This window comes from Cebidichthys violaceus, unplaced genomic scaffold, assembly GCF_023349555.1.
Source record: "Cebidichthys violaceus isolate CVI_PGR_0920_01 unplaced genomic scaffold, fCebVio1.0.p SCAF_26, whole genome shotgun sequence".
Taxonomy (NCBI): Eukaryota; Metazoa; Chordata; class Actinopteri; order Perciformes; family Stichaeidae; genus Cebidichthys; species Cebidichthys violaceus.
The window spans coordinates 798108-1086465 of NW_027176439.1; the positions used below are offsets into that span (position 1 = coordinate 798108).

A 288358-nucleotide genomic window follows, 5' to 3' on the forward strand; every position below is an offset into this window, starting at 1 on the left:
TTGGGAAGAGTGACAAGCACTCGAACAGACGGACTGATTAAAAATACAGAGACGTGTTCCGGTACGGCAGCTGGAAACTTACAGGACAATGACAGAGTGGTTTGCACGATACAACTCCTTAACCACAAATCTTTTTCCAATACAGTTTTTATTTCCTGGATCTATATTTGTTACTGATTAGCACACTTTTCAATTAAAATTGATTCTTAGAATAAGTTCTTCAGTTGATCTACAGAAAAGGTTAAATTTCATGAAAGGAAACTTCGCTATATTTCCCACAATCTTTTAAACACTTCACCTGCTACAACCGTCACCTACTTGAGCAGACTGTGTTTTAAATGGTAGGATTTTAGCGAAGACGCACATGTTTGTGAAGTAGGGAGCATAAGACTGGATAAATGAGACGTGGTTTATACTGCAGGAGTTGTGTGAGTTTGTAAACGGATGTGTTGATATAGTTTTCATTTACTTCATTGATCAAGACTTCTGTCTATTGAGTAATTGATGTATAGATGGTCAATTTGTGGGTGAAGTATTCCTTTAAGAATGTTCATGTATGTTCATGAAGCGCAAGTTGCCCATTTTCTGTAGGTTCCAGTTTATTGCTCGAGTTCGTTTTGCAGCGTCAAGAAGAGCTCGAATCATCGGATATTTGAGATCTGACGCCGCCGTCGCCGCTGCTCCTCGCTTCCTTCAATCAAAGAGCGCTGGTTCCAATTTCACCGCGTGGCAATCAATGCACATCCAACATGTCTGTCCCACAACACGGAGGACGATTTAAACAACAGGACGTCTTCATTCCCCCACCGGAGCAGATGCGGGGCGCTGCCTCCCCTAGCAGCAGCCGCCCAAGGACGGCCCAGTTTAATTATTGACGAGCGTTAGCGTTAGCTACTGTACCTGCGTTGTAAAGCAGGTGTCGACTAACCCCCTTCAGTTATTTTTTTGCCCTCCACCAATGTTGTGAAAACACCAGGTGAGGACATGCTGCTGCGAGAGCGCAGCCACTTAACCTCTCCATCGGAGCCCCAGCAGGGGATTCTGGGTTCTCCTAATGGGGGTACACAGAGGGGATGGGGGGAGGGAAGGACGGAAGGGAAGGAAGGGCGTCAGCAGATGCCAGTGTTTCAGGCCTGATGCCGCAGCTGTCAGCGCAGATGATGCCTCCGCCGTGAGTGCTCGTACACGGCTCGATGGCCGACCGAGGATGCCGTGATTCCAGGACATGGAGGCTGAACGTGGAGCCCCGCTGGGACAGGAAGCTGCAGCTGAGCGGCGCATCCGAAATATGTTCCCCGGCAACAAAAAAAAACGGCATGTTGACGAGGTCGAGACTCGAGCAGCACTGAGGAGAAGGCCTCTCGCGTGCAACAAAACATGGGTTATAAAAAAAAATAAAAAAAGAGGGAGGGAAGGAATGTGAGGCGCAAAAAAGCCGCTTCTTCTCCGGCTGAGTGGAGCCGTGTTAACGCCGGCGGCCTGTGTGCTCGCCGGTCGTGGGCGATGGGAGCAGAGGCAGACAGATGGACGGAGACGGGACGTTTCCAGGGCTCCGCTGTTCCATGCAGGTGGTCCTGGGCGCGGGGATTGTCAGAGCGCGGTGAATTATTTAAATGGAGAGCGTGGAAAAATGGAACGGCTGCATCTGTCGCACATCCTTTTAGAGCCCCTCCAGCAGATGTGTTTACTCACCGCCCCGTACCAGCTAACTACTTAATGGGTCACCGTCGGCAGCCAAGAGTTAATTAAGCGGGGCCTTCTTTTCTTTTTTTTTTTTGCAAATGGCGGGCACGTAGCGCCATCAGCGGCTCAGGTCGTAGCGGGCGCTGTAGGCCCGTGGTTTACAGATGCAACTTTATGTTTTTACTGCATCCTTGGCAAAAGATATCAGATCCTGTTTTGCTCTAATGATTTCTGGACAAAAAGCAGGAAGTAGCTGCCACTGTAACACCAACGTTAAAACGTTGCACCGTCTCCACATCGATAAGTGAGGAGAATCAGGTGATTGCAATCCCGCTGCCAGCTGTAGTATCGCTAGCAGCTGGAGGAGGAGAAGCAGCGAACCTGCTGTGAGAAAAGAAAAAGAGAGAAAGAAAGAACTCGGAGAGCACAAACCTCCGCCGAGGAGAAATGTGTTATTTCATGAGCAGGAAAATGATTAGAAGTGACTGACAAGTATAGGAAATGTGTCAGGTTTATTTTTGTGTGTGCAGTATTTTATAAGATAATCGCAAAATTGCAAGTCTGAGCAGACAGTTGTACACAATTAGGGCTGTAGCTAACCATTATTTTCATTCTCCAATAATTTGTCGATTAGTTTGTCGATTGATCGATCAAAGACATTCAATTTACTGCCACAGAGGAGGACAAATATTCACATTTAAAGAGCTGTAATCAGAGAATTTTGACTCATTCAACTTTTAAAATAGTTGCAGTTTTAAAAAATAGTTTATCATAGAGTATTTATCGATTAATCAACGTATTGCTCAGGACTGTGTGTGCGTCGGTGTCAATTCTGACACGATATTCTAATATAGTTTTCATTTTAGTGACTAACTGAAAGTAGTAGCTGGTTTAAAGTCACATTTTTGGTTTCATGATACTCTAATGTCATGTTTCTCAGTGTACATCGACACACAGGTGCATTTCTTCTGTGTGAGGGTGAATGTTGTGTGTATATATGTCTTTGTGCATAAAGCGGATCAATGCAAAACTTAATCAGTCTGACTTCACGTTTTGCAGGAAAACATGTTGTGGTGAGCAGTGTGGACGTTGGAAGCGAGAGGATTATCTGAGGTGAGGTTCAAGTTGATTTGGAGCCGATTCAGCTCCGCCGTCGTCATATGATACTTAATCTGTTTTAGAGCTGAAGGACCTCTAGGAGCCAGCGGCACTCATAATCATACATTTTTGATTGGATTGGAGTCAGCGAGGACATTAAAATCTGTTGTTCCGCCTAGAACGCCTTAGCGATCATCTGTTATGGTTTGGGATTATAAGAGATGACGTTAAAAATCAAACAATAGCTGTGCAGCCAGGAATAAATGCATATTTGCACTTAAATCTTTGTGGGTTTGTATGTATGTTTTTTTTCTTCTTTTTTTCGACAATGTTTACTGCGTCTTTACGCTACAGCAAACTCCTCATCCCCGCGTCTCCTGTTTTAACATACAGCTAATCTATAGATTTAGGAGTTGTTTGTTTGCAGAACAGAAAAACTGTGTGTGTAAGAACAAGAAGGAAGCAAATGGATTGAAGCGTCTTATTTAAGTATCAGAGATATGCATGAATTAAACAGCAAAACGAGTCTGAGACTGAACGCAAAAGGAGAGCCGCACAAAGACGACAACATGCCTGAAGAAAAGGGAAATAAAAAGTACGAGAGCGGAAGTATCTGTGAGTGTGAGTGTGTGTGTGTGTGTGTGTGTGTGTGTGTGTGTGTGTGTGTGTGTGGTTTTACAGAAGAAGAAAGATGTGATGATGACATTCTTGATTTCTAGATGCAGTTGAAAAAACAAACACCAAATCCAGACATTTAACACATTGCTCATTTTCTTTTCTTCACTCATCTTTCGCAACATAACACTTAATAGGAGAACATACTTTTGTGATTTGTGTATTTTATATACTTGACAGGTCACCATTTTTAAAAGAGGCTTTATCTCAAACTGGTTTTGTCTGGTTTAAATAAAATAATCTATTAAATAAATCTATTTTATAGTCCTGTTTGAGTTCACAGTGAGATGCCCGTCCTTAAAATTTCACACGTTTCCTGTTGTGCACGAGCCAAGATTTAAACATAAATATATCTACGGAAACATCATCACATGACCTGCATATCAGTTATTTTGGAGAACTTTACTTCATGAGAATATTGCTATATTTTCCACATATACTTTGCATATTTCCCATCCCAGCGGCTACTTACTGTCCCACTTCGTAGAGCTTCGGAGCCGGACACAGCAGGTAATCTTCACGCACAACAGTCGGCTTACGAGCTGTAAAAACCACAAAAGAAGACACTTTGTCAGAAATTCAGTTTTGTATCAGGAAATAACCAGAAGTATATTACAACAGCATTAAAAGGTTCAATTCTGAGAAATTGGGCATCACAGATTAGTCATCCTCACTCGCAAAAATATTGGTGGCGCTTTCTATGTCTATAATGAATCATAAATACATTCATAATCCGTTGATAGCACTGTATAATTATAGTTATAAGCACTCATAAGCATTCATAATGCTTTATAACAGTAATTATAACATTATAAAGCATTTTATAAGCTCAAATTTCATAATACTTCATAAATGCTGGTCACTCACTGACATTTTTCTTTGCAAGGATCATAAAGTATTACAATTCCTATAGTTTAATGCATTGTGTCATGTGTGTGTGTGTGTGTTTGTACGTGTGTGTGAGTGTGTGTGTACGTGTGTAAGTTTGTACATGTTTGCGTGAGTGTGTGTGTGTGTGTGAGTGTACGTGTGTGTGAGTGTGTGAGTGTACGTGTGTGAGTTTGTACATGTTTGTGTGAGTGTGTGTGAGTACGTGTGTGTGTTTGTACGTGTGTGAGTGTGTGTGTATGTGTGTGTGTGTGTGTTCATCAGCACCGGTTGACTGAGGTCTGGATCCTCTCCAGCCACGCAGGTCGTTCAGATTATTGATATATATGTATTTTTTTCTGCTCGTCTGCTTCTGGAGCTCTGACCGGTTTGGTGATGGAGAAGACTGAAGCATCTGCTCCACATATGCGGCGTGTGTGTGTTCCATAGTCGCCATGATGCCTGTCCATAATTATAAGGTGCCCCACTGTTAGAAAGGTCTGGGCTGAACACATGCAGAAGCCAGTAAGGGAATAAATAGCCCCAAGTGGGCGAATGTGAGACGGACTAAACTGAGAAAAGGACTAACAGGAAGACATCTGCTAATGGCCACTTCCTGATTGAGTTTTTTTTTTTTTAAAAAAGCAAGGAGTATAAAAAAAACTAAAAATATGCTAGAGTGGTTTTTAGTCAAGTTGAAATGTTTTTAAAAATCAAAAAATAACTTGTCAAGGAGGGAAGTGTTGTCATTGGCAGACGTCGATCCCACGGATCCCACGGCCAAATGAGAGCTTGAAGAGATCGGCTCTCGGTGCCAAAATCTAGTTTTGCTTCCTGAAAAAAAGGATTTTCTCGACAGAACAGACTGCAAGCTCAAAATAAGAAGCACGATGACCTACATAGCCCCCCCCCCCCTTTCTTCTGCTCTGATCATATACATAGGGAGCCGCTCAGAGATAACAGACATGTCGGGACGGGGGTCCTTCCTGTGGACACCATCGAACTCACACCACAGCAAGTTCACGAGGAACAGAGACGGACTTGTGATCTTGGGATGAGAGAGCCAGAGCACTCGCAGAAGATGTCGGTTAACACGCAAGAACCACAGTAATCCCGATCCTCCACAAGCAGCAAGAACCTGTTTAGCCGTTAGCCGAGTAGCGTCATCAATGCTGAGGCACTCATCTCATTCACTGAAGCAGCATGAACCCAAGTCTGTGATGTAATTGCTATAAACGGATAAAAAGAATGCCGAAATAACAACATAATGATGCATGTTTGTAAAATGTCTGAATTTGTGCTTTGTCAGGTCCAACTGTGAGTCGACGATCAAACGACTTTTAAAAATGTTTTGTGAATGGAGTTTGGATCGATCAATGCTAGGCTATGCTAACCATGTAGCTAATGTAAATGCGTTGTAGACTTATTTTTTTAATGTGGTGAAATGTCATTAAAGCCACATGATAAAGTTGTTTGAGTTGTACGTCACATGGCTATGAATTGTGGGTAATTCCTTCAAACAAAGTCTGAAGAAAAGCAGACTTATGGAAAATGTTAATGAAGGGCTTCAAAACGTCTTTTGAGAGAGCCCTCAAACACCCGACGGGTCGACAATGGAAGGACCCTAAACCCTCACGGCTCTGGACCCTTTAACTGACATCACATGACCAGCACAGCTGAGTGAGAGAGGAGGATGCAGTGGCTCCAAATACATTTTGTTCTCCATTTCTAACATCAGTGACTCTATGTAATGTGGGTGATCCCCTTCAGTTCTGCAGAAGAAGTCCACCTCACAGATGTATTGCTTATGCGTGACACTGAATCTGCACTAAATGACTAACGGCTCCTTCCTCTTAAGTTACTGTAGACGTGATGGCCAAAGGAGAACTGTCTGGCTCTGTGTGACTAATTTGAGTCCTTATTGGTGAAAAAAGATGACGCTTTATGGACACAAAACATCTTCAGAAGACTTAAACTTTAGGCCTGGATTCAGCTCAAACTGGACGGTTTACTCATCCAGTCAAACTTTAGCTCGCATCTGATAAACTGACATCAGTGTTTCACAGAGATATTGTATTAAATACAAATGTAACATGTTGGGTTTGGCTTCATTTTATCTCCATAAATACCAATAAGTTGTCTTTTATTCTTTCTTTGCTTTACTGGCTTTTGGCTGTCCTCCATGCTCACGCCAACCCAACCTGATGTACGATTTATGATTGATTTATTGACAAAGCAACACCCACAATTTCCAGTCTGACTAGTCTAATTTGTGTTTGACAAAGCGATATATAGAGCGAGTGAGGGCCACACAGGAATCACTGTGCGGCTCCACATTTGCCGTTCACAGTGATGAGAGAATACGAGAGGCCGATCTCAGAGACTCTGAATGCAACGTGTGCTTCAGCCGCGTCTAGTGATTTCGCAACACTTACTGAAGGTTTCCTGGTCCACTATGAAGCTGCAGACGACGGCTTCGTTGCTCCGGCCGGAAGGGAAGCCGTTCCCTCTGAGGACGATGTCGAAGGACTCTGAGGGACAGAGACAAAGAGACAAGACTGTGAGTTTCTTCTTCTTATCTGGCATCCTCTGCTGATGTGATGAAGGCTCCTCTGAACTTAAGCAAAATGATTTGAAACTTTTGATGATCAACGCTAAATACATAAATAAAAGATAAAAACAATATAAATACAAACTACTTTTTAATTACCTTTATAAGTCTCTCTTTTGCAGGAACACCCTGATCACATTCACACACATTCACACCAGGAAGCTGTCCAGTGAAACCAGTGAGCAGCTCCACCACTGGTGTGTAAGGAGGGAGGGGCAAACTGCTTCTTTACCTTTCCCATACAGATTTATCCTGCCAGGCCCGTGGGATTGAACCAACGACCTCCCGGTCAAAAAGCTCGCTATCGCTAAATAATTAAAATTGTGTCCTATGATGCCCCTCAGTGATTGATTCACTCCTCGTCTCCAAGCAGACTCACTCCCTCACCCACTGCTTGAAAGTGGCACATTTTTCCCCCCAAAGATGTCCTGAGCTGAGCAGCCCTGCAGAGAAGGATCTGACTGCAGCAGGAGGAGGCACTCACCGTTCACGCACACACTGGAGGGCTCCACACTCAGGATCGCTGTGCACGATCGCTTTAATATCTGGAGGACGACAAGGAGAAAAAATGAAATGAAATGGGTACATTATAGCTGGAGGGCCAAGAATAAATACATCAAGTCCTGGCCGTTATCGGCTCTGTCAAGTTTAGAAAACAGATTAGAGTGCAACACCTGAGAAATGTCTCACTCCTGATCGCGGCCTGGCGGCTAAAAGGAAAAAGGGCGCCGAATATCAGCGGCGAGGAGGACAGAGAGGGGAGAAAACGGCAGCTGTGTCAGCCTTTATGGGAAAATTATGCAAGACTATTACATTCCTCAGTTCTATTAAAAAACCTCCGGGATCGTGCATTATCATATAAAGAGGCCCGCGTGAGCCCACTGTCATGGAGCGGCACTATCCGCCGCCATTCAATAAATCAACAAAAGGACAAACTATGCAAATCCCAGAACACAGTCGGTAAAAAGGAGCATATTAACGGCGATACAGGACACTTGAACCTTTCATTTGATGTTTGGTGAAACTTTAATCTGAGGAGAGGAGGAGGGGAGTGTTTACAGCGGCCTTATTAAATGTGATGGTTTGATATGGAATCGTTAAAAGGGGGGAAGAGGGTTGCAGATGACAGCTGGGAGGAAAAGGATCTGCTGCTCTTCCTCTGTGCCACTATTTTCCCCGTCTAATTACTTCCTTGGCAGTGCTTTGAAAAAAAAAAAAAAAAAAAAAGATAAATTGACTGTTTGCCTGCCTAAGCTTGAAAAGATGGAGGACAATGACATTGTTTTCCCATTAAGTGTAAAAGTTCTGCTCCAAAATGAGAAATTTTGTCATTTTGAAAAAAAAAAAAAAAAAAAGTAGCACTTACTTTTAAATATAACAAAATTCATCAGGACTGAAGTCTGGAGATGTTGAAATATAAGCTTTGAACACTGAGATTAGAGGCCTCAGTTTGGCTGAACTCAAACAGCAGCTATTCATTTCAATGGGATCGAGGGACAAACATTATTTACAGGCTGCAGGGAGAAAAAAAAAAAAAAAAGGAGGAGGAGGCAGTTGTCCAAATACCTAAAGTCATCGGAATATCTCAGCCGGCGTTGTAACTAGTGGGCTTTCTGGAAGGATGAAGCTGGTTTAGTCATTTTGTGGAAATAATTGGGCGGAAAGGTTCATGAGTTGTTGTTTTTTTTCTTCTGTCATGCATTATTGGTTAAGAAGGAATGCGTCACGACGTCCGGCGATACTGTTCACGTTCAGCTGAACGAGAACAATGTGGCTACTTTGCAATTTGGGGTTTTCCCCCCAAAAGGCCCGCAGCTCAGACAACAAAAGTCCAGTGTGGCACAGATTGGAAAAACAACAACAAAAAAATAAAATGGCGGAACGGGGGTGCAGAAACACAACTTTGCCGAGCTTTTTTTGTCAGAGTGGATCCTGCAGAGAAAAGGCTGCACAGATGATCTCAAATCCTCGAAAATCCATCAGAGGAGCGAGGAGGCCAACTAGTCGGGAATCCAGTATTACTAATCAGAGAGGAATGCGTTGGGATGCTGTGCTCAGAGCCTCACAAGGACTGAGCCTTTTCTTGTTGTTGTTGTGGTCAGCATGTTCCTGTACAGGCTACAAAACATTTAGCAAAAATAAGAAAATGATATAATGACTTTAACGGGAAGGACCGCCTTGTGACGACGACCGTGAGCGCATGCTTTTAAAAATTCAAATAAATAAATAAAAGATCGTCTTGGCTCAGCACAAACAGATTAGAAGCATATTTTCTTCTAATTATAAATAATCAAATCCACCTTTTTAGAGGCTTTCAACATATTTTATGATAATTATTACAAGCTGGATTCACACGCTCCTTAGAGATGACAATAGCGTAGGTTAGAAATAGTGTGTCATTGTTTTCCTTTTGTCTTTTTTAGTGTCATGGTTACTCAATCTTTATAAATTAACTGTTGCACCTGTTTTTAATGAATCGTGGTTGCATTTTTTTTAATCACTTTGTTGAAAAATGTATGAAAGATGTATCACCTAGGCCCACTTAACATGGTGGTCTGCACCCAGCCAGCGTCAGACGACAGACTCTTTCACTCGACGGTCGTGTGAGAAGCAACACGATCAATCATAGTTGTTGTACTTTGGATCTCACAACAGAAAGGAGACCCGCCCTTTGGCTCCGCGTCCCTCCAGCTGCATGTCTGACAGCTTCGTCGAGCTCTGCTCTCTCTTTCCCCAAACACTAACGGCCTTGTCGGCTTCCGACACAGATGCAGGTCCGGCACGGGTCAGCGTTCTCCGCAGGGCTCCGGGCTCAGATTCATGTAGAAAAATGTTGCCATACAAAACCCCCGCCTTGGCTGACAGCGTCGAGGCTAAACGCTGCAGCGAATGGAAAGTATCACTAATTGGCTGGCAGCGGACGAGGAGGCCACATTGGGAAACTTAAACACGGTTTAAGGGACTCTTCTGCTCCGACAGCTTCTCACTGATCACAGAGCGACACGGACAGGATTATGGAGGACGGACCAGAGGTAGGCCGGAGGTACCGGTGACCCAAGAACCACCAGGAAATTACAATTTTTCGAATGTTGAATAATATGAACCGAGATGAGCCTCGCTTTCATGATGCAATTTTGTTTGCAACCCGGCAGGATCCTGGTGCAATGAAGGTTAGCTAGCATAGCTAGCGCGCTAGCTTAGCCACGTGGAATGACAGCGCCCTCATTCACATAATGAAGCAGAAATGCATTCATTAGGAAAAGAATAAGAAAGAGGAATTTAATAATGAATAATTACACAAAAAAATTATCTAGAATAAATAAATGCAGAAATAAACAAATATATTAAAAACATAATAAATAAAAGGGAAAAATAAATGAAGTAGATAAATAGAATAAATATGACGGCAAATATATAAAGAAGCAAATTAAAAACAGAAGTATCAAATAATTAATGCCTACAATCATTTTAAATATGATTTTAGTGCATTTAATGTCATATTAATTCATTCATCAGGTCATTTATTTATATATTTTACTTTGACAGGTTCTGTCCTCCATACGAGATGTGTTTGATGCGTTACTCCGGCTTTTATTCTGAAACATTTTTAAATTAAAAGCATTAATTGTATGGAAGCCGCTGCTGCTGCTTCACTGAGTTTTGACACTTGACACAATAAAAACACTGTGAACAGGACGTCATACGGACAGTGAGTAACCGTCAAGCTGCTCACAGTCCAGCGTCTTCATTTGCTACAGAGTGGTGAGGACACAACGAGCAATTATTTCCACAGACATTTTCCATGCAGCTCAGCAGGAAGTTCACTGAGGTCTTGCTTTAATTTGTGACAAACTTCAATTTCTTTCCCCATCCAACCCGATTCCCAAATTAAGCAGCAATCTACCTTCAGTTATTTCTAAAATAAAGGAAAAAAACGTTAACGAAAATTACCAGTTTTGTGCATGTGTTAAACTGTTTATTAATCTCATACATCAACCACAAACCTGAGCTGACACTCACAGTCCAACACACACACACACACACACACACACACACACACACACCCACCAACAGAAAGTAGGCGAACTTACAGAATTGATGATGCCTTTGAGCGCGTGGAAGCCATCTTTGACAGGAAACACTTGGTCCTTGTTGTCTGCAATTTCAGCGAGCTGTCGGTGCGATCAAAGAGTCGAGTAAACAAAAGAAGCACCGCGGATTAAACGCCGCTTTCTTTATCTTTTTCCTCTTTATGACTGAGCACCGTCTTTGCTTTCATATCATGGGCAGGAGGAGACGTAGCAGATGGCATGACTGTGGCAAACACTTTGCTCAACCATAAAAAAAAAAAAAATATCACTGCAACATTGCCTTTGTTTTGTTTTTGACTTAATACGAGCTCGTCACAGGGTGGTTACCAATGGTTACAAGGGACAGGCCACCATGTTGGAAGAGAGACAGAAAAACTACGGACATCAGTGACACAAAGGGAAAGACTCCGACTCTTTGGTCCAGCTGACGACAAATGATATTCAATTTAATATATAAGACTGAATTCGTTGATTCCTAAACAGTGAGAACAGACTGACTGGACAATACGTGATTTTAACAGCCACAGAAATAATGTCTTTAATCCACAGTTTCCACTTCTACCCAACAAAGAAACTACTCTCCTGACTTAATCAGGATGTTTGTCAAGAAACAGGCATGTTCACACTTAAACAATAATACTTAAAGTCTTGCTGAGAACTTGGTTGGCCCGTCACCATTTTTTTTAAAAACACGTGTTCATTTACAGAGCTTCCGCAGAGCAGAAGGGCAGTTGAAGAGCGAAGCCACGCACCAAGGCCACGTCTATAAGTGGGAAATAATGCGCCCAGTGATTCAGATCCAAAACTCCAAAATGTAATGGGCTCTCTCTCTCTGGGCCCCATGCTTCACCCTTCCGCCAAACTTCATGAAAATGGAGCCAGTAGTGATTCAAAAACCAATTTATTTATTTATTGAGATATTTATGGACGCATTTTAACTCATTGAGCAAAACGTTCAAATCTCTGCAGCTTGTGTTCACCGCAGGCCTTATTTCAGGCATCTAACCAAAAAACTTTTTAAAAAACAAATCGACTTTAAGACGAGGAAACCGAAAGGGCAAAAATGCTGAATCATTTCCAGGTGTTAGGACTCATTCCTGCAGCACTTAACCAATAAAAAAGGGCAAAAAAAAAGTATTACAAGTAATAAATAAAAGCAACTTCTGATCACTTTAGCTAATAAACAAACTAAAACTTAGATTTTATCCTAAAATACCCAGACGCTGCTGTCCTGAGAGCTCCAGAGCTCCACTTCTTTCGGTTTGTATCAAACTGAAACATGCCGATGAACATCTGAGAAGCGGATCATGCTGCTTTAATGACATCACTTTAAGACGTGGATTTCCCACACAGGTAACGGCGCTCACATTACACGTGTTTACCTTTCTTGACACTCTTCCAACACGGCAACGCGTCTCTCTCGCTATGGAATGTAATCGCTCGGCACACATTCGGCGACAGACTTCACTGCTGCAGATTTAAGACCGCAGCTTTCTTACCTGCTGCTCGTCGAAGTCCTTGATACCCACGCAGTAAACACGGCCGCCGAAGTTCCTCGCCTCTTCGGCCTGCAGACCAAACAAGCGTGTGCAACAGGTCAGGTGTAAAGAACATTTTAATCAGAAAAAATTGAGACACACAGGCTGTCTAGGCACCAAAACATAAAAAAAATCAAAAAAATCATTAATATGTCATTAATTAAATAAATAAAAGTAAGAAAAAAAAATAGGATATTTTTAAAATAATTTTAGCAGCTGAGAAATAAATGAAAATTGAATTTGTATTTGTAGTTAAATTGAAGTAAAATAAAGTGTCAAGTCACAAGTGCGACATCAGCTTTGTGGGAACATAATTTGTGTCTCGACACTATTTTCGACACTTGAACGTGATAACTTGGGCAACTGTTTGTACGATCTGGATCTCACCTCTGTCACTGCGAGCTGGTGAATATAAGCGTTGAGCTTCCCGTCTGTCAGAGCCAGGATGATGCTGGAGGACTTGGTGGTCTGCGCCTTTATCTGAGTCGAGGCCTGCAGGTTCAAACGGCGCCACACATCTCAAATCCTTTTGCGTTTTTGTGCCACAGAGCTGTAAATTGTGATTTATTCATGAGGGGGTAAACTCACCGCTTTTATTCCCTCGTGCATGTACGTTTCTCCAGCTGGTTTTACTTCCTGTAAAAGCTTCAGACCCTCTTCTATCTCGTATCTTAAACACACACACACACACACACACAATACATGTTGGCCCACAAGTAAGGTTATTGTTTCACACTGTGGGTGGAAGGTTCTGTATCATTTGTACTGAGGCTACATGATGTGGTGGAAACTTGTGGTTATGGTCGCGCTGGAGAACAGACTTTAACGAGTTGTTCTGGTAATTAAGATGAGGATGGAAGCTGTTTATCCAGTTTGACATTTAGAGGCTCACTGGGAATTGAACCTCTGACACTAGGTAAACATTTCACTGTGGTGGCCTGCAAGAAGATCAGCAAATCAAATCAACAAAACACTTTCTCAGAATGTTAAACAGAAGTTAGACTACAATGACTACAAATACAATCAGAAATAGTACAATAATAATAATATATAGTTCCGACAGCTTTGGAAAGTGTTAGTTTCATAGTAGCACTTTCTATGACGCCAATGTCTGTAATGCATTATAAACATACTAATGAGTTATAATCTGCTTGATGCACTGACAAATTATAGTTATAAGCTCTCTTAAATATTCATAATGAGTTATAACAACTTTCATAACACAAGACGTTTAAGGTCAAGTGTCATAATACTTCATAATTGCTGATCATAGTGTATAAGGACTATATGTCTCATAATTCTAATGCATTATAATCTGTTATGAAGCATTATAATGTGATAATAACTTACTCTGAGTGGTCATTGCTGGTTTTGTTTTTCTCTTTACTTAAAGCCAACAATGACGACTTAGTTACTTATAATACAGTGACAATAAATATATATTATATATTTATATTATATAAAGAATAATAATGTATTACAACTATGAGAATTAGAATACATAATATATTAATACATAGTGTTATAAGTGTAATTTTACACTATAATCCTTGTAAAAATATCAGTGAGTGACCAGCAATTATGAATTAATAATAATTAAGTATCTTCATCACAACGAGGCAAAAATCATGTGAAAATCCAATATTACCATAAAACAGTCCTGATGATTATTGATTTACAACTTTAGTCATTAACAAACATTAAAATGGGAACTACAGTTGTTGCTGGTGTGAGATGTAAAACATATTTAGAGCATGAGACTTGTTTAAGGTACGGTAAGCGTGAACATCGAGAGCTCGGTGAACTCATTTGTTCCAGAGTTCAGTACCTGTCTCCGGTCAGAGGCAGCAGGACTTTGGCCTGGGACGAGAAGACGATGAACGAGACTCTCATTCTGGGGCTGAAGAGAAAAACAAAAATGTCAAATTAGGAATCCCAAAAATGGTCTTTTGTCTTTCTTTTTATTTATTTGTTTACACATTCTAATGTTAAACTGGTGTTTAAATCTATATATTTGTAAGAAATATCTTTATTTATATGCAACATTTAATAATATCTATCTATCTATCTATCTATATATATATATATATATCTATATCTATATATCTATCTCTATATATATATATATATATATATATATATATATATATATATATATATATATATATATATATATATATATATATATATATATATATATAGATATGTCCTGTGTCGAAGTGTCCCTGAGCAAGACACTGAACCCTTAATGGCTCCCCGGGCGCTTCTCAGCAGCCCACTGCTTCCAATAAGTTTGTGATGAGTTAAAAGCAGAGGCTAGATTTCGTATATGTGTAAGAAATGTATATGACAATATAATACATTTCTTCTTTCTTCCGGTTCTGACTTTAACAGCAATATTTAAATATCAGTAAAGCAATAAATAAAGAGGACTTATTTTTGGGCTGCACATCTGTATGTTAAAAAGTAGTTAGCACTTGTTTCTCACTGGCGACCATTTGTTACGGAGAGAAAATGGTTAGATTATTTATTTTGAAACATCACGGTCTCTTCAGTTTCTTTGCATTCAAACACAGGTTTGTTCTTCACAATGAAGCATAATCAAATCAGAACGGTTGTGTTTCTTACATGACATCTCCCTCTTAAAATGCAACAGCACTGAGCTAAGACAATATGCCATAACATTGTGATATTTATTCAGATTTTCTGCTTCCTTACTCCATAAAAATCATCACTTCCGTCCTCTTCATCGACCGCCCACACAACAGCGCGACGTGCAAAAATACTCCGTGTGGCTATTAAGGAGTCAGTGTGACTGACGGTTTTTATAAAAAGCTGGTGCTCTGGTTCAGTTCAGGAGAACGAGGGAGTAAATGTAGAATCAAGCAAACAGAAGGGGCTCTTTGAATGTCAACTAATATTAGCGTTTGACTTTAAGCAGCTTCTGTGGGACTCAAGAAAGTGATTAATCAATTCACAGACAGGAAACATGTTGAGCGGATGAGTCACACGCATAAACACACACACACACACATAAACTTTGTACCTGTGACTGTTTCAGGGAGTGAACGGATGGGTCTCTGACTAAAACCACAACGGTTTACATTCGATGTCCCTCCATCACACATTACAGCAGAATCACCGCCTCGTAAATATTATACGTCCAGCTATAAACATATAAAAGTAAATCAGCGCGGAGATAAAGTTAAATGTTCAACTCCCGCTGTACAAGTGTGCTTGAAAAACTGCTTGTGTTGCAATGTGTTAAAAAAAACAGAAAGTAAAAATCCTCCAATACTCGATTGTACTAAAGTAAAAGTGAAGCATCAGCAATCAAATAAACTCATCATGGTGATACAGTTAACAGGCAGTGTGGTACAAACATTTTAATAAGCAAAAACTGGACATGATGAATTATGAAAACGGGATATACAAGTTTTACCAAAATAAAATCCACAAAAACTCCACATTATTTTTGACCAAATCCCTCGATATTGATAATGAGACGATACTGTCGGGTCGACCATTGGATGCTTTTACAAAATATTTAAACAAGACTCTTGATGAATAACCATCAGTAATGTGGATGTAATGACTAACTGGGTAAATGCAAATAATAGAACAGTCTGGTGAGTTCAGAAAATGACATCACTCAGCCTTTAAAACCAGGAAGAGACAACATATATTATCATATCAAACAACAAACTGTTTCCGATTTCTTGGTTTGAGTAATACAAACATTCTTCTCAACAAAAACATTTTTCTAAATAACAGAACAAACGTCTCAGTTGTTCAAAAACTGAAGACTGGAATAAGTAAAATGATGATTTAAATAAAAGGAGATTTTAATTTCCATCCATACTCATATCGTCACCCCATTCCTCCATATTATAATTCTACACTTGATCAAATTAATTTGACTCATTTTAGCTTCATTTTTGAAGGATTCCAATGCATGTAAGCGATGGATTATATGATCCTCTACTGAACAAGATGAAATAATATCTTATGATACAATATTTCCTCAACTTATCTCACACTGAATATAAAATCAGAAACTGGTGCTGGTATAGAAATATAATGAGTCCAGTATGTGAGCAATAATACACATAAATACTTTTTATTAATCGCTGTAATAAATGAAAAGTAACGCTATTTGAAGCCTATTTAAAGCAACAATGTCATTAACATCTAACACAAGCATAAAAAGACATAGATGCATCGTTAGTTTCATCTTCTACCAATCATTTCTACACGGCGTACAGTCTCTAAATTCAAAAATAATTGGTACATGGTGAGAAAAAGTAGCATCTTTATTCAAAATCATAAATGTCACCAGTAACTGCAGCCAGTACATAAGTGTCGGAGAGAAAAATATTACAAATCTCTAAAAATATAGTGTAGAAAACGTAGCGCAGTCTCCCAAAATGGACCCACCTAAATAAAAGCAGAACAGCGAAGGTACCGAGTTAACTTCAGCTAGTTCAGCGTTTCTTTCTTCCTTCAGCGATCCGAAGCCGTTGTCGGAGCATAAGGAGAGGTGCTGATAATCCTCACCCACGTGACACATGGCCCAGTCGCCATTCCTCCCCCGCGAAACATCGCACAATCTTCAAAAGCCACACGGCACAGACTTGGCCGGTCTGCGTTACGTCCGCATATCCTGTCTGCGAGTTTCAGAGTCATATGTGGACTCAGAAAACTAACCCGAGTCACAGATGAGAAACCGTGGGTGGTGACTTTTTAAACGGCGAACAGAGAGGGCTCCCGGCGGAGCTTGTGATTGTATACGATGCTGCCGAACTAGTATAGGAAGACGGGCGGCGATGCCAAGGACATATCGGAGGGTGGTGGTGGGATTTCTTCCTCTTTGGGAGGGGGGGGGGGTTGATGGAGGAGTCCAGTTCGCTCCACATGGCGCGACAGAAGAGCTCTTGGTGAGCGAGCATTGTTTAGCAGATTGTCCTCGTCGCCTTCCAGTGTTCTTTTGCTTTACTGTACATTGTCTGCCCCCCCACTTCAGCAAGGGATGAAGTGTGGAAGCCGGAACCCCCCCTCCTCCCCCCCCGGTGCAAATGGCCATTCTCACAGCCCAGAAGACTGCTCCTCTCTGCCACCCACTCCCACCTGGTGCCTTTGCTATTTTTCCTTCAAACCGAACCACTTCGTTCTGGCTGGGTCGCCGCCGTCTGTACTGTGCTGGCAGGCGCCGCTTTTTCACTCAAACGTTATGCAAGCTGAACGTTTCAAGGCGGGTTTTTTTTAATGAATTATGTGCAACAAAAATTGATTTTTGCAATTTGATAGTTTGGAGAAAAAAAAAGCAGGTGTGGGCTGCGTGTCGTAGGGTCTTTAATTATAGACATTTGTCGGATAAAGCAACCAAAACTGATGTCAAAATTTAAAAAAGGTATTTTGCGCCTTCCACCAATCAGCTCATTTCACTCGATTTTCACTTAACCCGTCATATTTAAATATCTAAGAGATGCATGCAGATGAATATCCTTTCTTATCATTTCTGTTGTTTGAATCATTGCTCGACTTCGCTCTTCTTTCAAAACATGCGCATTATGAAACCCTGAAACTTTGTTTTTGGCCACTTTGGACTCACCTCACAAATCTGTCGGTGAGGTTCCTCACAAACGAGTAAATCTCGCCCCAGTTATCGGAGACACTCCCGGACCTGAAACGATAAAACAAGAAGAAGAAGAAGAAGAAGTCAGTTAGCAGCTGGTCAGTAGCAGCAGATTGTGTGTGCTGGGGAGTCGGATGCTGTACAGAGCTTGTGCTTTGAACCGCTACCACAGTTGGATATTAACACCAGCCACATGCTGGATAATTGGGCCGATGAGTCCGTGTTCTAAGGCAGCTGGTTGAACACAGGCGCTTTGCCTTTCTAAAGATCTACTTGGCTGGTAGACTAAGACTTTATTCCCCAAAACAAAAAAGGTAGAAAAATCTCCAAAGTCTCGGCCGACATTAGCAATGAGGCCCGACTCTAACGCTTATGTACCATAAGACTGTGAAAAGACTGAAGTCTGACACTCTCCCACAGCTTAAAGGCAATGGGCCGCATTCACGAAGCACTCGGACGAACAGGTTTCTTCTTAAGTGGCATGAACGAGCGTTTTTAGGGTTTCAAGGTGCCGAGTTCCAGCTGCAGGACTTGAAGCTCCGCAGTGAGAATGTAAAATGTATTCTACTTTATTCTTTGGGAACATATTTTGTGAATGGACAACTTCCACGTGATTTTTTAGGGCCGTCGATTATGCAAATAATAAAATCTCAATCTTCAACATGTAGCATGAATTAGGCCTAAACAAGCCATTTATGACAAGTTTGTGCAGCCCAGAGAGTTCAGTCAATCCAGAAGATAATATGAAACAGAAAAAGAAAAGAAAAAGACTGACTGAAGACAGTCATAACTTTCTCAAAACTCTTTTATTCTGACTGTGAACTTGCTTGACAAGTCGTTCGGTGTTCAGGTCGGCATGAGACGACAAGGAACAACTCCCCAAATACAATAAAGAGCAGAAGTTCAGAGAAAGATGGTGAGCAGTTGGAGCCGCTGGCAGGAAAAGAGGATTATAAAGACCAACAGGAAATGTGCAACAAAAAAAAAGTGCAATACATCAGATTCACCACTAATGTGCTAAATCTAAAGTCTGTAAAGCATGATTCTAATGGGCTAAAAGTCCAGTAGAATGGATTCAAGAAAAAGTGCTGCGATTGTGAGATTTATTCCCTGGTTTCATTCCTGCTATTCTTTGCTTTATACTTTTGCAACTTCCCTTTGACCCTTTTTCTGAAATTTTTTCCTCCTTCCTTCCTTCCTTCCTTCCATGTGCTCTTCCATCAATCCTTCTTTCCTTCCTCAGCTTGTATGAAAACTGGACACAGGAGGTTCTTCTTTGAGGTATCTTCAGTTGAGTCTTTTGTCTCATTAAGACCAATTAAGACTAACCAAGTTCAAACCAATGTCAGCTGAACCTCTCAACTCGATAAATCCATCTGACCACAAATCCTGTGCCCTCGATGTGACGACAACGAGGTAGTTAACGCAATAACTACAACGCAATGCATGCTGGGAGGCCGTGAAACAGAAGGGTTTGACCGTTAGGAGGCTCGTCTTTTCACACCACCTCTTTCCTCCTCGATACCCAAAGACGAGGTCACACAGAGACGACAGTGAGGGAAGAGGGAAGTTCCACTTCACTTTGACAACGCTGTGTCAGCAGTTAACTGGTTATATTAAAGGAGTGACAAATTAGTTTTTATTGCTCCAGCACACATCTGTATGGTGTTGTTGATAAATAAAAGTGGTTTTAATGAGCTAGTGTTAGGAAGTTAAACAGGTCATAATTCATCTCTAATATCTATTAGATAAGATTACATTTAATCACAACATGGTAACGTTATAATTTACCTTACAGAGCCTGAACGCATCACAATGTAACTGAATGATACCTGCGTACGTTAGCCGTTAGCGGAGCTGCTAACGTTACGAGCTCCATCCTGAGCGTTGCAACACGGATTTGTCCCCCTCACTATATTGTTGCCCTGTGCATTAATATTGAGGGATTTCTTTTAACATAAAACAACATTTGGGTTTGTCAACATCACCTTGTGCTAAATCCCAATGTGATTATTTCATTCGGAGCAGTTTCTCTGTTTCTTGAATTTCCAGAAAATGTATATTATGATGATACATTTCATATTACAAGACAGAACATTCTATTGTGATTTTATTATCCCTGGACTGGCAGGAAAAATCGGTGTAAAAAAGTGCAAGAGCAGCGCTCGCCGTTCCCTCATTGCCGTCTCTGAGGTGCCTTTGAGCAGCTCAGTCACCAGCAGCACATCAGACTGAGCTGCTCCGCTTCCAGGTCTGACTGTGTGATCGGGGCGTTCCTGAAAAAAGGGAGCTTGGCTCTCAGTAAAACTTCCCTGAATAAATAAAGTTTAGGGACATTAAAAGTGGCGCCTCGCCTCACAGGACGTTTTTCCTTGGAAAGAAAAAAAACAACCAAACAGTGAAGCTTTCATGAACTGGCCTAACACTGAAGTAACGCTGCAGATTTCTGCAGATCCTGCAGCACAACTTGCTGAAATTAGGATCTTAGTCTTATCAGAACCATCAGGAAGTGAGAGTGGAGATACATTATCCTGCAGGGACAAAGTAGCACTACTATTCGACACCCTGACGGAGATTCTTCTGCAGAAAAGGTTTTTTAACATCACGAACATAAACATGCATTGCATTTGTAAATCAAACAGATCACTAATTCACAAACGTATGCATGCTCTCGGGTCAAACATGAGCCAATAATCTCGGTCATCATCCGGTAATTTAGCAATTTAGACGAGGGTGGGGTCGTTTAGAAAAAGAAATGGGTCAGAGCAGCAGCGCTTCAACTCAACGACCCGCAGCAACGGCAGGTCTCCAAAACCGGAGGAGGACAGGATTAAAAACAGTAGCTGTCAAGGCTGTAAACTCCTAATGTATGAGGAGGCCGTTTTCATATTTTTTTTTTGCATGACACTACTGCAAAGTGTTGCTAAACTGGCTGAGTGTGGCTCTGCAGCGTCTGTGTGTTTGATGCCTTCAGCAGCACTTTGAGAGCATTAAGAGACACAGGAAGTTTACAAACGGTGATGCAATTCTTTCTTGCTAGCTTGCATGATTAACAAAACAACATTCAAGGACTTCTCAGTGTGTTTAAGGTCCGACTTTAGTTCATATTTAAGGACTGGCCGTGTGTTAAGGTAGAAATACTGCTATTCTATGGGACAGAGAAGATTAAAAGAATGGGGTGCAACTTTAATTTAATTTATCAACTTTAATTGACAAAGAATAGACACTTTTTATAACACTTCAAATGAAGCAACGTTAAAAAAACATGGGGGAATTTATCTATACAAGTATTTTCAAGTAGTACGCATTTTCTTTGTTATGATGAGGAAGGAAGACGTGACAAACACTTCTCGATATTGCCAAACCTCATGACATCATGTGACCAACTATTGTCCTTAGAGACAGCATGGTTATTAAGTCTTGGTTAACCTGAATACGTGGATGAAACTAGTTGGTTAGTGTGAGGGAGAGGTAGTGGTGACGGTTAGACCTGTGTGGCCCCATGAGGTTAGTCAAGAGTCCTCTCTTCCTCCCATGTGACCGCTGAGCATCACCAGACTCCAGCCAATCAGGGATAAGCGTCACTTATCTATCAGATCTGATCAAAGTCGCGTCCATTGATGGTAAGATAAGTGAAAAACAATAAGTCATGTCCATGTAGATATCAGAGGACATAAGGGATGTACTCTGTAGTAAAATGACTTCCATTTATGTTGATTATGTGGATTTATTTTGGCTGGATGACTGAAAAACTTGAGCTGTGCTTCAGGAAAGGAACCTTTTTTTTTGTAGCAGGTTGTATTTGCCATGCCTGGGAGGGAAGGCAGAATATGTTGTTTAAGACCAAGCGGTGAAGTAACCTGTAATTTAGTTATTAAATTAAACTTAATGAAATGCGTGTCCGCTGCAGCTGTGTTTTTGGTGTCTTACATTACGTGCATGACACAGAAATAAAAGATATTAATCGATCTATCTATCTATGGATGTGGCTGTGAGCACATGGATGTTGTCATTATGATGAAACAGGAAGGGGCCTTTGTCAAACCATCGCCATCACTGTTTTGTCATATTGTACCATTCAGACTTCCCTTTTATTAGATATACAGTTGTGGTCAAAAGTTTACATACACTTGTAAAGAACATAATGTCATGGCTCTCTTGAGTTTCCAGTTATTTCTACAACTCTGATTTTTCTCTGATAGAGTGATTGGAACAGATACTTCTTTGTCACAAAAAACATTCATGAAGTTTGGTTCTTTCATGACTTTATTATGGGTTAACAGAAAAAGTGACAAAATCTGCTGGGTCAAAAATATACATACAGCAACATGAATTAGCAATTTTGGTGACTTAGAAAGCTGTGTCAATGAAATGAGCTTCATAGCATGGCCTCTTAACTTCTTGTGAGTGATTATGAGTGACTACAGCTGGTGACTTCTCTGAGGCCATTTAAATAGGGCTCATTGGATACAAACGCCCACAAACGCTACAATGGGAAAGTCAAAGGAGCTCAGCATGGATCTGAAAAAGCGAATCATTGACTTGAACAAGTCAGGAAAGTCACTTGGAGCCATTTCAAAGCAGCTGCAGGTCCCAAGAGCAACAGTGCAAACAATTGTTTGTAAGTATAAAGTGCATGGCACTGTTTTGTCACTGCCACGATCAGGAAGAAAACGCAAGCTATCACCTGCTGCTGAGAGAAAATTGGTCAGGAGGGTGAAGAGTCAACCGAGAACCACCAAAAAGCAGATCTGCCAAGAATTAGAAGCTGCTGGAACACAGGTGTCAGTGTCCACAGTCAAGCGTGTTTTGCATCTCCATGGACTGAGAGGCTGCCATGCAAGAAGGAAGCCCTTGCTCCAAAAGCGGCACCTTAAGGCTCGACTGAAGTTTGCTGCTGATCACATGGACGAAGATAAGACCTTCTGGAGGAAAGTTCTGTGGTCAGACGGAACAAAAATCGAGCTGTTTGGCCACAATGCCCAGCAATATGTTTGGAGGAGAAAAGGTGAGGCCTTTAACCCCAAGAACACCATGCCTACCGTCAAGCACGGTGGTGGTAGTATTATGCTGTGGGGCTGTTTTGCTGCCAATGGAACTGGTGCTTTACAGAGAGTAAATGGGATAATGAAGAAGGAGGATTACCTTCAAAGTCTTCAAGATAACCTAAAATCATCAGCCCAAAGGTTGGGTCTTGGGCGCAGTTGGGTGTTCCAACAGGACAATGACCCCAAACACATCAAAAGTGGTAATGGAATGGCTAAATCAGGCTAGAATTAGGGTTTTAGAATGGCCTTCCCAAAGTCCTGACTTAAATCCCATTGAGAACATGTGGACAATGCTGAAGAAACAAGTCCATGTCAGAAAGCCATCAAATTTAACTGAACTGCACCAATTCTGTCAAGAGGAGTGGTCAAAGATTCAACGAGAAGCTTGCCAGAAGCTTGTGGATGGCTACCAAAAGCGCCTAATTGAAGTGAAAATGGCCAAGGGACATGTAACCAAATATTAGCACTGCTGTATGTATATTTTTGACCCAGCAGATTTGATCACTTTTTCTGTTAACCCATAATAAAGTCATGAAAGAACCAAACTTCATGAATGTTTTTTGTGTCAAAGAAGTATCTGTTCCAATCACTCTATCAGAGTTGTAGAAATAACTGGAAACTCAAGAGAGCCATGACATGTTCTTTACAAGTGTATGTAAACTTTTGACCACAACTGTATGTTGACACTCTTGTCCACATGGTTTCCATATGACAGGAGTGTCCATATTATTGTGACACCCAACACTATGGTGTTGAACCCACTTTGGGTGTATTAACTAAAAAAAACACAGTATGTGTGCAGTGCCAAGCATTTCCATAATGAGGTCGCAGAATATAACGGGTGACAGAAAACAGCACCACACCTGGTCACAACTGTTCTCCCTCCCACAGGCAAAACTTAACAGTTTACAACAAAAATACCAGATTTTTACAAAAAGCATACAAACTTTCTCTCTCTTACTTACTTGTCTAAAACAAAGTAGAGGTCGTAGGCTCCGTGACAGGACGCGTCTTCCGCCCAGCAAGACGAGGCAAACAACCCCAGGAGGAGCACAGCGACCGCCGCCGAAGTCCACCGACTCTTTCCGGAAAAAAGTTCCCCCTCCGTGGGCGAATAACGTGACAACTTTTCCAACATTTTTTTTTTTGTTGCACAAAATAATTGCAGTAAAAAGTCTCGAGTCTCGAATAATAATAAATAAAAATAATAAATAGCCTTTCTAAGAGAGTTTCACAGCGTGCGCATCCCGCAGTGAGAGGAGCTACATTGTCGAAGTTCCTCCAACAACAACAGTTAAACCGATTGCAAAAGCTGCGAAATAAAGGAAACCACCGCCCTGACGTCACCAACCGTGAGGTTTCTTCATCTCCCTGACTCACCGTTCACTCAACATTCTCAATAAACACAAAAACTGACTCCTGAGCTCACGTGGACCCTCGTTTGAGATAAATCACTGCTGAACGAGAGCAAACTTCACCGAGCTGCTACAAAGTGCAAACTCAGGAGGAAGAAAAGTTAGGCCGCCTTCAAGTACTGCTTTCAAAGCTCGGGTTTCTGAGTGCTGCAGGAGGGACTTTATTTTTAACACAGTTGGAAATGATTAAAAGTAATGCTGTAATATGAGTCATGAAACTTTTTGTTTTAACAGTAGAATAAAGATATATTTTATACAAAGAAGAGAGACAATAGGTGAGTTGAGTAAAACATACAAACTATTAAATACAGCCATGAAACTTCCTCAAATGATTACTTTTTTGAAAACAATACATTTTTGCATTGTAAGTTTTCTGGAATTCAATGTTTAATTAAATGTGTAAATGAGCATTAATCTTGTTAAATATGTGCTCATTTGCATACATTTCCAGAACAGAAATATGAACATTGCATAAAGAAAAAAAACTCATTGAGAGAAAACAGCCTTTAAATATATGTATTAAAATATATATATATATGTATATAAGATATGTATAAAATGACACTACAAGTGTATAGGGTAAAACATTATCTAATGCTAACTTTTGGTGAGTTTGGGAGAAATGTACAGATGCGAATAGACAAAGTAAACCACTTAAATGTGTATTTTGAATGTTTTCTTTCCATCATCCTGAAAGAAAACAAATAATGGAAGCAACATCTAAACTTTTCAGAGTTTCTGATTTTGTTTTTGTTAAGATTAAGTCTCACTACTGGATTTCATAAAGGGTAAAAATAGTGACACAGTGATCACAGATTGTTTGGTTCTTCACGTTCGACCGGGTGTCGATTCAATCTTTCCAACGGCACTTCAAGGCCTCGTCAGTTTCCAGCTTAGTGCGCATGCGCGAGATGTAACCAGCTGTTGGACTTCTGCAGAACCGGAGGTCCCAGTGCACACACCCAATAACATCTGTATCATCTTCTGTACAAAGCTACTTAATAATGTTGCATTGACAATATTCACACAGGCCAGACCTCAGGCCAGATGCTTGAGTTTAGTTTTTATTTTATTTTTTCTTCTTCAGACTATTAATGAGCAAGGCACTGCCATTGCGTTGGGTTTGATTCCCAACAGGCCCATGTATGAATGTTGAAATCTGTTCGTTGTAGCATGCTTTCATTTCGTTGTATATTATTGTTTCTTTTTTTTAAACAATTCGCTTATAGTTCTTTAATTTTTTTGTAACTGAATTATACGCAGCGATTTTTACATTTATTATATATATATATATATATATATATATATATATATATATATATATATATATATACACACATCAATAAATGTATAGATAAATATAAATATGTATACATAAATGTAGAGATATTTATAAACATATGTAGATATATACAATATATATATATATCTACATGTATTGATATGTATATATATATACATATATAGATAAATATAAATATATATATACAATATATATATTTATATTGTATACCAAAAAAGCTATGGGATATATTTTTTGAAATTTGGTCCAAAAACATTGTATCACTCCAGTGGCAACTAAAGACCTACTCCTTCATGAAACAAACATGTCATTTGTGTTTATTAAAACCACATTGTTCTCGCACATTTTTGGCCGGTAAACTACTAAATTTCTGGTTGTACGGTTGGAGTTAACACAGAGAGAGGACCTTTCAAACTAAAAGATGATTTACATTTCTCATTTTCAAGCTATTACGATTGATTACATTTTGGAAGAACCATGCAATCTGCACAGCCATGGGAATGTGTATCTTCTCCTTTACATTCTTTGACATCCAGGTTGAGAGCCTCTCATTGAAGCACAGATATCAGCTTGAAGAGTATGAACACGTGGCGAACAAAGCAGGCATCCAAAACTCATTTCCCAATAAAGAGAAAGCAGTCACTCTAAAGGAAATAGAAAAGTATTTTGGCTCACTGACACCAGGAAGAGGTTACAGATGTGAGGTCTGCCATGAGTGAAAGCAAAGATGTTTCACAAAAGATGTTGCATAAGGACAAATTATGCAATTTAGCATAAACAATATTTGTTATATATTGTTTTTGGAGGGTGAGACGTATTTTTGTGGGGCCCCCCTGTCTTTTCTCATCCAGTTTGTGTTCTTTCTTTTTCAGTTTTTCTAACTCAGATGTGGAAAGTGGGTGATGACCCTCATATGACCCAAGAATCCTTCAATAACACACAACAGAATTAAACCATAAAACGCAATAAAACTGTTGAGATAATGTTGAAATCATTGACTGTATACAAGACATATTTGGAATGCAGAAGAGTGACGTAGAGACGCTGTATACATCTCTGGTAGAGACCTGTCAATTGCGTGTAGCCCCGCCCCTAAATCATACCCTGCTTTATGGTCTATTTGACTCTAAATGGACCATAATGTACTAAATGAACATAATGCTGTATTGAAGAAGACTTGAAACTAAAGATTGAGACCATAAACTCATGTTTACAATGTTTACTGAGGTAATAAATCAAGAGAGAAGTAGAGTCATTTTCTCATAGACTTCTATACAACCAGAGGAGTCGCCCCCTGATGGACAGTAAAGAGAATGCAGCTTTTAAGACGCTTCCACATTGGCTTCACTCGGCAGAACCGGAGGTTGAAATGTTACAGTGATTTGGAGCCGTTGATCATTCGTGTCTTGATGTATATTTTCAATGCTTCTATGAAATCAGAAACACGTATTTTCACATGGTAACACAAAATACCTCATTGACAGCATTGAGCATCACAGATATGACATGCAACAGTAAAGGAGCATGGGGGACTTTTCTGTTTAACATTTAATTAAAGTTGCCTTTATACTCAAGGCACATTATGGAAGCTGCAGGTGCCTCCATCCTCGGCATGGATGGCTCATTGTGCCATTTTTAAATCCTCCCCCCCCCATCCCTTGGCAGACTCGGTGCGTTTCTCTACTCATTGATCTGCACAGAGCTGAACCTCTAAACCTTGGCAGTGCAGCGTGGAGCTGCATGAACCGAAGCCTTCCTCATCCATTTAACCAAACTCAACGTGAACATGTGGCCAAGTGGCATTTAAAAAAATAAATAAAAGTCTTCCAGAAGGATGCTGCAAATGTCTTGACTGTCGTCACACAGTTATTGACTCAAGATGAGTAATTATGTTTCGTAACTCCCGCACATCTGACTACCTTTCTACCCCCTCAGGTTACAATAAACGCTAATGACACCTTTCCTCATGTTGTGTTGTTTTCAGGACATGCAGGCAATTCCAGGTGCCTCTTGTTTGAACAAGGTGTGTGTAGCTGGTGGAGGAAGTGACTTCAGGCTATGGAATTATGTAAAAGCAACGACATGCACTGGAAGTGAAAACACCACAGCTGCTGTTGAGCTCTATCTGGTTCACCTGCTCGTGCTGCGACAAATGTTCTCAATAAATAAAGGGTTTGAGGTTTTTATTCTGATTTCTGTAATACATGTAGGGGTATTTTTGCTGGTTTTACAAGGTATGTTTATTATTATGGATAGCACCGGCAGTGTACCCTCATACGTCTGTTGTCTTATGAAAAATTGATTCCTCCTTATTTATGAGTTTTCGTGCAAAAGTCCAGCAACACGTGTCCATTTCCACTCGTTACATAAATGCAGTCTTTTCAAAATAAACTTCCATTTTCACTGGAAACTACTTTGTTATATTTAGGCAACAAAACTACTTGGTTAGGTTTAGTATGTAAGGGACATACTTGCATATTTTTGTCATGAAAACCTATAAATGTATGAAATATTGAAAGCTGGCAAAAGGCAACGCTAATAGAACTGCAATTTCTTTAAAAAAAATGTGAACTTTCTAGGAAGTTACTTAAACTTAAACACGTAACACACAAAAGGAAATGCATTTTCTTTTGTTTTGCCTCCATGTGAAAACTGCGCTGTCACACAACTCCATATCAGCGAGGTAATTACCACTAACACACCTCATCAAATCCGAATAGTCCAGAGAACAGCGACACACGAGTATAATTATCTGGCAAATCAAAGTATAATTAGATTTTAATTAGAATGTTAATTCTTTTGCACGGTGTTTGGTTTCAGTATATGCTACCTAACTCGGTGTATCCTGAGCAGGGCTCCATAAAACGAAGGGAACGGGGAAAAAACAAGCATGTTTTGGACTATTGTGTTGGGAAATCCATCGGCTTGAGAAAATAGTTGTAGTGCATTGATTTGTCATGGGGCTTTTGAGCTGGAGGTGAAATCAAAAGTGACAGTTAAAACAACAACTCTAATTCATGGAAGCAGTGAAGTGTTGAAGTTAATTACAAGACGAAGCCGTGACTAAAACGCAAAAGTGCATCAACAATCACATATTTGTATTTGTCAAGAAAAAAGCAAAGTTTCCGTCGACAATCTATCCTCACACACAATGGATCAGGGGATTTTTTTTAAGAGATCCATAGAAAGCCTATACACCTTTGGCCTCTTTCTTTAAAATTCATTAAAAACTCATTCAAATTGTATACTTAAGGGATAAAGAAAAAAGGTTGATAGACTTTACCCTCCAAACGATCAAGTCCCTTTAGCCTAGCTTAGCACAAAGACTGAAATCAGTGGGAAACTGCTAACCTGTTTTCCAACAACTTAAAAGATATCTGCCTTGCCACATGGTATTCATGTATTTAATCTGTGAAGAAATACAAGACTTTGTGTTTTAATGACCAGTTAGCTTGCGCACTTGAACAATATCTTAACCAACATCAGCAAGGCCTAGTGACAAGATAGATAATCTCAGAATGTCTGCATCAGGGACGTGCGGTCAGGGGAGGCACCTGCCTCAAACAAATAATGCTAAAATAAAATAAATATTAATATTTCTCTTCTGATCTGTGCCATACATATAATTTCTGTATGATTCCAATCATTTCAAGCATTTTTATAATCAAAATCGCTGAATTAGCGCATGTCCTGTTCAAACAGAGGAGACACGTGAGGTGAAGCAGTGACGAGATGTTCCTCACCTCAGACTGTGAATCCCTCACAAACTGGGTTGAGCGCGTGCCTTTTGCTTTCTCATTGTTTGTCACCACTGTCATATTTACAGACACTTTTATTATATGTCCTTTCTTTACATAGAATATGTATTGTATTTCATGTCTGTGTAGAACATATTTAGTGTTTCTGACCTGACATTAAACCGCAGTGAAAAAGCACAGAGGGGCAAACAGTACCTCTGCCTCACTGAAGAGGGCGTGCGAGAGCCCACGGGTCGGGTTCATGCTTGTTCTGTCGTTGCTCTTCTTCTACACTTTTCTTCTTCTAATATTTTGCTTTGACCACAAAAATGTAAGATTCTATAGCCAAGCTTAAAAATGTCTCAAAAAACAAGGACATATGAACAAATCAACAGCAATTCAACATCGGACAGGTAAAGTAACCTTTTATGTGTTTGTTGTTCTCTTTATACATCCGTGGTTGTTACACAGATTATCGCGGAATCTCACGATTTTCGCGGGTGGTGCCCGCGAGCGCTCCGCTTCTGAAACGCTCCCGGTGGAATAAAATATGTACCTTACCTATGTGTGTGTGTAAATAATGCTGATATGAAAAACAACCAGTAGTCAATGTGCAAGCTGCCAATTGATTGGTGATTTAAGCTACTCTATTGGGTTCATACATTTGTAAATGTGATTTATGTAGTGTCAGTGCCTCACCAGCCACAAACCTCACCACACGTCACTGGTCTGCATTCATTTTTAAATTTAAAGGTGCAACATCTGAGATTGGGAGGATTCGGACTGCCTCTCAATGGCTCTCAACATGTTGATGGCGATCCAGCGGCTCAAAGCTAACAGTGCAAAACTACAGAGAAAGTGCTGACAGAGCTAACAGCGTTTAGAGGGCCATATGAGAGCAATGTAGAGCGGCGGACTATATCTCCACTATATCTATACATAGCAAATTTACCCAGATTATATTTTCGGTATATTGATGGCTAGCTGTATGCTAACGAAACAAAATGTGTAAAAAAGTTGAAATTTGTTGAAATACATGATTTCCCACTGATGACGGTGGATTAACTGTTTCTTCCTGCTTCCAGTGTTATGCTAAGCTAGGTTAGCATAAACACTGTTATCTTACCTTGGCAAAACACCAGATTATTAAGGCTTGCTGAACATTATCCAGATGTTAAGGTTAGATTGTTTGTGAGGCATTTTCTTAACATAAACCCACCCAAACTTTAAAATTCTAAACATTTTTCTCAACATTTGTATGTAGTCATTTACTCGACCATCTCCAGCTTTAGGACAAGGAGCCCCAAACAAGACTAACCCAAGATAACCAGATTCCTTTTATTTAATTTTTTAATAAAGGCTACATCTTTTTGTGCTCCTTTCAATTTCTTGTTATAGTTATGGATGTGTTTGACTGATATTTAACTATTAAAACAACAAGAATTTCTGAAGCACAGCCGTTTTATTGACTAGTGTTTCACGTAGTAGGAGGATAAATGAGCAGGTGTTTGGAGCTCCACTTTTAGAGTTGTATTAGTTTTTTCATCTCCGTTTGTCCTCAAAGTGGGGTGTTGCTCATAGTGATGATGAACTGCTCAGGCTCCACTCTTTCAAGTACATTTCAAGGATCTTATATCCTTATTCAAATTAGGGTAACTTATGAAAAAAACAATTGAGAGCATCACTGAACCAGCTTCCTGCTCTCTCTGTGACTCAGTGTATTTAAGTGAACGGTAAATACGTATTTACTGTTCAACGTCTTGTAGACTGTACTCCTTCGTCCTCTAAAAAGTCCTTGAAGTTAAAAACTGCTGCATGTTGATGATGCTTCATCAAGAAGAAAAAAAAAAACCTCGTTATCGATAATTGGAGAGGCGTCAGAATATCAGAGTACCTCAAGAAAACCAACCAAAGAAATATTAGTCACAATAAGAAAGATCCACCGAGCCCTAATGGCGTCTATAACTCATGATTACCTTAATAACTGTTATTTTAGCTTGTTTTTCCTCCTTTGAGAAAGCATTGTTTGTCACTAATGGCATCTTAAGTTGAAATTGAGTGCCTTGCCCGCAAGTAAACAGCATCTATCAATCATGACTTGAGGCCAAGTGTCAAAGCACACAAAAGCCAAAAGTGTGTGTGTGTGTGTGTGTGTGTGTGTGTGTGTGTGTGTGTGTGCGTGTGCGTGACTTAGACATGTGTAAATGGTGATTTTGCACACAGTGACTATCTTTTCTTGTTTTCAACAAGCCGACATGTAAACAAACAGTTACTAGTGTTACAGAAGATGAGCCGCCATCTTGGAACTAAAATGTTTTTTAAATCTGTATAATATACAGGATTGGATTTATTATTCTTTCAGCATGGTGGTTTGTCCATTTGTGCAATTACTGCTGCTGCTTTGCACACTTGTTAGTTGTATTCTATTGTTATTTTATAATAATTTGAATACTCATTGCTTAGATTTTGTCATTTTTATTACTGATATTTATTATGTTTTATCTCATTCCTGCATTATTTATTCCTTTTAAATATGCGTAGTCTTTTAGGATAATGCACCAATTGAGGCTCACGCAACTGCAATTTTATTGTGCTTGCAAAATTACAATAAAGTTCTTGATTGATTGAGTAATTAGTGAGCAAAATTAATCCCAACACCGTTATCAAGTAACACATGCGGAACAAAGATATGTTATATTTTCAAAAGCGGACGGTACATATATGTCATCATTGTGTACTAACATAATATTGTATGAAACTTAAAGGAGCGGTGTGTAAAATATAGTGAAATCTAGTGGTGAGGTTGCAGATTGCATTCAATTTATTACCCCTCCTGTCAGTTTCCCTTTCTAAGCTTGTCAGGGAACCACGGTGGCCCCTCGGGAAATGCAAAAATAAAAAAGGCTTCTCGCTAGAGAAAGTGTGGTTTGTCCTTTCTGGGCTACTGTAGAAACATGGTGGTGCAACATTGCGTATTCCATGAAGAGGACCTGCTCCCTCTGAAGATATCAAGGAGTAATTCTAAGTAAACAAAAAACACAATTTATAGTTTTAGAGTATTATACAACCATTTCTGCCATTAAATTAAATCCAACACACTGTTCCTTCAACATTTTGACTTTTAGTTTCACACAGGACATGAACAGCGGCCTCTTGGGTGAAAGTAATCCGCCTTGACCTCCCGACACAGACTTTGTTGCACCTTATACAGGCGGCAACCTCCGGTTCTGCCGAGTGAAGCCAATCCAGAAGTGTCTTACAACTTGCATTCTCTCTACTGTCCATCAGGGGGCGACTCCTCTGGTTGTATAGAAGTCTATGAGAAAATGACTCTACTTCTCTCTTGATTCATTACCTCAGTAAACATTGTAAACATGAGTTTATGGTCTCAATCTCTAGTTTCAAGTCTTCTTCAATACAGCATGATGTTCATTTAGTAAATTATGGTCCATTTAGAGTCAAATAGACCATAAAGCAGAGTATGATTTAGGGCGGGGCTACACAGTGATTGACAAGTCGCTACCAGAGTCGTATACGGTGTCTCAACGTCACTCCTCCTCAGTCCTCTGCATTCCAAATATGGTAACTTCTGTTCACCGGTTGCAAAAAGTCAAGATAGCGACAGTGAAATCTGCAAACTCGAGGCTTCATCAGTCCACAGATCAATGGGTGACGTCACGATGACTACGTCCACTTCTTATATACAGTCTATGGCTTAATACTACGTTGCCTGACTCCCTCCTTCATCCTCCCATCATAATTACTACAGCCACTGGAGGCTGCCACCGTACTTAGCGTAAATATAATACGTAATACAGTTGTTTTGTCATTGAGGGTTGGATATACTGTATCTTAAAACAGATAACAGTTAACAACAGTTGGAGAACTATATGTGTCAAACTATAAATTGGAGTTATGAAGATGTTTGTGAGGTCACCCTGCACTACGTCGCTCAGCTAAAGCACATGTCATCGCCGACACCTCGGAGAAAGACGTTAGTATTCAGAGACGGACAGGCAGCCAGGCATCGTCCAGATAATGAAATGAATCCACGTTTGATCCTCCCAGCGTCTCCCGGTAATTGTTCTTGATTCCCCCTTTGTGTTTCACGCTTGACTCCCCACTCATATCAGGGCCCGCGTATGAAGACGTGCTCGTTCCCCCTATCAGTGACAGCAGAGTTCAGTGATTAACAAATTAAGGATCTTCTTTGCCTTAATCTGTCTCGAGGCTTTTATTCAGCTGGCTCCTGCAGAAACATGTTTGGCAGTGACAGCACCTCTGCTCCCACGTTTAATTGGATTAGAGGGAAATCGGGATAAATACACTCTCAGACGGGATGTCGGGGAGGGCTGGATGAGGGGAAAACAGGTGATGAAGTCGTTTAAGAATTACCTTTTCAACTTCATTCGCTGCGCCGTTGAGACGGCGAGGATTTCTTTGGCGTGGAGTATCATGGGAGGAAGCGAACGCCTGTGTGAGGACGTATGGATTAATTTCGGGAAACATTAGGCTGAACAGATTAACATCAAAGTAGAAACACACAGTGGTTTCCTGATGTTGAGCAGTGGGGATGGGGCAGTGCAAGGTTATTTTAAAGTTGAATTAGTCAAAGACGGAACATGATGGGATAATTAATTGTTATTTATATCTTTTAAATTGGACTATTTTCCTTTTTGCTACGTGATGAGCGATCTGTTGAGCAGTCCATCACTTTAGACAAGTCTCAGCTAACTTTTAATCAATTAACCCTTAGGTAAGACCCACACCCAGCTGCCACTCCGTCTAACGTTACGTCTACATTATCATAGAGCCCACACTGTCACTAACTGCACTCTGAAGAAATACTTTTTCATTTTAGGAAAATAAAAACATTTCATAGAGAAGCAGACAGAATGGTCTACAATAGTGTTTGAAGGATAAATCCAGGATGTCAAATTGATTCAAGCCGGGTACGTTTTTATTCACTGTTACAATCATTAAAATACCTTAAGTACCTAGCATAGCATTGAAGTGCTAACATTAGTTAAAGATGTGCTAATGTACTCTGCTAATGTTAGCTCCACAGGTTTTTACGTTGAAACGTTTCATTTTAGAAACGTCTATCTCCTTCCAACCTCTCCGGGTAACGACATTGGTGGTTTCCAAACAATTAATCCTACTTACTTGGTGAGCGCTTGACTTTTCATCTCATGCCATTATAAGGTGTCCATTAGTGGTTTTGAGATTAAAATAAAATGTGGTACATATTCCTAAACCCTACTGGATGAACTGTAAAAAAAAACCCACTTGTGATCTCAGACTTTTCATCATTCTTTCGTCATTAGGTCAGAATTTCAATTTGTCCAATGCCTTAGTGTTGAGTGCTAATAACAAATGTTAGCATGATCCTAAAACCTTCAATGAAAAACAACTTTAAAACTGGTTGGATCTGTTTTTACTGTATTTAAAAGACGTTATAGTTCACAAAACTATGATATAGCTCTTAAATAAAGGACATGTGCACAGAATGTAAAATTATATTACAGGTGATTTTAATGCCTTGATTTCAAAATACATAATTATCTCATCGTAAATGTAAACAGACAATCAAATATAGCAATAATCATGCATTAAAAGGAGAGAAAAACAAGTCTTGTGGCAAAATAAGCCCTCCGACTGCACAACAAATTTCTTATTAATGTCTGTTAAATAAACTAGTAAAATTAATAAATACAAATAAAATATGAATGGATGGTTTTATATTCATGGAACGAACTCTTTGTTGATCTCGTCCAAAGCTTGTATTTCCTTGTCTTTGCTGTGACGGATGAAATCAAGGATTCAAGGATTTCAAGGACAATATTTAGCTACAGTCAAATCTTGTCTTCTCCCTCTCTTCCTGTTTGGGTTAAAAAAGAATGAAAGGAAAGAAGGAAAGGACACACGGTTTAAGTGCCCTTCATTGTTTTCTATAGACCTCATCGTGCCTGGGTTCATGTGAATGTTTCTAACTTGATGTCATCTTACCTATATTTGTATTCATGCATACACAAACAAATTCTGCACTGAAAGTATTATTTATCATACTTTTGGAAGGAAAACGTAAACAATGAATTCAAAACATCTAATATAGATTGATTGTTGTGGCACAAGCAGAAAGCTGTTATATACTTGACATGAGTTGTTTCATCAGTGGAGTCATAAAAACAGTTGGGCATTCAGACATTATAAATGATTCTCTTAGTTTCTGTTACAGTCTGAGATGGTTTACTCATAGCTTTGCACTTGTGCCCCTGTACTGGAATACTCATGTGAATTCTGCTTCTACTTTATAGAAAAGTTATGGTGTGTTCACACCAAATGTGAAGTTAACATTTCGCATGGTGCAATTATATACAAAGTCAATGCAAAGATGCATGTCGTGCCTGATACCTTGATTGAGTCATTTGTTTGACGCTCTTTCTCTCAGTGTGTAGGTTCTCCTGTCATCACTGATGTCCTGAGTTACTAATTTAAGATATTTAAGATATCGTACAAACCGTTAGTCTAAACCATAGAGTCTAAGGTTTATACAACATAGATTCAACGTGTCACGTGGTTTGCAGAAACAATCGATCTCAGCCTTTTTTTTCTGGCAACTGGTTTGCATTCAGATGTAACCAGCCCACCATACAAGTGACAATAGAAAGCTTCACATTCAAAACTATTTTAAAACACAGTAAAATGTGGTCGCTGCTTGAATGCATTATACTGTTAATCCAAGATAAGTACAGCTCCCGTCCTCTGTTAAGATTGTACTTAATCGAGGCACTTTATATTATAACTTTTTTCATTTTAATAATGTTATCTTCAACACCTGCTTTCCTTAATTAAAAATCTGATATACAGTGAATACCTCCTTCCTCTCTCGGTTCAGACACCGCAGCTATAGTCTGCATGTAAACACACAACGATCAGTTTGCATCAATCTCTCTCCTCTGTCTCACACTCCCCACCGGCCTCCCCCCCTCTGTGTTTTATTTACTTGGCTGACATGCAGCCTTCACGCTGGCAGCCTTGTCCATCAAAAGGCACCTGCTCCTGGTGATTGTTTGCTCACCTTCCTGTCCAGAGCATCTGCAGATGAGTGTAAGCGATGTTCCACTCTCACCAGCATTTTTTCTTTCTTTTTTTTCTTCCTCCACTCTGATGAATGTCCCCCAGGCTGACGGGGCCCTCTGTGCAAAACATCAGGTCAGCGCGGGGTCCTGACGCAGGCTCGTCTCTGGAGAAGTCGCTGAATTTCAACATTGTATTACGTTAAACACATTTTTCGTGGGAGTATTTTGTTGAGTCTCCCCGCATGAGTGTGTAAGTTGGGAATTCAGAGTCTTGCTCAAGGAGGTTTCGTAATGCATGACTGTTGATTGACACACTGCTGATGATCACACCGCTGATCCTGTGAACTTCCAGGTACAAGACATCCTCTGATATCAGACCTCTCTGCTCAACATATTGGTCCTGCAAAAGATATCCAGAGGGCAAAGAAATACTTTATTCATTGTGGGTAGCATGCCAACGCTGAAGGTTCGTGCATGGTTAACGTTGTGAAAAGATTGGAACAGTGGATACCTTTGTAAAACTGTAGCAGTTGGAAGATTGATTAACTTGTGAAACGGTTGGAACACGTGGGTTAACATAAAACGGTCGTTAGTGTTGTGAGACAGTTGGAAATCGTGGTTAACTTTGTGAAACTGTTGTTTTTAACGTTTGAACATGCGGTTAATGTTGTGAGACGGCCGCAGTTCACGTTGAAACGCGTGGTTAACGTAGAACGGTCGTGGTTAATGTTGTGAAAAGTTTGGAATGATAGGTCAACTTTAAAAAGTTGTAAGGCTAGGTTAACGTTGTGAAACGGTTGGTGGTTAACATTGGAACAATTGGTTAATGTTGTAAAATGTTGCGGTTAATGTTCGTGTTCGAAAACACGTGGTTAGCATCAAATGGTCGTGGTTAATGTTGTGAAACGGTTGGTACAATTGGTTAACATTGTAAAAAGTTGCGGTCAACGTTGGAACACGTGGTTAACGTAAAGCGGTCGTACTTAACTTTGGAAAACTTGGTTAATGTTGTGAAAAGGTTGGAACACGTGGTTAACTTGGTGAAACTGTTGTAGCTAACGTTCAAACGTGGTTAACGTAAATAACGTTGTGGTTAACATTGGAACGATTGGTTAACGTTGGAAAATGTTGCGGTTAACGTTCGAAAACACGTGGTTAACTTAAAGCGGTCGTGCTTAACTTTGTGGAACTGTTCTGGATAACGTAGGAACGATTGGTTAATGTTGTGGAACGATTGGTACACTTGGTTAACATGATAAAACATTGCGGTTAACGTTGGAACACGTGGTCACGGTAAAACGGTTGTGGTTAATGTTGTGAAACATTTGGTTGACGTTAAAAAGTTTGACCGCTTAGTACATTTTGTGAATCGTTTCAGTAAACGCTGGAACACGTGGTACTGGGCTTTCTACTAACTCCAATGTGAAACCCATCCATGTCATTATTAGAAGCTCAGAGGAATGGCTGTTCTAAAGAGCGAGGATGTCCGAGTAGGGAGGTTGGACAGGTCAAACAAACAGGACTTTAATCCAGAAGAACGTTGTTTGTGTCCCGAGTAAAACCAAGTCAACGTTGAATTTTTCTACCTTAGAATGTTATGTAACTTCCGTACTTAACTAACACTAGTAGCGTAACAATCAAACTTATTTTATCTTCAATATTCTTTTAGCCTAAAACACGTTCTTTTCCTCGGCCTAACCAAGTATGTTTGTTGCATAATTAAACCTTAAAACAAAGTTAACCTTTGTCGGAAGTTTATAATGAAAAGAGATGATTGTAACAAGAAGACAACTGACACGAAATCCCTGACACATTTTAAAACTGACGCTAGAGGACAATCTTAAGCGTCATAGTTTGAAATACTGACCACGCTGTGATATTTGACACGTTGGGAGTGAGAATGTGTTGCAAAAACACAAAGGATCATAAAACACTTCCTCCTTTTGTACCTGACCTTAACATTACGGTGGTTGAGATGTGGTGGGGAAAAAAAACAAACTAAATACACTAAAGTAGAATTTATAGTTCCTCAGTTTTGTGGTTCTTGAATGTTTAAGTTCCTCTTTCTCCAGGATCTTTCCAGTGGAAAATGACTGATAGTGGTCACAAACACAATCTGGTCCTACGTAGACGGGGACTGTGTGTTTCAAATGATGAGAAAAAACAGGACAACGAGTTACAACTACATTGAGTAATGCACAACCTTTATCAACCTCTGTTGGCAAACAGTTGCCATTGCAACAACCAGAGAGACTTGATTTCCTCTGAGACAAGTCTTCTCACGCCTCCATTGGCAGGATCTTCCAAAAGAGAGTAGAGGCTGGAAAATCACAACTAAAAGCTTGTGTGTGTGTGTGTATGTATATATATATATATATATATGTATGTATACATACATATATATATATAATCACCTGGTGAACAAAATAGTCCCTATGCAGATATGCAAATGCTATTTTGTTGCTACAAGGCAGCAAATATGTTGCTAACATGCCTCTTTAGGTTTAGATTCAACGCCAAAGAAATGTTAGAAAATATAACGCGTAGAGTTTTTTAAAAAAGTAGACGATGGAAAATTAAGGTTAACTTCACAAATATCCAAAGTATGTGTGTTTGACTGAATGAATGAGTACATAAGAGGCAGGGAAACAGTTGAGCGGAACAAAGAGAGACAAAGAGAGCGAAACAGCAAGAGCGCTGGTCGCTGATGTGAAACCAAAGTGGACGAGGCTCTGCAGTAGCTGTTGCTTCACATGTCAGGCTGCGGCGCTGCTGAACACTGACGGGGGCTGATTGGTGAGCGCCGTCCCCCTTTTTACAGCTTAATGACTGTCCCACAGCACCCTGTCCCCTCGGGGGGGGAAAACACTTCTTTTTTTTTAAAGAAGAAGGAAGTGCATGGGCCTTGCTTAAGTTGGCAGCAAATAATCCGTCCAAGCCTCGTCACCTCCAGTGTGACCCACAACCCCCCCCCCCCCTTCTCCTCGTTCCACCAGCCCCGGTTCAAAACTGCCCCCGGGCGCTCGGAGCAAGATAGCGAAGAAGAACAATTGCCGTGTTCACAGTTCATCTTGCCGATGTTTTTTCCAGCCTGTCATGATGGGGAAGTCTTTGCACTTTTCCCAGCGCTAGAAGAAAACTTGCTGGCACATTGTTGTTATTCTCGTGGCTCAGGAGAGGGTTCCACCTCGCATGACCTCACGGGGGGAGGGGGGGGGGGGGGGGGGGGGGCAGTTGGATGTATCGCAGCACAACATGCCGTGTGAGTGGTTTGCTTTAAACTTTAAATGCATGTACATTAAAGGCCTTTAAGCACTTTTCCGTGCAAAAAAGAGACTTTTTAGCTTTCCCACCGCAAATAAAAGGCATCAACCAAATTGCGCCGATATTTATTCAACACATAGTCCAAATCAAGACAGCAAACCATACTCCTTTCAACCATGACAAAGACCAGATCTTACCTTTTACAATAAAAGCCATAGACTTTAGCCCTAGATTTTTTTGTGTTGTTTATCCGTTAATCCCTCTGTGTGTAGTGCCTTAAGTATCACATACATGGCTGTGGTTTATGTCGGAGGCCTTTTGATCATGCATCACCTTTCAGTGACTGTACACTTCCTGTGTTAACACCCGTGGGCTGATATTTATGGTCACCACTGTGGTTCTCCTGCTGGTTTTTCGTTTCTTTTTTTTTGTGCCATATTGTATGTAAAAACCACAATTCTCTTTCTTTGAATAGTTTGAATGGTTGCTAAATTAGTATTGTAAAATAGTATTATTTCCCCCTCTTTGCAAAGAGATCTATTTACTTCGTATTTTACTGACTTTTAGTGCTGGTCCAGGAGTTTACTAAAGATTTTTATAATATTTTGAGGGTGTTTTTGAACGCCTACATGTATCCTATTGTTTTATATCACTCAACTCAAACCCTTTAATCTCTGCTTGGAATGTTGCAGAAAAGTAAAAGTGTTACATGTAGTGGGAGAATTTTATTTACCCTATTTCAAATAAGTCTTAAGCAGCCCTAAGAGTGCTCAGAAAGATGTGAATTTGAACTTCATCTGCTGATAAAAAGGTGTGATATGATTAAAAGCAACTAAACCAAATATTTTGCATGGACTTCACAACATTTCAAGATTTTTGAGCATTCCTGCAGAAATAATCCAGCAGATTATTTAATTTTTTTATATTACTGAGTTTGCATTGTTGTCGAGCTAGAACGTCCAACATTGCAACAGTTTCATGAACTTCCTCAGATTCCACCTCAAGTTTTTGAAGTTTATGTCACTGTGTTCTTGACATGGATGCAACATGATGTAAAATGTGATGGGATGTTCACTTCATCTGCTCCCCTGGCTTTGGCTGAATAGATGAAGAAATCCCCCCTCTTGTTCTCAGCGCTTTAATGGATTTACCTAAGCAGTCACACTTGAGTTCACGCACGGACATACCACCTCACTCAACTTGACAAGCTTGCCGCTCCGCATTTACTCTGACGACCAGGAGTATCTAACGCATGTGACAAAGTCCTCAGACAGACCAGGGCGGTGGTTGGTGATGGTGAGGGAGGGGGCGGTCACATCTCTTGACAGCTGCCATTTTCAGTACCGTGCTCCCCCCCCCCCCCATCGTAGCCAGCCGACCGCCAAGTCCCCATCAACTTTTTTTTACTGCTCAGGTTTTCAGCGGAGGCAGTTGCCGCGGTGTCGCCAGAGATTAGCAACGCAGCCGTGAGGGCCAGCAGGCCTCCACGCGAGCCCGAGTGATGGCTGGAGAAAAAAATGTAAATCAAAAACATCCCGAACTTTGTGAAGAGTCAGAGATGAGGGTGAGGTGGAGAGGATGTTTCTGCCTGATGGCTGCCAAAGTTAAAAGTCTAGTGTGACGGCAGAACCGAAAGGTAACAGACACACAATGTGCGTCTTGTCAAATCTGAACCTCATATTACTGCAAGATTAAAGCTTTAATTTTAGTCTTTATCATCCTGTATTACATGTATGTGACTTTTTGCCGCTAGGGTATGATAACATTAAACTTCTTCAAGGTATCCCTCCTCAAGTTCAAACCGATGAGGCTTTTTAATTGAGCTTGAAAAGACAGAATCCCTTCAAAGTTACAAGATCTGTTGCAGATATGTGTTTTGAGCTCACTCCTGCTTTCATTAGTGAACCTTAGGCTCAATCACCATTGTGTTACCTCATAAGGTGATAGATAGTGACTTAAAAGATATTTATTTAAAAGAAAATCTTAGAGATTATTACTTTAACACATTCAGAGTGAAGAATGGAAGCTGTACTCCAATTTATGTATTTCAAGAAAGGGAACGAGAGTAAAACTATCACTTTTTTGTCTTCTAAGGGAGACAAACATCTGTGGGTTTTTGACAAATCTCCCTACGAGGTTCACTTAGTAGCTCTTCTGGAGCTTTAAATTATATCGCACAATCTTCCTCAGTAGATAGAGTTTGCTCAGCTGTCATGGAGTTATAATTTCCAATTGTCTTGGCACTTCAAAGGTGAGTTCAGACAGAAAGTGAAGTGCAAATTTAACAGCTGGACCATTTGTGTTTATTTGCCCCAAACAGCCAATGTATGAATTAGATGTTAGCTGAAATTTGCATCCAACCGCTTCATTCCATTGACTTGAAATTGTACATGTTCTGTTATTGTCAAGTGAAAATCTTTATTTGTCCTGTACTTGGCTATTGACCAAATAGCCCAGCAGAAAAATGACAATCCCATCAAGGGAATAATTAATTAGCTAATGTTAGCATGCTAACACTCTAAACTAAGATGTTGAACATGGTAAACATTATATCAAAGACTTGTTTATAAGAAGTGGACGTAGTCGTCGTGACGTCACTCATTGATTTGTGGACTGCCGATTTGAAGCATTGAGTTTGGCGATTTGGCCGTCATCATCTTGTTTTTTGCAACCAGTGAATGGAAGTGACCATATTTGGAATGAAGAGGAGTGACGTAGAGACGCCGTATACGACTCTAGTAGAGACCTGTCAATTACAAGGTAGCCCAGCCCTAAAGCATACCCTGCTTTATGGTCTGTTTGACTCTAAATGGACCATAATCTACTAAATGAACATCATGCTGTATTGAAGAAGACTTGAAACTAGAGATTGAGACCATAAACTCATGTTTACAATGTTTACTGAGGTAATAAATCAAGAGAGAAGTAGAGTCATTTTCTCATAGACTTCTATACAACCAGAGGAGTCGCCCCCTGATGGACACTAGAGAGAATGCAGGTTTAAGACACTTCCGCATTGGCTTCACTCTGCAGAACAGGATGTTGCCACCTGCTTTATACCTACTAATTGTCAGCATGTTAGCATGCATTTAGCTCAAAGCAAAGTTTTGCCGAAGTAGCCTCACAGAGCCGCGAGCATGACTGGACTCTAGTGTTTAATAAAGTAGGCTAGTGTAGCTAGAAGAGCATTTTGGGGATTGCAGACCTCCTCCGAGGCCGTTTCATAAGTGAAAAATATTGTGTGTATCTGGGCCTTGATTCGGATCTGCTCCAAAATATGAGGTGTTCTTCTTTCGTCCATGCTACACCCTTCCGCAAGGTTTCATGAAAATCTTGCCTGTAGTTTTTGCGTTATCCTGCTGGCAAACAGACAACAACCGAACCAAAAACATTAGTGGAGGTAATATGAGGATCAATAACCGAGACGCTTTTATTGTTGAAATTGTTGAATTGAAACCTTCTGTAGTATTCAAAGAGCTTCATTTTAAGGATGAACTACAGATGGATTGATGTGCTGGAAACGTTCAGTTTTGAAAGGAAATATCTATTTGTCCCTCTGTTTTAATTCTCTAAAGTAAAAAACCAAGCCAATAATTGAGATTAATCTTGGACAAAATTTGACAGAACCCCCCTGCTGTGACAAACTGACTGTGTTGATGAGGGGAGTCACTACTCATATGAGCTAAGACACTCTGGCTGAGACACAAGTGAATCTCTTTCTCCCCACAGATCTCAGAAGTGTAATCAATAACCTCAGCGCGTTCCCTCTCCGCCAAGCCCAAGTGAGAGAAAACACATGTTGTAGAAGTATCAGAGCACTCATGAATAATCATGCCAGACCGAAACCGCAGAAGTGAATTTGGTTTGTTTGGAGGACATGAAACACAAATGTTCATCTAACGTCAACTCTTGTAACCTAGAAAGCAGCAAAACAAACAATATAACAATGACGAACTGTAGTTTAGGAGGGGGCAACATGATGGGAATCATCTTGTTTGTTTCTTCTGTGAACTTTTAACTTTACTTCAGCTACAATTATATTATATTGTTATTCCTCCCTGGTATTTGCCTCAGGTTCTTATTATCTTCATCTCTTTATCGATCTATATCTTGTACAATATGTTCTAGCTGTTGTAGAAGTTATTTTCTGTTAGTCTTGAATCTATGCGTACAGTGTTACAAAGTCTAAAGGTATTTCATTTTGACCTCAGCCAGGAAGCCACAAAACATGTTGTAGTTGCTCTTCTGGGGACCATGAATATCTAAAATATCTGAATTTTACGGTAACAGTTTTGAATGTATCTTCCCATTGACCAAACTGATGGTCAAGTTGAAAGTTTGACCTGGCAGTGGGGCCATATGGAAGGTCAGAAGTCAACAAAATCATTAGAAAACATCCTGTGTGGATGGTTTCCCAGAGGATGCCTCCTGCGACAAGACAAGAAATACTGCGTCCAGTTGTTGTTTGCTAAGAAATAGTTATAGCACTTAACTCCCAAGACTTTGTTGTTTTTACATTTCTGCTTCTGCACCAATTAACCAAACGAGAGAAAATGTGTTTTCTATGGCTAACTGCCTACAGTCCATGTGTCAAGCTAGGCTAATCGCCTCCTGGCTATAAGTCAAAGGAAAGATAGTGAATAACCTTACTTTGAAGAATAGCCTTACATTTTAAAAACTCAACTGCATATGATTAACCCTTACTATAAGTCCCACCATGAAACACGACACCATGGTTCACCATCATCAATCAACAGTTCAATGGTGGCAAGTCATTAAAAAGTCAAGTATAGCACGTTGTAAACAAAGTTGTAAAAAGGACAGTATGTTCTGTAAAAAAAAAAGATCTACAAAAGTCATTGTATAGTATGTTGGACAAAGAGTCATTCAAAAGTCATTGTATAGTTTGGCAAAAGAGATTCTTAAAAAAGTCAAAGCACAGTGTGTCGAAAATAACGTCTTAAAAAATGTCACATCTTAACAGAGACCTGGTAAAAAAGTGCTGCACACAACCGAGACCATTAAATCTTCAAAAAACGGTCAATGCAAACAGTACAATAACTTAGGACGTAAACATAGTTCCTATGGAGTGTTAATCCATACTAAATCAATATTCATAAAAACAAGGTTTATTCATAATAATATGTAAACAAGCATATCAAATAATGACATAAATAATAGTTATAGCAGTTAAACTTCATGCTCAGTACAGTTTGAACAACTTCAGACAGTTGGAAAGAGCAGATTTGATGAATCCAGAGATAAAGGTTTTTTAGGGAATTTATTTTAGAATTTGTATTTCATTTAAAGCTCTTGGTACCAATGTTTGGTTTGTCAGCTTTCTACTTTATGAACTGAGTTAAAAAAAACATTTGTAAGAAATTTCTTAGAAAGTGAAACCTATTTTCAAAGTTTGAGGCTGTCAGAAAGGTTTTCAGTTCAGCGTGTCTTCTGTTAAAGCGGCCTCAGTGTCTTTACGTGAGCATCCATAGGACCATCAGCTATAACAAGCTCCATCTCAGCCCGGAGTCATGTCCCTGTAACGTACACCAGAGAGCCGCATCGTCTCCCTTCACATGGGATCCTTTTGAGGACAGCACACACAGTTTTTTTTTTTCCATCTCGGACTACTGTGTGAACTTTTAATGCGATTACCGGCCACATAGGATGACATGAGTCCAGGCCACGGCGTCCGTTTTCCCCCCAAAAGCGAACATAAGAGGTTTGGATGGATGGTGGGCATATAACCGCATGCACATCCCTCCTGGCAATCACTCCAGCCTCTTTCTCTGGTCATCCTCTAATTTCCAAAGGGTCACTAATCTAATATTAAAGGGCTGTGACAGTAATGAGCGCTGCGGATGTGTGCGGTCCGAGGCTGCGGGATTAAATGAGCGCACTTACAATACCAGTAAAACTCGGGGGCCAATCTCAGCAATATTTAGCCGGACGTTGAGCTGCAGTGCCTGAGCCTCAAGTCACGTTAGCTTAACACCAAACGCCACTCAAGAACAAGGGGGTAGGGGAGGTGTGTGTGTGTGTGTGTGTGTGTGTGTGTGTGTGTGTGTGTGTGTTTGTGTTTGTGTTTGTGTGTAACGCTCCGTTAGAAGCTCGAACCGAGGCCTAACGTTTCAGCGGGTCACGTTCTCGGTCTAAGCGGTGAAACATTTGCTGCTTCCCCTCGAAATCTTTCGCTCCAACTTCCCCGGGGCGGTTTTGAGCGGAAACACCTTCAGTTTCTTTTTGCAAACAGTGAGGTTGAATAACCAGGGACTCATTCATCCCCGCTGCAATTACAGCAGATTGCTTAATTTGCACATGAAATTAGGAAAGCCTCTCACGTCACAGCTACTCAGGTTTTTGCACCGGACATTTTGCTTTTATCTGACAATCTGTTTGATCCTAAACTCTTTATGCAGACCAAGTTTTGCTTTAAAAAAAACAATTTAGAATTGAGTTTTTTTGTCACAACCCTTCCACACTCTGATGCCTTTTTTTTTGTTTTAATCCTTCGCACACTCTCTTTCAATCTCTGCACACTTGAGGCCAAGAATATGAGACCAATTAAAACTCGGTCCCACATACAGCCGTCCTCTCTGCTGGCAGGCGTCCTGCTAACACGTTGCACATTCTTTGCTCCAGAAAGCCTTGCGCTCAGCGCCTCATTCCCCCCCCCCCCCCCCCCCAAAAAAAACCACCCCACATAAGACAAACAGGGACTGGTGGTTCAGGGATGCGTGCCAGCCTCAGACAACAACACAGACAAAGGAGATCACAGTGGGAATTAGGGGATTCCCCAGAGAGCAGAGGGGAGGATGTTGGTGGTTATGAGGTAAATCTGCTGTGAAATCTCAACCCCCCCCCCCCTTGATGTAGAAAGTGTGGAGGACGACGCCCGTCTGCTTGGCCCACTGACGTGACAGAGAATGAGGTCGACGAGCCACGGGTGCGTGACCCCGGAGTGAGTCCAGGGAATAAGGTGCCCGGAGGGGGGGTTGGGGGGTTGATGCGGCGCTTCGTTAAAAACCAGGGGTCACTCATTAAGGGCAGGGTCCTTTCCTCGGCTTAAACGTCTTGAAGGAGAGGGGGGCTTCAAAGCGATTATGGTCAGACATGGTTATCCATGTCAACCAGGGTCAAGAGTTAAAGGATCCCTGGTGACTGCCGGCATGTCCCGGGATGGTGTCCCCCCAACATCACCCCCACCAACCTCAGCCCCTTTAGCTCCCTGCGAAGCATCACAGGAAGTCCAGAGGGATTTATTTTCTTATTAATTAATGCCACCACTCAAATCCTGTGAGCCATATGGTACTGAAACAATTTCTAAGAAAGGAGTGAGTTGGGTTTTTATTCCGACTCTGATCCTGATTTATAGGGCCCCCTCGAAATTATGTATAAGCCATGGAACAATACTATATATTTGTATATAATATAATACTGTGTAATACTAAGAGCCTTCTCATTGTGTCATAAAATGTATTTTGCAGCTTTAAGGATTCAAGGCCAGAGAGAAAAAGACAAATCACCATCATGTCAAAGTTTCTGCAGCTGCAGCAGGGAAACACAAAGCAGCCTCATTTTATTTGAGGATTATTTGCGTGAAAATTCTGCTTTTCAAATAACTATTAGACTGAAACTGAAATATGGTGGAGTGCAACAGCTTGTCAAGCTATGTAAGAACATCAACCACCAAAGATGGAGAATGCAATCTAACCAAAGTGACTCTCCAGATCTGTGAGTGGACAACAGAGTGGCCTAATATATTTAGTGTCCAGATCTGTTGAAAACACCAACAGAACATGTAGGCGTCCTCGTAAAAGACTTTAACCAGTTTTCAATATCTGTGTTTATAATCTACCAACCATTTATGTGACGAGCAACCAGGGACGCATTCGACTGAGAGTCACTAGATAACACGGTCACTGGTTAAACTGAAACACCTGTTGCTGTAAAACAGTTCTGATCCTGTCTGAATCCTGTAGAACTTGAGTCCGTTGTTGGAATATCGACTCTGACTACCGAACATGAAACAAGCAGACATTCTGATGCTGTTTACTGTTTTAATTAAAACAGTTAAACTGTTAAAAATGTTTAAAGCTCGATGACTCGTCTGGATGTTTGGAGGGAAACAACACTTCCACTGGCTGTTAAAGGGTCTATAGGTAAATAAGAAGTAACTCCATTGTATCCTTCATTCATCCTGAATTACAACTGAACAAAATTCATGCTCTTTTGATTTTCAGTCAAATTCAGATGAATTCCTGCATGACTTCCTATTAGGAGCGGAGCCAGAGCGGCAATGTGGCGAAAACGTGTCACTTCCGTCACAGCTGCATCCGTGCTGCACATCTCTGTGTCTGCCACGTGCATATTTTAGCACTTCAAAGAACGTCCACGATGGAGGTCCTCCTCCTCTTCCTCCTCCTCTTCCTCCTCCTCCTCCTCACTGAGGCCTTTGTGTCGCTGTCAAAACAGCTCGTTAGCTCAGAAACAGGCACTTTTTCAATTGGTCTTTTGAATATTTCTCACCGGACAGGTTGGGAGAAAAAAAACTTTCCGACTGTCTTCAGAGTCTGCATGTTTTTTCATTTTTAGTTTTTTATATTCAGGTTTTTTTTCATTCTGTCAGCCAGCCTTTTACCCCCCTGAATCCTCATCCTCTGTTCTCTCTCTGTGTTTTTTTTTTGTGTGTCTCTTTGAGATGAAACTTTGATGCCAAGCTGAGCTCTCCCCGTGCAGGGAGGGTGAGACGGGCCACACATCCCCCCCCCCAAACACAGACTTCCAATGCCCTCCACTCAGCAGCTGTGTCCCACTCTTTGCTTTAAACACAAACACACACACGCTCTGCTCTGTTTGCGCCCGCCGGGACCCCCGGCTGCGTGTTTGCTGCTGAGGGGGGCTTTGATTTGCTGTTTTGTGCGGCGGTCCTGCAGCCGGCCCGGCCCGGCCCACCACAGGTTCTGAGGGGTGGGGGGGGGTCTGTTGCTGCTGACAGACCCTCCTCAAGGCATTCCACATCATTTGTCATCTTCATCTCATAAATATTTTTTGTGTGTGTGTTGCTCTCGGCTACATCAGAACAGTCCCCTCCCGATACGATTTCAAACAGAAGTTTAACATTAAAATTGGCGACATGAGCTTTTACTCACACAGGACTATTAGTGTGATGTTCATGCATTATCCTACTGGGTTCAATGACGCCTGTGCAGAGTAATGACGCTCACTGACTGTGTGGGCCATGTGATAAAGCACTGTGAGGTTACAATTACCGGTCTTTGTTGCTCAATGTTTTCTGGTTTGGGATATTTTGTGTTGTTTCTAATCATCACAACAGAAGAAGAAGCACAAAATAATGTGTGTGTCAAATGGTTTTATTTGTTTTACTTATATCCATAGTTTTTGTGTTTTGAATGTTTTTTTGTGATATTGCTTGATGTTATTTATATGCTTTTAGTTTGAAAATTATGTCAACTTCCTGCTGCTGGGCCTGTGATTTTTGGCCCAATCTCAATGTCCCCCCTAAGGCCTTAAACCCTGAATCCTCAGGGACTTGACTGACTGTCACCTGTTAAATGGTTGAATGAGAGAGGCTGAAAACCCTGTTTGACTTTACATTGCTATGAATTGTGGGTAATTTTCTGAACATCAGAATATTTCAGATTTTTTCATGGGTTGTTTCATGGGTAAATATCATTCTTGAAACATATTATATACAAAAGAAAAGAAAAAGTGACTTTCCACCTCTCCCAAATCAAACAGCGCACACAACCATCTTTGAAATTGCCAGCTTCAAAGTCAAATACCTCTTCTCAACTTAAAGATCTTTTACTAAGAATTATCAAGATGTTATTTCAAATGTCTGATTTCCCTCGAAGAAAAGATTAATCTGTAAAAACAGCAAGCAGACTTCTGTTTGCACCAGAATACAAAGAAAAAAGGTGCCACAATTTTAAATTGTTACAATCACTGGACACCCGAGGAAACTATTTGTGGCCCTAAGAAGAATTTAGGGCTGAGATCCAGTGTGTGGGTATATCTTTTTTTTTGTCTTTTTTGTACAAATCTTTATATTCATATGTGATACTCTGATGCTGCACTTACTTTTCTGTTTGGATCCACTAATTACAATAATGTTTGTATTCACTCAGAGCAACCTTTCCCTTTCATCACATCTGACAACCGTCACGTGACAGACTTACTAACAAACTTTTTTTTTTTTTAAATTGGGGGAATTCAGTCTGTTTGAATCATCCCGCTTTCTGTGAGACACGAGAGCAAAAGACAAGTGGAGCGTTTGAAGAGTTCGGAGGCCGCTTTTTTTTTTTTTTGCCCAGACAGAGGCAGACGTGCAGCTCTCTTCCCAAAGAGTGTTTTTTCGGGGGGGGGTTGTGGTTGTGTACGGGAGGATGCCCCGAGGGCAGAGGAACCTGGAACATTAAGCCATGCCATGGCGACTCAGCGCAGCCCTGAGCCTTGAGCAGCTCTGGCAGCTTGCCTGGGGTGGAGGTGGCAGCGTGGGGTTGGGCACAGGTTTTTGGGAGAAGCCCCCCCCCTTCAGCTCGCTCATCTTCACTCTTCTGGGGGGGAATCACGTACGTATACGCCACAGAAGGGTAAAAAGTGTATCCCCTTTGTTTGTTGTTTGGCTGTGTTCGTCCAGAGCAGAGAGCGAGCAAGAATAAAAAAAAAAAACATTTTTGGAAGATGGATTCAAGTGACTGACAGTAAATGTGTCACCGTCCCCTTTGTAAACGTCCCAAAAAATGATGACCGTTGGAGCAGACGCTAGGTTGTTTCTTCGGCTCCTGGGAATTTAGCTGAAAAGCAACAAACAAACAGAAAATCTCCAAAAGGAGACTACGTCAGCGCTGTGTTTGAGTGCTTATGTCTCCAGTACGAAGTTTTATAAGACACCCGTTTGATTATTGGATCAGTGGAGAACACGAGAAAAAGAAGCTCCATCAGCCAAGATCAGAGGACAATGATGTCCAGCTCCAGATTATTTTTAATCTTAGTATTTTATCTTAGCCTTCCTCAAAGTTTTTATTGAGACAAATAATTATAAAAAAAACAAAAAAACATCCACAGAGCTTTTAGAAAAGGTGCCAAATACAAGTTTTGCTTTTCTTGTCAAAAAAAAGAAATATTACGATTGTGAATTAATTATCTACAAAATTTTGACAGGTCCAAAATCTCTGTGGAAAAAATCAGACATTTGTTTGCTGCGATCAAGAGTCTCAGTATAGTTGCCAGTTTGTGTGGAAAAAACTGATCATTCTTGCTTTAATTTCTGCTAATTAATATTATCGAGATAATTTCTGGTTCATTTCTGTGCCTTTTGTGTGTGCTTCTTGCTTGTTGATATGTTTTTGTTGTATTTTTGAATTATGTCAGCTTAAATTTCTTTTTTCCTTTTTGAATTTTACGCTACATAGGTTAGGTTTAGAAAAAAAACGTCACGGTTGGGCTTAAAATAAATACGTAAACTAAGGAAAATGTGGACAAAATAAGATTAAGTACAGAAAACCTGTCAAAAAACATCAGTGAATTAACTTCAAAATAACTCATCAACACTTTGAGACACGAACGCCGGTCTCCTGGTTGAAAGTCCTGTTTGGATTTTATGAAAATAAGAAATATTAAATGGTGTGATTGTTATCTATCCATATCTTTGGCCCAGGAACCAATTTATTATCTTGGGAAATGTAACTGTGTTTTGACCAGCGGATCCAGGGTTTTACGTTTAGCTCCTTAACCTTTTCCATTTCCTTTAAGCCACTGGAAGCATTGACAAATATTAGTCTGTATTGTTTATAATGCTATTGGAGCGCATGATATTTGTAATTAGTGTCCGCCCAAAGTCGTCAATTCGGGTTGGCATCAGGACACCCCGCCCATTCAGCTCAAGGTGACACTACCCTCAGCATCAGGGACCGGGGGCGGATGTTTTCTCGTGAACCGCCAAAAAAACACTCCGCTGTTCTCCGTCTCCACCTCTGCATGTCCCCCTCCACAAAGGCAACCATTTAAAAAACATAAATACAAAGAGCACTCTGTTATTGTTCCCTCACGTGTGACAATTTGCACCTCAGACATCGCTGTCATTCTTTGTTGAAGGGGGAATTTTGAGCTCCCTGATTTAGCTTTTTACAAGCTAACAATTGTACAATTGTGGCTCGGTTGTCAATCACACACGTACAGTATAGCAGCCGGGGCCCTCAAAAAAGAAGCAAGTGGCATTGTAATAACTTGACCAAACAAACCGAACAGAGGTAGAAAAATGTTACTTGATCTGTGAACACAGACAGTTTCTCTTTGTCTCTCTTTCTTCCCCCCTGTTCTGTCTTTTTCTCTCTTTCTCCCTCTGTCTCTTCTCTTTGTAGTTAGAGCACCAGAAGCTGTGGAGAGAAGAGTCCAAGCCAGCCAACAAAGCTATTGAAGCATTACTCCCCTCTCTCTCTCTCTCTCTCTCTCTCTCTCTCTCTCTCTCTCTCTCTCTCCCTCTGTTCAGGCCTTGCTGTGTTTTTGGCAGTTACTACTGACCATCATGAACGTCATTGCCAATTTTTGTGAAAACTGGCACATATGGCAGCTGAAGTGCCATATGCCATACAGAATATTTTTTGGCCGTTTCCCCCATTTGTATAATCGCTGGATCCGGTATAAAAGTGGCTCATTATTAATTCATTCCTTCCCATTTTTTTTTTTCCTTTTCAGTTCCCCTCTGTGTGTTTTTTTTTTTTCTCAATTTCCCTTCATTTTTTTCCAGATCCATTTGATGTCTATGAGGACAAGGAACGACAAGTTAATTTAACGTGCAATGTGGGGATTAAAGCATTTGGTTGATTCAAAGCTAAATGTGTGGATTACTGCCAATGCGGAAAGTCCACTTTCATGCATTAATGTTGTTTTGTTTTGTGCACTACTGTCGCACAAATTAGGCTTTAATTGCTTTTAATCAGAACGAAATTGGTTTACTGTAACAACAAACCCAACTCTTGTGGCATTTGATGGCTGGAAAGGATGCATTTTTTTGTTTCCTGAAGTAATTTACTTTGCTGGTTGAGTCAACATGCAGCATTTGTGAAAGGACAGTCCAAGGTCTACTGTATTTTTCTATTTTCAAGAAATCTCAACAAAGGCCAAAACCAACAATGTGTCAGTCTGTCTCTAAATACTCTGATTTCTCCACCTGTCTCCACCGGTCTGTGGCTCTCAGCTCAATGCCCGTTGTTTCCTACTGATGACAGAAATCATTAAAACCAGCGCACAAATATTTAGTTTCATTCTTAAAGTGGCAAAAGATAACTTTTTAACTTTTCCCCCACTAGTGTTTCCAAGTTTATTGTTGGTCACAAACACTACACCACTGCTTATTTTAGAAACACCACCTCAACAGATCGTGTTCTTTGATTAGATTATCAAACAGACAATGAATCATAGATGTTTGTTTCTGGCTGCTAGTGGTAGCATTAGCACCAGCTAGCTTTGTGTAGGTTATCAAACGGACATTGAATCATGTTTCTGGCCGCTAGTATTAGTGTAAGCTTGCGTTAGCAACATGGCTAATGCTGGAAAGCCAGAAACAAAGGTTGGGTCAAGAAGAAACATGTGAAAACTCTTGCAAGACTCACTTTCCGACAACCTATCCTGACCTTAACCCCTCACGAGAGTTTCACAACTTGGATGTTACCTTCTACAAACACATATAGATCAATGTTCGTATCTTTTTTATAGAAACAAACAAATATTTGTTTTATTTTCTTCTTATAGACAAACAGATGTTTGTTGCTGGCTGATCGTGGTTGACTTGTAGCTCCTGGTTTATTTTCTGGCTACTAGCAGTAGCATTAGCAACATGGCTACCGTTATGCCACCTGGTGGCAGAACATTGTGCAATCACCATGTGCTTCATAATTACAAGTAAAACAATTTTTTCTATTGCCACTTCAAAAAATGCTCAATAATTTCCTAAAAGAACTGGTCACTGTAGTTTTTTTTAGCAAACTTAACTAAAATAGGGCAAATAGGGTGTTTGTTGGGGACTATTTCCAGCGGCGGATTAATACAGACTTTGTTCTCTGCTGAATTTTTCCTGCAGGAGGACAGTGTGTGTGGGATTGAGTCAAAATAAACTAGGTGTTCATGGTGACAAAAGAGCATGTCACTCTAATTGATGGGTTTTTAATAGTTTTTGAACAACAATGGAGCTCAATGCCTCAGAGGAAGAAGATATATCAGGCTTTGGATCATTTTTGTTGATAAAAAGAAAAAATATAGTCCCCATGCATATATATTATTAGCCTCATACTTTAATATGCACCTTTATCAGACTCTTGCATTCTTGTTTTCCACCTATCAGTAAAACATTGTGAGCAGCACTTTAACATAAAGTAACTTTCTTTTTGAAAACTGTAATTTCAGGTTTTTTTTGTCAGTTTGTCAGGCTCTTACCTAACCACCCAGTTCTCCTTGTTTATTCCACATGAGCCAAAAGACACATCACTTCCTGTGTGACAGAGGAGGATTTAAACAGCACATTTTAAGAGCTTGCCTGAACTGGCTGAAGGTTGAGTCACTGTTGTGTTATATCATTGAGAGCGAGCGGCAGGACTGACATTCATTTTTATTTTTAAACGTGACTAAATGAGCCAAAAGCTCTTGGACACGGAGAGGCCTTTTTTTTCACCGCTGCCTGTTCTTCCTCCCCTGTCTCACATGAACAGCTTTCACATTCCTCTTCCACTATCACAGGAATTGTCTCCTTGTGGTGTGTGTGCCTTTCTTCGACACACACACACACACACACACACACACACTCGCAAACATCCCACACTTCCTCTTTGCTTTTTGCGTCTCTCTTCCCTCTACTCTTCTGCCCTCCATTGGAAATACACTAGAAGGTCTTCACTGACTCCCACAGTCTCAGCGTTGCAGCTCCTCCATCATCATGTCTTTTTTTTCTCTTCTTATTCTGCATAACTCTTCTTCATTGCATCTGGACTGCCTTCACAACAACTCCATTCGGAGCCAGGGTCTTTCTTGGTGATTCATACAATGATGTCGTATGATGAGGAGAAGATGCAGCCGCTGGGTGCAGAATCGCTCCCTTGATCGCTCGTTCCCTACGTAGCAAACATTAGTTTGCAGTGTAGTTCCTATTATCTTTGGTGTACGAGCTGTTAGATTCAAGTGATCCCTCATCTCTTTTAGAGGCAAAACTTTACAAGGAAGCAAAGATTTGAGAAAAATCTGAACAAAATTAACATGATTTTTGTGTGAGCAGATTTCACTTCTTATTCTGTTGATCATCTTGCAACCTTTTGCGGGTGAGATGTTGCTCACTAGTATGAATGGTTTGGATTTGTTTCTTAATGGATGTAAAAAACACATGTTTTTTAATTTCCAACATGATCCCAACACAACACAAAAGAAAGACACCAAATGTGATACAAAACAACTAAATATTTACCATAAATGTACACGAAAAAGCTAAATGCATAAAGAAAGCAATGGCTCAAGTAGGATTGTATAAACAACCTGTCAGCTGCTGCACAGATAAACTGACTGAACTTGTTTTGACAACTTGATATTCAATTGATTCTTCAACAATGGGTAAAAAAAAAGGAGTTTCTGGCTACATTATTCTCTTGAGGCACTTTAGAGGAACACTACAGCCATGCCGAGTATGAACCACGATGATCTGTGCACACAAGTATTAAAGAGCACCGATGAGACTGAGCTGACTGAGGGCAGCAGCCTCATTGCATTTATCAGAGGCAAAGTCCTGCATCAGCAGGAAGAAGTTACACGCTATGGACACTGAGAATTTAGGAGGGTACTGTAGTGCATAGACTTTACAATTAAGCTAATATCTTTTAAATGAAAAGCTGAAACACACATGTAATACACCAGGTGGCAAATAAGGAATTATTTCAAACACTAATTTACACTGTGATGATTTTACTTCAATTTTGGAGAGTAAAATAAGCTTGAATTCATTTGGTCACAAATCACTACAGGCAGACTGATGATATAAAAATATTTCTAAAGGTTTTAACGCAACAAATTTTAGACAAATTTGAATGAGATTATTTTCTTGCATGATTGTACTGCTTTTTATTTATCCCCTTTTCTACATCTCCACACATTCAGCACATCATTGCAGGTACACTTAGAGCCTGATGCAGACCGTCATGTACAAAATGCATCAATATCCAAGTTCATCCAGGTTTTTGTGACATAATATGTAAACAAACACCTCCTTTTGTTTACTCGCCCTTCCATCTTACGCCCTCCGACTCAAACCACCCATGGACGGAAAAAATATTAAAAATAAAAAAACATTGATATTGATTGACATTTAATTTAAAGTTGAGTGTAATTAGTGGCTTGTCTACATTATAGGAATGTCCCCAACTAATATCCTAATGCTTCACATGCATGAATCACCTGGGGGTTAATTGCCTTGCTTAAAGGCTCCTCAGTAAAGCAGGTCAGGACGTTTTTCATTTACAGGTGAAAGAGAGAGTGTGGTCTGTTTCATAAAGGAACAAAGTGTCCCATATTCCTTTTATTTTATTCATGTGTCGGACCATTAAAAAAAAAACATATTCCCCTCCATGTATCAAAGTGGAGGGAGATTTATTAAACAGCTTTGTTGGAAACAATAACTGTCAACACGTCCACAGCTGAGGACTTTGACATCTGGGTGAATAACTGTGTTTTTTTTTTTTCCTGTGATGTGTTTACCCATCACAGATCAATGCATTAGTCTCCAGAGCTGCTTTTTTTTCTTTCTCCGAAGCACAAAACACGCCTAATATTTGATGAGACGCGGTGACAGGAAGACAGTACGTCCGGGACGCGGCGCTGCCAGTGTCTGTCTGCTGAAACCCATTTGCAAAAAGCTTCTGTTGTCATTCTCGTGATATGTTGAATGAAAATGTGTGTGTGTGTGTGTGTGTGTGTGTGTGTGTGTGTGTGGAGATTAATTTATCATTTCCACAGAATTTTGCATCACAAGGAGAGGATCAGACACAACGTTTAGAAGTTGCTCAGGTTTTTTGTGAGGTAATATTCAAGAACTCCTGTTGCTCCATGATAAAAAAAATATGAACCTGTCAGGAGCTCTTTCTTTAATTGATGGCGGGGAATTTATAATCACAAAGATTGTTCCCACAAGATGTTGCATGATGAGGGTGAATTAATGATGGCGTGGGCATCGACCTGCTTTCCTCGTTCAGTATTTACTCAACAGGTTATTTAACCCGATATAGGAACGTCAGCTGCACAGTCGAAGCAGGAAAAGGTCAAGGACTGTTCAAAGTGTCAGGGTTCATTTCTGAGGTTTTGAGCTAATTTAAGTTGAGCTGTTGTTTCTGTAATTTGACTTACAGCACCCTGTATCGCTTTGTCGATCTCATCGTCAGTTACAGTTTGAATAGTGGAAGAAATCAGAGCGATTCAGAGGTGTGGAAACAGGCTACATTTATCGCTATCGCCAGAGATGGTTGTTGATATCGGATAATATCTCCAATCCCAGGGTTACGCTGCAATACAACCATTTTTTTATGTGTAATTTCAATGTTTTTTTCATTTTCACTTTCAACAATATCTGTGCATGGCAGTATACAGTTATGGTTACAAAAAGATCCTGATTATGGTGAATAAACCGCTGTTTAGTTGAGGTATGGTTGCATGAAAGTCGGACGTGCTACATGCCCTTCCACCACCCGACATTCACACGCTTATGTTTTGCCTCGCTTCAAAAAGGAAACACTTGCCGATACTTCCTGCAGGGGCACTCAACGTTAGCACTGGATGTAACTTGTGAACTACGGTATCATAAGCTAATTCTGGAAAGGTACGTCTGTGTTGATCGACAACCGCGCTTGTTGCCATTTTCTTGTACATTTTTCTGCTGTTTTTTGTGGCTCTAGCGCAGGACAACGGTGCTCAAGTTTGTCTGATCCTCCCTACAAATCTCTTATCGGCTTGGTTTCAACCAGGAAAACAGCACATCAAAAATCCCAAATCCAAGTACGGCAGAATGCAGTGCACTGTGAGTACCCAGATTGTTTAACGCTTGACACTTCTCACCCTCAACGGTCGCCATCTTGGCTAGGTATAGCGGAAGAAACACAATGAACACAACACAAAACAAATGTAAGTCAAGTACCACGACACTGTGGGTGGATAGAAGCCATCAGTGTTGTGTTTTTGGTTAATTTAGCAGTATGTAAATAATTTGCTAGCGCAAACGATAACGCTAGCTGGCAAACAGCACACTTTTGTGTCGTTAACTAGCTAGCTAGGTAGCACCAGTTAACAGCACCAGTGAGTCTACAACAGCCGTGTTTGATTTAAGACAACGCTACCCTGTTGAAATACACGCACTACGTAAGTCAGTGTACTAAGTGTACTAACGGAAGTATTCAAATACACATCCTATGTCAGCCAGTGTCGAGCTGAGCATGTCCTAAAATGACCAACATAAAGACAACAAACCCTTTGATTTAGAAAACTATCAAACATTTTGTAACAACAAGGTTTATTTCTCAAAGTCGGCGCCAATTTCCATGTGTTTTCACATTTTGAATACTACCTTTCTTAATTATTTTTTTGTATTACTCCTCATACAGTCCTCAGTCCCTCTCTCTGAGTGTTTCTCATGTTTATCTGAACAAATTAACTTCCTCAGTAATGAGATACGAGAGTGTTGACTTCACAGTCTGGAATCTAGTGGACTGTCCAGGAAACAATACAGGTGTCAAATTATCAGGATGACACAAAGACACGCTGCTCTCTGAACTGTCAATTTCTGTCTTTAAATACACACACACACACACACACACACACACACACACACACAAACCCTCAGCATTATCGCACACACCCTCTCTCTCTGTGAACACACACACACACACACACACACACACACACACACACACACACACACACACACATCTTTGCTCTCATTTCAAGTGAGATATTTAAACATTGTTTGTTGAAACTGCACAGCTTGTGTTTCTCTTTCTCAAGATTTCGGTGCAGAAACTTTGATACGAAATCTAAAACGACCAGAGAATCACAAGAATGAAAAGAATGAAACGTGTCTCACAGTCGAGCCGTGATCAAATGGGACACGTGGGAAGCTGATGTTACTTTAATTTATTATAATTTCTTGACATTTCTCTGAATTTAAAATGTATTTTCTGCTGCACACTTGTTTTGTGCTCTACATTTAAATAATATAAATTTCCGGTAGAATTAAACTTCTTTCAGTAATCAATCAACAAAATGACTAGAAATGGGGAAAAAAAACAAAATGTGTCAATTTCTTTATTTTTTACAAAATGTTCACAAGACAAATGAAAGACTCAGGAACCAATGCTTTTATTTTATCATCCCTTGATTTTGCATGAATGAGTCCACACATACACATTTATACAATGAAAATGATTGTATCAAACTAGATTGAAAAGCTCTCAGCAAGATGTGACGACTATCACTCATGAGTTTGTGCTGCGATGAATTCCTTCTGAGAAAAATGTTTGGTGCTCTGCTGTTCATCGAGTCCACGACGTTATACTTCAGCTCATCTGCACTACACCTCAAATCTTTCCTGTAGCATGCAGCTGATCTGCACAGCATCTGCAAAAAAAAATCTTTTTGATGAATGTCTTTTTGAAAAATGTCTGTTTCTTTGTAACCAGTTTCACAATAAAGGCAACACAAAAGAAGCAGATGAAGAATTTAAATGTATCAAAATAAGGAGAGCTCTTACTGAAAGTGAATCCAAATATTATCTTTTTAAATATTTAATCTTAATTTTTGGTTCTTTTGGGATGAGAACATTGTTGTGAAATACATCATTTATCATCACTTGGTGTCAAGGTTCACCTTGGGTGTGTTTTCACTCTCAGCAGTAAGAAGGAATTGATTTCATGTTTCCTGCTGCTGTGAGTTTTAATGAGCTCAGGTTCAGCCTCATCTACTGCTGCAGTGACTTAAAGCCACTATGAAGTGAGAGTGGAAGAAACGGATCAGCCGTTTCATTTGAAAGGCAGCACAACACTTCCCTTTCTTGTATTTCCTCCCTGCTTCCTTTAGATCACTGTCTGCTTCCCTGTTTGAGTGCTGCTGTTCTGACCTCCCTCATATTGTACATCACAAGTCTTAATCAACAGTTATCTTTGGAAACTGGATTTATCCAGCAAAAAAAACAAAACACTGTCTTGAAAAAATAACAAAATTGTCTTTTGTGCCTTAAAAATGGCAGAGTTTGTCAGAAATAGTGGTGAAATAATATCACAGGTTATTTGTTTTTTGCGTTTGAGCCCAACACTTAACACAATGTGTGACAAGTGGTGTTTAGTTGAGTATAATATTTGATAAAAATGTTATTTGGACGTCATGTGTTCTGTGTTTTCTTTAGTCAAAGCAGAATTAAACAGCTCAATGTTTAATGTGCACTAATACAGGAAGGTGGACACTAATTAATGGTTATAAAGGTTAAACAATTTGAGATTTGGAACAGGATATTGATGATATTATTGATTTATTTTCATTTCTATTTATTTTTTGTATAAAAAAGGCCTGGAAATGATTTGTCCATGATGGTTGTGTTTATTATTGACTAAATGCACGTATATAACACTAAAAAAAGGTATACATCCATTGATTTTAAAAGTCTTCTTATTGCTACTTGACTCAAACGTGTTGTTATTCCAGTCAATCATCAATTTTATGGTTAATATTTGCTCATATATTCTTTCATTTAAATTGTTAACATCATATGTGAGCTTCAAAACAGATAGATGAAAGTAAAACATAAAAAGCTTAACATATATTTAATCAAGCACATATTTAAGTATTAAGAAGTATAAGTATATATTTAAGTCAGAAACATCAGTTTGCAGCTGACCCGAAGCTTTCCCTTCCATCAAAGATATCAGCCTTCACTCAATGCAAATTATACACTGGCGCCCCCTAAATGAGCCTGAACACAGTACAGACAGCAGCGGCGGCGGTCCGCGGTGAGACTACACGGGATGCATCACCGCTCTGGACGCGTGCAGAGCCGGGTGGAACGACAAGGTGGGGGGGTGCCCTGCCCTGCCCTGCCCTAGTGCTGCATGCTCCAGAAAGCACTTTAGGTGCGAGTTAAAGCCTCAAAGGAAGTCCGTGTAATTAGCATATATTTAAATATATTGTGAGTGAGTGACACCCCAATTTTATTTTATTTTAATTTATTTTATTTTATTTTATTTTATTTATACAACTATAATAATAATAATAATATGCCAAATATTCCTGTTTTGACTGTCATCCAGCTGATAATTGCATAGAAAAACTTTCTTTCCTTTAAACATGTGACACCTAAAATGCCACTTTATTCTAATACAACCAGCAACTATTGTGATTAGAATTACAATAATAATGGGGGGGGGGGGTCTTTATCCCTCTGCTCGTCCATAAATCGCATCAAATGACAGTCGGTCAGTGAAGAGTTAAAGGGAGGAGACGGAGAGTGACACGCCTCATTGGGTAGATTATGTGCCGCAAACAAAAAGTGTGTGTCGGTGTGCCAGTCAGCCACAGAGCGTCGGGCCCCATCTGCACGCCTCTCTCTCTCTCTCTCTCTCTCTCTCTCTCTCTCTCTCTCTCGCTCTCTCTCTCTCGCTCTCTCTCTCTCGCTCTCTCCCCGTCTGTCTCCCTTTATCCGTCCAGCTCTCTCTACCCCGCCCGCTCACTTCCAGTGTCGACGAGTATCTGCAGCAGCAGCAGCAGCAGCAGCAGCACTGTCACTTTCACCACACCGGGGGGGGAAATGTACTGACACTACGGAGCAGCCCGGGAGCGCACCACCATCTCCATCACCTCCATCACACCGCATCCCCCTGCTTGTTTCCGGGGCTTTTTTATTCTTCTTTCCCACCACCAAACCATCCGGAGGTGCAAACGGGGGATTTTTTTATTTATTTATTTTTTGGATTCGCAGCATCGCTCGCTATTCGTTTGTGGATTATTGTTCCTCCTCATCGAAAACAAGAAAGGTAGGTTTTTTTTTTTGTGAAACGGGGAGCACAGCGTGTTGGGTTTGGATAGTTTTTTTTTAAAGACGCACGTGCAGCCGCACATCCTGCAGGATGCGCTGAAAAAAGGGAAAGAAACAAAAAACAAAAAAAAACACCGCAGATGTTTCAGCGCCGCGGACAAAACCCGCAATTCTGTCACAGCGCTGATTTAGGACAGTTTTTCAGCCTGGCACGGCTTTAGCAGATGGGTTAACCCCCCCCCCCCATCCAACCCACCCCCATCTCTGCTCACCCCCCTCACCCCTCTCACCCCCACTCGCAGTGGCTTTGAATGGAGAGGGTGTCTGCTTTTCCTGCAGTTTATGGATGTGCGAACACTCCGCTCTTTTCTGTCTCATTTGAACCGTGATGCATGTTGTTGTCTCATGTTTCGTGCGGTCTCTTCCTCTGAACGTTTGAACGGGGGTCTTTCACGTTACCGGAAACAAATTATTTTAGGGCTGCGCTGAGCGCCACTTTGGAGAAGCCTCTCTCCAGCGCACCGTGCGCAAAATGTTCCACAGAGAGCCTTTCTGTTGAGCCTCTTATGAAGGTAAAACAAAAATGCTCCAAAATCAGCCGGATTAACAAAAATACATTTATTTAGAACTATCCCGGGTTATTTAATCAGACCCCCCCCCCTTTATTGAGCAAATCAGCACGAAAAATCAGCTTCTTTTTTCTGCGCGTGCAGTCACAAAAACCACAGCCGGTATTGGGGATCTGTTCCCACCAGTCATCATTGGTGAGATTTAGACCTATTTATTTCTGATTCGGCTCGCTTTGATGCGCAAATGTCAGAGTGCGCTTTTCTGATTTTGCGCAAAACAAAACTTTTGGTCCAACTGGGGGAATTTATTTATTTTATTTTATTTTGAATTAACAGTTTTTTTTATTGCACAAACTGTGTCGCGGTGGAAGTTGCTCGAGTGGTTGGCTGGTGTTTGATTTATGACTTGTTATAAACGGTTAATAGGAGAATTAAACGTCAAAATAAATCACGATGTGACTGTAATAATACATAGAAGCTCGTGCCATAGGCCCATAAAAAGCAGCATTATAAAGAGAAATATTATTTTTGATCACAGCACAGATGTGATTATTTAAAAAATAATAATCAGGAATTACTTGTTTTCTTCGCTGTTGATGGCGTTGCAAGACATTCTTTTTTTTTCTTATTCTATAATAATAGTAATGTATTTCTGTCCAGTGAGTCTCTATTTGCGGCTGAACACGCGCGTATATCTGGTGCAGGTCTCCGCTGTGTGTGTGTGTGTGTTGGGCGGAGGGGAAGGAGAGCCCCGCAGCCGCCTAAACACACATTCAGAGGTTAGAAAAGAAATAATTAACCGGTCGTGCTGCTTTAATTACAGTCTCGGAGGGGAACGTGCTGGATTATGGTAATGAGGCGGCATACGCTGCCGCTTGTAGAGAGGAGAGAAAGGTTTGGCTGACAGGAAATCACTGACTCTGACAGTCCACTCCAAACCCATTGGACATGCTCTGTCCTTTGGACATGCTCTGTCCATCGGACATGCTCTGTCCTTTGGACATGCTCAAACCTCAGCAGCTCCCACTGAGACGCGTTTTTAAAATCTACGAGGAATAAAGATCCATGTAGCGATTCTATTATGACAAATAAACAAAGCTATGAAGCCTTAATATTAAAATGGTATCTCTATGTATATATGCCAATACAAATGTGACATAAAGCACTATAAGGAGATTATAAGTCTTTTTTGAGAAGTCACGTTGGGAATATTATAGAAATATTATAGGATTTATTTTTTTGTTGCTTTAATCATAACAATTACAGCTGACCAGACAAGGGCCCAATAATGCTAAGGAATATTAATACCAATGCTAATACATTTAAGATCTACATTTTATAGCTTAATATTATTATTATTATTATTATAATGCAGACGGACTGGTAAACTCTATCATAATCCAATGTTTATCCAAAAATAATATAATTAAAAAAAAATAATAATGTGACATAATCTGAAAAAAATACAATTTGTATCGGGAATAAAAATAATAATCTAATAATAATATTAACAATAAATGTGATTTTGATGGCGATTATTATTATGTTCGTTCTGTTAGGATTTCGGCTACTTTTTCTTCTTCTTCTTAAATAAAATGTTAAACATTGGGACAGCACACCAGGATGCTGAAGGGGGGTACCGTCATGAACTTATTATGGGGTTTGAATTAATTAGAAAGCCTGGCCAAAAAAAAAAAGGAAGAAAGAAAGAAACGGGCCCCAAACGACGCCCTTGACAGCTGGTTTAGCCAATCTGTCTCGATCGGAAGAGATTTATTTCAGCTGGGACCCCAAATAAACAGATAGTTCACACAGGTTATGGTTTACGGTTTATTTCTGTTGAAACACATTTAGATTTTTATTCTACTCGCAGTATTTGATCTCCTCTGATCTCTGACGTATCCGTGTCTCCGCAGGGTGAAATGGAGGAGTCCAGCTCTCAGAAGTTGGTGTGGGACGGGGACGCCAAAGCGGTCCAGCAGTGTCTGACGGACATTTTCACCAGCGTCTACACGACGTGCGACATCCCAGAAAACGCCATCTTCGGGCCTTGCGTGTTGAGCCACACGTCGCTGTACGACAGCATCGCCTTCATCGCTCTGAAGTCCACCGACAAGCGCACAGCACCTTACATCTTCAGGGTGAGTGGATCTTTACTTTACACTCATTGGACTTTAATGCACCAGCATGTTTCCTTTTTTATGTTCAATTTTAAAATAAAAAATATCGAGCAGTTAGATCTTAACAAGCCTGTCAAAATGTCTTTCATTCAAGCTTTTTTTGCTGTGCAGATCCAAAATATAGCAAATGTATTATTACAGATTCAGGCCCCTGTTATATTATGCACATAACTGGATAAAAAAGCTGACATTTGCAAAATATCCCCATGCATGAGCAGCAACACTACAATGTTATGTTGGTATACTGCAAAAAGCCATTCAGGCCATTCTGCAACAAAATCCCTTAAACAAGTCATTCAGTTCTTTATTTAGTCGTGACAATCCTGTTTTATTATTTCTACAAGAAAGGACGTCTCTGCCAATGCATGTGATATCATTTTGTTCTTGTAAAAAGCCATTTATTTCAAATATTTGCTTCAAATTCTCAGTAATAATGTCAATAATAATAGTAAACTGAAAAAAATAAAAATAAATATGTAGTGTGAAGGGGTTTGGTGGAATGAAATCACCTTATTCGCAGTATTTTCATTTGTTTTGATAAAAATGAATTTGAGCTGTTGCACTGAAACAATAACCTAACGGGTGTGTTTGTTTTGTTCAGGTGGACACGTCAGCGGCCAACAGCACCTCGGAGGGCTTGATGTGGCTGCGGCTGGTGCAGTCCGCCCGGGACAAAGAGGAGCAGAACCTGGAGGCCTACGTGAAGAACGGCCAGCTCCTGTACCGCTCGCTCCGTCGGATCGAGAAGGACGAGGAGCTGCTGGTCTGGTACGGCAAAGACCTCATCGACCTGCTGCTGCTCAGCTCCAGCCGGGCGCCCGCCAAGAGCAAAGGTGAGTCGAGCGAGGTCACGTCCTCGTTGGACATTGTTGACGCCCGTGCGTCTTTATTTTGCTTCAAAAATCTGTGAGAATGTCGGAATTCAGATTTAATTCAATTCTACAAAGCTGGTCATTCATGCAGCATAGTTTTAGGATAGTCTCTTTTTATCAGATCTTAATTTCCGGCTCTCTTCTTCGCAGGTTCGTCCCACCACTCGTGTCCAGACTGCAGCCAGCGCTTCCAGTTCGAGTTCCCGTTCTTGGCCCATCTCCGGTTCCGTTGCACCAAAAGATTGCAGAGCATCACGGGGGCCGACGAGGAGCCCGGCAAAGAGAGCGGCGGCGAGCGACCGAACGCCACCCCGACCAGGACCAGCCCGAAGCTGGGCCGCTCCGAGGGATTCAGCGGAGCTCAGGACGGCAACAAACCCTCCACGGACTTTCACAACCTGGCCAGGGATCTAGAGAACAACCGGACCAGCCCACCGAGCGACAAGGAAGCCGAGATCTGCAGCGAGAGCTCGGGGAAGAGGAAGTTCTCGGAAATGGAAGACCGGGAGCGCCGAGGGCCCAGCCTCCCGCAGTCCAAGTCGAAAGATGAGCTTGCGACGTCGGCGCAGAACTACAGAGGGGCGTACGGTCTGGAGGAGAACCACAAGTCCTTCTCCCCGCCGGGCCCCACAGAACTCGGTCAGGGCAAGCGCAGCGCCTTCACCGAGGTCAAGAAGTCCGCCCAGAACCTCAAACACCACGGCGGTGGCAGCAAAAACCTCCAGAGCGCCAACTCCGAAAACAAAGACGGCGGTCGCCCCAGCAGCAATCCGTCCGAGAAGCACCTCAACATCCGGCAGGTGCTGTCGGAGACCCAGCCGCCACAGACCTCCCCGATGGGCAGCGCCTTCACCTCGGTCACCCAGCAAGGCGGCAGCGGCGGGGAGAGGAAGAGCGCCTTCAGCCAGCCGTCGCGTTCCTTCTCCCAGATCTCGCCGCTGGTGATGCCGACCAAGCTGCTGGACTGCCACCCGGCGGTGGGCGACACCATCTCCTCCAGCAGGCTCTACCAGGCCGACCACCTCGCCGCCAAGCTGCAGGGCGCGGAGCTGGGCGCCAACTGCCCCGTGCCGGGCGGCATGGCCAAGCAGAACCCCTTCGTCTACGCCACGACCTTCTGGCCCAAGAACTCCGGAGCCATCCAGCTCCAGATGCCCTCGGCGCTCACCCTCCTGCCGCCCTCCTTCACCTCGCTCTGCCTGCCGGCGCAGAACTGGTGCGCCAAGTGCAACGCCTCCTTCCGCATGACCTCGGACTTGGTTTACCACATGCGGTCCCACCACAAGAAGGAGTTCGCCATGGAGCCGATGGTCAAGCGGCGGCGCGAGGAGAAGCTCAAGTGCCCCATTTGCAACGAGTCCTTCCGGGAGCGGCACCACCTGTCACGTCACATGACCTCCCATAACTGACTTTTAAAGGAGGGACTTTTTTCATAATGAGGAGGGACTGTGACCCCCACCACCCCCGCCTGGATTTAAGCCGCCTGACTGGAGATAGGCCACTTAGAAATACAAAAAAAAAACCACTCCTTGCACTTGTTTTCACTTTGGACTCTGATCTTCTATTTCCTGTTTGGTCCGTTTACTTCTTCTCCCCCCTCCTGTACAAAATGTCATGTTTTGGGTGTATGCAAAATGCATTTTGACTTCAAAAAACGGATCTATTTATGAAGCACTTAAACGTTTGAGAATAAGGGAAGATTTAAATATGTGTAAATGTACAGTAAGTTGTATTTTATATCATATAAATGCAAATATAGAAGAGAAGAAATACAAATGTAGTCACACGTCATGGTTTCAGCAAGTTTTTTTTCACGTCTACGATGAATATGGACACAAATTGGGATATTATGTCAGACTATATTTCAGAGTGCATGTAATATTAAATAATATTGATTTTAAGATGCAGTCTATACATTACGATGTAAATAATTTGTTTTATTTGAAATACAAAGTGTAATATTTTGTGTCAGTGGGGAATAGTTTCAGTGTTTCTTCCTTTTGCGGAAATTTACTACTTGATAGTTTATCTAATCACGTTGAATGCATTGACAATAAAATAGCTTTATTTTCAACTGTGGCCTTCCTGGATTGTTTTTATTTCAAACTGCAAATGAAATATATGATTTCTTGATTAATGGTGACAACTGTCTGCAATTTGCATTTATAAAACAAGACTGACATAACATTTGTATTCATATGAAATGTGTATAAAACCCAAACATCTGATTTTTTAAAACCTAATTATATGTTTGATTTTTTTTTATGCTCAAAAAATACATTTCATATAGTGCCAACATTCAATATTTATAAAATACGATAACCACATTGTATGTACAGTCCAAATACAATTCAATACAACAAAACGTAACATAATATAACGGTAATTTATTGTTTAATGTTAATTTCCTATTGAAAATAAGAGCACAAACTCTGGATGTCAACGCTTATTATTATTATTTATAGGATTATGTAGTTATTAGTAGTATTAGTAGTAGTAGTATAAGTATGATTAGTATTATTATCATTACTGACGTACGTCTCCATTAAAGATCGATCGCATTGATCTCTACGATATTGAAGGTTTCCCCCGAGACGTCGCTTCAATTAGAGTGTTAGGAAAACATAACATTCCCATACGAATATATTTATTATTTCATCCGGTTTCACTTTTAAAATACAGATTAAGGACGCGAATACAAGCGCCTTTCAGAATAAAAGCTTTCAAATGACGAGAGAATGATTTTCGCACAGATTTTTAGTTTCTGTGGCAAAAACAGAAAATACAGAAACGACTGTCAGCTCATCAGAAAAAGGGAATATGATGCTCCAGATGTATTTACAGAATATAACACATACGACGTAATACACGTCTGCATTTTGGATTCATTTATAAGCGATATATTGGATTAATCTTCCTACGTAGAAAAAGCACAGAGTGGTAGAATTGCACACAGGAGGCTTTATGAGCAGTTACACAAAAAAGCCTCGACATAAATCAGTTTATGAATATTGTTTGATTTCTAAAACGTTAAAATATTAAGTCTCCTCTCACCTGTAGCGAGGACAGAGCTGTCTGACCCGTATTGAGCTGCGATACATGTAATTATCAATAATCTATCAGCCTTCCGTGACCTTTATTTGTGAAAGCTTTCTATCAACAACACAGATATCAAAAGTGTCTGTGGATTAATATTCAGACCATGTATTGCTGATAATGTCATGATTAAAGAAGAAGAAGAATCAATAGCAGCGGGTGGAGAACATTTCAGGACTGAGACCAAAGATTCAAGGTGGAAAATAGTTCAACAGCGCCATCAAGTGGTCAACATGTGAACTACACGGAGAGATTTAACTCGTTTATTAATAAAAGAAAATGTTTTACTGTTTATATGATATAAGTGGTCAATCAATCAATCAATCAATCAGTGGAACTTTATTTGTATAAAAGTTATTGTTCAAAGTGTTTCACAGATGACTGACGAGCTGAAAACATCAGAAAGGACAAAAGCTGTTCAGCAAATAACAGTTTTACAATCTGGGACCAATTCATGTGAGACAATAAAATTATTAAAAAGGTAATGGAAAAATATTAAAAGCAATAATAAACAATAATAGTAGTAAAACAGTGTGAAATAATAACTAGATTAATAAAATAGAATAAAACTATACAATTTAAATACAATAAAATAAGGGATCAATTTAATAACAATGAAATAGAATAACATTTTTCTAATCAAATACAATAAAACAAGTGATAAATAAATCAATAAACTAGAATAACATTATTCAAATCGAATGCAATAAAACAATTGAATTAAATAAATAAATACAAAAAAGTACAAATTATAAAATGTCTATGATATCTAAAAATAAAGAGTCTATTCTATATCAAAAGCTTTTCACCTCTAAAAACCTCAACACTTCCAGCAGCTGTCAGATCTTCAGAGGTTCCAGCGTCTCGGAGCTCAACAGCTAAAACTTTGTAAAACTTTTTAAACAACAGACTCGTGCCAGAAGGCCTGAGGGGCCACTACAGTTCATACACTTTGAGTATGTGAGACATAGTGAAGTGCTTTAAAAACAAGTAATAGAAGTTCAAAATCAATACTGAAACTGGCAGGCAATCAATGTAAGGACATCAAAACAGGTGCGATGTGTTTCCTTCTGGTCCTGGTCTGCACTTAGACCGCATCAGCTGGAGCTGATTCAGATCTTTCTTTGGGGAGATCATATTATAAACTACTAAAGTTATCAGAATCATCTGATACGAATCATGATAAAGTGAATTTAAACTTGTATTCAAGACACTTAAATATGTTTATTGAAATATGTATACATCATAATGAGAAATGCATTCTGGGAGGACTGAATGAGCCAGGTGGACATATGTATATTAAAAGCATGTCACAGTCATAGTTTCTTCAGCTGTTAAGGCTTTCAAAGGTCATTTAAAGCAGTTTGCATCGTTTACCGTGACACATCTTGATATTAGTTTGATAAAACAATCAAAAATTCAAGTGCAAGTTCTTTTTCCCCAGAGCTTTCAGTCACATTACATGGTATTCATCAGTGTTATGAATCGAGTGTTATGGATGAAATGACTCCCATGTCAACGGGTCGCTCTCTCCATGACAACTGAGCAAACCAGCTGCTGATGAAGACGGAAATTCAGCAGAAACGTTACGACTGGATTAGTAATATAATCTGTGGTGGAAATGGAAAATATAATTTCAACATATTTACCCTCAGTGGTTTTCTTCTCATGCAGATCGTTTGGGGGCTGAAACCTCTGCTGCCATTTAAATACAATGGAGGTGATATTTACATTTAGTTCAAATAAATGTAAATTGTGAAAAGTTCCACAATAATGTTGTTTTTTCCCCCTCAATACGATATCATTGTTGCTCAGGATAATCTTTTAATTGAACAACTTTTTTAATTTTAAATTTCTATTTTATTAACCTCCACAGACAACGTTATAGGTCACTGACAGTTTGAGCACTTCAAGGCTTAAACAGACATTAAATTCATCCGGTTCAATCAGAAGAAGAGCATATGTGTTTCAAAAGAAGTGTTAAAGGTTAACACTTTGTGTACTTAAAAACTATTTGATTCAATTCTTCAAAATATATCCAATCACTGAGCTTAAACTTCTTCTGATTCCACTTTGTAGAAACTCGATGAAAACATTCTTCTTTCTTCTCGCGTCTTCTTGTCTTCTCGCACCTGAGGCGTCTGGGTAACGTAGTATTTAGAGCCAGTCATCATACTGGGGCTAACAGAAATAACAAAAACAAAATCATTTCCCAGAAACAAAAGTGAAATAAATAAAAACTGATGGCCACAACATGAACATAGAGGGGAGTTTTGTATTCATGTTGATTGAAATAAAACTCTGAAATGGAAATTGAATGGAGTAAAATACTTTTTGAAACCTGCTACTGTTAGCAGCAGAAATCTTAAAGACAGATATCAGGAGATAAAAAACAAACAAACACATAAAGAGGTCGAGGATACGTTGCATGATAATAAATTACAGAACTCATGCACACGTCTGCGATCCAAACCTCACCATGTGATCGAGCGGAGCGGTAGCCGTTGATATTTAGGGGCCCTCATGCTTCGCTGCTTGTGTCATCGTCCCTTTTGTGACCCCCCCCCCCACACCGAGACATTTGTCACCGCATCACTCAGCGCCCGAGTGGGGGTGGGACAGTTTATATCTCTGCTAAGCTGGCACTTCCAGTTGGCCCCTCCGCCCCGGTCACACAACATTTTCACATTTCTAACATTGAGCTGACGCTGCGAGCCGGGAGAAGTGAGCGAGCAGGTAGAGAAGAAACCTCAGACAGGTTCTAAAGCGCACTTTTGGTGGTTGCCAGATTCAAACCTTTTTTTGGTCACAGAAAACTGCTGAAGAATTGTTCCACTAGATGATGAACAGGAACTCAGTTCGAAGCACAATGAGGCCCTGAAGCTGGTTTAAATACCATCATTTTATTACATTATGGTGACAAACGTAATCGCTACGTAAGCGACTAAAGCTACATTTGTGTATTCTTGTAATTTTTAAGTTGTAACCTTGTGCTTAAATGCACTTTTGGATAAAAAACACAATGGATGTAATGTACTGTAAAGTAACCCACCAGTGTCACAGAGCAGGCTGTGTAGCTATATCTACGGTAATTGGTAGATATCCCACAAAATCTCTTTGTAATGTAAATCACGTAATCATGAAACACAATCCCCAAAGAAACGCCAGGGCTGCTCTTTGCCCCGTGCTTAGAGAGAAGTCAATGTTGATTTATTCGTCATGTAACTCACGTATTAAGTAACACCACATCTGTAGTTGTTTTAACCCAAACCACAATCTTTCCCTAAACCTATACAAGGAGTTTTGTTGCCTATACTTAACTGAGTAGTTTCCTGTGAAGACGGAAGTTTATTACACGTTGCACATGGAGGTGATCGGGTTGTACAAAGACTGTGACACCAGAGCTCTGGGTTTGTATTCAGACTCCCGCCTGTGTGTGTGTGTGTGTGTGTGTGTGTGTGTGTGTGTGTGTGTGTGTGTGTGTGTGATCAGGTTTAGTGCAACAAAAGCAAGATTAAGTTTTAATAGAAAGATCATGGCTTTGGTTGAATATTAAAGGGGACATTGTGAAGCATTTGGTGGCCTCTAGCGGTGTGGCTGCAGATTGTAAACCAACTAAACACAGAGTGTGAAAACTGTCGGGACATCGTTTCGACAGAAGGAGCAACGAAAGTCCGACAGCTGGCTGTACCACGGTTTGTCCGCTCTGGGCTACCGTAGAAACACGGAGGAGCGACACTGAGGACTCTGTTAAGAGAACCCGCTCCCAGATACAACGGACTCATTCTAAGCTAACGAAACGACAACAATTCTTAGTTTCAGGTGATTAAATATTATGTTCCATTTTTTGCCAATAGATCCCTGAAAATGCTACAAACCGGACCTTCAATCGACACGTTTTTGTCTCAAGTCCCTGCAGTCTTTGTCTACGTTAAACCGAGAGTCTGATGTTTCCCTAAACCTTAAACCAAGTGCAGACCGGTACCATAGACAACCTCGCAATGTTAAAGAAAGTGACAAATGCTTATCTGCTCCAAAATCTCATGGATTACTTATTGGCCCATGCTACACCCTTCCACCAAGTTTCACAAAAATCACAAACAAACCAAAAACGGAATACAATATCTAAACATTTCGACTGATGTGTCCAGCATCATCATTCTGCGACTTTCCAGATGTTACTTAAAACTAACGTAATGTACTTGTTCTCTTTACATCCCGACAGCAATCAATAAATCAAACTCTCTGACCAAACACAAAAGAAAGAAAACGTGTCCCTTCAAGCGTCTCACTTCAGCGAGCTCCAAACTGAGGTGCAGTGTGGGAAACTGAGGGTTCAGACAGCGAGCTAACAAGACACGTGAAAGAAAAGTTCAGATCAAAAGTATGGATTTCACTCAGGGCTCCCGGCCTGCAGCTCTGATCTCACACGCTCCACGGTCTGTTTTAAAGTCCTAATCCAGGGTTTTACACAGGTCCGGCTCCCCCTCTGCTGCCGTGTGATTAGGATGCCGCCGTCACATCATTATTTCCTGAAGACCCTAAATATAAATAAACAGCATCGTCCTCTGTGCACTTGCACTATTTCTGACCCACAATGCACTCGATCTGCAGGTCCGCTGACAGGGACACATTTACACATCATGTCCTCTGCGGACTGATCCACATGCCCCGGGACTCTACCTGTCTTCAGGGCACGTCCGAGTCCTGGATTCTTCACATCGTGGAGATGGCGAGGACTCCGGAGGTTGGATATTTAGGTTACACCTGTTTCCCGGCTTCAAAACGCCTCTCTGTCTTCTGCAGAGGAGCGTGGATGTAAGAACATAGTCATTAAAGTTTCAGTATCAATCTCTGTTTATACGATTTAGTGTCATTCAACTGCCATTACCAAATTCTCTCAAGTGTTTTGTTGCCTCTATTTTATCTTTTGGGGTGTGACATTTTCCTCCATAAATACATTTATATATACAGTTGCCAGTTTATAGCAAATAATAACCTAGATGAACATTTAAAGTGTGTTGACGTCATTTATATCAACAGACTAAATATAATTATATCATAATACAGCCTCCAAATTGACCATAGAGTTAAATTAACTCTTCTCTATAACAGATTCAACTAAAATTGAGTGTGTTTGACACACGCACAGATTTCATTTAGTTTTTTTCTTTTGCCAAGTTATGACCTTAAAGTATAAAAATCTATCTCTGTTCTAAAATAAGCTACTATTCATTATGTTGACACTCCATATTTTTATATAGTAGTTCTGTGTTATTACTGTTATATCTAATGCATGATTTCTGAATGCATGTATGGCACATATATGGAGGGTTCAAATTTGGAATTGCTGCAACAAATTTAACAAAAACAAAATGTATTTATCTTTTCATACATGAGCTTTTAGGTTTTAATCAATGTTTTGTTATGATAAAATAAATAAAATAAATAAAATAAATAAAATAAAATGTGTTATCAACAATTATGCATCGATGTCTAACATGATGTGTTTATCAAACCTCTAAAAGCTAAGGTAACTACCAACACACACACACACACACACACACACACACACACACACACTAATGTACCTCGCTTCAGCTCAGTCGCTGCTAAACAGACAGACAGCTTGATGAATTTAATTTCGTTTTTTGGCAAGATAGCACGATTCGTGTTATACGACGACTTCAACCCGACTGTTTGCATACATCGCCGCTTGTTGTAGAGTCTAAATGACGTGTGTTTAACTACACTTTAGAGCCCATTATTTTCATACATCATCAGTTGTTAGTTGGTTCACTTTTATTGTGTTGGATGGTGTGTTTGGCTAAGCGATAACAGCTAACAGCTAACCGCTAACAGCTAACGTAACTACCAGCACGCACACTAACCTCTTGCTTTTGAGTTTGATTGAAATGTGTTTTACGACGCCTTGCAACTCATTTGTGTCGAGACGACGGGTTAACTAATTGTGGTTTGTATTCATGCAATCACTCAACACAGCAGTGGGTGTTGCAGTCACACCTGACGATCTGCACACTTCCCACAAATATTTGGAATATTTTGTACAGTTATCCAAGTGACGAGACGGAATTGATGTCAATGTAATTCAGCTGCATGTATTTTATTTAGGAAGTTAAATATAAACAGTATGTTAAAGTTCAACGTTCATCGTTCAGCTCATTCCCATGACGTAGTGGCTGTGTTTCAGGCAGCAGGAGCTAATGACTCTCTATATGGTCGCATTACTTTGTTACACATTCCACTGCTGCTTTTGAAGTACTTCTCCATAACAGCCGTGGTATACGGTTTTCTTGAAGGCTGGGTAGGCATGTTGCCCCCCCCCCCCCCCCCTGTTCATGTCATGAAAGTCAAACCAACTTCATCACTCAGTAATGACCGGAGCGCAGCGCAGGGCTCGGGTTGAGAGTTGGCCCGTCGTGTTTCCTTCTCTCCGGAGCGACAGCAGAGGACATCTTACTTATTTACAACCGGCAGCCGTCCACTTTAAGCTCACAACAACAACATGGTGAAACTAGATGGAACTGATATGTATATATCATATCTGATTTAGTTACACTCCTGTTTAGAAAGACAGGCAGTGATAAGAAGTACTGAGATCATTTCAGTAACAGCAACACAAGTCCTGCATTAAAAATACTTAAATGAAAGTACAGCAAAGTGTTATCAGCAAAACTTTCTTTAAGTGTGGTAGTAGCTGCACATTTAGCCTATAAAAGTCAGGCAACGACCTTCAGTTTTGATGAGTGAAGGGGAAGCGTCTTAAAGCTGCATTCTCTTTACTGTCCATCAGGGGGCGACCTCTCTGGTTGTATAGAAGTCTATGAGAAAATGACTCTACTTCTCTCTTGATTTATTACCTCAGTAAACATTGTAAACATGAGTTTATGGTCTCAATCTCTAGTTTCAAGTCTCCTTCAATACAGCATGATGTTCATTTAGTAAATGATGGTCCATTTAGAGTCAAACAGACCATAAAGCAGGATATGATTTAGGGCGGGGCTACTGTTATTGACAGGACTCTACCAGAGCCATATACGGCGTCTCTACGTCACTCCAAATATGGTCATTCCCGTACACTGGTTGCAAAAAAAATACAAGATGGACACGGCCAAATTGTCAAACTCCAGGCTACAAATCCTTTAAAGCCATCCACAAACCAACAGGTGACGTTGCGACGACAGCGTCCGCTTCTACAGTTTATGATAAAAGTATATGATCAAAGATTCTAATGGCATGAAATAAATTGTATTTGCTACACCAAGCGTCACGACTGGACAGTCATTCTGTTGTATGTAACCTTTGTATATAAAATTCATCCAAAGCTGCGGAAGCAGTTAGTAGCACAATACAGATTTTTTGTTTACTTTTGACGGGGTTTTTAACCAAAATATCCATTCTATGGTCTATGTTTGGGAGAATCGAGGACCTGCTATCCTTAATGTCATCATTATGGACATGTATTGGGTTGTCTGACTGCAGTCTTTATCTATGTATCTAACGTTTTATCTTTGGTTATTTGATGCAAATATGAAGCTTTGTGCGATTATGATGCGTTTTCTATAAATGTATAATTTTAAAATTGTACTGTCCATTCAGGACCTCCAAGTTCTGGACATGACACCGACAAAGTTGTATTTCAAAATATGTACTCAACAATCAAAGAGTATTTTCTTCTGCTCGAAATCAGGAATTACTCAAGATGAAATGGGGGGGGGGGGGGGTTCAAGTGTGTGATCAGGCCAAGGGAAAGGTCCAAATGAAGACGTATGGTGGCCCAGGTGTGGGCCAGATGCAGAGGTGGATAATAGATTAGTGAAGAACAGTGCGGCTGTTTCCTGTGAGGAAAAACAGACCAGATTTATCTTCCGTTCTCCGTCCCCATGGCCACCCAGGGACCACTTAAAGGAAAAAGATCTAAGTCTGACGTGTAAATATCTTCAGAAGGGATCTTTCTGAGAGGAAAAAAAAAATGAGTCGACCAGAACAAAGAGAAGAACGGTCTTTGTAAAGCGGTGACCTGCAGATCTGTTAAAAAAAATAAAAAGCTACACAGAAGTTCTTGCAGGAATCCTGTTACATTTTGTCTCCAGTTTGTGAAAGTCTCAAAGTAAATCTGTAGGTAAAGAGAATGTTCTGGAAACAACGCTGCAGCAACAGCAGATTTAGATCTTAATGTACTTTTATTGTAATCTCTGGAAGTGCTGAACAAAAGCACGCACGCAATTGTCACCAAGAAAGTAGGATTAGTCTTCAGCATGGCTCGAAGATGTGAGAATATATATATATATATATATATATATATATATATATATATATATACTGTATATATTCTGCAATAGGTTTACTTAGGTATTTTAAAATGTAGAAAATCAATCCTTGAGTTTGGATTGAGACATCTTGAAGTCTATCCAATGGGATTTTAAAAGGCCTAAAGGAGACAATCAACGCAAAAATCGCTTTGAGTATGAAACGCTCACTCTTAGGCCTAATCTTTACTTCTGTAGAAAAGATTCCACAGAGCGGTAAAAATGGTTTGTGGCACTTGAAGCGAGCCACAGAGAAAATGTGACTTGGGCCACGCTCCTGCAGACATGCCAGAAATGTTATTGGACACCAGAGCAAGTCAAAATAAAAAATAAATGACATGCTACATGCAATCTGTTCCCCTCCCTTGAAAGGTGCTCGTACAGGCTTCTAATCCACTTCTGTTGTCGATTCATGAGTGAAAAAGTGGGGTCTGACCTCTGTGAAAAAGAAGTTTGTATGGGAAAAGCATAACGGTAAGACGTAAACAAGTTAACAAAAGTATGGAAAACATGTCACAAACGTCGCTAACGTAGCTTCAACATAACTCAACAAAACTTTGAGACACAAACAGCGGTCTCCTGGGTGAAAGTCCTGTGTTTGTTTGACCCATCCTCCTCTCCTCCCACTATAGGTAGTCTTTCTCACGTTTTATCAGTTACTTCCTCTTTGCGTAGCATATTGACCACATGCATTTACATTGCAGTACGTATAGATTATATGGCGTAAAATAACAAAAGTAAAAAGAAAGAATGACGTTCTTTCACGCTAAATGACTTACAAATTCTCATGTTATTCAATCTATTCTGTGCAAGCTGTTTATATTATTTATTATTTAATTATGACAAATTACTACAGAATAGAATTTGCATTAATTTAAATATTCCAAAATTAAAGGCTTATGGTTTGTTTTTGACGAGTTTTAAAACACGGACACATTTTCAGATTTCTTTTAATTCTAGTCGAACAGAGAATTATTTTTTTGGCTCTTGTCACGTTATAAGTTTTCTGACATTCCAGTAAAAAAACGTTTATGGAATTATTTATTTTAACGTTCATGTGTGTCTGCATCACTGAAAAACTGCAATCAACTTTTGATTTATAGATATGAAGTTGGTCAAGATCTTTAAGTGTTTTTTTATGTTTGTGTTTCAACCAGCAAAGCATGGTATTTGAAGAATGTTCAGCAGCACGAATGTCACAAAGTCAAATTCCAGCAGAAGCACACAAACGACCGTCGAGCAACAAGCTTCAGCTCCATTCCTCTCTGCTGGATGAACTCCAAGTTTAGGGTTGCTCTCAGCTGTTCTCAGGGGGAGCTGCAGACCTCCAAGAAAGCCTCCACAGGGAACATTTCATCACCTGAAGTTCAGATCCTGGTCGATTGCTGCTGCTGTTTTCACTCGTGCACCTTATCTCTTGGCTGTGTGAGTGATGCACTGTTTTCTACTTTTGGTGCGACTGATTCTCACTTAGATTTATCATTTGAATGATTCTGAAAGCAAGAGACTCAAATGCAGGACTCAGAGCAGCTGAAAGCAATCACTCATTTACTTGTCAGAGTTCAAAGCAGTAATTGGCAACAGGTAATCAATCAGAGAGGGCAAAGTAAGCAGGCAAAGACTGGGTAGTATGCAGGCAAATGAGCAAAGAGAGAGAGAGAGAGAGAGAGAGAGAGAGGGCTGGCATATATAAAGCAGGGGAGATAATGAGGGAATGGACAACAGGTGTGCTGGTGAGTGAGGGGATCAGGTGACTGGGATTGGGCAACTTCAGGGCAGGTGGGGAGCAGCAGGTGGATCCAGCCCAGTGTCACTGCGGTTTGTGAATTAGTTGAGGAATGCAATCTACTGGTTTTGTGTACAGGGACACGAGTTGTCTGTTTTTTTTGTGACAAAAATAATGCCAACGGAATGTCAATCAGGAGCCTTATTCGTGGTGGACACGCAAATGAATACATCCACTTCACTAACAACAGTCAGAGCAAGTGATGTACTTTAAGATATCCAAAAAGACGACTTTTGGTAGTAGGGAAGGGAAGTGGATGGGTCCAACAAACAGGACTTTAAACCAGAAAACCAGCATTGAGGTTTCATGGTAGTGGGTTTGTTGCCTAAAGCCTAACTGGTGGTTTTGTTGCCTTAACCTAACTTTACATAGTTTTGTTGTCTTAACCCAGTGGTTCTCAAACTTTTTCTGTCACGCCCCACTTTGGAGGAGGAAAAATGTTCATGCCCCACCGCCCTAACAAAATTGTAACAAAATAGTCCATGTTGAATTTTTATTGAAATAACAACATTTTGTGACTCCTCCATCTGTGCTTTTTCAAATAATAGAATAAAGAAAATTGCAATCACTTTCAAGTAAACCAGATTGCTCCATCAGACAAAAATAAATACAATGTGTAATCACTTTGTTCGAACAATGCAAATAAAGTTCTATCTGTAAAAATAACTAATATCTAGAGTTTTACACTGCATATCTTTTCAAAACAACAATAACATGCAACCTGTGCAAAACAAAACAAAATGAGTGCAGATATGTGTGAGCCATCAAGTTTTATCAGTGTTAGTGGCTGCAATGAGCCTGCTTTCCACTACAAATCTTTTTAAAACGGGGGTTGCAGACTTGATACGGCCACTCTCAATTCATGCTCAATGTTGAGCTTAGATCTGTATTTGGTTTTGAGAGAGGCAGAAAAGCCGATCTCACGGAGTTAGGATGTGGCGAAGGGAAGCAGAACGCCCTCAGCCCTCTGTCCGATGAGTGGAGTGAGTCGCCAAGGATCTTGGCCATTGCGCATGCGCAAGCGTAACCTATTAATGGCGTAATGTAAACATTTACACAAACGTACAGTACGCCATGTATTTATTAATTACTTAGTATTATGTCTGTGTACTTTTGTAATATGTGAAGTTCTCAATAAAGTTCTTGAAATAAAAATATTCCCCCTGCGCCCCACCTGTAATACCACTGCGCCCCACAGTTTAAGAAATACTGCCTTAACTTAACTTTCTATGGTTTTGTTGCCGTAACCTAACTTTACGTGGTTTTGTTGCCTTAACCTAACTTTACGTGGTTTTGTTGCCTTAACCTAATTTTACATGGTTTTGTTGCCGTAACCTAACTTTACGTGGTTTTGTTGCCTTAACCTAATTTTACATGGTTTTGTTGCCGTAACCTAACTTCACGTGGTTTTGTTGCCGTAACCTAATTTTACATGGTTTTGTTGCCTTAACCTAACTTTAAGTAGTTTTGTTGCCTTAACCTAATTTTACATGGTTTTGTTGCCGTAACCTAACTTTACGTGGTTTTGTTGCCTTAACCTAATTTTACATGGTTTTGTTGCCGTAACCTAACTTCACGTGGTTTTGTTGCCGTAACCTAATTTTACATGGTTTTGTTGCCGTAACCTAACTTTACGTGGTTTTGTTGCCTAAACCTAACTTCACGTGGTTTTGTTGCCGTAACCTAACTTTATGTGGTTTTGTTGCCTAAACCTAACTTTACATGGTTGTGTTGCCTTAACCCAGTGGTGGGCCGTCAGGGCCAGCTAAGCCTTCTCTGCTGGCCTAAACAGAATCACAAAGTTATAGCTATTTCATAATTTAATAATTTTTCACAAATACACTACAAGTATTCAAATTTTTTCCCCATTAGCTTATTTTCTCATTGCACAGCTCCTGTCTTCCTCAGTTGCTCTGCTTCCAGTGCAGCTTGTTTTAAGTAGAGCTCTTATCCAATCAGATTCAGCCTCTATGTCTCTATGTAAGGAGAGAGGCCTGAGGTCCTCTAGGTAGACTTTGCAGATTAAAGTATACGGGGACGATATTGTTGATTGTCATCGTCTTCAACCAATCAGATCTTTAGTTTGACATGTTGGGCATATTCTTTGACGTGCCAGAGCTACCCAGGTAGCCTGCTAAGTACGTCACCATTAACGTGCGCCGTGATTGGTCAGTGGGTCAGCGTGACTTTTGTCAAACAGAGAGCTAGCTAGCGGATCTTAGTGTTTAGTAAGAGTTCAAGTTGAAACATATGTAAGAAGTTATGACATTGACATGACATTTTTAGCATTTTTAAATGGATTTCTGGAGAAGGACATTTCCAGAAAAGCTGGACATCATATCAAAGGGTCAAGCCCACAGCTAGCAGTCGTGACCCAGCATGGAAAAGGATTTGTACAACGGTATTTCTGGCTGACAGATTCAAAGAAGCGTTGCACATTTTATGGCTAAGAATGCGTTTCATTTGCAACTGAGCTCTTGGTGTTTGGAGCTGTTTGGAGTTATGCTACGCTAACCAAGGGAGCTACACGACAGGACAAGCTACGTGCTTTTGAAAACTTTTGGAGAGACCTGAGTGGACTTTGTCATTAAGTGAAGAGCAGCTGTGGTAAGTTAACTGATTCTGAGTCTTTACATCTGCAGTAGTATTTCTTCTGTGTTCATTTGTCTATTGTGTCGTTTTTATGAATAATATGAATGGCTCTAGCGCTGCAGTGTTGCTGGATTGATTTGTTGCTTTGTTGTCATATACATATATGTGACTGGTTCTTGTGAGTTTTTCTTGTCATTGTGTTAATTACATTGATTTGGACTATATGCATTGTCCGTTAATGACGAAGCATCCCGTCATGCGCAGGGTTATTATCCGTTCGAGCTGTTGTTTCCCCGCTAAGCTAGTTAGCTTAGCCCCCTTGAAGACACGTGCGGTGCCTCAGCTGTTTTTTGTTATTGTTCCGGGTTCAGAGGTCACAAAGCCTGTTGTCTGTTACGTGAGCGCAGTCCACCGAAAACATTATATTTCCCACAATTTAAGCTTCTGCATTTTCCAAATGCACTAGTATTATTCTAACGTATTGTTCGGTTCTTAAGCCTTGTACCGAACGGTTTAATACGAATACGTGTATTATTACACCCCTAGAAACAAATAACCGTAGCTGTGGCGTCATAATGAGCTTATTAGGAGATGGCTCAAGTCTTGACGATTTGACAGTGGGACATCCCTAAACCCTCACGGACTTTGCGGGAGCTTGCCTCAAAGTCCGTGAGTCCGCAAGGGGGGACATTGGGATTGGGCCACTGTGTTGTAGAATGGGCCCTTTTTCAAAGCAGCCATTTTGACATTGCAGGGTAAACACAGATGCACATGTTACACCAGTGTTAACCCTGCTACGACGTGCCAAAATGGCCGTTGTGAAAATGATCTACATCTAAACACAACAGGAGATGTTAGTGACTGAAATAAGCAGAAAAAGATTTAAAATGTGCAAAATAACTCAGATAAGATGTTTGAGTTGCAATAAGCTAGTTCTTATGTTACACAAGACGCATTAGCTTTGGATGAATTAATTTGGCTACGTTTATTGTGTCTAAACCCTTTATCTATAAACACTGTTGCATGTAGTTTGGACAACGCTTTGTACGAACAGATGCCTTAATATCTCTCAAATTCTGCTAACCACTCTCACATATCTTAGTGAAATCATGTAGCTGTGTGGAAACAATGAGGTTTTCTAGGATTTCATTCTTTTTTAAAGGTCTGAAAATCCACCTACTGTACCTCTGTAAATCTGGTAGATTCTCTCAAAAATATACCATCATGAAACTCAAAATAAGTCTTGTTTTTATGAATTCTGAACATCTTGAGGATTTTCTTCTGAGAGCAGCAATTTTTGCCCCAATATCACCAGGACAAATTGCTCCTCGATACACACAAACTCACTGCATGTTTTGTTTGTCAGTAAAGCCATGTGTCCTCTCCCAATGAACTCACGGTGAAAGAAACGATTCTCGATTGTAGACGTGGGCATTTTGTCAGCGTCCTCCACACACACATCAATGTTTGTTAGCTGTGGATCAACCCTCTACCTTCTTCTCCATGCTGACAGGTGGTGTTTCTGTAACAAGTAAACAGGTCTTGCTTTGTGGCTCTGCCAAAAGACAGCAAGCTAAAAAAACATCCTTGTCTTGCTAATTTTTGAGAGAGCGCCACATTGATCACCTCACTCTGAAGTCTAGTTAAAAGACTTCAATTGGATTTTTTATTTCCCCCCCTGCGACTTTACCTCCTCCCAAACTTTGCTTTCTTTGGAGCTGCCTTTCAGAGCGGGACTTCAACTTTGAAAGAAGGACACTTTGGGGGAACAGGAATCTGTTGTAATCAGACTGCAACCTCTGGTACTGCCGAGTGAAGCCAATGCAGAAGTTTCTTTAAACTTGCATTTTATTCTAATGACCAGCAGGGGGCGACTCCTCTGTTTGTATAGAAGTCTATAAGAAAATGACTCTACTTCTCTCTTGATTTATTACCTCAGTAAACAAGATGGTTGATGGCAACATTGTCAAACTCAATGCTTCAGAATGGCAGTCCACAGACCAATGGGTGACGTCACGATGGCTACGTCCATTTGTTATATAGAGGGTGTGGTTGAAACTCTAAAAAAGGTCATAAGCGGAGCCGGAACAATGTTACCGGTTGGCTGCTGATGGTGGGAAGCGCTGAAGGGGACGTATCTGTTTGTGGATTCAGTGAAATTTTTTTTGTCAATCAGCTGGCAGTAATTGTGCTTGAAAACGGCCTCTTCACACTGCATGTCTCAATTCTTGCACAATAAACACTGAAAATCATATACAAACAGGGCTGATGAATATGAAGGGAACTTGGCTGACCTCTTTGGCCCCAGCAGAAGACGCAGCCAAGCCACCGCAGAAAAGCCTGACAATCTTAAAAAATTGGGTGGCCAAAGAAAATGTACACACAAACTAAGCGTGCTCGAGACATTCGACTCCCACAAAAGGGCTCAGAGAGCAAAATAATATACAACGATCTGAGGCACAGCTCATTAGTTCTAACCCCATACATGCAGAACAAGCAAACGCTGAAACTAAATAATTTGTCCACATCAGTGCAAGTATGAAAACCTGCTCACTGTCAAAGAGGAGCTTTGTTTCTGCCATTTACAACCCTACAAGTATTTGGGGAACAAGAAGCATAGACTGTATATAAGAAGCGGACGTAGTTATCGTGACGTCACCCATTAGTTTGTGGACTGGTGATTTGAAGCCTCCAGTTTGGCGATTTCGCCGTCAACCATCTTGGATTACGGCTTTGGCCATGTTGCTGTTTTTTTGTAGCCGATAAACCTAGAGACCATATTTGGAATTTGGAGGAGTGAGGTAGTGATGTCCTCTGTGGATCTGGTAGCCCCGCCCTCAAGCATACCCTGCTTTATGGTCTGTTTGACTCTAAATGGACCTTAATCTACTAAATGAACATCATGCTGTATTGAAGAAGACTTGAAACTAGAGATTGAGACCATAAACTCATGTTTACAATGTTTACTGAGGTAATAAATCAAGAGAGAAGTAGAGTCATTTTCTCATAGACTTCTAGGTAAAGGAAATATTACTGTACTTTCAACATTTTAAACATTGCTCTCTAAGTTCTATTCTTGTATTATCCTTTGTTAGTCCTGCAGCAGGGATATTTATACCTGTCCTATTCTATTTTAGCTTGTTTTTCTTTCCTATTCTCTTGGCTCTTAAATTGTATTTACATGTACTGTTATAATGTGTTTATTTTGCGCTTTGAAATTTCCTTGTTGCTGAAATGTGCTATATAAATAAACTTGTCTTGCCTTGCTGTTAATGAAGTTTAAGGGGACGTGTAAAATCTGTATTGCAAAAGAAAAAGAGCAGCGTTGAAGGAGGAGGTGAAGAGGTTGCGGAGAGGTACCTTTAGTAACGTTGTAGCTTTTTGGCGAGATGTTCACCAGATCCCTCGACACGATGTCTGCGATGGATGGTTTAATTTCACTTCGCAGGTGTTTTAATTCAACAATGTTGAAGCTATCCGTCGCCGCTATGCTATTACGGTTTTGTTTGATTATGCACAAGCATGACTTTATTAAGTTTAGGGAAACATCATGGTTTGGGTCCAAGTGACGGTTTGTTAATGCTAAGGAACCTTCATCATCGTGGTTACAGTATTAACAGCGCTGACCTCGTGGTTGAGGTTCAGGATCGATCGTGGTCATGGTTAAAAGAACCCAACGATGGCGATGATGTCGGTAGGAAATGAGAAACAAACAGTTGTCTCGATAATGTCACACTCCTTGTTTGCTCCCAACTAACAACAACCAGGGTTGTAACCGAACGCCTTTACTTTGAGCATATTCTGATCTAGATGTTTAGTAAAACTTTTCTGACATTTGACATCTCTACATTTTTACTTTTAGGATGAATATTTTGATGAAATGACACCGACCTCTTAAGCACATCACAAACAGCGGAAACAAAACTAACTTCAGATTTAAGCAACAAAAGTATTTTCTTAGGTTTAGACAACAAAACTATTTTCTTAGGTTTAGGGCAACGAAAGTACTTTATTAGGTCAAGGCAACAAAACTACTTCATTAGCTTGAGGCAATACAACTACTTATTTAGGTTTTGAGCAACAACATTACTTTGTTAGGTTTAGGCAGCAAAACTACTTTGTTAGGTTGAAGCAACAAAAGTATTTTGTTAAGTTTAGCTAACAAAACGACTTCATTAACTTAAGGCAACAAAACTACGTAGTTAGGTTTAAAGCAACAAACCTACTTTGATATGTTTGAGGCAGCAAAACTAATTTCTAATGCAACAAAACTACTTTGTAAGGTTCAGGCAATAAAACTATTTTGTTGGTTTTTGGAAAGATTGTTCGGTTTAAAAGAACTACGTAACTTATTTCACATATAATAACCTACATTATTAAACAATAAACGTTGACTTCTTGTTTCACACAGGACACAAACACTGGTCTCCTGGTTGAAAGTCCTGTGTTTGACACGTCGACCCAACACAACCTTCTCCCTATGCACAAATTTGTGTGTCCAACACAACAAAAGATCCTAATTGACTTTTCATGGGGACTGTTTCTGTGGTGCTGCCAAGTAATTCGCTGTCGTGGTCATTTCACATATTACTGTGAGATCAGGGTGCCAGAGTATATTCTCCAAAGCTGAATTGAGACGTATACTGGCAATAAACATACAGCCCAAAGGACTTTATTCTACAATGATGACTTTGCAGACTGTCTAAGCACCGCCGGACATCAGAGGAGTATCTCATTATGTTGATGATAGAGGCCTCGGCCGGTCACGTCCTCCCAAACGGCGCCCTCGACCCTCAGATTGATCACCGTCTCCGGGCTCAGACGGTTCAGAGCCGCAGCAGAACCTGCTGTCTGCCGTTTGCTTAGACTAAAAAGCTGCTAAAAGCTGGGATCAATGGGGCGGGGGAATCAATCAGGATCATCCGTGTTTACACGACTCAGGAGGATTACCTCACTGTTACTGGAGTGGCCTCACAGGAATGACTGGCCATTAGAACAGTGGGACTAAACACTGCCCTGCTGTTTACATAAAAGGTAACGCGGGCCTGGCCTCGGCTCCGTGTGCCAGAGACAATTAGGCCCCCGATGCAGACCGTAATCCACCGCCGGGCGCGACTGTAATCAAATTCAAACATAGCTGGGCCCCCGAAAACAATGAGGCACGGGATTACAGCAAATGCATGTGGTGATAGAAATTGAATAAAGCTTAACACTGAGCATGTGTTACAGTGACCAAGACTCCAAGATTACAGCATCAGATAGATGTTTATTTTTAAAACGGTCTGTATTTTAGCCTTTTTCTATCAAGAAGTACAACTAAGAATTGAAACAAGTATGCAGGTATGTTATGGTTAATTTAGCACCTGTATCGTGTTTCATGAGGCAAGCGTCAGCTCACAGTAGAAAAAAGGGTAAGCTTTTATCAATCTGAGAAATAAAAGATTGTACTTTTTCTTACAGAGAAGTAACCAACATGTATATTAAAGGACATGTTCATATTTTTACAGAGAGTTCTGGTTAAAATACTCATACAGCCCTGTCTCCAGGGGAAAATGTTGGACTTTGTGCATTTTTACAAACCACGTTGAAAGTCGACATTTATCGAACGACTGTTATTGAAAGTTACGTGGTGTAACAATGAGTATAACAAGCATGACAAGACATCTATTGCACTTCCGTCTATCCTGGGTGAGGGATCCCTCCTATGTTGCTCTCTCTGAGGTTTCTTCCTTTTTCTCTCCCCTTTAAAGTGATTTCTGGGGGAGTTTTTTCTGTTCTGATGCGAGGGTCCAAAGAACAGAAGATGTTGGAGTGACGTGCGCTGAGGTTTGTGGCTGGTGAGGCACTGACACTACTTAAGTCACATTTACAAATATATGAACCCAATAGAGTAGCTTAAATCACCATTCAATTGGCAGCTTGCACATTGACTACTGGCTGTTTTTCATATCAGCATTATTTACACACACACACACACACACATATGTACGGTACATGTTTGATTCCACCGGGAGCGTTTCAGAAGCGGAGCGCTCGCGGGCACCACCCGCGAAAATCGTGAGATTCCGCGATAATCTGCGTAACAACCACGGATGTATAAAGAGAACAACAAACACATAAAAGGTTACTTTACCTGTCCGATGTTGAATTGCTGTTGATTTGTTCATATTTCCCTGTTTTTTGAGACATTTTAAAGCTTGGATATAGAATCTTACATTTTTGTGGTCAAAGTAAAATATAAGAAGAAGAGAAGTGTAGAAGAAGAGCAACGACAGAACAAGCATAAACCAGACCCGTGGGCTCTCACACGCCCTCTTCAGTGAGGCAGAGGTACTGTTTGCCCCTCTGTGCTTTTTCACTGCGGTTTCTGTCAGATCAGCAACACTAAATATGTTCTACATAGACGTGAAATACAGTACATATTCTATGTAAATAAATTACATATAATGAAAGTGTCTACAAATATTACAGTGGTGACAAACAATGAGAAAGCAAAAGGCTCAACCCAGTTTGTGAGGGATTACGCAATCTGAGGAGAGGAACATCTCGTCACTACCTCACCTCACCTGTCTCCTCTCCTCTGTTTGAACAGGACATGCGCTAATTCAGTGATTTTGATTATAAAAATGCTTGAAATGATTGGAATCATACAGAAATTACATTTATAGCACAGATCAGTAGAGAACTATTAATATTTATTTTATTTTAGCATTATTTGTTTTTTACTTGTCATGATGACAGGTGAGGCTCTGCCTCACGTCCCTGAGATGTTGTATGTTGTACATATTGTAAAGCCCTCTGAGGTTTGGACCATACAAATAAATTTAATTGAACAAGTGAGAAGTCCATTTAGAAGGTGAGACGGCTGGTTCGACGGGTTAAACAAACACAGGACTTTCACCCAGGAGACCGCTGGTCGTGTCCCGTGTGTAACCAAAAAGTAAATGGTGACTTTGATTGTTACAATGTGGTTTCTACAGTTGTTACGTTACCGTATTATTTTAACAGAAACCACGTTGTTTTTATCTGATCTCAACCAAGTACTTTTGTTGCCTAAACCTAACCATTGGTTTCACAACGTTAACCACGTGTCATTGTACGTTTCTGCAAGCTGACATTACACACATGTATGGATTTTTTACATATATTTGCGTATTTTTGGTTCAGAAAGGTCGAAATTCAACATATCCTGTTGTTTGCACAAACATATAATGCCATTTGTTTTTCTTCTGGCGACTGGGTTGGCACAACATGGCCATGAAGAGATCCCTTCTAGTGTGACTCTACTGTAAGTGATGGGGCACAAAAGTCTGAATGTGGTTTAAAGCTGATTTGAGGTTTTGGCTGAATGAGTGAGGCAAATCAAGTGTGTAACTTCAAAAGTTTCGTCTTTGTAGTGCAACATTACCTCTTTACCTCCAGGGTTCATTATGCTTGAAACTAACAGTGTTTGGTCGACATGTTGGATGGTGTCTGAAGGCAAAGAGTTTCGAATGGCCACACAATTAAAGGCTGGGTGAAAATGAGATGTCGTAAAGAGTGAGGGATCATTTACAGTAAATGGTCTTTCTCTGCTCAAAGACATTCATGGTGTTGCACTCTGTTGTACACATGACAGAGATAATTGTGTGATGATAAAAATTAAGAAAAAGGAAATTTTGAGAGAGAAGATCAAATCCTGCCTTCATGGTCTCAGCTCTGCACACCTGCGTAATGGCTGTCGTTGGATTATCTGTTTTGGAAAGTTAAAATATTGGACTTGTTTAAAAACATTGACTAGTCAGGAAAAGCTCAGGTGTTAATAATCACGTTAAACGAAGCCTTCTACTCAAGTGTCCCAGTCAGTCTTGAGAGTGTGACAGTGAATCTGAAGCAACTGTTGCTCATTGAACGTATTTACACCAGTACTTCTCCTTCAAAATCTATTTGGTTTCAGATAAAACACTGAACATTGAAAACATCTCTATAACCCGCAGGGTCCTATTGTTTCTCTGCAGGTTTTGGTTCCATATAGTGTTAACAACAACGCTGACTGGATGATTCATGTTTTTGCCCAACAGGCCATAAATGATCACTTTGCTCAAAGGGACACAGTAAAGACTCAAACCCGTAACCCTCCATCGCCTTGCTGCTATGATGAAAGAATCTCCACAAATAATTCTCTTTACCTTTACTCTCACTCTATAGTAACCAACTATAGTAAAGATGTGTTTTATTTTAATATCATGTCTGTATATGAATGAACGAGACAGGTGATTATATGACAACGACATAGACAAAATAAAACTTTGTATTAGTTAGGCATTCCTATATATTTGTGTGATTTGTGTGTCTGTTAGGCATCGTATAACCAAGCCAGAGATGATACTTCTTATAACAACGATAATGTTGAATACCATGAATCAATGGAGAAATCAGTTTAAATCACATTGTTGAGTTCGGGGAAACTCTTTCAGTGTTTTACTGGAGGACACTGTTACAGGTCACATGACTGTCGATGGGACACCAACTGCAAAAAGTGATGTCCAAAATAGTTATTCAGATGATTTTGAGGAGTAGCAGAAGGCTGAATCTTTTTGGGAGAAAGAAAGTAAAAAATAAATAAAGTGAAGCATTGTATGTTTAAAAAAAGTGCATTATTTCCAATTTATTTCTTCCAACAATCCAAAATCTGATCATCACAATGCCTCCTCTGCCACTGCACGCTGCTCAGAATACATCAAGCATGCACACAACAGCATGTGGACGTATCAGATGATAAGGTGGACTAAAGCCTATAAATACGGCTGCCTGAGTCTCTCGGTGAGCCAGTGTTTGAACTCCACCTGATGATCTCTGCTGGTCGAACCCCTCTGTCCTCCCCTCCTGCGTTTAACGTTTCATTTTTTCGGTTCAACTCTTCTTATATGGAAACAACCGTCGTCAGAAGAGTCTGTTTTTTTGTTTTGTTTTTCATGTGTGAGTTAATCGCGTCCTCGATCTATTAAAAAAACAAAAAAAACCGATGTCTCCCTGTGCGTAAAATGCCGCGCTCAGTGCGTCCTGGCGCGGACGACTCCTTGGAAAATGTGCGGTGTCAGTCGCGTTTCCTTCACGCCCCGCGGCTGCGGGTCGGTGCTGAGCAGGAGTGGCATCTCGGCGACAAAATCCGGACGAAAGAGCGTCCTTTAGAGCTCAGGCATGCATCGAGCAGTGAGATCATTGGCGTTATAAATATCCCCGTGCCAGCAGAACAGCTCCAGCTCCTGCAGCCGGGGTAATGCCCAGGAGCGCTGCACGCGTGTGTGTGTGCGTGCACACGGTTTTGTGGTGCCCCGGACCAAAGAAAAATGCTAGAAGTGGCCTAGCGAGTGTCTCCTTTTTGAAAGAATGAATGTTCCTCTTTACCTTCTGACCGTCGCTCACTTGATTTGCGCCGCCGGAGCAGAGCGCGTCTCTCTGGAGCGCCAACTTCTGGAGGGGGGGATCCGTTCGGGACGCAGGACGTGCAGGCTCTACTGCAGGGTTGGCATCGGCTTCCATCTCCAGATTCATCCCGACGGCAGAGTCAACGGCAGCCATGAGCCCAACCAGCTGAGTAAGTCTCACAGCGCACGGATAGCAGCACAACTCCTAAATTATACACGTACTCTGACGCGCAGATGAATCCGGCGCGTCTCGCCGAGAATGCGCACTTTGAGCTGTGTTCGCTCTTAATTGATCTTCTCGGTGTTTAGCAGTTGCAGCTATCTTAGATGTTTTAACTGTACTGATTTACACAGGAAGAGCGTTGAGGACCGCGCGCCTAAACTTAGTCCGCCTGACCCCGGTGAGGTATCTGGTCCACGGGCCTTGTTTATGTCGGCAGGTAGACTATTTGTGGAAGTGACAGGTGCAGCAGTGAGACAGGATGTGTTTGGACAATCAGCACCACTGTCATCACAGCGAGGCAAAAAATAGCCACCTTACAAACCACACTATTATCTATTATCGTCTATTATTTAATATGTTGTCACCTTCAAAACTAGTACAATATATCGGTCGTTTTACATGCAAATTCAATGATTTGACCTTTTTCTTTCTTTTATATGGAAAAAGTCACAAATAAAAGGGAATAATAAGTTGTTATACAAGTACTATATTGTGGTCTGTGTGCATATATTTTCAGCTAATACATTGATTTTCTTTGCAGTGTAGAAGGCTGATAGGCTGTATAAGGTTATAGTGTCCAGAGTGATTTAATGTGTTAATCAGGGTCCATTCATTTAAGCAGCAAAAACTTAAGGTTTTGGGATTTTTTAGGCTGTTACTGCACGGTATAGACAGTTCATTGTATCATATGTTTTGTTTATATATTATTATATGTGGATGATTATCACGATATATATTTAATAAGAATAATAATGGTGTTTTTTGTGACCAACATTGTATTGGTTTTGCTTTTTCCCCCCTTTCGCATTCATTGCGGAAGTTTGAAGTCAAGTAACTAAAACATTGCGTCGACATAACACATCTATTCACTGAGGTAATCACATATGTATTATCAATGAACATTTGCATTCACATAGTGACATGAAATACAAAATCAAATGGTGTTGTTTACAGTTTTAAGCGTTTTCTCTTCAAAAAGAAAGTTTGAAGATCAAACAGGATTTATTACATACGATTATTTAGTTTGAGTGTCAATCACATATGTACAGTAAATACGACACGTCTTGTTGGCCGTCTACTTTGGAGCATGCGCAACAGAGACTACTGGCAACAAAGTGGCTTAACGTCCGGTTAGCCCTATATGCTAACTTGAATTTGGATAAAGATAAATCAATCGTTTGGTTCTTCTCGGCTTTACAAATGTTATCGGAGCCGGATAGATCAAATTCTGATAGAGGAACAAGTCATTTTGCGGGAATCAGAACAATATATCCACAGTGCTGCAACAGAGTAGCGTTACATTAATCTGTGGCGGAGGCATGTAGAGGAAAACAGATTCAAAAATAACTTTATCAAAAATAAATGTCATGAATTCATCGCCGTTACCGTGGAAGATTTTATCATGAAAAGATGTTTTATCGACCGGCTTTATTCTGATAGCGGAAAAAAATCAACATATAATAATGTTTGTAGATAAACACACAAAAGCAATATCTGCCTATATATATATATATATATATATATATATATATATATATACATTTATATGTATATATAAATGTATATATAAATGTATGGGCCAATTTATATATTGGCCCATAATTTATATATTGGCCCATAATTATTGACCAATACCTCGAGTGAAAAGTGAGGAAAATTAAAATATAACTTGTGAATAAGAGAGAGAAAACAGAGAAATGTGAGTGTAGCGAGATCATTTCCTCTTGTATGAAATACAAATGAATCAGTTTTGAGATTTCTTTTACAACAAGTGATAAATAATATATGATTTCACAAGAGTCTCCATTTGAAAACATTATCTCTCAACTCAAACAGAAAATAAGACAAACACTCAAAACTGCTCCACAAACTCAGATGTGAATATTATTCAGCAAACACCACCTTTGGGCTGCATCCATAAGACGTATTATGAGCACCAGTTGTGACTGCAAACATTTATGTAAAACTTATACGTATATGACGTTAAATCCAGAAGTTTTCAAATCCCAAAGCTCCGACCGCCCCATATGTGAGTCCTGTGTCCTTTAGGCCAGAAGTCATGAATCGGATTCTCCATTTTTTTTCTGCACCATCAGGTCCCTCGTCGCTCCTCCTCCTCCTCCTCCTCCTCCGCCGACGAAACAGCCGAAAGCTCCCCGTGAAAGTGCACTTGTGCCTCCATTTCACGGTCCCCTTTAGAAGACTTGTCAGGTTACATGGATTTCAACACGACAGCCATGTGGCTTTGACAGCGCTGGAGACGAGCAGGAGACGGCAGGGCATCTTAGATCTGTAACATGAAGATCTGTTTAACCATCACGCTGCATTACATTTCATATCGCAGAATACCTCGGACAGTTACGACACGTACTTTAACTGCTGAGACATTATTCATCTGGGAAAACACTTGACTGGGATTCTTAACTGATCTTACAGCTGTATAGCAGTCAGACGGATGTATCGGTTTGACAATATTGTGTCAATAATCCAGTCTGTGTTGTGGTCGTTCCTTTGAACCAGTGCATGGATATAATGTATAACAACAACAACAACAACAACAACAGACTATGCTTGTCGATAGTCTGGTTTAAGTGGACAGGTTCACACAAAGGCCCAAACGTTGGAAAAATAACCTACTGTTGAGCATTTTTTGGGATCCGAACTCACTTTACAGTTTCAAGAATTATGTTTATAGAAAAAGTAAAAAGAAAAAGTTCTGATGCCCAGATTATATTTGTATCATCACGAAAGACAAAATGTTTGTACTGGACACATGATGAAAACAAAAAAACAACACAAAACTACTAAATATCACGGTTTGGCTTAAAATGAACACAGAATTGAAACAAAGTACTTCACTTCACGCGGGACGTGAACAGCGTTCCCCTGTGTTTTTCCAGGAATTTGTCATATTATGTCAAAAGCAAACGTTTGCCACGACAAAAATGCGTTTACCCCGAAGCGTAATTCACAATGCAGTTTCGTTGTAAGGGAACATACATTTTTAGGAGACCGGGCTGTGGTGATCCTGCCTCTGTGAACTCCAGACCGCCACTGTTCGTCCCACAAGCTGCGTCAAGTCCACCGCATGATCCGTGTGTGCTGTCAGACGACATTAACAGAATAAAATGCATGTTAAAGTCTTATTTTTTATACATTCGCTTAATGACAGATGTTAGAACCATGGAGACTTTTGTTTATTCACTGCAGGTATTCATTTAAATCCAGTGACAAGTGGGACTTCAGTCTCTCTCTGTTAAAAACACCCTATGAAGTGTTGTGGCGGCAAATCATCTGACGTCAAAATCCGAGAAGAGATGAGGAGTTTTGTTTTGAAAAAAAAATTGAGTTGTGTTGGTTTTAAAAAGTTGACTTTTCCTTAAACTCTCATTACAGCTGCAGTGCTTCACTTTGGTTTGTATTTGACATATACTGATTAAAATATGACGACCAAAAACAATTTTTTTTTTGTTAATCGGAATTCCCTCTGGCTGCCAGAAAAGTTTGACAGAAAACGACATTCCTCATTGAAGTGGATGAGAGTTATTCAGGCAGCGGAGGAGCGACGAGATGCAGGAAAACGACAAGAGGAGTAAAAATGACACCCTGTCGTCCGTCAATCATCAGAACGTGTTGTTTGTCCTCCCAGGTGTCCTGGAGCTCTTTGCTGTTTCTCAGGGGGTCATCGGCATCAAAGGGGTCTACAGTAACAGATTCCTGGCCATGAATAAAAGAGGACGGCTCCACGCAACCGTGAGTATCCCGCACGCCTCGCAAACTCTGAAACCCACTCTCAGCACATTCATACTGCTGACTGTGCAGGTCTGCACATGCTATTTTCAAGTGACACTTGATTGCAAATGTTGTTGTCCAATCATATAGAAGAAATAGATCTTCAATTGTTAAATGTTGGGTTTAAAGATGCACTATTTGGTGGTTTGTCCAGACCTCTATCAGACTCATTGTTCACCTGCCAGCAGTAGTGGAAAGTAACTAAGTATATTTACTCAAGTACTGTACTTAAAGTTACTTCAAGGAACATTTAACTGGTCCTGAAACAGTCTCAGTTTAGTCCTGATCCTCTATGTGACCTCCATCAGTAAAAAGACCATCAGAGAGAAGGTGGTCTGTTCCTATAGAGTTATTCTTAATGCTCGTCATCGGTTCCCCCGGGTCGGATTCTGGTGAAATCAGATGACATCATGCAGGTTCACCAGAAACTCCTTCAGCTCCAGCGGGGCCTCCAGCAGAGTCCGGTCCACCGTGGACAGACCCAGATCCTCCAGCAGAGGCCGGTCCACCGAGGACAGACCCAGATCCTCCAGCAGAGACCGGTCCACCGAGGACAGACCCAGATCCTCCAGCAGAGACCGGTCCACCGTGGACAGACCCAGATCCTCCAGGAGAGACCGGTCCACCGTGGACAGACCCAGATCCTCCAGCAGAGACCAGTCCACCGTGGACAGACCCAGATCCTCCAGGAGAGACTGGTCCACCGTGGACAGACCCAGATCCTCCAGCAGAGGCCAGTCCACCGTGGACAGACCCAGATCCTCCAGGAGAGACCGGTCCACCGTGGACAGACCCAGATTATCCAGCAGAGACCGGTCCACCGTGGACAGACCCAGATCCAACTTCACCTGCAGCCTTGGACCTGCAGTCAGAGCTCCGGAGGGAGGAGGAGAGCTCAGCTCCCGGAAGCAGCAGCCTCCTCCTCCTCCTCCTCCAGGACCAGAGCTTGCTGGACCCGCTGGAGGAAAGGGAGGCAACAGGAGAAATAAGAGGTTTTCTAAAGGGACTCTGGTGCTCGGAAACACTACTGCTTTTGTCCACAGGAACCGCCAGAATCAACACAAAATGAAAGTTCCTTGTAGTAGCTTTAAATACAATTTGGAGGCTTGTAATTTTATTTGCATATTTCCATATTCTGCTTCAACTTGACTACATTTTTTAGGCAAATACTGTACTTTTTACTTTGCTACATATATCTAAAAATGTAAGTTACTTTGCAGATTCAGATTGTTAATGCAAAATATGACCTACGAATGATTTTTATAGATAAGATAAGACTTTATTGATCCCCAGGGGGATGTTTAAAAGTAAATAAAGTTATCTCAACCTTTACCAGAAACAATATTAAAGGGATAAACAGATTAATGCATTAATAATAATATAATTCTACATAATGACATCTATATACTTTTGATACTCACCTGTGCATGTTGATGCTAACACTTTTGTAGTTTTACTTTATTTAACCTCCCAGCTGCCTGCTGGTTGCTAATCTTGTCTGCTGTTTGGAGCAAATGCTGTACAGTGATAATGTACATTAGTAATTATAGTAGAAGTGTACAGTTGGTTTGTCAGGGATCGTTGGAGTTGATGAGAGTGCTGAGAATGAATTAGTCAATATGCTGTAAAACCAAAACAATTAGCTAAAAGAGGCTAAAGGGCTCCATAAAGCTGCTAAGTCTAGTGATGTTCATTGTCAATACAAAAAAGATATTGATTATTAGAGTGCATCTCTCTGAACTATCTTTTTATAAATGAAAGTACACATGTCGATAATAGCAGACTCTCTTCTTCAGTCTCTCCATTACAGGAAGTCATTCATGGTGTTTCACTCATATGAAAAGTGACGAATAAGGAAAGCTTGAGAGAGGAGCTTCAATCATGTGTCAGTTTTGGAAAACCATTGGACGCATCCCGCCGGAAATCCAACATGCAACACTTTGTTTGAATCCTACTGACGACTTTATTGGCTTTTCTGAGCTTCCAGCTGTATCCTGTGGTCAGATTATATTTGTTGTACATGCTGCTCTCAAAGATCAAGAATGGATTTCCTTGCTCAAAGTACCATGTTGTTTACTTCTGATTTTGATGAAACATTCCTTGAGTCCACACCTGGATCTGCATCTCATTTGCAGATGATATGATGCTCTTCTCTCCTGCAGTCCAACTTCTTTTGGCTGTATTTTTTCCATCAAAACGTTGCCCAGTGCAGCTAAATTTGTCTTATGTATTAGTTTGTGCAACTTTGCATCTGTGCATGCGTAACAAAAAAAAAAAAATCCACCAAATCTGACATCAGCATGTAACGGGCATACTGCTGTTATCTTTAGCCACAGTTTTCGAAGACTTTCAAATCCCCCCAAACACACAGTAAGCCCAAATCTGCCCACAGCAGCTTGGCCTCGCCCGTAAGCAGGCGGGCTGGGGGCCAGCCAGCCGGCAGCCGGCCGCTCCGAACGAGTCGTCTGTGGGAGCCTTGGCAGGCGAATAGATAGAAGCGGCTCCCCATTAGCATGTGTTAATGGGAAGAGCAGATTAAGTCCTGTCTGGGACGGCTGATAATATACAGAGTAGTGAGCCACAAAGTGAAGATCAATATGTTGAGTAAATAATCAGCCCGGGCAAGCAGCAGAGCCGGAGAGTCTGTGAGCTGCTGCACGCTCAGCAACGGGGATTTTATTGACCTCAGCTCCCCGGTATTGTTTCATGAAACCCCGTCAGCGGGGAGCGATGTGGCGTCTCTCTCCTCAAAAGTGCGTTCTCAGTCACAGCTTTCTCTAATGCGACTGTGAGTCGTCCGGCAGCAGATTCAGTTGTCACTCCAGCTTATATAAAGGAGGAAATTACAAACTTTCTCGGGGTCAGAGCACATCCCAAACGAGATTTAAATAAGAACTGAAACTGGGCAGACTGCGGGGGGGGGGGGGGGGGGGGGATTGCCTCAAACTAAAACCTGATCATTGTTTTGGTTCTGCTGAGCAATAAATAAGATCAGCACTGGTGGAGCTGCCTTGCTCAAGGGCATGTCAGCATGGATGGATAGAGTCTGTGTTGAGTTGTCTCTGGTCTGTGATTGTTGCTCGATTACTAGATCTTTCTTGGTTGAATGAGTTTTTCTCTGTGAGAACTAATACCCCGTTTGCTGAGGATCACTGGTTTAAAGCTCGGCATTAAGTTTGCATAAAAAAGAATTAAAGAAATGAATGTTGATTGTTCCATTTAACACAAACTCTAAAAGCTGATAGCAGACTTTTAGACATTTTAAAACTATTATATAAAATGCTTTATGTGCAGTAAATTAAAGTTTGATGTTTTAATCGGGGCTCTTTTTCTTTGCAGCTTTGATACTCACTGTAGAAACCGCGCGCTCTGAGAGACTGGCTCTCTGGCTCCAACCGTTGCAGTCGGAGCTTATTTTTTGCCTCCGGAGCAGCTCTGCCTCGGGGAAATATTTGTATAACTAAAACTCCAATCTGTGTCTACAGCTGCACTGTGCTATTTAACCGCCGTGATGATTTGGGGTGGATGTAAACCTCGGGGGGCCACGGTCGGGCTCTGGGCCTCACGTCTGGGGTGTCAGGTGACACCCTGACCCTTATCTTGTTGCATCGTCTGTCATATCTAATATTCAGATGTTTTCACAGTGGCAATTTATTGGCTGAGTAACGGGGCGAGGAGACAGATGCACATTGCTCTGTCCGACCTGCTCAGCAGGCCATCGCAAACATAATCTTTAGAAAGGGGAAAGGGGAAAGGGTTACCTGCATTTGTTGAACAAACAAAGAGTGAAAGACAGAAATGCAACCACTTGATTGAACTTGTGCTTTTTTATTTATTTTATTTATATGATATGTCTGAACTACAGTTTCTTTCGTACCTGTGATCTATTTACACTAAACAGAAGTGTTTCCAGTATAAAGATCCTACCAGACTTTAGCGTTAATCTGTTCACCGTTAGCATTTTTTGGTTTTGAGTGGCATATCTCAACAAACATTTGACAGATTGCCATTTAAGCAGACATTCATGGTCTCCAGAGGATGACTCCTACTGACTCCACCAGCAGGTCTAAATTGCCACTAATCTCAAAATCTACTTGATGCATTGCCACACGATTTGGTGCAGACATTCATGGTTCCAAGATATTGCTTCTTAATGACAATTTAATCATCCCCTGACTTTTCCTCTGGTGCCACCAGCAGGTCAAACGTCTCCACAACTAATGTATGGATTGCATCAAAAGTTGGTTCAGACATTCATGTAATGAAATATGATCACCTGATGAGCGCCACCATCAGTCAAAATTAAATTTGACCAATATTTTGGTGTCTGACCAAATGTCACCAAATCTAATTTTTCTCGTAAATTCAGATTTTTTTCTAGGAATATTTCCATCCTCCTTCCAGCATCCTCCTTTTTTACATACAGTTGCTCTAAGTCAGTCACGTATTTTGCCTGTTAAGAAAAGGGAATGTTAAATCTGTCTTATCTTTGACCATTTTTTCAAGAATATAATTACAAACCCAGTCTCTAAAGTTTGTAATATCAGAGTAAAGTTAAACGATGGCTCTAGTTCAGTCTTAGATTTTAGTGGGATTGCAAATAATAAAGAACCTTATCCATCTGTCAGCAGTAGTAAGAATATAAAAGGACACATTTGTGAAGTTATATTATTTGAGAAGATGAAATCTGTAACTTTCCACCTCTGCCCTAAGCACAGCTTACCCGAGGATCATGGGAAAGGTCCCTTTAAAAGAGTGTGACCAATCCAGCAGGGCAAGAGCCAGGTTAAACAGCTGTCCAAGCATTATGATTTTAACAATAAGATCTTTGGAATCTGGCCGCAGCCATTAAATCCTATGAAACACAGCAGGAGCCAAAGCTTTTCCCTGGTATGTGTGTGTTTGTGTGTGAGAGTACATTCATTCATGCTCCAGTGGATTTGTTTCCAGATGTGTGATTCCCTGACTGGTACCAGAGCCGGTATGTTGCTCAAATGCAGCGTTCTGTTAAATCACTGCAATCCACCCATAGCAGTGACTCGGGAGTTCTGTTCAACTTTCTAATCATCTTTAAAAAAAAAAAAAAAAAGCCAAGAGGAACAGTCGGTCACTTTGAATAACTTAAAGGTTTGTGCTATTCTGCCGCGCTCTCTTGTGACTGGCATGTTTACCAAACGCTGTAATGGCATCATTTTCTGCTATGCTGCACTCTTCAGCAAAGCAGAACAGTTTGTTTTATTTCAGAATGGCAGGAGGTTATGCAAGGAAGTCGTACTGCGGCGAGAAAAGCAGGCATCCCTCGGTACATGTCAGAGTTTCCCACCCTGAGATATTTATAGGCACCAAACAGGAACATTCAATGAATATCTGCATCGTCGTTTCTTAAAGTGTGGTGCAGCAGAGTGTTGTCTTTACATTTTTACTAAGCATGTTATAGTAGGACACAGTGTGAGGACTTTTGGTTTGGTGCACAACTTATTTTAGTTTGGTAGGTTTTGTTCAACCTGTGACCCAAATAATTTCAAGCTGATTACAGTTTAGACCACCAGAATTGATGTGGGCAGTATCTGGATCCTTAAGATTATTATCTCTGATGCATTAATGTACAATCAGCATTTTAAACCAGCCTGTATCGCCAAAATATAGCTAGCATTGTCGGCACTGACCAAGCTAACGGGAAGCCAATTGCTGAAAGAGCAGCTCAGTTGCCAAAAAACTAAAATGTTGGCATTGCACATTTCTGCAAACCACAAGATCTGTTAAACGACGATGTTTCTGAACCCAAAATATGTTTTATAAATACGTTTCATATCAGCCTCGTATCACGCTTGCATGAACACACAGCGCAACGCGGTTAACGTTGTGAAGTGTTTGTTTAGGTTTAAACAACAAAGCTACTTGGTTAAGGTTAGAAAAAAAAAGATTGTGTTAAGATAACAACGTACTACCGTGAATAAAAAACAACCGACCTTAGTGGACTTTCTTACGTAACGTTACGTAACAAGCGCAAAGTCAACTTTAGCTATTGGTTTCACACGGGACATGAACAGCGGCCTCCTGGGTTAAAGTCCTCTGTTTTTTTCACCCATCGACCCCAATCTGCCCTTAATGGACTTTCTCGCTAACACGTAGCTTTCAATAACTGTCATTATATACGATACGTCGCTTGCCGAACCAAATACAAAAACCTGGCAACTGGGCTGGAAAATATTCTCCCATATCAGCCCCTGTTTGACATCTTTTATGTTTCTGAGTAAAATAAAAGCGACACAACCCGAAAAGAAACCATAATGTTGCGTTGCATCTCCGTAATAACAATATTCCTCCTCATAGCATCGCCTGAGTGATACCTGATTTATTTATCTAATTGACAAAATGTTGTCGGTTGCTTTTGTAGCAAACAACGTGATCAGTTTGTCTTCAATTAGAAGTTCTTCTTGGATGAAGCTGATACACCGGCTATAATGAGTTTTTTGACGAGTACAAAGGAAGCTCTGCTGCTGTCAGTCAAAGCATCTCTGAGATAAGGAAAGTCCCCCTCTGCACATAAAAGACAAATCTCCTGTGTTATTCGAGTGGTGTCAGTTTTACAGCAGCTAACGATCAGATCACAATCAGACGGCATTGTTTAAATTATGTTATGTGCAATTACAGGTTGAGATAATAGAGAGTTTGACGTTTTCCCGCTCTGAATTCTGATGTATAGTCTTACAAAAATGATCTAACTTTATGTGATTACAAATTCAAGAACTTTCGTTTTTTCCCTGGCCATTACATGCAGCAACCGGTTCTTTCCGCTCTCTTTTTGTTGCCCTCTCTGATCAGCTATTGTGTATGGAAAACAATATTTGGCTGTTTTGCACAATTTTCAATTATATTAAATGCAAAAAAAAAATCATGCAGATGCGATAAAACCCACACTTTCACTTGTATTAATTGTAATTTTAAGAGAAACAAATGACATACCTTTACTGACAATGTGTTCTCCTTTTGTCAGAGGAAGCAAACACATCTTAAGGACGGTTTATTTCTCACAGTAGCAGATCTCTCGTGCCCTAAATGAAATGTAATCAGTGTGGAGAATCTGGCAAAGCTTGATGGTGGGAGCTTTCTTCAAAAGAAATACGGAGCCGTTACTTTTTCTTTCCCCCAATTTAGAGACAATTATCTTAGCAGCAGCTAACAGGGGAGACACAGTCTTAGGTTTCATGGTAGCATGCGAGCAGAGTCCCCACATGTTGTGCATGTGGACAGATCCAGTGTCATGTTCTCAGAAGTGGAACATGTGGAACAATTTACAAATTTAGCAGGTTTTAAGGTTTGTTAATCGAATATGAATAAAAAATCAAATTGATCAAAACCAATGAAGTACAGATTTCCGACTGAGATCCATTCTTTCTACTCCTTAATCAATATCACTGACAATATCTCTCTCAATATGCTCAATATTACTTTTGTATTTTAGTTTTCATAAGGCACCGGTGTTAGTATCACTTCTTATATATTTTTACTCTTGTATGTACTTTGTTGTTGTATTTTACTTTTTCTATTTCAGTTGATTTATTTACCTTACTTTTATTGCTATTGTCTTTTATTTTGCAATAGTGTCAGTATTATTTCTTTAACACTTAATAATTGTTTTTCTATTGTTGTGTTTCATTTTTATTCTTTTGTTTTTTGTTATTCTTCTGTTGTCATCTTTAATGAAACTCTGGCACAAGAATTTCCTATGGGATTTTTCCTATCTTATTTTATTAGATTAAAGTCCAGCGGTAACACCTGTATATTTCCCTTCTTCTGCAGGAATGGTTCACAGACGACTGTAAGTTCAGGGAACGTTTCCAGGAGAACAGCTACAACACGTACGCCTCGGTGATCCACAGGAACCACAGGACCGGTCGCGACTGGTTCGTGGCCCTCAACAAGAGAGGGAAGGCCAAAATGGGTTCCAGCCCGCGAGTCAAACCCCAGCACGTCTCCACTCACTTCCTGCCCAGGGTCAGCCTGCACGACAGCAGCGAGCGAGGCTTCACCATCACAGACAGGAGCAAAGAGAGGAGGAAAGCCCCGCCGCCGCCTCTGCCGGCCAATCCTCCTCTGGCAAAGGCCGTCCAAACAGGGCCGAGACGAACGCAGGTCAAGTACTGGCCCAAGTACCGGTTTGGATAGATGTCAAAAGGATGGGGTACAAAGTTCATAGACGCTGGACATACAAGTGATGGACGTGCCCCAAAAAACGTGTTCGCGTATGACATTCAAAGCATTCCCGGGATCTATGTGTGAAAAACCTCAAAGGGCTGCCAGGTTCTATTGAGCTTCTCTCTGCTGAAGCTGTGATCGTAGTTGGGAGTTTCCACTTGAGTTGAGGATGCTCTGTCCTGTTTTATGTTTTCTTTTTGTGCACATGAACATTTTCTTTAAAATCAGCCAAAGCTGAAATCCATAACTTATTCCGATTCTAGGTGAGAAATTCTTGAAATAATTTCTGAATTATTTATCAAAGAGGGAACAGTCGTCCCCGTTGTTTTCCCATCTTATTTTCTACTGAAATGTCCTCAGCTGACTTTGTAACGTCCTCCATTGGTAAGGAACTGTAGACAAATTATTTTGAGGTAAATGCGGACTAGAAAAGGGGAGGGGTTGTATATCATAATAAATGTGCTTTTTTGTATTGTATTTTGTTTTTTAGTAGCTAATACAGACTTTTCTTGCTACCTCAGGACGTACAGAAGATATTGATATTGCTTTAGATGCGTTCCCATTTTTAGAAAGTGAAGAAAAAAATGATACAGTGCCTAAAAGGTTGAAATTATGCACCACAGTAGAATGGGATGACTCAGATTAATGTTGTGTGCATCAGCTCTGGTTTGAACAGATTTATTAATTCACTTTATTTCATTATATAGCACAAGAAAAGTAGCTCAGTCTAAAATAAGACAATTTAAATCACTGATATGAATAGCTGAAATGTTTAAATACATACTGTATAAAATGAGGAGGAAACTACAAAAAAGAATTGTTAACTTGCACAACGTCATTGGCATTGTCATCCAGAAAGGTAACAAGTCACATTTCAAAGCGATGGCAGCACATTCTGTAGACACTGAGTCCAACAATCTCTTAACATCTGACAACACTCCACCAAGAAGATGGCAAAAATATGATTAGTTAAACAAAAAATAGGTTATGGATTTCAGCCTTAAACACTGAAAAATAATTAAATTCAGACGTGAAAAGCTCTCACACCTGGCTTAGAAAGTGCTTCAAACAATGTCTCCTGCCTGAACACACACACCGACCAACTGTCCCTTAGCTAACACCAGATTTGTGATAATCAACATGAAAACAAGGACCGGTTCTTGGGAGACCCCCCCCCCTCCTCTTGGACAACTGTGAGGGATCAAGGAGAACCATCAAAACTATCATTTTAGCAACCGGCTGTCCCCCCCCCCCCAGAAAAGAGAGTCCAGAGTCATGACCTCACGGCAAAGATGCCGAGGAGGAGCGGCCACTTGTTTTGGGGAAAGGTTCAAGCCAAGCAGAAGGTGTATCAGATGGCAAACAGCCGTGGAATATGGCCATGTAGGAACATGCAGACATCTCTGGGGAGGAAAAGGCAGAGTTTGGCCTCCTCAAGGGCCTGAACTATCAATTAAACGCTGTCTTTTATTTAATTGTTTTGTTTAATTAACTTGTGCTCGGGGTATTCAAAGAAATTGAAATCACTTTGATCATGTTCCACTGTCAGGACCTGTGTGTTAAGCTATGGGAAAATGTTCCAAGATGCAATCTCACAACGTATGTCACATTCTGTTTTGACAACTGAGATACAATCTCACATATCTACATTATTGCTAATAAGCCTGTCCAACAAAGAGTAAAAATACATACAGTTCATGTTTATATACACTTTGTATTTACACTGCAATCACAAGAACTGTGAGTAAAAAAAAGGCTTGTTTAGGATTATGAATTTGGTACATTTTCTCATGTTATCACTTATTATGGTGCATTTTTAAATTCAAACCTTTGTATTCAACAGTGTAACCCAAAGTGATTTACATACAGGGTTCAAATTTGAGCAAACTGACTAACTGGCTAATAATCTGCTCCCACGTGTGCCGTGTGTCGCAAGTAGATATGCAACGCCCATTGTGTGTCCAACGCGCCGCATTGCCAGAAAATGTTGTTCATCCGCATCTTGAACCACATATGCCAGATAATATGCAAAAAGACAGACAATCATGTGACACATTTATACCAGTTATTAAGAAAGGATGGGGAAAAAAAACTATCCACCTTATCAGACCTGAAATGATTTGAAAGATGAAAAACAAAACCGTGAGTGAAGTTTACGATGAAATACCTTTAAGGGTCAAATTCTTCTATTATAAGCTTAAGACACAGGTTAATATATGGAGGGAAAAAAATTAAATAATTATATATATATATATATATATATATATATATATATATATATATATATATATATATATATATATACACATACATGCTCTGGGGCTCTTGTAAACGATTTGTTTTCTAATGATCTTCTGTGATGTCATCAAGTTGTGTTGTCCTCATAAACATCACAAAGAAATATTTTTTCTACCAGATTTGTTTTTTATATATAAAAACGTATGTATGAAGCAGAGTTTTATGTAATATGACTATTAAAAATGAAATATATCAGTGGATATTCATAAGTGTCATGCTGTACATGGGAGAATGTGACTCTTTTAAAATTAGCTGTGACTTGAGTATTCAGAGAGTTTCTGGTGTGTTTATATGTTGGATGAGTTTTAATCGATGCTTAATGTCATTGCGGGTTATAAGTTTTGAACTCGACATTTGTGCAGAGATAAGTGAGTATTGTATTTCTCACTGAAATCCTAAAGAACAGAAGAAGAGTCCAGGATTCCAGTGGCCGACTAATGAAAGACAGGTGTGTGTGTGTGTGTGTGTGTGTGTGTGTGTGTGTGCGTGTGTGTGTGTGCGTGCGTGCGTGCGTGCGTGCGTGCGTGTGTGTGTGTGCGTGTGTGTGTGTGCTGACAGGACTGTTGGCTGATTCTTACTAAGGACGTTTTGATCAAATATATGCGTCAAAAAAATGATGTATTCATCAAATAGTACTGGAGATATATTTGGTGAATAAATGATGTGTTGTAGTGTGGCGTTCAGTCACAATGCACAAACACTGAAAAGTGATATCAAGCTGTTTGAAAATAGGTGTTCACCACAAACACGTACTATTGCAGCAATACCAGAAATTTAGACTGTATGAGCATTATGACAACACAACATTTATTTAGCCAAAAACAAATATGGCCAAAACAACTGGGTGCTAAATACCAAATTCAGAGCATCATCTATGATTGAGGGATGTCCTCCACATGGCTCTCAACATGAACTGGCAACTAACTGCTAGAAGCTAACAGTGCTAACAGCGCAAACAATAGCAACAGTGCTGACAGAGCTAACAGTGTTTACCTGAGGGGGAACCAGAGGACGACGCCATGGGTCGGTACGTCGTTTTCCGCCATAAATGCCGTATGAACGCAGTGCAGAGCGGCGGCCATTAGCTAGCCAGCAGGGCACACACTGGAACAAGTTTGAATTTGTTTTTTTCACATTTAATTGTAGTTCTTCCAGGCCTGGTTTACTGAGGATGCACATTTGTTTTTTTTAGCACTATCATGGCTTCATAGTCACACAATTAAGTATTCTTTCATATATACCACTGATATGGTGTGATTTACTGGTTCAAGAAAAAAATGGCGATAAAAGAAAATGGAATGAGTCTAGTTAATTTCAAATGTCAGAGTAACTAACCCCCAAGAAGAGTTATGGATTGGCTTGAGGGGAAGTCCAATCAGCAAGAGGCCGGCTCCACGACAAGTCTTCACAGTGAATCCAGAGAGGAGTAATCACTTCCTGAAAGGTTAAACATCTTAGAATCACATCCTCAACCATGCATGCACGACCTCTCCTTCCATGGGGAACCTGTTTTTTTTGTCAATAGTCTAAATCTTCTAAAATGACCAACAACTGTATATTTACATTCTGTGTGAAACACTGCACCTGATCACTGATGTTAAGCTAATCCAGCCTGTTTAGCGGTTGCCGTCTGCAATGTTTGCAGAAAAATACTGTACAGGTTTCATAAATTGTTGTTCCTATTAGTCAGTTAGACAGAAAAACATGGAAAAATAGGGTCCATGTGGAAAAAATAGCAAAGTTACTCTTTACTGAAATTCAGACAATTTATCATTTACACATTTTAAATCTGGTATTTGCAGTACAATCTCGGCTAAATGTTTACAGTAGATAATGAACGAAAACCAATCAAGTATGCATTCTTTTGTTTTCTACTCTCAATGGGGGCTACTTATTTGTCATTCTTTCTAGGATTGAGACAAAAAAACAACAACTGTAAAGGTGAATAAGCAGAAGTACAGTAAAAACAAAACCATAAACATGATCACAATTATTTGATGAATGTTAATTGGACATGAACTCAGAAGAGGAAAAGAGGGAAGAGTTCAACATAGAATAAGAACAACAGAAGTTTTACGTTTATTATTCATACTGGTGTTAAATAATGAAGTGGGTCTTTATTTCTAGGTAAGAAAACACTTGGTGACCTCAGAGATGCTGTGAAGCTTGCGTGACAGTCTTTGTTCTGAGTTGATCTTGAAGGAGCAAGTTCCCTCGTTACCCTTCCTTGCCATCTGCCTCCACTTCCGCTCATATTGGCCGTAAATTACATGGCCGTTTCGTGAAAGCACGCTAGTAACAAAAACATTTCAAAATCATTACCTCACTTTCCGCGGACGTCATTGCAGAGCCATTAAAAGTCACGCTGAGTGAGAAAATTAAACAAAATTATAATAAAAGATGAAAATGACAGCCAAGAGTCACAGTGTTTCTGTAAATGGAGCCGAGAACATTCCCACTGAGCAGTTTTATTTTGTATTTTACAGTCAGTAAAGGTGCCAGATATAGTCTTGATTTTCCAGGATTTAGGGATTGACATCATGGGACAGGATAACTTTCATCTGTTGCATTATTCCAGGTTTGGGCTCAATGCAAAGTGATCAGGTATGCAGAGATAGAGACAGACAGTAAAGAGAAGGTAGGTAGATAGCTGGATTTGTTACTTTGAACATAAATGAGTTGAATTCAATGGTTTATAGAATAGGATGTGAAGGTTTTACCTCTGGAAGTTTGGCCGCTCTCTGTTCATGGGCCCAAAGCAGAAGTCTTCACAGGTCCAAAGCGAACCTCTTCTTCAAACATGAGATGCATAAATAAATTTAAAAGGACAGTTACAATCAGTCTAAAATAGACTTAACATTCTGTGGACCCAAACAGAACCAAGCAGAGAGGGCACACTGACAATAGTGACGCCTTAATGCACCACCAATTAACAAGAACAAAATAACAAAAAAACGTTTTATTACACTTAACAGTTTAAACATCCAGTCTCATCCTAAAGAACAGATTTTCAAGTCCATGGTCCACAATGACCCTTATGTTTATATGTAGGTATGTATGAATGTATTTTTAAGGTATAATCTTACTGTAAAATTACACTTTGGCACCAGGATTTTAGCTAAAACTAAAAAATGTCTGTATGAATTATTTCTGAATCTATTTGTGCCTTTTATTGAACAATTACCATTTTAGTGATGTTTCGAACGCAATGGTTGTTTGTTCTTCCCACGTGAATGTAATGGATGTGTATTATTGTTGCATTGTGCGGTCGTGACCTATGAGTGTGTTGACCGTGGTGTGCCGCCAAACTGTAACCCGACCCGCCAGATTGTTTGTTACACAGAACCATCTGAGAAGCAGTCATTGGACACTGTTTGGAAATGGGCAGTCACTTAAAAAAAAAAAAATGATATAAAGTTATACTACATACAAGCTAAGAAAACATACAAGCTAAGAAAATATATTTTCCATCGAGAAAAGCCTTCAGTAATATGATCCAGTTCTGATATAATTGATGCTAAGCTAACGTCTTTAGAACGAACAGTCGCGTCGCAAAACCTAAGCCACGACAATAGCTGTCAGTAGCTCCTCACAGGATGCTGGTTTGTCCGGTCATTGGCATGCAGGACACAAACGCATTACTTGAAGTCTTTAAAGATTTTCGTGTGATACATGATTACAAAATTCTCGTATGATCTCTTGAGATCCCAAGAATCCAGCTGCCGTGCAAAGTTAGCCAAACTGACCCAGTATGAGTCTGATAGCGGCCCTGGCCCTCTTCTTTGAATGGTCACTTTTACTTCTTTTCTATACTTTCTTGATGCACAGCTGGTTCTGGCTGTTAGTTATTACCGTAACTACTCACTCCCGCCACCGCTGGAAGACTACTTTGCCGGGAGGAGAGCAGATGGGAGCTCCGAAGAAGTAGTCTGCCAGTGGTGTCCGCTAGCTAGCTAACACTAATACTTGTCTCATTTATGGTCTGATACAGTACATCAATACACAAAAATTGACATTAGACAATGAGCCAAGATGAGCTTCATTGTCTTATATAAAGACACTGATTAATAATTATCTTGTGTAGGCTATGTGGGGACATTATTTCATTATTAGCATTTATGGATGTTGAATTGCTTGCTCGAAGCTAGCTAGCTTAGTTAAGATTGACTTGGTACAAATTAGAATATGTTAATGTCTCACTAAGCAATGAGTTTGCTTAGTTTGCCCCATATGTTTTATTAAAGTCATAAATAATTGTAAAATGTTTGAATTTGACAAAAAAAGTTTGTTAAAACGTATTTAAAACCGAATTCATAGCCACTGATTGGATCGACATTTACAGGACAATGGAGTTTCTGGGCAAAAAAAAGAAAAAAAAAGGGAGTCAGTAGTTAGTGGGCGTTCCTGTCCCACGTCAACCAATCATGTTCGCCGCTGCCATCAGAAATAAGACCCGTCTCAAACTGATGCGTAAGACGGTTGCTATAGCAGCCTTTGACAACATAGAGAGAGCCTGAAGATGGAGTACAGCTCAGCCGCACGTGTCCACAACACTGTGACACAGTTTAAAGTCTACGAAGATTATCTCGACTCCAAAGTAACGTCAGTGGATTTATTTTACTTGAAAGTGAGTCACATTATACAAAACTATTGATTTAATAATAAAAACCCGTTCTGCGTTGTACACCACGTCAGAACCGCATTCACTAGACTGTCAGTTTAAGGTAATCTTTGTAATAAGGCAACAGTAGACGTTACAAAAACACAACTTTCAACTTTTTAAAATCACCTAGTCTCCTTCTTTAATTCGGCATTTGCCAAATCCCCCAACCTGTTAAAAAGTTACCATTACTTGGTTCAGATATGTTGCGTTCAAGAACACAGCAGAAGCTACACGTTAACAGCTGATTATGGAGCAAGAAACACGATTTGACATGTTGACTTGTTATGCATTTATTTGCTTTTAACTTAAGTAAGCACATGCAGCATTGAATGTTGTATTTTTATGATTGTTAAATTGATTTAGTGGACGTGTTTGGAGGTGTCATTCTCCTGCACTTTGCTAAAAATGTAATGGAATCTGGTCCTCCTTATACTCAAAATGACGCATTTAGTGGCAACTTCACCAAAGCGTAAATGCAGTTAAAGCGGGCAACAGTAAGTGTGTTAAAAAACATATATATCATTTTTTTGTTTTTGTTGACAGTTGTTGTTAGCACGTATTTACTGTTGCAGTATTAAAGCAGCTGTGGCTAAATAAATGCAGGCTTTTCCATGGAGAAAAGTTGTGTTGATGTAGTGCACGTGGTCGCACGCTAGGTGGCAGTCACACACAGGTTTGGTATTATGGGTTGAAACTAAATGGGCTTACCACCAAATCTTATTTAAATATTTCCTTCACTCACATTTCAAAGCAGTAGAAACAACAACACTGTTGTTAGATGTGATGTTTTGTCTTTAGTTAAGATGTAATTTGCAAAGGCCTGAGTGTAATGATTCTATGAAATGGAAATGTTTTTTTGTTTTACTAAAAAGAAGTCACAGCTTCATGTCAACAGAGGAGCTCTGACTCACATCTATATTCTCTGATGTTGCTCTCTTCTGGTTTTTGGTCTAAAACAGATTCCAACAGGTACACAGATAGCTCTAGAAGAGGCTGGAATTTAAAAATTGGGCAATCCTGCTTTTGCCCAGCAGATGGCCCGCTTGCTGACAACATGCCTGGCTGCTCTGCAGTGGGCCACTTTGTTTGAACACCTGTGTCCACACAGAGAAGGGGAACAACTCATATCTGAGCTGATAATCAGCTGCAGTCAATCACTATCAAACTGAATCAGCCCCGTGTTGTGACACTCCACATTCAGCCCAGGTCACCTCATGCTGATAAAGGCCTGTGTCCTGATAAATCTGCTAATTATAAACGTAAGTTTGCTGTTATTCAGGACTTGTCACACTGATTATGAACTCAGAAAAGCTTTTAAAAAAGGTTTTACTACAGTGTTTTGTGAGTGTTGAGTCCAGATCCTGGTGTGTGTCGACTTCAAGAAGCAACTCATTCAAACAGACTTATTCAATGAGCCCTGAAAACGAAGACAATTCTTTTCAGGCCAATTTTAGGGACCGGCAAATGTCTGAGACTCATTTCTGGTGAGCCACATCAAAGTTGAAGGAAAATATAACTTTTCCTCTCGGGTGCGGACGCAGGGCCCCGGCCACTGGGGATTTTGGGGTAGGAGGACATGTGGCCGAAGCTTTGATCTGACAAGCCACAGGATTTGACGGCAAGATTTGGTTTTTAGATGATGACTTTATGGCTTGGCTTTAATGTGAACGGTGATTGGAATATAATGTAGCTCACAATCCCTGCAGAAGCACTGACACATGGACACACACACGCACACTTAGAAGAGAAATGGACCTGTGCGTGGGCATGAAATCACACTAAACCCATAAAACTAAACTATATCACTTCCATATTTTGGGGAGGGAAGTGAAATAACAATTTTAAACTAAAGGCCAGAATGGTGAGGAGATCCTGAATCTTATCGACTGACAGAAATTTGTCAGCTGAGGCGAGCCATAACGTTCCCGTACAACGAAACTGTAGTTTTGTTGTGTTTTTAGTGTAGTATTTTCCAGCCAAAGCATGATGTTTTTTTTTACCAAACCTAACGAAGTAGTTTAGAAGCCTTTTTTGTTGTTTTGTTACAGCGTTAAACATGTTTCACATTGTTAAAAACTGCGACCGTAATCTGTGAAAAGCCACGTTTGCCTCGAAATGTAATTGCGAGTGTAGTTGAGTTGAATGGGAACGTAGTTTTGTAGGACACAGGGTTGAATCCAGGTTGTTTCAAAAACTGGATATGAATGCCTCATTTATAATAGCCAGTGATTCATCAGTGAGTGGATCAACAGAAAAAAACGAATTGTTTTAATCAACTGTCGAGCAAACTTGTGCCAAACGTTCTCTGGTCCCAGCTTCTGAAAGGTGTGGAAACGCTGCAGCTCTCTGTTTTACATCATTGTAAATTGAATATCTGTAAGGTTTTCGGGCTGTTTGGCAGACAGAGCGCGCAAAACGGACATCACTTTGAGCTCAGGGAAATTGTTATAGACACTTTTGACTACTTTCTGACATTTAATAGTAATACAAAATAAAATAGCACTCCCATGCCAAACATTTTAAAAGATCCAACAGTCTCCAGCCCTGACTGCAGGCCGTATATATCCCCCCCCCTTATCCTCAACTGACTCCTCTTTCCTCCCACAGAGCCGGGAGTTGGCCCGTAGGCTGGTGGAGCACGGCCACAACGGCACCGTCCTGAGCAGGGAGGAATTCGAGGAGACGAAAGCAGCCGAACAGGCCGCCGAGACCTCGAAGAGCGACACTTTCTACGGCAGGAGCCGGCCGACGTGAGTTCAATCATCAGCCGACCCACCGGCGGACACGTTCACACCGACTCGGGAGACTCTGAGTTACTCTAAGTCTGAATGTGGTCGGTGGATTTTTTGGGGATCAATCAGTCACTGTGGCCGGGAGAAGAAAAAGTTACTCTCCTTGGTCTCTCTGCCTCTCCTTGTTAGTGTTTCTGTGGTTCGTTTCTATTGACTTCTCATGCCATGTAAAAGAATAATATTTTAGATCTTCTGTCTTCTCCCTTGAATTAGTGTGTTGTGGTGGAAGCTGCCATCAGTTTCTGTGTCGGTACTTTCAGTTCCAGACCAGAAAAACGTGGCCTTGACATAAATTACCCTCTTTCTTTATTTAACTTATTATAGGATTCATATTTTTCCTCTACTGTCGAGGTGTTTTGTGAGATTTCAAATTTGAGTTGCATAGTAATGAGGAAACGCCGCTCTTCTTCTAGGTGGATTTTGATCCCCTGTTAAGACTTTTGTTGAGCAGACCTATGTACAGTAAATAATACCGCCTGTGTTCGGACTGAAAAGCGGGTGAGTGGGTGTGGCCGTGTTGTTTCAGGTGTTAGTAAAGGTTTCAAGGGCTATAATATTAACCTAGTTTGACGTATGTGGTTCCTTGTAGCCTTGTGGACCAGCTGCTATGACAAAACAACAACAAAAACAACCTGTCTCGTCTGATATGGCTCCTCCATGATTGGGAATAAAACCCTGATCAGGGCATCTCTAAAAGTTATATTTGCTCCCTTTTTTTTTTTTTTTACTCAAAACCATGATACGACCCCAAACCGTGAGTTTTGTGATCCGTGGCACTCCTAGAAAGGAATGGAGTTTCTGGTTAGCTTAGCTCAACCACAGCTAATGTAGACTTTAGGGCTGTGATTTAAGTTTATTTTCCTTATCGATCAAACTGCAGATTACTTTCTCGATTAATCGAGTTGTTTAGTCCATTAAATGCTAAAAAAATAGGGATAAAATGCCATTCACGATCTCCTAAAGCCAACTGTGACGCCTTCAATCTGCTCGTTTTTTGTCCGACCAACAGACCAAAGACTGACGATTATTACGTATGACAAAGAAAACAGAACTTCCTCACATATGAGAAGATTAACTAAGTGATTAATTGACTAATTGTTAGATAACCACCGTTTTGCTTTGAGTGTCGCTAGATGTTTAATATCTAAAATAGGGTTCACAACATCTTCTTCTTTTGTTTTTCTAAGACAGGATCTCTGTCTTCCTGCAGCGAGAAACATGTAAAACACATTTTTTTTTTCGGCTGAAGCTCTGCTCTGCTAATCAAGGCATGACAGGTCATAAAGTCTGAATCTTTTATAGCTGCATCCGGTGCGGTAGTGGTCTGAACAGCTTGTATAATCCTTTTATGATTGTGTTTTTTTTTACAAAAGACAGAATAAATGGGAAGTAATTCATCAAAGTCCATGTCCTACACAAAAACAAGGACTTTTTTCTTTGAACGAGGCCTGCCTCCCCCCCCCCTTCCGTCCGTCTGAATTCAAATCAAAATGCTTCACATAAACAAGCTGAATGACTGAAAAGTACAAACTGGAGTCCTGTATAAACTGCCCCTCCTGAGGGAAAAATGATCACACAGATATTGTTCTCATTCTTGATAAAGCCTTGTGGTTGTGGTTTTCCCCCTTTGATGACAAGCCAGAACAGACTCCAAATAAGACCATTCCACACACACACACACACACACACACACACACACACACACACACACACGCGCACGCACGCACGCACACGCACACACACGCACACACAGGGTTGTGGAGGTATCCAAACATTTACCTGCTAGGTGTTGAATCTGATTGAACCCTCAGATGCTTATCCAAACTTAAGCAGATGTCTCGCCCCTTGTCCCGTCCCCCCGTCCCCCCCCCCCCTCTCGTCCAAACGTCTGTGAACATCAGTGACACTGGTGAAATGGGAGCCTCTACACCTGCAGTTACAGTGATATTAGGGCCACAAAGCCTTTCATCTTGTCCCAACAGGATCAAGGGAAATGTTGTACGGGAACACCGGGATGTTTTTTTATGTACACAGTAGTCTTTTCCGTCTCCAGACACCTACATCCATGGAGGGACTGTTTCCAAGGCTGTTAGTAACGGTCCTGACTGTCTGAAATACAGGATCAGAGACTCCATGTGGACAACATCCAGTCAGATTGGATTTTAAAAGAATAATCCACGGAAAATCTTATCTATTCAAGTATAAAATACTTACTGTAATCTTTGGTTCACAAACAGTTACAGTTACCAGAGTCACATCAAATTAAAGCATCTTAAACATTTTAAAGGAGCTGCATTTAACATTCTGGGTATTTATATAGCAGCAAACAAATATTATCTATGTAAAGATTTAGTGGAGTAATGTCTAGCTGAGCCGGGAATAAAGTCGCTCTCTCCCTCTCTGTGTGTTGTTATCAGAGATTCTGCTTGCTTTGTTGACAGAACCGGGCCGGTCATGCGTGATTTTAGTGCATGTTAGTGCACGTGGGCCCGCTGGTGTGTTGTTGTGGGAGCGTAGCACCAACCTACCGGGTTCACCCTCAAGTAAACACTGTTAGCTTTGTTAGCATCGTTAGCTTTGAGTCTTCCGGCTTGCCGTCGAACCGTTGAGAGGCAAATCAAAATGCTCCCAATCTTGGATCTTACACCTTTAAATTACTGTATTTGTCTTGTATTACTGCTTAGACAACACTTGACAAAAGAGCACTTTGGCTCCTGTTGTTAAAAGGAAAAACAACATGCTTTACAATAGAACATGTTCTTATTTCTCCAAGTGTGGTACCAAAATAAGTGTTGTATTTGTGCCGGTAGCATAAATTAGGTATTGTAACCACGCGCAAAAAAATCAGTAGCACTTTCTATGACACCTATGTCTATAATGCATTATAAACATACTTATAATGCTTTAGAATCTGCATAAAGAACTACCAAATCATCGTAAGCACTCAAACATATTCACAATGCGTTATAACCATCATACTACTTTACAAAAGTGTTTTATTATGACTTAAAAGGTCAAGTATCATCAGTATCAGTATTTTTGCAAGCCCATGTCTACAAGTGATTATAAACATACTTATAATGTGTTATATGATTATACTGCGTACAGTATAGGATTCTAATGCATTACGGGATTATAATTATTATTATAATATGCGGTCAATCTGTTTCAGCTCTAATCTCAGAGCCATCTTTTAAGCATACAGATGAATATTTGATACTCAAAAGATGAAATTCACTGGAATGTTCCTTTATAAAATTTTGAACCAACCATAACAAAGCCCCATTTAGACTGTAAATGCAAAACCAATGTAACTTTGTCTTAACCAGGCGCACGTGGTTTAATCAGTGTCAACACAAGTGTAATAAGTGAGCAGATTCGTTTACATTTGGCCTTCTTATATCAAATTTGACAGAAGCCATGTATCAAAAGACATTTCCATGAAACAATGAGAGTAGAAGTTTTGTGCCAGGTTTAAAACATGTCCCATCTGCCCAGGTCATTGTTAATCATATGGAAATATTTGATTCAACTGTGAAATAGTCTCAAAATAGCCCCTCCTGGCTCACTTGTATGGGACCTTTGCCATTTATCAGTTATAGAGTAGCTTGTTATTCAGCAGACGGATGAAAATGCTCCGTTAATAATCGGCCATTGCTGGAAAAGACATCACTCATAACAGTTTTACAGTCTGTTGTTCTGAGCTGGCCGAACAGCAGCACGTGTTTTTTGAATCACCTCCAAAGATATTAACCAGCAGGGTTTATATTATGTGTAAATGTGATCCTGTACTGGGTAAAATATAGCTTATAACAAATTATGTAATTTTTCTATATAAAATTCATCCCTTAAATAATAATCCGATTCTTCTGCTGTCTTTGAGGTTTTCTCACACTTTTGTCAGTCATTATGTGACCTGAGAGGGAAGTGTGGGTAAAGAAGTACATTTCTCCCAACAACATAGAAATGAAATAGGAGTAGAACGGACATTCCCATTCAAAATGGCGTGGCAGGATGGCCAGAGTGGCGGCCATTTTTATGTTTACCGTTGCTTAAAGTCTGATATGCACATATTTGGGCTTTGGAAACTCTTTGCCTCTACCAGTAGAACGACGTGCCAAATCAAGCTAGATAAAGGATATGGAAAGCTGTACGCGTAGCAAAATATTACTGCAAAGTAATGTTTTGTACGACCGACTACTATTTTAATTTGTGATATTTTTACGATAATTAGATGTATGTCACTATCGTGATTTACTTCCCCTTTCTAGACTTATTGTGCAATATGTAATATCAATGGAGAAAATGCAGGAAATTTATCTCAGCCCAGTGAAGTTTGGCCTTGAATGTCCATGACATGTCATGGACTGAAGTGATGTTCTGCAGTAACGAATAAAACAAGCATGGGAGTATGTTATTAATGCAATTTATCCTCATAAAACGTTTTGTATGTTATCTTGCAAAAAGTTACTCCTTATTTTACTTGCGTTTTCCTACAAAAGCCAGCAACACGAGTCAATTTCCACTCGTTAGACGCATACAGTATTTTAAAAAAAAGAAATCTTCTTCACAGGAAACAACTCAGTTAGGTTTAGGCAACAAAACTACTTAGTCAGGATTAGGAAAAGGTTGTTTGGGTTAAAATAACCGTGGAAGTGCTGTTTCTGTAGTACGTAAGTTACGTGAAAAATAAATCAACGTTGACTTCTTGTTTCACATGAGGAAACAACCAGTGGTTGGTTCTGGTTGGAACTGTTGGTTGGCTCTGTTTCTGTCACCAGTGTAACATTAGCATGGCGGATTTATCAAGCTAGCTAACTAACTAGCTGTCAGCTATAGTTAGCTAGCTAGCTTGCTTGCTAATTCCAACATGGCCGCCGCGATGGATAAGGACAAGCGACCTAGCTAACCAGCCAGGCATCCTTCTCCGGAGCTGCGTCTGATCTCATCCCAGCTAACTAAAGTCCCACTGGTGTGCGTTGTGACCATAGTAACCAGCAACAATCGCCATTTTCTTTTGTAATAGTCAAATGACCACAGAAGACATTTCAATATCCGGTCTACTTCTATGACCAACAAACTGTGGGGAACTAAAGTAAACATTTAATTAACATCTTTCCCACACTTTGAAATGTGACATCCTTTCAAAAGATTTTGACACGACAGGAAAAACAACAGCATTTGCAGACCTTTTCCATCAAAAGTGGCAAGTTTAAACTGTGCCCCCCCCCCATCTGTGTCGAAATGCAGATTGCTCTTTCCTCTGTGGTTTTGTTTTTTTGATTGGACTTCCACACAACGTGACCCCCCTGACCCTCCTGCTATGGTCACACTGTGAAAAACACGAGTCCCAGGATGCAACGTACCACCTGCAAAGTGGCCGAGCACAATCGGTACAGTGTTCTGGCCACAGAAACTGGCAGCTGTGCGGTAAACAAACCTCAATGTAGTTGTTGTTTTGGCTAGCAAAGATAAAAAATAAAGTCATGCACTTGGATTTGCATTGATTTAAGACCTTTGCACCTGCATACTTATCCTCTCATGGCACTGGGTAGCCACGCTGTTTTGGGAATGCATTTTGCCTTCCCTGTAGGCCTTAACCTATGTCTCCCAAAGGCATGTCTTTTTTCACCACTCTGTCACTGGTCTGTGTTCCCCCCCTCCCTTCCTTTCTCTTCTTTTCAACCTCCCTGTGCTCTCTTGGAGACCTTTAGTGCCTGCAGGTGTATAAATAGAGCTGTTTTCAATTAAGGGCTAACCTCGCCTGTAGCGTGCATCTGATCAATGAATGCCCCTGCACCTGTGGTAATAAAATACCAAGGGAGTGGAGATAGTGCCGTGAATGTTAATCAGATGTTGCCCTGTTGTTGCCCTGTCTCATTCTTAAGGACAACACGCTCCTCCTGACAGCTCGGCTGTGAAAGGGGGTGGAGGGGTGGGAGGGGGTGCTTTGCTAGCACATCACAAAAAAGACCAAACAAAAGACCTGGTGCTCTCATCAGACATAAGTGAAATACAATACTTGAATGAATGGGATGCTCAGTCAGTTGTGCGGTTGTTTGGTTAGGGGGAAGCTGAACGGGTAGTCGGGATGAACAAATAGGAAAAGAACAGGGTTGGGTTGTGACGGGAGCCTTAAATGTTTGTAAAATACCTGGATTTGTTAAGTTGAGTCTGATCCGATCATTTATCTTCTCTGTTTTTGGCAAAAAGTGATGTATATTAAAAAAAATGTTATGTAACGAGCAAATGTGTTGTTTCTCTGGCAAAACTCAAGTTTCAGTTCTTTGATTACCAATCTTGGATGTTTAACTATCAAAATGATTGGTAACGCGCGTTAAAGTCCTTGTAATAAGCATTACTTAATAGGTAATAAGGCCCTTATAAGATGCTTATAAACATTGTGTTAAGACAATGTAAGTGTTAAGAAAATAATTATACAGATCGCTATTGTTAGATTATAAGACATGTATAAGCACTTGTTAATTATAATTACTTATAATTAATTATAGTTACTTATAATTGTTTGTATTAGCATTACAAACACATCTATTGAAATTATTATTCTCACTCTAGATCCAACACTTGCAAGAAGCATTGTTAACTGTTAATGCGTTCATAGTTAACTGCTGATAAATGAATAATAAAGTATTTGTCAATCTTTATAAAGTAGCAAAACTGATTAGCAAAGGTTTAACAATGATATAAAAGGTAAGTTAAACTAATAAATTAGTTTGTAAAGCTATTATAAACACTTATAAGAAACTCATTAGGCTTTTATTAACGTTTGTTAAGCATTTATAATGTCAAATAACCTACAATAGACATGTTTATAATGCTATTTTAAAACGTATATAGTCTTATTAACATATACTTAACATATCCTTATATAATAAGAACTTATGAGGGCCTTATTACCTATTATATAACCCATATTGCAAGGACCTTAATATACAAATGTTAAAAGCTGGACCTTTATTGATCTGTTAAGGGCCTGAACTGATTTGCATTTGACTACTGGATTTCATTCTGGATTCAGAGTTGATCAAATGCCATCAAACACAAACCTTGTTTTTTTGTTTATTCTTGTGTTCCTGAAGTGAGAGAAATTCAGGACATCAGGACTTTGGTGTTAGCAGAACATACTCTGTTCTTATGACATATTATTCCAAACCACACTTCTCAAACAAAAGACATCCATATTAGACGTCCTGATAGCATTGTGTTTTAATCTCGTGCAAGAATAACATTTGATATGAAGTCGGAGACAAACAAGAGGAGCACTGCTGAGCAGACGTGAGGCCTCCGTTTCCTCTCTGCTCCGGCTCTGGCTCGGGCCCAGAAGTCCATGTCAGCATTATGTCCTGACCTCGCGTGCTCACGGCAGCCCTGCGAGGTTTCCATCAGGCTCCCCGCGATCTCCCCACAGTCCAAACCACAGCCACGCTCATTGTCCATTGTGCTGCTGCGTTTTTTTTACATTTTTTTTATACAGTCCACCTCAAGAATTCTCCGCTCTCTCTACTCTATATTAAAAGCGAGCTATCTACTTGCTGTGCCAAGTAAAACCAGTGCCACGAACACGCACAGTGAATACATTTCACCACGGATCCAACCTCCAGATGCTTAGCGAAAAATAAGATTGTGGATGTGACTGACATGAGAAGCCTCACGAAGTCGATCCGGGGCTCTTTTTTTTCTTTTTTTTTTAGCGAGCCAAACCCCCGCCACTCTCCACGACTGCAGCGCTGGCCGAGGGCCCTCGGGCGACGAGGTTTCGCAGTCTCTATTACATGTGCTGTCAAGCCAATTGCCTCTCTTGCTCTTTGTGATTTTGGGACTGGGGTGTGTAACTTTGGAGCTCTCCCCTGCAAACTCTGTCCAGAGACACACTTCCTGCCAGGCTTAAGCACGCCACTACATCCCACCACCACGCAGCACATAGATCAACATGTACACCAGTTTAGGACCTCCATCATCATTGTCATCTTTAAACCCAACTGTCTGCTCTTTACGTCCCTTAGTTCTGGTGACTTTGCACTGTTGCACTGGGTCATTTGCTTCTCACATCCTGCACCGTCACACTGAGGCGGTCCCTGATGTTTGATCATATTTGATAGAAACCGCCTTGCTTTGACTTAAACCTAGAGCACTACAGCTTAGTGCTCCTGATGAAGGGGAGGACGTGGCTTCCACATCATATAGCTCTTCTAATCAGGCTAAAGGCCGAACTGTCATCTTTTCCTTTGTACTTCTAGATGGAGGATGTGAATGATGGATCACGTGGTCTGTTAGATTCCTCATAAGGCAAAGTCTGGAGGACAGGGTCTCTTAATACAAGGCTCAACACTAACTTTTAAAGTGGTTGGCAACCAGGCATCAGTTTGTAGTTGGCAAAACTGAAAATATGTTTGACGTTTTTAGTCGCCTCGTATTTTAATCAATCAAGATATTACAGTTAAACATTAGCTTAATAAAGAAAATGTGACATGAAAGAATACAAATATTTATTTTACAGTTTAGGTTATGACTAACAAAATTTTTTTTATTCTAAATATTACAAATTAATTTTTGGGTGCATGTTTTGCTGTTTGCTGCCCCTATTTTTTATAATTAAAAGTGGTCAACAATTGGTTGCCAAATTCTCAAAATGGTTGCCATTAAAAAACCTTGGCAACCCTTAATTGTCAAGCCCTGCTGATATGTAGTTTCAAGGTTTTTCATCACCTTGTTTTAATAGATATTGCAGCGTAAGCATGACTCCATAGTTTTGGATGAGAAAATTGAGTACCAGCCGCTTGTGACCAGAAATAAGAAATAGATCTGTCACAATTTATTTGCTGAGGGAATTCTTCGCTAATCAGCAGCTGAAATGAGTTGAAAAGAACTTTTAAATGGTTTCATATGTGTTGCTTTGCATCACATTGTAAGCTAATAAACTGATGAGGAAGAAACCACACTTTCAACATGTGCAAGACAGACAGGGACGTGAGCTTGTTCTTTCATTTTAGGACTCACATTGCAGTAGATATTGCTTTCCAAAATTTTAAACTTTCCTCTAGCTCTGTCCAAATCTGCACATCAGATTTCACTTCTGACTCCCCCCCGTGTTTGGACTGTTGTATCCATTGCTGCATGTTCCCCCCAAATGTAATGCATCTAATTTAGCTTCAATAAGAGCTCGGTATGAAAAAGATGACAGTGATTTCTTTGATCCCCCGTCAAACACACGAGCACTTCGCAGGCAGGCAAAGCGCAAATGTGCGACCTCCCCCAGCCCCCAAAAGCCAAGGTGGCCACAATACACAAAGAAAACTTCAGGTAGAATATCATGCGTAGCACATGTGTAACTGATACATTCAGCTCATTGTAATCAGAGGTGACAGAGGATTTTAGAAAAAGCCCAAAATAAAGTAAATTGTCATGCTGTGTGGAATTTCCCTCGGCGTCCACCAGCCCAAAATAATATTTTCCATAAGATTCTTTTTCCCAAGCACTCTGAGGAAAAATATTCTGGTGCAGTATGTGTTGTTCCTTAAGAAATCATTGTATTATTGAAAGTTCCCATCTGCCACGCTGTCGAAAGCTGCAGGCTAATGAAAGCTTCAGCCAGTCTCGAGAATAAAAGAAGCAATGATTTCAAAGCGCGACATCTGTTACGCGTCTTGAAATGAAAATCTCTCGGAAAACACAATTTGTTCGTTTGCTGAATATTTATTTGCAAAACAAGGGCTACGAATTACGAAGGAATGCTAGCCCCCTCTTACCTCAAAGAACTTTTTAATGACATTCCATTAATTATGCTGGGATTTATTTGCAGTAGCAAATTTTTGCACGCGTGAAAGAGGACACAACCCGATACAGATCAAGTTTGTTTGGCGAGGCTGATGAAATTGCACAGAAGTTGGGGCTCGGGGGGGCAACGTGCTACGGTATATTGAATTTCTTTACTATTCCCTGTAATAAGAATAGTTCCTCCTCTCAGCTCCTCCTTTCAGCTGTGCAAACAGATAATGGATTAGTCTTTGAGTCCAGCAAAGAGATGGATCATGGTTGTAGGTCAATGACACCTCGGTTAACACAAAATTCGAAAGGTGACAGATGTGAACACATGCAGCGGGAAACACATGTACAACAAGCGTCAAAGTGCAAGCAAAAGTGAACACACAGATCAAGTTTTACACAGTCGTGTGGACTTTGTCGACATTACTTACACAACGATGTTATGTCAATATTACATTCCTTCACCACAAAATTAAAAGGGAGTACAGCATCAAAAACCATGACGTGGACATACCACTTCTACAAATCAAATTAAAAGTTTTGCTAGTCAGATTAGGTATCAAAAACCAATTCAAAATAAAAAAATAAATAAATCAGTCATCGTCGAGAAATTGCATTTCCGGTGTGCTCATCAGTACAGGAAATAGCAACGCTTAAAACAACACAATATTTCACCTGTTTGCTTACAATTCTTAAATGTTAACGCAGCTAACCAGTTAGACCAAATAAAACAACAGAGATTGTACCTCGCAATGCAGTTTTTCAGCAAAGTTGCAACAAACTGAAATGCAAAGTTATTTTTCGCGCAGTCATAACAAAGATTCTGTTAACTGACTAACGCAGCACCTGGTGTAGCCTCTAACCTCCATAACTTACCATAGTCTATATCAGGGGTCTTCAACATTTTTCAGGCCAAGGACCTCCAAACTGATAGAGAGATGGAGCAGGGACCCCCTACTATATACAGTATATTGTATACAATTGTGTTTTAAATTAAACTGGGCCTAGTGCCGTGTATAAACATACCTTGTTATTGTGCATTCAATACTAAGCTATTCAAATAATACACAGGTTCATATATTCATGTTTTTATTTTAAACATGTGCAAGGTACAGTGAGTTGGGTGGCCGTGCCACTGCCATTTAGAAACACACCTGTTATATTGCATACAATACAGAACTATTCAAATAATGGGCAGATTCATGTTTGGGAATTTTTTTTTTTAAAGAAATTGTCTAATCAACCAAAAATTTTGATAAAATGTCCAAATGAAGGAGAGCAAAATAAAAAAAAGAGCAGGTGGCTTGTTAAAATGACAGGTCATTATTCTGTGAGGTCATGTTTTACGATTTCAAGTGAATTTTATAAATTCATACATCTGCACAATAGAATCATCAAAGCTAAAAGATATAAGAAATACAAAAAACACAAAATCCGGAACATGTTGGATAGTGTTGTACTGAGAATAAATAATTTAAAACGTCCCTTTAGGAGGCTCATGATCCAGGAAGCGGGCCCCTGGGTTTTGGAATGGCGGAGCACATTTCACTGTAAATCTGTTTAAATACGTGTGTAAACACACTTGGAGGATAGTTGCTGTGCAGTAACAGCTGTTCACCCCCAACAGAGGTGGACAAAGCGTTATATAAACGCCTGATTATAACACAGTGAACAGGTTCCTGACAACCAAGAAGCACATTGATTGATTTTTAATTCAGTTACCGGCTGTGTGACATTTGCATGCCATAGTCACGTCTAGTCACGTCTCTTACTCACCTGGACTTCTTTACTACTAGTTATAAGTGTAACAAGGTATCGGTGGAGCATCTTTCTCCACGGCCAGGTTCTGACATTCATTTAAGGATACATGTTAATACTTAAAAAAACATGCTTTATGGTTGCTATTTGAACACTGTGTTGCTGTTTACATGTTGCATCTAAAGGCTCCGATGATGCCTAAGCTGCAGTAATTTAGCAGTAAGCCTCCCTTACTAAACTAAACAACGTCAAAACAAAGATTAACGGGTTTCCAGCACCGAAAAGTATTTCACGATCTTTTCCTAAACCCAACTAAGTAGTTTTGTTGCCTAAACCTGACTTAAGTTTTGTGTTAAGACGGTAGTTTATTTAGTAGAAGGCCGTATGCATGTAACGAGTGGAAACTGACACGTTTTGCTGGCTTTCGCAGGAAAATGCACAAAGGAGGAGTAACTTTTGGTAAGATATCATACAAACCATTGTATGAAGATACGTTGGCTCACGTTATCGCAGTCCAGTTGGTTGCAATCTCCATCCACACCGCTAGATGCCACCAAATCCCACACACTGCCCCTTTAAATATCCAAGACTTTGACACTGACACTCACAGAGCTTCTACATTCAGATGTATGTTTTCTGTGGTGTTTCCTATTTGAAACTGGCACAACAACACAAATACTTTGTAAAAGTAATTTCATATCTGTAGACAGATGCTCTTATAGAAAGATGTACTTTTTTCTTATTTCAACAAGCCAGATGTCGACGTTCACATCCCTTCCTGGCTTCTTTTCTACTAATGCCAGAGCCCACCTGCCTTGACCACAATCCAAAAACAAGACACTTAAAACACACGGCTGGATCCCAGTTAGCTTAATACCGAGTCATTAGCCACTAATAACCATCATTTAATAGCGGAATTCTTGTTATCCCTCCTAAATGAGGCTTGATAAGAAATTTGTTAATTGACGGGAAACTCAAACTTGCAGCGGTCCATATGTTTTGCTGAAGTATTATTCACTCTCCGTGACTGTGTGTGTTGCTTTAGCTACTGGATGGGGTAACCCCAGTCACTTGCCTCCTCAACACCTGTGTTTACTTTGGGGCCTTCGGCCCCCATGACCCAGCAGCAATCCTTCACTCACTCAGAAGATGGAGTGAGGTTCCAGCCTCCAAATATGTGCTGTCCGTGCACTTTTACCACTGTGTGATTCCTCTAAGACTTCCATTATGGGGGCCAAACGAGTAGTATAAATTACAATCCTTTCCCAAATTCTAGTCAATTTAAACATTCGGATCCTGTTCTCTTTCACTGTAATGTTAAGCTAAGCTAATAGCAGACGTTGGCTTTGGCGTTTGTTCATTCTTGTTGTGGCTTTTTTAAAAAGTGCTTTGGGTATGGAAAGTGGATTTGAGGAGTCGTAAATGTAGAATATAAGCAAACTTTCTTTGGATGCTGAAGTAGACCCAACTGGATTCAGCAGTTTTGAATATTCACCATGAAAGAAACAGATTTATGATGAGGGGGGTTGCAGGTTCAAACTAACAGGTGTTTGTCAGACCAGTTTGGGATTATTGCTTCAGTATTGAACCTCAGCACTATTTCTGTGTCCGTAGCAACAAGTACCCAAAGCTGACATTTTTCTTTCTTTTTTTAATGTGTGTTTAATGTCCTGATTCAAATCATAATTTTGCTCATTTCAGAGTTCTTTTGCAGCTGTGCAGCTTTCTTGTACATTTTGGCTTCTTTTGGTAAATAAAGAAAGGGTTTAATTTGTTTAATATTTCTGAAAGTATAAGCTTATCCAAAGAAGTACTGCTTTGTTATTGGTACTGAAACTTAGGTATTTTATCGAAGAATTGGACGCGATACCCAGCGCTACCTCTGTGTTTTGTTAGTTGAAGTATTCTTGAGCAAGGCACGTAAATCTCATCAATGCCCGGAGAAGGGCGGGCCGTTGCGGAGGTATTGTATCCGCTTACGGGCCTCCTTACTCGCGTTAAAGTCAGTGCATTTAGCCCCGACCCTGGACACCACTACCAGGTAAATCCAAGCAAGTAGGTCAGTTTTTCCCACAATGCACTTGTAGTGTAAGGAAAGGATTGGGCTTCATCAGATTAAAAAAAAAAAGGATGGAACTAAGTGAATATAAATTGGAATCTTGGTGATTTTAAATGAGGTGAAAATGAAGTCATTGTTCACATTGTTCAGCTCTGATTCATGGTTAAAATACACGTACATTCAGACACTTAATAAAACATCAATATGTAATCAAAAATATCCAATGCGGCTTATCGGTTTAGATCGTCAATAGAAATAATGGCCTTCTGTGTTTTTTTCCCCACTGTGCTGTAACTTTGATTTAATGAACGGGCCCCTCTACGTCTTTCTTCCTCTGCATTCTTAACCACAACTGAGCGGCTCCCAACGACCTGTTTACTGCCTCCGACATGTTAACTCGCTGTGGATCCCGTGAATGTTTTGCACGGTCAAATCCTGGACGCAAGCCAGACTTCTGTTGCTCGTACTGCAGTGTTAACTGTTCAAATAGTAGTTGCCAGGTTGTTTTTTCAGGTGTGGATACATTAGTGTGCCGCCAAAAGCCCAAAATGTAAAAAACTGCCACAGTATCATATGGAGTCATTAAACTCGGATATAACATTGCCCCTTGTACTGAAATCAAGAAAGGCAACATTGTGACATTCTTCATGATCTTTGTAGTTTTCAGATTTTTCTTTCAGAATAAAGAAAATTCACTTATCAACAATATTTATGATTATATCTGTTCAAAAATGGTATTTTTGATATTTGGGAGCTTGACAGTTTTCACTAGACTGCAGCTTGAGCCTATCTCTCTTTCTGTTGCATCTCGTAAAGTAATTCATAGCTTAGAATAATAAATGTGTCATTAATCATACATTTTAAGCACTTGTATGTGTTGTATTGTGCTTAGAAATATGAAAGTCATGAATACATGGAAAGGAAATATCTGTCTTCCACAACGTTTTTACTCTTTTTCCATTTCAATGAGGAGTTTTGTTTAGCAGAGATAAACCACTGCAAAGTTACAACATGTTAAAAGGGTGGAAAGCTTCCATAAAGATCCTTTAATGATTCATGTGACTAACCCTCTTCTTTTTTTCCCGGTTAAGAGAAACATTTCAAACCGTTTGAGTGTTGTCTTTTCCAGGACACTGGCAAGTGCAGGAAAAGAGCTCAAAGATAACTTCCTGAAAGCCCTGGCAGAGCGAGAGGAGGCCAACCGCAGTGGGAAAATGACTGTGAGTACATTATTACACCACTCCAATTGCTACGTAATGGGATTCCCCTCAAATATTTCTGAAATTCCATTAGGATGGGAACAGAATCCATACTGTGTCAAGTTGAGTGGAAATGCCCCCCCTCCCCCCTGTCCCTCCCCAAATACCACGAGAGCCAGCTGCCCGCCCCTCTTCCATCCATAAAACCCCATTTACCAAACTCTAACTACCTTGTCTTAGCCTTTTAGATTGAATCACTGGGATAATTTCTAAAGGGGCCTCACCTGAGGAGAAGCCTGAAGGGGTATTACCAAATCTAAGAGAAGTCCCAGAGTTCATGTCCCGTGTGAAACAAAAAGTCAGACTTTACTTATTTCGTCACGTGAATATGAGTTGCTAGTCATGTGAGTCGTGAGACACTCCTTAGTCACAAAAGTCGTTAGTATCGCCAGTTCCATGTGCCTCTAGTCACGGCAGTTGTTAAGCACTGGCTAGTCACAAGAGTCATTAGTATCGTTAGTTACATAAGCCACTAGACATGTGTGTTGTTAGGCACCAGCTAGTCTCAATAGTCGTTAGTATCATTAGTTCCATGAGTCGCCAGTCAAATGACTCGTTAGGCATTTGCTTGAAACGTTATTCGCTAGTATCGTTATTATCGTTAGTTACATAAGCTAGTCACGTGTGTCGTTAGGCACTAGCTACTTACAAGAGTCGTTAGTATCGTGAGCTCCACCTGCCGCTATAGTCATAAGAGTTGTTAGTATTGTTAGTTCCACCTGCTGCTAGTCGCGTGACTTGTTAGGCAGTCACAAGAGTTGTTAGTATCGTTAGCTCCATGTGCTGCTAGTCACAAGAGTTGTTAGGCATTGGTTAGTCACAGAGTCGTTAGTATCGTTAGTTACATAAGCCACTAGACATGTGTGTTGTTAGGCACCAGCTAGTCTCAATAGTCGTTAGTATCGTTAGTTCCATGAGTCGCCAGTCATATGACTCGTTAGGCATTTGCTTGAAACGTTATTCGCTAGTATCGTTATTATCGTTAGTTACATAAGCTAGTCACGTGTGTCGTTAGGCACTAGCTACTTACAAGAGTCGTTAGTATCGTGAGCTCCACCTGCCGCTATAGTCATAAGAGTTGTTAGTATTGTTAGTTCCACCTGCTGCTAGTCGCGTGACTTGTTAGGCAGTCACAAGAGTTGTTAGTATCGTTAGCTCCATGTGCTGCTAGTCACAAGAGTTGTTAGGCACTGGCTAGTCACAGAGTCGTTAGTATCGTTAGTTACTTGACTCGCCAGTCATATGACTCGTTAGGCATTTGCTTGAAACATTATTCGTTAGTATCGTTAGTATCGTTAGTTACATAAGCCACTAGTCACGTGTGTCGTTAGGCACTAGCTAGTCTCAAGAGTCGTTAGTATCGTCAGTTCCATGTGCCGCTATAGTCATAGGAGTTGTTAGTATTGTTAGTTCCACCTGCTGCTAGTCGCGTGACTTGTTAGGCAGTCACAAGAGTTGTTAGTATCGTTAGTTACATGCCAGTCACTTGACCCGAAAGGCACTCGCTAATCATGTTTACGTCAGCTACGATCTCTTCCTTACCCTAACTAAGATGTTTGTTGCCCGGACCAAACCCTCCTGTGAAGACAGGAGTTTATTTTAAAAAGCCACTATGCATGTAACTAGTGTTTAATGACACACTGTCCCCTCACAAAACTGACACAAGAAGGGTAACCTAGAGACGTCATAGTTTTGTAGGTTTTTCCGTGAATCCTTGTTATACCTGGACCCTGGTCTGGCCTCCTGCCGTGGTTCTATCATATGCATTGAATGTGTTATAACTCCGTTACACATGACATCTATTGCACTTATGTCCATCCTGGGAGAGGGATCCCTCCTCTGTTGCTCTCCCAAAGGTCTCTTCCTCTTTTCTCCCCGTTAAAGGTTTTTTTTTGGGGGGAGTTTTTCCTGTGTGAGAATGTGAGGGTTCCGGTACAGAGGATGTCGTATGTGTACAGATTGTAAAGCCCTCTGAGGCAAATTTCTAATTTGTGATTTTGGGCTACACAAAAATAAATTGAATTGAAATTGAATTGAATAGTTTGAAGTGTAAGGTGGCTGACCATGTCTTTATATATTATATTTGGACAGAGTCGTACGTTTGTGCACGTAGTTGCCAAGTGTGAGAGGTGCCAAAGAGATGCCTGACTGAGTGCTGAGATTTGTGGCACACGGTCATCTAAAAGCTTTACAGAGTAAGGTGGCCGGGTGTTTCAGTGGGGAAAATAGGGTGCTGGGTCCATTAAGGCTATAGCTGTCCGGTCCTATAGTGTATCTGCATTTGCAGTTGAGCTCTGTAAAAGGCCTCGTCTCCCGAGTTTCTATCTGCGATTTCCACGGACAGAATCTCCAGGTGCAGCCGATGAGTGGCGGCCGTGTGTGGTTGGCTCCATCGGGCCGTGACCTCCCAGCACACTCTGGGGGCAGCTTGCAACAGGGTGTGAAGCGGCCGGAAACTGAAAGTCCACAGCGCCGAGTGTGAGGTACTGAGAATGGCCTCCTTTGGGGTTGGGAGTGAGTTGCTGCCCCCCAAAAAAAGAAATAGCACACTTATCTTTAGGTCTCGTTTTAAGAGTGACGGTAAGATCAAAAAACGTGTTGGTGCGGCGTCGTGATGTCCTGACACATCTGTCCTGAGTCTGTGTGCTTAATTAAACTTAGATGCACCAGGGACGAGATTGTTTTTATTGTAAACATTACTTTTAACACAATTATCCGTCTCTGCTAACGGTACATGATGAATGGATTCTGTACCGTTTGCATTCAGCTTTGTTCTGCTGGGATTATAAGTGTTGATAGACTCCAAAAATGATTCACTTCCAAGATGCTGGAGTACCAAAAAAAGGAGTTTTGTTTGACCTCCACTTACCTGCCCCTCTGGGCTTTGCAATTATGAGATCACATGGAGTGCACGGAGGGGAGTAGAGGTAGTAACACCAGAAGTTTTCCCGCTGGATGTTTCACTGTGTAAACAGAACCATGCAAAAAGCCCCCCCCCCCCCTTTTTTCTTTCAGCCCTTCATAACTTAAACCATTTGAGAGATGCAGCTTTTTTCCCCCTCTCTTAGAAACCTCCCGTGTAAAATTAAGTGATTTAAAGCATATCTTCCTGCATTCAGAGAAGAGAGACAGAATTTAAACAAAACAAGCAAAATATGATATTTTCCCACCTCTTCCTTTGCCAAAAAATTGGATCAGGAAGATGTTTATTTTCCTTTGAGAGCCCCACTCTGTTTAAAATTGAACCCACATTTGTGCGCTTAATGCCGCTGCTCTTTGAAACTGTTTAACAGGTAATCCTGATACAGTTTGACGAGGCTTGACCTCGGCGGTGTATTTACATTACACATGATATATTCCAGACATACATCCAAACATGTGTTGTGCCTTTTTTCCCATGTACTTTACATTCATATTCTACTGTATGTATGTTTTTTAGCATTCATAGCGCACTTTGCTCGTATTTATACATATGTTACAAATGCTTTATTTTCATATTAACATCAGCAGTATGAAGAACATGGACACGGTTTGGATTTGTTCCCTCTGTTCTCTGTTGCACCTACGATCCTCTTTATAAAAAGTGTCAAGTTACCCACGTTAATCTTCGATAGGGTTCAATAATAAGACCACCCAGCGTCGTGAGGTATCTTTCTGAGGGCCTTTTGAAACACATGACTCAAGCTCCTATCTGCCAGACTCCTCAAACCCGAGGATCAGTCCCTCTAACGCGTTCCAGGTCTTCATATCCACTCCTCTTTTAATGCAAAGCAGTCCCTGTCCCACACGCATTTTTCTACTTTTTTCCGATTATTTTGTACTGGGGTAAATAATAATACATACATACAAATTGTTATCATTATATTATTTTCTTAAAGTGTATGTTCTGGGCATTATCTTATCTTATCGCATACATAATTTGCATTCAGAACAGATATCTGGCTTTATTGGATAAAGCCAGGATTCTTATTTCATTATGTTACAGTCATTTAGCAGACTTTTATCCAAAGCGACTTACAATTCAGTATCTATCTACACACTGTAGACGCAGCTACGGGAGCAATGTTGGGGTTAAGTGTTGGACATATTGGACATATTGACAGAGTAGGAGCCGGGGATCGAACCGCCGACCCTCTGATTGAAAGGCGGCCCTACTCTCCACTTAGCCATGGTCACCCCTGTTGACATTAATAGTATCAAAGGTCTTTACAAAGACAATTTTCATTATCTCTTTTTTATCGCATAAGTCAGAAGCCATCAATAATTGCATTTTTGTCATGTTTTTAGAGTTAAAATGTTGTATTAATCAGGCTATGAATGATATGTAAAATCCTCAAAAATATAGATGAATGTATGTAAGTGCTCCTTTCAGGCTCAGAGTCTGAGAAAATTGTTTGAGGAAACAACCTTAAAATATATGTATTAAAGAGGCAATCCTTAAAACTTTAGTCCTGATTGATTTAATTTCTTTTTGAGTGAAAACAATTGTATTGTGCTCAGACTTTAAGCAGTCTGAAGTCTTGGGCTGCGACCAAAATTCCATACTAACGCCTTATTTTAGACGACCAGTTTGTATATATACTGTATATATTTATATACAGTATATATAAATATTGAATTACTTTCATCAGTGGGCGATCGGCTCAATCACCATTGTGTTACCTCCTTCGGCGATAGGTAGTGACTTAACAGACATTTATTTAGAATAAAAAAATATTTCATATTTCCTAATGTAGTAAAATAAACACCTAATTGTGTATTTTGGTGTTTTTCCACTCGAAGGCATGTTTTGAGGGCAAAATGTCAAAATTGATCAGTGAATGAAAAATGTATTTCAAAATGTTTTTTCCTGTGGCATCTCCCTTTTAAGTAGCATTAGAGTCACTCTATCATGCATGTTTTAAAAGACCCACCAACTTAATCCAAAAATAATAATCCTCTCTTTCTTCTAGTTGAATCCAACATTTTCTTTTTAACGCATTTAAAATCTAAATCAAACACAAATTGCCCAATTTGTTTCATTTGACTTTAAACTTTCACTGTCTTTGTCGTGAGCTCACCCAAGTGTTCGCCGACACAGTCTCAAATATCACCCACTTCATTTGTCATAAAAAGGTTTCATCACTGTGGAGACAAGGACTGTTCGGACACAGAGAATCATTCATTTTTTGGGGCGCAGAATGGACGAGGAAAAAGAAAAATACTTAAAGCTGAGTTATTGGCTCCCATTTAAATGGATGACACATTCATTGTCGTCTTCCGTCTCATTTATCAGAGCTCCTTTGTCTCTCCTTTCATGTCCTGCTCAGCCTTTCAAGTCAGGTTGAAATTACACCTGTCACTTAATACACTCGTCAGGTTCATCTGTCTCTTCTGTCCCGGCCCAAACGGCCTTACAAAAGATTGATAGCAGATGGGACTCTTCATGAACAGAGCTCCTCTTCTCCTTTTGTGTTTAAGGCAAACGAATACTATGAAGTGAGTCCTATTCTGCATTCAAAGTACTGACTTTAATACATTTTTCCCCCCTATAGTTATTGGTCTGTAGAAGGAGCCCTCCGCTATCTTTCTGATCAGCTGAACTCGTAAAGCTTTGCCCTCATTGTGCTTCCACTTCCCCGGCCCTGTTGCGTAAAGCTGCCTCGCTGCCAAAAGTCACACACAAACAAAAGCTGCACCTGGGCAGCTTTGGCTCTATTTACACTGGGTAAGAAGTTAAGTTTTTTATCAAATCCAGGTCACACCTGCGCAGGATGCCTGAGGGGTGTCCATTGTTGGAAGGTTCACATGTGAAACTGAAAGGTGTGCTGCCACCACCCACTCTGCTGCCTGTTTGTTCTCAGTTTGTTGAGAAGGCTCCGATGGGATCAGTGTGTGGAAATAGCAACACAAATTAATGTTAAACTAATGAATGTGCACTGTTAAAAGCAGCTATGCATGAAGCACTAATGTACTGACATTTATAGGGTTCTTCCGCCAAAACTGAAACGCACACGCAGAGATTTTGCCAACGACTAGAAAAAGGATTGAAATAAATTAGATAAATGAAAGCCATGTGCCAAATTCTAGTGAGTGCAGCAGTTCATAAGGAAAGTAGCAGACATGTTCAGAAATGCCCCGTCTTGCAATGTTAAGATATCATGTGAGAAATTGCTTGTTGCCAAATCTGCACCAAAAAGTAGTCTAACCTTCCACCAAATTTAATTTAAATATGTGACCCTGTTTTTGAATTAACTCACAAACACTTGTTAGTTAGTTAGTTAGTTATAGTAATGGGATATAAAGCATAAAGTTATTGGTAGTGCTAATAATCAATGATATCAGAATGCTTTGCTATTAAAATAAACATTACTGATGAATCTCCCTATTAATTTAGTTTTAAAGTTCTTTTAATAAAAGATGAATCTGTCCAGTATACACCACAAGGACTCTGCCTTGATACGTGCTGCTTCTGTGAGACAATATTCTTTAAAGGAAAATGTAGTTTGGCATGATGATCAAAACTACCAGAATATGACAGAAGGGATTAAGTTACCTTAAACTATTTGAAAAAGTATCATGTCAACCAAATCACATTCATTAAATGTAATGAATTATATCAGACTAATAGCATGAGATGGTATCATTTAATTAACAGTGAATAACATGTGGTTACCCATGGTGCATTACAAAGAAATTACATGACAGACATGATGACTGATGATGATGTGTTTCACCTTCATCAAATGTTGTTGACCAAAGAACATAATGTACCCTGAAAGTAAATATTCACTCCCCTTAAATATATATTAAATATGTTTCTTATTGTATCGGTGAAGCCGATCACTCACTCTGTAACAAGAGGGAACGTCATTTAAAACAATAAAGAGGGACTGTTTGCTCTCGGCTCATTCCCAAACAGCAGCAGCAGTGTCACAGAAGTCAGTTTTGTTGTGTCAGCAGAAAAAAAGAGGTCACATTCAACCTGTCAAATGTCTTGAACAAGAAAAAGAAAATTAACAAAGCATTAATCCAAAGATTTTAACACGTGAACGATATGGTGCTCAGTTCATGAGTAGATTGAGCGTGAAACATCCTCCAGAAGAACTCACAAATACATAATGTGAGAAACTTTATACCATTAAAAAACATGAAAATGTATGTTAGGAATCAGCCAAAACTACAAAAAACTCAAAAAAAAGCATAAGTTCAAATAAATAAGTAATCTCTAACTTATTCCAGTTGATTAATAACTTAATGTTTCCAAAGCTCCTGAATATATCTCACTCTTGAAAGCATCTAATTCAGTTTTTTGTGCCGTTTTTGTTTTGTTTTCTAAATTTAGTTGGCCTAGTTGATACCAAAACAGTGAAATTCCATGATTTTGAATATCCAATTGGATACGTGATAAAAATCAAAAACAAAACATAATACTATATATCTATATACTTCAAAATGCAGTCCTGTAGTACCGCTTGCATACTGTTTGTTGCAGATTTATTATCAATACCTGACGATTCGCCTCAAGTTTCTCACCAAAAACAAAATTTTACAAGATTGTATTTGAACACATCATGATGATGTAACATTTTTGCAGAATGGTGGTAATGGTGCAAATGGAGGTGCAGTTTGTCTGATTAATTGTTCATCAGAGTGACGGCCTGTGGGAAGAAGATGTGTGTTGTTGTTGTGATTGCTGACAGCCAGTAGTTAACTTGGCCAAGAATGAACATTTAAGAACTTATGCAGTTCACCAAAGGGCAACGACCACAGACCAGTGTGGACATTTTAAAGATAATGTGTATACTATTTTGGAAAAGGTGACAACAATGGTTTTACATTATCAGATATTTAACTCATCTTACTGTCATTTCATTCATTGCAGATTTTTTATTTTTTTTGAAGACATTGAGAAAATCTCTCCTGATATTTTCCTCCTTTTAAGCTATTTTGTGAAACAAATTTTGTCGGTTTAGAAATTATTTTTCAGTCTCCCACCCTTTCGGTTGTGGAATTTAGCTGGTTGGCCTGCGCTGCGTGTCTCATGCCCAGAGGGGACATCCCGCATAAAGGAAGTGTTTGTCTTTGGTCTGTGGACCCAGCGAGTTCTGTATTGATAAGCTCCTGTCGCTATAGATAATAAGGTGGTCAGTCATGCAGCCCAGAGATCAAGTATAGCATTGAAATTAAAGAGGAAATTCCCAGCCCTATTGCGTTACAAGGCCGTGTGTGTGTCCCCGCTGCCCGGTCCCTTTTGTCCCTGTCATGGGCAGTAAAAATAACAATGGCAAGTTTGATTTCAAAGCATGCAGGACCACGGTGGACGGCCTTTAGAAAAGGAAAGAGTCCTGCAGGGCTATCATATGGCCTTGACTTGAATGGTGTCACAGAGTTGTGGAGAGGTGGGGAGAAGGCCCCAGAAGTTTGCAACCATCTATCAAATGGACAAAAAAAAGGACTTTTTTTTTGTCTGGAGAAGCGACCATTGTGATATTTGAGATCACCTGATCGGCATCTATTTCCTTCTTAAGACTTGATTCCACCTGATACAGAAAAACCTACACGCTATATACCCTAAAATGACCAACCCTGTTGTTCTAACTGTTGTATTTTTTACTTAGGCTGCACTTTCTCACAGTTACAGGTCGAACATTTAACTGTGAAATATTACTTTTGGCTGATAACAAGACGTGGATTTCATGGCCGGTGTCTTAGTCTATAAAAAGAAAATGGATAGCCGAAGCATTATGTGTTATGTTAGTCCGCACAGCCAACATGGCAGCTGTGCCCCGTCTCTCAATGCCCCCAATCTGCCACAGAGGGATTTAGGAAAGGAATGAGGGAAACTGAACTGCCCGCATGTTATACAATTTGTCTCCTAGAGCTTTTCTTGATGAATTCCACTTGAAAGATAATAATAGATTAATTTGATTCATGTGTATTTGAATTATTTCGACAGCGTTTCCTCTGAGAGATGCCGCTGCTGGAGCTTTTTTAACGTGCAACATTTTCTTGAATGAGAGCATAATTAGTTGGTTGAGTCACAAAAGCCAAATCCAGTGAGAACACGCCGAGGGCCAATTTGGATGCCGTCGCAGGGCGGATGAAAGGTTTTGTTTATCCACGAAATCAAACAAGCACATATCCCCAGAATGCAAGCGGCACTACTCGACTCACTGTTTTGCCTGGATGAGATGCGCTGTAATGATTTCTTCTGCGCCCTCCTCCTCCCTCCTGTGAACAGCTGCTATTGTCCAGAGACATCGCCCCAAAAATGTGGCCTCCTGGACCAATTTCAGAGCGAATGAAAACGGATACACTTAATCTAATCTCTCCTTCTTTTTTTCTTTTTTTTTTAACTCAATGCCGTTTTGGTGGTTTTTCTAAAATGTTGGGAATACATCATGATCAAAGCTGTCAGCTTGGTATCAGAGGAAGTCTTGCATTAAGTAGAGGCCATCTGGGAGTCTGGATAAACTATGGTCTTTGTCGCCCGTCCTTAGGAGCTCTCACTTTTGACACAGCTGAAGATTTATTGGGAAGGAGATTGTTGAAGGGATTACTTTATTTTCCTTTCTCCTATCTCTAAATCTACATCTCCGACATCACAGGCAACATAGACTGTAGATACAGGAACCTTGTCGCCCTTTTGCACTGCAACACTTTAACAGCCTGTAACCTGGGGCTTTTGAAGAACTTTGATTTATCAATGTATTCTAAAAACTTTTGGCTATACACCATTATAAAAGCAAATCAGGACTGGCTATATGTCATGTCTTTGTGGTGTTTGGTGGCCAATTGAAGTAAACGGTTTCAGGTCAAGACAACAACTTAAGAATGCTCCATTATTCTACTACTTTTTCTAAATAGTTGGTTATCCAGGATGATACAGATGCAGTAGTAAAATGGTTGTTATCGTTGTCCTTGTTGTAATGCAACGATTTATTTGACACTTTGCTAAGACCCGCCCTCGAACGCAGACTGGCCAATCACAGCGAAGCATTGGCTCTGCTCCATAGACTCTCATGCAAACGTTTCAGGTTTTCTTAATTTTTCAGGCTGGTTTAGTGGATTTTGAGCTTGTCACTGTTACACATTGTGTAAAAGTGCAGGCTGGTCTCATTCAGCATTTGTAGAAAAAGCTACAGAAAATAATGGACCCTAATTCGCGGATATCCCACGAGGATGGGTCCAACAAATCATGATCTTTCATCCAGGAAGCCACTGTTTGTTCCTCATGTGAAACAGGAAGTCAACGTTGATGTTTTTGTCACTTAACTTTTGTGCTTCAGTAACGGCACACGTGGTTATTTTAACCCAAACGACGATCTCTTCCGAAACCTAACTAAGTAGTTTTGTTGCCTAAACTTAACTGAGTTTATTTTGAAACCCCTAACCCTAACCCTAACCCATGTAACGATCGAAAACGTTGCTGACTTTCAGAAGAAAACACACGAAAAATGAGAAATAATGTTTTGTAAGATATCATACAAAACCGCTAAATTGAATTATGATAGTTAGCACATCATTAGCTAGCGTTAGCACTTCTATGCTACGCTAGCTACTGAAGGTAAACTGAATGTTACAATTGCTGCTTTTTACTTTTTAATGATTGTAACAGTGACTACAGACCTACCCGGCTTTAAAGGATCAGTATTGTTCCTTTATTTCCTCCTCTTACTCTTCATCTCTTACACTGTGATCTGTAGACTTTAGCTTCTCCCTGTCAGAGAAGAGTTGTACTCTGTGAGGTAGAAATCATCCATCGCTGTAATCAATCATTATTTACGGCCATGTTATCTTTTGCATTCCTTTCATTTGACTTTTCATTGACTTCTTCACTCCAGCTCCCATCCATGTATTAGGAAGACACAGTGTGCATGTGCTTGTCATGTGTGAGGGAGGATAGAACGTCAGTGTTAAATACTACCTAAAGGATTCTGGCTTGTCCCTGGAGGAATGTGCACCTGCCATGTGCAGGCGGTGTTTTTTTTGCATACTCCTTTGGCTCAAAACACTTTGCGAAGCCGGTCCTGTATTAAACCTGTTATACGCTCTGAAATATAGTCATTTAAATACCTTTAAATCAACGGGAATGGATGGAAATCAGAGTATATAAAACATCTTAAAATCAGTCTCTGCTTAATTTATTCTTCAAATTAATTTACAGCCTCACATTCTCAAATGATAATATATAAAGTTGTATCGATGCACCTGAAGCATACCATTCATTGCAGCCTTTGTTTATTCTTCTGCCTCCCACCCTTCTTACATCATCCCTTTGGATTTCCCTCCAAAACAGTGATTAGATCATTCCAGTTTGTGTCTGGACCCATCTTCTCGTCGGGGAGGGAAGCCAAAGGGTTACTCACAGTCTGAACTCGACTTGTGAGACTGATCTGGTCTGTGAGGCTGCAGGTGCAGTGAAGATTTATCTTCTAAGCACTTTGTAACTATACCGTACCCTTTTCAATGAATCGAATACATATCTGTTCTAAAGGAGGACAGAGCACAAATCATCAACTGATCTAGATCCTCTATTTGGGTCAATTTATATCTAATCTCTTCAAATAATGCAGGAAAGGTCTGTTTTGTATTGGCAAAAAGGAGTAAGTTGTAACTGATTTGAAATAGAAGAGAAGTCAAACCGACCTTGTTGTTGTTCGCATCAAGAACACTCTTCCCAGCCCCATCAGGACTATCCGTCTGTTTACGCCTTTCAAATCAAAGATATAAATCCAGCTGCTGCCTAGCATCATTTCAAGACATGGCAACTAATTTGTGGAACGACATCCAGGCGGCAACCTCCGACTCTAAAAAGTGAAGCCAATGTGGAACTGTCTTAAACTTGCTTTCAATTTAAGGGCCATTAGGGGGCGACTCCTCTGGTTGTATAGAAGTCAATGAGAAAATAACTTCTCTCTTGATTTATTACCTCAGTAAACATTGTAAACATGAGTTTATGGTCTCAATCTCTAGTTTCAAGTCTTCTTCAATACAGCATGATGTTCATTTAGTAAATTATGGTCCATTTAGAGTCAAACAGACCATAAAGGGCGGGGCTACCTTGTGATTGACAGGTTGTTACCTTGGCGTTGTCTAGTTTGGGTGTTGTCAGCGGTTTGTCTTAGAAATGTAACCCTCTCCCAGTGTGTTTTCACTTAATGAAAGTTAATCGTTTCTTTTTGATAGCCTAAAGATGCTTTATTCAGCGTTTGGTTGCACTTAGCTCCACCCTCTCGTGTCTCTTCTGGTTGCAAACAAACAAGATGGCGACAACCAAAGAGCTGAACTCGTGGCTTTAAAAACCAATGGATGACGTCACGGTGACTACGTCCACTTCTTATGTACGATATATGATCACATCCTGTAAGACTCAATTAAATGCCGTTGACTTTGATCAACTGGATCATAGTAATGGGAGTTTCCAGCATAGGAATGCATCAAACTGGCCCCCCATCCTCTTCAAGTAGAGCTTTAATCTTTTTTTCTGCAGCTCCAGTTATCAGCCTGTGAAATGCTTGCTTCCTTTCGCCTCCCAAGGATGAAAGATTCAGCCTTTCCACTTATTTGGTTTATTCTTAAAGCGCTACCAAGCTAACAAGGTGTAGCCTTGTGAGCGGTGAAGGAATCCATTTATGGTCAAAACATTGATACCCAATCTGGGAATTCAGCTAATGCTTATCCGCTCTCAGCAACATATGGAGCACATTCTTCAGAATCTCCTTTTGTTTTATCACTACACACTGGACTGCTCTGGCTGTGTATTATTCCACCTGAGTAAATACTGGACGGCATCTCTGCTGCTTAGAGCGGCGCACATGTCCTCCAGAGGCGTCCGGGCTGCAGCCCCTGCACCTTCTCTCCTTCTCTTTGGCCCAATAACAGTCCCGTCGCCTCCCTGCCATGAGAGAGAGTCCAGGGCTTTGTGTTTTTGATTTGTGTCCTGGGAGACCAGCTGCTATTGATGGACAGTTTCTCATCAGGTCAGTGTCAGTGTGTCTCCCTAGTTTCCTACTCGCTGTCCCACTAAAAAAATGCCAAAGATTTGAGCTCATGGTTTAACTTTCATGCTTCTAAAATCTAGACAGGCCACATTCTCCGCATATTTCCATGTCATTGTAATGCTTATTAACACGTGTATGAGGTCCTTGCCAGAGACAATTGCAGATGGGTTGAGTCTATTAACAAATACAAGGGGATTTTGAATCAGTCACATTTGAATTACCTGCTGTTGAACAAAGGATATCATTCTCTTTTGTCATTGAGAAAACGTATTCATGTATGTCATCTAAGCATTGAACCTTTATATAACACGTTTTGTTAGACACTTAGAACCTCTAGATTATTAATATGGTTTCATAAAAAGGAAAGAAAAACACAAAAATACATAAACAAATAATAAAATATTGCAACGTTGTTTTATTAATGTAATTAGGAAAAGAAAATAAACTAAAGGTTACACACATTAGCTACACAAAGATGTAGTAACATGAGAAAGAATAAACATACAATGTGTGCAGCTCATTTAAAATGAATCCAAACCTATATATCATGTTGAGAACTTATCTGACACTTAAGGCTGATATATTTCACATATAGGTGTTGAAACTGATAGAGGATTTTGCTTTAATGAGCTTTGTTGGAAGTGAAAATGTGCACGCCCATATTTGTCAGAAAAGCAATATGTAACCTATTTATCTCCGTCAGATAGTGAGCTCCGAAGACTTGTTTGCGATGTATATCAAATGCTTCAGGGTGGTTATTTATGAGTTAATGTTGAGGTATATCCAGGCACAGTTTTTCATACTTAAATTGTTGTAAGATTTTAGGAATTTTCCGTTTTGACCGACAGTGTTTTACATTTTCTGAGGTAATCATAAAGGTTCAAATATTTTATTTATTTATTTAGGTTATATATATTGTCATCCAGAGTTTTGTTACCCAGGTCATTTGGTTCGTTATGTTTCTTGTTCTTTTTTTTATTATTAGATTATTTTCTTTTATTTTCATCTTTTATTGAAAGCAGTTTTAAGCTACACGAATGGCCCCGACCTGTTTGGTCATTTTTAAATGCATTTTATCAAGAAATGCCTATTTCGCCCTCCGACTATGCTAGTTGTTTGCCTTCCTTTCATGTCATGTGTTAAATGCAGACATGCAGTGTCAAGTAGGAAGAACGATCGAGACATTAGCCGGTATGCTAACGGTCAGTAATGGATAAAATAAACGATAAAATAAAGCCTCAGGTCTATGTTCAGCCTTCTTAAAGGTGCACCGATACAATCTAAATTTATAGTCATCAGTTATAAAAACAAAATTTGACCAAAATAACCTAAATAATAATAACCAAAATAATAGGCCTATAGTCCAGCCGTCCACTAATCAGAGGCCGTACGGTCCGTGCACGTTTTGATATATATATATATATATATATATATATATATATATATATATATATATATATATATATTTTCTTTTATTGGATTAAATCCAAAGTGGCAGGAACCTTCATCTCGTCCTCCAGGAGACCTGGAGGACTGCTCATTTCAGCAGATATCTCTGCAACACATCACATAACTTCAACATTGTAACTTCTTCACATTCTGCTTTCAATGTTAATTCATTCATTCTGAATTAAAACTTTGGCCAGATCTTACGCATTGCACCTTTAAAGACGCGGGTACAGGCTGGGTTTTCGGGTCCTTTGGAGAACTCTGTGGCCTGCGTCTCACTCAGGAAACGCAGCCTAATTCTTTAACTGTTATCTGATTTCACTTTTCACTCCCATTCTTTTTAGTAAGCTGTGTCAATAACACGGGGCCAGATGCTTTTACATTTTGTTTACATATTGTTCTAAACACTGTGAGAAAGATCATTCCTGGGGAGAATCCTCAAACAGGAAATGCTAAGTTTTCCTGCTGCAGGAACGTCGGTTCGGTTGAAATAAATAAAAGTAGAACTGAACAAAAAAAAAAGGAAAAGAAACTCACACTTATTATATATAAAAAAGGAAGAATGCATCACACCACTGCCCTACTTTTATTTTGAAATCTCTTTTGAATCCAGCACAGAAACCACTGGTCTCACAAATGGCTAAATGATTTATGTTTATTACCGGAGCTTACTACAGCACATTTTTTTGTCTGCACTCCAAATCACACACACACATATCCAAACTAACATTTGGCCACAGCTACCACAGTGGCTGGCCAGAACTTACCTGCTGCTTGAACTATTTGCTTTAGTTACCTACCAAAGTGGCTGGTACAGTAGATAAAACCTCCAAACCACAGCCAGAATTCCCCAGTATTTAGCTGAGGGCTGGTTTTTACTTCCCATCCTGCTCTCTCTTTTTTTTTTTTTTTTTTTCTCAAATGTGGCGCCCTTACAGTACTTCCAGCTCGACTTTATTTATCAGCTACGTATTTCCAGCCACCATCTGGCCCGGCTGATATCTCGGCGGTGGGCTGGTTGTAGTATGGATATCCCCCCTCGTTTATCTTATCCCCCCACGAGGAAAAAAACAAAACAAAATCTACCCATCTTGTCCTTGCAGAGAGAAGTCTGATATCAGCCAGCAGAGACCAGGAAAAGGGTGAAAAAGATAAACATGTTTGCATTACCAGACATGTAGCATTGCTCTTATTGCTTTGGACAATGTTAGTGTTGTCTTAAACCACAAGGCCCCCCCCCCCCCATTTTTTTTTTTTTTTGGGGGGGGGGGGGGTATTTCAGAGCCACGGAAAGCAGAGATCAAACGGAATCACAGTCTCTATTATTCTTTTCCTCTTGCAGGGCTGAACTGAAGTGCATTTCATGCTTTGAAAAACACTGTGAATTCCTTGTGCTGCAGTGTGACAGCCGGCCGATTGCAGGAGTCTCATGGCGAGCCCAAAGGGGGGGAGCTTCTCAGCAGAGCTGCAGGCCAACTAAAACAGAGTCATGTTTGAACACCTATTTCCACTGGGAAGGGGGGGGGGGGCTCAGGGAGCTTTAATCAGGATCTTAAAACAGGCGAGCCTTTGATAGAGACTCCGCTCTGTACATTTATCTGATTCCTCTGAGGGCAGCGCTGGCTTATGTCATCCACTTTTGATCCTACTTTTTTTTGGAGCACGGGGTGTCGGACGTATCTCTGCTGCCGATAACACACTGGTCAAGTTGTGATGTAGAGAAAGAAGAAGAGAACAAAAAAGCCACATCCGAAGTACATGAGTTTGTGTGGTATGTTGTACCTCCCACGTTTTTTTTGTTTTTTTTGTTTCTCTTCGTCCTGTATGGAAACGGCGCCATTAATTTTCCGAGCGCTGTCATAAACATCACCTCCCGGTTAAAGAGGAGTTGTGACAGGGTGCTGCCCCACAATGTGCGAGGGCAACAATATTTGACTTGGACGCGTTCCTGGTGATGAGGCCAAAACCCTGCAGCAGGCCTCTTGGCAGATGTCATGCCTGAGTGCATTGGAATAATGCTGATAGGAGCCGAGCTGGACTGGACTGTACCCGTGACGGGCTCGGCTTTAATCTGTGCATCAATGTTCAGAGCACACCACGTCTTCTGCATACAGTTACATTACCATCAATAAGCAGACTGATTGATATGAAACAATGGGAATCCAGGCTATACCTACCAGCTGAAAGTTTACAGTTGCTGCTCTAACATTTACTGTCTGATGATAATCGAGTCGTGTACTGGAAGTGATCCTTAACACCAAGGACCTCCAGGATTCTAGCACCCGATATAGCTGCCCAACGAATCCTCATACAACGGTTTGTATGATATCTTACAAAAAGTTCATTCTCATTTTTCGTGCGTTTTCCTACGAAAGCCAGCAACACGTGTTGCGCTAGTTACATGCATACAGCCTTTTTAAAATAAACTTCCGTCTTCACAGGAAACAACTCAGTTAGGTTTAGGTAACAAAACCGCTTAGTTAGCTTTAGGAAAAAAAGGTGAAATACTTAGTTATGTTTAGGCATCAAAACCAACTCGTTAGGTTTGACAACAGATTGTCGTTTGGGTTAGAATAACTACGTATGTGCTGTTACTGAAGTTCACAAGTTACGTGACAAAACCATTGACGTTGACTTCTCGTTTCTCACGGGGAACAAACGGCGGCCTCCTGGCTGAAAGTCCTCTGTTTGTCAAAGAAAATGGAAAAATCCAACACTGATTGTTCTGTTTTAATTGATCCATTTTCCATGTTGAAAAGAGTTATTGTTGTTGTTAGCCTTCCACTACGAAGTCCTCATGCCTTTGTTTGAGTCTGTCAACCAATCAAAAGGCTCTGTTCGTGACTTGTCAACCAATCAGAGGCTGAGTGGCAACACCGATCTCGGAGATCTGTGTGTTTTATTTAATTAGCTTCTAGGCTTTGGACATCATCAAATACACAGATTTAGTAAAAGTCGTGGGCTGAAAGGCTTGTCGTTTTTTACATAAATAGTTATTTGCATTATAAAAACCCAAACGGTCTGTCAGAGCGTCTTGGCGGCCCTCGTGTTAAAGTGACAGCAGAAGCGGTTTGTTTTTGTAATAAACAGAAGAACTGACGACTGAGCATCAGCAGATAAAGCCACAATGGCTGAACAGCTGAAAAAATACCCTTCATTTGTGGAAAATGAAATGCCAAAACTGCAATTTCACTGCGAGGTGATTTCAAGCTGAACACCACGGCAACGACCGCTTTTAGTGGCGCAAAGTGACAAAATTGGATTGAAGAGTCATCACATTGAAAATAAACACATGACATGCCAACTGTCCCAGCTCATCGTTCTTGAAAAGAATCCGGGCCAAACAATGCAGCAAAAGACTCGGAGGAAGTGCAGCCAGGAAGACAATGGGAATATTGAGAATTCCTCTGCGTCATTAGGGAAGACCAGGATTAGCAGAGACTTCCTGTTTGCGACTAGCTCGGGGGCCCGGCCAGCCTGTGATGTTGGCATTAAAGAGAGACGATAACCTTTGAAAGGATACCTTAAACAGGCCGGCCACGGGGGGCATGTTTTCTTTCCCATGACACATTGAGCTGCCACTTAGCTCCCACATAGACCAAGTTCAGAACCCCCCCCTCCTTCTTTCCCTTTCCCCCTCAGGGCCAACTGACGGATCATAAACTGATACTAAAGAAGGAGCTCGCAAAGAGAAATTTACGATAATGGTTTGTGAAATGACTTTCAAATTACATGGAGTGGAGGCGCTCTGCTTTGTGTCACAGTGTTGTGGTCAGCCATCTTTGAAGGAACACAGGTGGGAGCTGTTTGCTAAAGAGCTCTGTGCCACTTGACCCCATTATCACCGAACGTTAGCCGTGCCAGCTCAACACACCCGACCGCGCTGTATTTATTTATGACTGCTGCTCGTTGCAATTTGTCACTCAAATCTGAAGGAATTCCACCTGTAATTGCTTCTAAATGTCTTTGTGATGTTTTCTCCATTCAGCAAACACATATTTTCTTCTTCTTCTGTTTTTAAATTGAAACATATTTGTGAACATTTGTGGCCCCTTGTTTTCTGAGCTTCAGCTGTCTGGTATCATGTGCATTGAATGTTTAGATTTACAGCTTTCACCTCCGTGTTTACCGTTCATAAGATAAACAAAGTCAGCTGGATTTCCAAACACTGATTGGTTTCGGTTCTGAGGGCCTGACAATGTTGCGGAAATGTTTTCGCTGGAACTTAAGCCCGTGTTAAGAGTGAGTTCATCCAGGCATGTAACGTTTTAACCTTCGCCCGGCGTAAACACGACTAATAACCGCTTCTCTAAATAAACACAGACCCTGGCATAAAAAGGTGCTGAGGAATAAGAAGCCTAAAGGTTAGCTGAGCGCTTGTGACCAGGGGATCAGCGGTTTTAAAACCCTGAAAAAGATCTGTGTGGGGAAGTGAATGGCCGATGCTGAAGGGCACCTTTTAATTAGCATCGAGGTGTTCTTGAGTGCTTATCCCCAGCTGCTCCAGTGGATCCCAGTGTCCAGCAGTGGTCTGTACTGGGCATCTTTCAGTGGCAGCAGATGACTTTGAGTTAAAGAAAAAAAAGAATGGAAGTAAATGGACAAGAAGTCGAGCTGGATGAAGTTTTGTCATAAAAAGTATTTTTCAAAAAGATTGTCCAATTTTCATGCATTTAAAGATCTTCGAAAAGCATCAATAGTCAAACCCAAATTATTGATACGTTATATCAGCATTTCCCACAGGAGGAGAATTAGTTTTTGTTGTAGTTAACTTCTCTGTTCTCTCTCTCTTATCTGAAAATAATGTCCATAAATATGTGAATATTGTTAGCAACTGAATATGAATTTGAATAACAACAGAGTACTTATGTTAAAATGTAAATAAAACTGAATTTACAGCAATGGAATATTTTATTTGACCATTTGTCTGAATTCATGGGATCTAAATTTTCCCTGTTCGAAGGTTTTATACGTAATATCAAGTTGACCAATTAATTATTATTTTTACTTTACTTTTACTTTTTATACTTAGTAGGGTTCTGATTCAGCTAGAACATTCAAATACCCAATATTTTAAAAAGTATTGAAATTGCTAAAAATTGGTTTGCTCAATTCAGATACATACACTAAAAATAAGGTTTTTGAAATTGCGCAACTAGAAATTGACCTCCATAGTTGCCTCAATGGTAGCAGAATTACGATAAACAGCCCTTAGGCCAGGGAACCCTTCTTTCGTCACTTCTCACTTTGACTTTTGAAGATAACAACATAAAAATAACTAAAAGAAGATAAATAAATTTCATCGGCTGTCCAAACTAATTATAATGTGTTTTGCGTTGGAATTGTACCAGTATGGTTGGATAATTGTAACTCTATACAGCACAAGTTCAAATAAACCAAGCTATATCCTCTGACTGTTACTCACAGTCCTGTGAACAGCTCACTCATCTCGACCACCAAACAGGAGGCTGCTGCCCCATTGAGATGGTTGGCATTCTTGGTACTTTCTCCGACATGTTTGGTCTGTAACGAACAGGCTTTGAAAGCTTCTGTCAACGGCAGAAATGCCTAATAACGTGGAAAGAGTTTGTCTCAGGTCAAAAGAATTAACCTCCAGTTGTGTGCGTGGCTAAACTTGGATAAGAGTCAGACAAGGAGCATGATAGTCAGGTCTTTCAAGATTTACTTTATGTCCCTCCCACTCTTAAAAACACACTTCAGTTAATTTTGCGCGGCCTGCTTGGTATGTGTAAAATGTCCTCCTCTTCCCACCACACACCCTCATTGTTCCCCACATAAGGACACTCGGCATACTTTCAGATTAGCTGAAACCGAGGCTTTGGGGTATTGTGGCTTCACTACCAGGACACGTTTGCCTTGTTAGCTTAGTGGTGTTACTCGCTGGCTTAACATTGCTTGTTTAAAGGGACAGGCCACTGAAATGCCTTTGGGATATTTCAAAAGCATGAGCTCATGTTTTTAAATATACTTTTATGCTTTATTATATATGCTGAATTTTGATTGTTATCATTTAGATTTATTCTTTAAGGAAATAGAAATAAAAATAATGAGGAAGTTCCTCCTGTAAAGAAGAATGAGAAGTGATAAGAACATTTTCCTCAAAAGAAGGTTAGAAAGGGAAAATAAAAACAAGTTTTTTGTCAGTGCCTTCTAAATGTTTATTCCAAAAATGACTCAAGAGTAGACTCATGGGTCTGACACCTTTTATGGTTAAAGTTTGAATAACTTTAGGCAACTAAACCCACTTTTAGACGACAGCAATGGCCGGACACTTTATGTTTTCATGTTTTGCTGCAACTTCTAGGTAAAAGAAGAAAAAAAAGTTGACTGTTGGTTTGCGACACGACAAAAAATGTGGTCTGAAGTCCGAAATGTGGACTTTTTACTCCGAACCATCCACCCACCCCAACTGTCTTCCGACATTTGTGGCTGAAAACTGCCATAAACTGGCGTGTTTAAGGCTCATGACTTTTTGGCATTGGTTTGTTCAAATGACCAAAAAGACATATATTTACATTCACTTGACAAGGACCTCTAGTGGCGGAAGCAGCGTGACATTATAGAACCACAAAACCCTCTGGGGAGGAGCTGTTTGCATTCCATCTCCTTCCAATGCTGATTTCTTTTAACCATGTCAGGGTTCTTTCCCTATCCTTAACCAAGACGATCTTCTTTTAACCATGACAAAATCAATGATGTTCAGGATTGTTCCCCAACCACTCACCAAGTACTTTTTGTAACCCAAACTATGATCCTTCCATAACCTTAACCTGACCATACCCTCACCATAAAGATGGCAGGACAGGACACAGTCACATAAATCATTTTTATAATGCCCATTTATAATGGTTTTGATGAGAAAAGGCCAATGTGGGACAGTTTGAAGGACTTCTTGGATACATTTGTTCTTTGCTTTTGAATCCTCTGTGCATCTGCCATGCCATCTTGAACATCCTTAAACAATTACAGCACTTGAGAGACTATGTGTGCAGCTCAGTCACTCAAATTGTACCGAGGTCTGGACTTTGATGTGCAGTATTTCAGTTCTCTATAGGCATATCTCTTCTATTACCACATGCAGCTTTCCAAACATAGTTTTCTTTATCCTGAAGCCTATCTGCATCTTCAAAGACCTAATCATAACCTTCCTCTGCTGTGTTTATTTCTGTCTGCTCAACCTTTAATTACCAAAGTGGAAATCAATCTCCTGCAGGTCTTTCATTTGTTAGTGTTTGACCATCTAAATTATTATCTGCATTTAGCCACCAATAAAATCCTACCACATTTTTCAGAGGGAACATGGATGCAGATATAATTGGGGGACCGAGTTGTCTCCACTGTCCAGAAAGCGGTATTATAGCAGCATATTAATGTCTGTAGCAAGTTTGGTCATACTGTCACCTCATGTGCTTCTTCAAATAGTTTGTCTAAAAAGAAATGAGACTTAATTACAAGGCATGTCTGCAACTCTTTTCATTTGAAGTTTGCAAATGTTGTATAGGAAAAAATGACCCAGACCTTCAAGTGTTGCTACACAGTGAATGTGCATTGCTCTAATAGTCAACTTAATAATGCTCCGCAGGAATCTGCCTTTAACAAACACTTTCAATATCGACTGCATGAACAAAAGTAATTGAATTTAGTGCAAACAGTTCGCTTAAGCTCTGCCCAGCCCGTTCCCCGGCAGTCATTTGTCCGTCTTAAGAACTGATTGTGCTGTGTACACTTTCCCTTTCAAAGCCCTTACACCTGTGGCTTTGTCTGCCTGGGAATGTGGCCACAAATATAAGGCTCTGATAACGCTGCACCTGTTTAATAAGTTATTTTAAGCAAGGTAAACAATAATCACGGAACAACTCATCATTATGCCATGAGCAGGGCCATTAGAGCGCTTAGTTTCAGTTCAAAGGCACAAAACTCTTTATACAGCTGGAAAAGCGCAAAAAAACAATGTTTGTGTTTGAAGTTGGACTAGGTAGGTTTCTCACATTAATGAGTATATATAATGGTGAAAATCATTCGTACAGCTTTCAAAACAGACAAATTATAGTGATCTTTTATAAAGAGGGGCAGAGAGCAAAGTTCAGACAGTTTGTTCTTAATCAGCCTTCCTCGTGCATTTTTATGTTAAAATACACCTGTGTAATCATGCAAAGTCATAGCTCAGGGCTCCAGCAGTCCTATTCCCACTAACTTATGCAACAGATTCAGCCTGTTGCCTCGCAGAAAATGTTTACCTGCTGTTGCCGAAAAACAATGCTGATGAAATCGATTCAAGAAAACCAAATTGTCAAGTTCCGGGGCCAGGATACCAAGTAGTAGTAGATGGACGCTATAAAGTTCCATAGAGCAGAGGGAAACTGCCGATTCAGGTGATAAATCATTGTGGGTTCACATAAAAGAAGTTGTGCAATACGTTAGGCTTTTTCGGACCTTACAGTTCTGGGGGCTCCCTGAGAGGAACTGCCCAACTGGGGAGCTCCCTCAAGACATACCTTCAAGGAATGTTTTTTCAGGTTGAATGAGTTAACCCTTATGCTATTGGGTTAGCTTTTATGCTACTAGGTTAGCCTTTGTGCCACTTGGTTAACCTTTGGGTTAGCCATTGTGCTATAGGGTTAGCCTTTGGGTTAGCTTTTGTACTATTGGGTTAGCCTTAGTGCTACTGGGTTAGCCTTTGTGCTACTTGGTTAACCTTTGTGTTAGCCATTGTGCTATAGGGTTAGCCTTTGGGTTAGCTTTTGTACTATTGGGTTAGCCTTAGTGCTACTGGGTTAGCCTTAGTGCTACTGGGTTAGCCTTTGTGCTACTGAGTAAGCTTGCTTAGCAGCATCTCTCACTCGTCCTCTGGCTTGGTGGTTGTGCGCTCATAAACAAGTTAAATTCTGAATTCTGTCGGTCCATTTGTCCGTGTTTTCTTCCATGTTTGTTGTTACGAGCTCTTGTCTCTGTTTTGTGTTCTCTGTTGTCTACATGGCTAACAGGTTTTTTAAAATGGGTTTTGCTGGATTGGCTCATTTGTTCTTTCAATCACCGTACACTCACAAAGTGAAAAAGTTCCTCTGCTACGAAAAACGCCCTCTGTAAATGTGGAAATATTGAATATAGCAGCTTTAGTGTCAAGTTGTAAAATTTGTAGTTAGGCCCAAAACCCGACCGGACAATGCAGAAGGCATGCAATGCTGTGTTGCAGACTTCTAAAAGGAAAAGTTGTAAAATAAAGCCAGCTTCACTCACAATCAATTTCATATGCAATTTAGTGAAGAACAGAAGTGCTGATCGCTGAATTTTAAAGCTTTATATGTATTCTAAAGCCGTAGCCAAGTCCTGAGGCGTATCATTTGCACATTTGGCGTTCAGCTGACATTTAGAGCCTGTTACTGTGAATGAAAGGGTTTGGCTTCAATTTAATTTGATGGACATGTGGACCATTGCAGGGATCACGCCTGTGACCTTTTTAGTTACAAGGTGGTTGCTGTAACCACGAGGCCACCCGGCCGCCTTCAGCACACCGGTGGTTCCTGGCTTGACTCAGTTATATTCGTAAATGTTAACAGACTTAATACAGTGGAACTCCATCATGTCACATGCAGTGAGTGGTTAGAAAGGCTGGTTCTCATTAACTCATGGACTGGAATCAATATTGTGTGTGTGTGTGTGTGTGTGTGTGTGTGTGTGTGTGTGTGTGTGTGTTTGTACTCACACTCGCATATACTGTATGCGTTCTTGTTTACATGCACAGGCACACATTCACTTGTGTGTGTATTTGTGGTTCATGTGAGATCAACTGGGCAGGGACTTCCCCTCTGTTTGGAGCTAATCCCTGGCTGCGTTGGCCAGATTAATGTGCAGTGGGAGCTGACAATTAGAAAAGTGCTCGTTCACTTCAAACCCCCAAGGAGAGGCGCGCTCCGCTCAACTGTTAACATTCTCGAAATGGAGTTCCTGGAGACGAGAAATGTTGAAATGTCTCAGAAGACAATTTTGTAATAATGCATGGCATACTTGCTTTGAACAGGATGGTAATTGTATTATGTCTGCAAATACGTTTTGGTAGATTTGCTAAGATCAGACTAATCTCCAAACATTTTGGGGAGGAAACTGTGCCCCACCCAGTGACTTTGAAGTCTGTTTTTTGTCAAAAGATTGACAGTTTAGGCTAAAACATGAGAAGTGGGAGCAAGGAGTAAGTTCATGGAGGGAGAATGTGAGTACTGGAGCAAAGTCGTCTACTCCTAAAGTGGATTCATACTCATTCTATCTTTAGATTGGTGTTGGTGCACAAACACTGCTACTGATTGCTTGTTATTTTTACCCTGTTTACACTTGTTTTAAAAGCGTCTTGGGCGATTAGATCACAAGATGATGGCGCTTTAATACAAATGTAAAGGACCACCAAGACACACTGTGACCCGATCACTCGAACCTCTTGCTGAGGTGCTCTGGGACGCATTTGAGTCCTAATGCAAGGATGCAACAGGAAGCATATGTACCCTTTTGTTCCTGCTCTTTTTTCTGATTTCCAGTTGGTTCGGAAAATTTCTAAAAAGCCCATTGAGATAAATAATGAGTACGTAGACTGGGTCTGTATTGTTTTGATTTCTTCTTCTTCTTCTTCTTCTGCTTTTAATTTCCATCAGACTAACACGATATACGTGTTTGTTTGCGCGCACTTAGAACACTTAGAACTGTCCTCTTGTGATTGGATCGCCCATGTTAATGCCAGGTGTAAACTACACCAAATAGTTTGACTCGGGTCAATTTGTACAGAGTTGCAGGATTTTTATGTCTTAGCATATTAATGTACAAGTACTATAGCTTATAAAGCATTGAGTGTAGTACAATACACTACCTTTGTTTTTAGATAAGGATTATAGATCTTTGAAATTTGTAACATGTGTATTAGATTTGTAATCACAAACTCAAATACACATCTAAATCTAATTTCTCTATTTCTACGGAAAGCCATTATTTAGTTTGAAAACTTAGTTTCTACCAGCTTTCATTGTACATGTAAGGTTTTGTTCAGACTGCCAGTCTAAATCCGTTGGTTGGCATATCCACATTGTGTCCAAATAGATTTTAGAAGGTCTGGACAGCAAGAAAAGCAAATTTGGATCCAAAGCAAAGTTGGAGGTGGTTTAAAATGGAATATCCAACTGGATTTCTACAGATGTGTCTCAGTCCAGATTGCCTGGTCGCTCTAATCAGATTTCAAAGTGTCTTTTGTGGCCATCTGCGAGTTGCATTTCGGTTAGGTTTTGGCACCAAAACCACTTGATTAGGTTTACTAAAAGATTGAAGTAGTAGCCTCCTCGTTACCGTTGCCTCCCTCTCTCAACCTGGAGAAAGCGTGGACATCCATGTGTCTTTTTCCTCAAATATAGTTTTTTTCCCACAGAATCGCGACCTCACACATCATTCTGAATGTTAATTAAGCGCGGTGTTTGGATTGTGGCAAACAGAATCACGTTGGACCTTTTTGAGCGTTTACTGTGTGGCTTCCTGTATCAGAGGATGCAAGATGTTGAGGAAATGACTTTGAGATTCAGTCATTTTTACCAGCTTCATGTGGTTGGTCATGGACGTTAGTGTTGCGGCCTTTTCGACATCCTGCACCAGCAACATTCGGACTGAAGAGCGCAAAGTCTGGCAGAAAATACACACTTCAATCCCTTGGTATTTATCTTTATCTTTTTGTTTTATTGTTTATTTTTGTTGTTTTATCCCCCCCAAAAAAAGCCACAACATTTTTGTTCTCTCCTTTTAGCTACTAAACAGAATTGAGGACAGCCTGGCAGCTAAATAGTTTAAAGATATTAGAATAACCAGATCGGTGTTGCATTCAATGTGTCCGCGAGTGGCTGCTTCTACAACCCAACCCATGTGCTTTTACTCCGAAGTTACGCCGCAGAGAGGCAGTTCTTTTACAAGCGAACCTCTATGCCACAGTTGGACCCCGACGCAGACCTGTAGTCAGTAAAAAACGTGGGAAATAAAGACACTAAATCGCTTAGTCTCACTTCAGCTAACAAAAAAAACCTCAACCAAACTTTTTCCGAGACAAAGAAGGAAGAAAAAATAATAATGTCTCGGGGGCTTTCTGGTGAGTGTGTTTTCACAGAGGTAATTCGGAGGACAACCCACTCTCAACATCCACAGCAGTGAAGGTTTACACCTGTGTTGGCTTCTGACTGAGCACATCACGGTCACTTGGAATTCCTACTTAAGTACATTTATTGAATATCTCTCATATAAAACCCGCTTTGACGTAAGCTTTTCTTTGGACTTCAGAGGTTACAAACTGTCAGTGGACATTACCTCCTGCACTGACGGGATCAGAGAAACTGGCAAGCATGTCGAGGCATCTGTGTGGTTTCAGCGCAACAGATCAAAGAAGCGTGTTTGTTTTGTATTGGTGAGGACTTTGCTTTTAATTTGTGAAGCTCCAGCAGGTTTGAGTTTCAGGACGAGGAAAAGGGACGTCGGACAGGTCTCTCACACCTGTACAGTTTGTGGTAATATTATTAGGGTGTCTTTGAAACTGTCAGTGAATGGATCGCTAATGTAATTAAATCGTTAACTCATTGCAGACTGCATGTGGTGACATGTTGCTCGACTGGGTTCATAGAGTTCTCAGAGCATGTAACGTAAGCCACCTTCTAACTTTCTGCAAAAAATCGTGTTTGAAGCAAATGAATTGGTGGAGTTGTAATATTTACACTTTTTTTAAGGCAGTGTGTCATCATTTTGGGGGATCTATTCATCATATGTATAGTCACCTAAAACTAAGGATCGTTGTGTTTTTGTTAGAATGAGTCCTTCATATCATACACAGGGAGCAGGTCCTCTTTATGAAGTCCGCCATGTTGCACCGCCACGTTTCTACAGAAGCCTTGAACGGACAAACCAAACACCGGCTCTAGAGAGAGCCGTAAACATTTGTTTGCGTTACCCGAACGCCGCCGCATTTCTCCGACAACGCTTGTGAAACCGCGGTGCCGCCAGCCGCCGTCTGACGTCCGTTGAAGTGGTGTTATTACGGTAAAGATGTGTTTATTGCATATGCATCAATCACCAATCCAAATTCCTTGTATGTGTAACTTGGCAATACAACTGTTTATGATTCTGTCTGGTGAGCTGAAAAAGTTGCAACCAAATCATACACACAGAGAGATCACATAATGTTTATATATAAGCTAAAAGAACAGAGTAGGGTGCTGTTACATCAGATTAAGTTAAAGTAATAGAAAACTCTATATTTCTTGATAGGGTTAGTAATCATTAAAACAAGTATAATACAGTCAAAATGCACAGCTGCTTGCAGGAATTTGTGTTTTTTAGAAGGTGAAGTACACAACAGAAACTGTGGTGTGACAGTTACTAAAAATACTTTTTCATTCCGATTCATAATCTCGTGAGCTCATGTCTTCACACTGACAGGAGAAGAATCCCCCCTATGGAAGGTGCTGGCCACTCTTTAAGCTCTAGTCGGTGTCGGAGCCAAGCGTCGGTATGTGTTTACTGCTGCCGGATCGTCGTCATGTGGTCACTGCAGCCAACACCTGCATCTAAAGTAGTGACTTTGTGAGCTCCGGAGCACTGCTGTGTATCAGCTGAGCTGCAGATGCAGCTGATAAATGCAACATGTATTTGCCTCCACTCGAAAAAAAAAAAATCTGTTAAAACATCCGCCTCAAATAACAGGAAGGGAGTGCACTCCAAAATAAAGCTGTTTGTGGCAGCCTTGTTCGTGCCCACTTTAGTCTTAAGGGTACTGTGTAATTTTTGCATAGCTGCACTGCGGGGTAAGTCTGTACGATAATTTGAACCACTTTATAATGATTTGTCTCCAAGGTGACAACGACAAGTATTCAGGACCCACCAAGATGAATTTGTTTCTGTTTCCAGTCGAATGACTCGCAGGATGTTTGTAACGTGCAGTTTAGCATCAGATGTGGCATCTCTGTGTTAAATCAGTTGTACAGATGCTGCCACTGAAGCTCCAAACCAAATGCATACTGTAGCTGTGATTTTGAGTCTGTATTGTCCACAGAGAAAAGTCTAAATTTAAGTAATCCACTCGAGTCTTGATGACATTACTCTCCCTCAGTGCAAGCATGAGTTTATGATCTCAATCTCTAGTTTCAAGTCTTCTTCAATACAGCATGATGTTCATTTAGTAAATTATGGGCAGGGTATGCTTTAGGGCGGGGCTACCTTTTGATTGACAGGTGCCCAGGTGTACTTAGCTCCACCCTCTCATGTCACGCCTGGCGAAAAACCAAGACGGTTTAAATTCCAAATCCTTTTACTTCTCTTTTGATATTCCATTGTATTTGGATATAAAAACAAAACGTAGATCCATGTTGAAAATAATTTTTCCTGACAACCTAGTAAAGTGATGATTGACAGTCTTAACTTTATAGTGTTGGTTTTGTAGCATATCAGTTTCAGTTCAAACAACCTGGTTCTTCCACAGTGTTGAATCAGTTGTCACCGATGACGTGCCGTCCACCACGGACGCTAACATTGTTTGCATGCCCTCCTGTTCACACAGATGCATGAGGAATAAAATCCTTAACACAGCTACGATTACCTCGAGGTCTCGCCTTTGTTCCCCCAAGAAAACACGGTAGCTTAGATTCTGACCAGCTCCCCACTGAAAAACAAAGACGAGGAAAACCTCAAGACTTTTGTGTCAGGCATTCATGGACAAATTCTCAGGGACTCGGATCCTAATAAAAGCTTGCTTTACAAATCACACAAACCGTTACCAGTTTCACGCACCTGCGCAAGCAGATATCTGTGTGCAAGCAGTTTAGTGTTTGGCCATGTGTTCAACTTTTGTACTTTGAGGTACGATTACTGCTCATTTCAGTCAAGAAAATACATTCACAGCTCCATTTGTCCAATCGCACTAAAGAGAAGAGGAGATTTAAAATAAATGATTCAAGATAGAATTCATGGATTGAGAGTTAGCTTCACAACATTTAGCTTTAGTGCTAAATAAGGCTGAACAACTTTGAATGTTCGTCTTTATTAAGATTGGTTTCCTTGGGCTCTTCACCTATTTGCTAACAGTGGTTAAAGTGAAGGAGAGGTATCGATGTTGGTTGCAAGACTTTGTCACCATTGTTGTTTCTATTTCCCTTTCCCTCAGTTTTTGTCTGATAATGACCACAGACGACACCAGGCATTGATTCGACCCCCTTTGGTGTCTTAATGTGGCCATTAGTCTTTGTTGCCACGGGTGACAGACTGATTGTCATGTTTAAATCTTTTATGTTGGATTGTCCCGCATAAGAGGCGGGGTTTCAAAATAGTACTGTTTTCCCGGAGTACAGAAAAGACCTCAGTTTGCAAAAAGTCTGTTCATGACTGAGATGCAGGACATCTATCTCACTCCGATGTTATTTGGAACTACGAAACCTCAGAATAGTTTCTTCATCTTGCCGTGTTTTTGTGATACTTCCAAAAGAGCCGGTGTGCCACATGTGGACAGCTGCAGCAGCGTGCCAGCCCTCAGACGTGCACGTTCAAATAAAAGCCTCGGTCCATAAACAGGACAGGAAATGCAACAGAAAGGATTAAAGTGCCCACAAAGTTAATGACACCGTAATCCAATTTTTTTTCTCCAGTTTTTTTTTTTTTGTAGTCAAGCTTTCGCAAACTCACCAGTGGACAAGCAACTCCGCTGCGCTGCTTTCACATGTATTTTTGGGCTATACTTGTAATCTTCTTTCCACTGGTAATTTAAAAGCCAGTGGAATGTGGAAAATGATTGTAGGAGTGAAGGGGAGGGAAAAGATAGGCCTCGCTTGGTCACTTTGGTGTCTGAAATCCGTAGCTGAGATGGCGTTTGACTGATTTGTGTTTTGACCACATGTGCCAGACCCGCCTGCTATTCTCAACCTGTAATTCCTCCCCGAATTCAGGCATGCTGTAGGGGCAGGATTTTTTTTTTTCTCTCTCTTCCAGGGAGTAGAAACTTTACCCCTTTTTCTGCTACAGGGCTCTGAACCAAGCGCTGTAAGTGATGCCACCTGTCAGGCTGACAGCTTATTCTCCATATGGGAAAGGCCTTTATCAGCTGCAGTCGTAGGGAGCAGGGAAATGTTTGCCACCTGCCAAGGATTTCAAACCTTTAACTCTTCTTTAACTAAGACTGATCCCATTAGTTTGCTGTTCGCTTTTCTCTTTTTTCTGTCCGGTTTTGAGCAGTGACTTGTGGACAATTTAAGTTAGTTGTCACAGGTGTGTCTAGAAAAAGTGCCTCTTTTAAAAAAAAAAAAAAAAAAAAGGAACTCCTTCGGGTTGTTGTTAAACTGCACAGCAGATGTTCCACCGATGCGAATCTCAAAGCACTGTGCCGGTTCTGTCGTCACAGCGCTGCATTTATTGCACGGACTCTCTCTTTTGCTTTTATGTGTTAGGTTTGCATTCTGAGTAACGCTTTACCATAGTTGAAGTATTACTAGAAGTAAATATTATACGATGGACTGTTTGACTTTTGTTCAGACTCCTTGTGACAAAAACATAAAAATTGTACAAAGATTGAGTTGCTGTTCAGCTGCTCCAAGTGTTGATTTTAGGAAACTGGTTCCAGGTCATGTTTTCATGTTCCCATCACTGCTGTATGCTGCAGCAGGAAGTTGCTTTGGCACCGCTACAGTAAGAGCACGGTGTGAATGTGTAACTCTTGTAGCTCTCAGCGAGCTGTAGAGTTTAATGGGCACGTCCAACATGTCTTCCAAAGACAACCATGACTCCCAGATCAGAAACCACACTGCTGCTTTTTTTTTTTCTTTTTTTTCCCCGTCAAACTACAATTGTTTTCCGCGCAGCCATGTCTACCCGACAGCGTGTTGGCCTGCTGTCGCAATGCACCGTCTGCAAGGACAGTGAAAATCCTCCAAGCAAAGATGCAGAAAAACAACGAAGCTGCACCGTGGGCCGAACTAAAGGAGGTTTTAATAGAATTCCTAAAACACCAATTGCGAGAAGCAGGATAGCATTTTCTGATTCCCCCTGCCCTGTAATTTGAAGTGTGTGGGTTCAAGCCACTTATTTTGTGGTGACGGCTTTACTGGCGAGTTCTCCAAAAAAGACAGAGGACAAAACTCAGCCGAAGGGTTGAGCGAGCTGCCTTGCTTTCCCTGACGGATTGACCGAGCTGCTTCCCCTTTGGTATCTGGCCACAGTTGTTCTGCCCTCATGGCTAACCTCACTGGGCGTAGCTGTCCACCATTGGGTGTTTAGAAAGCCCAATAGGAGGACACCTGCTTCTGGATTTATATATTTTGTCTCTTGCACAAACACCCTGTCTGTTTATGGATGCAGATGGAGAGCACTTGGGGTAAACAAATGCACAAATCTGCCTTTTTCCTAAACTGACGTCTAAACAACAACCAAACATCCAGCATCAGTATTGGCCGTGCATCACTCCAAATTTATCAATTTAGACAAACACACTGTATACTGTATGTTGCATTATTAGCTCGTCTGGGATTTAAGTCACATGTCCTCCGAGCACAATCTGGCATTGTGTCCTTTGCATAGTTAAACTTCCCAGAATTTCACAAATTCTTGTGGTCTTCAAGGACATAAAAATGACAAACAAATGAGCTTAAAAAAAAAAGCTCTGACGTAGTACGCAACACAATTTATATGTGCAAAACCACACGCACTCCTACACACAGTTACAACCCAGTTCTCAAGGAAGAAAGGAAACAACATAAAGCTGCTGGACGTTTGCTATTGAATGTATTTATTGGAGTGAATGATTCTGAATCATTACAGAATAAATTCAAATATTTAATAAGGAATAATCAGAGGTGAGCTACAAAAGAAACATTTAACAAAAAGAGAAAGTCCTCTAATGCAATAATACATTGTGTAGAATAAAGCAAATGTTTCTTTACACCGTTTTGTGTGGCCTGGCCAGCCTTTGTGCGGGGCTTTAAGAGAATACAGATATAACATTAAACCACCATGTAGGGCCAGAAGTCCTTTTGAACAGTTAACTTGTGCATTTTTTTGTACCCGGTGCCAAGACATCTGTCTAGCGACACACCCTGTAATTATAAACGAAAGGAAAAGAAATGTCTTTTGATTATTTCTATCCTTATTGCATGCACACACAATAAGGCCTGTTACGGCACGTAACAAGCAAAAGCTTAGGACATTGTGTCTTTTTTTTTTTGACACAATGGTATCATCAGTATCATGATGGGATCTGAAACGGTGACAGAAATGACAAGTTTTGCATTGTAAACACTCCAAATATGTTAAGTCCTAGTGACCACTGAATCTGTGGGGCAAAGCTGAAATAAGTTCATCTCTTTCCAGGATGGAAACGATCAGAGCCCTAGTCTCTTATTTATTTTTATAGATATAGACGTGTTTTAAAACTCAACTTGGATTTAGACTTTTTAGTGGCTGGAAAAGCAGCAGCGTTTGCCAGGAGAGAGAGAGAGAGTGTAGGGAGGTCTGAGAAGGGTGGCAGCAGTCTATCAGCGGCCCATGTGGAGGCTTGTGATGAGAGGGTGTATTAAAGGGTGCTCTAACAGATGACGATGACTCACAGCACTGTGCAAACAGCTCACAGCCCTGCACTTGTATCTGAAAAGGCACTCTCCAACACATCTTACAGAGAGTGATTGCAAACAATAGGTGTGTTTGTCCCAGCTGTTCGTAGCTATACCTATGAAAAGTAATGCACTATGATTTGTATACAACCCACACAATCAAGTTGTACGTAATCCACGCAATCGCTTGCCAGGACAGATGACTTATTATAAAGGGTGTCAAATTGCGGATATAGGGAGGAGGTGGAGGAACTTTCACCCAGGAGACCGCTGTTCGTGTCTTATGTGAAACCAGAAGTCAATGTGGACTTGCGTCCTTAAGTAACGTCACTTCTGTAGTTATTTTAACCCAAACATTTTTAATGACGCCGCTGACCTGGTCTGTTGCCTACAGACTCTTCAGTGAGTAAGATCTGGCTCTGGCTCACACTTCCTGCAGGATGTGTAATTCGGATAGATCCCCCACGGATGCAAAGCCCCTCAACACATTTTCTACCGTTGCATCTATTACACAAGCCGGGCTGTGTGAAGTCACTTCCAAGTCAAATAAATAATCATTCTCAGCCTACTCCTGAAACCCCAAAACTCTCTCAAATACACACACACACACACACACACACACACACACACACACACACACACACACACACACACACACACACACACACATCAAGATACACTGAGCAGGCTTTAAAAACATGCAGAACACACCGTTTGAAATGTGACAAAAAATTATAATTAACTGAAGAAATTCAAGGAAAGTTGATACTTTAATGATCAGGTTATGTCGCTGAGGATGATGAGAACAAGAGCTGAGCTGCCAGAGACATGACATGAGGACATTCATCAAGAACTTCCTCCTCTGAATCGCACTGTAATTAGAGAGGAAACAAGCATATTGATAGATAAAATGGAACCGCAGCTAAATGCTCTCAAAGAAGATTTGTCTGTGTGTAACAGGGAAATTGGAAAAGGTTGGAGGAGCATTGTGCAGTGCTGACAGTCGGATCACTAAACCAGCTAACGAGTTAGAGATCGGTGAAAGAGAAGGCAGAGCGGCTGGGGAGCCAGAAGATCGATGGCATGGAAGTTATCAGGATTTTGTGGAAGTGTGGAAAGTAGGGGGGAAAAAAGTGAAATGAAAAAGACAGTTTTGCAGTTCTAATCCTATGGCCCCGTGTTAATTGTTCATTTATCTCTTGTTCTATTTCAAATATCTGTAAAAAAAACTAAACAAATCTGTATCAAAGTATTTTCACATCCAAATCCCCCTCGAATCCCTGTCTGTTCTCTTCCTGTAAAACGGTTTCTAATGTTTGATGATTCATCCAATCAAATGAGAGCAACATTCCTCTGTAGCTTTGTATTGGGCTAAACCAGGTAGCATCCACCGGTTCAGCCGAGTGAAGCCAATGCGAAAGTGTCTCAAAGCTGCATTCTCTCTAGTGTCCATCAGGGGGCGACTCCTCTGGTTGTATAGAAGTCTATGAGAAAATGACTCTACTTCTCTCTTGATTTATTACCTCAGTAAACATTGTAAACATGAGTTTATGGTCTCAATCTCTAGTTTCAAGTCTTCTTCAATACAGCATGATGTTCATTTAGTAAATTATGGTCCATTTAGAGTCAAACAGACCATAAAGCAGGGTATGCCTCTAGGGCGGGGCTTACTATGATTGACAGGTCGCTGCCGCTACCAAAGACGTATACGGCGCCTCTAAAGTAATTTCTCCACATTCCAAATATGGTCACTTCTGTTCATTAGTTGCTAAAAAAACAACAACATGGGGAAGACCGTAATCCAAGATGGCGACGGTGAAATCGCTGAACTCGAGGCTTCAAAACATCAGTCCACAAACCAACGGGTGACGTCACGATGACTACGTCCACTTATACAGTCTGTGGTTTCACTGTGAAATACGTCACGGGACAGAAGCTAAAAACACTCTTACTTCCATTTCACTGAGACTTCACCAAGACAATAAAATACATTTTTTTTCGTCAGAGTATTGTAAAAACATTATGTGGATCCCAGGAAGTGTAGCCGCTGATATTTTTGCAGTAGCTAATGGGTCTCTGAGTAAACTAACAAACAGACACACTCCATGTTCAGAACGGGGACTTGAGTTAAGCCTGCCAGAAAAGAGGGGCTCCCACCTAAAAACATTCCTGTAGTACAGGGCCATGTTTTCCTTACCCCAACAAATTTACACAGTTGTTAGTGATGGCCCGGGATTCCTCCTAAAGCGCTGCCCACCAATAATAAACAGCATGGCAGCTGACACCGCAAGACACCTGCACAGCTCCCTGACACTGCAGGATTGTTCCCAGGGACGGGGGGGGGGGGGGGGGGCAGCAGAGGTGGGCTGGAGGATGAAGGGAGGAGGGGGGACATGGGGGCTGGCGGACAGGTTGGTGGTGTGTGTGTGTGTGTGTGTGTGTGTGTGTGTGTGTGTGTGTGTGTGTGTGTGTGTGTGTGTGTGTGTGTGTGTGTGTGTGTGTGTGTGTGTGTGTGTGTGTAAGGGGGTTCTATATAGCCCATTTAAAACAAAAGACACCAGAGTTCTCAAATTTTAAGCATTTTCTAGCAGCTGCAAGAGAATATAAAATACTCAAAAATTTGAATTAATGACTTAGATTCAAGAATCCAAGTACAAATATGACCAGACATTTCATCCTATAGCTTTTCAAACTTGACAAGTAATTAAGGCCACTTCTGTAGTTATTTTAACCCAAAAGTTTACTTATTTGTAACGTAGCTTCTGTACTTAAGTAAACCCAACTTAGTAGTTTTGGCTCAGGTGCACTGATTGCTTGTGTTGCTGGACATTCACAGGAAAAAATAACAGATAACTTTTTGTAAGATATCATATGAACCGTTGATAGTTGGTGACGTTGGTTTTTAAGTGGTGTCTGTACCACTTCAGCCCATTTCTTAATTTCTCTTCAAAAAAGCTCTGACATGAACTGAATTCAGTTGCTGGACCATCACTGGCTTTTGAAACTTTTCACTTCAGCTCTTGTTGGAAGTTAGCTCCAGTTAGCTCTCTTTAGTCATTTCTTTCTGTGTCACAAATAAACACCTACGTCACAAACACACACACACACACACACACACACACACACACACACACACACACACACACACACACACATACACACACACACCCTCCTCATGCCACAGGATGTCAGGTGGTCCAGCCATTGTGTCCCCACCTGTAGTACATTGTCAAAGCACAAAGGAGGGGCACAGTACGTGTCAGCCTGCTGTCAGCTTCTGTTTGACTTGAATTTGTAAATCCCTCTCTTTCAGCCGTGGGGGCTTTGAAAGATTAGCCAAAGGTTTGTGGAGTAATTCACATCTGTGTGGCTTTTACTTATTGTCAAGAGGCAGGGGATACCGTCGCAGTTTTCACAGGCCACAATAATTACGATTGTCAACACTGTTCCAGTTTCACCGTTTGTTTTCTGAGCACATAAACGTGTTCATGAGATGCTTCGTTGTGTTTATTAACCGGACGGATCGTGGATTTATCTACTGTTTCTAAACCGGTTTATGTGGCCTCCATCTTAAGGTCACTGGTGTTTTTCCTTCCAGCCAGCTGAAATTTCAAGAGTTTCAAAGAGAAGCAAAGTGAATATTGAGTATCACGAAGAGCCTACCTACCTAGAATCTCTACCTGCGCAGCGCTCCGCTTCTCAGGAACCAACCAGACTGATGTTTGCCATAAAGCGGGGGGGCCCCTCGCTCGCTGCCCTGTGAGGTCACAGCACCTGTTCTTGGTAATTGCTGGCAGGTGACGTAAGGCCTCCACTTGTTTTCCATCGTGCAAGGTGGAGGTCCACCCCCCCCACCCCACCCCCCTCCCACTGCAACACAGAGGCTGGAAAGTCATGCTGGTAGTTTGCGGGTGTGACTCCCTCCCCCCTCCAGTTCCCTGAGAGAGAAATGAACTTTGGCTTACCTGTCAGACGCCATTTAGTGAAACAAAAAAAGTAATCTTGTATTTTTAAGGTTTAAGGTATAACGTTTTTTACCCTGGTTTTTGTTTCCTTGCTAACACAGCTCGGAAAATTCTTCCAGAGACTGAAAAGAAAATGAAGCAAACAATTGTTAACAGCATTGTTCACCCATCAGTTTTAGTTTAGTGCACCTTGGTTGTGTTATCATTTTAGACTGCTTTATGGAAACATTAGAGTTCAGAGAGAAGATGGTCTGTTTCTCGTCATCGGAGCCACCGGGTCGGATTCTGGTGAAATCAGATGACATCATGCAGGTTCACCAGAAACTCCTTCAGCTCAGACTCCAGCAGAGACCGGTCCACCTTGGACAGACCCGGATTCTCCAGCAGAGACCGGTCCACCGTGAACAGACCCCAGTCATCCAGCGGAGACCAGTCCACCGTGGACAGACCCAGAACCGGCTTCACTGCAGCCTTGGACCTGCAGTCGGAGCTCCGGAGGGAGGAGGAGAGCTCAGCTCCCAGCAGCAGCGTCTCCTCCTCCTCCTCCTCCAGGAGCAGAGCTCCTCTCTGGGAGCCAACACTGACACGCTGCTGGACGTATTGTTGGACCCGCTGGAGGGAAGGGAGGCACGGGAGAACCAGAACCAGGACTGAGAGGGGCAGACTGTCAGACCCTACTGCAGTAAAATGAGAAGTTTTCTAAAGGGACTCTGGTGCTCTGGTGCTCTGAAACTCTACGGCTTTAGTCCACAGGGACCGCCAGAATTAACACAAAATGAAAGTTCCTCATAGTTACTTTAATCTTTATTGAATTGGCCCACATTTGGAAAAGTTTGTACTGGTTATTTTTGCAAACCGACCTTTGGGATTTAATTATCCTCCATAGATGATTTTAACTGATATTTTTTATCGCCACTACCCAAATGTTACTCGCCTCCTTTAACTCTGCCGGGTCCACCTGATGATGTCTTTTCAAGGCTGACTGCAGGAGGACAGAAGCCAGTAGATAGGGTATCTGGCCCAGGCCTGCAGCCAGCTGTGAACCTGATAGCATCTGTTTTAAACATTTGAGAGACGGAGAGAAAGGAGTCCTCTTTACTTCTGAGCTCTGGAGTGCTAGTTATCTCACGCCTTTTTAGTAAAGGGATCCACAGATGGCCCCGCGTCCTGACAGTTATACAAATGTGATACCGCGAGCCGAGGTATTCCTCTTGGCTCCTCTTACTGTGTTACTGTAGGCCCACAAGTGGGACTCATTCACGCTCAGAGTAAACAAGACAAGTCGGAGACAAAAAAGAGTCTTGCTTTTCTCAAGGCGAGGCAGAAAGGCTTCTTATTTTATCTTTGTGAAGGCAGACAAAACAACCTCTTCACACCTGAGCGTGTCCTCTGTTTGGGAGTTCTTCCCATCCATTGTCATCACGTGTTATCTGAATCATCAGAATCAACATGAAAAGATCATTTCATGTTCTGCTGTCACCCGAGGGGATTTGGACAACTTGCCTTTCATTTGCTTTGTCTGAATCCGGTGACAAAACCATTTGTCATCCTTTTCTTTTTCTTCTTTTTCCAGGTTATGTCTGGTTTGGCCTCACTTCAAAGACCCGATGAGCCGACGGGAAACTGTCTTTATGACATGTGGTTGGAGTATCCAAGGACTATTTTCTTCTTACTCATAGAGTTCTAATCAGAAATCAGTGTTTGGATTATAGAGAGCCAACCTGTCGCCCTCACATCCAGAAGGTTCTTTTTCTCGGCTGTTGTGTTCATTCTCTGTGCCTTTTTTGTCGATAAAATCGACAATGAAGCGGTGTGTCTATGAGAGCATGACTCTACTTCTCTCTTGATTTATTCCCTCAGTAAACATTGTAAACATGAGTTTATGGTCTCAATCTCTAGTTTCAGGTCTTCTTCAATACAGCATGATGTTCATTTAGTGAATTATGGTCCATTTAGAGTCAAATAGACCATAAAGCAGGGTATGCTTTAGGGCGGGGCTACTGTGATTGACAGGTCTAGGTCACTCCTCCTCAGTCCAAATATGGTAACTTCTGTTCATTGGTTGCAAAAACAACATGGTGACGGATGTAATCCAAGATGGCGACGGAAAAATCGCTGAATTTGAGGCTTCAAAACATCAGTCCACAAACCAATGGGTGACGTCACAATGACTACGGCCACTTCTTATATACAGTCTATGCATTCAACAAGATATTGGGTCTTGGGTCCGAGTGTCATTAGCCCAACCAGACTTGCTCTCAAGTCGGATCATATAGTACATCAAAGTCATTGCAATGTCAAAAAGGATGAACTTTCAAGTGTTGTTGGTGAACATAATGCTGCTGCCAGTGCTGGAGTTTTATCTCTGCGTGGGTCGGTTCAGGTTGGCCGCATTTTGGATCGGGTCTTATTGTCCTCGGGTCTACTTTAGACCAGATTAACAGTCTGCTGGTCTCTTTTTGAATTTATTTCTTTAAAAAAAAAACATTTCTCTATTCACGTTGGGTTTTGGACATGGGTCAGTTTCAGATCTGGTTCGAAGACCTCAACATCAAGGCACTGGTTTTCGGCTGGTTTTGCTGTTAAAAGGCAAAATGAGTCATGTTGGCCTTGACCGTTTCTGCAAAACACAGATGCGTTAAATCACAACATTTCTGAACCTTGAACTTAAAAATTCATTTCGTATCAACATTACATTACATTACAGTCATTTAGCAGATGCTTTTATCCAAAGCGGCTTACAATAAGTGCATCAACATGTATATGTGTACATCACAAACACAATTCACATTGCAGTTTCGTCAAACGCTAACTGAATTTGTAGGAGACCAGGCTGCTTCCAGCCACTTCTGAACCAGTGGGATTGATTGGTCCATCAAACTGGCGATAATTGTGTTAAATGGTGTTCTTTAAAACAAACCAAATACATACAACTTTTTAAACAAAGAAAATTTGAAAACTCAATTAATGAATTAGTCTTTTTTCCCCGACTGACTCTAGTCAAGTTAACTTTATATATACATCCTCTTTTAGGGCCCTCTTTTTGTCTTTACTTGAGTTTCCCCCCTTATTTTATTTTACCCCTCAAAGGTTCTTAACTATTCACACAACTTTTTAACGTTTTAACTCCACATTTCTTGTCATTCCGAGCTACATTCTTGCCCGGACTGTAGGTGTGCTGGAGCGGAACTGAGACTCTGGTTACTGTAAGTCGAAGGATTCAGCTCCGAGTCCCACGCACTGATCGGAGCAGGATATTCTGTAGACAGCCCACCTCGGCGAGCACCGGGCCCGTCGCAGGACGACATTAGTTGGATTCGTTTCTGATTTGAAGCGTATAACACGAGCTTTTGTATTTCAAAGTGGGAGGATTTGTAACAGATCCCCTCTATCTGTTCACTTTTAACAAGTGACATTGGCCTTCCTGGCTTTTACTCAGGAGGAGCTTGATGGCCATGATTATTTACACAGAGGGTTTCCTTCTTTTTCTCTCTCTTTTTTCTTTTACAGTCAGTCATTTTCATAAGGGATCATAATCCTCTTGGACAGGAAGTATCTGGCTATATAGACTACGCCCACAGACTGAAGACCCAAGATTTTGAACCATATTTCAGCGGAAAGAAGAAGCTCATGCCAGGACGCTCAGATTTATGGTAAGTCTCCTTCCATTGTAACATGTCCACGTCGATTGGGGAGGTCGTGACTTGAGTGGGTTTTGACAAGATTTGAAGGGTAAGGAAATCTTATTATGCAGGATTAAAGCCTCAGGTTGACGTGAGAGACCAATGTAGGCTCAGAAGGAGCCGAGCAAAGGGCCAGTATAGTTAAATGTACAGCACCAGCCCTCCGCGGCCTCGGCATGGATGTGGAATAAATGTACACTTCTGAAGTAAAGCCGAGCAGAGCTGCCAAAGTGCTGAACCTGTCTGGACAAGACAGACATGAATCAGAGTCAGGACCCAAGCGGGCTTCAACCGTGAGATTGTCCTCGTCTTTCAATGTGCAGTAAATTTGTAACCACAGATAAATGTAACATATCGTACGGCCATGAGGATTAGACACATTGACACATAAATAGATGATTTACCTTAAGAGGCCCTTAATATGTATTTACTTCATTGACTTGTGATGAGGCGGTCCTATACGAACACCCTGTTATGCTTGTGATTTGTTTTTATCCGTCTTCTCGCTGACTCTGTGTATTGTTTTACATCATTTTTTCATCTTTAGGATTTTTGATTGTTGGACAAACAATAACAAGCACTTTTAAAAATGTCACCTGGGACTCAGGGAGATGTTCCACTATTCTCTGACACTTTGCAGGCCAAAGGGTCGATCGAGAAAGATGAATCGATAATGAAAATGATTATTGGTTGCAGCACTAGACAGGTGTTTCCATGCAGAGTTAGAATGACAGTTGGTTTGCCTGAAGACACCAGTGTGAAATCCACTGAGACTTTAAAAAATATTGATCAGAGCGGTTTAAGACGCGTCCCATTGAATGCGACACAAGTGTCCAAATCTGTTTGTTTGCTTGTTTTGAGCAGCGTGGCAATTTGAGGGGAACTTTGGTCAGACGCCACATTTTTATTTATTCCTGTCACTCACTTTGAAAGCACCGCTGTGACAGGAAATGGCTGTATAAGGACACTAGAATTTGAACAGTCTTGAAAGTCGCAGTGTCTAAAAAGACACTTATACTAGTGGAATAATCTAAAATAAATGCTCTACTCCCATTAAAAAAATGACACATGGCTGCTTTAAGTAAAAAAAAAAAAAAAGTGTTCAGGTGCTTTTAAAAAGGGCACATTCAGCCAAGATACATCCCGTACTGTATGTTGAACAACTATGCATCGGTGCCAGTCGCACAACTCCAGGCCAAGCCACAAGTGAACTGCTGACCTTACAGGTGTAAGCTAAAAGTCTAGTCCCTCTTTATAAGTCATTGTCTATCAGGAGAGCGCCGCATGTGCATAGAGAGCTGTCAGCAAATTACCGGAGCCAAAACCATTCCCACATTCCACATGCTCGTGCATAGTAACATATTATCAACATTTCAGATACGTGCGAAAAATCCCATGAAGACCAACACGAACTAGACGAGCGGAGTAATGAGAGTGAGTAATACATGGTTGTTTTCAGGGTTCAGCCAAATGACATGCACCCTGTATAACCTCCCTGACACTGGGCAGAACATGCTCTCTAATGTCCTTTTTCTCAAGGTAGATTAGGCCTTTTGTCTTTCCTCAACCATCATTTCTGTTTGGCAGGACTTGAGCTTTTACTCTCCAGCGTAAATCAGCGCCAAATCCCGAGTCACGCTTCACAACAGAGGCCATTAGGGCGAACATTACAATAGGTTGTGAACAAATCCCTAGCTGGACCATAATATCCAAGAATTTGGAAGTGAAAATTATACAGAGCATACCTTTTCGTGGCATTGTGAAACTGCTTGACAGTGCAACCACAGCAATGTATCCTCATACATTTTGTATGATATCGTACGATAAGTTGCTTCTTGTTTTTTGTGCATTTTCCTAAGAAAGCCAGAAACGCGTGTCAATTTCTGCTCTTTACATGCATGCATACTGCCTTCTCAAAATACATTTTCACACGCCACATTGTTTTTCGTAGGTATAGCTACGAATGCTGGATGAGACCGGCTGGTTTTACTTCAGCATTAGCAGGACAACTGTTCTGTTTTTAATTGTGGAAGTGGTTTTCCCTTTCTTTGCAACCAAAGTGTCAGACATGCAACGCTTTGGATTTTTGGTTTTATTCATCCATTCCTCAACCGTGTGTCCTGACACACAAACCCCGCTCGTGGCCTTGAACCCGGCCTCCTCTCCGCCGAGTGGAAGCCCTAATAAGCTGTAGGTGTGAGTCATTGGGTGAGCATGCCTGGAGGTGCAGCCGACTCCCTAATGATGCTTTTATGAGCCCCCCCCCCACACACACACACACACACACACACACACACACACGGGTCTCCCTCCATCTGACTTCACACTCCCTCTCTCTGTCTCTTTATTCACACTAAACTCCGGATTTGCACATCTCTCTGTCTTTATTTTCAACTTTTCTAACCTTCCATGCTTTGCTACCTCTCCCCTTCTCAACCCCCCCCCCCCCCCTCTCTTTTTTTTCATCTCTGTCGGGAACAATAACACCCAGTGTGGTTGCCGCTAAGAGGGAGCAGATGCTGGAGCTGCTGCCCACTCAGTGCACTAAACCTCCCACCGCAGGACTCTGAATCCTGTCCCTCCTCCTCCTCCTCCACGGCCACAAAGAACACAGAGCAGCGACACCAGCGCCAGCTCTGGCCTCCACCTCCCACCTCCAGCGAGGAAGGGTGGATAGGTTCACGTCCACAGTCTGCAATGTCTCAAGGGGGGGGGGGGGGGGTAGGAAGAAAAAAAAAGAGCAGGAGAGCAAGGCATCACCCCGGAGCAAATTATGTAAATCGAAAAAAAGACAAGAGGTAGAACTTAGTTCAGAGGGAAATATTGATATGTAAAATGTACAACATGCCTCTGCTCCAGCGTTATGGTGAGGAAAACAAATCTTTACTTTCCAACTTTCTGTAATTGGTTTGAAAGACCTTTGCAAAACGAGAAAACACACAAACTGGATGCTGAAGTCAAGCTTTTGACTGATTAACATTTTAATTCATTCCCTTTTTAAGTTCAGGGCAGGATTATGTGCAGAAGATTTTTTGACCATATCATAATTCAGTTTGTTGCGATTTTACATCAGTTGCAAAAAAACCAGTTTCTTTAGACTTTTGTCATTAATGGACCTCTGTGTTTGTGTCGTTTAGCCAGGTTGAGTCTGAGACAGTTGCACTCACTCCTATATTTAGATTTTTACATATTTCAGTTTTTACATCATGTTCTCAGTCTCCTCCAGGATCTTTGCATTGACTCTATAGGAGCAGCGAGGGGCAAAAAATCTGTAGAACGCTGGGCTTGATTTATTTTAGCAGGCCCACCGGGTGGGTGGGACATATAAACATCATTTGTAAAAGCATATGTTTTAAGCCTCTGACCTCCTGGGAAACCTGGTTTAAGTAAAGCGTTTTCCTTGTTGCATCTGCAGAAAGTTTACATCGAAGAAGACGCTAATAACACAAAACCACACCACAAAAGAAGCAATAATTGGTAATAATAGGAATAAAACTTTGCTTTTCTTGACAAAATCTTGTAAAACCTGATATAATGTGGAGATAATTGATATAAAAATATATTTCAAAGATATGAATGACTGTAGACTTTATGTGACTGCCTCTAAAAGACAATAACTTGCAGAGACACTTGTGAATCTGGTCTGTTAAAGTTCCTTTAAAGTTTTAGTTGGGTATAATTTAAACAACTGTGGTGCAATACCAGTAACTTAGTGAAACTGATCCCAATATAGTACAATTACAAATAGTCACTTTTTTCTAGCGCTGGGCACAAAAAGGTTTGATTGCTGGTCGTTTGACGGGAGTAGTTTCGATAATACGCGGTCCTACAGATACACTGCCATATTTAAAGGTGCTGAATTCTAAATTCAGAGCGTAGCTTTGATTGAGAGATTGCCCTCCCACACGGCTCTCAACATTGTGTACCTCAGGGGGAACCGGAGGGTGGTGGCGCTACGCTTCTGCAACGAAGCCGTAGATCGGGGCGCCTTTATCAGCTGTAACCGCCGCATGAGAACAGTACCGAGCAGCGACCGTGAGCTAGCCAGTCGGGCACGCCGACTCACATGCACTACTAACATGCGTGCGCGGCCCGGCTACGTAAACAAAGCACAGAGAAGCTCGGATTACAACACACACAGAGGTAGAGTGTCTTCATTCTCTGCTGAGGTAGACAATACTCCACTATATCTAATATAGACAGTAGTTGTTTGTTGCTTTGTTAATGCTCTGAATATTGAATTTAGCAACTTCACCTTCAGGGCAAAGTGAGTGAAGCCTTTAATTAAAATGTAACCAATATCACATTTAGGGTAAATAAACTGCTTGAATTATAACATATCAAGTGTTAGGTTCAAATCTTAAATCTTTATTACGTTTTGTCTCCATTACTTTTTACTGAACTTCCAACACGCACACACACATACATATGCACACACTAAAGTCCTGACCCTCATCTAATTATCCCACAGATCTGCAGCTCCGTTCACCAGCTTCCTGCCACTCCAGATGTGCCTACAGCATCTCTGATGTCTATTTAATGTTCCCCCAGCAAAGTGACCATCTGTTTATGCACTCTGGCTGTTCCCCTCCTTCCTCTCTCTCTATCTCTCTCCCTCTTCAGGCTCTCTGTTTAGTAGACTTTTTTTTTTGTAAAGAGGCTGGGCAACATCTGACATATATGGAAGTCCTAATTGATTCTTTTCCTCTTCAAATTGTTTAGTTTTTGCGAGTCTCATTGAGTTTTCTGTATCCTCTTAACTACGTTCTACAAATACATAGGTCCTCTGAGCAATCAAACACATTTATTATTCATAGAAGTGATCTAATTTAAACAACTTTTTGAAACGCTGAATCATATAAAGCTTTCCTGCACACTCCCTCTGCCCTGCGTGCATTTTGGCGACGGCCTGAAAGATTGAACTTGAAGGATCCGCTCGCTTGAAACACGACGCATGCCTCCTCCGAAGCCAAAACCATATTGCCTCCACGCTCAAGCCTCTGCAATGCACCTGTGTGTCTGGCTTCATTTTCCACTACGAAAATATTTGCACTGCTGTCCGATTTTATTAACTTTTAATACAAAAGAGAAACTGTTCCAGCTCTGAAAAAAGGTGATTCGGCGGCTCGACCTGAGGCATTGTGTCCGGCGCTTTAATGGTGATATTCCATCGTAGTGGAGATTGCCAGCTCGGTAAATATTTGCTGGTAAGCCGGAACATTCCGTGTCGCGTGCGTCGATCTTCGCACATGGCGCACACATACTCGGTTGGCTGGAAACCTCGGGGGTTAAATCCAGTCAGGCTGTTTGTTCTCAGTGCTGATGCTGTTTGGACTGCGCTTGATAGATTAACTCGGTGTTCCACCAGCAGTATCTGATCATCACAGACCTCCTGCCAAGTGTGACGGGCTTCTCTGTCCATGTTGGCTGCGCACGTTATCGATTTATCTTGTGAAATAAAGTCTGTATGTGGCCATTTAAAGAAGGACGGTAAAATGACACAAACTCTTTATCAGTGACCATGCATCTTTTTTGTTAGGGTGTTAACGTTAGTGTGCATTCTTTGAATATGAGTGAAGGTATTGGACCATTTTATTTTTACTTCACAAACAGAAGTTGACCCCTAACCTCCCTTTGTCTAGGTGCTATTAGCCTCTTGAGCTCCAGTCAAATGGAATATGGGGTTATAACACCCAGCTGTGTCACTGCGTTATGTAATGACTCTGGCCCGTGTGTGTGTGTGTGTGTGTGTGTGTGTGTGTGTGTGTGTGTGTGTGTGTGTGTTTGGATCTGATGGAAGACCCGATGGCCAACTAAAACATCTTAAAATATGATATGAGCGTACAGTCTACTTCACTCAAAATAAGCAGCTTGTGTATATTTTAGGATTGTTAACGTGGAAATATAAAACCCTAACCTACATTGGCCTAAATGTACAATTATTCACAATATGCAGCATGGTCATAGGGTGACAGTCTATATTATGCATTTTTGGTTTGTACCCAATTTCCCTCCCAAAAATGCCCAGTTTATAATGTGGAAAATATTTTTGTTAATCTTTTGATTGCTCGATTAGTCTATGAGAAATCTAAACAATATTGAAGAATGTTCATAACAAGTTCCTGAAGGCCAAGGTTTTCAGTTTACAATGATTTTAAGTAAAAAGAAGCAGCAAATCCTCACATTAAAACACTGGAACCACAAACTGTTTGGTATTTTGTTTGACTAAACCAGTTAAACAATTAATTGATTATAAAATATTGTAAATACGCAAGTGTTTGCACTGCAAATGTTCTTATTCCAGTCTGATTTTTGCATTATTTATTCATTTATATTTGATATTCAGTAAAACATTTTCTCTCATTTCCGACCTGAATCTGATTTTCCCTAATCATTTCAACAACAAAGAGGACAACAACATAAACGCAACACAAGCTCTAAAGCACCAAAGCTCCCCGTTTTCATAACCCCTACAGACAGATGCACTTCACTTATATTTTAATGTTTAAAAATAAAAAATGTAACAAATTCCCAGAAAACATGAAACCAAAAATAATGAGAAAACAAAGGTATGTGTTGGTGGGTGGTTAGATATAAATTAGTTAATGGTGTTGCCAACTGGACAAGGGCCATCGGTGATTTGTCGTTGGATCAGACCCATGACTCTGAGGCTTAACAGTAAATTCAACTTGTTTCACTCCTGCCTCTCAACACTGTAGAGGCCTTTTTTTGTGATTTACATTGGAAACATTGACTTCAGAAACAGTTACTGGACGTGTGTTCTTCAGCCACTTCAAAAAAAACAACCAGCTGAACGAATACACATGCAAGGTATTTTTTCTTTTATGATATATATCATCCAGCGCAGAGAGTCCAGCTCCTCTGAGCCCTATAATGAGACTGTTGACATTACCCTGGAAAATGACCGCCTGGAGATAACAATAGAGCTAAGCACGGTAACTATGGAAAGTGAAAGGACACGGTGCACGTGTCAAACAGCCGTGGTGAATGCATATAGGGAACCAGGAACCGGTGCTGAGAGCACCGTCATTGTTTCCACCAAAATCCAGGTTCTCACACTTTTTACTGGTCCATGTGTCTGGGTGTGGTGCCATCCAGCTGCTGGAGCGCTCTTTGTGACCAAATGTGCAACGACCGTGCAGTTAGTTGCCCCGGTGACAGTTCATATGGGACAGCGAGGGAGGCGGGTCCAATAAACACATCCAAGTAACGTATGAACGAAATTCTCGGCATTGCTTCAAAACTTTTTTTTTTTTTTTTTTTTTTACGCTTTCGTCAGTCTTTTTCATGTTCAATGTTAAAATATCTCACATCTGTCCCATTTCTCTTGCAAAAGTAAGCGGTTCACCGTGGAATAAAAGTGGTCGACCAAAAAAATGTTAATTGTTGTATGGCATTTCGGTATAAATAGGCACTGAAACGCTGTCAGGTCTAATTTACAAAGAGAAGAAGTCTGTATGTGTCTGAAAGGAAGTCTCAGACAATATAATTTTCCTCCGAGTTTTAAGGGAAAAACCTCAATTTGTATTTCATAATTGGGGCATTGCAGCAGTCTATTCTGAACCTGCTTTACTCAGCTCTGTTGGCATCTTGAAAAAAAAATGCCAGACCTCTCGTCCTATCATACCGTATAATTTTATGCATCAGTGTATTTCCCCACACAGTTTGGACTGTTCAGGGGCTCCAGTGTTCCAGTGTTTTACTGGAGGGGCAGATAACTTCCAAAGCTGGCAGGAGATGGTTGACATCTGAAACATCAGATTGTATCCGGCATCTCATTTGTGATTTACTGCATCTTATAGTAGTATTTAAAAAAGTAGAGTGTGGACTAGAAGTGGACAATATTGATAAGATCTACTAGCACAGTCGATGTTTGTCTCTACCACACTATCGTTGGATATTGTGATGTGAGCCAAGTCCAAATCAAGTTTCAAGTCCAAGAGAAGTCAAAGTCAATCAAGACAATTCTAAGTCAAGTCTCAAGTCGAGTCAATTGAGCCAAGTCTAAGTCAAGTCTCAAGTCGAGTCAATTGAGCCAAGTCTAAGTCAAGTCTCAAGTCGAGTCAATTGAGCCAAGTCTAAGTCAAGTCCCATGTCATTGGAGACAAGTTCAAGTCAATTCCCAAGTTAAAGTCCATCAAGACAAGTCCAAGTCAAACCTTGATTCATTTGAAACAAGTCTAAGTCAAGTCCTACGTTAAAGTCCATCAAGACCAAACCAAGTCTTAAGTCACGCCAGTCGACACAAGTTGTCAAGTCTCAAGTCATTTGAGACAATTCCTAATTTAGTGTCAATGTGGCAGGTGATGTGCTTTATGTCAACCAGCTGGAGCTAAAGGGGGCAAGAAGGGGGCGAGACCTTAGTGACCTATGGTGATGGTGAGGACAAACCTTCCTTGGGCAGAGGGAGATGTGGATAACATAACTGTCTTAGGGAATATGAAAAGTGACCAATCCAGGAAAACTATATTGCCACAATACCAGCAGTAAAGTCAGTCGCTCTTGCTATTGGCTGGAATAACTGGCCGTATTCATGGCTATTCAAAAAAGCTGAAATATATGTATTTACATTTCCCAAAATTGCATCGGGGGTTTGTGGGTTTTGGGAAGGCCACATGGGTAAAGTTTTATATTGCTCGTGCTATATGTTTGCTTATAATTTGTAGCGAGCATGCTTAATATGTTGCAGTCCGAAACATATTTTTATGGCTCAAATGCAAATGATTGTTTGCAAACCTGGATTTTATGTGCCACCAGAGATTACCTCTGAAACAGATCCCGCAGAAAACATCTTGACACCGGCCAAACAACCAAAATATTTCAAAGATAGCAGAGGTCTCTCATTGTAAATGAAAACATTTTGAGTTGTATTTTACATAGTGTGGGTCATTAATACTTTATACCTGCTGTTCATCATGTATTGGCTCCAGTAAAGCATCACAGCAAGGGAAATATAACCTGCAGCCTGCTGGCAACCCTCCATTATGTTATGGTCCCATATTTACAACTTGCTGTTGCAGCTTTGGCCCTCTCAGCTCCCCAACATAGCGTACCTCTTCCCAGATTTACACTGAGCTTCCTCCCTGAGGTCCAACTTTGTTCTTGGACCACAAACTGCTACTGGGGAACAGCCGAGGCCCGCTACAGCAACCTTCAGCACCTCAGAGTGTGACATGTGGAGTTGTGTTACTGCTATCGTAGTGCGTCACAAAAAAAACAACACATTCCAGAACAAAAGCAGAACAATAACAATTTGGACAATTCAAAGAAAAAGTGGTTTGACACATTAAAGAATGAATCTGATGAATTAAAAACAGACGGGGCACTAAAGCTCAATCTGGCCCATTACTGTCTTATTGTTTTCACCTTGTGAGTCTGTGTGTGTGTCATCATAGCAAACTAATGTGGTCCTTCAGACACTTACTGTATAGCAGGAACTACCACAGAGGCGGTTTTGAGTACTTAGCCAGGTGGTTATAATTATATTTCTCTCTGTCTGTCTGGGGACAGATTTTGTCACCGCGATAGTGTCACAAAATGCAGTCACGTGTGTTGTTGAGATCAAAATGCAGTCACGTGTGTTGTTGAGATCAAAATGCAGTCACGTGTGTTGTTGAGATCAAAATGCAGTCACGTGTGTTGTTGAGATCAAAATGCAGGCCCGGTTCAAATATGCTTGTGGTCTGAACAAGGGCGTAAGAAGACAATAAGAACCCATTGACCACCCTACTTTACGTCCCTAGCCTGAATTGGTGTCTCTGCTGATTTGATCCCATCGCAAGATGGTCTCTAGTTTAAAATTGATTTTGCATTTTTTTAACCAAGTTTAACCAAAGACTTGTGTCCTTGGTTTCCATGCCTGGTTCCTCCCAGATGAAAGGTTGTGCTGAATCCAAACTAACCATGGGAACAATGTAGTAATCAACACTACCTAAATTAGGTGTTTCAACTTCCAACTATCCTCGTAGTTCACATCAACAATGAGAGGAGAGCTGCTAAATTAGTGGCTAGGAACAAATCAAGCTGCTCTGGATGTTTTTCTTTTCTTCAACAAACATGTTGCCTCCACCAAACTGCTGGAGAAGCTCTACTTGATCAATGACGTGACAGGGATAAGTGCTCCCTAATTGAGTAATGCAGCACATGTTAATAAATCACATCCTTAAATTGATGCACATGCTAAATGTATTAATGTAACCTGAAGGTCTGATAGTTTTGGTCCCTTTTTGCTCTGTCACACACTATTGCTCTGCTGTATCAAAAATAACAGAAAACCCTCAAAGCAGAGCGTGCTCCAATCGGATGCTGTAAATTAATCGGTCATTTATTTTGGAATTCAACCCTTTCTTTGGTTTCAATTGCTTATTAGCCACAGCTTTACTTTAATGCCTGGCTCGGCCTTTTCCAACACAGCGCTCTCACAATCAAATTGGAAACAGACTTCTACCTTCGGCCTCTCTCACAAAAGATACTTGACTCGGCTGGTTGCTTTCCTTTCTTTTCTGCAAAGCAAAGCTCTTTCATGACCTGCCGTTGAATATTGATATGATAACAATGGCTGTGTAATGCTCTGTAATCCATGAAGTTTTCTTTCTTCCGTGAAACATGCAGAGTCGTGACCTCAGTATGGTGCTCATGTGTTGTTCTAAAGCCTCCTGCTGTCTGAGCCTATAAAGGAAAATGTTACGGAAAAGCAGAATGCCAAATGTTCAGGTAGCATGCACCACTACCACTGAGCATCTGTCTTTTCTTCTTCATGCAAAACAGATGTATTCTTACCAAGTTTAAAAAAACCTTCTTTTAACTTAAGAAGAGGGATCACATTCAAAACATTTTGAGCTGAAACCTTGCAGACCGAGCGTCAACCATCGACAAACTGGAATGGTTTCATTCTGTATTATGTTGCAGCGATGAGACAGGCCAATCACAGACCAACCTAAAAGAAAGCTCTTGATGCTTTTGTCAATTTTTCCTGTCAATTTCTCTAAATTATTGCCAATGGCAACCTGGCAGCTGTTACTGGGGATCGACAGAATGCAAAGTAAGCGGTAACACAGATTTGTGTTCCTGGTTCACAGTTGTCTCATTCAAAGTTGACCTGTTTTAAACTTCTCAACAAAAAGTATAACCATGTCACCACGCTGCCTGAATGCTATTGGTGGCAGGCATCCTTTCATTGAAATACATGTTTTTTTTTAAATGTGTTTCTGTTAAGCAACATGCCTGTGTGGGCCCACAAAAGCAAAAACAAACCACAAAACTGCTGTGTGTCATGTAGTTACCTTTCTATACTTGCAGCAGTTTTAAAAACAGCTAAATGTAATCTTTCCAAATAACTCTTCCCAAACAACTTTGCTCCCAAAAGTGAGAGAGAGGGATGGCTTCCACTGTACCACTGCATTGAGTAACCCCCTCACTGTCTGAAACCACATTTATGCATCAAAACTGGCTTCAACTCAGTCATCTAACATTCACTGTTACCTTTTCTACACAGCTACTACAACTGGAAGACACAGGTGTCCACGTCCAACACGAGCCCAAACTTTGAGGTGATTTACGACGACCCTAACGGCCTTCTCTTCAAGAACAAGAGGGACAAAAAGATCCTGAATGTGGACCCATTGGTAGGTTGTTGTTGTTGTTGTTGTCCTGCTTTGTTTTTAAGCCCCAGGGAGACAAATGGCACCGCTAATTACATCAGTTCACCTGTTCCACGGCTGTAAAAAATGTCCCAGGACAGAAACAAGGCTATGGGGCTTAAAACTCTGTCCAAAGCCTTTTCTTTGGCACCAGGGACTTCTTTAAAAACTAATTTTGTTGTCTATGTGGTTCAGGTGACTTGCCATGTACCCGCAACATCCTGTTATTCTTTTGTTGCATTCAGTGTCCATACTTTTTTTTACAATGTTTACAGTTTTAACTATCAAATGCAAAAATGTTAAGTTATTTTTCACCTCCCTGACAACTTTAACAACTGCTTAGTTTTTAGCGAGTCTTAATGAACCTCCGATATCAGACAGAGGGAACCTAAACTCTGAGAAATAAAGGCGCTAACTAGAACCATATAGGGTTTTTTGGCTTGTCCTCATAGGAGAACCCTTTTTGGGAACCTTTTGACAAGTTTCCCCCTGGAACCCTTTCAGAGGGTTCCACCTAAAACCCAACATTAATTATACCTAGAACCATATGTGAAAGGTTCCACCCAGATCCCCCTAGGAGAGATTCTTCAGGGAACCCTCCTATGGTGGTTCTATCCAGGATCTTTACACCTTCTAAGAGTGCTAACAAGAACCCTTTTGTATTTTATATATTGAGTTCTCTTTTAAATCCCAAAAGTTTCATCCCGGACCCTACAGGTCCAACCCCACAACAATCACGGTTCACAATCACAGTAGTGGGGTTTGTGTCGGCTGGATGGTGGGCATTCTCTTTTAAGACCCATGTTTACAACAATCCTTGGAGAACTGTTTCTTCCAAAAAGGGTTCTTTGAATAGAAATGGTTCTTAATTGAACTTTTAGTCAAACAAAGAGCCCTTGAAAAACCTTTTCTTTAAAAAAAAAATTAAAAAAAAAGAGTTCTTCAGAAGAAAAAGGACTTCAACCCTTCAGGAAGAACCCGTTTGGAAGCCTTATTTCTCATAGTGTATAAGAGAATCAATCGGAGAAACTGAGAGAAAGAAAGAAATCTGTGGGAGGGAAAGATATTTACTTTCCACCTGCACAAAGAACGGAGGATCAAGGGGTCGAGACAGGTGCTTCCTCCACACTCAACAGTCTGACAGGAGCCCTGGAAGAATAACGACTGACAGACGGGGTTTTTTTTCTCACTCCAGTCCCCCTCTTTGCTGGGGGGGTAGGGAAGTAGTCGGTGTGGGGCTGAACTATTTTGAAATTGCAGACAGAGCTGTGGGGACTGCGTTTTTGAGGCCAAGCGCCAAAATGGCAGCACAGTGTTCTAGCTGCGGTCGAGCACCGCCCCGACCAGGCTGTCTATTAAAAACACAAGAGAAGGCATAGGAAGCCAGACACAGCAAACCACCCGTGTGCCCAGAACCCAGCTCAGATCAGCCCAGATTGGGCTCGGCATGGAGCAACACAGAACCATCCGGCTTTCAAACCCGCCATGAGCTCACTAGCTGCTCATGTGGCCACAGATCCGCAGCGGAACCTTCCAAAATCAAGGCTCACATCAACTCATTTCGGGTGGTTTGTTTGTTTTTCTGCTATTGTCATACCATGACCGCTTCTTCTGTCCCAGCCAGAGAGTGGGTTGGGGGGTTGGAGGGGTTGTCATATTTCTGTTATGACCATGGCTTGATTCAATCTAGTTTTTAAGTCACTTGGATGTGTTAATGACACGTTTTAGTTTCTGTAAAAATAGTTTGCTTATCATTTAGTTTACCCAGCATTTCCCTTAATGTGTCCATGAAGTTGTTTTTTTATTGGCCTATTTTTTTATTGACGCTCTTTTGAACTCGCGAAGGAAGACCGCCTCACTTATTAGGACACCCACAAGTGTGTTTGAGGTAAAAGTGTAAATTGAGTGTAATGGTTGGCTATGGATCCACTCCCACTAGAAGCTTTTGACACACTTAGCCTTGAATAAATGTTCCCAGCTGGTTAGTGGCTTCACATCTTAGTGGTGGGGCCGTGTCACAGTTGGCATCCCGAGTAACACAAAACATCTTGGAAAATGAACAATTACAGTCACTGTCAAATAATGTTGCACTTTGCCTCCCCGTTTAATATATTTCTAAAGAGATGTGTTCTGAATATCTGAGGTTTTGTTTAATAACTAACGACTTTATCTATGGCAGCTTTCACATTTCAAACCTCCATAAGGAGATATTTTTAATATTAAATTTGCAGTTTGCTCTCACTCTCAGGGCGCCAAACCAACACTTGGCAATGGCGCTTGGCGTCGTGATACTGACGCACAAGGCACCCTTTATTGTCCGTATGAGACACACCAATCTTTCAACTAACTCCAACGTAAACCCGTCTGCGCCATTATTTAGACTGTCAAAGACACCGACGTATAGTAATAAGAGCGAGAAAGTAGGAGAGACCATTGGTGGATTAGTCAAACAAATACAGGACGACATATGACGGTGTTAGGTCACATGGCGCTACATCACTGAGTCACTTATATTAACGCCAAATCATGATGTTTTTTTTAACCCTAAACAGGTATGTTTTTTGTCACGTGTTACAACGTTAACCACAATTGTTTCACAGCGCTAACCACACGAGAACATTCTGCATCAAGATACTATGAGGTGTGAGAATGAGATCATGTTGAACATTGAATCTAATGATAGTTTGAAATGGGAAAGGTGTCCTGCATTGTTTTTAAAGTCACTGAGCATTAACACCAACTCTGCAGCTTTATGCAGATTTGAGCTTCTTTTAACTCATAGTTTGGGCTCTCCGGTCAAACATGCACTGTGAGTGGTTGAGTCTTATGGCTCTAATAAACCTCCTATATTAAATCATAGGTGGCTATTTTCAGGAAACAAGCTCAGATTTACGCCACCTGCTCGGCACTAAATGGCACACTGAAAAAGTTAGCAACTAGATTGTTCAGAAGTGGAATATCTATCCACTAAAGGTGGAATTATGCCTTTCTGAAGATGCCTAAACGTCTTTGCCAACAAATGTAGAGAAGGGTGTTATGGGTAATAGTAGGTTGCAGAGGAGTCGACGTGCACAACTCCCAAATCCCAACAACGCATTGTGCTTTGCCTCAAGCGAGCTGATTGGAAATGTTAAATGTCTCCGGACCACCCTCGGTGACGTTCATCTCCGTGCAGCCCAGAGAAGCATGTTTCAGCTTTAAGTAGAGTATCTGCTAACATGTTGAAAAGCCAGCGGTATACTCGGGAGAGTCTCTGCCCCCAAGAAGTCCAAAATAGCTCAATGCTGCTTTAAAAACCTCACATGTCACTGTGTGTTTAGACTGACAGTGAAGCAAATTTTAGAGAGGGTACAGATGTATATAAAGTCAATGGAAAGGCACAAGAGGTGCTGGGAATTGCTGCGTCCACACAGGCTGAAAAATGTTAGCTTGAGCAAAAATGTTCCATTGAAGAATCTTAAGAGAAGGGACTTGACTTGTTGTTAAATTTTGAGATCAGTCCAAGTCCAAACTGTCACATAAACACACATTCAGGCACACTAAACGCATACAGCAAAACCACTGCTTTATGTGAATAATGAAGGTGGAAATTCACTTTATAGACTGTAGATAACGCTGTCCAAACAAGCCCTTCTCTAACCGCTCTAACTCTCTGTGCTGGGTTCCAGTCTGGTCCGGGTGAGGACTCCAACAGGACCTTCCTACAGTCGGACCTCTACATCCATGCCGTCATCTACGACCACAACATCAGGACTGTCTAAGCTTCACAGGCTGCTGCCGACACATTCGTACATATGGCACATATTGGAGAGCGCTGGAAGCCTCTAATTTGACCGGGCTGCTGTAGTCGCACCGTCATTTGCAATCTGTTGCCCTCATATCATGCATGCCATCTGGGTGGAGGTGCTGCAGTGGATTTAAACTGAGAGTTTCCAAGGGATCAAGTGGATGGACTAGTGTGACAACTTTGCAAATAACCTGAGATTTCATGCTATTTTTTTTTTTTTTTTGGCCTTAAATTCTTCTGTGTTCCATAGTGAAGACCCAGCTCGGCTCTATTTCTTTGGCGTTCCCCGAAGGAATGGTAACCTGCTCGGGGTCATCCCATCGTTTGGCCTGGCATGTTTCTGGCTGTTTGTCTAAACAAATTAAAGGCGAAAGAGCTTTGAAAGATGACGGGGGTTTGCTTTTATGTCCTCCCCCAGGCTGCGGTAGCTCCAACTGGAAGAATGGGTAATGGGCTTAAAGCATTCCGCATGTTCCCAGATGTAAGACACACTTTACAGGACATCAAAGTGCTCTGTCATTTACATATTAGTCATTCACTATGGCATTTTCTTTTGATGGAAGACAACTCTGCAAACAACCTGCTTTAGGAGTTATTTAGGAGATGCAGAAGACTTTGAGCAACTTTGCTCCCTTTTAATTTCTGGATTTACATTTTTTTTTGTTCTTGAAGCTAATACATACAGCAATGCACTTTCCCCATTCTTTTAATTGCTTCCCCAAAACACTGTTAAATGAAAATGTGATTTATAATGTAAAGTATATGTATTCAAACAAAGTAATGCACGGATGTACAGTTATATTGCTTACCAAAATGGCATGAAGAACAACAAAAACAATAGTCTTTAGAAGAAGAGTTTGACATGTTCTTTCTGACAGTTGGATGAGAAGAGACCTCTCTCACGTCTGTGTGGGGAAATATGAAACTACAGCCAGAAGCTGGTTAGCTTAGCGTAAAGACTTGAAACAGGGGGGAATGCCCACCAGCACCTCTCAAGCTCAATAACTAGCATGTTGTATCTCGTTTGTTTAATCCATATTAAAGCCAGAGTTGTGGTTTCACAAGGGGGGGGGGGGGGGGTTCCTTTAACCCCGCCTACTCAGCCCTCGGTCCAGCCTCGTTCACGTGAACTTAGGAAGGAAAATAACTCTGGATTCATCTTTTTGTGCATTTTACAACATTTAGGACTTTAAAAAAAGGACTATTCATGTGTTTATACTGGGAAGACGATTTACCTCAAAAGAAATGATCCACTGATTTAAAAATGTCTCTTTCCTAATCTAAGTCAATGGCATCATGTGACGGACCTGAAAGCTGTAATTCCACAATTCGGTTACTATGTCAAATTGGCTTCAAAGCCCGACGCTCTTCCTGGGGCGGGGGGGGGGCTTGCTCTCCCGGCCAAGACATAACATCATTTTTTGTTGTTGTTTTGGACAGAGCCAGGCTGTTTCCCCCTTGCTTCCTGTCTTCCATCATGCCAAGATAACTGTGTCCTGACTGTAGTTTTAATAACAATGCAAAGACAGAAGAATTGTTTTTCATCTAACTCTCTGCGATAAATCAAAACGCTCCAACGTGTTGAACTATCCCTTTAAACCGACAAAGTGGAACGTGCCGTTGTACTTATTCGCCCGCATCCATTCAGCTGCAATTTATCTCTGAAAAGTTACGAGGTTTAAACAAATTCGTTAATTCCAACACAAAACCTCTAATACCCCTCAGCAGCCTGCATCTGTTTGTCAGTTGTGACTGAATCAGACCCGAATTAGCCTCATTGAAACAATATGTGTGGTGACACGGGGGATGTGGGTTCTGGTTCTGTAAAAGCTGGGGTTTGGGGAATGGGGGCCTGGTTTCGGGTTTTCTTAGTCAGTGGTGTTTTGTTTTGTTTAAAGTGAGTTGTGGGCCTGTTTTGGGTTGATGATGATGATGATGATAAAAGTTTGTGAAAGTCTTCAGGAGTTATAAGAAACATGGTGATTAACTGGGTGTTTGATTCGATGCTCTCCATCTGTGTGTTTTCCTTGTTGTTTGTCTTTAAAAATACTTTTTTTACGTCTATTTTGAGCCGTTAAAAAACGGGTTAGTCTTTGCTGTCGTCACAACAAAACTAACTGGACTAACAAGGATGAGAGACACATTCAAATGAGGCCGAATGATTGTGTGGGAATGTCATTTCCTCTCAAAGGCCAGATTAAACCTCGGGGTGAGGGCTGGCTATCTCTCTATCTGCCCTGCTTTGTTTTTTCATGTGCTGGTAGTCAGAACTACAAACCGGCCGGGTGCCAAATGAACATCTCCCCCGTCATCTACAGCTGTTTAAGGTTTACAGGCTCATTCATGTGGCCCGGTGACGGTGATGAAACGGCCCGCTCTGCTCTGCTCTCTCTCTCCCCCCCCCCCCCCCCCCAACGTGGCATCAGTCGCTCCGAAACACCTACCAATCAAAACAGCAGATGTGCGCATGAACAAAATAGGCACTTTTAAAATGCAGATGGACTGACGAACAAGCAAGTGTCGCTCATCAAACGTAACTTTTTTTTTACGGGCCTTACCTCTGTGGAAGACCAAACCCCCCAAAAAAACGAGTTGCTGGAACTCACCCAGACGGATTGTGTGTCTGTAAATAGTAATGATTTAACAATAAAGTCTCATTTAAATGGTTATTTCCCTCTTCATTTCTTTTATTGGGCATTTAAGCTGTCGGGGTTTTTAACTGAAGCGTGGTTTATTAGTTTGAGGCCAGACTTGCCCCTAATATACACAACATGAGGTAAAGAAGTGGATAACTGGGACCGAGATATTAAAGGCGCTATTTAGTCTTCTCTATAAAACAAGCTTAGAGGAATACTTCACCCACAAAATGACAATTTGTATATTGATTCCTCACCTTGTTTGCTACTGTGCATGGTCATGCTCACACTCACATGTATCATTAGTAACAACTACAATTTAAACTCAATAAATGCTCTAATTACAACGTCTTTTTGTGATTTGCTCCCATCAGAGAACTTCAGGGCCCTCTTTGAGAAGAGCTCTTGACATACGTTCCTTTATTGGATTTAAAACATGCGTCTTGAAACAACAGTCCAATGCCCATGTGTACATTGGAACAGCTCTTTCTTGCTGTGATTATTATATGTAAGTGGTGGCGCACCAAATCCACAGTCCTTGTTCTGTAAAATAAATGAATTAAGTTGATTTGAAGTTAATATGAGGCCGCAGTACGAGTTAGACAAACCAAGTTGGTGTCTTCCAAAGTTGTGGTGATGGATCATTTATCTAGTTTATCTCCTTTATGTCTTATGCACTACAGGTCTGGGGGAAAAGAGCTCTGATTCATTGATTGATTATTCCAGGCAGCTTCTTGTCTCCAGCTCCAGACTTCACTCTGCTGCCCATGTCCTCCCGGTTGAAGGGGTTAAACCTGCTCAGTGTGTTGACTGCTATGAGGGACATGGCATGCTAATATTATTGCCATCAGATGTCCAAGGGCGGGGAAATGTCCTAATCATTTCCTCCCGAGTGCCCCTGAAAGAGAAGCCCAGTGGCGGGGTGGGGGTGGAGGGTTGGAGGGCGGCTGGGCGTTTAAACCCCGCCTGGATAGGCTGTTTAGTGGGGGGGGCACAGTACAGCATCCGGATCGGACCGTGATGGTACAGGATGTGTGTGCTTAACTCCATTGAACTAAACTAAATAGGGGAGAGAGCCTTTAATGCCGACAATAAGCCCGCTGCATTCAGCAGCAGCGCGGTCCAGACGCACAGCTCTGCGGAGTACAAATTACGCACGGAGGGGCTGCTCTGTGGCAGCAGTTTAGATATTCTACCAAAAAAAATCACTTCAATAAATCGGCGGAATGTCCTTTCAATTAAACATTTTTTTTAAAGATCCGTCTCGAATCAACTGACAAAACAGCCTCCTTCAGCTCAAGATAACATTAGATAATTTGTCCCCAGGCTGAATGTGCGTAAAAGTATCTTGAACAGGAAACTCTCTTTTTTTTTTCTCTCTCTCTCTCTCTCTCTCTCTCTCTCTCTCTCTCTCTCTCTCTCTCTCTGGGTGTGGGTGTGTGCGCGCGCGCGCGCGCGCGTGTGTGTGTGTGTGTGTGTGTGTGTGTGTGTGTGTGTGTGTGTGTGTGTGTGTGTCTCTATGTGTGTGAGGAATACCCAGCTGGTCCCACAAGTCCTATAATACCAAGCACAACATGCTTTACCTTCAATGAAAGCTGAGACGGGGGGACGGTTGGCTGCTGGTCCTGAAATCAACTCAGAGCTCGGACACAAAACCAAGAGCGTCGCTGTTTTAGCGGCTTAGTTCTGCCGCATCTGTTCCGTTACACCTTCTGCTGTGCGCTGGAACTTTGATCATTTACTGACTGTAACACGTTGAGACCTGCAACTTTCCAAAATACAAAAAAAAGACAACTTGGATAACTCTTATTTTTTTCTTGCCCACCCTCCTCTCTTGCTGCGGCTGGTGTCAAAAGGTGATGGTATCAGTTTCTAAGAGGGGACCCCTCAGGTGATGATATGTCTTTTTTGAGATAGATGCCACTTTTGGAAAAGTACTAGGTTTTCCCACAACTGTGACTTTTTTTTCTGCTGCTACCTTTGCTTTTGGCTCGAGCATGGCTCTCCACTCTCGGTTCGTGGTCGTGCTGCTGTACGGATGGAGTTATCTGTGCGTTGGATACTGTGCGATGCTGAAAACGGACAGTTTCCCCGTCAGTCGGAAGGTGGATTTTACGCGTTCGGAGGATAACAAGCAGGCCGCGACAGACGACCGGGATCTGCTTTTACAGGATACAATGACGGAACACATGCAGATGCTTTACGCGAAATACAACCGGGCTGGGTTTCCCTTCAAGGACGGCAACACCGTCCGCAGCTTCAAAGCGCACTGGGGTAGGTGTCCAAAGTTTTACGCACGTTAACAACACTGAGTTAGAGAGAGTTTATCATTTTGGTTTATATAAACTGGATTTGACAACGTCTTCTGCCTTCAAGTGAAATAATCCGCACTTCACTTTACTTTAAGTGCACCCAGCTGCGTGGCCACATAAATTGTGCGCAATTTAGGCACATACAAAAGAAGACTTTCAGCATTTAAGTAGAAACGTGTTAATTATCCTGATTTAAGTCTTAAACATGTTTTAAACGTGAAAACTGGTGCCGTTCACGTTCACATGCTGAAACCGAGATACACCTGTTGATCCAGTCATGGGAGTGTGATCAACCTGTTACCCGTTCCCTCCCTGCGCCACTAGCAGAGATTCCGCATCAGATCTCTGCATGCAAAATCGTTTTTCCCCCGACACATTTTAGTTTTCTCACCTTAAGATTTCAGTGTCAGATTGTCTGGACCCGCTTTACCCCCCCGAGCCAACATCTGGCAGCTGCCCAGCCTGCCCGTATACTGCGGCAGAACCGGAGACTTTTCCACCGCAGTGAGCTTCTGCATTTAAGATGCTTTTATTAGTGTTTCCACCAGGAACGTTTACTAACAACGTAACTCTTATAAGCTCTAAACTGCTTTCAGGCCACGCTGTGTTATTATCACTTGGACGCGTGCAGCGTTAAAGACGACCGGTTTCCACATAGGGTCAGAGTTTGTGAGATTATACTGCCTCCTATCGCCAGCTGGCTGTATGTCACAAGCACATAAAGGGTCAGTTCACCCAGATCACAAACACATTTTCTCACCCTCAGAGGCTCTGTCCTGGTTACTCTGGATGGTCCACAGATGTCACTGTGGAAGGTTTTCAGTGAAACTACTATATGTTTAAGAAAGGGTGCCTTTTAAACGTGTAGTGTGTTTAAAGAGTGTTGAGATGGAGACGGACACTTCATAACCTGGGCAAATAAAACCAACGAAAAACATATATACTGATTTGTTTTGATGTCTTGTTCAGCTGTGTAAATTGTATTATCCATACACACAGGTACGATAAACAAGAAGCAGCTGCAGATTTTCAACCTCACCTCCCTCACCAAGTCGGAGGACGTTCTGTCCGCCACTCTTCATTATTACATCGGAGACCTTCACAACAGCACCACTGGCTGCTCCCGGTCCAAAAGCTGTGCTCGCCACGGGCCCCGGAGGCACAACCACATCCACATGGTCATCTGGAGCTTCGCCTCTGTGGATAACAAGATAAGGACTCTCGGACACTTTCGGATCAACGTGTCCACCCTCTACAGGGACTTCATATCTTGGCAGTGGAAGGACATAACCCGCGTGGTCGACCAGGCCAAACAGCACGACGAGCTGCTCATTGGGATCGACGTGGCTTCACAAGGGCCCCAGCCGTGGAAGAAGCTCCTGTCCGACCGCTCGCCCTACATCCTGGTCTACGCCAACGACTCGGCCATTTCAGAACCGGAGAGCGTGGTAGCCACCCTCCAGAGGCACCACCCGGTGGGAGGGGAGGCCTCCGTCTCGCACGGCTTCCAAAAACTGGGACTGCGTGAGCGAAACAACACGGAACAAGAGCAGCAGCAGCAGCAGCCGTCGCCGGCCAGAGGCAAGCGCTCGGTGAACGTCCTGCTCCCGCTGCAAAACAACGAACTCCCCGGGCCCGAGTATCCGTACGAGACGCCCGGGTGGGACGAGGCGAGTCCGTACGAGCCTTTCGAAAACAAGCAGGCCCGTCGGCCGCGCAAAAAAACGCGCAAGAACCAGCGGCACAAGATGCCCCTGCTGCAGTTCGACGAGCAGACGATTAAAAAGGCGCGAAAGAAGCAGTGGAACGAGCCCAGGAACTGCGCTCGGAGGTACCTGAAAGTGGACTTCGCCGACATCGGATGGAGTGAATGGATTATATCACCCAAGTCCTTCGATGCCTACTACTGCTCAGGGTCCTGCCAGTTCCCCATGCCAAAGGTGAGACTCTTGTGAAGCACTTCTGCAATGGTTGCCAACCTGAGGGGTCAGTACGGGGAAAGCAGGCAAAGTTCTCCAGATGTTCCACCAAAATTGGGGTTTTTCTTAGGAATAACTGGTTTATTTTACTGTTTAGGCCTTTAGTATTCATTCAAACCAGAGACAAATGTCAATGGGTTACAATAAGACATCGCTTTGGTTTTTTTGGGGTCACAAGTCAAAAGGGTTGGAACCAATGTTCTACTGGGTTTTGTTTCTTCTCGGCCAATAGATTCAATTGTTTTTCTTTCAATTTGAACCTCAGATTTAAAACCTTCAGTTCTTTTGCCAGCTTCTTAATCTGCTTTGTCAACAATAATATTTCTATGAATGTGCTTTAGATGCTCTGGTTCAGATACATATTAACAACACACATGATACGACGCCAGAACTCAACATGCAGTACATAGGACTGGGCCAGTATGGTATACATTATGTAAACAGAGCAGGTTCACTTGGATACCATTAATATCTGAAGTCCCCGAAGCCGATCTGTCTTCTATTATAGATGATAATGACAAAGAAACCGACATAAATGTGTGCCATCTGCTTTTATCTTCAGCTTCCAGCATAGAGTGGTAGCTCATGCTTTTATCTTCTACAGTTTATCTTACGGTCATTAAATCTTTGAAGATACGCATCAGAACTCAATTTATATAATACAAAAAAATAGGTTAGTCCAAAGTGAAGTCCAACTTTACCAAACATGCAGTAAAAGTGGTCAAACTCCAGCTAAAAGTGACAAATAGTCCTGCTCAGATGAACAACTTCCTGGAGGGCAGGTGGCTGACCTGAACATTTCAAAATGAATAAAACTTTATAACCGCGCTCGTGGAAAACGGACGAGCACCTTTAAGTAAGCGACTCGGTTTTAGTCCATTCCTCAAAGTTTCTCTTCAGGAAACATTTAACACGTTCGAAAGAACTTACAAAGAAGTGAGAGAAATAAAGAAAACCTGTTAAACATCAGCTCACCTCGTAGCTCGCGGCCCACCCGTGACAAGATAACATCACAGGTATTTTAAACACGGCCGGAATGCTCGAGATCCATCCACTTAATTCATTACCTCGGAGTCGCCGGCCTTTGTAGTCGGACGTAATTAGTCCCAGAAGTGGGGCCTGAGGCGACCCCCTCCCTCTCCTGTAGGCTTTCTGCCTGTGATCCTGTGATGTTGTTTCTCCTCTGACAGCCTAAAGTTTTAGAAGCTGCTAAATAGCTGCTATTAAAAGGTGACCTGTCACTTATCGGACCCTGCTAAGACATGAAGCAGCTGATCAGGTGTGTGAACTGCGAGGGACAGAGACAGCAGTCAGGTTTTGATCTCGCTGCAGCTGCTTGTTTGATGCACTGAACAATATTCTGTTAATTGTGTGTTACAGTAAACAAAATTACGTCCCCACTGAACTAAACTGCATCCTCAATTATGTTTTCAGAGAAACAGATATTTCTCCCGGATTACGCAGTTTTAAACGTGTGATTGATGTTGTAAAGTGAAACAAAACAAAACGCAACAAAACTACGTGGTTATGTTTAGTTAAAAATATCACGGCTCGACTTAAAGTAAGTTCTTCGTTACGTTATTTAAGTTTTAGACGTCAATTAAAAGAAGTTTGAGCTTTGGTTTCACACGGGACACAAACAGCGGTCTCCTGGGTGAAAGTTCTGTGTTTGTTTGACCCAAACATCCACCCCGACCCGGACTACGCTTCCAAAAACAAATGGAAGTGGGGAGAAAATAAGTTCCTCCTCCAAATGCAATTGATAGCTATGAGCGATGGCTGCATTGTGATCTAAAAGAGAGATGCTTTAGTAAAACACAGGGGCTGGGTTGAACCGACAAGGTTTGATTTTTTAAACCAGATTAAATCATGGCTTAACTTTAAATCATGTTGCAGCAAACTTTAAAACTATCTTAAAATTAAGAAAGATTCAATTCAAACCTCTCACTAAACGTCAGTTTAGCTTTTACTTAGATTTAATTCTGTTTCACCAAAACGTGAAAAGCCAATTTAAAAATGTGATCCAGTATTATGAGGAGGTTTAACTTAAGTGACTGCTGCGGTTTTGAGATGGATCAAAACAAAATCATCAAATTCCTCATCAATTAAACTCTTGAACTTGGATTTACTAAACTGAGATCCATTTTTAATTTTGTAACAGAGCTCTGCTTGATTTTATATCTGGATTAACTCACTTTAAACCTAGTTTTGCTAAACTGTGATTAGAACAAATCTTATATTGAATGAATCCTTGTTGGTGCAACCCAGCTGGAGAGTTCTGTAAAAGATGCTCTCCAGGACTCTTAAATGGTAAATTCCGGTACATTACAACCTGGGTCTTATTTTCACAGATAATAGATGACAATAGAATAGAATAGAACACTGTTGGCTCACAAAAGTAGCGGCTCAGATAACATCAGTACAGCAACGTTAGATGAGGCCCGAAACGAGCAGTCAACTATCAAGATTATCTAAACCGCCTTAATTGGAAGTGAAACCGAACGTAAGCACACAACAAATGTCCCTCATTCCACCACCGTTAGCACGGTAGTTCATAACTGAACTAGGAACTCGGTCTGTGAACTGTAACAGATGTTAACAATGGACATTTTGGCTGATATTTATACCGTTAGCTTCCTGTTTCTCCTCCAAATAAATTTGTTAAATGTGTTTAAAAAAAAATCCTGAATGCCTGCCCGCTCTTTGTCAGACTTCTTTTTAGTGACATCGCTCTCTGTGATCTTGGCGATTAACTCGCAAAAGGAACAGTATAGAGATAAGACCCAAGTTGTTTGGAATCTTCTCTTTGCGTGCATCTAAAAGAAAAGTTATGTCACAAGGTGCAAAAAAAAAAAAAATCATATTCTGCTACGAAACGATCAGGAATGAAAGTGCATCAATGAAACTTTTGCTTTCAAAGCGATTGGTTTTGATTATGGACTTCTTGCAATACCAAATGTCTGTCTCTTCTCTGGCCACATTAAATCACCTTTGAATCCGTTTTGTCCCTGCAGGCTCTGAAGCCCTCTAACCACGCCACCATCCAGAGCATAGTGCGGGCGGTGGGCGTCGTCCCCGGCATCCCCGAGCCGTGCTGCGTCCCGGAGAAGATGTCTTCCCTCAGCATCCTCTTCTTCGACGAGGACAAGAACGTGGTGCTGAAAGTCTACCCCAACATGACTGTAGATTCATGCGCCTGTAGATAGTTTTTTTTTTATTACGTCATTGAATGCCCGTTCACATAAAACTCACAGAAAAGAAAAAAAATATATATCGACACATGCGGCCCAAAACGACACTCTCTCCTCCCGATCCTTTAGTCGGACACTCATTCACTTACAAAACACCCGTTTGGACACAACTTCCCTTCCGCACTGGAGGAGAGTCACTGCCTGGTGTTCCAGGTGAAGAGGAGGCTCGTCTGTTCGTGGGAAGGAATGGAGTCGCGTGAGTTGTTCTCGCGGAAAAGGAAACACTCCACGCTCCGATTTCACCAACGACGCCGCGGTTTTATCGTCACGTCTCCGCTGCTCGGTTATCCGTCGGGCGACTGAATCATAAACTCGCTATCACGATATACAAATGCCGATCGAGGCGTAAGAGAGACAAGAACTGAAGGAATGTTTGAGCTAACGCCTCGTCTTTCTCTCCTTCACAGCTTTGAAGTTGTCTTTCTTTCATCGTCGCCGCCAAGTCACCTATGCTCGCACTTGCATGGTTTTTTTGTTACTATTTGTATGTATTTATGTCTGTACTATCACTGTGTTATTCACTATATGAGAAGTTATTGTATAATTATTGGCTTGGCTGCTATAGAGAGATATATTAGATTCCAAAGCCAGACATTGTGACGTAGACGGTACAGTAGACAGCCGTACGTATTTTGTGTTTTAGATCACTGCTCCGATGTTTGTACAGAACCCACATTTTAAGAGTTTATTATATGCGGAGTTTTTGGAGGCGACCCATTATACCATATTTTTTTTCCCGCCAAGAAAATGTTTTACAAGCAAACTTCAGATGTGATTTTTGAAAGATAAAGGGATATCAAAAGGAGAAAGTACGACATTGAACAAGGGCTGTCCACTGTGTCTTTACTACAAGTGTAAAACCACAGCGATCTAAAATTCATTTCATGCGTGTGTATATTTTATAAAACCCTGATGAGCTCAGAAAGGAATCAAAGAAGTCGTGGAACTTGGCGGGCGTAAAGGATTAGTACTAATGCTTTCAATGAGCCTGATATCAGGCTGAACCTATTTGTTTTTGGCATTGTTGAATATCAGAACATGTTGCCGTTAAGTCCTGTTTAAATGTATGTATTTACAGCATAGAATGACTTCTATGAAGAAAAACTCTTTTAAACTGCCAGAATGCTTTTTTTTGTGATCAACTAAGATAACAAAAAAAAGTCAGTTTCGAGTCAAGTGCTGGTCTGCAATCAGTTTTGCTTTAAATATCATTAAGGCTCACCATTTAAATTTTTTGCTAAATTTCATTGAAAAAAAAAAACTTGAAAAAAGCTGTTGTGGTTTTAGCTCCAACAAAAAAGCTGTGATCTGTAGTTTGAAGTAGACTTTGTCCTTGTCGGCTCTTAAAGTGTTTCTTCTAATATGATAGTGGAGAGAAAACTAAAATGAGCCGTGCGTTATGCGCCACAGTTCCTCAAAATGATAAAGAATGGTGCCTCTGGGATTTTAATACCCAGTTTTCACAGTTTTCTCATCAGATTCTGATAAAACAAATACGTTGAGCAATACATATGACATAATGATCAGGGAGAGCTGATCGCATAAGAGTCGTTCTTACATAAATCATGACGGTTATTCGATCACGTCAGGTCAACATTGAACAACAGGAAGAGCCGTTAACACATCGTGATGTTGCCTTGAGTTGTGCATTAATGTCAGAGTTCATAAAACCAAATATTTATTCAGAGCAAGTAGTCTGAAAACATAGCAGCAAACCTGTTTTTTTTTTTCCCCATAGACTTGTATATTGTTTTTGTACATAGCTCGCTATATGTTGATGACGGTGTGATGTCTCTTTGAGATAGAAGTGCCTTTTGGGTGGATTTCTGCTTTCCAAACAGTTTGACTCGATTCATCATCTGTTCGGAGAACTGAGCTCAGTTTGCAATGAAGTTGAAGTCAAAGCAAGCAGCTGGGAAAACAAGTTTCTTTGTGGTACAGAATAGTCTACAATGAGTGAACATAGTGCATATTCTTTTGATACGTATGATCGCCGGTGGAATTTACTCTCAAATGTATTTTGAATAATTCCGCTATTTTGATATTTCAGAGACATTTATTTTGTGTCGATAGCAAAGGGCAGATTTTTTTAACTTTATATATTTTGTACTGACACTTTTTTTTTTCAGTTTGTGCTTCCTCATCTTGTGCCAATACAGATTCTCTCAGCGCACGCTGTAGAACTTAGCGGCTTCCTCTGGTTGTGCCAGTACAACAGTGGAGACGGCGACGGCCGACGAGTCTGGGTTTTTTTTAAGGCATTTTTTATTTCTTTTGGTGCGATTGAGACTCAAACCCGTTTCCAAACTTCACCGGTGTCTTTCGGAGAGATCAGAGGCATTCAAACACATTACAGTATATCAGCAGTTTACTCTACTTCACTGTTCAATCCTATCTTGTAAATGTTATGCTGTAGGTTAAGAAAAAAACACAACAGAAAATGCTTGTACAATAAGCTTCATAAAATATATTTGTATATGGAAATGACCCTTTAACATGCATCTATTTATTTTTCTGTATGTTGCATATCTTGTACAGGTGTGGTCTGGGGAAAGGGGGACCAGAGCTCTGACATGTGGAAGGTTTTTATATCTGTGATGGACAGTTGTTTAAAGGTCCCTCCCCCCTCTGTGCTCTGACCATCCTTACAAAGCATTCAAAGAAATGAATAAAAGTATGCAAGACTCAGATCTATCTAGGTTTTTTTTTTTTGAGGGGGGGGGGGATTCTAGGCCTGAAGGCTTTGAAGGGTACTGGCACAAAACAACACCCAAACAAAGCACAAATACACAGAATGGATTTCCTTCATCCCTCCCTCTCTTATTTCTGAAATGAAATTGAGTGCTGCAGGGATGACGTGTTTTTTTCCGGCCAAGTTTGCATCGCGCTGGTTCTATGGACAGAAAACAAATTTAGATTTTGGATTCTTGCAGAAAATAAACTCTGTGGCAAACAAACATTTATGATACTTAGTGTTTGGTCCGCAAGATAATCTTCACAATTTAACACCACATTTATGACATTTGAAGCGTGAATGTAATTGATCAGAAGTTTAAAAAAAGCTATCGTTTAAAGCAGGGGTCGGCAACCTTTGTGACATGGAGTGCCAGTTTGAAATTTTCTTCTCATCTAGTGTGCCATTATCAACAATAACGCAAGGTTAAATTATGACACAAAATACAAAAACATTTCCAATATACCTGGAATTTTATTCTATACATAGAGCACATCTCAAAACAATAACAGTATATCTGTATTCTTAACAAAATAGCCACATCAACATTTCAAAGACATGAAGAAACAGCTACACATTTAAACTAAAACTAAGTGTAGGCTGAGGCAACATCAAATGATCAGGTGCCTACCAGACAGTCAGTGTGATCCCTGGCCCTGCTTTGCTTGACTGAGCTCTGTGATCTAGGGCTTGTAGTTAGTTACTTTGAGATGCAAACATGCCTCAGAGTGCTCCGTTGTTAACCGACTGCAGGTGGGGCTGAGCACATGTGTGAGAACACCTGCTGACTTCTAGCTGACATGGGAATGTCCTTTATTCATGACTTGATCGTTTCTTTATTTGGCAAGCTTTCAAAAAGAGCATCTGACTAACTGAGAGTACATCCACATTACTCCGTTTTCGTTTGGAAACGCATATATTTTGCTACGGTTACACTGAGCGTCCACACTACGCCGGCGTTTTCGAGCACCGTAAACGGAGGAGTTTAGAAACGATCCCGAAGCCGGATAACTTTGAAAACTCCGGGTAGCGTATTCGTGTGGACGGACGGAAACGCATAAGTTTAGAAACGATGACGTAGACACCCGCGATCGACTACTAGGTTAATTTAACGGACAACTGATTACAGGCGTTGCTGACCTTGTTGTCTTTACTAGCAGCTGTTGTCCAGTTAAAGTCTGCATGTAGTTAAAACAGCTGTTATTGTAGCGATCAGTGAGCAGAGAGAGGGAGAGAGACCCGCAGCGCTGTACGAAGACAGCGGACAGCGCGCTTGGTCACTCACTTTGATTTGAAATTCGCGCGCCTGCAACCTAACTGACCAATGGCCACACTCCAACATCAAATGCACGCAGTGGTGTCCTCCGGGTCCTAGTGCCGACCCCAATAAGTAGGACACAGTCACAAATACAGGCAGTCAAACGCTCACAGACACAGAGGCAGATATTTTTATTTTGAAAGCGGGACAGATAAAGTGAGGATCGTATTAACACTGAGGTGCCAGCGTGCCAGTGTTTATGCCGCGACGCGTGCCAAAGGTTGCCGACCCCTGGTTTAAAGAAACGTATAAAGGAACTCCACCACGGTCACATGACTTCACGTCACCACCACGAAGCTAAAGGAGGACTAGTGTTCTAGTGAGGTCGTTAAGCCACTTGTTAGCAATCGCCTTTTTGAAGACGCATAAAAGCTTCAAAATTCCTGAGGGGGGGTATTTACTGATGTATTTTATGTCATAGAACAAAACGTTTGTGTTAACCACAGACCTTATATCAGGCATCTAACCAAAAAACATTCAAAAAACATAATTGATTTCTAGACTAGGGAACCGGAAGTTCAAGAATGCAATGGCAAAACTTGCCAACTTACTGCCCGAAAAGTCAACATTTACATTTTATATAAAGGTGCAATATATATTTTGTAGGATTGAACTTGACATAGTTAGTTGTGGATATTACTGTATGTTTTTTGTAAATTTGTGCATAAAATTATAGTGATTTTCTTTCTAACAATGTTCAGTGAACATGAGGTATAAATATACTTTGAGGCTTTCAACAGTTTGGCTACATTTCTGTTTTTGCAAAACTTTATTTTGAGGTACAGTTCAGCCATGAATCCACACACATTAAGCAGCAGGCTGTTCTGGTGGCAGACATTTTGACTCGTCATTGCAGTAAAGCAAAAGTGAAGATCACATTGATGATGGATTTTTTTTAATTTAGGGGCCCTGTGGGGCAGCGTGCTCTATAACAAGGACGTTGCAGACCTCAGAATTGCTGCCCACATCTCTGCATGCAGGTTGTTTTAAGGTCTAATTGGCATATTTTTTATACTTTTTTGTGAAAACTGTTTCATCGCTCGCTACCGTTTGGTTACGACAAAACGAAACATAACCTTCTGCCAAACAACATGAAGTCAGGTTAAATATATTAAGTTGAATTGCAGCTATTTTAATGTCATTACATTACATAACTGTGTTTGCCAAATCAAAATGTCCACAAGGAGAAAAGGTCTGCACATATTGTTAAGAAAATAAAAGAAATACTAATAATCTATCGCATGAAATAAAAAAAAAATGAAACAGACCTATCTAAGAAAACTATTTGATTCAATTACAAAATAAAAAAAAGCAGAAACTCCTCTTAACAAACACAGCTGTATCCTGAATTCAGTAGTCATTATCTTAAGGCCACAGCTTCTCCAAGAATTTCAGGTGCTTCCACACACATGACATTATCACACACTGTACACACATTCACCACTCAGTGTATACACATATACATATATATGTATATATATACATATATATGTATATATATATATATATGTGTATATATATATATATATATATATATATATATGTGTGAGATTTACAAAATACACTCACCCCAGTTTTTAAGGTTTACATAAAGGAACAAATAGCTTAGCTTGTATAAATTGTGTATTTTTGATGCTTGTGCTTTACAGTATACAGTATATACATAGACACAGTCAATTCACTGTAAACCTCAAATGTTTAAAAATGGAAAATACATACATGGTCCCCTCGTGGTAAACCCTGAAGATTTGGCCTCTTCGCTGCTTCTCCTCACATCACTTCCCTTCTGCTTGGGAATAATAATTGACTCAGCTTCCAAAAGGTAAATATTTCTTCACCCTGCCGCTGGATGATCACAATCTATAACTTACACTAAGAGGGGGAAGGTGTTCATGTTTTTTCCGGGTGTCTAGTTCGGGCTGTGAGGATAACACTGTGCTGTCGGCGAAAGGAGCTCTTAATGCTTCTCGGCTCAGATGTTTCATGTGTGGGATTCTGGTGCGAAAGTGGAAAAGTCGAATCTCCTCTCTGGAATCTGTTTGTTCTCAAGTTGCTTTCCTTATTTGTAATGTCATCTCCACACATCTCCTCCACACACACACACACACACACACACACACACACACACACCTCCATTCCTCAACAGACGTAAACACGCTGCACATGTAATCCCAAATTCCCTCGGCTGTTAGAAAATAGAGACTTTGCAGCTGCATCACAAATTTCCCCACCAACCACATCTGGAGCCATCATGAGGACCCTGAAAATAATATTTTAGAAGTATCTGTGAAAGATTATTAAGAGGGCGTAGATCGATTAAGGAATGTGAAAACATAATACTGTGACACAGAACACGGATCTGTTTCGAGACTTACTCCCTCCAAACTGTTATGAGATGAAGCCTGCGTGACTTAGCCTGCAGGCTAGCTTAGCAAAGCTAAAGCTGTAATCAATAACTCTACGAACTTTGGAACTACAGCAAAGATAACAAAGCATTTAAATGTTGAGTTTTTGAAGTCGCTTCCCTCTGTCGTTGGCACAGTATGTGGTGAAGATATCCGTGATTGAATAGGACAACATTGGCCTTTTGACTTGTTCTCACTGTTGTCTTTTGTGCACTTCTGAGCGCTAGCTCCAGTCCACCATTTTGTAAACACAGAGCTTTAACGCATAAGTAACTGGAACTGTAGACTCAAGCACATTAAGTCAAAAGCTTGAAATTTAAAAATGATGTTAGGGAATCAGAATTGCAGAAATTCTAGGTTGTTAAAATTTACAAAATGACATTGCAGAGCTCATTCTCGTTACCCAACTTGATCTCATCCCTACTCGTCATATTTTGCCGCTTGAGGAGAAGCCTCCAGCATCACTATAATGTAGACGTAGTATCTTGAGGCTGAAGGCTCGCACGTGGTTAACGTTGCAACAAAACAACATAACGTCACTTGACATAAAGCCGTCAGTAATTATCAACTTTTGGTTTCACAGGAGAAACAAACGCCGGTCCTCTGAGTAAAAGTCCTGTTTGTTTGACGCATCCACCAACCTGTTCTACCCATTCTTAGCCTTGTCGCTCTTAAATAAGATGTCCGTCTAATAATGACACTGATGGGTTTACATTGGAGTTAGTTTTAAAGCTCGGATCACATTCAGTCGCTGAAGGGTAACGCTTACAGTGTTTTTTATTCATGACTACTTTGCACCAAGTGCAACAAACATCCAAGGACTTGATCCCTCACCAGCTTCCCACAAACCAAACACTGCCAGCTGTGTTCCATTTGAGTGTCGATCCATTGCAACCATAGACTGTATATAAGAAGTGGACATAGTCATTGTGACGTCACCCATTGGTTTGTGGACTGATGTTTTGAAGCCTTGAGTTCGGCGATTTCGCCGTCGCCATCTTGGATTACAGCCGTCGCCATGATGTTGTTTTTGGAACCAATGATTGGAAGTGACCATATTTGGAATGCCGGATACAGTTCTGATAGCGGCAGCGACCTGTCAATCACAGTAGTCCCGCCCAAAATCATACCCTGCTTTATGGTCCATAAAGCAGGGTATGATTTTACCCTTTGACTCTAAATGGACCATAATTTACTAAATGAACATCATGCTGTATTGAAGCAGACTTGAAACTAGAGATTGAGACCATAAACTCATGTTTACAATGTTTACTGAGGTAATAAATCAAGAGAGAAGTAGAGTCATTTTCTCATAGACTTCTATACAACCGGACTTCTTCTTGCTAACGGAGGAGTCGCCCCCTGCTGGTCAGTAGAGAGAATGCAAGTTTTAAGACATTCGGCAGAACCCGAGGTTGCCGCCTGATTGTAACACACAGGTGCAACATTTGTCAGCAGCAGATTGTGGAGAACCTCAGCAGCTTTTCACTGTTACGGATTCTAGCTTTAATGCTAACACGCTACTACTACTGTACCACTATTAGCACTACATTGTACCTAACTTGCGTGCCAGAGTGCCTGTCAGATATATTAGCCAAAAGGATAGTAAAGGTAACGTAACAAGTTGTTCAACTTGATAGTCAAAGGGCGAATTCTCCTATATCTGTTCATTTGTTGTGAGATGGCCAATCATAAGCTCATAAAGTAACCCGCTAATTGCAGCTACTGTTTACAGGAACCTGAGGACCTCCCCCATGGCTGCCCGATGCAAGGTCCCCTGAACACCCATTTTGCCCATTAAGTTTTGGTTGTTAGGGCGTGCAAAGAAAGGACAATAATGGAAAGACGGAATGGAAGGTCTCAGAAGTCCATGTCCCAACCAGACAGCTCATCAGGAGGACTGTCCTCATCTGGAGGGTAGCTGTCAAAATAGCTGTGATCTGACGGTCCGGTAAGCTGGAAGAGAAGACGACAAAGGAGGAGATGGTGAGAGACTGATTTCTTAAGATGAATTACTAACAGTTGTGGAATCCAACAGTAGTGGAAGACCATTGTTGGAGAACATATATTCAAGACGTAAATTTTTAAGCTCAATTCTTGCTCATTCTCGCTATCACAAGGTAGTTTATGTTCAACTGAACTTAGGGTTTGAAACTTAGGGTTTTTGGTTGGATGCCTAAAATAAGGTCAGTAGTTAACACAAGCTCAAGAGATTTAAAAATAATGTTCTACTATATAATATAAACTAGTAAATACCCCTCTCGTGAATTTTGAAGCCTACGAGGGTCATGAACAAGTGGTTAAAGGAGACGACTAAACGCCATTACGCCAAACACTAGTCCGCCTTTACAGCCCCGTTGTGTAAACTCACGCTCATGTAACCGTGGTGTAGTTCCTTTATAGCCTAACGTTAGCTGTTTACATCTGCCGACTGCATTCAAACTTCAAAGCAGTGTGCAAACAAAGCATGCAAATATCATTAACTTTTGTTAGTTTATTTCATGCAATAATCTAATATCCAATGGACAAATCCCATTGGCGTTTTGTTGAGAGAACCAGTGCAATGATAACTTCAGGGCTGGCCTACAGAAATGTGTCGTCCCTGTAGCACTTTATAGCTATAGATTTGAATGGTTACAATTCACATTGACATCATAGCTATTAATGAAAGTTACACCTCAATCTGTGCTTTTCTGTCATTATATTTGCTTTGTATTAGAACTTAGCAAAAGACTCCTAGTTTAACAAGTCTTAAATAAATATCTATACTTACTTCTCTTTTCAGAGGAGATGGTAAAGTCATCGCCTTCAGTCCCTCCCAGTTGAAGCCGTTAAACCACCTTCAGACACATTATGGAGCAAATAAAAACATAAATCTGCCAGCAAAATCAATTGAAAATCAACTATTTTCCCTGATCAATTTGCCCCTCTGATGTTACAGTGATACTGAGGAACCTTTATGAACATTTGAACTTGACCCCTTATTCCTGGGGGGATAAAGCCGACTTGGCTGAAAGGAGGCCAGGCCTGAGGTAAGCAACATTTCCCAAAAAGAATTACATTTTAACCGCTGCGAGCTGTAATTTATGACCCTACTGTATATCCTCCTACATGTCTTTCTTAGCCTTCATATTCTCTCAAAAAACAAGTGATGTTAAGAAAGACTGCATTAAGTCCAATAATGTAATAAGCCTTTTGAATAATGTTTTGCATCCCACTGCTCTTGTACAGTGTGTTCAGTGATTATCTAATTGCTGAGGTCGTAAACCGCTGGCCCACATTAATAATGTTCAATCAGTGCCAATAGCTCGGCAAATCTTCCCACTGACATCAGCAACAAAATGAGTCGGTCCCTTCTTACCTGTGCTTCTTGATATCAGTTATTCCGTTTTTGAGGTTGCCCAGTCGCTCTGCGGGATTTCGCCTGTAAAGTGGAACGGGAAATTACTGTTTTGACCAAAATAATACTTTATACTTTAATGCTTTAATATTGTGATACTTGTATTAGGTTGCTGACTACTTTAACATGTAATTAGTAATTCTAATGGATTGTAGGATTTACTAGCTTCATTTTTGAACGTTGCTCTGCCTGCCTGTGTGATTTTGTACCTGCACAGCTTGCGTATGAGGTCCTCGGGTCTCTTGGTGACCTTCTTGGGAAAGTCCATTTTCTCAATTCCTTTCAAGATGAAAGTGTACGTCATCATCTGGTCACTCCCTGAGAACGGAGGACTGTGGAGTGGAGTAAAAAAAAAAAAAAGACTGAATTCTTTTGATTTAGCTTGTTGGTCTTGTTGGAGAGAAGCTTTTCAGCAGCACTCAGTTCAAGTCAGCAAACAATAATTACTGCAAATCAGGAAGGAGATTGAAGCGATAATCAGAGGAAGGATGATTATATGGCACATTACTCCAACAGATGACTGACCTGCCAGTAAGGAGCTCAAACACCAGGATGCCCAGAGACCAGAAGTCCACACTGAAGTTGTGGCCTTTGTTGAGGATGATCTCAGGGGCCACGTACTCCGGTGTCCCGCAGAAGGTCCAGGTCTTTTGGCCGCATCGGATCTTCTTCGCAAAACCAAAATCAACCTGGGAAGGCAGGACTGATCAGTTAAGTCCATTGGGGAGCTTTTAGGTATTACCCAGAAAAATACCGTAATACACACTTAAAGGAACCTTTGAGGCCTGAGTAGCAATGCAATGCTTATTGACTTTCTTTAGATCTCATGAAACCCCCTGCTGAGTACATTGTTTTAGTACTACAGTTACAAAGACAGGCAGTGAAATACATGTTCGTGTTCCTGAGACATCATGAGAATGGGATGGACGTGTGTTGACCCTTGAACACCAAAATCGAATCCCATCCTTGATTCTCGGTGGACATTTGTGCCAAATCTGAAGAACCCCCCCCCCCCCCCCCCCCCCCCCCCCGGCCACTTCCGTCCTCAGGGCAGAGGCATAACAACTAGAAAGAGAACTTTAGAGCTTTGTGAAAATGAAGCTGCAGACTTCCTTCCTTTTGAATCACAAAGAACACCTTCTGCTACTAGAAACACATTAGTCATCACAGGGGAATCATCCTGCCAGCTCTGGTGACAGTTATTTCATCTTTTTACGGTAGAATAAGTCGCTCACCAGTTTGATGTATCCCTCAGTATCCAGCATAAGGTTCTCAGGCTTCAGGTCTCTGTAGAGGACACCTTTGCGATGGAGGTAATCGAAAGCCTCTGTGACGCAACCAATGCAGAATTTGGCGGTGGGCTCATCGAAACTCCCCCTTAAAGACGAGGAAGACAAATTTAAACTTCGTGCTGACAAAACGGGGTCAGACCTTACGCTGTTGAGGAGCCAGGAGAAGTGTTCTCATTACACAAATGCACCTGAACGCCGTTACATGCCGCCCTTTTTCTGTGATTTATGACTGCGATTCCAGGAGAAGTCCCTCATTAGATGGCAACCTAACAGTAATACAATTACTTTTCGCAGCGAGCCAGAAATAAAATGACAATGCTGTGGGAAAAAAAGGATGGTAATTTAGAGACGGCAAGTTCTGTTCGGTTTTTGCAAAAGTCAGCGGTCGGTCTCTCCTACCTGTCTCTGAGCAGACTCCAGATCTCTCCACCCAGACAGGCCTCCAGCAGCATGTACACATACTTGTTGTCCTTAAACGTGCGATACAGTCTGGAGCGAAAGAAGCGCAGACAAAGTTAAGCTTCAAAGATGCAAACAGACCAATGGCCATACTGTTCTGTCAGTTAGGATCAACATTTGTCCTGTTATCGTAATAATAACTGATACTGTTTGGTCCAACATAATACTGTTTTCCTGGTTGTAAAACATTTAGGGTGCAGGATTTTTCTCTCTTTATAATTTAATTAGTGGAGAGCATCTACATTAAATAATCACTTGCCTAAATAGTTCAAATAAGCTTTCATTTGGTAAAAAGCATAACTCTAGCTTGATTTCTTACTATTAAACTGATAACTACATATAAAAAAGCAGCAGGAAGATAACTAATTATGCAAAACAGACCATAAACAGTAAGCAGGTTGCTTACATTAATCAATGCAGCCCCAGTGGTCATTATTACAATGCATTGAAAGACATTACTGCTCAAGTTATTGCTTCATTTGTGTACTAATGTGATTTTAATTGACCCTCGGGGAAGATGTTTTCAGAAAAAATCGCCAATAGCAAGCAAGAACATCTACCGATTCAATATCAGCAGAGGGGATGTTACCCTACATAGTCTTAAATCTTACATCACATAACAATAATATGAAATATGAAGAGATAATAGGTTGAATAAATACGTGGAGTGTATGAAGAGATGGGCCACAAGGAGGAGCGTTTCAGAAGGTGAAGAATGGCTTTAATATCTGGGTCTGTTCCACTGCGTACGGTGAAATTGGATCATCGTAATCTCACAAAAGGCAAAGAAAAGCTACTGCTGCAATACCTCACAGCGAATAACTACATTTTCATAGCGGACATCTTAATATATCTTGCCATTCCACCCCGTTGAGAAGATGTAATCTGCTCGAGGCCTCAACTGTGATCTCATCAAAAACTAATAAGCGGTGCACTGTTTTCCCAGACTAATGGAGCAGAGCTCCATCACACAGGATAAAAAATTGGAAATGTGTTTTGGAGGCCGAGCAGAGAGGAACTGACTTGACAACGAACGGCGAGCGAGCCTCGGCGAGGATCTTCCTCTCCGAGTGGATGTGCTCCTCCTGCCTGTTGTCCACTACGTGCTTCTTCTTGATGACTTTTAGGGCGAAGGTGACGTCCTCGCCCTGCACCTTCACCTGCAGATGGACATAACAGGGGCTTTCTTTTTTTATCTTGTCACAGTTGTAATTAATAACATTAAAAGACAAGTTTGCAATGTCTAAGTTGGCTCCTCCTCCAAGGCTCAACGACACCAAAATCCCACGCCGCATGACCGCAGCGCCTGAGTGTTTTGGAACGCGTTTTATCTACTCGCTGTTGTCAGGTTTCCTGTCTTAACTTCATTCAGTTACAACATGAGGTGTGCAGGCAAGGTGAGGAAAGAAGAAGAACTAAAGAGGGGCCTAAGAGCTCTGGTTGTACTAACAACTGTACATCTAATGTGTTTAACAAACTCCTACGGAAGCCCAGAGAGGGAAGGGAGACAATCCACTACGGTCGCAGTAAACATGCGGTTAATTTGTGGATTCAAACAAAAACACCTTGTCTAAACGCTCAGGTCTAGGCGACAAAACCACTAAGTTTGGTTTAGGAAAAACATCATGGTTAGTCTTACAATAACTACCTAAACTACGTTTTGCCTGGCTATATATATATTTTTTTTTGGTGCTGTGTCTGACATTTTCGTAGCTTCCTCTGGGAGGCATGCTTACGATCTTGCTGATTTTTTTTTTTATAGAGGTTGACGCCCAAAAACGTCTTGAGCTAAATTAAATACAGGCAGAGGGCAGGGTCTCTGCAGATACTGCCACACACTTCTAGTGTGTCACAAGTGAAGATTGAGAGGTATTATTTATGTGATTCTTATTTTATTCATTTTAATCCTATTCATTGTGCTTTTAAGCTTTAGTTTTCATGAAAGATGTGACATCTTTGTCTTTGTGTTCTTTCAATGTTCGTACTGTTTACTACAAAGTTTCTTTTTTTGTTTGTTTTTTACAGAAGTTAGCTTGAAGGCTAAATTAACAAAAAAGTAAGTATTTACATTTTTTCATTCATTATTTTTTAAATTGTGTTTATAGATGAAATTAATAATCGATGACAACTCGTCGACTCAGGACTCACCAGTTCTACTCGTCCGAAGCCGCCGACCCCGAGAGTAGCGACCACCTCCAGGTGGTCGAAGGGCCTGGATGGAGGAAACGCCGACACCATGTCCTTCAGCTGGATGACGTCTGGTGACAGCGGCTGGCTCTGGTGACGCGACACCGACCTCCTGGAAGAAGACAGCGGAGGGAGCTCATTTTAACAAACAAAATATGAGTATGGATCTCCGGGTGTGTTGTGTTTACAATTGTAATCTCATTTAGAAGTTTATTTTGTTGGGAACCATTTAATGTTTTTTTGCGCTTCTTTTCGTTCACTATTTACGGCGCCGCACCCACCTGGCATGTCTCTTCTTGTCGTCACGATCGAGCGTTGCCACGTAGCCTTGGAGGTACTTCTGCAGCTCATTGAAGGTGCCCACTGTCTGATTAAATGTCCTAGGAAAACAACGACACACGTCAACAGTGCAACCACTGGAATGCTTCATAACCCCAACTTTGATTTAACTAACGTGTCCCGCTGAGATAAAGAACTGCATTTTACAGGAGGAAATCAGCAGCTGATAGATACCAAGACACCTAATCTAATGTGTTAATCACATTAGACTGCAGGATAATGGGAGAACATATCAGAACTGGCATTTTCAGATGGCATTCACACATTTGTCTGAACTGATTATGGAAGAAAGCTCACTGAGTGTTTGCTTCATAATGATCATTTAGGCAACAAAACTTTCTGTGATAATCCTGAAGATTAAAAAAAAAAAGCACAACATAATGTTGCCTAGGTCTCCATTCAAAATAGCCAGAATATTTTATACACTTTTTATCCGTTATTTACTAAATCTGATCGAAATTGTTTTCTCTCCTGTGTTTGTGACTTAAGAACAAGTGGAAAAAAGTTTTTGTTGTTGTAATACTCATTTTTTTTAGTACTAAATAGGAATAAATGTATTAATGTTTTTTTTCCAGGTGTCTTTTATTTTCTCCATGCACTCTAAACGCAAGGTTCAAATATTGTGTGTTAGCACGATATGTAATTTAAAAGTCACCTGGAAGAAAACATGAATGCTTTTAGTCCTATTTACAACAGCCTCTTGTGGTCAAAATGAGTATTACAACAACAAACAGTAATATGTAAAATGATCTAAACAAAAGATCAAAAGATGTAACTTTAAAAAATGATCCTGTTTCACGGATGAAGAAAGAAAATGATGAACTTGGAAAGATTCTCTTAGCACCAGTTCTTAAGTCATAACTCCAGGAGAGAAAACAATTAGATAAAAAAAAATGTTTAGATGGATTACCAGAATGTTGTTATTTCTTAACTTTCCTGTCAGGGCTTCCGTAACCTTTTGATACCAAGCGAACAATATTTTGTGGGTGTCAGAATACTCACTCTCTGTCGATGACGAGGCACTCCACCCCGTTCTCATCGGCCATGATATTAGCCGACCTGACATCATCACTGAAAGAGACACACCAACATTTCTCACTGTTTTGATGAGGATTTTAGGATTCAGAGAGCAAGACAGCCACAGCTGTGAATATTTGAAACATTTTGTTTTTAATAAGATCCATAAATCTACATTTAATATAATTTAACAGTAATGATTGACAGGTTGACAGGATTATAGCACATTTAAACATAATGAGATTACAGGTATGTTAAAGGGGACATATTATAATGCTCTTTATAAGGTTCATACTTGTATTTTGGGTTAATACTAGGGTCATTTTCTCATTTCTTCTATACAATCAGACTTCTTTTTGTAACCAGAGGAGTCGCCCCCTGATGGCCATTAGAGAGAATGCAGGTTTTAAGACACTTCCGCATTGACTTCCCTTTTCATAATCGGAGGTTGCTGCCTGGTTGGTAGGCATTGGAGGTTGCACAAGCACTGAAAAAGGGAGGTTTTTTTTATGATATGTCCCCGTTTATACAGTTGGAGCACAATGCCTTATTTTGCATATTTTTGAAAGGCTGCTTGTTCACCAGAGGCCCTGCTTCTACATCTCATTATGTTCAATGTGGAAAGCAGGTACAATTGTTTTTCTTGGGGATCTGAATAAAGTGCCTAAGGATAGAAGGTGTCTTCAGTTCTTCAGGTTGTAAATTTGTTATTTTTATGGGCAGTATAAATAAACATGGCTTAACATTGCTCAGCTTTAAAAACAGTGTTTCCACCAAAGAAATCTGGAGACAGTAGTAGATTAAAACGACAACCTGTGGAGTCTGTTTCTACCTTATAAGGGCTTTCTCTCCAAAGTAGTCTCCCTTCTGCAGCGTGTTGATGGTCTGCGGCAGCTTGTGGGCCTCGGTGGTCTGAGTCACCTTCACCTGCACAACACAGTCAGCTGGATCTTTAAAGCGCATTTCACTGCTTCACGCTGACGTCTCCGGTTCACCCCGACAGCTTTTACAGGTGCTTTCAATTATTCTCCAAATATTTTTGCATGCATTGTAAAATAAAAGAATCCTAAGAAATTAGAATAATTGACATATTCAATTATAGTAATTGGAACATAATGGCTATGAGTGATAAAGTGGCGTTGATGTACTATATTTATTGTAAGAGGGTTTTAAATCAGCTGCCTTCTGTTTGTTCTGCTGGGTTTTCCTGCAGCGGTTTTCAACAAAAGTATTCCGGCAGCCTGGACGTTAAAAAACTTCTCCTTAATTTGTGAGGCTTTAAAAACCAGTGGCCCACCCCGGTCGAGGTCAAACATCCCACTCGTGGCACCATCCTGCCGTAACGGCCGGGATGTGTTTTAGCTAAGTATCCCGTTTGACCTCAGTGACCCTGTTTTTCCTGGTGGCAGGGGCTCTCAAGAGTTTATTCCCTCCCTGGTCAGGGGGTACAAGGGGGGGGGGGGGCATTTCCTGTATTAGCCCCCTTTTCTCCCAAACAACATGTGTTCCTCTCTGGTTTGGTTAGCTTAGCGCTGAGGAGCTGCTGTCTCGCATTGGCTCATAATGGCATTTTGAAAGTCCCCTGTGGACGTCTCTGGCCCCTCTCCATCTCCCCTCGCTCCCCCGGTGTCAGGTTGCCGACTTATCAGACAGACGGGCGGGTGAGTCATACCCTCTGACTCACACCCACTTTGACCAACATATTGTTTTGTTGGAGTATTCGCCAGATTTATTGTTTTGTGTGCATTTTAACTTGTCTTTTGGCCTTTACTTCAGACATGGAGTCAGTTATACAACAATGTCCATTAAAGTCTGATGCACATCTTCTTAAAAACCCTCTGAAATGATCCAAAGCACTTGAGTCATTGAACCAGGATTTTAAACCATTGAATTGCAGATTGTTTTTTTGCAGCTATAGTCATTATCATATGCAGTTTTGTTTCCACTCATTGACACCAAAGTGAAAGGACAGAGGAAACCAGCAGGAGCAGAAAGGGCTCAAGTGTCCTGCAAGATTTTGGGAGGCTAATGGCATTTCTTTAGCCATCCAACACTCACGCTGACTGATGAAGAAAGCCTTTGCTGCCGCATCCTTATCAGTGCAATAAAGACGTCATACAGCATTGTCTAACCGAGACACTGCAGGATTTATTTTATTGTTGTAAGGACAGGATTAAGGCTTGTGTCTCCGGCCCTAATGAGTCTCATTGTTGAGTCTGAAAACGTCCCAGAAATCTCTGCAGCACAGCCCAGCTGTAACATGTTATTATAACCAGTGGGAATAACGGCAAAAACAAGTATTGAATCGCTTGCATGTTTTTGACTCTCCATGTAGTAGAGTTTCCTTCCTGACTACAGTTTTTTTTTAATTTTCTCAATTGTACAATTATACTTTTTTAGCCATACAAAGCTATCAGGATGGAAATGTAGGTCCGACTTAAATAGCTCAATAGCTATTGGATGTTTTCATGAAATTAACAGTCTCATTCCCTTCAGGATAAATTATAATCACTTCGGTGATCCCTTAACTTTTCCCTCCAGCGCCACCATCAGGTCAAGAATGTAACTTGTCAAACACTTTGGTTTGTGACCAAATACCTGCTAAATTATTGACACTTCCATCAGCCTCAAATGTTAGCATGCTAACATATTAAACAAAGATGGTACCATGGACCAAGAGAGGAAAAAGCAATGCAAAAATAATTGAAATGCCTTTTATTATGACTACTCTTGTTATTGGGTACTTTCATTGTAATTATTGAACTTGGGATTTAGATTTTAGGTCTGCTCAACCTCAGCCTGTTAGCATTGTCATTGTGAGCATGTTAGCATGCCAACGTTAGCATTTAGCTCAAAACAACATTATACCCATAGATGTGTATAAAGAACAAAACCTAATGATGGCAACTCTTTTATTTCAACATATATTTTATTTATCTCATTCCATTCTCTAATATCCAATATATATTCTACAATACTGTTGGTTAAACTCTAACTTTTACACACGATCCTCTTTTCCATTCCATTCCAAGATGGCGTTTTTCACCATGTGCATACGCCCATTTATTTTTACTTTAAATTTGGCCCAGTGAATATGCCCAGTAGCGATCCACCCACTTCGATTTTACATTGTGAAGACTTCACATTTTTTTGTAATCTATTTTTTTTGGCTTGAGGAAAGTTTTACAAAAATTAAACCGCCATGGATCAAAAGTTCATAGTAGTAAATAAAGTCATAACTGACCTTGTTTGCAGTTCAACGTGTCCTGTCAACAGTTTCTCCATCTTTTATAATTGGGGTCTATGGAAAAAATGTGATTTGGGCTGCAAAGGAGATTTTCCCCTGCAATACTGCGAGTGGCCACTGGGATAACAAACTGTTTTGGCACAAGAAATTAAATTTTCTCTTTGTGCAAACCTAGTAATTTTGCGTGTGTATTTTTGAGAGACAAACAACGTTTTACACTTAAGAGCGAGGACATTTTTATAGTGTTGCGTTTAGGATTAAAGTCAAATTTAGTCAACAGTAAGAGTTGCAGTTTGAGCGTCCTGATGTAAACGCTGAGCAGCATGATGTGTGTGTGTGTGTGTGTGTGTGTGTGTGTGTGTGTGTGTCTGTGTTACCTTCCCCTGTGCGATGATGTAGAAGGTGCTGCCCTCCTCTCCCTCCCGGATGACGTGCTCACCCTTGTCATAGTATTCCTAATGGGAGAGGAGGAAGAGGGGGGAGGGGAGGACAGCAGTCAGAGTTGAAGCATTACATTGATTTTACCATTGAACCGGCTGGTCTGATTCCTGGTAGCCGGTCCCCTGCGGGATGAGAGCTGGAGTTCAGCCATCAATGATGCTTCGTCATTCGGAGCTTCTCAGCCTGCTGATCAGGAGGGGATTTTTGGGGGCTCATGGGATTAATGAAACATGAAGTACAGGTCAATACAATATGTTGATTATGATGGTTTTAATGTCCGTCATGAGGGTCTTTCATGATCATCGCTAAAGGACGATTTTGTGTTTGACATTGTGGTCTATGGTAATATTAAATTAATTAAATTTAATGCATTAAATCCTGACCAAGACTATTTCCTGCTTTATCACGTGATGCCTTTTTTCGTTGTGTATTCAGCATCGTTTAACTACTTGATTAATCCACTAATTGATAATAATTTAAGTTATAATACACAAACCTGAGGAGCGGCACAGAGCAAGCCAACACGCAAATTACTAAATATTATCACAATTAAAATATCAGTCCGTTGTTTACAGGTTTAAAATCTCACATTCTTTTGTAGAGTCGTCTTCTTGCTTCAGGGTTCAGATTACAGGGGTTTTAAAAATTCAGACCATTTTGATGTCAGGTCGCTTTGTGCACGTAAAAAGAAATGTCACTGGTTATCTGCTCTGAAATTGCCAGAATAGAGAACAGCACTTGACATTTACCAAGCGCGACAGCGTGTGGTAGGGATTATTTTCCTCTTGTGAGTCTGTGTGTGTGTGTGTGTGTGTGTGTGTGTGTGTCGTCGAGGCTAAATATGGTCTTGAAACACCTACTGTAGCAGGAACTACCACAGAGGAAGTTTTGAGTGTTTTGTCAGGTGTGTGGACAGATTTTGTCGAAGCCATAGTGTCACAACCAGGTGTTTGCTGAAGTTCCTTAAACCTGCATTCTGGTTGTATAGAAGTTTATGAGAAAATGACTCTACTTCTCTCTTGATTTATTACCTCAGTAAACATTGTAAACATGAGTTTATGGTCTCAATCTCTAGTTTCAAGTCTTCTTCAATACAGCATGATGTTCATTTAGTACATTATGGTCTATTTAGAGTCAAACAGACCATAAAGCAGGGTATGCTTTAGGGCGGGGCTTACTGTGATTGACAGGTTGCTACCACGGCGTTGTCTGTGTTTTTGTCTTATAACTTTAATCCTTTCGCAGTGTGTTTTTAGTTCAAGAAGGTTAATTGTAATATTTTGGTCACCTAAAAAATATTTGGTTGAACTGTCAATCAGCCAATCAGACACAAGCAGCTCCTGTGTCCCTGTTATAAGCTCACAGACTCAGACTCGGTCATTTACTGAAACACTCCAGTTGGTGCAGATCACACTCGAACACTCGAAGTTCGTTTCAATGTTTGGTTCAGCCTCACGAGCGTCGTAAAACTGAGTGACACTTTGAAATGTTCTTGAATCCAACACTGGGGTACAGTGTGTTCTCTCAGTCTCCACTTCATGCTGTCCATCAAACCCAAACCTGACACACCAACCACAGCACCGAAGCCATTCTGCTGAATCAGCGAGCTGCCAGATCGCCTTCCATTTTAAAGGTTTTTTTTTTTTCCCGGTGAAGACGGGGAAAGCGCAAAGAATGAAGGTGACCAGGATGAAATGTTCTCTGGGACCGGTGCCAAATTCCCCGCCAGCTGAGACAACTGTCCACGGCTGTAATCCATTTAACTACAGAGGACTTTGGCGGAAAAAAAGTGAACAGACAAATCAGGGCAACCGCGCGTTAAAAACGTTCCCACCCGTGTTTACTGTCAAAACTCTTGACACAAGTGGCATTTTTCCTTGAGTGGCTTGTTTACGTCATGTTTTACGCTTCAGGAGAGCCTGGTTTAACACCCGTCCGAGACAGCGGAGACAACATGCCAAGGTTTTGTTTATAAAGACTGTCTGGATGATACAGCGACTGTGCAGGGGGAGCGACACCGTTTGAATTGTGTCTCTGGGTTTGTTTTATCAGCTTGAATCCTGAACCAAACATTTACCTTTTCAGGGAAAGAAAGAGGACATTTTCACTAATAAGCTTAAAAAGCGTGTCTCTTCATAAAATGCTTCAAGTACCCTGAATCCCCCCCAAAAATCACGTACATAAACTTGCTCTGGATTTGGTTTGCTCATGTGAGTGTTGGAGAAACACACTCATGCTCAGCTGTGTGTGCTTTGGTTTTTGGCTGCAGTCGTCCTATTTTTGGCGACTGTCAATCGACCAGTCGCAGCACATATTCAACCGTCTCTCTTTGCTCCCCAGGGGCCAGAAACACCAAAACCAGAGGAAGGACTAAACCTATTTTAAGGACCACCGCAGTCTTCAGCAGCCCCAGGTGGGCTGGTTGTCCTGTGCCGCCCTTTGAAAGCATCTTGCTGCCTTCAAGGAGCTGTTGAAAATATCAGTCATGACATGAGCACACATGAATGATTTAAAAACGGTGACAGTTGTTGCTTTCTGTCAACTCCAATTCACAGGGAAGGGATATGTACGTATGGACAAAGAGTTAGTTTAAAAGTTACAATATACTAGTTTTTGTACAACATATAGGTTACATGGTCTATATTCCATTTATGGCCCATAGAGAGGCTGACGTCAATGCCGAGAGACAAATCATTTTTTCATCCAGTTTGAATCACATTTATGATGTTTGTCAATTTAATAGATAATTTTTGCACATCAAGAAAGTGTAATTTTGTTGTAAAACTCTTAAAATATAAAACACTGGAAGGAGAAAGATGTCTCCTCTTTATAGAGTCAGAGCGCTATTTAGTCCATCCTGACGTCACCCATTTGTTTTTGGACGGCAGTTTTTCACCACTTTCACTTGGATTACAACCGACACCATGTTGTTGTTTTTTGCAACCAATGAATGGAAGTGACCATATTTGTAATGCGGAGGAGTGACGTAGAGACGCTGTATACAGCTCTGGTAGCGGCAGCGACCTGTCAATTACAGTAAGCCCCTTCCTAAGGCATACCCTGCTTTATGGTCTGTTTGACTCTAAATGGACCATCATTTACTAAATGAACATCATGCTGTATTGAAGGAGACTTGAAACTAGAGATTGAGACCATAAACTCATGTTTACAATGTTTACTGAGGTAATAAATCAAGTAAGAAGTAGAGTCATTTTCTCATACTTCTATACAATAAGACTTTTTTTTGCAACCGGACGAGTTGTCCCCTGATGGTCATGCAAGTTTTTAAGACACTTCACTCAGCTTCACTTGGAAGAACCAAAGGTTGCTGCCTGGTCCCATGACGGTCAACCGAAAGGAGCAGGACTTCCCCTGTATTCCATTTATAGCCCATAGAGACAAAGTGCTATAATAAGTCCCGCCCACACTGGGGGTGAAAACAATTCATCGCTCTCCATTGACTTTGTATTGCGTGAAGGCTCCGTCTTTGTTACTTTTGTCTGTTAGCAACATCAGAAAAATACCTCAAAGCTGCTGTATAGTGGGATCTACTACCAACTGGGTAAAGAACCTAGAACTAAGTGAGGCCTCAGCAGGAAGAATGGAAAAACTGCAAGCAAAATACTAGTTGTAGGCTAACTATAGTTCTGTAAGTTAAGCTAAAACATTTTGACAGTGTGCAACTTGTGTTAGTGAAATATGGTTAAATCAGAAAGCTATACAGAAGCTTGCTAACACATAGCTAACATTAGCTCGCTAACTTCATCATTTTAGCTATCAACTGCACCCCTGGTAGACATTAGGTGCTAAAATAATCCTTTGACATGCTGAAATTTGACGTTTTTAGCTAGCTACGGACATTTTGTTAGCGTTTCACCCCTTGGTTGCATATTGTGACACACACACTCACACAAGGACACACAATACAGGCAAAAACAGACCAAATTCCATTCCCCCACTGTTTGACAAGAAGCTTCAATATTATCTGGCGGATCCTCAACGAACATCTGCACCACTATTGGGTTACAGCCCCCCCCCCCTCAGAAAGGCAACAGAATCAGCTCTATCAGAAATGACTGAATAAGGAAATCCTCCCATAGTGGAAAGTAGTGAGACGACCAACGATTTGCAAAGGAACGTCCTTGAAGTTTTCGTTGCGAAAAGACGCTGAGAGAGGCAGTTATTGACCCGATGCTGACAAGCTCCGCTCCGTTTCCTCTTTCACCGTTGAAACACGGCGCTCACGGAGGAGAATGTGTTTCACACACACACACACACACACACACACACACACACACACACACACACACATTCACTTTTGCCACACTTTGTATGTTCTCACACCAAAAGCCTGTCACTCGCACATCTTTAAGAAATCACTCGTCCCCCATTTTGAATAAACACTTTCTGGGGCCTTGGTCAAATAATTATGGTAACAATATACAGCGCCCCGGCGATGACAGGAATAATATCGGCTCTGTTCATCAACAAGGTAATTTGTGAAGTCTCGCCGACTGGAGGTAGAAGGAATACGCTGACACGCAGTAATGGTATATGGCCAAATGGTAATGATATTTTGACAGCAGCTATCTGCAATGCCGGGGCTCCCATGAGCTGCCAGGGGGGGGGGGGGGGTTGTGCAATACTGAGGCAACACAATGAAAAGTTAAATTGGCCCCACCAGCAGAATTATAGATAGACTGACAGAATAACTTACCACCTCGAGGCAGTCCACTATTTTGCTTAGCTTGTCCTCTGGTAGATAAGCCAAGAGTGAAACACTGACAGAAAAAACAAAACACAGGTGATGAACATTAATTTCTGTGTGTACGTTATAATATAAATGACTGTACACATGATGCCAGGGAGTGTCACGGTAATCAAGTGATGCATCTGGACAGTAACATAACACGAGCTAGACTTGATGGTCTGAGGTGGTGGAGACCATCCAAACCCGACTTAAGCAGAGCTAAAGAGTACAGTAAATATTGGAGTCATCAGCTGGACACAAACAAAACTACAGTCTGATGTTACACTGTTTCTGCTCGATGTAATTGATTGCTAACAAATTAACCATAACAACTTGATAAGCAGTGGTGCATCGAGGATCTGCAGTTACGAAGGTTTTCTTTTGCAAAAACATCTGCCCCCTAGTGGTCCAAAACTGCTTCATGCTGCTTTAAACGTAGGTATCTTTTTGCTGTAGTGAGAAAAACAACTTTATCGATGAAAAAAATAAATATATATATATATTTACCATTTAAAGACATTTCATTTTGTGCCCAAAAGCAGCGACAGATTTCAATTACTTGAGGTATTTTTTGGTTTGGATCTATTTTGTCAGGAATGAGGAATTTACTACTTTACTATTTAACAATATGTTATTAGTCAGATAGATTTCGGCATTGATTAACTGACAAAGTGACTTGTTGACTAACCGAACCAAACGTAGCTAGCATTTGACTACTAGATTAGATTGGATTAGTTAGATGTTCAGAAACCATATTTCTTTCATGTCTTCTAAAAGATATTTGTTCCTAATTGGTTGAAATCATGTATCATACATGACATGTCTTCGCCTCAATCTTGCCTATTACTTGTTTATATAAGGAGGATTTGTTGTATGTTATCACTTACAAGAAGCAACAACAGTCAGGTGACACTGACCTCATTGGCTACAGACTGGGACTAACCTTCGGAGGAAGTTGCGGTACTGTTCGTGTCGCGTCTCGGCCGTCCTCCTCATGATGTTCTGAAACACCTCCCGGTCCAAAGCCCACGTCCTCACTTTGTTCACCGCTGTAAGAACAACATCACGTCCATTACAAAAGTGCAGGGACGTGGTCCAGGTTCTGACCCCTCAAAGAAAAACTGCTTAACCATGATTAGAAAATACTAAATGAACCGCAGCTGTTCTCAATAACACAGTGCTTTGCAAACTTTGTAGACTGATGATTCACAACTAAAGTGACATTTGCTTTTCCTCTCCCATTTCCTTGTTTAATTAAGGCCCTCTGTCACCACAGAGAAATAACGTATTGTTTTATTTTGTCAGATGGACAAAGGAGGCGAGAAAAACACTGTAATCTGTCCTCGATCTCGGCGTTGAGTCACGTCAAAGCTACAGAAACTCTGAGACAGGCTTGTGTTGGTACAAAGGAGGAAGTAGCTGTGAAAGTTTGAGACTCGTCAAACTGTCACGGTTTTTCCAGTTCACCCTGAATATTGAGGTCAACTCGGTGGTCCCTCCCCCCCCAAAGGGCCACCAGTGAATTACCCGGTTAAATATACAAACCCGGACAAAGAGCACTCACATACTACATGGTATGCACTTTCCAAACGCCAAGGAGGTGAAAACCAATCAGAATGCAAAGCTGTGGATATCACGCAAAGCCTTTGTCAACACACCCAATGCGAAAGCTTGTTTATTTGGGTGTAGTGATTCTCCAGCTCTCACTATCAGGTGATTCCTTGGATGAAGGTCAGATGAAGTGTCAGATTGCATTCAGGAGTCGAGAGTGCGTTGAGGGGGGGGGGGCATATAGAAGAATATCATGTTAAAGAGTGCTGGACAGGATGGGGAACTACATTTTCATTGATCACGGCGGCTGGTAACTTCAAAAACGGTACTTTTACCTTCAGGCACAGTTACAGTTCTGCACATGGATGCTATTGTTCCTTAGCCCCATGTTAAAAATCGAAATAATCTACATAACCACAAATATGCATTTTGTTCCACCCCATTTCCATTTTGTCATAAAGTTCTTATATTTATTAAATATTTTCATTTACTTTTGCAGGGTTTTGCTCGCTGTTTTCTCTCTAGAAGGAGCCACTAGTGCAGCAACTAGGACGAGAACCCCTCACTGGCTTCCCACAGACAATTAAAGCTAATTGTTTTCACATCAGAGTCTGTTTAATAATTAACTACTGTGCTGTCCGGCTTTTAATTTTTTTTATTTTTTCAGTGACATAACCCGTTGTTTGCAAAGGGTTATGGGAAGCCCTAACAGTGTTTAGCCTAGCTTAGCATAAATAAATGAAAAGCAGGGGAAAGCAGCTAGCCTGCTTTTGTCTAGAGTTAAAACAATTCACATATCATATTTATTTACACACAGAAATGTAAAATCAATTATTTGTGGGTTTTTTAGAGGAAGTTATGTCACTGGTTCTTGACAATCGACAGATTATCCGTCCACATGGCCACAGCAAGACTCCAGGAAGTCACTGCTCCTGGTTTTTGTCTCGTTTTGGGGTTCTTGGCAGTTTTCTTCTCTTAAGGAGAATACTTTCCTGTACCTTCTTTTGTATGACAATACATCATTGACAAAGATCTTTGTTCTGTCTTTTATATTTTCCCAGCACTTTGGGACCAAGTCATTATTTTGCAAGTCACAAGTAAGTCTTGGAGTATGTGCAAACACTCGAGTCCAACGTCCTAAACTTTGAGTTTTGAGTCGTAAACAAAACATAATGCACTCTTCACCAAATGTAATGCCATTTTAACAATAGAGTAATAATAAAATGTGTATTTGTCAAAACAAGTACGACTGAAGGTATTGAAAAAAACAATTGATAGCGTTAGCTGTAGTTGAGTCAGGAAATGAAAGAACAGGAATTGATTTGTTACACTTTTTAAATACTTTTTCATCTTTGAGCTTGAGGAAAGTACTTACAAGTCAAAAGACTAAGTGAAGTCACAAGTCATTGGTGTCTAAGTTGATTTTGTCGAGTCTGAAGTCATCTAAATTTGTGATTCGAGTCCAAGTCATGTGACTCGAGAGCACACGTCTGCTTTCATGCAAGAAGTCCTTTACCACACTTTGCCTCTGTGCACCACCTTGCTCTCACTGCTGATTATGTGTGGACGGCCTAAAGATTTTAATTGGGAGATCTATGGCTTCATGTGAACATACCGTCCGAGAAGGGAGGGGTACGAGGTAATAGGGAATCAAACATTTGATATACGTGACTTTTGATCACGACTGTCACAAAGTCAGTCTGTCCATCGTCTTCCGTCACGGACACACTGACTGACCGCTCATCTGAAGAACAGCTTCAGCGTGATGCATTAAAATGTCAAAGTGTAATCTGGATCAGGACACCTGGAGTCCTGAGGTAGTCAGTCTTTACCTCGCACTGACGCAGTCCGTGTGCAGTTGTACAGGATGGCTAATTCTCCAAACGTGGTCCACACCGTTATCGACGCCAGCAGTTTGTTCTGTTGAAACACGTCCAGCTTCCCATCTGCAAATATGAAACAAGGACAATCAATAGTGTTTTTAAACCCACATTTAGGACACAGGAAGACAGACGCGCTACAGGCAGAATCTGATGACATTATAATTTCATTCAAATCAAAATTCTTCTTTCATTTTACCAGCTGGTACATGTGACTAGAGCCTGTAAAAATACAGTACAGTATACTGTATACTGTACATACAGACCTGCAGGTTGCATTTTTCATACATTTCCTGTGATTTTAAAACTTTACTCTTTACAAAATGTATTCTGGGATTACAAATAATAATATTAATAATTCCTCTTTGCTAAAATGCATGCTATTGGCTTTAAAAAAATAATAAAATACATCCACTAAATTTGTTAACAAAATATACCCTTGTCCCTTCCTCCTGTCCTTCCTCCCATCCCTACTGTCAGCACAACATAAGACATTTTTAGGCTGTTGGTCCATCAGTGAGCCTGAAATGAAATCATTTGCTGCATGAATTATGACTCAAATTAAAGACCTCATTGTCTGAGATTACAATCACCGGCTCCTGACGTATGTGTTATTATTTCAAGAGCGTCATTAGTGAATAATTCTAATAATTCTCTCTTTTTCCTTGAAAAGTCATCCATTTGCACTTATATCAAAACAAGTAACATGTGATTTATCACTTTTAAGGAATATGTTTGGTCATAAACATAATCTGAGCGTCATTCTACTGCAGCGTCCGACCTGCTGCAGGGTGAGAAATCTCTTTAACACCAGACAGCAGAACAAATACGAGGACATTTTGTCTGTGAATGGCTAATTTCACCACCAACCACACTGGCAGACGACCAGTCATTGTTTAGAGACCATGTGGTCATCTGAAACACTTAGTCGTCCAGTTACGCTTAGAAAGTTGCCAGTTTGGGGCGTACCAGTTAGTGTAGATGAAAACAACCAATCAAACATTCAATTCATTTATTAAAGTATTTAATCAAGTCGGTAAATGAATAAGGAGGTTAATAAATAGGTGAAAAACCAGTAACATGTACTTCATACGTGCCTAAATGAATACATTAGTGTCCAAAATTAACTTTTTTGCTCTCCTGTGAAGATCCACAGGAATTCATACATCCGCCAAAAATAACTTTCACAGGCCAAAATAATTATAATGTGTACTTTTCAAAGAATAACATTAGGCTATTTTTTTAATCTGGTGCAAAAGTTTAGGTGCTATAAATCTGCGTAGTGCAGTGAAACCCAATCAAAGAGCGTGCTTGGTGCAGAGCTGCTCTTGTGCTTCGATTTGATTGGCTCATGGTCAGAGATGCTGTACGGTAGCCAGTGAAGGCAAAAGTTTGAGAACATTCAAAGACCAAAATAGTCATAAATCCATCAGAAAAAGCCACATGCCGGTGTGGCAGGTGACTCGTGTTTCCCTGCCAGATTCAGATTTATTTTTTATTTAATTTCAGACCCTCTAACTGTGCAGTCAGCACTATTTCTACTCAATAATTGGCCACTTAAAATGCAGTCAAATGTAAGATAATACACAGATTGGGAAGGGTACACATGGAAAAAGAGAAGGAAACGAAATCCTCAGGTTGATTCAGAATTTTCACTCTTTTCACAAACATGGATTGTTTGGAACAAAATGCTTGTTTTCAAGAATACGTTAACGTCACGTTAACGATAACGTGACAGCAAAAGAACAAAGTTCTTTTTCAACACAGTGCATCAGTCATCACCTGCAATAATTTAGAAGTGACGCACAACAGAATTCTAAATTAGCAAAGTCATTTAAGCCGTTTCTCTTCACTTCAGACTCACTATGGAGGCAAAAAGGTTTGTATCTCTGCCTGTTTTCACACAGTGAACGAAACCAACACCACAGAAACAGATTTCTCTTCTTTGGAAACAAGATTGAGAAGATTGCAAGGCGGCTGTCGAGGGGATGATCGGCACTCAAGCGTCTGCACTTGTGTTAAATGTGATCGCAAAACAAGGTTTTTTTCTGTGTGATTGTTGTGTGAAAGGTTAAAGAAAACTGTGTGAAGTTAAAAGCTAAATGTAACACTGTAAAATGTGAGTTTCTACATGATGTTCTTGTTTTGAGCCTTTGGAAGAGAAGACTCCACCCTCTGATTAACACTCAACTATCACCTGCTGAGGCTCCTCATTGCACATGTTGCTGCTGCTTCCTATTGGTCGCTATATGTCATGTGATGTTTGTAATCGAAGGTGTGTCTCGGCCACTGCAGGAAGTGGACAGAAAGAGTGACGAAGATGAAGAAGAAGAAGAAGAAGAAGAAGAAGAAGAAACAGGAGTGGACGTACCTGCCAGGACAAACAGATGGTTCCCAGGCTCGCCCTGCTTGATGACGTACTCTCCCTGCTGGTAGGTGCGCTCGTACATGCACTCCACCATGTCTTTGATCTGCTGCAGCTCCAGCCTCTTCAGGTACTGGTTCTTGTTCAGGGCGTCCGTCAGCAGCTTCTTCACGCTGTCAGGGACGGCGACCACAGAGGGAAGAGTTACACACGTGAGCTCTGCTTTGAATGTTGCATTTTGTCTGTCACATACTTCAGATTTGATTTTGTTAGTGAGGAGCGACAGAGAGAGGAAATAAATAAAGACCTTTGGCAGTTTAAAACTCAGCACGTTGCAGGCGGAGGTGGAAGTAACTAAATACATTTAATCAAGTACTGTATGTAAGTGCGGTTTAGAGGTAGTGGAGCTCATTTCAAATGAAGTTACTTGTTGTTTTGTAGATTTAGATTTTGCATTCAATATGAGAAAAGCTAAATATTAATATCAACTTGCTCTCTTTCTTTACTTCTTCCTTCCTTCTAGAGCCACAACAATTAGTCAATTAATCAATTAGTTAAACCACATAAAATTGAATCAGCAACAATTTTCCTTATCAGTAGTTTTCCATCTTTTTAAATGTGATCATATTTTTTCAGTCTCTCATTCTTCACCACAACAAGCAATCCAGATACATCAACTTGTACTTTGGAAAAACCTATTTTTCACTATTTTCACATGATCAATCAATTAATCAAGAAAAAAAATGAATTCATAATAAAAATATGACCCACAGTCCCGACGTCAAATCGGGCGTGGACAGGGAGCCAGTGGCCCCTTCCCCACTTCCTGTCCCCGTACTCACGACACCCATCCTCGAACTTTCCTTTTGATCACAACTACACACCTGTAAAGTCTTGTGACTGCGTCTGACATGATTGAGATAGTCCTCCAAACTGCCTCTGTGGTGGTTCCCGTTACAGTAAGTGTCTCTAGGGACTTGTTTTGTAGACAGACTTCCGATGTGACTGGTACTCGTGCTCTTTAGCTGCGTTCCAAATCGCATACTTTTTCTTTTTCGTACATACTGCAGCTTCTCTTACAAAGTATTTACTGTATGCATTCAATGGGGACGTGCTACTAACTCATAACATCATAGCATTTGACATGGTATGTATTAATATTAAATAGTATTGTAGTGTGGATGTTGAAACGCCTGGTTTCATTCTTTATTCTTTGGTTCTGTCTTTCCTACTTATTTTCTGTCTTTACGTCTTTCTTTCCATTTCCCTTCCCTTACTTCCTTTTGATTTTTTACAACTTTGCTTCCTCATTTCATCTGACTTTCCCTCTTTTCTTTGCTTATTTTCTTTTCTCGAGCCTTTTTCAGTCTTAATTCTCTTTTGGCCATCCTTCTATCCTTTGTGTCCTTCCTTAATTGATCTAAACACATCGATTTCCCCAAATCTGTTGTTTTTCACACAGCAACAATACTACTATTGCACTATAGTACTTTTGATACTTGAGAATGATTTTCTATAGTACTTTTGATACTTGAGAATGATTTTCTTACAGTACTTACTTGTTTGTTTATGGAGGTTAAAACAGGACATGTCCTGGTAATTGTTTCCACTGTAATTTGATACTGGTTCCTCTTAAGTAAAGGGTACTTTTAAGTACTTCTCCCACCGCTATGTGGTGCGTTCCTGACGCCCACATCCACATTACTCACCACGTTTTTTAGTCTGCGTGATAAATATTTTGTCTCCTGTGAAAGGATGACTACTTTGCAGCCTCTGGGCTCCTTCGGACAATGAATCAAGTAAAACAGCGAAAACATAAACTCATCATGAGCTGTCAAAGTTCACCGTTGTGCATTTTAACAGCTGCGGCAAAAGAGGCCGCGAGAAGAAGACATCACTTCCTTCGGGGGAGTTGTAAACCGAAAAGGGTTAAGAGTCACGGATGAATGCAAACTATAGATCATGAGAGCCGGTCGGTGCTCAGAGAGGTGAGCGGTGCAGGAGGTGGGTGGTCTGTTTATCCGTCTTATCGTGCGCAATAAATTATCACTTTGGGCTTCATAAAACCAGAGCAGATGACAACCAGTAATTTTATTTTTTTTTCAACCCACATCCTCTCCTCCCACCTAGCTGTGTCATTACTCCGCTCAGTGTCTGCAGCGTGTTACATTGTCATTCACAGAAGACGAGTTTTCTGATTTTCAAAGGGCCAGTGTGCATGAGGGTACCAGACTGCCTCATTTACATTAGTCTTGGTTGTATAATGCATGCTGGGCTTATTAGCGACGCATGCTTTAAACATGAGGATCAGGTCGAGACAGGGAGGCTCTGCGGGCTCTCATTTATTCACTGCAGGGCGCCGTGTTCATGTTGTTCGATATGAAGGACGCTGTGACAAAAGGTAATTTGACTTTCATGTTGTACAATCTAACACGACTTGCTGCTCTCATGAAATAACCTTTTGTGTTGTTTGTTGTGTGCGGTCGCCAAAGCAAAAACCCAGGTGTGGGAGGAGTTTGGGGAGACTATGAAGAAGGACTTTCAGTTGGCCTCAAGGAAATTCTGGCAAACTGAAAGAGACAGGTGGATGTGTTCAGCAGGGGAGGAGAACAGGGGATTTCGAAGAGCGATGGAAAGATGCTTCATGTCTTAAAACTTGCATTCTCTCTAGTGTCCATCAGGGGGCGACTCCTCTGATTATATAGAAGTCTATGAGAAAATGACTCTACTTCTCTCTTGATTTATTACCTCAGTAAACATTGTAAACATGAGTTTATGGTCTCAATCTCTAGTTTCAAGTCTTCTTCAATACAGCATGATGTTCATTTAGTACATTATGGTCCATTTAGAGTCAAACAGACCATAAAGCAGGGTATGCTTTAGGGGCGGGGCTACACAGTGATTAACAGGTCTCTACCAGAGACGTATACGACGTCTCTACTTCACTCCTCCTCAGTCCAGATATGATAACTTCCTGTTCATTGGTTGCAAAAAGCCAAGATGGCGACGGCCAAATCGCAGAACTCAAGGCTACATTTAACCGTTTTGCAGCATGTTGTGATTCAGATTCTATGATTTTTTTTTTTTTGGCCTCGACCAGTAAAAACCTTTTGAATCACCGCTGGTTGCCTGGCAACTGCTGAGCCAATAAGTAGACGGATATGAGAAGTATCAAGTACAGAGTATCTCAAAATGTACTGTCCAATTTACTGAGTTTGTCAGGTTTATATAGAGGAGTCTAACTTTGAAACTTTCAGCTCTTGTCAGTCAACTCTTCTCCAGCATACCGTGATTTTATCCCCCAAATGTTTCCAGCTGTTTTACCCTAATCAGTCACGTCTGCAGTTCTTTCTGATTTCTTTGTATGAAGTACATCAATTAGTCATTTGACCTAAAAACATCATATACACTAAATACACAAAACAACCTTACAGACATTTTATGTTTTATAAAAACAATATTTACTCTGAATAGAAAAAGATTTACATGAAAAATAAAATGAATGAATCCAAGATTGTCGTTAATGTTTGGAGAGCATGGCACACTGTGTGGTGTGTTTGATTCTTTTAATGTTTTTTTTTAGAGAAGGGCAGGACCATGAAGTCTTCTGCTGGATGTCTGAGCATCCAACACACAGTAGATGAACAGTATTACAGGCAGAAGATCAGTAAACATCCTTAATGTGCTCCCTTTGAGGCTTGAAGCCTTACCGTCCCCACAAGGCAGCGTTTTGAGATCAACTTACTTCCTCAATTTGATTTACTTCCTGTCGGAATGGGACATACTGTAACACAGGCGTATAAATCAATGAAATAACAGCCTAGAGAAAGGTAGTTTTTTTTTCTTTCTTTTTTTTTAATGGGACAGGTGGAGCTCCTGTTTTATTGTAAAGGAATGTGGATTTATGCCTCTTTATACTGTTTTAGGTAATAAATGATAGAAGAAATAGTGGTGTGTGCATTTTTGCAATGAACTATAAACAGAGCTTTAATAAGTTTAATAACATTTCTTCAAAACTAAAGATTTTTCTTCTTTTTGTTTCATACAGGCGGCAACCTCCGGTTCTGAAGAGTGGAGCCAATGCGGAAGTGTCTTAAAACTGCATTCTCTCTAATGACCATCAGGGGGCGACTCCTCTGGTTGTATAGAAGTCTATGAGAAAATGACTCTACTTCTCTCTTGATTTATTCCCTCAGTAAACATTGTAAACATGAGTTTATGGTCTCAATCTCTAGTTTCAAGTCTTCTTCAATACAGCATGATGTTCATTTAGTACATTATGGTCCATTTAGAGTCAAACAGACCATAAAGCAGGGAATGCTTTAGGGGCGGGGCTACACAGTGATTGACAGGTCTCTACCAGAGCCGTATACTGTGTCTCTACGTCACTCCTCCTCTGTCTAAATATGGTCACTTCCGTTCATTAGTTGCAAAAAAAAACATGGCGACGGCGAAAACGTCCAAACCTCAGTCCACAAACCAACGGGTGACTTCTTCTTCCAGCACTGTGGGCTTTACCGCACTGCTGTAACAACCTCCAAGGTTTCAAGCTTCTTACGAGGTGCTGAAACCTGGCTGCAGTGGATTTCCTCCCATTCAGCCACAAGAGCATTAGTGAGGTCCAACACTGACTGGCATTCCAGTTCAACCCAAAAGGTGTTGGATGGGGTTGGGGTCAGAGCTTGTGCGGGCCAGTCAACTCAAGTCGACCATATCTATACGGAAGTGGATCGTTTGTGCACCGGCGGGGCGTTATCACGGCGAAACAGGAAACGGACAAACTGTTGCTACAAAGTTAGAAGTACAATGTCTAAAGATGTCTCTTTATTGGGACTTAAGAGTTTACATACTTTTGGCCTTTTTTAATTTATTGTTTTTAACCAGTAAATTATTTAAATTCAAACTATGTGAATAAACACGTGAAGATTAATTCTGGACATAAAGTTAATCGTATTCAATTTTTTCTTCAGCAGAAAAAAAGCAGCTGAAAAATCTTGGACTGAACACTGAATGTTGTTTTTATAACAAATCTCTTCCTCGTCATCGCACTGCAATCTCTGCTTCTTGCCCACCGTCTACCACCCACTCCTGCTGCTTCCATTTTAACACTCCTCCACCAGGCTGGACTGAACCTGAGGGTGTCATCAAGCCTTTTTTTTTTTTTTTTTTTTCAAACCGCCGTCTGTCTGGCCTCGTTATCATCCTCCTCTTTGCAGTTTGTTTTTTTTATAACCCTCGTGAACTCAAACATCTCACCTCGCATCCTTGGACACCCGGGCCTTCTCGAAGGAGAACTTCGGCAGGCCGCTGGAGTCGTAGGTCCTGGACGTGGGTTCGGCCGACACCCCAGATTTGGCCCCTTTCCTCCTATTGATGCTTCCCTTGATGCGAACGCTGAGGTTTGGGCTGTTCTTGCTGCTGGCTTTGATGGAAGGGGTCCTGGAGGACGCAGAGGGCCCGCTCTGGCTCCTCATCACGTCCTGCAGCTTGTTGAGCTGGACGCACTTGTCCTGCAGCTCCTCGCTCAGCTCGGCCAGAGATCGCGTCTGTTTGGCCAGCTGCTCCTGGAGACCTTTGATCTGCTGCTCTTTGGCACAAAGCTCCTCGTCCCTCCGCTTGCCCTCCCGCTCCAGCTCGTCCACCCGGGCCCTCAAGGAGTCCAGGGACAGGTTTTTGAACCCGGGATCTTTGTGGGCTCGACTGTTGGAGGCGGCAGCGGAGCCGTCCGTGTGTTTGTAACGCTTTGATTTCATCGAACCGTTCCCCATCTTGTCACCTGAGGAGGAGAAAAAAGAGATTCAAAATCAATGCTAGCTGAAATGATTGAAGAGTGCATCAAAGCATGGAAGTCCATTTCAGCCACTGTGAGGGAAAAAATAAAGATCCTGTAAGTTGTGAGATACTATCTGAAAATAATGACGTAGCATCTCATAATTAAGAGATGGTATCTCATCATTATTTAATAGTAAGTCATAATTAAGAGATAGTAAGTTATTATAATGACTTACAGGATCTTTCTTTTTTTCCCCACAGTGGCGGAAATTGGCTTCCATATCAAAGAGAGGTGATCGGTGACATTTAGCATGAAAAGGTCTGTTTGAGGAAGGAGGGAGAGCAGGTTTCAAACAAAAGAGCTGACGCTGTGAGGAGAGAAACCCGGAGAAAGAGCAAATCCGTATATAACGGTCAATAAGTGTGTCTTCTCCATTTATTATTCAGGAAGCAGGAAGTATTGCATTACATCAACAGTCACTCCCTCTCTGTTCACACACTGGCAGTCAAATAGAGGCTGTTAAAATAAAAATGAATCTAAATGATAACAATTTGAACTATATAATTGCATTTAAAGGGATCTTATGAGCGTGTTTCTGTACACATATTACGAGCGTATCTGGTATCTGAGGGGGGGGGGAAATGTCCGAGAACAATCCTGTTTTTGTTGTGTGTGACTGCTGCCCACTCACACTCACACACACAGTAGACTTCATTCATGACATTCCTGCTGCTATATACTGAGTGGATTTCAGATGTTCTCAAACAATATTCTGACAATCACTGACGTCACTTTAGAAAAGAAAAATGCTTCTGAAATTCACCTATTTTATATATATTTTTTTTTTCCTTTTTTGTTTTAAAGCTTCAACTCTTTAACAGGTACATTAAACAAATGTTCAGTATCATATTAACTGACGTTTCCCACTATAAGAATATTCCCCATTAGAATCCATTGCATTGCACATTGCATGTAATTAAAAACTAATTCGGTTAAGTTTACGGATTAAAACATCTGCTGACGGGATCGTGCACCTGCAACTTCCGCCGCCTCGTCCTTCTTCTGCACAGATAAATGAGTCCGTGTTCAGTCCAGAGATCTCACCTGCGTTTAGTTTTCAGCCTTCAAACGGGAAAGGACGACGATTTAAAGGAAGAAAGGATGTGTCCGCACATTCGAGCATCAACAGAGAGACGGTCCATCTACTGAAACACTGGTCGCATCCTCTCCTCCTCCCTCCCTCTCTCTCTCTCTCCCTCCCTCTCGGGCGCGCTCTCTTTCCTCCTGTAGGCTGTGCGCGTTCTCGCGTGCGCGCACCAAGCGGTGTTTGGACAGGTCAGGTGTGAGCAACGTAGACCCCCGTTTCATTTAAGAATGATGTATTTCTGTAACTCGACAACGTTGTATTCATTGTAGCCTAATAATAAGACTGAATACATGTAAAGTCAATTTGGCCCAAAAAAAGAAAAATAAAAAAAAAAGGGAAAAAAAATAAATAAAAACAAATAAATATATATATATATATATATATATATATATATATATGTGTGTGTGTGTGTGTGTGTGTGTGTGTGTGTATATATATATATGTATATGTATATGTATATATATATATGTATATGTAGTTGTATATATATGTATATATATATGTATATATATGTATATATATACATATATATATATATATATATATATATACGTATATATATATATATACATATATATATATATATATATATATATATATATATATATACGTATATATATATATATATATATATATATATATATATATATATATACGTATATATATATATATATATATGTATATATATATATATATATATACCGCACGTCACTGATTTTTTATATATATATATATATATATATAAAATCAGTGACGTGCGGTGAGGTTCGTGGCTGGTGAGGCACTTACACTACATAAGTTAGATTTGCAAATACATGAACCCAATAGAGTAGCTTACATATCTGATTCCACCGGGAGCGTGTATGCCGCGACCTGCCCCATCGGGAGCGTTTCAGAAGCGGAGCGCTCGCGGGCACCACCCGCGAAAATCGTGAGATCCCGCGATAATATGTGTAACAACCACGGATGTATAAAGAGAACAACAAACACATAAAAGGTTACTTTACCTGTCCGACGTTTGAATTACTGTTGATTTGTTCATATTTCCTTGTTTTTTGATACATTGTTAAGCTTAGATTGAATCTTATATTTTTGTGGTCAAAGCAAAGTATAAGAAGAAGAAAAATGTAGAAGAAGAGCAACGACAGAACAAGCATGAACCAGACCCGTGGGCTCTCGCACGCCCTCTTCTTTGAGGCAGAGGTACTGTTTGCCCCTCTGTGCTTTTTCACTGCGGTTTAATGTCAGGTCAGCAACACTAAATATGTTCTACACATACGTGAAATACATTACCTATTCTATGTAAATACATTATATATAATAAAAGTGTCTACAAATATTACAGTGGTGACAAACAATGAGAAAGCAAAAGGCACACGCTCAACCCAGTTTGTGAGGGATTGCGCAATCTGAGGTGAGGAACAGCTCGTTGCTGCTTCACCTCGCATGTAACAGGACATGCGCTAATTCAGCGATTTTGATTATTAAAATGATTGGAATCATACATAAATTACATTTATAGCACAGATCAGTAGAGAAATATATTTTTTTATTTTATTTTATCATTATTTGTTTTTTACTTTTCATGATGACAGGTGAAGCTCTGCCTCACCTCCCTCCCCTGACCGCAAGTCCCTGATATATATTTTAATTAACCTTTTATTCAGGAAAACCTCCGTGGAGATTATAAATTGTACAAAATATGAATCTGGCCCAGGCAGCAATTACAACAATGAGATACAGACAAACAACATAAAACAGGTAACACAAAAATATACCACAAAATCAGCATTAAACTAAAATTAAAAATCCTTAATAGAAATTTCCACAATGTAAAGGATTGTATTCTTAACACAACCTAAAGGCCACCTTATAACAACTCAAGAGCTGTTTATATGCTAACCATGAATAACAAGGGCCGATACCAAACAATAATTATATAACAATAACAATATTTTTTTATTTTAAGAAAAAAACAGCAGGTAATTTAACATAAACAAACATGCAGGATTCATAGTTGGCCTATATGTTTATCTAAATAGGAATGTAAATACATAGAATTAATTTAAATATATTGCATCAAAGAGATTCCTTTTGAAGTGACGGTCTGTACCTTTATTAAAAAGAAAGAACACATTTCTTATAAATTAAACATTCAATTCATAAGCAACTAAACACAAGCTTGTCTTCAAGCCAATGCACTCAATAGCTTTGCTGCTAGCTTTACGTACAGCTAATGGTAGCTAATGTTAGCTAATGGTGGCTAACGTTAGCTAACGTTAAACCTTTGATAGATGTTGCCGTGTTTCTGACGTTACTGAGTCAGTTAACTGTGTGGATTCTTCTCTACTTGTTTCACTACTAGGTTTTGTTTGAGTGTTTTGCATTTTTTTGTTATTTTAGGTTGCAGCAACAATTGTCGCTGTTTTGCAAAATGTACATATTGGCTCACTTTAAAACGTTTTTGGGGGCCATTTTGGGGCAGAACCAGAGAAAACATCAGACATATCATAACTTCAAACGGTAACACATTCAGCAAACGCAGACCAACATTATGACTCATTTTGGAGTTGTTTCTGGCCTCCGGAGCCTAGAAATCCAAATATTCACTCTCTTTTTAGCTCTGGTTTCCTCTGCTCTAACTCCTAAGAAACAATATCTATCACTCTGCTGCTAGATGTTTCACTTTCTTCACTTCCACTTTGTCGTTCTACAGTTTGGTGCTGGGTAGGTGTCCCAAAAATGTTGCAGAGAGCGGTGAGAGTGAGCCAAAACGGTAACATTCCAGGCCATAAACCCAAAAGAAAAGAGCTGAAAGACGCTAAAACACTCTGTAGAGCTATAACTCATCTTTTATTACATGTAGTCTTGGTTCATACATTAATTTGAGCAGCAGTGAAGAGAGTTAGTATCAGATATTTAAAAGTGCACTTTTTTAATCTGATCATCTTCATCTCTTGTTTTCATATCATGCATTTCATTTTTTTTGGGGACAAGCTAAAGTCTAGACCCAAAGCTGCAGTCTTTCACGTCCAGGAATGATTAATTGGTTTTCCCAGTGCGTTTATGTCTGAGCAGCCTGGCCTGCAGCAGGTTTTTATTGACGGACGCAGAACAATAATGGCAGGTGGCCAAAGCTGATTCATCTGCAGCACTCAGAACACAACAAAGTAAAAAGTATCCAGGTCACCGGCTCCCAAACTGAACCTGAAAGCAAATCTGAGAGGCTGGCAAATGATCTGAAGGACATATTCTGAATGAGCAAACATGTTCACACTGAAGGCTGACTCACCAAGCCGTCTCTACTGCAGTGACTTGCTCAAGGGCACTCTGACAAAAGCAAAGCACATGTTCATATTGGAAGAATTGACAGTTTTGGCCAAAGTCTGGGTTTAAACCCGCCGGGCAGCTGGCTTTGTTTTTTGTAGTTTGCACGCTCTCCACGTGTCTACGTGTTTCCTTTTCTTTTTCGTTTACAGTGTTTACGACCTCCACCCACTGCTGGTTAGTTCAGCTGCAAGACCCCCAAAATCAGTCCTGATTTATGGTGAGAATGTGATGACGTTATGCCCTTTTGAAATGCATGACATTGTTCACAGTGCAGTCTGTTGCTCAATAGTTTTTGACCTCCAGTTGCCAAAGGATAACATACATTGATATGTTGTAGCTGAAATGTAATAGCTTGGCATCATTTAAAGGTCATAGTTTATCCCGTTTGGCTTCCTCCCTCCTGAAACACATCAATATCTTCTTGTGATCCATTATCATGTCTGTGGGTTATGATCAGGTCAACCAATATATTGCCTCCTGGTTGGGCACCACTACTTTAGTGTTTTTTTAAATTTTTTATTCTGTGGACATCAGTGTTTGTGACATGAATGTAATTTGAATGTCATAATTAGGACATTTGTTGACAGTCCTTTCTTCACACGTCGCATGATTTTCTTGACCACTAGTTTTGAGGATGACGATGTGAAATCGTCATAGTGTGTGTTGTCATTTTGTGCTTATGGGACAAGTTTGCCTTCAGATCTCTCGTTAAATTAAACCCTTTCTGGAAGAAGGCTCTGAAGGCAACTTCTCCCGTGTGCTCATTTTGTGCAGACCATAGATTTGTAACATTTCATGCATTTCATGTGAGCATCCAATATGTTATTTAAACATTATTGTTGAGTATTGTTGTAAGTTACTTTACAGATATTTGAACATTGTGGCCTAATATGTTATTTCAACCCTAATCCATTACACCTTAAACACCAGAGTATGGTAGCGTACTTACTTTATTTTGAATAAAATATTATAGGATAATAAGTTCTCGATACTATTGATTATCACGTTGTTTTTTTAAATGTATACAATTAATCCTAAGCACGATAGTAGATGTCCAATTCAGTAATCGTTTTCCATACCAAATGGTAGGACACTATTTCTTTATTTATTTCAATTTATTTTTGCAAGATCACACATCATCAGAGGAAAAGACAGTAAAATGCTTATTTATTTGTCATGCAGGTGTCGCTTTTAGCACATGTGGTTACAAACCACAACAAGCTAGCAGAATGGTTAGACTGATGAGATTGTGACTACACATAGCTTTGCTTTAAAATACATTTTTTATGAATAATCATCTTAAAAAGCAATCTGTCTCAGTTCTTTATTACCTCAAATCTTTGTGTACTGTTGTAAGTGCTAGAAGTGTAATTCAGCAACAATGTCAGTTGCAATAACATAATTTGGTCACTTGGTGGAGCCAAATATACATTTTTATTTCCTGCTTTTGTGCAGAAAATGTAGCTCCAACAGAAAACGTGAATAAATTCCTCATTATTTAGTCTCTCCTTACTGACTTCATGAAGTATTGATCAAGGTTTTTTTTGTTTTGGCTTACAAAGCGTTTTATAATGTTGTCTTTAAGTGCCTTTAATGTTGCTTTCCCATATTTCCAAAGGTGGATATAACTAGTGTGTCTTCTATAATTTTGTTTCACTTAGTGGGTTTGTATTCCAGGTCCCTGATGAATACTGCATGACACTTTGTGCTCAATTATAAGTTATGCTTTTAGAGATTTAGTTTGATTTGATGATAAAAAGATGAGGGTAGAACCTTTGCTTCAGGCTTTGAGTCAGCATTCATTTTTCACTGAAGCCCACACCAGATCCTTAATGCACCGTACAGATTGTGTTACCTCCCACCGCACCAGTGTTCTGTTCTGCTTTGCATCAGTCTCTTCCTGGCTGATGTAGACCGTCAGTCCAGCCAATCTGTGTTGAGAGTGTATGCTGTAAAATAGAATTAATTAAGTCGTAAAAAAGTCAATGTATAGTATATAAAAAAAGAGTCATAGTTTTGATTGTCCTATAAAAAGATAATAAGTATGTCAAGAAAAAGTCAAAGTATGGGACGTTGTTAAAAAAGGCATTCAAAAGTCAAAGTATAGTATTCCATAAAATGTCATAAAAAGTCCTAAAAGAGTGACAGTGTTGTAAGTCTTCAACAAAAAGTCATAACAAAGTCATAGAGTTGTTTGCGGAAAAATATCATGAAAAAAATCATAGTATGGTTTGTCAAAAAGGTCATCAAAAAGTGTTTCATGAAAAGTCATAGTACAATATGTCATAAAAAGTCATAGTATTGTAAATTGAAAACTTAACTTTTGTTAAAAAAGGCAAAGTACAGTATATAGTAAAAAAGTAATCTGTATAGTCTGTCAAAAAATGTATAGTAGTATGTCCAAACATATATGTATATGTTATGTTGAAAAATGTCTTGAAGAATGAGTCAGAGCACTAGTATTCCATAAAAAATGTCACAAAAACTCCCCCAAAAAAGTCATAGTATAGTGTGTTGAAAAATATCATGAAAAAAGTCAAAGTATAGAATGTCTAAAAATGTCATGAGTCACAGTGAAGTGTGTCAGAATACCTGGTTTGCAGCATCTCGACTGCTGACAGGAAGAAACTCAACAGTCCTGGGATGTGGACGTGGTTGGAGAAAGTAGAATGATCGCTAAGCTATCATCCCTCATAGAAAACATGCTGCTTCCACCGCTGTGTATTCAGGAGAGATACCAGAGCTCCTTCCTTCCTGTTGCTGTCATTTTACTATCAACACTGATCACAATAGACCACACAAACCAAAACCTGAACAAAAATCTATTCATTCATTCATTTGCAATGTTGGATCTAATATCAACATTTTATATGTGCAATAATTGGAACTCAACCATTCAGTCTGACTAGGATTGTTTTTTACTTGACATTCTTTAATAATGTTTACTTACTTATTAGACTTGTTTTGTTTTTTCTGATGCCTCTTGTTGTTGTACGACACAATGTTCTGCTGCGATACTACAAATATCCATAATGTATGACTACTAAAGGTTTGTCATGAAAATAATAGTACGTCGAAAAAAGTCATATAGTATGTAAAAAAAAAAAGAAAACGTGACTTATGTCTAAAAGCCCTAGTATGGTAAGTCAAAAATATCATTCAAAAAAAGTCATCCTTCTGTTAGTTGACAAAAGCCTAACTGCTTATTTGGCTGTGTAAATAAAATTGAAATGAAAAAAGTTCACAGTATAGTGTAGTATAAAATGTCTACTATACTATACTGACTTTCTATGGCATAAAATGCCGACTTCTTTCATGCCATACTATCGTGCCATAAAAATGACCTAAGAAAAGTAATAGTATTAAAAGATTATACATTTATTTAGTTTGAATGTTACTTCTTGGCGTGATATTCATCTTTTCATTCTGCAGTAAACTGCAACTCTTTGATAAGTGAACATTGAGTTTCTTCACCTCCATTGCTTGAAGAAGTCTGTGAGATGTGATGAGATGTGAAAGCTTCAAAAAGCTTGTAAGTTTTATTGTTATGCTCTTAAAGATGATAACACAGTCACTTGATACTTTTAAACATCCTTTTATTAACTTTTCATCACTACCAACTCATTTATAAACGGTTCCTCTTTTCCATTTCAACAGTCAAAATGCAAATGAATAAACACAGGGAGGAAAACAAACAAACAAACATAGTATGTACACAATAACCCACAACAGCACTGTGTTGAGGAGCAGTCAAGGCAAAGCAGACGTCCGTCATTCAACTTCATACTCTGAGCTAGTACCTCGAAAAATAAGTGTTTCATACAAACTTCGTATATAAAAATAATGGTTAAGCCGATATCTACTTAAACATGTTCTGTACCTAGTACGAAATTAAATAACAATAAAATAATAGTAAATATTGGCATGAGGACATAACGCGACTACACAAATAGATTTATAAATAAAAAACATAGAGGAAAACTGTACTTTTTTTTAATAATGAAAAATAAAAAAAGGATATTATTTAGCATGTGTAAGGGTTTAAACAGAAATCCTCAGTTCACATTATTCGACCACACAAAATCCACTCACTTATCCGACTGAACCAACAGGGGGCAGCACCAGCACACACGTTTTTCATACATTAGAGCAGGAACTAAAAGGGGAAAGTGTGACTGGTTTTCAGCCCGGTTTATACTCTCAGCAGCAGTGGGGCTCATTTCAACACTGATCATCAGGGACAACAGGAAACACACCACCATGACATCTTCCATTCAAGCTCACTGCTCAAGGCTTCAAAAGAACAGTGTCCTAAAACACCAGTTCCAGAGAAAACCGGCTTTTAAGACGTTCAAGCAACATGAGAAACACATTGCTTAAAGCTGACTGAAGCCTTTAGTGTGTCAGAGTTAAAACGACTGGGAAGTGTTGCTTGCTGCTCGAGAAAACCACAAAAAAAAAAACATTATACAAAACAAAAACTCTTATTAATCTTCAAAATGCAGCCAGTGCATTTGCTTACACATCACAATGAACAAAAAGTTTCAGAAAAACATGACGCGAGAGATACTCGGGTGTCGCACGAAAAAGGAGACGAAAACAAAACTACGAATAATGGCTGACTTGAAGATACACAAGTGTTCCAGGCAAGTTTTTTTAGTTCTCCATACAAATGACGCTGGCTTATGGAACCAGCGTGAGTAGCGTTTTCTGTTGAGTTAGCCAACCAGCGGCTAACTTTGTAGCTTTAGTGGAAAACAAAAAAGTAGCGTGGGGGGGATGGGGGGCAAACAACCCCAGCGACTCACAGAAGGAAACCATGGCACCCCTCGGCTTTACTGTGAAGGTTTGTAGCATTTCTCTTTTTTTAAAAAGACTACAAAGTCATACAAAGAGAGGAAAAAACAGCTGTCCTGAAATATACAGCACAAAGAGGCGAGAGGGGAGGGGCTTAATAGAAATCTGAAGCGGGGGGGGCACAAAGATCCTCGCCAGCCAAAGTAGAGATTGTCGTTTCCCCTGAAACACGGGGATACTTTGTTTTAGACAACGGCGGCGTCGACGGGGACCGGCTCGCTTGTCAGGGGTTTGTCTTCACTCTGGTCTCCTGAGGTTAGACCCTGCTTAGCAGAGAGGATCTGTGAGGACGAGAAAGAAACAGATGTTTGTTTGTTTTGTGCGTAAACATCTACCACCGCAACACAATCCTCTGAATGTTTTTAACAAGGTCATTTATCTTGATTTTGAAATTTTAAAGGGAACTTTTATGAGTTCAATGCAACTTCCTAAAACTTATAATACTAATATTTGAATACAACTTATTCATTTATGTGTTAGGAACAGGACACCTTAATGAACATCAGTGTAAAATACAAGATGTAAACATGCCGGAGTTTAGCAAGAATGCTAATTTACATCCATAGTTCTGAGACGATCAACTTCTGAGACTCTGAGGTTTAGAATATTTTAAATTAATCTACATAAATCTGAGAGAAAATTAAAAACAAAATAGCAAAACTACAAATGATTTTACCAACAAATAATCTATAGATAGATAATGTTCAGATTATTTCCTAAAACTTGTGCAGCATAAAAGAAAAAAGATGATTGTTATACTATTAGCAGCTTAAGATGTGGTTGCAGTTTTTGCTCAAAACTCTTGTTTACATTGAGTTTTCTCAACTTTTTATAGTGTATTTACTCAATCTTACAAATGAAGAAAAATCACCAAGAACTTCTCACTTTTTCCCCTCCAGAAATTATTTCTAAAAAAAACAACAATTCAGTCAAATGCGGTGTAAATATTTCAGTTCTAAATTGCGATTATAAAAAGTCGCAGCTCGTCTGTAGAGGATTTCCAGGGTTGATGAGTGTAGAGAGACGGTAGAGAGTCTCTCTGATCAGAGCAACACGTTCTGCTGACGCAGCTCGGACAGAATAAAGTGACAGATCGTGTCGCAGCAGAGGCAAAGCTCAGGGGGAGAGGGGGGGTAGAGGGGCTTGGCGGGCGACCAGGAAACGTGACCACAAACACACAGCAGAGCGGTTCACTCCGGCTGAGTTTAACCCGACTCTCACAGGTCCAAAACATGCTCTGACCTCTATATTTCTGTTTTTGAAAACCTGCAGTATGAATGTGAACTTTAAATCATGTGATCACCGTCCATAAATTCTGGCTTTACACACCCTGTCTCGTGTATTTTCACATATTTTTTTTTTTTTTTAATTTTATAAAATGTGTAAGTGAAGCTGTGGGGAAACTGTTTTAAGTTGTGCGAACTCATCCAAACCCAAAGTTAAAAAACTAAAACGTGATGCACCCCGACAGATCTCATGATTGTCGGATAAACCCGTTTTGTAAAAAAAAATGTCCCCGACTCAGTTTGTATAAATTAAAAGTTCAGCGTGTGCTGCTGAAGCGAGAGGAAATATCCCTCCGTCAGCTCTCCGGGGCTTTCCTCCACGAGTTAGAGGCGACTGAACAAAGCAGATTTTCTCTCATCCATCTTCTCAAACACTCACGTCCAGAGTGCTGAGTGATAACGGGGGAGTATCTCTCTGTCTGTGTGTGTGTGTGTGTGTGGGGGTGTGTGTGTGTGTGTGTGTGTGTGTGTGTGTGTAATGTAATTGTGTGAAAATGACTGATGTCCTTAGCACGTGTCTTTGCCAGCGATGGTGTGACAAAGAAGAATGATGAGCACCTGTGTGTGTGTGTGCGTGTGTGTGTGTGTGTGTGTGTGTGTGTGTGTGTGTGTGCTTAATGCGGTTATTGAATAGCGTGCAGGTCAGCATCAGTGTGACCTACATCCCTCTGGGTCTGCCTGTCCAGAAGCAGGACAGGATGTGAGCCGACAGGCGTGATTGAAAGACTCCAAAGCCCCCGAGGGTGAGTGTGTGTTTTTGTGATGGAGATCATACACACCTCAGAGACTTCCATCTGTCCTTCTCCATGTTGTTCTCAGGACCTTCGCTCTCGTACGATGCCAGGTACAACGCTGCAATGAAGGAAATCGAAGAAACTTTAGCTTTTTTTTTTAAAACGACGAAGTAGAGGCTCATAATAGTCAGGACTCCGCAGTCAACTTGTGTATTTTCTTCACATTTAATGCTTTTACTGTGATGAACGGAATGTTTTTGCAAAAGAAAACACACATTTTGGATGAGCGGCGACAGAAAAACACGCACGAAAATCAATTTTCCCATTTTACATAGTTATATCACAAAGGAAATCTGTAAAAACTGAAAAGAAATATTCCTGATCTCATCTCTTAAAATGCTATGTTATCGTTAGTAGTGCTTATCATTTGTTAATGAGAGACTCACAGTTCACTGAAGACCTAACTGCTCTGATGTTTATTAGTCGGTGAGGTTTTTGACTGTTCTGTCGAGCCTATAGATTTTATTTTTTAAAGTGAATCTTTAAAATTGAGTCACTGGCTTCTGAATTTATTTCACATCAGATTATTTGCTTTGCAGCAGCGGCATATTTGGATAATCTTACTAATATTTACACGATGTAGCTGATTTTGTCACCATCTTGGCTCTTGAAAAATGCATTTTTGCTCTCTTGAAGTTGCAATAAAACAGTAAAATATTTGAAGTGTCAACAAGCGAAACCATCGCAGGAACAAAAAAGTAGATTCTAACTTCATTTGGAGCCTGAAAAGATCAATTTAAAAAATGGAAAGGCATCACTTTCTCACACACTGTGATTCTCTGTCTATGTTAACAAATTGATTGACAGGAGGATGTTCACTGTCACTAGCACCGATAGCGGCGGCTGTGGAGGAGCAGAGCGCTCTCGGCCGATTGGTCAGTTCGGTCAGTGCACTTCAGTGTCGGGAGGATTTTACAGACCTCCCCGTCTCTCTCTGATAAGAGCCGGAGACACACGACTTTGATGTGGATTAAAGGAGAAAGAGACTCTCAGCGCCGCTCCGGTTTGAGAGGTGATAACAAGGTACGCGTGTTTGAGGCCGAGCAGGAAAGGAGTCATTCTGTCGTCTGAGATCTACTATATGTGTGTCTATGATGCTGTTATTTATTTTTATCCAAAGCACCGTTTCATTCCACATCTATACTCTCACTGACAGTATTTTGATTATCATTTTGCAGGATGTAAAGTAACATGATTTATTTAAACACTGTGCTGTGTTGCTTTTATTGCATCTAAAATAATCCAGGTTACAAAGAGTGATGCCTGCGTTTGCTGATATTTATTTTTAAATTTATTTATTATTTATTAAATAAATTAAAAAATAAATATTTTTTTGCGTTTTATTTTGAGTTTGCTGATATGACAAAGTACTCTGTTAATGAGAGTGAAACTTAACTAATGCGTTTAATTTTTTAAGCTTATTTTTTAGCTTTACAGCCTTAATTTAAAAGAAATAATCCAACATTTGAGTAAATTATGCAGCTGCTGCTAGCAGTCGATTAGCCTAGCTGACCATAACAACTGGGAGAAAGGGTACAACAGCTAACGGATTTCTGTCCAATGGTAAAAAAAACAAAAACACAAAAATAAATTTTACATGGTAAACTAAATGTCACGTGAGATTTAGTGACCTCTAGAGGTGATGTTTGGCATATTTCTAACTTTGGAGAGGACCAAGCTTCCCTTTACTTCCAGTCTTTAAGATAAGCTATGCTAATTAGCATGCTAATGCCTGTACGTTCTTCACCACACAATGCTAACACATACAGCGTGCTATTAATCTGACCATCTAACTCCTGGCCAGAAAGTAAAGAAACAGTATGTCATGAAGATATTCTAATTCAAACAGTCTTGGATCGTTCGTTATTGATTCATTGATCGATTGACTAACGTACCATCTTCAGTGAACACCGGAGCCGTCAGCAGGTACTGCAGGATCTTGCGATCCTTCTCAAACGGACACTCCACTTTCTTCCAGGCCATGAACTCGCTCACCTGTTTGGCGAGTTCCCAGAATTTCTGAAATAAAATAAAAAAAACAGAGACTACAGGTTAATATTCAGACGGAATCAACAGTAGTGTTTCCCAAAGTTATTTTTTGGGGCAGGGGCCCACTTTTTAAAAATGACAAACCATTGCGACCCTGATAATTTTTACTACGATTTGTGCATTACCATAGTAAGTAAAAACCAGCCATTTAGAAGAGATAAACGTTGTTTTATCATGTGTAGTTGAAAACATCTACGCATGTTAAATACTCAATAAATGAGACTAAATAAATGCATTTAGGTTGAGTTAACAAGCTTTTGTTTTTTTTCCTCTCATCAGTAAAACAATGCTGTTAATGCTAGCCTTATATTAGATTCAATATTTTAAGTAGGCTACAATTCTTTTAGAACAATACCAACATTCAGGCTCCCTCATGTGGCCCAAAAGTGTACTGCAGATATAAATGTTAAATAATAGAGGTTTGAAGAAATTCTGATTATTTGGCTACCCCAATAAAATGAAGTTTTCTGACCGGTTGGTTAAAGTCAGCTGTCCTGAAGTGTTATGTGTTCAAATGTAGCGTAATGAAGACATAACAGGGAAGGAGAGGAGGAGGAATCAGCTTTAGGATGCAGTGAAACCTTAAAATAGTGCTTGATTCTGAGTAGCTGTGACCAAAGAGCAGTGGAAACACTTGTGAGTCGTCCGTCACTGGTCAGCGTGTTTGTTCGGAAACACAGCTGAACTTTAAACACTCGGGTCTCACTTCTTCATTCTCTAACACGCTTTAGGGAAGTGGAGATAAACAAACCAAATCTGTCACCATGTGTAGTAAGTAGTAACGGGTGGGAACTTCAGAAAATCTGGGGTAAACTCCCTCTGGGGGAATTCAAAACTTTACCTCAAAGTTGACGTGTCCGCTCTGCAGCCTGTTGGCACAGCCCTCGTTGAGGAAGTAGATGTCTTTGATGAGCAGGCTGAAGAAAGGGACGACAATCTGCAAGACAACAGAAAGAGAAAGGGATTACATTTCACCGGGAAGATGCGCGGGGGGAATTCCATGTGACTCACAGGTGTGTGTGATCTCCATAAACATTCAAAGGAAAAAGGATTACAATAGATATAAAGGGGATATCTTATAATGTTCAGTATCATTTCCAGGGAAGAAAGAGACCTCCTACTCTTCTGATCATGAACATATTCAGCAAAAGAAACAAGCTTTCCAGGCCTGTAGCAGCGTGTACAAATACAACCTTTAATAACCTAAAACAATGCATCCAGGACAAAGTGAGACTGGAGTAGTGAGGATGTCTTCCAGAGAAGAAGAATTCCCCCTTTACAGTCCTTAATAATTAATCAGCACCCTCACACAATGATTCAGGTCACTGCTTGTCTGGGCACAAACATTGACATTGATGGAGAGCAAGGTGGGGAATAAAAAAATGGGACTCCATTCAAATATCGGTAAATTTTACGCGTGTGGGATTTTCCTTTCTTCCCTGGCGCAGAATCAACCGTTGGGAAATCAAACCGGCTGGCTGGTTAAATCTGCCATTTGTCAGTTGCTAAGGCTGATGGATAAACACCACTTTTGTTCCAGAGTATCAAGAGATTGCAGCAATCTGGTACAGTGACCTATAAAATATAAAAAAAACCAACTGGTTTGTCAGGAGAGAGGTGACAGTCAAACACATCTCCATCATCAAACATTCATCATGGTGGAGCTTTTAAAAGCTGGAGAGCAGCAGACTAAATGATGCACAGGACGAAAAACAAAAAAATGTGCATTTGATAAACTGTCATTCCAATTGTGTTGCATGTCGCAAACTTTCCTCTTTTTCCAAAAGCCAGGCAATCCTTTAACGTTTTTTTTGTCTCGGCCGACTGTGAAATTGTTGTCCTTGAGCAAACAGCTGACAAAAAGTTAACTCCATGTCAGAGAAGTCTTTACACAGCGTACTCCGAGGGCTCCGTAGCAGCAGGATGTCGTTTACAAGAGCTGGCGTGCATGCAGGATCTGAAGACTGTTGTCGTGCGTGCGTATGCGCGCGTGCGTGCGCGCGCGCATACGCACGCACGCACGCGCGCATACGCACGCACGCACGCGCGCATACACACACACACACACACACACACACACACACACACACACACACACACACACACACACACACACACACACACACACACACACACACACACACACACACACACACATGTTCTGCTGCTTTTAGAGAAGAAGAAAAAAAGTGCGCCTCAGGAGCAGAGAGGAAGTCGTTGTCACAGCTGGACACAGAGACGCCAGGTCTGGATGTGTGGCCTATAAATAGATCTACTGTAGAGGATGTGTCCTATTTAAAGACGCTTGTGTCTTCACCAGTATTTCTTTGTGTTTATTGAAGGTTCAAAAGATGGTTATTTTTATTCTTATTTGGGGGGTTTGTCAGTCAATTTTCTTTATTTCAGCATTTTTTCTTGTTGTAGTCTTTTCTTTTTGATCATTTGCGGAAGTACTAAACCGATTATTTCATTACTTTATCGACAGAAAATCTATCAGCTGCAATTTTGATCATCTATTAAGCAAAACGCTGGATTTTTGAAAAAAACCTTTTGTTGTTGTTGCCAAAACAGGCAACAACAACTTGGTCGCCTGGGGCCACGGTGAACTTGTGATGAGCATTATTCAATATTTTGACATTTTATAACGTTTCATTGAAAATAAGAAGATAAGAAAACCTATTTTTCTATTAGCTACAGTCATAATTGTTAGTACTCATACTTTAATCCTGATATTCTATTCATTTTTCTTGGTTTTATTCTCATTACCTGATAATAATCTTTACCGTTTACCTGTTGTGCCTCTTGCAAGTGCCATAAGTCCACTTTATTATTACTGCTATTATCATTATTAATGTGTAAACACAGAAACTACCTGCTGCCTGATGTCCACACCAGAAGCAGAGACCCAGTGTGTCAATCAAACAGAGAGCTCCTACAGTACGTTAAGTGAACATAGTACTTTGCATCATGTGATGGATCGGCGGTTTTGCCATTTTGTTAAATGAATCAACACGGCAACAACTGAGGGAACATTGAAATCTTTCCGTCCTCGCAGCAAACAGCAGCAATCAAACAAAAAACAAAAACAGGATGAATGGAGCACAAGCGTTGGCTCGGTTGATCCTCCTCACAGAGTCATCAGCACAGCGGACGCCCCGGAGCAGTTCATAAACAAGCCCCTCCCTTAAAAAGCAGAGGTCACAAGGGCGAGGAACATACCAGACGTTTTGGGAACTTTCCGTTTCACGACCCTCCCCTGACCTCTTGTCCAAGTATGTTTGCATTTCTGAGCTCCAAAAAAAGGGTCCCTCGCATGCCTCGGGGAGTCGGATACATATTGACAGTACACTCTGTCTCTGCGAAAACAAAACGCGCATATCCAACACATGATGTCCGAGGGGGAGACGAACCACTGGCGTCTGTGCCGGTTGGCTCTCGACACAATGTGTTTTGACGATGGAGGGGAAACCAAGACCCTCCTCGCATCTTGACCCATTTATTACTGCAACCTTTGTTTCCTCCTCAGAGAGGGAGACGCTGTTACGCAACCTCTGTTCAAGTCCACGACGCAGTAAACACGACTCTAAGACGATAACGAGGCCCGACGAGGAGCAGCGCTGTGCTTCGTTTCGCCGCTCTCCCTTCCTTTGCTTCAAAAATAAAAAATAAAAAAATTGTTGCGATAACAATCACAACTTTTTTTACATAACTGTAATCAGAGCGAGAGGTCACTTTAGATTCCTCCAGCAGCTGTCGAGTGCTCTTCTGCAAGACACCAAACCCCCCTCGATTATTCACCGAGTGGCTCTGGATGTTGAAACGTAAACCGTGAAAGTCTGGAGCGCAGATGTTTCAACTTTTGGGGATTATATATAAACGGTGGCTACTGGATGTGTGACAAAAAGAAATGTTTGTTGACTTTTTGGCAAATTTGGACTCCATTAAGTGCCAACGACTAGTTAATCCGAAACTTGGCCTTATTTCTTAGAGTTTTTTATCTAAATGTTGGCATGTAAATTAACTTTATGCACAATGCATTCAGATGAGAGCTGAACTACATGTGAAACCAAATGGAAAAAGTTCTGACTGTATTCTAATATTGAGAATACAAGTATATAACAGGAGTATAGAATAAGAGCATATGCTAGCATGATCGTTGAGGACTCACCTTCTCTCTGCTGCTGTTGGCGGTGAACGACCGCTGCGTGGCTCCTCTCAGTGCTGTTCTGTAGTTGTAGAAATTGCTGGAAGGATCCATCTGGTGCTATGGAGGGAAGAATACGGTGTCAGTTTTTTGGGCACAGGCTAAGGTCTGATCAAAACTCCACAAACAAACAAACGAACAGGTGAGCAGAGCGTCTGAAAGTGGATTTGAGGAGCCAACAAGCCGTCGATTAAACGCATTTAGTTGCGTTACCACATTGAAAGTTTAGTTCCTGTATTGATGTTTCGACTCATAGAGGAACTTTTTGAAAAAAAAAAAAAAAAAAAATATATATATATATATATATATATATATATATATATATATATATATATATATATATATATATATATATATATATATATATATATATATATATATATATATATATATTCAATTTCAGAAAATACGTAGTTGGAAATGATTAGCAATTTGATTATCTGACAGGTAAAGAATGCATTACTTATTAGGTTTTTCAAAATCATTCATTTATCAAAAATGTTAACAATTTGCTGGTTTCAGTTTCTCCAATGTGAGGATTTCATTCCCCTCGGAAAACTTTAAACTTTCCCATAATTCATAGTTTAAATTAAGTTATGGATTTGATGCGATAATGATAGTTGCATAATAAAAGATTGAAAAAGTGTCACTTCCTCAAACGAATCACCTCCATCCCAACTACTCAGTAACTCAACCCCTCAGTGTTGTGACAGAAGCCTGAGTGAGTTATGTGAAGAAGGAATCTGGGAGATAAGAAGATGACGCCATCGAGTCCGTGACCTCGAACACATAAACTCCACACAGCCGACAGATTATGACTCAGTGGGACGGAAAAGTTCAGGATTCACTTCAAATGAGGCTCACAGGGACGAACCGGGAGGTTTAAAGGAAATCATCAAAAAGAGTGAAGAGCTGAGGAGGCGTGTGATTGACAGAGAGGGGGAGGGAGAGAGAGAGAGAGAGAGAGAGAGAGAGAGAGAGAGAGAGAGAGACAGAGACAAACGGGAGGGAGAGAGACGGAGATGAACTCCGGCGGGATGCAAAGGGAACCTGAAGAACCGAGTCCCAGACCAACTCGTCTGCACCTCAGATCTCCTCGTTCAAAAAGGAACCGACTGGCGGCCCGTTGGGCTCAGAGAGCATCTTCCCTGCAGCGTCTTTGTGTATGCAGAGAGGCTGCTGGTAGGAAACGGGGATATCTTTTGTACTTTTTTTATGTTTGTCTTTGGGAAAAATTCTAAACTCAATAAAAGTAATCCTTTTTTTCCCCCGTCTTGATCTCATCTCTTGTCTGCTCACAATTTTGCTTCTACAGTCTCAGTCAAATCTCGTCTCTCCCACTCAGGTCCATGTTCTCAATATTCTGTGTTTGTCTTTGTCATCTCACTCAAACCCAACTAAACACTGGGCAAGAGAAGAAGCTCCCCCACACGCCCACGACGCGGTTACTCATCGGTGTGAAGCACAACAAAAACCCACAGAGTTCATGTTTCGGACAATGACAAACTGAAAAGATGAGGACAGACAATGTTTGAAAACTGCAGATTCTAGCGAAGTTTTTCCTCCGTAGAAGATCTATTATATCCAAAATTCTTTAACCTGAGGACCTCGTCTCTCTTAAGTGCTGCAGAACCAAACACGTGCACATTTGTGTTCAAGCTTTTTCATGCAAACTCACTTCTAAGATGTCAAACTTGGCCGTTTTCACTTTGTTCCAGGTCTTCTTGAGCCGAGACACCGGACTCATGTTCATCCCAGCTGCAAGGAAAACAAATAAGACAATGAGAGAGATATCACACATCCATGGAAACACCCAAACATGATCGCATTAACACATGGCATTTTCCCATTCAGCCAGACAGACACCCCCCTCCTCCCATGGCAGTCATCCTTTAACATCCCTCCGCCTCCCCCTTTTCTTTCTCTCCACTGTTGTTTCTTCTGATGCAGCGAGGCAAAAAGGCTGCAGGAACAATGGAGCTAACACACGCCTCGTTTCCCCTCCCAGTGCTCTGCTTCCCATATGGTAATCCTGTGTGTGTGTGTGTGTGTGTGTGTGTGTGTGTGTGTGTGTGTGTGTGTGTGTGTGTGTGTGGTGCAGGTTCAGGAGGCCGAGGGCTCACCGTCAGAGCAGAGCGACAACACAACAAAAACAACCCTCGAGCGCACAAAAAGGAAGTCACATCCACACGCGTAAATATAGGAACTCTAGTTTTTTCCCTTTCCTGCACGTTTCCCAGGAGAGACGGTTTGAGTTTAACGTGACACTTCAGTGCCGCAGGCGAAAGAAACCAACGAGAGTCCGACCACGGCGGACGTGTGACGGTGTCTGTCAAATCGAGTCTCGACCTCCATCCACTCACAAAGACACCAGTGTGTGTGTGTGTGTGTGTGTGTGTGTGTGTGTGTGTGTGTGTGTGTGTGTGTGTGTGTGTGTGTGTGTGTGTGAGTGAGAGAGAGAGGACAGGTGTTGGCTGTGGAAGTCGCCCCGCTGGGACACACTCTCCCCTTTTATGACAACATTATTATATCTTTGATGTTTTCTCCTGTTCAGCGCCGACACAATGTCGCAGAAGAAGAAGGAGAAGGAGAAGAGGCGCTGACAGAGCGTGTATTTTTTCCTCTATTCTCACTTAATTCTAGTGGTATCTAGTCTTTGGGTTTTGAGATTTCCATCTACATTTGATGTCTTTACTGATTCAGGACATGAGCGAATTAAATGTAGTCTGAGCTATATCTCAGGTTAGGGTTCTGGTCTTCGTGGGTCTGGGTCTAATACTTAACTCCAAGAACCAGAAACTATATCGGGCCGACTACATAAAAAGGTGAATTTGCTTTCATAATTTGGGGGGGCTAACCCTTTAATTAGATCACTAATACATTGTCTAACCCTGGTGGTTCCCTGGAGACGAGGCTGGTGGAGAATAGAGAGGGAGAACAGCTGGCACTCCAGTATCCTCTCCTCTCCTCTCCCCCCTTCACCATCCTCCCTCGTGTGCTCTCACTCTCTCTGGTCAGTGCTGACCATCTGCCTAGATGCTTTGCTCTGCGTCCTCTTACAGCTGCCCCCCCCCCCCCCCCACACACACACAACCTCTCTGCCCTGGACGTACAGACCCTCCCCCCCCTCCCCCCACATCCATCCCCCCTCAGGCCTGTGAGGATGACCAGATGCCCTCTCCTCTGAACACTGGGACATCTCTTGGAGGCCAGCGGCTGGACCCTCCGGCGATCTCTCTAAACTGTCTGAGGTGCTTTCGGGGTTCCACATGCATCTTAATTATTTTACATCTTTATCTAAGCGGGCTAGTTTTGCGTAGAGTATCTATTTTAAAAAAGGTACATATTTACACACATTCACATCTGGAAGCTGCTTAGTGAAACTAGAGTTTAATCTGTGGCCTCTAAGCAGCTCCACTGGAGCAGTTTGGGGTTAAGTGGCTTTGGGTACGGGTCAAATGAGTCGGAACTCCTTCAGGATTCCTTGATTGAATCAGCAACTTTTCAGCCATAACTCTGTTTTTCTAAAAACCCTTCTATCCCACCAAAGTTAGTGCATATAAGTGTTTTTTTTTTTTTTTAAACACAGGAAAACACAAGAAAAATAGACACTTTTAATGTCACAAACGTCAAACAATGTAAAGAGTGAATAAATTATAATAGTTGTCCAAATCCCTGTTGATTTTGTTGATCATATATTAACGTTCAAAGCCGTCAAACAGCATCGCGTCAGAAAAGTGGCAAAAAAGTGCCGCCGGAGTGTCACAGTTTCTCTCTCACTACGCATGCGATACAAGTATATAACGGTCATGTTTTCTGCTACGTGACATTCCAGCAGTATCCATGATACTGTGTGAGTGTTTCTGCAAAGTAGTCAAATGCCAGAAGGCCACGGGGAGAAGCTGCCACTGAGACAATTATCTGCATGAACTGCCGCTCCGCTCCCTCGCTGATGTCATTAGACTCCAGTAAATCACGCACGTTGGAAATGAACTGGGACAAAGTCGTGACAGCTTACTCGCTGAACAACAAATTGCGTTTCCTACGCTGATCTGATTTACTGACGACCTGAAAAGAAAGAGCCGGAGCGCAGAACGGAGGGAACGAGTGCAGACAGAGCGAGTCCAAAAGACTCACAAGCAGTGCTGACGGACAGAAGAATAAAATAATAAATCACATGTCACGTCATCACAGAGAGCGGGAAAAGAAGAACACGACTCACATATGATGGCCATGAGGGAGTTAAAGTTGCCGATGTTGAAGCATTCGCGCGCCACGTCGATGAAGAACTCCATGACTCGAGCTCGCTGCTTCTTCTTCACGGGCTGTTAACAAAATGAAGAACATAAAAAAAACAAACTGCATTAGCCTCCATGACTGAATGCACTGTCTGGAAAATGTGTTTGTTGGAAATCAAACACTAAAAGTGTATTATCATTAAAGTACAATGCAGAAAGTTCTGATGTTTGCTTGTACTTTATTGGAGATTTTGAGGTTTTTTTGCTAAAAATATTTGAGACAGTATTGTTGCTTTTTTTTTTTTACCCTTTTGGTGCTGAATTTTTTTTCATTATAAATCAATTAAAGTCATTTATTAAGCAAAAATCTAAAAGCAAAAAGCGGGAATTGTTCCAGCTTCTCTAATGTGAAGATTTGTGGCTTTTCTTTGTTTTAAATAATTGTAAATTGCATATATCTTGAATATATTTTAGTTAGATAAAATAATAATAATAATAATGATCTTTGCCTCCTGCTATGTCCAGTGGCAGTAAGATCAAGTGCCAGAAAATTTAAATCAACAACTTTCACAATTTGTTGTTTTGAGCCTCAAAAATGTGAGAATTTACAATTTTTTTAATTGAATGTTTGGGTTTCAGACTTTTCATTGGACAAAACTAAAAATGTTTGACTTTTATTTGCAGCACAATCTTCTGTTTTTCCTCCTGCACAGCCTTCATGTTCGTTACTCACCATGCAGATCTCTGTAGCCACCAGATAACTGAGTCTGTTGAACCATTCGACATAAGCTTCCAGGTTACTGGCCTTCTTGTGATCACTGAAGCAGCTCTGCAACAACAACAATAACAACAACAACACACACTTTCAATTAGCATTTGAGCCAATTGCAAAGCAAAAAAAATAAATTGTGCTGAACTGGATAAATAAAGCTGATATTGTCTCCCCCCCCCTCCCTCCTCAGTCAATGCATCACTGAACACAAAAAATAAACTCCAATCACGCTCAACTTCACTCTGCTTCTATAAGCACAATAGTGGGCAATGTTATTCACATTATGCATGCTGGTCCTTTGTGTGGATTCTCCTCTTGATTGAATTCCACACATTCCTTTGGCCTTACGCCACTCGCCCCCATCAAGTGTCTCCCGCCAGTGGACACGACGCATTTTAAAAACATGCATTCTCGTCTTTTCCAAGTGGCTCGCTGGACTACGAGGCGGGTTAGCCCGAGGCACAAAGGCAGCCACCCCCCCCCCCCCCGGGGGCTGTTGCCTAGCAGCCAAACGCCAGACCAGAGAGCCCACCGCCAGAGACACACATTCACCAACTCCCCTTCCTAAAATATAAACCCTTGGCAGCGGTGGTTGCTAGGAGATGAGATGCATGAATGTCCATGTCGTCCAGACGATGGGATGATTTGAGGAAATTGTCGGTGATGTGTGTCTGAGTTTATGTTTCTGAGTGTGTGTGTGTGTGTGTGTGTGTGTGTGTGTGGCGGATATCTGGTCTGCTGCTACAGTCTAGAAATCACCTGACCTCACTTTGACCGGTGCAGAGGCCAGTCTGTCTGTCTCTCTGTGTGTGTTGTGTAAACTTAACATCCGTCTGGAGGAGAAACTAGGCCACCTCGCTTCTAAACCAACAGCAGACGTAGACCGGTCGGGTCACAGCCAGGGAAAGATTGCATAACTACTATGTACTGTATGTGCGTCTCTTATCCGCCGATGTATTCTGAGAAGAGCGTGCAGACGTTACCTTATCGTTGTCCAGAGGGTCTTTCTGGACGAAGGCCTGGACAAATTCCTCAGGTCCGATGTAGCTCAGTCTCTCCTGAGGAAGGAAGGGAAAAATCAACTTCCTGCATCCATCTTTAGTTCGGTCAAGAATGCTGAGGAATGTTCTTTGACGCCTTTGACTTAAAAATGGTGTTTGAGGAATCCTTAAGGGAAGCTTCAGGTGGCTGACGTTAGCCAACTTTACATAGACATTGTCGTTTTGTTGACTTTCTGGCTTTTTTTCTCGTACTATTGTTACACTACACTTTAGCATTTACTGTTATCCTCCAGTTGTCACTTGTGGCCACTCAACTAGAGTAACACAGGCTTGGTTTAATCAATTCAAGAGTTAATTAGGGCTGAGGATACTTAATGGATCATTCCCATTAAAATGAAGCAAAACTTTTAGGCAAATTTCTGCTAAATAGAATGTGCTTTATTTTCCAATCGCCTACCTTTATGCAAATATACTCAAGAGGATGTGACTAGATTTCATAATTAATGAAGGACCAGTAACTCTGATATTTCATTCTGGTCTCAAACCTGAACTTCCTCTGATCCACATGGTGTTTGTATCAGCTAAGATTCCACGCTATAGTTAAGTACGCTACATTTTTGGGGGGTTTCTGGTGGAGCACAGTTGCAGTAGAACATTGAATACTTTGATATTGGAGTATCCCTGTGCACCTTCTTCTAATGTAATCAAATTCATCTTCTCTTCTTCCCCAATTCAAGCGTAATAACTTTTTTTTTATGCAAAAATGTGCATTAAAACATGTAAATGGAGGCTGACCTTTTGGGTTCTGAAAGAAACCCTTTGATCAACCTCTGGTTTTTCCAGATTGACCAATTTGTTTTTTCAACGACAAACTGACATGTAATGAATATAAAGCTGTGGTCAAACACCGCTGTTTAAAATCAATGCTGTGGTGGGTCGGACGTGGGCGGAGCCACAGCGTTCGGTTCACCTCCACTGCCGCGCTGATTTCTAATCCATCATACGTGTCAGCTCTCCCCTCTCTCACATGTTCTCCTCCCCAGCATCGATTCGCTCTTATTCTCTTTGGCTCATGTGCCGATATAGAGTGTGAGACATTTCTGATTGTTCTTTGGGAAATAGCATTTACATCTTAATCTGGTTTGACGCGTCGCAACAAATGATTGATGATTTAAACAGATTTTTTAAGATGTGACTGATGAAGGTTAGCTTTCTGGGCCAGGTCTGGTTCAACCACAGGCTTCTATTGATCAATGGGAACCGTCCTTGAAAAAAAAAGAAAAAAAAAAAAAAATAGCTCTAAATTAAAAATAAACACAATTGTAAAGACAATTCCTGCAACTTCTGGATTGCTCTCACCAGTTCTATGTGCGTGAGCTGTTGGGCGACGGTGAACGGGTCGTTGCAGATGGACAGCATGTCTCTCTGGATGGACGCCTGGGGCTTCGCCTTAAGAGCCGTCAGGCGCTCGGCCGCCGAGGCGTTGATCTTCACCAGCGCCTCCTCGTACTGGCTGAGCACCGTCAACCTCCTGATCAGACCCTGGCTCATCTGGCCCACCGCCTTCCTGTAAACCTGGTGGACGAATGGAGGAAGGATAGAACAAAGGGAAAGGGGAGAGGGGAAAGAAAAGAGTTTGTTAGAGCTCAATGTTTAGCAGCTTCAAAGGAGTTTTGTTTAATTCACTTGGGACACCAACATATTCCTCCATAACCACATTCAGGAAATGGTTCTTTCTCCGCCAAACTCTCATTGAGGACATCCAAATAACCTCGAGCTATGCCTTTGTTTTCCTGTTCTCCAGCTCCGCACTGGTTTAAAACCCGATGGAGACACTCGCTGTTAGGACACCGCTACATCACCGAGGGCATGAGGACCACTATAACAGAGATGATGAGAAGGTGAGTGCGATATAAATTTGACCAGAATCTCCACTAGCATGCGTGCAGCCACTTTTATTTAATCCCTAACCACTCGTCTGTGGCAGAGGGTGATAACAACCTCACTGGAATTTACAACCTGCGCATGTTGACTCTGTGTCAGCAGAAACCAACTTTGCAAACTGATGCCAGCTCTCGGCCCCAAACCACAGAACGGCCCTCAAAATGTGACTCCTCTTAAGTATTTATCTTGCAGAAAAGCATCTCTCTGGTCATGCACCGGGAAGGGTCGCTCGCAATGTTACGCAAGCCTCTTCCTGCCGGCCTCATTAAGGCGCCTCAGCTCAACCGGGACAGATGGAGGACTATTGGCTCGCTAGACCCTCAAGAGGTCGAGAGGCCGTCCTCTTTTGAACCTTTCCCCTGGACTCCAAACAGGCCACAATTAGATAAGTGTTCCCTCACAGACACAGATTAGCGCAGAGGTTTCACAAGAGGGTCCATAGAGGGGAGACTGACATGTGCGTTTGATTTTCGACATGCAGGATCCTGTTCGTGGCCCCGTTCCACACCACCGGTATGAGCTGCCCAAAGAATCTGGGGTGACGAGGCCCCTTTTCTCACGACCACAACCCTCTTCCTGGAACTTTCTGCCAATTCAACCCTGCAGAATCTAGATTCTACAAACGAGACTCCGGTTCCAACAGGGTGTGGAACAAACATTACAATGGATGCGGAGGCCCGGTGCCTAGACAGCAATCGAGTGTGAGGACGAGACGTCTTGGGGGAAAAGTGAGCAGATTCCCATCACTCAAGGCGGGGAACCATTTCGGAAAATTCACTTCCCAGGGCATGACAAATGCATCTGTCTGCTGGTGATGGGTGTGATGGCACATGAACAGACACATTCGCATGTCAGCCAATCGACTGGGGCTCTGTGGATGATGTTGCAGTTGTAGCAAAGGGTGATTGCAAGAGCACACGTCAGAGAGAAGAAAAATGAAAAGAAACGAGGATTCAATAGAAGTGGGAGTCGAGATGGACTGGAGATCAGAGAGAAAACGACTCTCTGCTCCTTGGCCAGGTGCACAGAAGGAATTGATTATTTTTGAAGGTTGTAATTCATGTTAAATAAATAAATAAATGGACTTCTATTCATTTACCGTTGAAGTCCTTAAATCAAGCAAAAATGCATCCACATGCACATTTTTCTTGTTCCAGCTTCTCCAATGTGAGGATTTTCCGCTTTTCTCATTTTGTATGATTGTAAACGTAATATCTTTGGTTTTTAGGAGTGTTGGACAAAGTGAGCAATTTAAAAAGGCATCTTGTCTGGGTCTCCCAGAATGTGTGATGGACCTTCTTTCAATCCAAAATGAATCCATAAAAACATGGAGAGATTAAAATACACTGACAATAATCATTAGTCGCAGCCCTAAATGAAACATCTCCATTGAGACATTGTAGAGTGAGCGTAAACAGCGGTACACACTCAGCTAATGCTCGACCACGCTCCGGCACACTTGGACCACAGTGAGACTCGCCACCAGTGGAAATCGCTCCAGTCGCCACTTCAAAGTCAGCCATCTGCCCCAGCTTCTGTCCCCACTACAAAACAGAGGACGGCCAGGGTCGGTGTAAATATAGTCACAGGTCTTGGAGGCAACAGCGTGCCTGACATTTCTGAGCAGAGGAAGTCACATTTGTTCATCAAAACTATTGGCGTTACGTATGAGGGGGGGGGCAGCAGGGGCACACTGTTCCCAAACGCCATCGACCCTGGCAGTGATCCCGAGGTGGCAGACGGCCGCTCGGTGCACAGGACTGAGCGTGTGGTCGCCTCGTGCCGTCGTATCACCGGAGGTCCTGTTTTTCTTGGCCCGAGAAGCCGTTACTTCCTGCGGAGCACCACCTGACCCACACAAGAAGGCCCGGCTGTTTTTAGCAGGTTAGCCAAGCAGCACTAATGAACAGATAGTATTATTTAGGATAGGATTATTTTAATCTACCAACACGTTGCCAAGGCACGATGGGGCAGAAATACCATCCGACCACCTGAGACGTACTGGCATGTTGTAGGGATGTCCCGATCAGAGTCTTTGAATACTGAGTATCTGCCAATATCCAGTCCCGATCAGATCATTCTATTTTGCTAGGTAAGACAGCTGCACAGTGGACAATTCAAGTGTATTAAAAATAAAATCAATCCAATGTATATAGCTCTGCATTGCATTAACAAAGAAATACAGTAGAAATAATGAAGTTCCTGTTGTTTCCTTTTTTTTTTACAAAATAACAAAACCTCTCTCTATTGTTTTGGATCGAGATAATTTCGATCTCCCTTTCAACAAACTACAACAACTTAAAACAACACACGCAGCGTCTTACCTGTCATGAAAGGGTACTATGCATGCAACATTGGATTTACATGTCTGTCCAAAGATCTGCCTCACATTAAGCATTAAACTGGATATATAATGTGGTATCTGTTAAATCATAACCAAGCAAAAACAAAAAGAAAAGAAAAAGAACATAAAAAACAGCACAGTTTTAGGGAAGGCAGGAACTCGGTACCATCAAATGAGGTCAGATCACGATCAAAGTGCTTGTTTTCTTCTCGACTGCTGCTTCCCTATATATCCAACCACATCCATAATGACAGTCCTACTTCAGGGATCAAGGTCCCTGAATGTTTTGAGTGTGGTCTGGACACCACTTTGACCAGATGTTCGGGACGTCTATTCTGGACCCAAAACCCTTTCCCAGAGCGCTGCGGTCGACGCTCTGAAGACGTTTAACTCTGTACTCAGGACCTGCTGATGGTCGGACCTTTGTGTTTTGCTCTCACAACATGATTTGGAAAATCTATGAGACACACAAATGCAAATTAGTTCTGAACCAACCGGCTGCCATCGGAGCCGATTCCTTACACTTAAGACTTCTTCGCAGAAATGTCCCGTGGCTTCCACAGTATCCAGAGCGAGGAATCGATTTGTATCATCACGGGTTATCATATATGGATATATGAATGAACAATATCACCACCTTACTTCCTCAATATTTGCTTGAGGCAATTTTTTTTAAATCCGAGGCACCAAAACTTCCCTAAGAACCGTTCATATGACAAACCGTTCTCTGTGCTAATCATGAGCACAATATCTGTGGCCAACATGATATCACAGCATAACTGCAGGGTGTTGTACAGTATTGTGAAAGGTTGCTTTGTCAACACAGTACATACATCTAGTGTGTGGGATCTACATCTTTTCATGGAAAGAACATTTTTCCAGTCAAACTTTCAATGAATACGGGCTCATTTAAGGGCGGCAGCATCGTGCTCAGTTAGGTTTCCCAGAAAGACTAAAGAAACGTCCATGTATTGAGGAAAACTCGTGGTATTTTTGAGTTATTATATTTTAGTAACCAGATGTATTACTGAGGTCTAAGGATGCTGTGAAATTGCCAGAACAGAATCCAACAGCATAGCAACTCAAGAAGTTTGGACAAGAATCTTTTTACTTCTTCTTTTTGAGAGAAAATGAAAGCAAAAGTTGAATATATTTCGCAATCTGCCAGCTCAACAACTTTCTGGTTCAACTGTCACCTACCAGAGCAATCGTGTTTGCACTTGCAAACACGATTGCTGTTACATTTTCTATGTAACGAGGGATCATAAGCAACTTTTTGTGTGCTATCACTTTCAATTTAGCTTCCAACAGGTGTGTTAGATAATAAACGAAAGGGAAACGGATTAAAGACGTTACCGGAATAAACTACTAAACTACTGAAGATGCTTTCTAATGACTTCTGAAGGGGGGGGGCAATCATTTCCTGCCATAGTTTGGATCCACTTGTCCACATTAAGGATCACTGCAGATCAATACAACAGCAAGGTGGGCCTCCAAAGAGGATCACTCAGAATAAACTTGTGTTTTCACTGCATGGTAGGACTCTGCTGCACTAGACTCACTTCTGGTACCGGGTTTGTTTCTCTATTTACAGATAACACTATTTACAGAGCTGCTGATCATCTACAATGCTTAGAACCTCGACCAAGGTGGTACCAAGAATGGAGTGGTTCTTTTGGTACTATCCAAACCTAACGAACTGAACTGCTTGGTGGAAACGCAGCTTAATAAAAACACTTCATGTTGCCTTTTACTCATAATTTGTGCCCATCTGTAACTGAAATATCCGACTGCTTGTCGTGTTCAACTGACTGTGGATTTCAGGTTGTAAAAAAATAAAAAAGGTAAGTTAGAAAAACACCTGTGCCTTTCAATTATTTGGATACATTTAAAAAAATGTAATCTTCATTTGTTAAATGTACAGAGTGTGATATCACCTCAAGGGAAAGAACGAGGGAATCTTTGTGCTGCATGACTTTCTGTTGCCTCGAGGCCACAATTGATTTCAACCCTCAAAAGTATCTTTTGAGAGGTGCCGTTAACGCCAACTGCAGCCACTCTACTGTGAAATCAAAAGATGTTTGTGTGACCAGCAAAACACAGCGTCCGTGCCTACGACTGAGGGAATGTGTATTACTGGAGGTCAGTTAACAACATGTGCTCTACACCAGTGGGGGGGTTTGCACAAAGAGAGCAGACATGGGGGAGCTGTAAATGTGTCCAGTTGTCATGTGAGACACATATTGATTTCTAGATTAAAGCAGGATCAATACTCGTGCTTGTACTATTGATGAGTCATGTGAAACCTGCATTAAAAACAGGTGGGGATGGGTGGGTTGTGTTTTTCTTGTGCCGAGCAGTAAAGGAGGGACGTCTTCTATCGGGACAGATGGCCGTTTGTGTCCTCCATCACTGTCTAATCTCTAATATCCTGGGAGGCAGGAGAAAACAGCTAGCAAGAAATAACTGCACTACACAACTTCTCTGTTCCACTATTTAACCAGGCTAGCTGTTTTTTTCCTGGTCTTTATGCTAAAGCTGATCGCCACCCATCAATCCTCTGCCACCACAAATGTAGCGTTTCCTTTGAGGTGCACGGATGTGACTTCATTGTTAAAGTCATCATTTTGGTTGTCGCGTTTGCATTTCCTTTCATGGGTTAGGGTTAGGGTGAAGAGCACGCTTGTCGCTGCTTGTCTAAACAACTTGTCTGTATCCAAATGTCCCAACAGTGGAGGGTCTGCATGTGCAGCAAAGATAACAAGAGGCTACAGGACAAAAAAAGAAAAAGAAAACAGTTCTACCCTACTAAGTAAACTTTGATCCAAACAGCGCAGCAGAAGCCGATGGCGCGCTAAGCCAGTGACATTCAGCTCTGCAGCAGTGAAACTATTCAAACGCTGCCCAGGAAGGAGCGCCACATAGACGACAAAAAAAAAACGCCACCTAGCCAATGAACAATGGGGCTTTTCTCTCAACTCAGCCAGCCTCAAAAACTGCTTTGTTGCCAGAGATACCCCCCCCCCCTTCCCTTCACTGCTATCTGCCTAAAAAATCTGCCTGTGTCTGTAGCTTTGCTGCACATGCGGTCTACAAAACAGCATCCCACGGCTTGTGATAACACCACAACATGTCATCTAATCAGCAGACGAGTCTTTTGTTATTTAACTCGTTTAGTGTGAATGACTGTTCTGTTGCATGTCTACAACGCGCAGCGTGAAGAAAATAAAAAAAGACTGACCTCGTCTCCAATGGCCAGCCGGTGGGTCAGCTCCTTCAGGCTCCTCATCATCCTCTCATCTCTGAAGTCGTACGGAAAGGTTTCGGTCCACTCCGTCAGCAGCTGGAGGATCTTGGGAGCGATCTTCCTGACTCTCATCTGAAAATGCAGAAGAAACACAGAAGGATTGAGAGGAGAGAAAATAACCACTACTAGGATGTGGAAATGTCTAGATTTTGCAGTGGGTTCACAGCTACGAGCCCACAGTGTGCCACCGATTCCTATAATGAGTTATTATTACCTTGTCCGCTTGGGGATCGCTGAGTCGCTGTTGCTCCATGCACAGGTGACACACCTTCGACATGAGTTCGTGCGGCCGGATAAAAAGACGAGAGCTGAGCAGGAAGGTGAAGATGTACGCCCTCTGTGGAGAAGAAAGAAAATACGTTTAATGCAAAAGTAAACTCATGATGTCAAATTGATCATTTATCTTTGAAAATGGGCTTTAAAGCCACATGAAATGAAAAGTCAGTGGGGGGAATGAGACCTAAACGGTAAAATATATAAATAGGAAGAAAGGGGAATTAAAACATGTTATTCCAAAACTTCGGAAGGAAAGACAGACAAGGAAAGAGACTTTGGCACTAAGAGGGTCTCAAAGCACTAGAGCTTCTCAGACAGAACAAAAAGAAAAACGGCTTCACCTCTTTACTTTGATGGAACTGCAAAGGAAAAGAAACCACTAGGGATGAAATGTTTAGAAAAAACAACAATACTCACATCTGGATAATAGTCTACAGTTGGGACCAAGTGGTGAATGAGGGCCTCCAGGGACCCGGACGCCAGGTTGTTGTCATGATAATGGAGGCCGGAGTAGCCTTCCTCCTTGCTCTGGTACAGGTTCTTGTTGTAGCCGCCGGTGTTCAGCTGACCCGTGAACGGTGGAGTCTGAGGCATGTTGTCCTGCAACGGAGAAAGAGGGCAAAAACACGGGAAACGGTCAGTCAACAGTCCGATACATGTCTCACCGCAGACGCTGATGCAGAAAAAAAAATAATCAAAAATAGCTCTCAGACACAAACACAGACGGTGACGGTTTGGACGCAGTCAGCACCCAGTCCTCCTCTGGATCCCTGCTGTCCATTTTAAGGTTTCTGGGTTTGGGTTTAGTTTATTTGCACAAATGGTTGACTGAAAAAGTTGAAACGCAAACTGTGGTTGAGACACAAAAAGCATGAGAATGAGAGAGCGAGTAATAAAATAAAATAAAAAGCAGGAGGTTTGTGAGTCATCTGCATTACAATGAAAACCACTAGAATAGACGTTTCACTGAGTTCTGACCCCACTGAGCTTCACGGGGAGTTGAACCCTTAACTATGGCGTCATTAGTGCCTTGCTCTACAGAACTACTATAACTGCAGCCTAAATGTGTGTATCATCTCATAAGCAGCGACTTTTAACTGATGGAAATAAGCAAATTCTCAGAAAACAAGAGGTTTCACATTTTAGACTTTGCTAGAAATCTGCAGTGGGACAACAAGTCATTCGTTCAAAAAGGTCTTTCGACGCACAGAGAGCTTATAAAAGGAAGATCTGTGCTCCAACGTGTGCGAGCTTGTGAGAGATTCTGGGTCAGACTGTCGCCCTGCAGGACGTCATGACACTTGCTTTACCCCCGAAAGCACCGCGGAGCGATCACGTTGCCCATTTACTTCCACCACTACCGCGTGTGAGCGTGTGACGCAAGGCGAGGAGGAGCGTGGGAGTCGAGGAGGAGGAACAACTCATGATGTAGGATGGGAGATGAGTCACGCTAACATCGATCCATAGAAAGAACGCCTATGGAAACTAATCCTGCCTCCTAATCCACTTATTATTGATCACTACGTTCTAAACTATCAGAGCTTTGGCTTGTCTTTTCAAATGTGACTTTTTTCATCCAATCGCTCAGAAGATTGCTCAGCCGCTCAGAGATCTTGCTGACATCTGGCTCGGTGAGGTGTGGACAGCATGTGGACTAGGGATGAGTATCGGTCGTATTTTATCCATACTAGTACCGTTAACGATACTCTTATCGGTTCTTTCGGATGATTTTGTGAGAAAAAAAAAGATAATTATTAAGAAAAGAATCTTCATTGCTTTATTATTCTTGGATGTAAACAAATAGTCTTTCATGAGCAGCAATACAAGAAGTTCTAAAATCTTTAAAAAGTACAAATAATTATCTGGAAGCCTTTACTAATTTAGAACCGGTTCCCGTTTGGGGAGGGTTTCGGGGAGGGTCACCCCTAATGTGGACACAATCCCGACAACTTATCAAACATAGGTTTCCATCACCTTCCTCCTCCTCCACGGGACTTCCTCTCCAGAGGAAATCAAAGGGAGGAGCGGGCTGAAGCACAACTGAGACTTGATGTCTGAGTCCTGTCGAGTTACTGCCCACGAAAAAACCCAACATTTCCTGATTCCGCCTGGGGCGTCTCCCCCTGGCCCCTCAAATGGCCCTTTAAAAAGAACAGAGGACCGTCGTAAAGTCCTCACTCTGGGGTCTAAAACGCTAACTGGTCCTCACAAAAACAGAACAACAAGCTCACACACACACACTTTCCTCTGCCGGCCTTCTGACCTCTGAACCTGGCACTTCGGCTCAATCCCACGCCGGGCAGACTTATGGTTGGGGAAACACAAAGGGCCCTTTTCTCACACACACACACACACACACACACACACACCTTCTTGACAATATGCTGCCCCCGTGGCTGCCTGCCGAGTCAGGAAGCCTTCGAGGTGCGGTGCTGCCAGGGACGGATACAGGGCTGCCAGGACATCTAAACTACACCTGCGCGCGCGCGCACACACACACACACACACACACACACACACACACACACACACACACACACACACACACACACACACACACACACACACACACACACACACACACACACACACACACACACACACACACACACACACACACACGGAGTTCAAATATATTGAGGGCTTCACCACATTGTGCTGTGGTTTGCAGAAAATCCCAAAAAAAAGGGATAAACATCTGCTGATCAGACCAGAGAGGGAATCAACAACATACTTCAATACTTCCGAAGTCTTGAGCTCAACCTTTAAAAATCACAAGACAAACAGTCCGATTCCCTAAACAACCCGTTTATTCATAAGTTCACTTAAAGCCTCCGACCACACGAGGCAAACCACCCACCCTTTCACTTTCACACACACACACACACACACACACACACACACACACACACACACACACACACACACACACACACACACACACACACACACACACACACACACACACACACACACACACACACACACACACACACACATGCCGCTGCATAATGCACGCGTGCACAGACACACACACGCTCGGACCATCGCTATTATGCAGCCAGACAGCCGTGGCCATTTCCATGAGAATGGCGAGCGTGAGGAGTCAGAGCATCTGCTGCACCATGTGGCGTCCCCCCCCCCCAGCCGAGCGGGAGAGACCGGGTCTGATGGAGGGATACCCTGCTAGAAGTCAACTGGTTTAGGCTTCTTTGTTTACACCAATAAGGGTTTATTTTGTTGAACTTTGGTGCCCTTTTCTTGGCAGCACTGTTCCACGGCCCCATTTAGTTACGGTTTCCTATTTAGGAGCATCCAACCACAGACATCTGCTGTCCACAGAGCAGCTCAAAAACAAACCACTGGGGTTTCAGATGAAGGGCACATCAACAGCAGCAGGTGATCGAGCACTGAGAACGTGTCTCGGTCTCTGTTCCCAGCTGGGATCTAAAACCACCAACTCCCTGATCCCACGCTCGTTTTTCTACCATTAAAAAAAGGTGGGGGTCGATTTGGTCCATCAACAGAAAATTAATTTTAATACTCCCTTCATTGTTGAAGTCATTTTACTATTGACATTATTCTTGACTTACTTAAGGAAATAATTGTAGAGGTGCAGCTTTTCTTCATTTGGCACCAGTCATATCGGCTATTAATCTCAAGCTATCTTTGAATTTTTGATGCCGTTGAGTCCAACCTTCATGTTCCGAAACCACTCAACCTCAACAGGTGAAACCGATATGAACCTCAGATAACAGAACACACCCCGTGAAAGAAGTGGGTTTATGAAATCTAATATTACAACAAGTCATGTTGAATCTTCAGTATTGTGAGACATCGCCGTCCCTCTCTGATGTCTTTGAAAAGGCGAACAGTTCGGATTAATCTCATGCTGCCAGGAGCAGGTGGGCTTCTTTGAAGATAAATGTCTCCGACACAAAAAGAAATATCTTGGATGGTAAATTTGTACTTTTATTGATGCTCTTGCTGGACCTGTTTTTTTCTGCTTTTTCAAAACATGTTCTACTTACAATCATTAGAGCCACTTTTGACGAGAACAGACCTTATTCTCAGGCCAAAAAAAAAAGCTAATTAGTTTGGTTTAGCTGCAAGAAGATACCATCACCATCAGTGTCTGTTCTCCACACATGCCAGCTGCAGCTTTCACCATAATCCTAAAAACAAAGCCCATTTACATTTGGCCTCCAGGTGTCGTGGGTAGTTGTGGTGAAGGGTGGGGGTGGGGGGGTGGGGGTGGCATGTTAAGTCTCCTGGCCTGACTAAAGCAAACTCTTAGCACGTTGCTGTTGGTTTCCACGTGGCTTCTGGCTGGGTGGCAGCAGAATGTAAACAAATAAAATGCCACAGCTTGCCTCCCCTCTTTTGGGGGGGGGGGGGGGGGTTGGATAGATGGTATTAATTATAGCCTTGCTGGCTGTGTGTGTGTAGCCATCTGCCTCTATGTGTAAAAAAGAAAGAAGTCTGGTTTGGACTTAAATTGGATTTAAAAACAGAGGATATTCAAATTTATGTCTGTTTGTTCTCAAAAGATGTTTTTGTACTTTGTAAGGCATAGAGCTGTAAACTGACGTACAAATTGTTGCTTTTGGGTAAACATTTCTTGAATCAAGGGATTTTTTTTTGACAACATCTAGATCAATTTCTTAGCCACAGTTCTTTAAGTATTCATACTCGGGCCTATTTTTAAGCAGACACTGTTCCCACTTTTTTTTATTGGCTGAACCGCTGAGTATCACAAGGCACCGAGTCTCTCGGATGATTCAGGTGTTTCTCGTGGTTGTCTTGAGACGCTGGGACTTTCTCTCCTTCCTCCTAGTATTTACACCGGGAGGTAGTACTGTCATTCGACCCAAACACAGGCAACTTGGAAATTAAACTAAAAGAGGTGATCATGTGTTGTAACGTGTGTTGCAACAGTTTCAGGCCACACTTCACCAAAAGGTTATAGAAATGTCAGAATATTTCACTTTTTTTTTTTTTTTTTTTTTCCTTTCCTGTGGGTACATTTTCAAATAGAAGGGCAGCAGCTTAAAAAGCACCAAACCTCCCCGGGTTAAATGTCACATCAGGAGTAAAACCCCGTCATTTAGGTGAAACTACCTACTACTCAGGTCATTTTTGCCTCCAAACATTTGGGCGGGGCTGCTTCCCCGGGGAGGGGAGAAAATGATGGAGCCCAGCTTGCTCAAAACACAAGCCATCAAAGATCCGACGGAGGCTCTTCCCGCCCCCTGCCCGCAGTGTTAACGACCGCTCCTGATGAACGCCCATCAGCAGTTTGAGAGGCTGTAAATGGAAAAGGTCTGAACACACAGAAAATCATTCCCTTGGTTCACGAGACGCACACCAGCAGCCGTTTAAGCACTTCCTTGATAAGATTGTCTTATTGCAACCACTGAGGAGCGCACATACGAAAGCAATGAAGTGTAATGTGAAGGTGGTTTCCATCTGAATGAAAGCTGAAGAGAAACGGTAAAAAAGGTGTTTTGCTTTCGCTTCATTGGGGCGGGAGAAGGAGGCTATAGTAGTGGGGGAATGTGATGAAGGCACAGAGACACTTTGAGGGACGGACAGTAAATCAACAGCCCCCCCCCCCCCCCTCTCCTCCACTGTGTAAACACTTTAAAGGCATGAGGAATCTCACTCATCCATGGCTCGAGGAAATGAGGGTGAGAGATAGCCGAGTGGCTGCACAGGACAGCGAACGGGCCACAGTGGAAGAGTGGAAGTCGTCTAAATAAAGACGGCTGGATGGTTTGGTGGTGTTGTTGTTTGAAGCTGACGCGTGTGGTCAGAAGTACTTACAACTAAACTAGTCTGAAGAGTATTAAGTTAGAAGAAAATACACCTTTCTGAGAGGGCTGCGATCAAGAAGTGGGACTAGAACACGGGAAAGCCCCACATCTTCCCATCCAACCTGTTAACTAGACACGTGTCTCGAGTCATTTTGTTCAAGATCCAAGCAAGTCCCAAGCTATTTGGTTCATGTCTCAATTAAGTCCAAAACCCATTTGGTTCAAGTCTCGATTGAGTCCCAATCGTTTGGTCACATAACAGGAAGTCCCAAGTGATTTGTTCCCAGTCCCAACCAAGTCCCAAGTTAGTTGGTCCAAGTCTCAAGCAAGTCCCAAGACACGTGGTCCAAGTGAGCAAGTCACAAATCATTTGGTCCAAGACTCAATCATTTGGTCAAGTACGTCCCACTTCATTTTTATCAAGCAGAGTCCATTTTCCCACTCAAGAAACTGTAATTTGACCTGCCGTATCTTGGGACTTGCTTGAGACTTGGACCAAATGACTTGGGACATGTCTTTATAGGGAGAACATTCAGAGTGTGAAACAGACACGCAGATAAATCTTTGTCTCTCTCAAGTGTTGTTCTACCAACAGTGTTTAGACTGAGGATAATGTTTGCAGCTGTGGCACTGAGTGGTAAAAATCACAACTTCCATTCAGGATTCTGTCACCTGGCATCATCAGTACTTGTCAGCCATGTGAGGTCATCGTCCCCCGCAGACACTAAAACATCCTGCACAGAGGGACACCACCGCAGAAACAACAGCTTTATGGCTTCTACTTCTGATTCTTCCCATGATTAAATAAACCGAATAGGCTAAAATGCAACAAGTACAGAAACGTCAAACAGACAAATTTAAACTTGTGTTTTGAGGTGAGACGCATTGCTTTTTGCAAAACGGTGACCAGTAAACTTAGAGTATGAGGCTTCATTCACGATGCATCTAGACTGGGAAATTCCTGACCTCAGACTTCTCTAAAAGTAGTGATTTGACAATTAGCAGGTCAAAAGATGTCCAGTCATCTGTGTTGAAACGTGGGCTAAATTTAGTTTTAAAAAGGGGAAGTTTGATTTTAGACATCTCTGTTATGAATCAAATAGATTCACCACATTTAAAAGACTGTATTTCAGCGTGTAGTCAGAACATGCTTCACTGATTTGGAAACAACAGTTGAATATAACCACGCTTTCCCTTTTCAACCAACTTTAGTCAATAAAACGCTCCAGAAAACAAAAAGATGAGCATCTGCAATTAGGAAATTCCATCCACTGATTTAGATTGTGTGTCTTATTAAGTGATAAACACCACCACTTGCACCAAAAACCTTCAATAACCCATTTCCCAAAAGCATCCATTTGTCTGCATTTGCAGAAACAAAGCCCACCACAACCGCCGCTACTACACAACACCAGAATACAGTAGCAACGCAAATCCACAGCAACAATAACTCATTCAAGTACACACACTGTCCGCCGGCCACAGTCCTGCCAACAAATCGCCAATAAACGGATTTAACATGGTCAGCACATTAAGGAGAGCCCGACGCGTGCTCGTACTACCGAGCGGCGACACGCAAAGCCAAGGAGAAGAGGGCAGAGTAACTCAGGAGAGATGCGGGATTAACTTCACTGATCCCCCGCTGTCTTTGCAGGAGGAGATGCGGAGAGGGGGGGGGGGGGGGGGGGGGGGGGGGGGGAATCCTCTTAAACAGAAGGTAGTGCGGGTTAAAAATAGTCCGCCATTGACACTGTTCTTTAAAAAAAAAATAATATCCCATTTAAGGGGTCACTTTGGGAAAAATGTAAATATACACACACTCCATAGTATACATGGTATCATTACTCCGGTTTGTTTTGATCCTGGAGATAACACATTTGGATAAAATCAATAAAAGCGCATTGCCGGCTGCAATAAAAGGGTCGATTTAAACAATATTAAACTCGAGCTGATGTATTAATATTAGTATAAAAGAGCTTTAAATTGAGTGGTCGGTTATTTTACACGCTGGAAATTAAGTGCGCTCTCTCCACCACCACCTGCGCGCATTTTGGACAAGCACTGTGCTTCCAAGGTGCACAAACAGCATCACATTCAGTCAACAATCCTTAAATATCCCCTCAATCAATGCGCACAGCTCACCTCAGCAAGCAGGAATCCAGGTGCGAATTAACCTCGTATTCTTTCCAGAAATGATGCAAAACCTCCTTCCAACAGGCGACACTTTCTCCTTTTTCTTCTTTCTTTTCTGTTTTTACATGTGAATAAACCCGAGGCGGTGAAACCCAGCAGTCCCTTCTCCAGTCCTCCGCTCCCTCACTGCAGCATTGTTCAGGTGCAAATGCGGGAAAGCAGAACGTGTATTGCCGGTTACAGCGGAGCGGGTTTGCTCGTGGAGAGAAGAAGAATCCGCATGAAAATGAATGACAGCTCCGGCTGTGCTTCTGCTTCTGCTGCTGCTGCTCCGTCGCTCCTCTCTCGTGAGTCTGAGCTGCGGAGCCGCGAGCAGCCTCAAGACTTTATTGTGAGGGGAGCGGCAGCAGCCAATCAGAGGAGAGAACCCCCCCTCCCTTCCTTCCCTCCCTCCCTTACCTCTCATCCTCCCCCTCCTCCCTCGTTTTCAATTTCATTTCTCTTTCTCTTTCTGCATCGAAACTTCTTCCATCTGTATCGCTCTCACTCTTCCTCGTGCATGTTTCAACTCAGATTGATTTTATTTGGCCTACACAGGAATATGTTGGATTAAGTGTCGCCGATCTAAATCCAAAAGAAATAAAATAATAATGCAGCCTGGCAAATAAATTGAAAGTTTTCTATTTTCTCAGGTTTAAGATCAGTTTCTGTCTGTGTGGTGATATGAGGTTCTTCAGTATCTTTGAGTGGTGTATTTTTATTTATTTATAATAAACCATGTCCACCATCTTAGTTTAGCGTGTTAACATTTGCTAATTAGCAACACAAAGTGTTTTGGAAAATATATTTTTCCCATTACATTAGTACAGCTGTGGCTGATGGGAATTTCCCAGGTTGTTAATAAATGAAACTACCGGACAAATTAAACATTTTGACATTTTGGAAAGTCGGGGGATCCCCGAGGAAAATACAATTCATCCTGAGGGGAACATGAATGTGTAATTTGCACTTAGAGTGCAGATCTCCACGATGTGTGTCTGCAATGTATCGTGTGATGAAATGAATACAACCGGTGCTGTAAAGCATCGTCAAACAGACTTCATTCAAACTCAAAAACAAGTAGAAATATAACATTTTACAAGCAAAGCAACAAGAACGTGCAAACTGTTTCCACCCCACTGTGTACCTGACTGCAGAGTAGTGGATGGGGATCGGCGATGCACTCAGCTGTGGTATCACTAGTGGCCCCTACAGGCCAGTTCAGTCAGGACTCAGCAGGCAGTAAATGGCCGTATAAAAACTATTAAAGGTGTTCAGAGACAGTGTGAGTCACCGTAACCACCAGAGGTCCTTGAGCTTGCAGCCATAACTAGCCACCCAAAATATGGTGCCTCTTAGCTGTGGACAGAGGTGAACACTCACTCAGTCACACACAACCGAACACATAAACTCTCTCCTTTTGCCTGGCTGAGATAATAAAAAATCCTTCCAATAGCTAAGATATTTCCCTAAAAAAACACTCTACAGTCAACATTATGGTACACTGGAGTAAAAGTCAGTAGGAGTCATCGTCTGGGGACCATGAATGTCTGGACGAAATGTCACGGCAATCCATCTCATTCAGTCTGGAACAAAATGGTGGACCAACAGGCCAACACAGTCATCCCTAGATCATGACAATATGACGACAATACAATAAAATATTCATTATCACATGTCCTGCTCTGTATATTTAGTGTGTTTATTCATTGTGACCTGTAGAGGAGCCACAGAGGGAACAATGGCTCCAAGCTAAGGTTACAATTTCACGCTCAACCATAAAAATCTTGAATTTATTCTCTTCACCTCCCTCTCCGGCCTCCTTCCCCCCCCTCCTTTCTCCCATTTTTATCTCTCTCTCTCTCTCTCTCTCTCTCTCTCTCTCTCTCTCTCTCTCTCTCTCTCTCACACACGTTTGAAGTTCAGGTCATGTAAACTGGAGCTTCACGGCGACCGATAGAAACTAATTATAATTTTTTTTGTACAGATTATATCAGAGAAAAAAGCTGCCGCATGAAATTAAATGGTAGAGCCGAGTCTCTTTCTCTGTCCCCAACACAACAAAATATATATATAGGCAATATATGTGTGTGAATAATCCAGAATGGGACTGAATCATTGGATTTCCCCACACACACACACACACACACACACACACACACACACACACACACACACACACACACACACACACACACACACACACACACACAGCAAGTGTACAGATTGAATGAAGTAAACACACAAACCAACCACAATTATATTTAAATGTATTAATCCCTTTGATGCAGTGTCATCACAGACATTGTGTCGTTCTGATTTATTTCTCTTTCACTTCATACTGGATGTTTGTTGAGCTGTAGAGTCGGACTTTTCTCCACAGAGTAATAAGCCACGGTATAACAACAGCAAAGCATCCCAAATCTCGTCTACATCCAGAGGTATTACGTAATCTGGTATTAGCGCAGATTAACGTATAGGCACTAATCCCTCTCGCTTAAAGGACTGCACAGAGTTTGACCACAAAGATGAGGGTTTCAGTGTTTGCGTTGGACACAGAAAACAATAGACAACATGAACAATGGTCCAAAGCAGGCTCTCATTTCAACTGGACATTTTTTTGCCATTCAACTTGGTCAAGAAACAGTATAATTGTGTGTATTTGGAATTAGGTTAACAAGTTCTTGAACCCAATATCTTCCCATTTAGGTCTTTGTCTTTTAGGGACGGCTCACTTTCACCCAGGAGACCGCTGTTCGAGTCCCGTGTGAAACCAAAAGTTTTGAAAAAAGCATAAGGACAAAACATTGTCCTTATGCTTGTTGCGTTATCTTACATGAGAAAGTCTGCAAGGGGCGATAGTTATTCATTTTAATACAAATCTTGATCGTCTATCTAACCTTAACCAAGTAGTTTTAACAAAAACGTATTTATGAAACGTGTTCCTGGATCAAGAGATGTCAACATTCAACGTACCTCTTGGTTTGGAAGAAACGTACAAAGCCAACATTTTCCTCTGGCAATTGGGTTGAAATATAATATCTAGCTTAATTTTTAAAGAAGGCTCAAGTGATTTCCTAAAACAGCTGTGCACTGTTGTTCTTAACAAACAACACTCAACCAGCAGGAAATACAGGTAATGTTGGGGACTTTTTTCACCGGTGGATTAATCCACTTTTGGTTTTCTAGGGAGAATTTGGAGCAGCAGTACGGTGCACGTTGGATCGAGTCAAAATTAACGAGATTATTCATGTTCATGTAGGAACATGTCACCCAGTGTGGCTCACTGGAGTGTTTTCAATCATTTTTTGAACAACAATGGAGCTCTTTGGCTCAGAAGAAGAAGATGTATCCGGCTCAGGATACACACACACTTGTTAGTAGAAACGGTCCTTGCTGGATTTGTTGACAATAAGAAAGCTGTATTCTTTAAGTATTCCCATATCTGGTTTGAAACACGTCCGTATGACAGAATACTGGTCTGACCAGTGTTGATTAGCATTCTCTACAGCTGAAGTAAGTGGGAAATGCCCAAGCCAACAAGTTCACACTCTGTACCTTCAGGGCAGCCCGTGTTTGTCCATCCAGGTAAGAATCAGCGTGGGGCAGCAACAGTCCGGAGGTTTCATAAATAAAGAGTGTGCTGAAAAAGACCACTCAGGGTTTAACAGCAAAAACATACATCACAAATCAGACCATCAGTCATGGTCATGTAAAAGGTACAATGTGTCCACAGAAGAACTTAAGACACGAGATGTTTCCAAAGAGCCACGCTGAAGGACCAGAACTGTGCTAAAGGTCTCTTACGCGAGCGTGATATCCAGTCCGATGTGCTGGATTTAAAATAAATAAACACCGACTTGATGTTTGTGCTGCGCTCCACATATAGCCTCAACAGAGCGGAGCGGTGAAGATAGGCATCGGGAATCTACAGTGAGAGCTTTCCCATTTGTGCCGCCCGATGCAGCAGCCAGGTCAAAGGTCACGGTGCTGCTCACGGACACTCGGACAAACACCCTGAGAAACGATGAATACCCCTTTAACACTGAGGGACCTCTGTAATGACATTCACATATATTTTGCTTTTTTTTTTTATTTTTCAAAATTTATTTTTTGCATTACCTTCTTTCATTTATTTTCTCTTTTTCTCTGACTGTTATTGTTTCGGGATGAAGGCTGATGACTAAGCAATAAATAATTATTATAGTCAAGATTTGAATATTTTCCCTTCACCCCGTTAATGTCAGAACTCTCTGTGCGACGTCTTCTTTGTGTCACAGAAAAACATTTCTCATTTATGTAGATCTAATGCATCCACATTAACTGACAGCTTTACGTTGAAGACTTGAATTGAATTGTGCATCTTAAGCTTTAATTTAAGGTCTAGTTGGAGTTTGAATTAGTTTACAAAAGGTTTCAGAAACACAGAGCATGTAATCAATAAATCACAAATATTTAGACTGATAATAATCAGCCACAACAGCTAGAATGCATCACCATATACTGTACAGTCAGAATCTTTGTATTTACTGCATGTCAACTGTAATACATAATATATATTACAAATATTTAAAAAGTGCTCAGTTGCATATTCATGGACTACTTTTGTTGCCTTTAAACAAGCCCTGTAAAGAATGCATTGAATACATAAAATAAGTCATTTGATTTTGACAGATATTTACTCAAATGAAGATTTTATTTAAGTTCTGTTTCTAAAGCATTCAAAGTGATTTGGCCGTCTTTGTAAAATACTCGGACATCTTTGTAGCGCTTTAACCGCGACGGAAAACGCTGATCGAGTGCTGTGTGCGCTTCGTTACAAAAAGTCGACGTCGCGCTGCGGTTGCCAAACATGTAACCAGCGTTCAAAGCAAACGAGCCCATTTAAGTTACACTCCAACACCGAGGAACAAGCCAGCGCTAACGGCAGCAACGCCTGATTGGGTGTGAATGCAGACTAACAGAAGTGATGAAGTCGTCACTCGGGTTGTTGAGCAACGTGTCAATATTGCCAACTATCAGTGAGACAAAAGACTTTTCCATTAGTGCCAGAAGGCAACAATGTTGGTAAACAAATCCCAGTGGCAAAAAGAAAGGGATTGAAAATATCTTGTTTTGTTTTTTTAATTTATATAAAAGTGCATGAAACAGTTTCCATTACATTTGGTGCAATCAAGGCACACCTAAGAAATCCCCTCACAGATGAAAAATAATCTTCTCAACACTTGACCTGTAATTTCTTCGACCGATCATCTTCCTCACAGACTCTTGGGATTTTGAGTCTTTTCCTGAATTTGGTTTTGATTAAAATTTCCGTCCGTATCACTCCGGATTAAGGCTTCATCCCAGCCGCCCTGAAGCGACTGTTTCTGCGTCATTTGGTTCCACCTGAGCTTGAATACTATTCCACACTTTGGGTTAAAAAAAATTCCCTTAGTGTTAGTTCATCCTAATTTCCTCCTTTGTTCATGGTATGATTCGGACCAGCTGGTGGCTCTGCGGCGGTCTGGCTGCCTCCACATTTACACCTCTGTTCTCTGGCTAGACCGGTGAGGAGCTCCAGGACCCTGATCTCGTGCTCCATGCGAGCTTTCTCCCTCCTCTCCTCCCTCTCGGCCGCCTCCCTCTGCCGGCGCTCCTCCCTCTCCAGCCACTGTGCCAGGAGATCCTGATGCCAGCGAGCTTGCTCCTGCCGCTGGCTCTCCAGCTGCACCAGCAGGCCCCGCGTCTCCGACGCCAGCCGCAGGAAGCCCTCCGACATGTGCTCGAGGCAGGAGGACTCAGGGCGATGAGGAGCACAGGTGGGGAGGGTGTTGGGGATTGGATCTGGGGGTGCAGGGAGAGGAGAGGCAGCGGATTGGGGAAGAGGGGGAGGAGGGGGAGGTGGAGGTGGTACGACATGTGGGGAAGGAGTCCTCAAGCTGTTTTCCACTTGTGGACCTATGAAACAGGATGTAAGATACAGGAATACGATTATTACTGATGAGAGGATCATCTTTGTAGATTAAACACTCAGTCAATTAATGGATTAGTACATCGACAGTACATTCATTATTTCTAAATGATTTAAACTGTCTCTGGCTCCAGCTACTCTAGTGGGACTTTTTGCTGCTTTTCTTCATCTTCTGTGATACTGAATATCTTATGGTTATTGACAGTCTGACAAAACCGAAGCGATTTAAAGATGGTCACCGCGATAAACAGTCGAGTCAGAAGCTTTGTTATCATTTGCACAGAAAACAGCTGCTCTTCTAAAATGACATTTTTAATTTGTTTTGCTATCTGATCGAACAACAAACGATCGGAAAAATGTGAACCGACTGCACAAGTATTAAAAAACGCAGATATAGATAAGTGTAATATTAAAATCATATGCTGAATTTACATTCCATCTCTGGTGCTGACGTTAAACAGTATTTTACTTTTTATTAAAATGATTATGAATGTTATTTATTGTGTTGCTCATTTAATAAAGACTACACTATAATAAAAGTATGTTTTTACAATTGGATATAAAAATATTGGTCAACCTAATTATTAACATCTTATTTAAGCTCATTTCATTAATATATATAATATAATTATAATAAAAATGGTTCATGTGTCTCAGGTCAGGTTATAATCTAGTGAAGATGAAAACTATAAGAACATAAGAAACTTAAAATAAACAGCCACGTGGCAGATGCGAATGTGCCAAATCCATTTTATTATTTATTAGAATTATTAAATATTTGGTGGGTATTATGTTTAGCCTGTAATGAATTATAGAATAATCACAGTACATACCAGTCATTTCATGATGGATGGAGGATTCCAGATAGAGTCCATGGTGTCGCTGTGGGAACCCTGAATTGCTGAACTCGTACTCGTCCGTCGAATCTTCTCCGTCCTCCAGCTTGACTTCAGAGTCTAGCTGCCACGTCTGATGGCCTCCCTTCTCCTCTAGAGAGCTCAAACACTGTCTTCCCGCCCTCCCCAAAGAACCAAAATGGTGTTCGCTAATCTCGATACTAGAGTTTAAATCTGGCGGGATACTTCCTGTCCCGTCAACGGAGTCAGGGCGATGTGCCGCCATCCGCTCCGGAGAAACAAAATAAGGCCCTCCCGCTGACCTCCGGCCCAAAACCGCATCCATCTCTGCAAAATATCTGAAAGTGCAAGGCTGCGAGCTGTCGACACTCCTCTGCAGTTTGGCTCTCACGTAGTTGGCCTTCAGAGTCTTCACTCGAAGCCGGCACTGGTGCGGACTCCGAGAGAAGCCCGTTTCACTCATGCGGGTCGAGAGGTGTTTGAAGACGTGCCGGTTGCGCAGGTTCTCCGCCAGACTCTTCTGGATGCGCTCGTCGCTCCAGGCGCACAGCAGCACCTGAGTTTCCTCCACCGTCCAGTTAACGGAGCGCTCGGCTTCTCGTTTTCCTGCGCATACAGAGACACGGATGAAAAGAAGTCTGCGACGTCGCCGAGGACGGCTGGTGGTCTGGGGCTAGGATCGTTGAATGGACATGCGCTACAACTCTTGACACTTGATCTGAATTAGCAAAAGGATCACTTCCTGAAAAGGGATTTTCTGCCGTAATCTGAGGTTTTGTGCAACTATAGTAGACGGAGCATTAACAAACACATAATACCTGCAGGTGCGAGGTTGGAAAACAAATTCCACGAAAAGGTAAAACCTCCAAATCACACATTAAATTAAATCAAATTGATTGTAGTCAGGGTGGAGATGTTACTCATCGCTGGTAGAAAACTACACTCCGTTGCAGTTTGTGGCGCTATTGAACTATACTGCGATATATATACTGAGAGGTGTTACTTGATGCATTATTACTCCATCCTCATTGACATGTAAGAGGTGGGAAATATTAGAAACACCTTCCAGTGTGATGCCATAATACATCGTCTGTCTATCACTGCATTGGTCTGAACTGTTCGAGAGATAACAACCACAGCAGAGTAGCAGCTATACACACACACAACCGGCGTTCTTAATCATTCTCTACATCTAACTATGTGATCCTAAAGTAGAAGCATGCAGGTGATCAACTCATCCAAACATGTGCACAGCTTTTGGGTAACGATGATGCATGATTCGGTGTATGCTCCTCATGACACATAATTATGCAGGGCAATAAAGGCTACTTGAGATAGATTCTGCATGAATTGCAGAAGTTAGGAACTAAACTTACCTATAAATTTATAAACTGGCTTTAATAACACAGTTTATAATAGTGCCAGTAACCCTGGCTGGATTCAGAAACATTGAGTCATGTCCCTCTCTAGCAGAGATCATGTTCTCACATTACTCATTCTTGCTAATTAGCCAGATAGCAAGCTGTGAGCTGAAACTGAACGTTACAGTGTGACAACTTCCATGTGAAGTTGGAAGGTTAGCCAGCAAGCTAATTCAGATACATAATGGACAATACTAGACTAATATAACATTTAAACACTCAGGATGTCATCGTGCAAACAGCATAATTAGCAAACGAATGGTTCCACAGCTTAATAACCAGGAAGCTAACTCTGCTCCTTGTAACAAACACAGCTAATAATGTTAGCGGCTAACAGTTAGCTAACCTATAGCTACACGACTGTGTTTGTCTACTTCTGACTCTCTGCTGCCTGTTAAACAACAATAAAAACATGTCGGTGATATAAAGGATTCTTACTTTTGGTCGTCGAAACGGAGCTGGTGGAGTTGATCATCGGAGGATTCATTTTTAACGCTCTGAAGAAAATGTAAACAGAGCGACGACGCTCATTTCCGGGTGACGTCGCTTCCAGCGCGTGACGTCACGTTACGTGTGGCTATGAGTTGTGTGAAAACTAAATAAATTCATACAGAAAAATAAATAAAAAAAGACTATGATGACAGTAATGACACATAAGACAAATAACTTAATGGAATAATAACATTGTACTCTGCACTAATTTCTCCTGTGTCGTTTTTTTATTGTGCACACCAAAGCAATATCTTGCCCATAAAACTCATTTGCATATTGTACTGACAATGTGTTACATATTCTTAAATTATTTTCGCCTCAATCTGCAAAGCTCCCATTAGTCCTACATATTGTATCTTTACAGGTCCTATAATTATTCACATCTCCTCTGGGATCATTAAAGTTTTATGTTATTGTATCAAAGAAGGATACTATGAGACATTGACATTACGTATTCATTCCTTTTTAATATGCAGTATATTCATATAGCACTGTGTGTTGCAGGATATTTATTCAAACAAGTGCACTGTGAGTTTTTGCAAATATAATGTGCAACCTTTGACGAAGCTGTGATGCAACGTGATACGTTTCCTGCATATTCAATTCGTTATTTATCCAAAATCTTATGATCAGGTGATGATAATGTGAATCAAATTATCAACATAATATATGTAGTATCTCTAGAGTCACGATGGAAGTATAGTGACACCTTCAGATATTAAAGAAATGTAAATGTATATGGCAGTTTAGGTTAATGTAAATGATGTTACTTTGAAAGTAAAATAAATGAATGAATAAATGCATCATTCATTTCAAAGAGGCGTCTTGAACTCGTCTTGCACAATGTCACCAACACGGCCGTTACCTTGCCATTGACTATCGTACATATTATTTTTTTTCTGAAATGAGGTGGTGGGACTTCGCCTCTCTGTTGGCCCCTTGAATGTTATTACACAAAGCCTTTTCAGGGTCTAAATGGCCGTTAAGCTCCTTTTTAGATCCCTCCTCTTGTATGCAGTTGTATCCAGATTGTACATCGTTCCAGGTGAGACTGAACTCAGCTCATGAGAATGAAGTCGACCAAGTCTCAACTACTCTACATAAGTAGCTATATGATCACGTGTCTCTGACAATCACAGACTAGATAAAGCACTCAAGTCCCGATGCTGTCGACGTGCATTTCGGGCACAGTCGCACTAGTATTTAAAGCCATCCACATGCAATCAAGATGCATTTTAAACTGTTAAGTGTGAACACGTCCCCAGAGGCCGCAAATTCGTCTCAATTTGGAATAATAAGAGGGCGCTGTTGGGAGGAAACGGCTCCTCAAAGAGGCTGCGACGTGCTAATGGCTCGTCTCTGGATGTCTGCTGAGAGCATTAAGGTCTTCTGGTGTTCCTCTCTCTATTAAACTGGTTCATCTCCTCAGTCTTTTATCCACAAACACAGCAATTATAGGTTGAGGGAGGAGGGGTGGGGGGGTGGGGGGGTGGGGGGGGGTGGGGGGTTTCCAAAGTGATGCTAATGCAGATTCAGTCTGCTTTCCTGCAGTGACATTTGCATTTGGAGCTTTCAGCCTTTGTTCTGTTATAGAGTGAATTGGAATGAGTTTAACAGTAATCTTTAAAGAGAATGTCGGTGGCATTTACAGTCGGAGACCGTTTTCTTCTGTCTACGTCTCCTTATTGTGATGCAGCGTATTGCCTTATGCAGCGGTGCAAAGTAAGTACATTTCATCATGCATTGTACTTCAAATGCAATTTTCAGGTAATTGTAAATTACTTGAGAGTTTCCACTTTCTGCCACTTTATATTTCTACTTAAAAAAACTTTATAACGTATAGTTCCTAGTTTATTTTTACATTAAAAAAATGTTTATATGATATGATGCAGAACTTTACTACTAAAATATGGATTAACTATGTTAAAATTCTCTTAAATGTATCCAGTAGTGATAAAAACAGAATAATATAATATTGTATTATTATAAAACACTTTGAAAGAAGTTCTGCATGATGAGTGTTTTATTTTTTGTTTGTTTTGCTGCTAATCACATTTTGAATTCAGGACTTTTAATTGTAGCAGAGTGTGTTTTAGACTGTGGTATTTCTTCTTTCACTGAAGTAAAGGATCGGAGTACTTCTTTCCATATGAAATAGCTTGTTTAAAAGATAATTCTCTTATTAGCTGTCTTACCAAGAATTTGCTGATTTAAATAAGAAACGGTTTCATCTCTGTTTGTTCAGCACATTGATATATATTGTTTAGTCTTTCTTAGCATTAAAAATAGCACAAAGTCTGGACACAGAGGGGAAACTAGCTTTTCTAAAGGTGGTGTCCAGCAAAAAAAAATTTCTTCGAACATTAATTTTAAATGGGTGTTTTTAAAACACAGAAAATTGGACAAGTGGTTAAATGAGCACCTTTGTAACTCTGAATAAAATCACTTTTTCACTTTTTATATGTTCTTCTCATCTCAGTTCTATTCAGTGAAATGTTTCCAATTATACGACACAGTATTGACTGATTGTCCAGAGATGCCCTGGGTATGACACGGTAAAGATGAAACAGTTATTGTATGGTGACATACTTTGAAAGGCTATCTCCTAAATGGGGACTTTCATTTCTTCCCGGGAGTCAGATGACAGATGAAGTCAGCACCAGAAACTGAGAACACAACAGAAACGAACTCTTCACTTGGGAGTTAAATGTTCCTGAATACATCTCACAATGAGGAAATAGACGTTTGAAAAGAAAAGGCGATGGGCATTTTTGAGTGTACTGTACACTTCATCAGCACATGACAAGGGGGAAGACACAAGAGGACATGAAAAAGTCCTCTTGTCGTACTGGAAGATGGGTTCAATAGAAGATAAACTTTCAAACCACAGGAACCAGGTTTTAGTTTTGGTTCTAGGGACACTTGGTGCTGCTGGGGTGGGACGTTCTGATGGTCCAGGAACATTTGTCAGTGGTATCGGTACTTGATCTTAACAAAGGAATTACTTTCAATGCTGTTGACATTTCACCATTGCACAATCAGATTCCCAACCGCTGCACTAAAAGAGCGAGATAGAAAGAGTGAAAACAGTGAGCAGCGAAGACAAGTGAAACCTTTTTTTATTGCTATTTGGTCGAACACAGTCACAGACAAATAACCAGCAGCACACTGGTCAGTTTGGAGGCTTTTCTGGTGCTTTCAGTTTGCATCTCCATCTCTGCATGTTTGATTTCCAGTAAATTACAAAGAACAATACATTGTCCATGTTGTTACCTTGTCATATGATGCGATGATGCGGTCCGATGACAGGACACAAAGATACGCTACGATACGATGATACATTAAGATGATACGATACAACGATACAATTTATTGTCAGTTTACACTGACATTCATTTAATTCATATTCAAAGCAGCGTAATCCATTATTGGTTTAATTTTTATGGATTTCACAGCCCCCCAGTTGTAGTAGAAAGAAGACAGATATTAATACACTAAAGTTACTACCTATCATATCTACCATCTACTTCCTGATTCAGTTCTTGATTTTAGTCCCTGAAGCGCTCTAGGACTAATTTTGGTAAAAAAAAAAAAGAAAGCCCCAAAAGTGGGAGGAATGTCAGTCTGGTAAATGTGATTTTGAAACTCTAATCTTCTGGACTACTAACCCGACCAACATGTTGGCTGAAATCTTCTACAACAGGCCTGAAAGAGTCAGATTCTGGAGTCTCGATCTCTGAGATAACTATGAGCCCTGGAAGTGCTGCCTGAGATAAAGGTTGTTCTTCACAGCACAACGCACAGCACCGACTGCTTGGGAGCACACGCACACACACACACACACACACACGCACACACGCGCACACATGCACACACACACACACACACACACACACACACACACACACACACACACACACACACACACACACACACGTACAAATGATGAGTCCACCACAGCATAGGTAATTACAGAGGAAGAGGGGAGCCGAGACAGTCGACTGGACATTCATCTCATTACTCACGCATGCCTCCAGGCTGTTCCCCGCTGGCCTGCAGAGGAACTTCACACACTCCTCTCTCACACGGAGGCTTCCAGGCACACACACACAAACACACACAAAACACACACACACACGCACAAACAAAGGCCGGCAAATCCTTTCCAAAATACTCACAACACACACCTGGACAGTCAGGGCCAAGAGCTTGATGCATCTTTCCTTATTACATCACTAACTGGCTTAGTAATGTTCATGAATACTCATTTAAAGGTGTTCTTTTTGCATATTTTAAGTGCATTAGCCGACACCATAGCAACCTACAAAATGTGAGCAGATAAAGGATAAAGGCAGGACTCCTGGTGGACACATCGATTTTACAGGAAAACGTTTGGTGCTACGCAGTTCAGACCTGTGATCTTTCTGGTTGCGGGAGACGCTCTAATTATTAGGCTTTGTTCTCTTGGACTTCAGAGGAAGGACAATTTACTAAAGAGTCTGCACACCCAAAAGAAAAGAGCCAGGTTTTTTTTATAATAAATGGCCGCAATAAAATAAACAACCGTCTCCTCTTCTGGATTGTCTTCTCTCGCGTCCTCAAAAGGAGGGGGGGGGGGGGTTGTAGACAGGCTGTAGATCTTCTCGCGATGTGATTTGTAGTGCAGAGAACCAGGTCAGCGAGCACACGGCACGGTGAGGTGAGGTACAGACGGCTCACACGCTGGAGAGCGGTTCCGTCAGCTGAGGCTGCAGGAGGACTGAGGCATCCCACTGTGGAGGCTCAGGATCTCTGCCTGCATGCTGCCCCCCCCCCCCCCCCCCCCCCTTCATGTCTCCTGACAACCACCAGCCGCCGTGTTGTTTAGATCAGCGGTTCGCAAACTTTCACACCAAACACAAACAAAGACTCGACATGGGAGCAGTGCAGCAATTCGTGGAATATGTGCTTTTTTTTGGGGGGGGGGAGTTCAGCTTGTGGCCCCCGAAGAATCAGAGTGATGTCAACTGGAGCTCCTTGATGCAAGCACTCCTGCTGACTTATGAACTCTGCAGTAACCTGAGAGATTCAACTAAAGTGTTAGCAAAACTCTAATGTCTAGTTTGAAGAAATTCCCACCATCGAACCGGATGGACGGACACAACCCGGACACAGCGAAGAGACATAAAAGCATTGTAAGTTCAGTCACTTTGACTTTTACTGCTCACGATTTGAAAATAGAACCATGTCCTTTATTTTCATCTGTGTTTTTGTTTCAGTGATGTGAAGAGATTCTATGTTGCGTTTGCGATTAAAAGAGAAACCGAGTATCTGTTGAGAGATTTTAATTAGCAGTTTGTGGTGCTTTAGAACCGCACACAGGGCGAAGGTGGACGAATATGAAAACACGGATTACACGTGATGAGCTTCCTCAAACTGGACACGCGGCTCATGTCTCATCTTCTCACCAGCAACTAATCAAGCATTTCTTTAACGCAGTGCTATTTTCGGCCCACTTTTAATAATCTTGCAAACCCACATATCCCTCATTACTACGGTCCTTCTGGTCAGCAATTAGAAGACCCGTTTCCAACCCTGCAGAAATAAAACAGAAATGAGACCTTTGGAGTCCATATCGGCGGCTATATGTGCGCTCCTCATTTTTGCAGACCCTTTCTACAGAAGAAGGGGGAATCTCATGTCTTTCGGCGGTAATCATAAACTCATCACCGCCTGTTGATATTACAGCAACCCATGCGGAAAATGTTCCCCTATCGCTGTGATTTGCAGCTGCAAAGCACATGCCTCTGCACCACGGTGGGATGCCGAAAACCACAGAATGAAAAGAAAAAACCCGCCAGGTCATTTATCAGCCATAAAAAGCGGGCTTCGGAGCTGTTGTGATGTGGAGTGGCGAGCCCCTCTGCTTTTCAAAGCTTCGCTCCAGTCTTGCAAATGAGTTACAGAAGTCTTGGTCCCCGGCCTGGACGCCCTCTAATTTGCTTGCATTTTTATAGTAGCCACCAATTTAGCAGAGGCCACTTTCTGACCAACAGCAAAACTTATGGCAGAGCATCTGTGCTTCAAAACACTTCCGACGAGCTCCAGATGCCTATATGAGAAAACACATCACATCCAGTGAAGTGCAAGAGATCATCTGTGTGGTAAAGGGTATTGGCTTCGGGAGAAACGTCTTCAGATCCAATGCAACCGCATATAGGTCACAGTGCACCTTTCTGTTTATCATCATGTAAATCTAAAATTATCTTCAGTCACACTTCCTGTACGCCTCATTTGAGTCACAGTCATCCGCGAGTCTGTGCAGCTCTACGGGCATTTCCACCTTGAGTTCCGTCTTCCTTTGTTTGCAGCTTCAAACGGAAACCGACGAGCTAAAAGTGGAACAAAGACTCCAAAAATGCCGCACACTTTGCACTCGTGGATAATTCCACGAAGTTGGGTTTGTTTTCTTTTTACCAAAGAAGGAAGGACAATCGTACGTAAGGGACAGCTGTGATCGTTATCATAAATGGTGAATGTCGGGCCGGTGCTCTCTGTCCACGAGCCGGAGAGTTACATCACAGGGTCGGCCGGCGTGGCGCTGTACCGCGCAGACGAGGCCGACCGACGGGGATCGAATGCGTAAACAGCTGAATGAATGATTCCCTTGTCGTGCCTCCACACTGCCGACCTGCCGTGGGGGTCTGCAGCTGAGAAAGCACATCCACTGTGGTTCATGATATCTGAAGTGCTCTCAATGAACAACACTGTGGCCTGCATTTCAACAATGGGCCCTCTGTCGCTGTACAGAGTCGGCTGTCTTAGATATCTTTACCAATATCTAGATGAAAAACATCCAGATACTTAAAGTGATAATAAAATACTTACATATTAATGCATTGGTAAAATCACACCAATAACATAAAACACACAATAGTATAACACTCTGAAAGTACATTCTGCTGATACATATTACTACATTCATTTGTAATGCCTTTTACATGTAATAGTGTACTTTGGTATTACTTCCAAAGCAAAAATAACTGAATTATTATGGCACAACCGGAAACGTTTTTAGACATCGGCATTACATGTAACTTGTACATAATTGTAAAGCTGGCTTGGAGCGAATAAACCCGGTAACAGAGCAGTTTTGTCAAAAGTCGTCAATTTAGGCTGTTGTGTTTTACACATGGCTGTAATCCGCAAGAAAACAGAGTAGAAGAAGAAGTAGAGGTTGTGAACCGGAAACATGTAGCTCATCTTCGAGAGGAAAATGGAGAGGAGTCTTCAGGAATTTGTTTCAATTTGGCAAGTTTTAATTTAAATTTGACGTTAGCTATTATTGGCCATGTGCCATGTTTTCCAGAGACGGAGACAAGCATTCGCGCATTAAGGGTGTAGCCGGGAAGACAGATAATCCCACTTACAGCTCATTTGTAAGATGCTGCAAACAACAGAAGAAGGAATTCCAAGTGGAAACACCAACAGCTGATCATGTGAGTTAAATGTTCGCTACGACGTTTCCATAATCCATTATGAGCATCAACTCTTTTTCAAAAGGCTCAAGTGGGTGTAAAACATGTTTACGCAATTAAGGTGTTTTTGTCTAATTTAGCTGTTTTCATACAGCTTTTCTAAAATGATTCTTCAAAACGTGCATAAATGCGTGAAAGGCTAATGACTGTCAGCTGGGGTTATCATAGTGTTGGTGGTTCAATCCCCGTCTCCTATCCACAAATCAAAATGTTCTTCATCTGAACCCCAACATGGTTGACTTTATTCTACAGTCTGCATACATGGATGTGTTCACACGCTTGTCACAGCTCACAATGTGATGCAACACAACTTGAATTACTTTTGGTTCGGTTCAAACAGCAAGAAACCTTTGACTTGAAAATCACAGAACGAGTTGCTTCTTGAGAAATCAATCCAGGGTTTCTATTTTGGGAACTCCTTGAATTGTGCTCGAGATCCCAGCATCACACCCCCGAGGAATGTGTCCCACCTTGGTTACCGAGGCGACCCCCATTTGGTGGCCGAGGAATGCCCAGCGTTTCACCGCCGGACTGTTTTCACAGCGCAGACGAGCGTCCGCATTCCTTCTGGTAAACTGATCCCGACCACACAAGAGGAGCCCCTCTCCTCCCCAATCGCCCCTTTACAGCCACCTCTCCCACATCCACAACCCCCCCCCCCCCCCCCAAAAAAAAACTACTGTCAATCAACACCTAATACTCCGAGCACAGCTGATCGAAACCACGTGAAGGGACTGCTGGTTCCAATTGAACCAAGAATGTGCTTAAATAACAGTAAAAAGCGGGTGGGAGTGGTAGTCCGACGGCTTTGAACGTAGAAGAAGCAGCAGACAGTCGAGCAGATCAAAGACCAAGAAAAGAGGCCAAAAGTTAACTGAAGGCACAAAGTAACATGAAGCATTAAGTAAAACCAGAAAGAACAGTCCTCAACTCCTCCAGTCTCCTTTGAAGACCCGGCCAACATTAATAACAAGCTCAATGATGAACGATATGTGAAGATATGTTTTCTTCTTAAAGGCACTTTTATGCCATCATTTCTTACAGGAGGCAAACATTTTGTTTTTTTACAAGATAAAACATTTATCCAAAGATTAAAAAAAATAAAGAAATATTATATTGGTATATGAAAACTTAAATGCCAAAAATGATCTATGATCCATCTTAATATTCCGGGGGGGGGGGGGGGGTCTCAACACTGCTGAATTTGAGCGATGCACAAAAATTGGCCTTCTGTCTAGATATGTCACCTAACACTATAGTCGAGCTGAAAGGATTAGGAGGAAATGAAAATAATATTTGGGGGGAATCGTATATATTTTTGGCTGAAATGGTGAGGCAAGCAACCTAAAGCCTTCCTTCTACACAAGTCTGTGTTGTACTTAACGAAGAGCTCTAAACATGAATACAAATGTAGCAATGATTCGTAACAATCAGTCCGCCCAGATCATTCCTTTTGGCTTGCAGAGAGAAAGCTGATATTTTAGCAAAGCCTCTGTTGTGTCAGAGGCCGAATGTGTCTTCATCCACTGACACCATGTTCTCTGGAGTGTTAACTGGAGCAGAAAGAGACACGATACAAGAGGAAAGACACTTCACATTGTGTGTGTCAGGATATTTGACTTTACAGCCTCTCAGTAGAGAAGCCTGCAAATACTCCAACGTTTAAAAGTTTCTTAAATGTACTTCTTTTTAAACTCCTCAAAATGAGAACCTCTCCCTTATGTCTACATTTGAGTCCTGAAAATATAAATTTTTCCTGTCTCCTCGTGCAACAGTTTTGTGTTTTTTTAAGCTTAATGAGGCCTTAAGGGAGCAAAACATTTTCACATTAGTAGTCTGCAGAGACGTAGAAACTGATTTAAAAAGAGTGACAATCTGTGAACCAAATCTGTTTCCAAGCTCGCCTGTCTGCGTTTCTCCAGCTGTCCTCACCCCCGGACCAGACTCACAAAGTGTTCAGACCGGCCCCCTCTAAACCGGCTCACACAATGTAACATCCCACCCAGACGCAGTCGTTTAGGACGGATCCGCCTCAGATTGTCTTCACGGACGAGAACAGACGCTCGTATCTCAGGCTCTTGTATTGTCGGTGCCACCTGAGTTTGAATGCCATTCTTCTCTTCCTGTCTGGACAAACTGAACTCAGTGAAGATTAAAGACTCTTTAACTAAAGAGCAAACACTTCCAGTTCTGCCTCAAAACCTTAAAGGGCCGTTAGTCAGGGACGGGGGAAATCATGCTGCAAAGCTATGATGTAATCCAGATAGAAAGGATCAAAATAGAATACAAAATTTGTGTTTATTACCTCCGCCAAGGAGATTATGTTTTCTGTTCGGTTTGTTTGTCCGTTTGTCAGAAGGATTAAGGAAAAACTACAGGCTACAATTTATCACTAAAGTTGGGGAAAGGCTGATAACAATAATAACATTTTGGAGTGTATCATTTTTCATATATGGAAAAAGCCTTGTTATTGAGTTTATTCTTTAATTGGGTCCCTGATTGTTGATACTTAGACGTAGTGTGCACACTCTGAGCAGCCATGTGCACGGCCTGGTTTGTTCTAAGTCTAAGAAACATAATTTTTTTCAGAAAATCAGGATTTTAACAGTTTAATATTTGATACAGCAAAAGAAATGCTGTTTCCATCCGTCTCAGTCAAACATGATGTAAACACATGTAGAGCAGTCTGAGCATGTTGACGTTATGTGGCACGTTTGCAGTTTCCTGTAGTAAAACACCTCCTGTATCTTAAATTAAAAAAGTACTCAGTCCGGCTCCTGATTGCCAATAATAAATTATTGCCAGACTCATTTTTCCATCTAGCGTCAGCAGTGTTCGAGGAGGCAGGTGCAGCGGCATTAAGAGGAGCGGTGAAGACCCGGCAGAGTCGCCAAACACTAATATCATTAAACTGCATAAAAACACAGAGGAGCTCGGCTGGAGGGCCAGAGGGTTACCGGTCTGGAGACGCTCGTAATTAGCCTGAGCAGCTGGGAGGCTGAGGTGTGTGTGTGTGTGTGTGTGTGTGTGTGTGTGTGTGTGTGTGTGTGTGTGTGTTCTCTCCCCTTATTGTCATTTCAACTCATTTGCGTTCAGTTTGATTCACTGACGGCTTTATTGGTTTGACACAATGATGCAACACAATGTCGGAGCAGAGGGCGTCGATGAATTATTCACTAAGAATATAATAAGAAATGATTCGTCTTTTGTTATGTAAATTAATATATAATACAGCGTTTGGCGTCTCGCCAAATGAGAATATGAAAAAGAGTAAAATAACTTGATTAAATGATTATCAGCCCGTCGGTTTCAATCACCTTTGATTGGATCAAA

The 288358-nt window shown here is 41.1% G+C and overlaps 8 protein-coding genes across 10 annotated transcripts in view; 4 read left to right on the plus strand and 4 right to left on the minus strand.

The window, feature by feature from the left end:
* antxr2a (ANTXR cell adhesion molecule 2a) overlaps positions 1-24733 on the minus strand; it is an 86050-nt gene extending 61317 nt beyond the window's left edge. The window contains exons 1-10 of the mRNA XM_068720951.1: positions 24212-24733; positions 18175-18246; positions 14392-14463; positions 13152-13233; positions 12951-13055; positions 12525-12593; positions 11026-11106; positions 7419-7479; positions 6759-6854; positions 3929-3998 (exon numbers count right to left, since the gene is read on the minus strand). Of these exons, the coding sequence (XP_068577052.1) occupies positions 3929-3998; positions 6759-6854; positions 7419-7479; positions 11026-11106; positions 12525-12593; positions 12951-13055; positions 13152-13233; positions 14392-14463; positions 18175-18246; positions 24212-24384 (881 nt within the window). The 5' untranslated portion in view covers positions 24385-24733. The remainder of the gene's footprint in view (positions 1-3928; positions 3999-6758; positions 6855-7418; positions 7480-11025; positions 11107-12524; positions 12594-12950; positions 13056-13151; positions 13234-14391; positions 14464-18174; positions 18247-24211) is intronic.
* A 36990-nt stretch (positions 24734-61723) lies between these two features.
* prdm8b (PR domain containing 8b) lies at positions 61724-67865 on the plus strand. 2 transcript variants are annotated; one of them, XM_068721134.1, is made up of 4 exons: positions 61724-62111; positions 64599-64823; positions 65464-65695; positions 65885-67865. In XM_068721134.1, the coding sequence occupies exons 2-4, from the start codon at positions 64605-64607 to the stop codon at positions 67141-67143; spliced, it is 1710 nt and encodes a 569-aa protein (XP_068577235.1). In that variant the 5' UTR covers positions 61724-62111; positions 64599-64604; the 3' UTR covers positions 67144-67865. The 2 variants fall into 2 exon arrangements, with proteins under 2 accessions (XP_068577235.1, XP_068577236.1); XM_068721135.1 differs by lacking the exon at positions 61724-62111 and adding an exon at positions 63607-64497.
* Positions 67866-90907: 23042 nt separating this feature from the next.
* On the plus strand, positions 90908-103129 carry fgf5 (fibroblast growth factor 5). The gene is made up of 3 exons (XM_068721133.1): positions 90908-91115; positions 94818-94921; positions 102764-103129. The coding sequence occupies exons 1-3, from the start codon at positions 90908-90910 to the stop codon at positions 103127-103129; spliced, it is 678 nt and encodes a 225-aa protein (XP_068577234.1).
* Positions 103130-109976: 6847 nt separating this feature from the next.
* On the plus strand, positions 109977-184916 carry cfap299 (cilia and flagella associated protein 299). The gene is made up of 6 exons (XM_068720958.1): positions 109977-110084; positions 112728-112870; positions 127642-127732; positions 168293-168435; positions 179981-180110; positions 183794-184916. Exons 1-6 carry the CDS (start codon positions 109977-109979, stop codon positions 183884-183886), a joined length of 708 nt encoding a protein of 235 aa, XP_068577059.1. The 3' UTR covers positions 183887-184916.
* A 3140-nt stretch (positions 184917-188056) lies between these two features.
* On the plus strand, positions 188057-196772 carry bmp3 (bone morphogenetic protein 3). Its single transcript, XM_068721077.1, has 3 exons — positions 188057-188822; positions 189860-190800; positions 193854-196772. The coding sequence occupies exons 1-3, from the start codon at positions 188546-188548 to the stop codon at positions 194043-194045; spliced, it is 1410 nt and encodes a 469-aa protein (XP_068577178.1). The 5' UTR covers positions 188057-188545; the 3' UTR covers positions 194046-196772.
* A 2939-nt stretch (positions 196773-199711) lies between these two features.
* Positions 199712-230463, minus strand: prkg2 (protein kinase cGMP-dependent 2). Of its 2 annotated transcripts, none has more exons than XM_068721052.1 (19): positions 230353-230463; positions 228732-229251; positions 223482-223648; positions 221063-221176; positions 218623-218728; positions 217647-217710; positions 212866-212943; positions 210074-210168; positions 209227-209295; positions 208167-208265; positions 207847-207997; positions 206722-206858; positions 205639-205728; positions 205183-205324; positions 204473-204636; positions 204157-204279; positions 203909-203971; positions 203321-203387; positions 199712-202503 (listed from the first exon to the last, which is right to left on the minus strand). In XM_068721052.1, the coding sequence occupies exons 2-19, from the start codon at positions 229241-229243 to the stop codon at positions 202408-202410; spliced, it is 2337 nt and encodes a 778-aa protein (XP_068577153.1). In that variant the 5' UTR covers positions 229244-229251; positions 230353-230463; the 3' UTR covers positions 199712-202407. The 2 variants fall into 2 exon arrangements, with proteins under 2 accessions (XP_068577153.1, XP_068577155.1); XM_068721054.1 differs by having other exon boundaries at positions 230283-230463.
* A 6841-nt stretch (positions 230464-237304) lies between these two features.
* rasgef1ba (RasGEF domain family, member 1Ba) lies at positions 237305-269088 on the minus strand. The gene is made up of 14 exons (XM_068720704.1): positions 268756-269088; positions 261215-261397; positions 260736-260858; positions 260456-260593; positions 254286-254501; positions 252909-252983; positions 251887-251982; positions 251138-251240; positions 248594-248673; positions 246880-246975; positions 243553-243648; positions 242558-242681; positions 240648-240720; positions 237305-238863 (listed from the first exon to the last, which is right to left on the minus strand). Exons 2-14 carry the CDS (start codon positions 261389-261391, stop codon positions 238839-238841), a joined length of 1422 nt encoding a protein of 473 aa, XP_068576805.1. The 5' UTR covers positions 261392-261397; positions 268756-269088; the 3' UTR covers positions 237305-238838.
* Positions 269089-273462: 4374 nt separating this feature from the next.
* On the minus strand, positions 273463-277546 carry LOC137880005 (uncharacterized). The gene is made up of 3 exons (XM_068721060.1): positions 277455-277546; positions 275572-276201; positions 273463-274725 (listed from the first exon to the last, which is right to left on the minus strand). Exons 1-3 carry the CDS (start codon positions 277501-277503, stop codon positions 274235-274237), a joined length of 1170 nt encoding a protein of 389 aa, XP_068577161.1. The 5' UTR covers positions 277504-277546; the 3' UTR covers positions 273463-274234.
* Positions 277547-288358: the final 10812 nt, after the last annotated feature.

Excerpts from the sequence above, each read along its gene's own strand:
- LOC137880005 (XM_068721060.1), bottom strand. The coding sequence starts at position 277,503 with ATGAATCCTCCGATGATCAACTCCACCAGCTCCGTTTCGACGACCAAA. Across the intron at positions 276,202-277,454 it reads CTCCGTTTCGACGACCAAAA|GAAAACGAGAAGCCGAGCGC; the intron begins GTAAGAATCCTT and ends CTGTATGCGCAG. Across the intron at positions 274,726-275,571 it reads CATCCATCATGAAATGACTG|GTCCACAAGTGGAAAACAGC; the intron begins GTATGTACTGTG and ends CCTGTTTCATAG.
- fgf5 (XM_068721133.1), top strand. The coding sequence starts at position 90,908 with ATGAATGTTCCTCTTTACCTTCTGACCGTCGCTCACTTGATTTGCGCC. Across the intron at positions 91,116-94,817 it reads CCATGAGCCCAACCAGCTGA|GTGTCCTGGAGCTCTTTGCT; the intron begins GTAAGTCTCACA and ends TTGTCCTCCCAG. Across the intron at positions 94,922-102,763 it reads GAGGACGGCTCCACGCAACC|GAATGGTTCACAGACGACTG; the intron begins GTGAGTATCCCG and ends CTTCTTCTGCAG.
- prkg2 (XM_068721052.1), bottom strand. The coding sequence starts at position 229,243 with ATGGGGAACGGTTCGATGAAATCAAAGCGTTACAAACACACGGACGGC. Across the intron at positions 221,177-223,481 it reads CCATCTGTTTGTCCTGGCAG|ATGGGAAGCTGGACGTGTTT; the intron begins GTACGTCCACTC and ends TCATATTTGCAG. Across the intron at positions 209,296-210,073 it reads GGAGAGAAAGCCCTTATAAG|TGATGATGTCAGGTCGGCTA; the intron begins GTAGAAACAGAC and ends TGTCTCTTTCAG.
- bmp3 (XM_068721077.1), top strand. The coding sequence starts at position 188,546 with ATGGCTCTCCACTCTCGGTTCGTGGTCGTGCTGCTGTACGGATGGAGT. Across the intron at positions 188,823-189,859 it reads CAGCTTCAAAGCGCACTGGG|GTACGATAAACAAGAAGCAG; the intron begins GTAGGTGTCCAA and ends CCATACACACAG. Across the intron at positions 190,801-193,853 it reads GCCAGTTCCCCATGCCAAAG|GCTCTGAAGCCCTCTAACCA; the intron begins GTGAGACTCTTG and ends TTGTCCCTGCAG.
- cfap299 (XM_068720958.1), top strand. The coding sequence starts at position 109,977 with ATGGAGTACAGCTCAGCCGCACGTGTCCACAACACTGTGACACAGTTT. Across the intron at positions 112,871-127,641 it reads TACGGCAGGAGCCGGCCGAC|GACACTGGCAAGTGCAGGAA; the intron begins GTGAGTTCAATC and ends TGTCTTTTCCAG. Across the intron at positions 168,436-179,980 it reads CCAGGACGCTCAGATTTATG|CTACTACAACTGGAAGACAC; the intron begins GTAAGTCTCCTT and ends TTTTCTACACAG.
- rasgef1ba (XM_068720704.1), bottom strand. The coding sequence starts at position 261,391 with ATGCCTCAGACTCCACCGTTCACGGGTCAGCTGAACACCGGCGGCTAC. Across the intron at positions 254,502-260,455 it reads GGCTGGCCATTGGAGACGAG|GTTTACAGGAAGGCGGTGGG; the intron begins GTCAGTCTTTTT and ends TTCGTCCACCAG. Across the intron at positions 238,864-240,647 it reads GACAGATGGAAGTCTCTGAG|ATCCTCTCTGCTAAGCAGGG; the intron begins GTGTGTATGATC and ends TCGTCCTCACAG.
- prdm8b (XM_068721134.1), top strand. The coding sequence starts at position 64,605 with ATGGAGGAGTCCAGCTCTCAGAAGTTGGTGTGGGACGGGGACGCCAAA. Across the intron at positions 64,824-65,463 it reads CAGCACCTTACATCTTCAGG|GTGGACACGTCAGCGGCCAA; the intron begins GTGAGTGGATCT and ends TGTTTTGTTCAG. Across the intron at positions 65,696-65,884 it reads GGCGCCCGCCAAGAGCAAAG|GTTCGTCCCACCACTCGTGT; the intron begins GTGAGTCGAGCG and ends TCTTCTTCGCAG.